Source organism: Thalassophryne amazonica, chromosome 1, assembly GCF_902500255.1.
Source record: "Thalassophryne amazonica chromosome 1, fThaAma1.1, whole genome shotgun sequence".
NCBI classification, from domain to species: Eukaryota; Metazoa; Chordata; class Actinopteri; order Batrachoidiformes; family Batrachoididae; genus Thalassophryne; species Thalassophryne amazonica.
Window position 1 is genome coordinate 170,904,348 of NC_047103.1, and position 216,536 is coordinate 171,120,883.

The following is a 216,536-nucleotide window of genomic DNA, read 5'->3' on the forward strand; positions in this document are numbered from 1 at the left end:
TACCTGTTGCTTGATTATCAGACTGAAGGTTTGTGATCACGTGTTGTTTCTGTGATGGTCTGCTGTGAGTCAGTGTGAGCACACAGAGGACGGACCCTCTAAAACCCATCTTTGTGGGGACCATGAGATCCAGATCAAAGCTCCGAGGTGAGACGCTGATCGAAACTGTCCATGACTGCTGCATGTCAAATACGGCATCATCATCACCATCATCACTCACAGTCAGAGCTCTGTGTGTGCCTTCCAGACCCCCTCAGGACCCAGCACACGCTGCTGGACCTTCACCTGGACCTGGACCCAGCAGTGTGTCCATGACCAGTGACCGGTCAAAGGATCTTCCCCTTGTCTTTAAACAGAGGTACACACAGCTGGTTTCTGAGCTTGAATTGTATTTTTCTGTGACTTATAAGCAATATTTGAAAAAAAAGCTTCTATCAAAAATGTGAAATATTTAAAATTCATTGTTGCAAGCTTTTTTTTTTTTTTTCCCAAGAACAATGTTCCAGAATAAATGAGCTTCAATACAATGTGGACATTGTTTGTTTCTTTGATCAGGATCCATCACTTACAACTAATTTAAATTTTCTGCATCTTTTAAAGCTCGTTGTTTGAATGTGGTATTAATATTATTATAATTATTGTTATTAACTGTAAGTCGGTGAGGGGCCAGACTAAGACTGGTTCACAAAGACTCCATGGACAAACGAGGCAGAGGGAACATGACCCGGCCCGGAGGAATCCCAGGGCCCCCATCTGGACGGAGAGCCAGTCAGTGAGCACCTGGTGGCCGGGCTCAGCCCAGAAAGGCAATGTAGACTTTCCACCTGCAGGGGGAGCTGCTGTGGTCAGACGGGCTGTCCTATGGGTGACAGTGAAAGTTGAGGGATTCGACGGACCAGACCCGGTGTCACCAACCGAACAGTCCCCCCCTAAGAATTGGTCCACCCTGCCTTCACTGTGCTGCGTCATTTTGGAGCTCAGCAGTGTCATTTCTGAGCATCACCTCGTTTCTGCTTCAAACTGCCTCCAGTCATCATCTGTCTCAGCAACAGATATCTGAAGCTTTTGTGCAACAATCATTTCCACATAAATTCAGCACTTGTTGTTGTTGGCAGTTTCCTCGCTTGCGAGGATAGTGGGAAGGCCTTTTTCTTTTTTTTTAGTTTATTTTCTACAAGCCCTCTGGTGGCTGAAAAGTCCGATGCGGGATGCCCAAGACCTGTTACACTTGGGGCAAATGAACACTTGAGTAGGCTGGGCTTGTGCTGCTGCCCGCTCTTTCTGTCTTTGACGCTTCTGGCGTGAGGCCTCACTTCTTTCTGCCTCAAACTTCAGGCTGGCAGATTTGATGCTGGAACGTCAGCTGAGTCTATCTGTAGCTAGATGCTGCCATGACTAATCAATCAATCAATTTTTTTATATATTGCCAAATCACAACAAGTGATGTTTATTAGGTAGATAGATTTTCCAAAGATAATATTTTGAGGAGGAAAATGGAAGGGTTTTATTTATTTATTTAGTTTTGAATGCCTCTGGGGCAGATCAATCAATCAATTTTTTATATAGCGCCAAATCACAACAAACAGTTGCCCCAAGGCGCTTTATATTGTAAGGCAAGGCCATACAATAATTATGTAAAACCCCAACGGTTAAAACGACCCCCTGTGAGCAAGCACTTGGCTACAGTGGGAAGGAAAAACTCCCTTTTAACAGGAAGAAACCTCCAGCAGAACCAGGCTCAGGGAGGGGCAGTCTTCTGCTGGGACTGGTTGGGGCTGAGGGAGAGAACCAGGAAAAAGACATGCTGTGGAGGGGAGCAGAGATCGATCACTAATGATTAAATGCAGAGTGGTGCATACAGAGCAAAAAGAGAAAGAAACAGTGCATCATGGGAACCCCCCAGCAGTCTACGTCTATAGCAGCATAACTAAGGGATGGTTCAGGGTCACCTGATCCAGCCCTAACTATAAGCTTTAGCAAAAAGGAAAGTTTTAAGCCTAATCTTAAAAGTAGAGAGGGTGTCTGTCTCCCTGATCTGAATTGGGAGCTGGTTCCACAGGAGAGGAGCCTGAAAGCTGAAGGCTCTGCCTCCCATTCTACTCTTACAAACCCTAGGAACTACAAGTAAGCCTGCAGTCTGAGAGCGAAGCGCTCTATTGGGGTGATATGGTACTACGAGGTCCCTAAGATAAGATGGGACCTGATTATTCAAAACCTTATAAGTAAGAAGAAGAATTTTAAATTCTATTCTAGAATTAACAGGAAGCCAATGAAGAGAAGCCAATATGGGTGAGATATGCTCTCTCCTTCTAGTCCCTGTCAGTACTCTAGCTGCAGCATTTTGAATTAACTGAAGGCTTTTTAGGGAACTTTTAGGACAACCTGATAATAATGAATTACAATAGTCCAGCCTAGAGGAAATAAATGCATGAATTAGTTTTTCAGCATCACTCTGAGACAAGACCTTTCTGATTTTAAAGATATTGCGTAAATGCAAAAAAGCAGTCCTACATATTTGTTCAATATGCGCTTTGAATGACATATCCTGATCAAAAATGACTCCAAGATTTCTCACAGTATTACTAGAGGTCAGGGTAATGCCATCCAGAGTAAGGATCTGGTTAGACACCATGTTTCTAAGATTTGTGGGACCAAGTACAATAACTTCAGTTTTATGAGTTTAAAAGCAGGAAATTAGAGGTCATCCATGTCTTTATGTCTGTAAGACAATCCTGCAGTTTAGCTAATTGGTGTGTGTCCTCTGGCTTCATGGATAGATAAAGCTGGGTATCATCTGCGTAACAATGAAAATTTAAGCAATACCGTCTAATAATACTGCCTAAGGGAAGCATGTATAAAGTGAATAAAATTGGTCCTAGCACAGAACCTTGTGGAACTCCATAATTAACCTTAGTCTGTGAAGAAGATTCCCCATTTACATGAACAAATTGTAATCTATTAGACAAATATGATTCAAACCACCGCAGCGCAGTGCCTTTAATACCTATGGTATGCTCTAATCTCTGTAATAAAATTTTATGGTCAACAGTATCAAAAGCAGCACTGAGGTCTAACAGAACAAGCACAGAGATGAGTCCACTGTCCGAGGCCATAAGAAGATCATTTGTAACCTTCACTAATGCTGTTTCTGTACTATGATGAATTCTAAAACCTGACTGAAACTCTTCAAATAGACCATTCCTCTGCAGCTGATCAGTTAGCTGTTTTACAACTACCCTTTCAAGAATTTTTGAGAGAAAAGGAAGGTTGGAGATTGGCCTATAATTAGCTAAGATAGCTGGGTCAAGTGATGGCTTTTTAAGTAATGGTTTAATTACTGCCACCTTAAAAGCCTGTGGTACATAGCCAACTAACAAAGATAGATTGATCATATTTAAGATCGAAGCATTAAATAATGGTAGGGCTTCCTTGAGCAGCCTGGTAGGAATGGGGTCTAATAAACATGTTGATGGTTTGGATGAAGTAACTAATGAAAATAACTCAGACAGAACAATCGGAGAGAAAGAGTCTAACCAAATACTGGCATCACTGAAAGCAGCCAAAGATAACGATACGTCTTTGGGATGGTTATGAGTAATTTTTTCTCTAATAGTTAAAACTTTGTTAGCAAAGAAAGTCATGAAGTCATTACTAGTTAAAGTTAATGGAATACTCAGCTCAATAGAGCTCTGACTCTTTGTCAGCCTGGCTACAGTGCTGAAAAGAAACCTGGGGTTGTTCTTATTTTCTTCAATTAGTGATGAGTAGAAAGATGTCCTAGCTTTACGGAGGGCTTTTTTATAGAGCAACAGACTCTTTTTCCAGGCTAAGTGAAGATCTTCTAAATTAGTGAGACGCCATTTCCTCTCCAACTTACGGGTTATCTGCTTTAAGCTACGAGTTTGTGAGTTATACCACGGAGTCAGGCACTTCTGATTTAAAGCTCTCTTTTTTAGAGGAGCTATAGCATCCAAAGTTGTCTTCAATGAGGATGTAAAACTATTGACGAGATACTCTGTCTCACTTAGTTTAGGTAGCTACTCTGCACTGTGTTGGTATATGGCATTAGAGAACATAAAGAAGGAATCATATCCTTAAACCTAGTTACAGCGCTTTCTGAAAGACTTCTAGTGTAATGAAACTTATTCCCCACTGCTGGGTAGTCCATCAGAGTAAATGTAAATGTTATTAAGAAATGATCAGACAGAAGGGAGTTTCAGGGAATACTGTTAAGTCTTCTATTTCCATACCATAAGTCAGAACAAGATCTAAGATATGATTAAAGTGGTGGGTGGACTCATTTACTTTTTGAGCAAAGCCAATAGAGTCTAATAATAGATTAAATGCAGTGTTGAGGCTGTCATTCTCAGCATCTGTGTGGATGTTAAAATCGCCCACTATAATTATCTTATCTGAGCTAAGCACTAAGTCAGACAAAAGGTCTGAAAATTCACAGAGAAAACTAATGCCGAATGCCTGCAAGGGAGAGCTGTTTCTTCAGCTGGTCCTTTATAGCGCTTTTTGGGGGCCCCTTGGTTTCGTCTCCCTTCCTTGAGCTCGCCAAAGAGAATTAATTTCGGCATGCGTGTATCATCCATCCTGGCTACGTGACCTGCGCAACGAAGCTGTTGTTTCAGTATAATAGACTCCATGCTGGGCAATTTGGCTCTGGTAAGGATGTCCTCATTTTAGACGTAGTCCTGCCACTTGATCCCGAAGATGTTTCGGAGACAACACTGATGAAAGCGTTCCAGTAATCTGATCTGCTGGTGATACAGAACCCAGGTTTCAGCTCCATACAGGAGGGTTGGGACCACAATGGCTCTGTAGACCTGCACTTTTGTGGAAAGGTGCAGTGCATGATTCTGCCAGACTTTCTTTGAGAGTCGACCAAAGAACTGCTGGCCTTGGCAAGGCGACTGTCTAGGTCCTTGGCAACAGATGCGTTGTTTGAGATAACAATACTGAGATACGTGAAGTGCTCTACTGCATTCAGGCTGGTACCCTCGATGCTGATTTGGGGTGGGGTATATGCTGTATGGGGGACCGGTTGATATAGCACTTCTGTCTTTCTCAGGCTGATGGTGAGGCCGAAGGCTCTTGCTGCTTCAGCAAAACAGTTGACAATGTGCTGCAAGGCTTGCTCCGTATGGGCGACGAGGGCGCAGTCATCTGCGAAGAGCAGCTCCATGATTAGCTGTTCTGTGATCTTAGTGTGGGACAGAAGGCGCCGCAAGTTAAACAGACTTCCGTCGGTTCTGAAGCGGATATAGATGCCGTCTGTCAAGTCTTCTTTGGCCTCACGAAGCATCATGCTGAAGAAGATGGAGAACAGAGTGGCGCGAGTATGCAACCTTGTTTGACGCCATTTGAGATGGGGAAGCTGCCGGACAGAGTCCCGTTGTACTTCACTTGTCCCATCTGGCCTTCATGCAGCTGGCAGATGATGGTGAGGAGCTTTTGGAGGGCAGCCAAGGCGTGCAAGAATCTTCCACAAACCCTCACGACTGACCGTGTCAAAAGCCTTGGTTAGGTCTATGAAGGCTGCATAAAGGGCCACGTTCTGTTCTCTGCACTTCTCCTGGATCTGTCTCAGGACGAAGATCATGTCGGTGGTTCCCCTGTTGGCCTGAAATCCGCACTGACTCTCGAGTATTTTCATGCGCTATGGTAGGGGTAAGCCTGTTGAGCAGTACTCGAGCCAAAATCTTACCTGCTATTGAGAGGAGAGTGATGCCCCGGTAATTAGAACAGTCAGACTTGTCGCCCTTGTTCTTGTACAGGAGAGACAATGACCGCATCCCGAAGGTCATGTGGAACCATTTCCTTTTCCCAGCAACTGGAGAAGAGAATCTGAAGCTTGTCGGACTGCCTCACGTCCATTTTGGCACACCTCTGCTGGGATGCCATCTATGCCAGGAGACTTCCCTGGATTCAGCTGCGTGGTGGCCTTTCGGATCTCTTCAAGTGTTGGGGGGTCATCAAGTTCCCATTTCACCTCCACCTGGGGAATCTTCTCGATTGACTCTTGCACAGTGCGCTTGACACTGAAGAGGTTTTCAAAGTGTTCTGACCAACGTTGCATAATGGTTTCCTTGTCCATCAGAAGGGTGGAGTCGTCTGAGGAACGCAGGGGTGCTTGCACTTGATGTGCTAGCCCATGGCTGGTCTTAAGGGCTTCATAAAAGGAGCGCATGTCTCCGGCATCGGCATGTTGTTGTGTCTTCTCCGCAAAAGCTAGCCACCAGTCGTTCTGCAGTATGCGGAGCTTGCTTTGCAGTGTGGAGCAGGCATTTCTGTAAGCTGTCTTGGCAGAGTGGTCATCAGGTTTAGCTAAAAAAGTCTTGTGGCAAGCACGTTTCTTTTCTAGTAGTTCCTGGATCTGTGCATCAGACTCATCAAACCAGTCTTTATTTTTCCTGGCTGAGAAGCCCGCTACTTCTGCTGCTGTCTCCTGAAGGATGGTCTTTAATCTCATTCACTGTTGTTCAGGGTCATCAGGCAGGCCTTCTTCTCCACCCAGTCTCTCCTCTAGTTTGGCCTGGAACTCCATTTTTGTGTCTATGTCTTGCAGCTTGTGGTCTTGTAGCTTCTTAAACTGTGGGCCTTTCTTCTTAGGAGGGGGCTTGAAAGTGAAAGCAATCTTGGAACGGACCAAGCGATGATCCGTATAGCAATCCGCGCTAGGCATCACCCTGGTATGTAGTACGTCTCTTCTGTCACGCTGTCGCGTCAGAACGTAGTCCAGAAGGTGCCAGTGTTTGGAGCGTGGGTGTCTCCAGGTTGCTTTGAATCTCTCTTTCTGTTGGAACAGGCTGTTGATCGTCAAGTCATGTGCAGAGCAGAACTCCAGCAGCAGGCGGCCATTGTCGTTACAGTTGCCTATGCCATGTTTCCCTAGCACGTCCTTCCATACATCAGAGTCCCATGATGAGGAGCTTGTCCTGGGTGTCGACGTGCTGTAGAAGGTTGTACAGATCGCTATAGAAAGCCTCCTTAACTCCGATGTCGGCCTGCATGGTTGGGGCATACACACTAACAATAGTGGCAAAATCCTTGTTGTTGATGGGGAGCCGGAGTGACATGAGTCGGTCAGAATGTCCAACTGGCAAACTGTGTAACCTATGTGCTATGGCGCTCTTAATCATGAACCCGACCCCTGAGAGTCGACAATCTTCTTTAGCCTTCCCTGACCAGAACAGTATGTAACCTGTACCTTCCTCTGTGAGTGACCCTTGGTCTGCAAAGCACACCTCGCTGAGTGCAGCAATGTCTGTCAAGCCTTGCTAGCTCTTTGGCGACTAAGGCTGAGTGTCTTCGAGGATGATCGCTATTGTCTGCATCCATTGTGCGTACATTCCAGCACGCGATTTTCATGTTCTTTGTTTTTCTTTTCGCACTGTGTGTAGTGATGCCCGTTGGCAGCGGTGAGCCAACCGGGTCTAGTGAGACAAGCCATGTTTAGACCACCTTTTCTAGGTCTGTCTCCATGTGGAGCAAGCAGGGCTATCCCTAAACAGGGCTGCTTGGTCACCCTGGGCCCTGCTGGATGATGCTGTTGTCTCGGGTCAGCAATCAAACGACCATAGCTCCTGAGCCGCCTGCATGCAGGATCGAGACTGCAGCTCCCAGTGCCATCATGCATCTGCTGTTTTCGCCTCTTCCCATCACTGCAGGGCTTTCCTTCCCGCTTGCGCTCGTTGCTTAAAGTGGGGATCAGCTCGCGCACACCAGTTCCACTCTTTAGGTAAGGTGGCACTCCACAGTGGCACAGACAAGCTGAGACAGCTGTGGCGACCACCAGGCTGTAGGTTTTACATCAGAGTGACCTTCTCCTAGCCTCTGGCTAAAGAACCTTCCTCGGAGGCACGGGGGCAGTAACCCAGGCTGGGGGTTTAACATCAGGGTTTTCCTTCCCTAGGTGGACCGCCTTAACAGGGCTAATGAGTCCCATCTACCCACTGCTATAACCCAGTCACCTGGGAGGCTCGTGATGGCGGGAGCGCCTAGATCCCGTGTAGGTCATGGACCTACCACTGCCATACTTATAAACTGTGTTGTAAAACAACAACAACAACAAAAACACAAAGCCAACCTAATCAAAACCAAAGTGAAACAATCTAAAACTGACTGAAAATAAATCTGACTCAATCTAAACCGAAAACAATTCATCTAGCGCAACGTAACTATAGCTTGTAAGCTAACAAACGGAATATCAAATCAAATTTATTTATTTTATTTATATAGCGCCAAGTCACAAACCGTCGCCCCAAGGCGCTTTATATTGTAAGGCAAGAGCCATACAACAATTACAGAAAACAGAAAAACCCCAACGGTCAAGATGACCCCCCTGTCAGCAAGCACTTGGCGACAGTGGGAAGGAAAAACTCCCTTTTAACAGGAAGAAGCCTCCAGCAGAACCAGGCTCAGGGAGGGGCAGTCTTCTGCTGGGACTGGTTGGGGCTGAGGGAATATAAAGCTAACCAAATCTAAATGCGTTTAAAACAATCAGTCGAAACCTTTATCACTATGAAAACAGATAAGTGTGTATAAAGCTAACTGAATCTGAAAGTAACTGAAAAACAGGTAACTGAACATAAATTAATGCAAAGATATGCAAATTGTTAAATGAATATAATCTAAAATGTACTTAAAATCACACTATCTGAATCTAAAAATGTATTTATCACTATGAACATAATTTCATGCAAAGCAATAGCTAAATGGATATAAAGCTAACAAAGTAAAATTGTAAAATTGATGTAAAATAACACTATCTGAATCTAAAAATGTATTTATTACTATGAAAACAGTTAAGTGTATATAAAGCTAACTGAACATAAATTCATGCAAAGCTATGTAACAAGCTAAATTAATATAAAGATAGCAATCTAAAATTTACTTAAAATAACACTATGAATCTAAAAATGTATTTATCACTATGAAAACAGTTAAATGTATATAAAGCTAACTGAACATAAATTCATGCAAAGCTATGCAAATAGCTAAATTAATATAAAGATATCAATCTAAAATTTACTTAAAATAACACTATCTGAATCTAAAAATGTATTTATCGCTATGAAAACAGTTAAATGTATATAAAGCTAACTGAAAAACAGCTAACTGAACATATAAAGAGAGTTAGAGAAGTAGAAAAAAATCATACTTACTTACATGATACTTTATTTATACTTTACATGATATATAATTACTTACATGATGATACCGCTAACGATAATTCAGGTACTATGATACAGCTAACATGATGATGCAGCTCTATTTCTATTTTATTTATTTCTATTTCAGCACTATTTCATTATAAAAGACGGAGGAAGCGATCAGAGGGCAGCAGCATGTCTGAGTCTGACGTGCTGCTGCGCCTACGTCATTTCAGAGCGTCAGTAACGACTCGCTGAGTATCACCTCGTTTCTGCTTAAAACTGACTTTAGAATGATGTAAGAGGTTTACTTTGTCACCTGATGGTTAATAATCACATTATTCCCTTTGGTCGCTTTGGGTGTAGAGAGTCAGACTCAGATGAGCTGATGTGGTCCCAAATGAAGGATGCGCAGTGAAGGCAAGGCGGACCAGTTTTTAGGGAGGGGCCATTTGGTTGGCGACACCAGGTAGCAGAAGCTAGCTCTGGGGGAGTGGAATGGCACCTCGCTGTGGGGGAAGGAGCTGGAGCTTGTGCGTGAAGGTGGGGCACTGCCAGTTAGATCTGGTGGGCCTCGACTCCAGAACCACTCTCTTGACAGGGGTTGGACCTTATTCTTCTCTGGAGTTGCCCAGGGTGTGAATTGCCGGGCGAGTGTAGGGATACGATACTCACAAGCCCCCGGCTGATCACCGCTGGTTGCCGGGGGAGGTGACTGTTTGTGCGTATGCACCGAACAACAGTTCAGAGTATTCTGCCTTCTTGGAGTCCCTGGCTGGAGTCCTGCATGGGGTTCCGGTGGGGGACTTCAACATACACGTGGGCAATGACAGACACCTGAAGAGGCGTGACTGGGAGGAATGGCCTCCCTGATCTAAACCCGAGTGGTCATTTGCTATTGGACATCAGTGTTAGTCATGGACTGTCCATAACGAACACCATGTTCGAACATAAGAATCTTCAGCCGAAGACAGCTGATCGATTTTTTTTTTTTTTTTTTTTTTTGTGATCATATCGTCTTATCTGAGGCCGCATGTCCTGGACACTCCTGTGAAGAGAGGGGCAGAGCTGTCAACTGATCAGCATCTGGTGGTGAGTTGGATCAGAGGGTGGGGAACGACTTTGGACAGACCTGGTAAGCCCAAACAGATGAACTGAGAACATCTGGAGGAATCCACTGTCTGACAGATCTTCAACTCACACCTCCGGCAGAGGTTTTCTAGCATCCCTGTGGAGGTTGGGGGCGTTGAACCATAATGGGCAATGTTCAAAGCTTCCATTGCTGAAGGTGCAGCAGTGAGCTGTGGCCTGAAGGTCTTAGGTGCCTCAAGGGGTGGTGATCCGGCTGAAGAAGGAGTCTTCCTGGGATATGTTATCTTTGAGAACTCCGGAGGCATTTGGAAGGTAGCGACAGGCCTAAGGGCGGCAGCCTTTGTTTTGGTGGAGACAAAGCAGCGGGTGTGGGAGAAGTTTGGAGCAACCATGGAAAAGGACTTTCAGTCAGCACCAAGGTGCTTCTGATGGGCCGTGAGGCACTTCAGGAGAGGAAAACAGGGAACCATCCAAGCTGTCTACAGCTAGGATGGGAATCTGTTAACCTCTACTAAGGATGTAATCTGGTGCTAGAAGGAACACTTTGAGGAACTCCTGCATCAGACCGGAACACCCTCTATAGTAGGTGCAGAGCTGGAAGCTGATGGGGATCATCAGTTTCCCTGGTGGAAGTCACTGAGGTAGTCAAACAACTCCGCAGTGGCAAGGCCTCTGGGGTTGATGAGATCCATCCAGAAATGCTGAAGGCTCTGGGTGTGGAGGGACTGTTTTGGATGAGACTTTTCAACATTTGCAAAAAAAAAACCCCCAAAAAAAACAACTTTTCATGTTGTCATTATGGGGTGTTGTGAGTAGAATTTTGAGGGGAAAAAAATAATTTCACCCATTTTAGAATAAGGTTGTAACATAACAAAATGTGGAAAAAGTAAAATGCTGTGAATACTTTGTGGATGCACTGTAAATCTGCAACGCCCCCCCCCCCCCCCCCACCCAAATCAGGGTGCACCAGAGACCAGGATCCTGTAAACCTGATCCCAGCAGTGTCTCCATGAACAGTGACTGGTCCAAGGATCTTCCTCTTTTCTTTAAACAGAGGTATCTGGATGTTACTGTATCACTTTCCTGTTGTCCTTTTCAATTTTCCACAAAACTGGTAAAATGTGCTTTTAATTTTATTTCTGGTAAAGTATTTATTTTGTATTTTGTGGGATTCCATGGCAAATATAATGAATTATCTCTGTTAGATCTTCCAGGTGAGATGAAGGAGGAGGTTCATAGTGTATTAGTTGGAAAGTGGGAACTCAGAAGTTCCAGCTGGGAAAAATACAAAATGTTGTCAGGGATCTCTGGTCTCCTACGTTTCCAAGCTCTGTTTCTTACTTTGTTTCTGCTTTTACAGAAATATTTTACACAATTTTGTGGCACTTTCAGTCACACTTAAATGCCCCTCCCCCATCAGGACCCATCAGACACCAGAATCTTCCCAACCTGAACCCAGTGGTGTGTCCATGAACAGTGACTGGTCAAAGGATCTTCCCCTGGTCTTTCGCCAGCGCCGTTTTTCTGACAAAGAGTAAGTTGTGTTGTGTGGGCCGCTGAAGAGGAGGTACTGCTGGCCCACCACCACCAGAGGGCGCCCTGCCTGGAGTGCGGGCTCCAGGCACCAGAGGGCGCTGCCGCCTTATGGGAGTAGCCTGGGTGACAGCTGTCACCCATCACCAGACACAGCTGTTCCACTCAGCACAGAGGTATATCTGGAGGACGGCGTCTCCACCTCAGTGCCGAGATATCGCCTAAGACTGAGGTATATTCTCTGCATTTATATTCTGAACAACCAGCTAAACTTGTTAAACCTTTTCAGGACTGTTGACTACTGATAGCTTCATTGCTTGGATAAGTACTCACCTTCCTGCTGTACTTTGACAAGAGGTGGAGGCGGCTTCTCCCCTCTCCGTTACTGGGTGCGGTCGCATCCACACCTGTGTGTTGTTGCGCTCTCCCGCCAGCAGTACCGGATCCGACGAGCGGAGGCAGTGGCCACCTGGGAATTCGGGACTTGGCGGTTCCAGTATTTCCAGGGTTCGGTGGCAGAGGAGATCTGGGTGGTTCCGGTTCGACTGAGACGGACGTCTCCTACCTTCGAGCCTGCCCACACGACACCAGCGGATTCGACCCCAAATTGTGATTGTTGTATTTATTGTGCTCGTTTCACAATAGTAAACCTTGTTATTTACCTTCTCCATTGTCCGTTCATTGCGCCCCCTGTTGTGGGTCCGTGTTCCTACACTTTCACAACAAGTTGTTGTATTTACTTGTTGTATTTGTATGTATCTTTGTCTTGTTACTCTTGTGCTTCAAATCATATTTATCTGCATCTTTATTAATGGAATAACAATTAAATATTCATTTGTGAAAGTGGAGTACCCCTGGGTTCTGTTCTGGTCCCACTGTTTTGACTGTAAATGGCCCTTTTGGGTAAAATCAGATGTGGCTGTGGGATGACCTGATGACACACGGCTTTTATCATTTGCTGGAGTTGGTGTTTTGTAGCTGCAGTGAAAAACAGGATATCATCAAATTATTGATTTCTGAAGTCAATACTGACAAACTTTTGATACATATACATTTTTAACAAAAAGCACATTGAAGGATTCTGCCTTTAATTCAAATCTCTGATTCATCACAAGGTTTGGATATCTAAAGCGACAGATTGTAGGATTTAGGGGTGTTTTAATAGTGTAAATGGAATCTAGAATTCATAACCATCTGTTTAATTAACGTATTATACCTGCAAAAATGAATCAACATGTCTTCATAAGCTCAGCATGAGCCCTTCATATCGACATGAAAGCAGCTCCCCCTCAACCCTGTCACCAGACGTGATGACATCATGTAATCTGTAACATCACCACTAGATGGCACAAGATATACGTGCTGCAGCTTTAAACATTTCTTTCTTTTTCTGCTTTGAAACAAAATGCATTGAGTGAAGAGTTGTAGTCAGGTCCATTAGTAACATCCAGAAAGTATTCAGTTTATTCAAAAATGGATGAATTTTTTTTTCCCTCAAAATTCAACACACAATACCCCATAATGATAATGTGATTTTTTTTTTTTTTAAGATTCTTACAAATGAATTACTTTAATACTTTCTGGATGCACTCATATTTGGGCAGTGGCAATTTTTGTAATTCTGTCTCCATGAGGGAGGTTGAAAGGAAAAAAAAATCTAAATGTTCTTGTGTAGTTGTCAAAGCGGGGCACAAACCAGGTGTACCAAATGCAAACTCCCACAGCGAATGCAGTAGAAGAGGGTTTAATGGAAGACACAAGCAGGAATTTGGTAAACAAGTGGTCCAGCAGCAACGCAAAGGTACAGACAGACGGCAGGCTGAGACTAGGTCCAACAAACAGGCAGAGGTCAAAAAACACAGCGTGGTGGCAATCAGAGACAAAGACAAAAAACGTGGTCGAGGACAAAACGGGGTCAAATACTGGCAGGCTAAATGCAAGGCAAGGTGCGAGGGCTGGAAAGTGAATAACATTCAATAATCTGGCAGTGAGCTGTGAGACTGTGAGGGTTTAAATAAAGAGCAAACTAATCAGGGTGATGTGAAGCAGGTGTGTGGAAGGCTCTGGAAGGAAGTGTGACCGGGGAAGACAAAGATTGTGCACAGTGCAAGATAGTGAAGGAAGGAACACAGAGTGAAGTAATAAAAGAGATAAAGAGACGTGAGCAGGTGCAAGAGCGGGAGTGAATGAAAATACAAAGCAGACAGAATCAAAGTGTGAGACAAAAGGGTTTAGAGAGGACACAATGGCTGGTGCAGTGATGTGGAGTGGGAACATACTCGGATCGGTGTTGAGGGAAACAGTGAACTATGAGCAGAGCTAAAACAGAATAATACATTAACAACACCTGACAGAGCATGACTAAGTAAATGATGGAAAACAAGGAGATCAATGATTATAATCAAAACTTAGAACCGGAGTGAGACGGATTAAAATATAAAAATAAATGCAGTAACCAATAGTGAGGTGACAACATAAACTAAGACTACATAAAAGAACAGAACATCAAAACCAAAGACTACTGTTATTTCTCCCAGGCTCTTATGTAAGATTCTGCCCCTGACAAAAAACCAAACCATTGTATTCCACATTTTGAGGTTATTAAAGGTCACGTTAGAAACCAGGCCTGGGACCCTCACAGACAGTGTCCATCTTGGGAAGGCCCCTAAAATGAATCATACAACAGTTTTTATACCTTGTGGGCATCACAGTAGGTGTGGTTTAGTCTCACATTTCTAATGTTACTGTCTCACCAACAGGGGGAGCTCTCCCTGTGTCTGAAACTTGCACATATGATGGAAGTGAAACTTAATGCTCAGAAACGTCCAGACAGATAACAGACAAACACTTGATAACTAACATAGAATAAGGAATTAGCACAGCTATTATCTAACACTACAAAACAGTGCAATAAATAAAAGGAACTAACTGATAAGCAATAAGTGACAATAGAACATAATCAGATAAGAACCACTTGACGATAAATGATAACCAAAACCAGTGGCTAAAGTATAATATGATAAACGTGATAAACAGAATAATAAACTAAGACTAAAGCAAAATAAGGGACCAAGAGTGAAAGCAAACCATAAATAATACAGAAAACTAAATATGTGGCCAGCTAATGAAACAGAGAATAAAAGAAACAAAACAAATATAATAAACTGAACATGGTAACCTGAACTGAACATGAAACAAAACATAACTAAGCAAGACTATGATACATGACATGACTAAAACATGCAAAAGGCTCAGAGCTGTTTGTGTGAGCCCTGCATCTGTGTCCTAACCAACCTGACTGTCAAATGCAGAGTGTGTTTACAGATGGTTGGCCCAAGGTATGTGTGAAGTGCTCCACGACTTGCAGGCTGTAATGTGGTCTATTTACCATTTTTTAATACAAATCATCACTTTTACAGCATGTTTTCTTTGGACAAGTCAGGGGGAGGATGCAGAACTGTACTGTATGGTAAATCTGCCTGGAATAGACAGTTCTTAAAAACTGAGTGACTGTGCAAAAAGAAGACGAGTGAGGGAAGCCACCAAGACACAATGCTGAAGGACCTATAGGCTTCTATGGCTGTGATTAACAAAACATTTGACTGTTTCATCAGCAGTTCTACAGCTTCATGGTGGACTGCAGCAAGGAAGGATTTTCATACAAGAACACAGATCAAGTCTGGGCTTCTTGAGTCTCCCATGTGCCTTCAGGCAAATTGTAATCAAAATGTCATGTATTCTTTTTAATAAAATACAAACTATTGGCTCTCAGAGATCAGCAGGACCAGCAAGAAGACAATGAACTATGGGCGGCGCCAGGGGGCACTAGGAGGTGCTAGAGCTCCCCCTGGATATGTCACAGCACCCTCAAGAAAATAATTCCTCAATTATTTTAATTTAATTTCATCCCATGTTTTTAAGGCCTTGTCTACACTGAAACGGAACTTCTCCTATACAATATTTTTCTTTGTCGTTTTCAAAAAGTGTTCCATTCAAGAAATATCTCCGTTATCACAGATCCAGTGAAACCGCGTGAAAATGGTGTAGTACATATGCCAGGCCTGTATGTAGCGCTGTAACGCTTCTGCAAAAAAAATGGAGAAGACGACGTGCGGCGTGGAGCTAACAACGAAAGCTAAAACGTCAGAAGCCGGATCACGGATTAAATGGTCTTTTAATCTGACCTGTTCCCAGGATTCATCATTACAGCTGAAAACTGTTCTGCACACGACACCCTTGTTTTGGAAGATAACGTTCGGAAATGCATTAATTCCTTATGATGAAAGTTACTTGGTCCCTCAGTGTCGGTCTGCTCTGGGTGAGTTTTTTTCAGTTGGAGGATGCCGCTGTCCCGACGGGATGTCATTCCTGTCGAGAGGTGTGGCTTCCGGGAAGATGGCAGAATGGGCGGTAACATTTTCAGCAGGCTCTGATACCTGAATTTAAAAAAAAAAACCTTTAAACATCTAAAACTGGTAGTCGAGGATGATTGGAAAAACACTATTAATTCTGAACGCCGTCTTTTTAACTCAGAGGATTAGTTCTCCTGCACAGCATGTTTTTCCACATTAAGATAAATAAACAGGATGTCAAGTGCTAGCAACAAACCTAGCTATTCTTTAGCCGCTATTCGGCAAGCATGTGATGATGCTGACATCACCTTAATCCAGGGTTTTTATGTATCCCATAATCCTTTGCGTGGCAGAGAGTCGCTGCAGTCAAAACAACATACAGAATCCACATGATGACAATTATAAATTAATATTATACTACGAAAATGTATTTTTTATGCTTTTCGTCACGTTAATAAGAGACTGCTGCATGATACCCTGAAAACATGCTAAAATAATTATAACGAATTTCAGACATATGATATATATTAGTCTGGAACAAAGAGGACAAACAGTGTTGTAAAGAACAATAATCAAGACGTTAAAGAGCAAACTTCACTTTCCCCCAGAACGACATGAACAGGAAGTGATTGTAGCTCACAGCAGCTCCCACTGAAAATAACGGAGAGACAGACTGTGATTCTCACGTTCACATAAAATAAACACAATAACAACGTCTATAAACCCAGAGAATATATTCATGAGAGTATTAGGCAAAATGTAAAAATAGTTTTATGTTGCGATGTTAATGGTGTTGTCCGTGTGCAGCGGTTAAAGTGCAGCGTGATCAGAGCGTCTCAATGCAGTTCTCAATGTTACTGAGATCTCGCAGCGCGGCGACCTCTCTGTGTTGTGTGGGCCGCCCGAAGAGGATGTACTGCTGGCTCACCACCAGAGGGCGCCCTGCCTGTTGGCGGGTTTCAGGCACCAGAAGGCGCAGCCGCCTCTCAGGAGCTCCAGGAGCGCCGGTACTGACAGCTGTCAGTCATCAGCCATCATCAACACCACCCATAAAAGCCTGGGAGAATCATCAGAACTCTGCAGAGTTATCAGCTTACCCGTCAGGTAAACTACTCAGCCGTTCTGTGCCGTACACACACGTTTTTGCAGCAGAGCATTTTGCAGTCATAACCTTTTTGTACACTTGCAGCTTGTAGCCGAGTTTGTGGAAGTTGGAGGAGTTGGCGTCTCCACTCCTCACTTCAGACTTTGATTAAGTGATACATAAGGCACTGCACGTACTCTGTGTTCCTGTGTTTGGAGGTGGAGGTTTTCCCTCAGGAAGGAACTGTATTTTTGCTGACTGTTTGCTGGGTGTACACACACCCATCTTTAACCTGTGTCTGTTCCTGCCAGCAGTACCGGATCTGACAGCTGGAAGCGGTGGCCACCTGGGGACTCGGGACTTAGCGGCTCCGGTGTGTTGCAGGTCTACGTTGGCGGTGGAACCTCGTGCTACTGTCAATCCGACAGGGGTGCCGGAGCGCCGCTGAGTATTCAGTCGACTTCTGCGTTGCGGCAGCGAGAGCCGGCTGGAATGCGGTAGCGCTCCGCGCCACATTTATATGGGGGCTGTCTCCGGCCCTAAAGGAGCACCTGGTGGCGAAGGATCAGCCGCGGGATTTAGGCGGGCTTATCGACCTAGTTATACGGTTAGACAACCGATTAGAAGAACATCGATGGGAGCGAGACGAGGGGCGTGGCCGGGCAAAATGAGATTGAATGAGACAAAGGAGGCTGGCACGTGGAGAGTGTTTTTACTGTGGCTCGAGTGAGCAAATGCAGAAAAACTGCCCCAAGCAGTCAAAACGACAACGCTCGCCCTTAGAGACTGGGCTAAGGGTGAGCCATAATACTCACGAGGGGAAACCACGTGAATCCGCACGAGTCCCTGTCATGATCCTCAGTGGGGATTTAACCCTTCATGCCCCAGCACTGATCAACACGGGGTCAGAGGGGAATCTACTCGACAGTAGATGGGCTAAGGAAGTAGGGCTCCCTCTAGTGGCCCTTCCTTCACCATTGTAGGTACGAGCACTAGATGGCACCCTTCTTCCGTTAATAACACACCAGACACAGCCCTTAACACTGGTTGTGTCTGGAAACCACAGGGAGGAGATCGTGTTTTTGTAACACCTTGTACCTCCAGAATTATTTTGGGTTATCCATGGATGAGTAAGCACAATCCCCGGATCGATTGGCCAACTGGGGCTGTGGCTCAATGGAGAGAAACCTGCCACGGGGAGTGTTTAAGATCCTCGGTCCCACCCGGTGCGACTGCTAAAGAGGAGGTCCGAGTTCCCCCCAATCTTACAGCAGTGCCGGCTGAGTTCCACGATCTTGCTGATGTTTTCAGTAAAGATCTGGCTCTCACGCTTCCCCCGCACCGACTGTATGATTGTGCCGTTGATATAATCCCTGGTGCTGAGTATCCGTCCAATAGGCTGTACAATCTCTCACGCCCTGAGCGCGAATCAATGGAGACCTACATCCGGGACTCTTTAGCTGCCGGGTTAATCCAGAACTCTTCCTCCCCGTTAGGCGCTGGTTTCTTTTTTGTGGACAAGAAGGACGGCGAACTCCGTCCATGCATTGATTATAGAGGGCTGAACGAGATAACGGTTCGCAACCGATACCGTTGCCTCTATTGGATTCAGTGTTCACGCCCCTGCATGGAGCCAAAATATTCACTAAACTGGATCTTAGGAATGCTTATCACCTGGTTCGGATCCAGAAGGGAGACGAATGGAAGACAGCATTTAACACCCCGTTGGGTCACTTTGAGTACTTGGTCATGCCGTTCGGCCTCACTAACGCCCCCGCGACGTTCCAAGCATTGGTAAATGACGTCTTGCGGGACTTCCTGCATCGGTTCGTCTTCGTATACCTGGACGATATCCTCATCTTCTCCCCGGATCCTGAGATCCAAGTTAAGCATGTACGTCAGGTCCTGCAGCGGTTGTTGGAGTACCGGCTGTTTGTGAAGGGCGAGAAGTGCGAGTTCCACTGTACTTCTTTGTCCTTCCTGGGGTTCATCATCTCCTCCAACTCCGTCGCACCCAATCCGGCCAAGGTAGCGGCGGTGAGAGATTGGCCCCAACCAGTAAGCCGTAGGAAGCTGCAACAGTTCCTCGGCTTCGCAAATTTCTATAGGAGGTTCATTAAGGGCTATAGTCAGGTTGTTGGTCCACTTACAGCCCTGACCTCCCCAAAAGTCCCCTTCACCTGGTCGGTGCGAAGCCGCGTTTAGGGAGTTGAAACGCCGGTTTTCGACTGCGCCAGTTGTGGTGCAGCCCGATCCTAACCACCAGTTTGTTGTTGAAGTGGATGCCTCTGACTCAGGGATAGGAGCCGTGCTGTCCCAGAGCAGGGAGTCCGACAAGGTTCTCCACCCTTGTGCCTATTTCTCCCGCAGGTTGACCCCGGCAGAGCGGAACTATGACATTGGCAATCGGAAGCTCCTGGCGGTGAAAGAGGTCCTGGAAGAGTGGAGACATCTGTTGGAGGGAGCTGCGGTTCCATTCACGGTCTTCAAATTCAAATTTATTAATTTATATAGCGCCAATTCACGACAAAATCGTCTCAAGGCGCTTCACAACATAAAAACAGTTACAAATTTAAAACACAATAAAAACAACCATAAGAAAAAAACAGCAGTAAAAAAGTACAAGATTAAAAACACATCATAACACTAATGATAAAACAGAGAAAATAAATGAGTCTTTAAACGTGATTTAAAGGTCTCCACAGTGTCCGACTGCCGAATGTGTGCCGGCAGATCATTCCACAGAGCTGGGGCACGATAGGAGAAAGCTCTGTGACCGGCAGACGTCTTATTCACCCTGGGAACACACAGAAGTCCTGCACCCTGAGAACGCAGGGCCCGAGCTGGTACATAGGGGCTTATCAAGTCAGCCAGATAGGGAGGTGCAAGTCCATGAACAATTTTATAAACTAAAATCAATACTTTAAAATCCGATCTTGCAGAAACAGGAAGCCAGTGCAGGGACGCCAAGATTGGCGTAATGTGGTCAAACTTTCTGCTCCATGTCAAAAGTCTGGCAGCAGCATTCTGAACCAATTGAAGACCCCTGATCCTGGACTGCGGTAAGCCAGAGAATAGAGCATTACAATAGTCCAATCTAGAAGAGACAAACGCGTGAATCAAAGTCTCAGCATCAGCCATAGACAGAATAGGACGAATCCTCGCTATATTTCGCAAATGAAAAAAGGCAGTCCTTGTAATGTCTCTAATGTGGAGATCAAAGGACAATGCAGGATCAAAAATTACTCCAAGGTTCCTCACTTTATCCGTATGATGTATAACACACGGACCTAAGCTAAATGCCAGCTGATCAAATTGATGCCGATATCTCGCTGGACCAAAAACCATAACCTCAGTCTTATCAGAATTTAAAAGTAGGAAGTTACTAGACATGCAACTTCTCACTGATGCAAGACAATCTTCCAAGGACTTTATGTGAGTAAGATTACCAGCAGTTATTGGCATATACAATTCAGTGTCATCAGCATAGCAATGAAAGGGAATCCCAAAAGGCCGCAATATATTCCCGAGGGGTGCTACATAAAGAGAAAAAAGCAAGGGGCCCAAAACGGATCCCTGAGGAACCCCAAACTTCATGTCTCTACGATCGGAGGAGGTTCCATTACACAATACACAGTAGGAACGACTAGACAGGTACGACGTCAACCATGCAAGAGCAGTTCCAGTAATCCCAAAGTTATTCTCCAGCCTATTGAGTAGAATATGGTAATCCACAGTGTCAAATGCAGCACTAAGATCCAGCAGCACCAGGACCGTAGTGATATCCGAGTCCATTGCTCGCAAAAGGTCATTCACTACTTTAGTAAGTGCTGTCTCTGTGGAGTGAAATCTTCTAAAAGCAGACTGCAGTGGCTCAAAAAGATTGTTCTCAGTGAGATAGTCCACAAGCTGTCGTGAGACCACTTTTTTCAGGATTTTAGAACAAAATGACAGATTTGATATCGGTCTATAATTCTTCAATACACTAGGGTCGAGATTAGATTTTTTAAGTAATGGTTTGATCACTGCAGACTTAAAACACCTAGGAACAGATCCAGAAGTCAATGAGAGATTTACAATTTTCAGCACAGTTGGTCCAAGAATGGGCCACAAGTCCTTAAACAATTTCGTTGGTATAGGATCAATTAAACAGGTTGTGCTTTTAGTAGACATCACGAGCTTCGTCAGTGCGCCTAACGAGATACCGTCAAAATCTGTAAATCTGGATACCACCTCAGTGGGCGCATCCACCTCCACAGCAGTATGCAGTGGTTGGGCCAAAGCCTGCTGAGATATACTCAACCTAATATCCTCAATTTTCTTCTCGAAGTAATCCAAGAAGTCCTGTGCTGAGAAAGGAGAGTGAATAACAGGTGGCTGTCCATGAATAAGAAATGCTACAGTTTCAAACAAAAACTTGGAATTATGCTTATTTTTATTAATCAATTCAGAATAATAGGCACGCTTTGTAGCCAGTAGTGCCTGCTTATAATCCAAGACAGCATCTCGCCATGCAAGATGGTCTTCACTGACCATCGGAACCTGGAGTACATCCAGACCACTAAGCGTCTGAACTGCAGGCAAGCCCATTGGTCACTGTTTTTTTGACTTCCAGATCACCTACCGCCCCGGGACTAAAAACCAGAGGTCTGACGCGCTGTCCCGGGTGCATGAAGAGGAGGTCAAAACAGAACTGTCGGATCCACCAGACACCATCTTACCAGAGTCCGCTATCATCGCCACCCTCACGTGGGACATGGAGAACATCGTCAGGGAGGCCCTGACGCGTCACCCGGACCCCGGCGGTGGACCAGTTAACCAGTTGTACGTCCCACCAGACGCAAGAGCTGCAGTCCTGGACTTCTGTCAAAGTTCCAAGCTCTCCTGCCATCCAGGGGTGCGAAGAACCGTGGCAGTGGTCTGGCAGCGATTCTGGTGGGGGTCGATGGAGACCGATGTCCAGGCCTGTACCACCTGCGCCAGGGGCAAGGCTGTGCACCAAGCCGAAAAAGGACTCCTCCAGCCGTTGCCAGTGCCTCGACGCCCCTGGTCACACATAGGCCTGGACTTCGTCACGGGCCTCCCTGCGTCCCAGGGAATGACTACCATCTTGACGATAGTGACCGGTTCTCCAAGGCGGCCCACTTCGTGGCCCTCCCGAAGCTCCCGACAGCCCAGGAGACTGCAGACCTCCTGATCCACCACATCATGCGTCTGCATGGTATCCCGATGGACATCGTATTGGATCATGGTCCCCAGTTCTCCTCGCAAGTCTGGAGGAGTTTCTGCAGGGAACTGGGGGCCACCGCAAGCCTGTCGTCCGGGTACCACCCACAGACTAATGGACAAGCAGAGCGGGCTAATCAAGATCTGGAACAGGCCTTACGTTGTGTGACCTCCGCGCACCCGACGGCCTGGAGTCAGCATCTGGCCTGGATCGACTATGCCCACAATAACCAAATATCATCGGTGACCGGCCTCTCCCCGTTTAAGTGTATTTGGGGTACCAGCCCCCATTATTCCCAGCAGTTGAGGGAGAGGTCGAGGTTCCCTCGGTCCAGGCCCATCTCAGAAGGTGCCGTCCGGTGTGGCGGACAGCCCGCTCTGCCCTTCTGAAAGCCCGGACGAGGGCAAAGAGCCATGCAGACCGCCGACGCGCCCCGGCCCCCGCTTACCAGCCCGGGCAGGAGGTTTGGCTATCAACTAAGAACATACCTCTGAACACGGACTCACCCAAACTAACGGACAGATACATTGGACCCTTTCCCATCACCAAAGTCATCAGTCCAGCCGCAGTGAAGCTTAAACTCCCAGCTTCACTGCGGGTCCACCCCGTGTTCCACGTGTCCAAAGTCAAGCCGTATCACACCTCGGACCTCTGCACCCTCGCGCTGCCTCCTGCCCACATCATCGACGGAGAGCCTGTGTGGACGGTACGCAGGCTCCTTGATGTTCGCCGGAGGGGTCTGGGTTTCCAATATCTGGTGGATTGGGAGGAGTACGGACCCAAAGAGCACTCCTGGGTGAAGAGGAGCTTCATCCTGGATCCGGCCCTCCTGGCCGATTTCTACCAGCGACATCCCGACAAGCCTGGTCGGGCGCCAGGAGGCGCCCGTTGAAGGGGGGGTCCTGTTGTGTGGGCCGCCGAAGAGGAGGTACTGCTGGCTCACCACCAGAGGGCGCCCTGCCTGTTGGCGGGTTTCAGGCAGCAGAATGCGCAGCCGCCTCTCAGGAGCTCCAGGAGCGCCGGTACTGACAGCTGTCAGTCATCAGCCAACTTCACCACCACCCATAAAAGCCTGGGAGAATCATCAGAACTCTGCCGAGTTATCAGCTTACCTGTCAGGTAAACTACTCAGCCGTTCTGTGCCGTACGCACACGTTTTTGCAGCAGAGCCTTTTGCAGTCATAACCTTTTTTGTACACTTGCAGCTTGTAGCCGAGTTTGTGGAAGTTGGAGGAGTTGGCGTCTCCACTCCTCACTTCAGACTTTGATTAAGTGATACATAAGGCACTGCACGTACTCTGTGTTCCTGTGTTTGGAGGTGGAGGTTTTCCCTCAGGAAGGAATTGTATTTTTTACTGACTGTTTGCTGAGTGTACACACACCCATCTTTAACCTGTGTCTGTTCCTGCCAGCAGTAGTAGTGGGTCCCGGCTCTTCTCTGGATAGGTGTCTCCTACCCTCAGGCCTGCCCACACGTCATCTTTTGTGTAGATTGATTGACAGACTAAAAGCATATTTGGTTGTTGTGCACATTTGCAGAATAAATTGTTATTTATTCGGATTTCCTATTGGCCGTTCATTTACGCCCCCTGGCGTGGGTCCGTGTACTTCACTTTCCCAACACTCTGATGTTTTGTGGGATTTGAAACCTGAAAAGGGTGGATGGAGGAAGAATTTAACAACTCGAGTCCAGCCAGAGAACATACTCCTTTAAAGAGCCCAAATCCAAAAAAGTCTAAGAAGGCCACAGAACAAGAAGAGTCATCCAGTAGCATCATTCTGAATGCCATTCACAACCTGTCACGTACGATTGATACCCAAAGTGAACATTTCCAGGCTCTGGAATGGCAGCTGAAAGAAAACACTGATGCTGTAGTGAAGGTGAAAGAATCGGTGGAAGCTAATACATCAGCCTTGAAAGGAATAATTGAAGATGTAGACTAACTAAAACTACAAATGGCTGCTCTTCAGAAGGAGAACGTAACGCTCCGTGAGACTTGGTTGGAGCAGGAAAGATACAAGCGGAGATGGTCATTAAGGCTGAACGGGTTACCCGAAAAAGCAGGTGAAAATATCAGAGATGAAGTGATCAACATCGTGGCTGAAATTGTGCCAGTTTCAGCGGAAAGACTACAAAATGCTGTGGACATCGTGCACAGACTTGGTCAGAACATGAGAGCAGAATGGCCCGGGCAAATTATTTTGCAATTCTCCATGAGAGTTGTTCGCATGTGAGGATCTGCAACAAGCTGAAAATCCGCTTCAGGGACAATTTCTCTGGACAGAGAAGCACATGCTCATCTCTGTCCAAAGGTGGAGGAAACGAGGAAAAGGTCTCAGAGCTTCCCTGAGGGATGGATATGAAGTCATAGACGTGTGATCGGATGAAGAAACGCACCACTTTCTGATCCACCCAGCTGAGGTGCTGTCGGGTGTTAATTCTGTATAATTTATGCAGAAGCTTTAAAGCCTTCACGTTTACGACCAGTTCTGCTTGTTAAAGTTATAAAACTATTCAGTAAGCAGCATGTCTGCATTAAACTTTAATTACTTTAGATGTTTGACGACCACAAGTGTAATTTCCTAAAGGTTTCTCATTTACATAAATCCTATGTAAGTTTTTATATGCTCATAAGGTATTCTGGATGGTGATTTCTTTGTTTTCTTTAAATGTTAGAGGTTTAAGAAATAACACAAAGCGCAAAGCAACTTTTGTTTTTGCAAGGAAAAGCCAAGAGTTCATTTTTTTCTACAGGAGACACTCTACTGAAAACGATGTTAATTTCTGGAAATCCCAATGGGATATGTGTCACAGATCAGAATGTGGTTATGTGCACGCATGCACGCACGTGAATGTGACAGAGGTGTAGCAGAGAGCCGTCGCCACACATGAGCCCGTAGCACCCCCATAAAAATACCGAGCTCCTCCACAGCACCTGCAGAAAACAATCTCTGGAGTTTAATGCACATTGATGCAGATTGTTTCGATGTCATGTGATGTGAGTAACGTCTTCCTGATTGGTCCGCAGAGAGGAGCAGCAGAGCTCAGAGGTCCTCCATGTTCCGTCTGCTCAGCAACCTCAAACCCAGCTGGGCCTCATCTTCATGGTCTGGTGACTTCCATAATATCTCCATGCTGCACTTTGACACCAACAAACACTATGATGATGTTTCTCCTCTCTTTTATTTTGTATTTTAGATGCTGGAGGAGAACATTGTTACTTATGTTAAAGAGGAGCTGAAGGAGCTCCAGGAGGTTCTCTGTACAAATGAGGCAGACTGCGTGGACAGACAGCGTGAGGATGAGGAGGTCCCGGGTGAGGATGAGGAGGTCCCAGGTGAGGATGAGGAACAGAGGAGGAGCAGCAGAGAAGCTGTTGTGACACTTGCAGTGCGCTTCCTGAGGAGAATGAAGCAGGACCATCTGGCTGATGTGCTGCAGAACAGTAAGAGGAACTCATGGTTCATGGCCTATACGAGGTCTATTAGAAAAGTATCCAACCTTATTTTTTTCAAAAACCATATGGATTTGAATCACGTGTGATTGCGTCAGACAAGCTTGAACCCTCGTGCGCATGCGTGAGTTTTTTCACGCCTGTCGGTTGCATCATTCCACTGGAATATCCGGACATTCCACTGTTAAAGGAGATTTTGTAATGAAAGACGTGCAGACGGATTCGCGCGTCAGAAGGCAGCCGCTCATCGCGCGGCGCCACAGCAAAACACCTCTGTTGGAAGCATTACAGGACAAGTTTGAACATGCCCAGCTGTTAAACAATTTCTCGGATACTCACTCGACTGAAAGCCATCGAAAACCGCCTGAATCTTACGAAATGGTCATCAACACGGAGGTGTTTGCTTGTGGCGCCGCGCCATGAGCGGCTGGGTGGCGACGCGTGGAATCCGTCCGCATATCTTTCATTACAAAATCTCCTTTAAACAGTGGAATGTCTGCTAAACTGCTGATCCCGACCTCTTCTGAAACTTCTCTGCTCTCTCACGACGTCCTGGGTCAACAGAGGCTTAAATTTGGAAGTTTTCAGCTCGAAACAGGCTGACGACGGCGGCTCGGGGCGCGGCGCGCCGTCCAGCGGCATGGGCTGTCCTTAAAGCGACAGTAACACTCCATAATCTCTCATCAGCCGTTAAAATTTTCACCGAAAACCGTCTGAATTTCTCGAATGGTGTCCACTTGGATGTGCCTTACAGTTTCTGAAAAAATTTTGATCAAGCAAAGCGCCAGTCTCTCAGGAAGAAGTCAGACAAAGGAATTCCAACGGGAGGGGTGGACCAGTGCTCACTCAAAGCCTGCCCACAGGTGAATGACGCAACCGACAGGCGTGAAAAAACTCACGCATGCGCCCGAGGGTTCAAGCTTGTCTGACGCAATCACATGTGATTCAAATCCATATAGTTTTTGAAAAAAATAAAAAGGTCGGTTTCTTTTCTAATAGACCTCATATATATATATAATAATATATATAATATATATATATAAAAAAGATAAGACTTTGTCGATCTCAGTGGAGAAATTCACATGTTACGTCAGCTCTTAAAAAAAACACACAAGATGGGTGCAAGTAGAGGAAAATGTGCGTCAAACAGCGTGTGCAAGGATAAGCAATAATAATAATACTTGTAACAGTACAATAAAATGAGAACGTGAGGTAGAAATAGAATATATATATATATGTATGTATATATATATGTATGTATGTATGTATGTATATATGTATGTATGTATGTATGTATGTATGTATGTATATATGTATATATATATATATATATATGTGTATATATATATATATATATATATATATATATATATATGTGTATATATATGTGCATACATAATAAACATGATTGGAATTGAAAAAGACAGGAGCATCTTAGTGGAATTTAGATGTGATAAGGTGACATTAGTGCTGGGATTTGTAAACAAGTTGTTATTGCACGTGATTTGTGGACATATTATTGCATGTGGTTATTTTAGTGTTATTGTACAGTCTGACAGCAGGAGGGAGGAATGACCTGTGTTATCGTTCCTTCTTGCACTGAGGGTGCCTCAGTCTGTCACTGAACGAGCTGTCCAGTGCAAAGGGTGGGGGGAGTTGTCCATTATGGAGTTGAACTTGGCTAACACCCTCCTCTCAGCCCAACAGATTGTAGCCAAATTTATTGGCTGTGATCATAATAAAGTAAATCTTATTTATCACATTATACTATGTAAACGTTTGGAAACCCCTGATAATTTTCATGATTTTCCTTTATAAATCATTGGTTGTCTGGATCAGAAATTTCAGTTAAATATACATATAGCAGACAAACACACTGATATTTTAGAAATGAAATGAAGTTTATAGGATTTACAGAAAGTGTGCAATAATTATTTAAACAAAATTGGCCAGGTGCATAAATTTGGACACCCTTGTCATTTTGATTTGTATACATTTAGCACTAATTATTGGAACATAAAATTGATTTGGTAAGATCATTCACCCTTGACCTCCTTACACAGGTGAATCCAATGATGACAAAGGGTATTTAAGGTGGCTATTTGCAAATGTTTCCCCTCTTTGCATCTCTTCTAATGAGTGGCAACATGGGAGCCTCTAAACAACTCTCAAATGACCTGAAAACAAAGTGTTCAACGTCATGGTTTAGGGGAAGGATACAAAAGCTATCTCAGAGATTTCAGCTGTCAGTTTCCACTGTGTGGATCGGGAGGTCTGGGCGGCTTTGCTTGAGCTGCTGCCCCCGCAACCCGACTCTGGATAAAGCGGAAGAAAATGGATGGATGGATGGATGGAATTTCCACTGTGAGGAACATCGTGAGCAGGGTTCATCAGCATTATAACAGTCCTTTAGGCTGTTATAATAAAAAAAATTACACTGCAGTTGGGCCATGACATTGTTTCTGAGGTTGTGTAATGGGAAATAATCATTTCTCTGTTGATTGTGGAGCCGCTGGTTCTGATGTAGAAGCAGTGCATCCACAATTTATTTATCAACCTGTACCAAAGCCACTGCTGCCTTTTCTGCTGATTAAAGTCTCTAAACGGGACTCTTTTTCTGTGAGAATCATCCACCTCTTCACACGGACAGTTTTTATTCATTCGTCATTAACGTGCCTTTTTTGTGGTGCAGCTAACGACGTGGTTCTCTGCCGTGGTCTGGAACCTTAATATCTCCCACTTCTCTGGTTCCTAAACTAAAGTTAGTGTCCCTCGTGACAATAACAATAATAATAATGATGATGATGCTGTGTGTTGCAGGATTTGCTGCAGCTCTCTGCCGAGGTGGAACGACGGATCGTTCTGCAATCAATAACTTCACAGTGAATTGCCATTTTAAATCAAATGACACTTCTTTCCAAATGTTGTAAAACAGACAAATTACAACCTCATCTGAAAAAAGCAGCTTTTCCCCAAAATGTGACATCTTCTGTTCTGTCAGGGAGAACTTATCCCAGTGAGTCTCAGTGCTCCAGTCTGAGCACAGCAGTGCAACAGCACTCCAGGCACGAGTATTATAGGGGAGGCCGGGACCAAAGTAACATTTAACATTTATATCCCTCTGAAACACTGTTGCCTGTATTTTGAGGGCCAAATTTTAAGTAAAGCCAATGTTTATGTTTTTTAAAATCTTTGTTACAGCCTTACTTTAAAGCCAAAAGAAAGATGCATCTAACCAAAACATGGAAGAGTGTAGAAATGTGTGTCACTGCACAGGAGCTAATTTATACACCGCAGTTTACTATAGAAAATCCTTACAAATGTTTTTTTTAACTTCAAGATTAATTTCTGATTCCTCTACATTTTGAAGTTTAAACAAAACACCAAAGAAGGCCCTTTATAAACCCATAAAGCAAAAGCTTCAGCGGGGTCAAAGCCTAAGCAGTCCTGAACCTCTGACTTCTTAACGTGATTTTTCCATCCCATTACGCTGAGAAAATATCCTGCTGAGAACTCTGGTGAGGAAATGGAAGACTGCAGGCACAGTATTAGTTAAGGCCCGAAGTGGCAGGCCAAGAAAAATCTCAGATAAGCTGAAGCGAAGGATGGTGAGAACAGTCAGTCAACGCACAGACCTGCTCCAAAGACCTACAACATGATCTTGCTGCAGATAGTGTCTCTGTGCATTGTTCAAATATACAGAGCACTTTGCACAAAGAGATGCTGTATGATGCTGTAATGCAGAGGAAGCCTTTTCTGTGTACTTGCCACAAACAGAGTGGCTTGAGGTATGTTAAAGCACATTTGGACAAGCCAGCTTCATTTTGGAATAAGGTGCTGTGGACTGATTACTAACTAAACTAACTAAAATTGAGTTATTTGGACATAACAAGGTGCGGTGTGCATGGCTGAAAAAGAACATAGCATTCCAAGAAAAACACTTGCTACTTACAGTAAAATTTGGAGGTGGTTCCATCATCATGCTGTGGGGCTGTGTGGCCAGTGCAGGTACTGGGAATCTTGTTAAAGTTGAGGGTCACCAGGATTCCAGTCAATATCAGCAGATTCTTGAGAACAATGTTCATGAATCAGTGAAAAAGTTGAAGTTGCTCCTGGGCTAGATCTTTCAACAAGACGATGACCCTAAACACGCCTCAAAATCTACTAAGGCATTCATGCAGAGAAACAAGTACAATGTTCTGGAATGGCCATCACAGTCCCAGCAACTCCACATTACATGGAGAAATATGGAAGGGGTGGGATTTGGACAGAGAACCTTCCACACCGAAACCAAGTGCATTAACCACTTGGACACCACTCCTGCACTTCAATTGGACACTTCCTCTGCACTGGATGCACTGTGGCGTAAGGGAAGCGTAGGCCTCCCCATGGGGCCTGGGCCGAGTAGTAGGTCACCCCCATGGAGGAGGACGGGGCAAGCCCTATGGGTATGTCCAGATCCAGGTAAGCTGGACTGAAGCGGTCCACTGAAATGAAATATGCTCGGCTTTACAGAGTTTTTGTCCCCTGTCTTCAATACGCAAAATGGGCCATCATAGGAAGGCTGCAGTGGTCCCCTGTGAGCATCATGACTGCAGGCGTGAGGGAGTGTAGGAAGACGGAAGGCCGTGCTGTGAAGTAGGCACATGTGCGAAAAGCATAACCTTGTGCTGAAGTTCACTCCATTGGTGGGAAGCCAACCAGAGGGTGGTGGTGTCAGGAATGAAATGTCCTGGGACCAAAACTGTGCTGATAAGGACTGGAGGTCCTCTTTAAGGGCAGTTCATAGGCCCAACATGACCCACGGGAGTCTGTCCACCCAACCACTGTCTGTTAAGCTGGCCCACAGAGAAGCCTTCATAGAGCAATAAAAGTGCTCACACAGTCCATTAGCCTGTAGGTGATATGCAGTGGTCCAGTGGAGCGTCACACCCAGGGTGTCTGCAGTTGCATTCCAGAGTGCGGATGTAAACTGTGAGCCCCTGTCAGAAGATCAGATGGAGTGCCGAATCATGCGACCCAATAAAACTTGTCTGCTTCCTCTGCCAGTGTGCGGCAGTCAGTGATGGTGGTGTTGGCTAAAGCTGCATGCACCTGAGGGCAGAGTGGCCGCAAGAATAGGTGGCTGAAGAAGAAATCAGGCCTGTCCTCCCCCAGGAGTTGCAACATTTTGTCCATAAGCTCAGAGGGTTTGCTGCCCCCTACGCTGTGCAGAGAATAAAGCCTGCTGGCCCTCTCAGCATCAGACAGTTCAAATGTCTTTTAAAAAGGTGAGCCTTGAGAGCTGCGCATTTATTTACTGCAGGGGGATTTTCAGGAGACTAACCAGTCTTGTCGCTGTGGAACTGCTGCGGGCCGATACGACATACTAGTACTTTGTGTCATCCGCGGTGATCTCCCAAAGTGCAAACTGCGCCTCTGTTGGGTGAAGTGATGGTCTAGTGGTTAAAGCGTTGGGCTTGAGACCAAGGGATCCTTGGTTCAAATCCCAGCCTGACTGGAAAATCACTAAGGGCCCTTGGGCAGGGTCCTTAATCCCGGTGTGTAGTGAGTACCTGGTATGGCAGCACCCTCACATCAGGGTGAATGTGAGGTATTATTTGTAAAGCACTTTGAGCGTCTGATGTTGATGGAAAAGTGCTATATAAATGGAGTCCATTTTCTGTTTGAGCGAGCCAAGCCGAAGACGACTACTCCCTTCAAAGACGCAGTGTTCGGTGTCATGATCACATTGGATTGTCCTTCAAAAATGTTCAAAAGGCAGATGTCGTGGTCACCAGTGTGAAAATTGCGATGGAGATGTGGCAGTTTCTCATATCGACAATGCAACGGTATGTCATTTATTTTTTCTCCTTTGGTTCACTGTAAAGCACAACTCGGCACTGCCCCTTAACAACACAGGGGTTCTGATGGGAAACATCAAAGATGAGACGCTTTGACATGTGCCTCACACCTTGTTGTCACATGCACAACATGAACAAGAAACAGTTCAACCCTCCCAGTCAACAACACAGCGGTCCCAACAAAGAAACTTCAAAGCAGCAGAGACACTTTGATGTGCTCCACAAACCTCTCAGCATGTTATCACATGCATAACAGAAAACATACACTAACCACAGGTTACAACCTGGTATGGTGAATTATGTCCACAATGTTCATTATGTGTTGAATGTTTGCCACAATGCGCTTTGTGTCCCTTTCACACCAAAGCTCCACATCACAGCAGGTTTCAGGTTTAATAAATTTCTATCTCCCACTATTTTTTATTTATTATTTTTATTTTTTTGTGCATTTCTGCTTTTTGGTTCAATGCTTTGCTTAACTTAACAAGGCCAAAAATCTGAAAAACTGACAGCTGTACTCCTGCCTTTATGGGCAACTTCACTTGTTCTGTAAACAGGAAATGACATAATTATTCAATAACACATCTGTGCTGTTAGTTCTTGCAGGAACTCTGAGGTTCGCTGAGGTTTGTCAGGATAAACTCAAGTTGAATGTAAAGCAGACGTTTGAGCGTGTGTTTGAGGGGATCTCTAAGGCTGGAAAGGCGACTCTTCTGAAGGAGATCTACACAGAGCTCTACATCACAGAGGGCGGGGCTTCAGAGGTCAACGAGGACATGATCAGACAGATCGAAGCAGCATCCAGGAAAACAGACACACCACAAAGAACCATCACATGTGAAGACATCTTTAAAGGCTCAGTTGACACACAGCCACCAATCAGAGCGGTGCTGACAAAGGGCGTGGCCGGCATCGGAAAAACAGTCTTAACACAGAAGTGGACTCTGGACTGGGCTGAAGGACGAACCAACCAGGACTTCCACTTCATATTTCCATTCACTTTCAGAGAGCTGAATGTGCTGATAGAGAAGTTGTTCAGCTTGGTGGAACTTGTTCATCACTTCTTTCCTGAAACCAAAGAAGCAGGAATCTGCAGCTTCCAACACTTACAGGTCTTGATCATCTTGGACGGTCTGGATGAATGTCGCCTCCCTCTGGACTTCCACAGCAATGACATCCTGACTGATGTCACAGAGTCGAGCTCAGTGGATGTTCTGCTGACAAACCTCATCAGGAAGAACCTGTTTCCCTCTGCTCGCCTCTGGATCACCACACGACCTGCAGCAGCCAATCAGATCCCTCCTGAGTGTGTGGACATGGTGACAGAGGTCAGAGGCTTCACTGACCCTCAGAAGGAGGACTACTTCAGGAAGAGATTCAGAGAGGAGGAACAGTCCAGAAGAATCATCTCCTACATGAAGACATCACGAAGCCTCCACATCATGTGTCACATCCCAGTCTTCTGCTGGATCACTGCTACAGTTCTGGAGGACGTGTTGGACACCAGAGACACACCAGAGCTGCCAGAGACCCTGACTGAGATGTACATCTACTTCCTGGTGGTTCAGTCCAAAGTGAAGAAGGTCAAGTATGATGGAGGAGCTGAGGCAGATCCACTGTGGAATCCAGAGAACAGAGAGATGATTGTGTCTCTGGGAAAACTGGCTTTTGAGCAGCTGCAGAAAGGGAACCTGATCTTCTATGAAGAGGACCTGACAGAGTGTGGCATCAATATCAGAGCAGCCTCAGTGTACTCAGGAGTCTTCACACAGATCTTTAAAGAGGAGAGAGGACTCTACCAGGACAGGGTCTTCTGCTTCGTCCATCTGAGTGTTCAGGAGTTTCTGGCTGCTCTTTATGTCCATCTGACCTTCATCCAGTCTGGAGTCAATCTGCTGTCAGAAAAACAAAAAAAATCCAAAAAGATTAAAATAGTTAAACCTAAATTACAGCGTCTCCATCAGAGTGCTGTGGACGAGGCCTTACAGAGTCCAAATGGACATCTGGACTTGTTCCTGCGCTTCCTTCTGGGTCTGTCCCTGAAGACCAATCAGACTCCCCTACGAGGCCTGATGTCACAGACAGACAGAACCTCATCAACCAATCATGAAACAGTGGAGTTCATCAAGAAGAAGCTCGATGAGACTCTCTCAGGAGAGCGAAGCGTCAATCTGTTCTACTGTCTGAATGAACTCAAGGATCGTTCTCTCGTGGATCAGATCCAAAAGTACCTAAGATCAGGAAGTCTGGGCAGAAAGAATCTGTCTCCTGCTCATTGGTCGGCTCTGGTCTTCATCTTACTGTCATCTGAAAGCAATCTGGAGGTGTTTGACCTGAAGAAATACTCTGCTTCACACGAGGTGCTCCTGAGGCTGCTGCCAGTGATCAAAGCTTCTCAGAAAGCTTCGTAAGGACTGAGACACTCTGATGTTTCAACAATGACATTGTCATTGTTATTTCAACAGAACTGAAATTGTTTGAATCGTTTCTGCAGGTTGTCTGGCTGTAATCTGTCAGAGAAGCTGTGATGTTCTGCAGTCGGTTCTCAGCTCTCAGTCCTCCAGCCTGAGAGACCTCGACCTGAGTAACAACGAGCTGCAGGACTCAGGAGTGATGAGTCTGTCCAAGGGACTGAAGAGTCCACACTGTCAACTGGAAATGCTCAGGTCAGGGTCTAACTTTGACCTAAAATGGTTCAAAATGTTTCTTTATCTTTCAAACCTTTTTACCAGTTTCATGTTGTACAACACTCAAGTCTGAAATAGAACAATAGGATTTTATTCTTGGCTGGTTAGAAGCAGAGCCTGACCGATACAGATTTTTTTGAGGGCCAATACTGATACCGATATTGGGGAGTAAATAAAAATTTATGATACTAATATATCTCAACATATATACAAACTAAAGTTAATGAGGCTTGATGTTTTACAGTTTAAACATAAACATCACTTAGCATTTGCATAAATTAGACTTCTCACCCATTTTGGCCACGTCGAGCTGGTGGCATAGTGACCATTTGTCTCTTGTCACTGTAAAAAAAAAAAAAAACACCCTGATTGAAAATGAATATCAGCTGGTCACTTTGCCTCTATTTCTCGTAGTTAATGTGACTGAAGGGTGATGGGGGTCCCAGCCACGCTTGGCAGCATTGCAAACCTCCCTCTGCTGGACAAACTATGTAATGACACCATTTCCAACATTAATGTGTTTTTCTGACTTGTCTAATTGGTAAAATATAAGTTTTCATATCACAAAAAATAGCACCAATGTAGATATGGTCATGAAATATGGAAATATGGTCATATCCGATGATACCATTGGCCATCTTTTGGGCTCTAGTTGAAAGGTCTTATGTTCAGTTCCAGCAAAGATCGCAGGTCCTTTCTTTCTCCCAGGCCTCATTCATCAAACTACTGCGCTTAGAAAAACAAACAAAATTGCGTAAGTGTTGTTTGAATTGATTGAATTTATTAGGCACATATAAGCTAACAAAAATACCTTGTACAAAAACAAACAAAACTCGTGGACAAAGTAGTTAAAAGAAAAAAGAAAACAATGTACATAGTGTCCAAAAGACATAGGCAGAAGCAACGCTTATCAGCACCTACACCCCTCCCCCCCATACGAACGATCATTTCCAAACAAAATCTGAAGTGAAGTCACATATTTCCCAAACAGCTCCTATTACCTGCTCGTTACCACCATTCGTACTCATCTCAGTAAGTATTCAATTTATTTTATAAAGCGCCAAAATACAATGTAAGTCCCCCCAAGGCGCTTCACAAGGTCAAGGTCTAACGTCACTAACGCCCCTGAGTAAGCACGTAGACAACGGTGATAAAGAAAAACTCCCTCAGGCATATCAGCTGGTGATAAATCCTACATATTCTAAAGCATGTGCTTGTGCACGTTCACAGTCATTTGCATCAGAAACTCCCTCGGTTAAACGTATTGATGTTAGAAGACATAGTTTCTCTGAACTGCGTTTTCTTTCCCCTCACAATATGGCTGCCGCAGTGACAAATCTTGTGATTGTTTCTCATCATGTCTGCAGGTTATCAGACTGTAATCTGTCAGGGAGGAGCTGTGAAGTTCTGTCATCAGTTCTCAGTTCTCAGCCCTCCAGTCTGAGAAAACTGGACCTGGGCAACAATGAGCTGCAGGATTCAGGACTGAAGCTTCTGTCTGTGGGACTGGAGAGTCCATGCTGTCAACTGGAATCTCTCAGGTCAGGACTCAGAGTTTGTCGGAAAGGATACTTTTACTTAGAAACAATTTTCAGTGTTCAGATATGTAGGATGTGAGTCGTGGCCATATTCAAGGTATGACAGGGCAGCAGTTAGCACTTGTCTCACAGTAAGAAGGTCTTGGGTTCAGTTCCAACCAAGCTGAGGGCCTTTGTGAACCTGGGCTCAGCCTGCACATTGTGTGGCAATGAGTGTAACGGCCCAGGACCCCACCACAGAGAACCATAACATTACGGAGGACCCCACCACAGAGAATATGACGGAGGACCCCACCGCAGAGAACCACTACACGACAGAGGACCCCCACCGCAGAGAACCACTACACGACAGAGGACCCCACCGCAGAGACCACTACACGACGAGGACCCCACCGCAGAGAACCACTACACGACAGAGGACCCCACCGCAGAGAATGCAGAGAATATATTGATCATTAAATATTTGTGATTTTATTGGTAATGACTTTATAATGAAGTCACGCAGAAGTCAAAACACTATTTGTATATTTATTTGTATATTTCTATGTTGTGTGGTGCACCTTTCATTCTAAATGTGCCATAAAAATGCTGAACGCAAACACTGACAATTTGAAGTGCAATTTTATCAGTGTGCTCCTAAATAAGTCATATTTCAAAACAATCCCGTGAGAATTTCTCTAAATATGACAGAAGTGATGGTAGAAGATGCAGTTTCTCTATAATATGTTTTCACAATAAAACAGATAGATAGATAGATAGATAGCTTTTATTATCATTGTCATTACAAGATCTCCGCACTCACATTCCACATACAAACAGCAATTGATCTACAATTATTACTTGTTTACCGTAATAATGGCACACATCAGAATTAGGACAACACATACACATTTGACTTTATGTGCACTAAACTTGAAACAGTCCGTTTCCCAATTGAGGCGATGTGAGTGTTTGTAGCCGCTGCAACTGTCAAGTTGCGCCACCAGGCCAGCTTGAGAGGACGAGGCCTGCCGCAGGGAGGGAGGGGCAGGAAGAGTGATAAGAGGAGAGGCTGGAGCATGCTTCGGTCCATGTGTAAGTCTGTCAGTTTATTGTCCTTGTGGGTTGAGATAAGAATGGAGCCAAATAATCTCACCAGAGCCTGGATAAATTCCTCTGGAGGAAAACAGTGAGCAATTGACCTTGATGCCTGTAGTGTTGCAGCCGAGCAGTGAAAAACACTTTTTACAGTTCCACTCACTCAGCCAAATCCCAATTTTGAATTAAGAATATTCACCGGCCTCTGAAACCTTCAGCTTCAACTGCAAGGCACGCATCAGCTCCAAGGTGTCATCCAATTTGCGTCTGAGTTCAAGAGTCAACGCAATCTGAGAATGCACTGCCTTGCCGACCTCGTTAATCATGATGGACAAGCGAGGGCCCGTGGTTCTTGATGTTGCCGTCTTGCCAATTTTCCGGTAGACCAGGGCAGCACATAAGCCAAAAAGTACCAGCCCTGCTACCATAAGACCAAAAATGAATAGGTCCTTGACGTCCTCCACAGAGAAAGGCGCCAAGCATGCCACACGCCAGGAACTCCAGGAGTCGAGGACATAGCCCACAGGATACATTCCATCTGGGCAGGCAGGATCCCCGGTTCTGACCTTCTTGTAGAAAAAAATGGTGTCAATAGCATTCAGAGACCAGCTGATCAATTCCATGGTTAATCCAATAGTAGTCCAATAGATCCAGAATCTAATAGTTTTGAGGAATTCACAAGTCTGGTGAAGTAGGGACTTGAAGGTTAAAAGCAGAGAGATAAGGGATGAGTGGAGGAGATGCGACCGCCCTCGTCAGAGTCCCAAGCACACACATCCAAATCCGGTTCATAATTTGGTTTCACTGAATAAAAACACTTTAATGTGTTTGTCTGTCTGAGGTTGAACACGGTGACGCAGATATTTTATTGTTCCTCATCATGTCTGCAGGTATCTGACTGTATCTGTCATGGAGGAGCTGTGAAGTTCTGCAGTCAGTCCTGAGGTCTCACTCCTCCAGGTCTGAGGGAACTGGACCTGAGTGACAATGAGCTGCAGGATTCAGGAGTGAAGCTTCTGTCTGCTGGACTGCAGAGTCCACGCTGTCACCTGCAAAAACTCAGGTCAGGACTCAGTGTGCAGCTTTGCTTCCCGTCTTGTTGTGTGATGTTCGTTAAATGGCTTCCAAACAGAAGGTCCCTGTGATCCGATGGCCATGTGACTCTGGATTAGTATGAGGATATGTATGAGCATCTGGTATTAAACCTGTTGCAAACCAACATGGGATCCAGACGGTTTCATCATTCACTGAGCTTGTTACTGTCACTGTGAACCAGCCCCTCCTGCAGCAGACATCAGTGTGTCCGTGCTGCTGCAAAGTGGGGACGTCCCGACATTGTCCTCACATTGTGTCTGCTGGTTTGTGTGTCTGCAGGCTGTCAGGCTGTCTGATCACACATGAAGGCTGTGCTTCTCTGGCCTCAGCTCTGACCTCCAACCCCTCCCACCTGAGAGAGCTGGACCTGAGCTACAACCATCCAGGAGACTCGGTGAGGCTGCTCTCTGCTGGACTGGAGGATCCACACTGGACTCTGGCTTCTCTCAGGTATGGAGAGGCTGCAGGCAGAGATACAGTCTGCTAGAAGAGCTCCACATGGAAGCATTTAGGGCATTTTTTTTTTTTTTATTAGTTTGGGAGGTCTTGAGATTTATACTTTGGTGTGACTTATAGCCCCCCCAAAAAATCATACATTCATGCAAAATAATAGCAATAACTATTTACATCAGGTTTTCTCATGAATCAATTCACAAAACAAAAGTAACTCTAATTTTAAAAAGTACACTATAACAATGGATTAAAAAATGGCAAATTAAAGAGCTGTTTAAAAAAGGCAAGTGGACTCACGTTTTTATTGTAGTGTTTCCAACAGTCTGTTAAGTAACAGCACATGCTGGGGTGTGCACATGGCTAAAACTGCCCCCAGGGAAACACTGTGTTAACAAGGGAGTTCAATATACAATGTGCAGCTTAAACTTCGCAGTGACATTTTGGGGAGGTGATGGTCTAGTGGTTAAGCGTTGGGCTTGAGACCAGTGGATCCTTGGATCAAATCCCAGCCTGACTGGAAAATCATTAAAGGCCCTTAGTGATTAATCCTTTAGTTGCTCCCAGTGTGTAGTGAGCACCTTGTATAGCAGCACCCTCACATCGGGGTGAATATAGGCATTATTGTAAAGTGCTTTGAGCGTCTGATGCAGATGGAAAAGTGCTTTATAAATGCAGTCCATTTACCATTCACCTCTTCAAGAGATATTTTTGACAGGTGCAATTTATTTGCCAGAAAAAAAGCAGTACTTGTTGGTATCATGAGGCAACAGAAAGTGAATGCACCATAGACTTCTAAAAACATGCTCGAAAGTTGCATTGCTACAAATACAGTGAGGAAAATAAGTATTTGAACACCCTGCGATTTTGCAAGTTCTCCCACTTAGAAATCATGGAGGGGTCTGAAATTTTCCTCTTAGGTGCATGTCCACTGTGAGAGACATAATCTAAAAAAAAAAAAAAAAAAAAAAATCCAGAAATCACAATATATGGTTTTTTAATAATTTATTTTTATGGTACTGGTGCAAATAAGTATTTGAACACCTGTGAAAATCAATGTTAATATTTGGTACAGTAGCCTTTGTTTGCAATTACAGAGGTCAAACGTTTCCTGTAGTTTTTCACCAGGTTATCACACACTGCAGCAGGGATTTTGGTCCACTCCTCCATACAGATCTTCTTTAGATCAGCCTGGTTACTGGGCTGTCGCTGAGAAACACAGAGTTTAAGCTCCCTCCAAAGATTTTCTATTGGGTTTAGGTCTGGAGACTGGAGAGGCCACTCCAGAACCTTGATATGCTTCTTACGGAGCCACTCCTTGGTTATCCTGGCTGTGTGCTTCGGGTCATTGTCATGTTGGAAGACCCATCCACGACCCATCTTCAATGCTCTAACTGAGGGAAGGAGGTTGTTTCCCCAAAATCTCGCAATACATGGCCCCGGTCACCCTCTCCTTAATACAGTGCAGTCGTCCTGTCCCATGTGCAGAAAAACACCCCCAAAGCATGATGCTTCCACCCCCATGCTTCACAGTAGGGACGGTGTTTTTGGGATGGTACTCAGCATTCTTCTTCCTCCAAACACGGCGAGTGGAATTAAGACCAAAAAGTTCTATTTTGGTCTCATCTGACCACATAACTTTCTCCCATGACTCCTCTGGATCATTCAATGGTCATGGGCAAACTTAAGACGGGCCTGGACTGTCTGTGATGATTAAGCAGGGGAACCTTCCGTGCCATGCGTGATTTTAACCCATGATGTCTTAGTGTATTACCCACAGTAACCTTGGAAACAGTGGTGCCAGCTTTCTTCAGGTCATTGACCAGCTCCTCCCGTGCAGTTCTGGGCTGCTTTTCTTAGGGTCATTGATAGGCCACGAGGTGGAATCTTGCATGGAGCCTCAGTCTGAGGTAGATTGACAGTCATGTTTAGCTTCTTTCATTTTCTAATAATTGCTCCAACAGTTGATCTTTTTTCACCAAGCTGCTTGGCAGTTGCCCTGTAGCCCTTTCTAGCCTTGTGGAGGTCTACAATTTAGTCTCTGGTGTCTTTGGACAGCTCTTTGGTCTTAGCCATGTTAGTAGTTGGAGTCTTACTGATTGTGTGGGGTGGACAGGTGTCTTTATGCAGCTAACAACCTCAAATAGGTGCTTCTAATTTGGAATAATACTTATATGTGGAGTGGAGGTGGACTTTTTAGAGGTGGACTAACAGGTCTGTGAGGGCCAGAATTTCTGCTGATTGGCAGGTGTTCAAATACTTATTTGCAGCAGTAACATACAAATAAACAATTAAAAATCATACATTGTGATTTTCAGTTTTTTTCTTTTTTTAAGATTATGTCTCTCACAGTGGACATACACCTAAGAGGAAATTTCAGACCCCTCCATGATTCTAAGTGGGAGAACTTGCAAAATCGCAGGGTGTTCAAATACTTACTTTCCTCACTGTATTTGTACAGTTCAATATTCAGAGACACCTTACATACTGTAGGTGGCTCCACGTGCACGTACACTCTGCTTGTATACACAGGATACACATGGACACTGTAAGTAGAATGAATTGATAAGAAAAATTTAAAATGAAATAAAAATAAAAACTAATCAAAAATACTAATCCCCAATGAATCTGGTTATTTTTACGTTGCTTTTCTGTTGCAAACCGGGAACACTAAGGAGGGGCTGGCCACATTGGGGTTTGGGGGGGGGGTCTATCTCTATTTGAGACAGAGGAGGAGGACTTTCAGTAACAAAGCACAAAACTGGTAAAACAGTTCTGGCACGAAACATCTGCCAGAAACCTCTCACTTCAGTCACTACTAACCAGTAATGCACTCGTCTGAAGCAGATACCGCTCTTAAGGGCACACATCAAAACACATCCGTGTAGTAGTTAGTAAAATCCTAGTTTGCTTTGTGCTTTGCTTTATGCACAGATTATGCACAATTAGCAACGGAGATGGATACGCTCCAAATGCACTTGTGATATTCACTTTGGACTCTGTGCAGTAGATCATCCAGATAGGGCCCTTAGTTAGACTGATTTACAAGTGAAACCACAACTTAAGCAGTTCAGCATCAGATCTGATTTAGTTGTGATGAAGTCAGATAAAAATAGTGATTGTACAACAGTCATCCACGTGTACACGAGTGCTTTAAATGATGTTGATGCGATCAGTGTCATGTCTGTGGCTACATGACGGAAGATGACATATTGTTCCAACCACTTCTCCTTTCAGTGTGGATCCGCGGGGAGCCCGATGGTTGAGACCAGGTCTGACGAAGTGTGAGTGGGTTTTTACTTTCTGTCACTAAAACACACATGTACATCTGTTCCCATAGAAACCATAAATTGTGACATCACTCACTCTTTTAGATTCAACTGACAATGAAGATGACCACTGACATGTGATATCAGAGATCAAAGTGTTCATTGATAAACTGACTAACTGATAACTACACCTGGACTGTATTAATCAATGAACTAATCAATAATGCCAGCTGTACTGCATTAATCAATAAACTGATTGATTGATAATTGCAGCTGTATTTAATTAATCAATAAACTGATCGATTGATAACTCCAGCTGTATTGGTCTTGTCCATCAGATTTCTATGAACTCACTCTGGATCCAAACACAGCGAACAAAAACCTCAAACTTTCCGACAACAACGCAAAGGGGGAGCGTGTGAAAAAGGATCAGTCCTATCCCAGCCATCCAGAGCGATTTGATCTTTGCCCTCAGGTCCTATGTTCACCTGGTCTGAGTGGCCGTTGTTACTGGGAGGTGGAATGGAGAGGAAATGTTTCAGTAGCTGTGACTTACAGAGGGATCAGAAGAAAAGGAGAAAGCAAAGACTGCTGGCTTGGATTAAATGATCGGTCCTGGAGGCTGGACTGCTTTGATCATGGTTACTCTGTCTGTCACGCCAACAAGCGAACAGAGTTTCGTTGTGGCTGTTTGTCCTCTCACAGAGTCTCAGTGTATTTGGATCATGCTGCTGGCACTCTGTCCTTTTATGAAGTCTTCTCTCATGCTCTGGTCCACATCCACACCTTCTACTCCACATTCACCGAACCTCTGTATGCTGGGTTTGGGTTTTGGTTTGGGTTTGATTTTGGAAATTCACTGTCTCTGTGTCAGCTGTAGGATGGAGAGTCTGGAGGAGGTGTCTCAATTTGTACATAAAATCTGGATTTTAATGTCCTATTTGATCTTATGAACTTAAGTGAATCTGATTTAGAATCAATTTTCATTGAAATATTGTCTGATAGTAGAACAAAAAATCTTATTATTGGCTGTATTTATTAGGCCACCAAATACAGATGTTGTGAACTTCAACCATTGTTTTTCAAATATTCTGGAACTAATTAACAGAGAGGATAAGATCTGTCAAATTCTTGGTGACTTCAATATAAATTTGTTCAATAAGGAAACTCATTGTGCGACTAATGATTTTTTTAAATAATCTTCATGCAAATTACTTGTTTCCTTCAATTACCAAACCGACAAGAGTTACAAAACATTCTGCTACATTAATAGATTAATATCTTATTTAATAATTTAAATTATGTACGGACATCTGGAATATTGTTTACGGATATTTCAGATAATTTCCCAATATTTCAAATTGTGAAATTGGAAAACTGTTATATCCCGAATAAGAAATCAACTACCTACTATAGAAATTTTAATATTACTAATAAAATGAAATTCAAGAGACTAATGGAAAATATTTCCTTTGAAATATATATATATATATATATATATATATATATATATATATATATAATATATATATATATATATATATATATATATATATATATATGGAAACAGATGCCACTTTAGCGTATCAGGTGTTTATGCAAATGTTCAATGAAGTTTATGAAAAATCATTTCCAATCATTAAATTATCTGGTGATACATCCAAAAAGCAAAACCCATGGTTTTCTAGGGGACTACAAAAATCCCTATTCAGAAAAAACAAGCTGTATAAAAATATTCATCATCTCCTTCACCTTTAAATTTATATACTTACAAAGTCTATAAAAAGAAATACAGTACTCTTCTTAGGGCTGCAAAGAGGAAATACTTCAGTGATAATTTCCATAAATCAATAAACTGTTGTGTGGGCCGCCAGAAGAGGAGGTACTGCTGGTCCACCACCAGAGGGCGCCCTGCCTGAAGTGCGGGCTTCAGGCACGAGAGGGCGCTGCCGCCATGGACACAGCCGGGGGTGACAGCTGTCGCTCATTACCTCTTGACAGCTGTCACCTATCTACTCAACATCATCTCACTCCATAAAGACCAGACGTCATCTCCACCTCGTTGCCGAGATATCATACTTCATAGGAGGTAATACTCTCAGCCTTTTTGTGAGATTTGTAACTCTGTTATTGTGAGAATTTGCAGGAGAACCGGTCGTTTGTGAGGAAGCTGTGCAAGACGGCGCTCCTTTTCAGCTGAGATCGCTGCAACATATTGAGTGAGAGGTGGAGGTGGCATTCCCACCGTTGTTGTTACTGGGTGTACACACACCCACACTTGACTGTCTTTGTTCTTCGCCAGCAGTACCAGATCCGACAGTCGGGACGGTGATCACCTGGGAATTCGGGACTTGGCGGCTCCAGTATTCACCAGGTTCTGGGGCGGCGGAAATCGTGTGGTTCCGGCTCTTCTCAGGACAGACGTCTTCTATCCTCGAGCCTGCCCACACGTCACCTCTGTGTATTGACTGTTATGATATTCTGTGATGTCTGTATGTTCGTTGTGCACATTCACACATTAAATTGTTACTTTTTGGCTCATCTATTGACGTTCATTTGTGCCCCCTGTTGTGGGTCCGTGTCTCTACACTTTCCCAACATAAACAATATTAAAGGGACCTGGAAATAATCAATGAACTACTTAAAAGAAACATGTTCATCAAAATATGTCAGTGTTCTCAGATGGATCTAGATGTTTCTCTGATCCCTTGACATGCTTGCAAGTTTAATAATTTCTTTTCAATTGTTGGTGCTTCTCTTGCAAAGAAAATTGATTCCACAAATATAAATCTGGTTCATTCCCTTCTGTGAGTGAATTTGAACCTACAAATTCCAATGAGGTTTGTAAGATCATCGCTGGACTACGTCCATCTACAGCCGGCCATGATGGAATAAGTACATCAATTGTAAAATACGTCATACATGAAATTTCTGAACCACTTACACATATCTTTTTCATTGTCCTTGCAAACGGGCATTGTACCTTCTGATTGCTAAAGATTGCTAAAATCATACCATTGTTTAAAAAAAGGTGACCCAGCATCTTTTTCAAATTATCGGCCTATTTCAGTTTTGCCCATGTTTTTCAAAGATTCTGGAGAAACTTGTTTCTAACAGATTAAATCATTGCTAAGAATTCAGTTTTTATAACTATCAATATGGATTTCAGAAAAATCATTCAACATATATGGCCCTGATTGAACTGATGGATAGAATTCATGCAGCTTTAGACAACAGTGAATTTGGAATTGGTGTGTTTTTAGACCTTTCGAAAGCGTTTGATACAGTAAATCATGAAATTTTACTTTATAAGTTACATAAATATGGATTTAAAGCAACTGTCCATAAATGGCTTAGTAATTATTTATTAGAGAGAGTAAAGTATGTTCTTCTGAATTTGGAATCTGAAATTAATTCTATAGACTATGGAGTTCCTCAAGGTTTGATTCTGGGACTGGTTTTATTCATAATATATATCAATGATTTTGCATCTGTTTCTACTGCAACATTTCCATTGTTGTTTGCTAATGATACTATCCTTTTTATTTCCAGCAAAGATACAGATGGTTTGGTTAAAAGTTTAAATGATCTCTTGAATTATTCAATGTGGTTCAAAGTCAATAAATTATCATTAAATATAAAAAAGTCTAATTTTATGTTATTTGCTGGCAATAAAAAATGTAATCATGATCAAATTAAAATTTACATAGAAAATGAAGAAATATCAAGGGTCTCTTCTACATGTTTTTTGGGTGTATGGATGGATGACAAATTGTGTTGGAAAAAACAGATTGAACATGTTTGTAAAAAAAAAAAAAAAAAAAAAACTAAGTCATAGGAATCATAAGCAAAGTAAGATATTTTGTACATCACAAATGTCTTTTAACATTATATTACAGTTCAGTTTATCCTTATTTAACTTATTGCAATATTGTATGGGGAAGCACCTTTGTAACATATAAACAAAATTTTTCTCTTACAGAAAAAATTTGAATAGCTACCTTTTCGAGACCTAGCACTCCTAATGCACCTTTGTTTTTTAAATTGCAGCTCTTAAATGTCTATCATATAAATATTTTCCTGACCTGTATATTTGTCTTCAGAGCTCTTCATGATAATAGTTGGCCTTTTTTTTATTAAATATTATTTTGTGCATAACCATCAAATTTATAATTATCCAACAAAGCAGACTTCATATTTGCATTTATTTTGCATAGAACGACTCGTATCAGCGTCACATTAGATATCATGGTGTTAAATCTTGGAATAATACAGTACATCTTCTAAATCCACCCATCACCTTATACAGATATAAAAGTGGATTAAAAGCAGAGCTCCTGTATATTATAATGTTAATATAGTATCTGGTTTTTAACTGATTCAAACATCTTATACTTCATGAATTGATTTAATTATTTTGTTTATTGTTGTGATATTTTGTTTTCTTTATGTTTGGGAGTGGGTTTCCAATAAGTCTCCTCCTGTGGATGCCATATACCTGGGTAATGAGTTTTTGTGGAACATGGCTGAAACTGGATGTGTACTTGCCACTGAATGAAGCTGTTTTTTTCTGTTGTTGCCGCTGGAAAGCAAAGCCCGGCTGAGGATTGGTTCTACGTACAGACCAAGTTTAAAGCTAACATCTAATTGTGCTTTAAATGTAAATAATGTGAAAAACTAGTTTTACGGCCTTTGATTTACTTAATAAGGGTTTGCATTATATAGCCTGTGTTAATTTTGGCTTGTGGTGTGGACAGGCCCTCGAAACCAGTTATTAGATTCATGGGTGAATTTAATTTCATACCTGCTTTCACATGCTGAAAAGGTTCTGATTATGGGGGATTTCAACTTATTATCAAGCCACCTGATCCTTTATGCCCTGCTTTTGTCAGCATTGGATATTTTGGGGTTTCATCAGTTCGTGCATGGTTACACTCACAGCAGCGGAAACATGCTGGACTTGACTTTGGGTCAGGGGGTGGACACACTAAACTTACCCACATGGCCAGAATGGGAATGTAAAGGGGACAGAAAAGCTCCAAGCCCAGAGGGAGTGTTACTTCATTCTCTGCACAGGAAACCACTAAATATTTACATAGAAAAAAGTTGTGTGCCCTTATTTTAATCAGAATCAGAATCAAATTTACTGCCAAGTGAGCTCACACGTACAAGGAATTGGATTGGGTGATATTGGTGCATAAACAATAAGAAAAGAAAAAACACTTCCATAAAAAGTAAGAGTCAAATAGTTAAATCTATATTCACTGTTAAATAAATGAAAAGTAATGGCGTGGGACAGTGCAAAAACAGGTGATTGGTGTACAGATGTACAGGACCTTTCAGTGCAGGAACGACCAATCTGTACTTTATGGTAGTGGGGAAGGAGGCAGAGTAAGTGGGGGACTCTGGTATTGTTTATGAATCCAGCTGCAGATGGAAAGAAGCTGTTTTTGTGTGTTAAGGTTTTGGTTTCCTGATGGACAGGGAGGTGATGGTCTAGTGGTTAAAGCATTGGGCTTGAGACCAGCGGATCCTCGGTTCAAATCCTAACCTGACTGGAAAATCACTAACTGGGCAAGGTCCTTAATCCCCTAGTTGCTCCCAGTGTGTAGCTGGTACCTTGCATGGCAGCAGCCTCACATCGGGGTGAATGTGAGGCATTGATGTGTAAAGTGCATTGAGCATCTGATGCAGATGGAAAAGCGCAATATAAATGCAGTCCATTTACCTCAGCTGTCTGCCAGAGGAGAGGGTGACAAAAAGTTGCTGTCCTGGCTGGAGGTGTCCAGGTCCTGTAGGGATGGCAGACTGCAATTGATCACCTTCTCTGCTGCATGGATGATACACTGCAGTCTGCTCCTGTCCTTAGCAGTGGCAGCAGAGTACCAGACAGTGATGGAGGAGATGATGGACTCAAAGATGGCAGTGTAGAAGTTCACCATCATTGTTTTTGACAGGTTGAGCTTCCTCAGCTGCTGCAGAAGTATGTAGACGTGGATTCAAGTTTGGGTGAAACTACCTGTTTGTGTCCTTGGACAAGACATGTCATCTGCATCACCCCAGAAAAAAATATTATTTCTGTGTTGACACACGCATGAATACTTTGACAATAAATGTCCAACTGATTTAATCTTGATTTTTCTGTCATAAATGCAGCTTGTAAACTAACGGGATTTTCATGATTGATTTGATTTGTTTATTCAAAGAAACAATTACTTATTACTTATTTATGTTTACTGTAACTCATTCACATGGGCTGTGCAGCCGGTGCATTTAGAGTGCTGATCCCAGTCCCAGGAGTAGAGTAGGATTGTGTCAGGAAAAATGTCCGGCATAAATTTTTCCAAACCAAACGTGCAGATCACAAACTGAATTTTCATACCAGCTCTGTTGAGGTCCAAGTTAACAACAACCACCACCGGTGCTATTGCCCAACAAGAGTGTTGGTGGAAACTGTTGCACAAAGACAAGGTGGTGAATGTGTCCGAAGGCAGCAGAAGAGAAAGTAAGTTCTCAGTGTGGAAGTGAGAGTCGGGACTTTGAATGTTGGCAGTCTGACTAGTAAAGGAAGAGAGCTGGCTGACATGATGGAAAAGTAGACATACTGTGTGTGCAAGAGACCAAGTGGAAGGGAGGTAACAGCAGGAGCATCGGCGTAGGTACAAGTTGTTGTACCATGGTGAGGACAGGAAGAGAAATGGTGTTGGAGTCATTTTAAAAGAAGAGTATGTTCAAAGTGTGTTGGAAGTTAAGCGAGTGTCTGACAGGGTGATGAGTGTGAAGTTGGAAATTGAAGGAGTGATGATGAATATCATCAGTGCATATGCCCCACAGGTAGGTTGTGAGATGACGGAGAAAGAAGATTTCTGGAGTGTGTTAGATGAGGTGGTGGAGAGTGTGCCCAAACGTGAAAGAGCGGTGATAGGAGCAGACTTCAATGGGCATGTTGGTGAAGGGAACAGAGGTGATGAGGAAGTAATGGGTAGATATGGTATCAAGGATAGGAATGTGGAAGGACAGATTGTAGATTATTTTACAAATGAATGGATGATGATAGCTGTGGTGAATACCTACTTTAAGAAAAGGGAGGAGCACAGGGTGACATACAAGAGTGGAGGAAGGTGCACACAGGTGGACTACATTCTTTATAGGAGATGGAAACTAAAAGAAATTAGAGACTGTAAGGTGGTGACAGGAGAGAGTGTAGCTAGACAGCATAGGATGGTTGTTTGTATGATGACTTTAGAGGTGAAGAAGAAGAACAGAGTGAGAACTCAACAAAGGATCAGATGGTGGAAGCTGAAGGAGGAAGACTGTTGTGTGAAATTTAGCGAGCAGGTGAGAGAAGCACTGGTTGGAGGGAAAGAAATTTTGGACAACTGGAAAAGTACTGCAGATGTGGTGAGAGAGACAGACAGGAAGGTACTGGGTATGACATCTGGACAGTGGAAGGAAGACAAGGAGACTTGATGGTGGAATGAAGATGTCCAGAAAATCATAAGGAGAAAGAAGTTGATGAAAAAGTTTTAGGACAGTCGGAGAGATGAAGGAAAACTCAGCCTGTGCAGCCAGTACATTCTGAGTGCTGGTCCCAAGCTTGGATAAATGAGGAGGGTTGTGTCAGGAAGGAAGAGTAAAACAAGCCAACCAACTATGCAGACTAAGAATCGAATTTCCATACCGGATCGGTCGCAGCCTGGGTTAACAACGTCCATCAACGGGTGCAGTTGCCCAACAGGGTGCAGGTGGAAATTAGGCTACTGCTGGGCAAAGACGACGAAGAAGAGGAGGAGACCGTTTCCACAAACAGCGGGAGAAGAAGAAAACTAGAAGGGTGGAAATGAGAGTGGGGACTTTGAATGTTGGTAGTATGACTGGTAAAGGGAGAGTACTGGCTGATATGATGGAGAGGAGAAAGGTAGACATATTGTGTGTGCAAGAGTGGAAGGGATGGAAGGGAAGAAAGAGCAGGAGCATCGGCGGTGGGTACAAGTTGTTGTACCTGTTGTGGGCTGGGGTGTTTGGCTGTTTGGTTTTTGTTTTTCTGTTTCTCCCACCAGGTGGTATGCATTCAGGACATGAGTGGCTGAGCATCAGGACCTCACCCTGAACACCTGAGGCTTGTTATCACGTGCAGGTCATCAGGACTCACAGCTGTGGTGTATTTTGTCTTAATCAGAGATTGCTGCATTTAAACCTTGAATGCACAGTGTGTGATTGCCAGAGACTCGACCTTGTGAGCAGACGTGTGAGATCGACGTCAGGAGAACAATCTCACCATCACGGACGCAGAGACCGCTCCAGGTTTGACGCCACAGTCTGTGAAGGAGGATTGGGTGAGGTCTCACGCTCTTCAGCACACTTCCTGAGGTAATTTGGTTTTGGTGACAAATATGAAGTAATGACAGTGGATTTGGTGTCCCTCACACCTTGTGTTAGTGAGCTGTCATGTTATGTTAATTGTCTAATCAGCTTCTGCTGCAGTGGAGATTTGAACTGAGTTGTTCTGTGTCTGCAGGGTGAGAAGCTGATGTATGGATTTAAGCCAGGAAGTGTTTGCTGATTGCGTGCACCTTTGAGTTGTGTCTCTCTGTGTGGAGTTGGACTCACCTCATGTTTTCTTTCTTCACAGACTCGGTTTGTCGCGGCCACCTGGGGGGTGTCGGCGGGGTCCCTGGGTCCGAACTGCTGTGGCTCCGGACCGTTTGCGCTGTTAAGAGCCCGCTGTGTTTCCACCTCACCAGACCGCGGACTTTTTTAGTTGTTTGAGCACTGCATCTCACTGTTATGTTTATTAAATTCTGTTATCCTTTGAACCGTGCTCTGCTTATTTTATGCTGGCTCCTTTCAAACACTGGGTCGGTTCTCCGCCCGCGTCCGAAACATAACAGTAGTCTCTGGCCCTTTAACAATGGACCAGCGGAAGCAGAGACGGTATTTTTGCCGGGAAGGCTGCAGCAGATGTTGGAGCTGATCCGGGATCAGTTGCGGGTGCGCTCCGCCCGGGTTGTGCGCGTTGGTGCGCGCATGGCGGAGTTTACAGCTTGGGTCGTGTCGCACCCCGCTGTTACGGCTGTAGCCCCGTCTCCTCCCGTGCAGCTGGCTCCGACGCCTGTTGTAGCAGCCCCGGTGGTATTTAGTTTGCACGTTAAGCTGTTTGGTATAACCTGCTGTCGTTTGCAGCAGTGTGTATTGGTTTTTACTCTGTTACCACGGGGATTTTCTTATTTGGCACTTTGGCTCCCTCTGTTGGTGACAGAGTCACATTTCCGTCTAGGTTCAAAGGATGGAAAATACATTTTTCCATTCTTTGCACTTGACGATGTAGGCCAATGGTAGTTTTTTTTTATTGGTCTATTATCTGTTTCTTGTTTTAGTATGAGGTGTTTTTATCAGGGGTTAATTTGTTGTTTTTGTGGGTTTTAAAGCACTGTCTGTGGTCTGGTGGAGTTGAAAATGCAGGCTGTCTGGAGCATAGTTTGACCCAGGTGACTTTATGTTAGTCTGTTAGTCTTTCTTTTTTATTTCTTTGGTTTCACCTCCCAGGGTTTGATGGGACGGTCCTCTGGGGGGTGATGGGGGGGTAATTGGGTTGTTTTTCTTTTTTCTTTTTTTTTTTTTGTTTTTGTTGTGCCCTCTCTTCTCCTCTGGCTCCAGCCGTGTGAGCCGTATACTGTCGGCGTTGCTGGGGTGGTGCAGTTTGGTTATGCTGGGCATTTCCCAGGTAACCTCTGCACCCGGGAGGGGGGGGGGGGAGTTGGGGTATTTATTTATTTATTTTTTTAATTCCCTTTACAACCTCCAGCCTTGGCGCGCCTCTGTGCCGTTTGCCATTGGCGTTGCTGGGGTGGTGCAGTTCAGTTATGCTGGGTGTTTCCCAGGTAACCTCTGCACCCAGGTGGGGGGGGGGTTTAGGGGTGTTTTTTGTTACTTCCCTGTTCCACCTCCGGCTTCAGCGCGCCTTTGAGCCGTACGCCATCGGCGTAGCTGAGGTTTGGGGCAGTGGAATATACCCGCAGCTGGTGGCTGGTTTAAAAGTCGGAGGGGTGGCGCCATCTTGTGCCGTATGCCATTACCGCTGTTCCACTCCTCCCGGTTGACTTTTGGGGTATAGTCGTGGTTGGTGACACTGGACGTACTTCCAGTTTCCACTGCGCTGAGGGGGTGGGGTTGGGGTTGTTTTTTTTTTTGTTTTTCCCCCAGTTTCCGCCCTCAGGGTGTGACTGTGGTGTCCTCTGGGGGGGAAAGGACTGTGGGTCCATCTAGCCGTAGACGGCCGGGGCTGGGTATGTTAGTCATGAGGGGGGGGTGTCTCCTGGGGTTTGATGGAACGGTCCTCTGGGAGGTGCTGGGAGTCCCCGTGGGTGACTTTGGATCCCAGAGGGACCTCGGCTGTGGTTATTACTCCTGGAGCTGGCGGGATGTCCTCTGGGGGGTGTTGGTCCCTACATGTCGTCCGGGGGGGGGGGGGGGGGGTGTTAGCGGGGTTTTTTTTGTGTTTGCAAGCTTAAGTTTGGGTTGTGTTTTTTCTTTTCTCCTCTTCCCGGGGTTTGATGGAACGGTCCTCTGGGGAGGGGGGGTTGGTATGGTTGTTTGTGTTTGTCTTTTTTTTTTGTTTATGACTAAGCAGACTTTAACACATAGTCGGAAGAAGGCTGAGTGCACAGGTTTAAGAACTCCTGGCCAAACTTATGCAAAGTGAACTAAAGCAAGAGTCGACAGGAATGAACGCAAAGGTGGAGACTCTAACAGGTTTGCTAAACGAAACAGAGGGCAAGACCATTCAAGTCAACAAGGGATGTCTCTGCACTGGAGTGTCAGCTGTGGAGCAGTCTGCTGCAGACAGGCTCAGGATGGGAAAGGACGGGCTCCAGGATGAGAGTGATGGTCTCAGCACGGAGTTCCCTGTTGACAGAGAAGAGGCAGCTGGGAGCGTGCGTTATCCAGCTGAGGGAAGAGCTGGAGAGGCTCAACATTGAGATGATCAATGACTGCATGAAGAGACGGGCCTTTCCCAGCTGGATCGTCAGCACAAGGAGCTGAAGCTGCAGGAGGTGTTTTTTGTTCCCAGCCAACATTCCAGCCATGGTCCCTGGAGGGGGGCTTTGTTTTTCCTGGCCCAGGTCCGTGTGGTCGCCGGGAGGCTTCCCGTGAGGGTGGGGTACTGTTGTGGGCTGGGGTGTTTGGCTGGTTTGGTTTTTGTTTTCTGTTTCTCCCACCAGGTGGTATGCATTCAGGACTGAGTGGCTGAGCATCAGGACCTCACCCTGAACACCTGAGGCTTGTTATCACGTGCAGGTCATCAGGACTCACAGCTGTGGTGTATTTTGTCTTAATCAGAGATTGCTGCATTTAAACCTTGAATGCACAGTGTGTGATTGCCAGAGACTCGACCTTGTGAGCAGACGTGTGAGATCGACGTCAGGAGAACAATCTCACCATCACGGACGCAGAGACCGCTCCAGGTTTGACGCCACAGTCTGTGGAGGAGGATTGGGTGAGGTCTCACGCTCTTCAGCACACTTCCTGAGGTAATTTGGTTTTGGTGACAAATATGAAGTAATGACAGTGGATTTGGTGTCCCTCACACCTTGTGTTAGTGAGCTGTCACGTTATGTTAATTGTCTAATCAGCTTCTGCTGCAGTGGAGATTTGAACTGAGTTGTTCCGTGCCTGCAGGGTGAAAGCTGATGTATGAATTTAAGCCAGGAAGTGTTTGCTGATTGCGTGCACCTTTGAGTTGTGTCTCTCTGTGTGGAGTTGGACTCACCTCATGTTTTCTTTCTTCACAGACTCGGTTTGTCGCGGCCACCTGGGGGGTGTCGGCGGGGTCCCTGGGTCCGAACTGCTGTGGCTCCGGACCGTTTGCGCTGTTAAGAGCGCGCCGTGTTTCCACCTCACCAGACCGCAGACTTTTTTAGTTGTTTGAGCACTGCATCTCACTGTTATGTTTATTAAATTCTGTTATCCTTTGAACCGTGCTCTGCTTATTTTATGCTGGCTCCTTTCAAATGCTGGGTCGGTTCTCCGCCCGCGTCCGAAACATAACAGTACCATGGTGAGGACAGGAAGAGAAATGGTGTTGGGGTCATTTTAAAGGAAGAGTATGTTAAAAGTGTGTTGGAGGTTAAGTGAGTGTCTGACAGGGTGATGAGTGTGAAGTTTGAAATTGAAGGGGTGATGATGAATATCATCAGTGCATATGCCCCACAGGTAGGTTGTGAGATGAAGGAGAAAGAAGATTTCTGGAGTGTGTTAGATGAGGTGGTGGAGAGTGTGCCCAAGCATGAAAGAGTGGTGATAGGAGCAGACTTCAATGGGCATGTTGGTGAAGGGAACAGAGGTGATGAGGAAGTAATGGGTAGATATGGTATCAAGGATAGGAATGTGGAAGGACACATGGTAGTTGATTTTGCAAAAAGGATGGAAATGGCTGTGGTGAATACCTACTTTAAGAAAAGGGAGGAGCACAGGGTAACATATGAGTGGAGGAAGGTGCACACAGGTGGACTACATTCTTTATAGGAGATGCAAGCTAAAAGAAATCAGAGACTGTAAGGTGGTGGAAGGAGAGAGTGTCACTAGACAGCATAGGATGGTTGTTTGTAGGATGACTTTAGAGGTAAAGAGTGAGAGTGAGAGCTCAACAAAGGATCAGATGGTGGAAGCTGAAGGAGGAAGACTGTTGTGTGAAATTTAGCGAGCAGGTTAGAGAAGCACTGATTGGAGGGGAAGCAATTTTGGACAACTGGAAAAGTACTGCAGATGTGGTGAGGGAGACAGCTAGGACAGTACTGGGTATGACATCTGGACAGTGGAAGGAAGACAAGGAGACTTGGTGATGGACTGAAGAGGTCCAGGAAAGCATAAGGAGAAAGAGATTGGCGAAAAAGTTTTGGGATAGTCGGAGAGATGAAGAATGTAGACAGGAGTACAAGGAGATGCGGCGTAAGGCAAAAAGACAAGTGGCAAAAGCGAAGGAAAGGGCATATTGCGAGCTGTATAAGAAGTTGAATAGTAAAGAAGGAGAAAAGGACTTGTACCAATTGGCCAGACAAAGGAACAGAGCTGGAAAGGATGTGCAGTAGGTTAGAGTGGTAAAAGATGCACATGGTAATGTGCTGACAAGTGAGGAGTGTGTGCTGAGAAGGTGGAGGGAATATTTGGATGAGCTGATGAATAAAGAAAATGAGCGAGAGAAAAGGCTGGATGATGTGGTGAGAGTTATTCAGGAAGTACAAGAGATTAGTAAGGAAGAAGTGAGGGCTGCTATGAAGAGGATGAAGAGTGGAAAGGCAGTTGGTCCAGATGACATTCCAGTGGAGGCATGGAAATGTCTAGGAGAGACAGCAGTAGAGTTTCTAACCAGATTGTTTAATAAAATCTTGGAAAATGAAAGGATGCCTGAGGAGTGGAGACGAAGTGTGCTGGTTCCTATTTTCAAGAACAAGGGTGATGTGCAGAGCTGCAGTGACGACAGAGGCATAAAGTTGATCAGCCACAGGATGAAGTTATGGGAAAGAGTAGCAGAAGCTAGGCTTAGAAAACAGGTGAAGATCTGTGAGGAGCAATATGGTTTCATGCCAAGAAAGAGCACTACAGATGCAATGTTTGCTCTGAGAATACTGTTGGAGAAGTACAAAGAAGGCCAGAAAGAGTTACATTGTGTGTTTGTGGACTTAGAAAAAGCTTATGATAGGGTGCCAAGAGAAGAACTGTGGTATTGTATGAGGAAGTCTGGAGTGGCAGAGAATTATGTTAGGGTAGTGCAGGACATGTACAAGAATAGTGTGACAGCGGTGAGATGCGCAGTCGGAATGACAGACTCATTCAAGGTGGAGGTGGGATTACACCAAGGATCAGCTCTGAGTCCTTTCTTGTTTGCAGTGGTGATGGACAGGTTGACGGATGAGATCAGACAGGAGTCCCCATGGACTATGATGTTTGCAGATGACATTGTGATCTGTAGTGAGAGTACAGAGCAAGTTGAGTCTAGTCTGGAGAGGTGGAGATATGCTCTGTAGAGACAGGGAATGAAAGTCAGTAGAAGCAAGACTGAGTCCATGTGTGTGAATGAGAGGGAGCCCAGTGGAATAGTGCAGTTACAAGGAGTAGAAGTGGTGAAAGTAGATGAGTGTAAATATTTGGGGTCAACTGTTCAAAGTAATGGAGAGTGTGGTAAAGAGGTGAAGAAGAGAGTGCAGGCAGGGTGGAGTGGGTGGAGAAAGGTGGCAGGAGGGATTTGTGACCAAAGAATATCAGCAAGAGTGAAGGGGAAAGTTTACAAGACAGTAGTGAGACCAGCTATGTTGTACAGCTTAGAGACGGCGGCACTAACAAAAGACAGGAAGCAGAGCTGAAGATGTTGAGATTCTCTTTGGGAGTGACGAGGATGAACAAGATTAGAAATGAACATATCAGAGGGACAGCTCAGGTGGGACGGTTTGGAGACAAAGTCAGAGAGGCGAGACTGAGATGGTTTGGACATGTGCAGAGGAGGGACCCAGGGTATATAGAGAGAAGGATGCTGAGGATGGAGCCACCAGGCAGGTGTGCTGAGGGAGGACATGCGGGTGGTTGGTGAGACAGAGGAAGATACAGAGGACAGGGTGAGATGGAAACGAATGATCTGCGGTGACGACCCCTAACGGGAACAGCCGAAAGACAAAGAAGAAGAAGGAGAGATGAAGGAAATAGACAGGAATACAAGGAGAAAAGAGAAGTGGCAAAGATGAAGGAAAATCTGTTAACGATTGACAGCTCGTCAGTCATGTTCATTTTGAAAGAAAAGACTGTTTCATAAACCTACAGCAGGTCTGCTCAGCAAACATTTTTACTTCTTTAGAGTTACAAACAAGCAGCATTAAAAACTGACAGAACAACAAAAGCAGCACTCGTTCGAGCTCAAACCACTTTAAACTTATATGATAAATGACACACATTTTATGTGACCTGCAGTGACCTCCGACCTTGGAGTGCTGCCATGTCGGCTGTGGAAGAGACTCGGGTAACGGACCGTCCAGAATTAAATTTTTAATCGCAGCGCTCAGGTTGCTGTCCACACTGAATGATGCAAAGGAAGTTCATGCTTTGTTGTTGTTGTTTTGTGCTGAAGAGACAGTTTTGAAACATGTTGAAAAAGACTGGTGGTTGGTTCTCACTGCAGTATTGTATCACTTCCTGTTCCGGAGCACAGCGGTGTTTTGCTGTATCTGTTAGCTGTTTAATCTGCGCAGTTAGATTGATCTAGTTAACTAGATAACGATTTGTTTCACAGTGTAATCTTCACGTGCCTTAACTAAAGCACTCCCTCTGCTGAATCACCTCTAAATTATTTACACATTATTCACTTTGTGTGTTTTTAGGAATCCGCTAGCTTAGCGCAGCTACTAGCTCTTAGCCAGTTTAGCATGGCGGCTTCTCCTGTCTGTCCCGCACTTTTCTGCTCTGGGTGTGAAATGTTTAGTTATTCCTCAGCCTCCTTTAGCAGTAACGGTACTTGTAATAAGTGTAGCTTATTCGTAGCTTTGGAGGCCAGGCTGGGCGAATTGGAGACTCGGCTCCGCACCGTGGAAAATTCTACAGCTAGCCAGGCCCCTGTAGTCGGTGCGGACCAAGGTAGCTTAGCCGCTGTTAGTTCCCCTCTGGCAGATCCCGAGCAGCCGGGAAAGCAGGCCGACTGGGTGACTGTGAGGAGGAAGCGTAGTTCTAAACAGAAGCCCCGTGTACACCGCCAACCCGTTCACATTTCTAACCATTTTTCCCCACTCGACAACACACCCGCCGAGGATCAAACTCTGGTTATTGGCGACTCTGTTTTGAGAAATGTGAAGTTAGCGACACCAGCAACCATAGTCAATTGTCCTCCGGGGGCCAGAGCAGGCGACACTGAAGGAAATTTGAAACTGCTGGCTAAGGCTAAGCGGAAATTTGGTAAGATTGTAATTCACGTCGGCAGTAATGACACCCGGTTACGCCAATCGGAGGTCACTAAAATTAACATTGAATCGGTGTGTAACTTTGCAAAAACAATGTCGGACTCTGTAGTTTTCTCTGGGCCCCTCCCCAATCGGACTGGGAGTGACATGTTTAGCCGCATGTTCTCCTTGAATTGCTGGCTGTCTGAATGGTGTCCAAAAAATGAGGTGGGCTTCATAGATAATTGGCAAAGCTTCTGGGGAAAACCTGGTCTTGTTAGGAGAGACGGCATCCATCCCACTTTGGATGGAGCAGCTCTCATTTCTAGAAATCTGGCCAATTTTCTTAAATCCTCCAAACCGTGACTATCCAGGGTTGGGACCAGGAAGCAGAGTTGTAGTCTTACACACCTCTCTGCAGCTTCTCTCCCCCTGCCATCCCCTCATTACCCCATCCCCGTAGAGACGGTGCCTGCTCCCAGACCACCAATAACCAGCAAAAATCTATTTAAGCATAAAAAATCAAAAAGAAAAAATAATATAGCACCTTCAATTGCACCACAGACTAAAACAGTTAAATGTGGTCTATTAAACATTAGGTCTCTCTCTTCTAAGTCCCTGTTGGTAAATGATATAATAATTGATCAACATATTGATTTATTCTGCCTTACAGAAACCTGGTTACAGCAGGATGAATATGTTAGTTTAAATGAGTCAACACCCCCGAGTCACACTAACTGCCAGAATGCTCGTAGCACGGGCCGAGGGGGAGGATTAGCAGCAATCTTCCATTCCAGCTTATTAATTAATCAAAAACCCAGACAGAGCTTTAATTCATTTGAAAGCTTGACTCTTAGTCTTGTCCATCCAAATTGGAAGTCCCAAAAACCAGTTTTATTTGTTATTATCTATCGTCCACCTGGTCGTTACTGTGAGTTTCTCTGTGAATTTTCAGACCTTTTGTCTGACTTAGTGCTTAGCTCAGATAAGATAATTATAGTGGGCGATTTTAACATCCACACAGATGCTGAGAATGACAGCCTCAACACTGCATTTAATCTATTATTAGACTCAGTTGGCTTTGCTCAAAATGTAAACGAGTCCACCCACCACTTTAATCATATCTTAGATCTTGTTCTGACTTATGGTATGGAAATAGAAGACTTAACAGTATTCCCTGAAAACTCCCTTCTGTCTGATCATTTCTTAATAACATTTACATTTACTCTGATGGACTACCCAGCAGTGGGGAATAAGTTTCATTACACTAGAAGTCTTTCAGAAAGCGCTGTAACTAGGTTTAAGGATATGATTCCTTCTTTATGTTCTCTAATGCCATATACCAACACAGTCAGGGGCGTAGGTTTGCATATGGACCATAGGGACAAGTCACAACCAATATTTTGGGATGGCAAAATAGTCCCTACCAATATTTAGCATTTTTGTTTATATAACAAAATCATTCACTATTTTTCTGCGAACTCGATACTATAATTTTAGTCGTCATGTTTTGTGTTTGTGCCAGAGTGACACGGTTACCCATGTTGCAATTTCATTAGCTCACGTTCTTCTCACATGGACGTAAACAAAGCGCATCTCGTGGCAGGCAGCGCTTCATTTGTAAAGTGGGAGGTCCCGGAGCACAGAGGATGGGTGGCTCCGGTGCAGTGTTGCCAGATGTACGATAATTATCGTATTTGTACAATAGTTGTGCCCTCTGTACGATGTACGATCAATAATGGGAAAAAATCCAATATGTACGATAATTTCAGTTGGTTGCCCAAACACACATCTCTCTCTGACACCCAAGAATCATTTTGCAGGCGTTGCACTCAGTCGGAATCAAAGACACACCACACACAGGGCTGCTGCTGGCTTTGGGCGACCGTCATTTGAAAGCCCGCCCCCTCTCATACAGAGTAATGAGTTCCATCCAATCTGTGCCGTGACAGGAAGATTCCCCAGCCAACTTTTTTTTCGAAACTTTATTTCAACAAATGCAATAACAAAGGAACAAAACACAAGAGCAAAGAGATATACAAGAAAAATAAAAAAAAGTTCAAGTTCCTTATGGAGGTGTCAACATTTTTTCTGTGTTCAACAAAATCTGCACAAGTGTCCATGGCATCGGATGACGACAGCAACCTCGAGGTTGAATTCGACTCTTTCTAGTCTGGTAATTAACACGTTTGTGTCCCTTCACAGAAAAAAAAAATGTTTCTAGTCTGGTAGTTCATTTGCTTGTGCATTTGCGTTCTTTTTGTGCCATAGTTTCCCCATTACTATAATTACTGTTTAAAATGTGACATAAAATTCTTTGTAAATTTAAAAAAAGAAACGCTAAAATAGCTACGTTGTATGCGTTTTGTTTGTGTACGATAATTTCTCCCAAAATACGATCATTTTGAGGTTTTGGTACGATAGTTTCATATTTCATATCTGGCAACACTGCTCCGGTGCAGAAAAACAAGAAGGGCGGGGCTTGCGAACAATGCTGTGCGCCACACTTAAAATAAACTGCACACCCACACAAACACGCACGCACACCTTCACAAATGACACTAACATCCTGCCTTTTCCTCAAAAATTACTACATTTATGTTTGCTGTCTGTCTCTGTACTTTTCTGTCACTTTTGCGCTCTTTTTCATACTTTCCCTTGTTTCAAAAGTCACCGAACGCACTGTTGGAAAGAACGGGTTCTTAGCTTGCTGTCAAATTTTTCAGAGTGAGGGCTTATATGAGAACTTACGGTAATGAGAATCAGCGGCGCACTAGTTTTTTTTTTTTAGTTTATTTTTTTTTTTCTCAGCGGCGCACTAGTGTGAAACTTCCGTGTTTTTCCTCTGCGTTATGACATCACAGGCTTACGTTTACCGTAATACACCATATATATCATTGGAAATCGTTTTTTTTTTTTTTTTTTTTGGCAAATTAGGTTGCTAGATACCTACAACTGCATTATTGATGAAGAGAATAGATTATACATCTTGGTTGCAAAAACCTTTTTTTTTTTGTTAGCTCCACAAGTATTTTTTTGTTGTCTTGTTCTCTCAGGTGTAGGCCTATAGAATAGATTAGTGATTTTGGGTGCAGTTTTGTTATTTAAGCTATTTGTTTGTTTGCCTACACACTTAATAATGTAAATAAAGTGTTAAATATTAATAAAGTGTCATCATATGTTATGTATTATGCTGTACTTGTGCGTCTAATGGTGTGAATGGGTTAGGGGGTGGTGGTGGGCAGGGGGGCCGGGGGGGTATTGTCCCTACCAAAGCTGAGACCAAACCTACGCCCTTGAACACAGTGCAGAGTAGCTACCTAAACTCTGTAAGTGAGATAGAGTATCTCGTCAATAGTTTTACATCCTCATTGAAGACAACTTTGGATGCTGTAGCTCCTCTGAAAAAGAGAGCTTTAAATCAGAAGTGCCTGACTCCGTGGTATAACTCACAAACTCGTAGCTTAAAGCAGATAACCCGTAGGTTGGAGAGGAAATGGCGTCTCACTAATTTAGAAGATCTTCACTTAGCCTGGAAAAAGAGTCTGTTGCTCTATAAAAAAAAAGCCCTCCATAAAGCTAGGACATCTTACTACTCATCACTAATTGAAGAAAATAAGAACAACCCCAGGTTTCTTTTCAGCACTGTAGCCAGGCTGACAAAGAGTCAGAGCTCTATTGAGCTGAGTATTCCATTAACTTTAACTAGTAATGACTTCATGACTTTCTTTGCTAACAAAATTTTAACTATTAGAGAAAAAATTACTCATAACCATCCCAAAGACGTATTGTTATCTTTGGCTACTTTCAGTGATGCCGGTATTTGGTTAGACTCTTTCTCTCCGATTGTTCTGTCTGAGTTATTTTCATTAGTTACTTCATCCAAACCATCAACATGTTTATTAGACCCCATTCCTACCAGGCTGCTCAAGGAAGCCCTACCATTATTTAATGCTTCGATCTTAAATATGATCAATCTATCTTTGTTAGTTGGCTATGTACCATAGGCTTTTAAGGTGGCAGTAATTAAACCATTACTTAAAAAGCCATCACTTGACCCAGCTATCTTAGCTAATTATAGGCCAATCTCCAACCTTCCTTTTCTCTCAAAAATTCTTGAAAGGGTAGTTGTAAAACAGCTAACTGATCATCTGCAGAGGAATGGTCTATTTGAAGAGTTTCAGTCAGGTTTTAGAATTCATCATAGTACAGAAACAGCATTAGTGAAGGTTACAAATGATCTTCTTATGGCCTCGGACAGTGGACTCATCTCTGTGCTTGTTCTGTTAGACCTCAGTGCTGCTTTTGATACTGTTGACCATAAAATTTTATTACAGAGATTAGAGCATGCCATAGGTATTAAAGGCACTGCGCTGCGGTGGTTTGAATCATATTTGTCTAATAGATTACAATTTGTTCATGTAAATGGGGAATCTTCTTCACAGACTAAAGTTAATTATGGAGTTCCACAAGGTTCTGTGCTAGGACCAATTTTATTCATTTTATACATGCTTCCCTTAGGCAGTATTATTAGACGGTATTGCTTAAATTTTCATTGTTACGCAGATGATACCCAGCTTTATCTATCCATGAAGCCAGAGGACACACACCAATTAGCTAAACTGCAGGATTGTCTTACAGACATAAAGACATGGATGACCTCTAATTTCCTGCTTTTAAACTCAGATAAAACTGAAGTTATTGTACTTGGCCCCACAAATCTTAGAAACATGGTGTCTAACCAGATCCTTACTCTGGATGGCATTACCCTGACCTCTAGTAATACTGTGAGAAATCTTGGAGTCATTTTTGATCAGGATATGTCATTCAAAGCGCATATTAAACAAATATGTAGGACTGCTTTTTTGCATTTATGCAATATCTCTAAAATTAGAAAGGTCTTGTCTCAGAGTGATGCTGAAAAACTAATTCATGCATTTATTTCCTCTAGGCTGGACTATTGTAATTCATTATTATCAGGTTGTCCTAAAAGTTCCCTAAAAAGCCTTCAGTTAATTCAAAATTCTGCAGCTAGAGTACTGACGGGGACTAGAAGGAGAGAGCATATCTCACCCATATTGGCCTCTCTTCACTGGCTTCCTGTTAATTCTAGAATAGAATTTAAAATTCTTCTTCTTACTTATAAGGTTTTGAATAATCAGGTCCCATCTTATCTTAGGGACCTCATAGTACCATATCACCCCAATAGAGCGCTTCGCTCTCAGACTGCAGGCTTACTTGTAGTTCCTAGGGTTTGTAAGAGTAGAATGGGAGGCAGAGCATTCAGCTTTCAGGCTCCTCTCCTGTGGAACCAGCTCCCAATTCAGATCAGGGAGACAGACACCCTCTCTATTTTTAAGATTAGGCTTAAAACTTTCCTTTTTGCTAAAGCTTATAGTTAGGGCTGGATCAGGTGACCCTGAACCATCCCTTAGTTATGCTGCTATAGACGTAGACTGCTGGGGGGTTCCCATGATGCACTGAGTGTTTCTTTCTCTTTTTGCTCTGTATGCACCACTCTGCATTTAATCATTAGTGATTGATCTCTGCTCCCCTCCACAGCATGTCTTTTTCCTGGTTCTCTCCCTCAGCCCCAACCAGTCCCAGCAGAAGACTGCCCCTCCCTGTGCCTGGTTCTGCTGGAGGTTTCTTCCTGTTAAAAGGGAGTTTTTCCTTCCCACTGTAGCCAAGTGCTTGCTCACAGGGGGTCGTTTTGACTGTTGGGGTTTTACATAATTATTGTACGGCCTTGCCTTACAATATAAAGCGCCTTGGGGCAACTGTTTGTTGTGATTTGGCGCTATATAAAAAAAAAATTGATTTATTGATTGATGTGGAACTTACATGTGCAGCACTGTTACCTCACAGTGAGAAGGTTCCAGGTTCTCTTCAACTCCTGGTCCTTTCTCTTAGTCCCAAACAGGTTTTTCTTTGCACCACTTTCCTGGATGTGTCTCTGTCCGGTTTCTCCACTTTGCCTTCACACACATCTCACTTTTCTGGACACAAGAATACCAGTAAGTCTCTCACATGCTTAAGTATCTCAGGTTCCTGTTACACTTATTTATTTCTACTTAGCCAGTGGGAGTTTTCCTTTGAGTGACCATGTAGAGCACTGGGGTTCCAGTCCCACCGCAGCCACAAAGACGTATAACTGATGATATGGCAGTTAGTCCACAGGCCAAGCAGGTTTACGATACCACTTAAGGGGATTAAATGACACTTACAACCCAGCCTCAGTGTACCATGACCTAGACAGAAAAGTATGGTGGCCATCCAGGTATGTAGGGTGGCCAACCCGAACCTTGTAGCCAGGTCGGGGTCAAAATTGAAAAATGCTCCAGTCATATTAAAATCTTTACCACATTATTAGTCTGATCATAAAGATTCCAAAAAGGTATAGTTTTGACTATCTATGACTAAATGTTCTGGAGTTATGGGGAAAAAGCGGCAACAAAGGTCAATTTCAGTTTGTACAGGGGTCAAAAGATAAAGTTGCTCCGACTTTGGTAAAAAGTGATGTAAATTATTGGTTGAGTTGGTAGGGTTAATAAATGGAACAGTTTTCACCATCTGCCATGCTGAGTTATCGAGTTGCTGAGTGACAAAGGTCACAGTTCATAGAATCCAGTGAACGTCGACCTTGTTTGAACCCTCACCCAGTGACCCCCGGGACGGACTCCGACTCAACGTGACTCTAAACTGGAATAAGTGGGTTCAGAAAATGAGTGAATGAATGAATGAATGAACTGGTGCATAACCTGCTGTCAGAACAAGGTACCAATTATACTGAGGTCAACGGGTCAAACGTGTGGCAGAACACGTTTACACTGATCTCAGGTGTTAAAATGACCAGGTATGATTTTTGGAGCTGACTGGATCCTGATAAGTTGCTTTTTGTGTTTCAGCGTCCAGTTTCAATCCCACATTACGTACTACAAACATGCAGTTGCAGAATTTGTCCTGAGGGTGGCGCCACATGCCACGAATACAGATCAGTGATTAAACCCACGATTAAACCACACTTTGTCTGCTACGGTGGCCCTTGTAGGACATGTCAGTTTGAGTAAAAAGTTACTGCATTTGTGATCAACAAACGTTTTACTTCATTGTTTAAACAGCATTTACAGTTGTAAAGAAACAGTAATATGATTTAATCTTTCTAAATAAATTATCATGTGGTTTAAGTGTTCTGAAAGGCGCTTTTAAATAAAATGGACTAAACGTAATTTGTATCCAAATATTATATATGAAGTTGAAAGTTGCGTCGTTTAATTCATGAAAATAAATAAATAAAAAAAAACATTTATATCGTGTATGTTTTGTGTTGAACGGACAGAATAATGTTGGCCTTTTAAAAATAAATTTGTTGGTGTATTTGTGAACTTTTCCACTGAAAAATAACAACAGCGTCCGACACACTGAATCCGGTTACTGCAAAGGATGAGTGGACTGAACCATCACGGAGCGGGGGGGGTAGCAGGGGCGGAGCCTTTAACCTCCTTCATACACAAGAAAACACGTGATTCGTGGGGATCCAGATAAAGACCACTACCTTATTATAAAAGAATAAGTGATCGATGAAATTCACAAAAAGTGGCACGACCATTCTCCTGGAGTCCACGCCGGGTTCGCCACGCCCCCCTGAGCTGAGTGCAGCAGTGGTTCGGTCCATGCCGCTGAGGTCTCTGGTTGTAGTGGAATCGTCCTCAAACACAGTCAGAGTGAGCGCTCTGCTTCTTATTTTCTCTTTGGACGCGTTTGTTTACTGTGAGTGAATTATTCTTATTTTCTGTCTTGCTGTTTTCTTGACGAATAACAGACACTGGGGAAGAGGCTTTTTGTTTTGTTTTATTTTAGTGGGCGTGTTTTTAACTTTTCTGTGAAGGTGACGATGTCAGCGCAGGTAAAATAAAAATTAATGTCATAAGGTACGCATTCATAAGTAAGTCTTTTCTCTTTTGTTTGTTTTCAGTATTTTAATATACTTCAAGAAATGACTTGCTCTACTCAATTTTTTTTAACAAAATGTAAGTAATTTTAATTAAAAGACGAAAATTCTTTAATATTTTTAAACCAAACTTTATTTGCATCAAGTAAACAGTCGTCTAAATTTACAGTTTGATTTTTAAAAGTTAATCAGCTTCAATATAGTGTAAAGTATTCTTTATAAAAGTTTCACTACATTTTAATCAGTATTTTTAAATAAAATAAAATAAACCGTCTCAAATGTGTTATGATAAATAACACTATGTAACAAATTTTTATTTTTGTTTTGTTCCTGGGTACACAGTGTGTTTTTCTAACCTGTTATGCCTTAAATAAATAGAAAATAGCTGTTATTCCACAGAAACTTTGCTTCTGTGATCAGGACAATGATATTTTGAAATTTGTCTGTTTTCAAGAATATTCTCAATTCGCCTTCACTACTACTGAGTAGTCTTATAGAATATTCTTTAACTGCTAGAACTGTCCAGAATTTTCTAGAAGTTTCCAGAATTATCTAGAAATTTCAAGAAACTTTTAGAACTTTCTAGAACGTTAAAAAAAATAAAATCAAAGTTTGTGCTGAATGTCATTTTTCCATAGACTTTAGACATAAGCAGTTAAAATATAACACTTAGAAGCCAGGAACAAAAATTGTGTTAAATAGTGTAATCAGTCTGTTTCAAGAAAATTCTGAAATTTGATTTGTACTGTTAGATTAAGCATTTAAATTTAAATTCAAATCAACTAAACAATGCATTTCATTTTATTATTATGAATTTGTACAATTTTAATCTATATTAAGAAAGCAGAAAGTCCCCCAAATACCTTTATTTATATTATTTTGAATACTTTACAAATTTGACTATCTGCATCTAAAGCAAAAATAAATTTTTATGGAAACTGTGTAGAATTATTATTATTTTTTTTACGTCTGTATAAATAATTAATGACTATAAATTGTGAGTTTCAAAATTAATCTATGGACGCTCCAGAAAATGCCTTAAAATGCAACCCCCCCCCCCCCCCCACACACACACACAAAAGAATTAGAAAAAAACATTATTATTTCCCCCCAATGTTTAATCTGCATTATCAGATGTGTAATATGTATGACAGGTTTTAATAAGCTGATTTGATAAAATGTAATTATTATTATTAGATAAATGATTCATTAATTAGTAAAAGCAGAATAAATGAGAGCACTAAACATTTTTCCCACTGCTGTGTCAAAAAACTGCTCCACAAAGTGGAACTTTAATAAAGTTTGTAAAAATCAAATCAAATCAAATCAATTTTATTTACATAGCACCAAATCACAACAAACAGTTGCCCCAAGGTGCTTCATATTGCAAGGCAAAGCCATACAATAATTACAGAAAAACCCCAACTGTCAAAGCGACCCCCTGTGAGCAAGCACTTGGCGACAGTGGGAAGGAAAGCAAATCTGTTTTTCAGATGAAATCAGATTATGGATGAGTGTAGAGTCGTGATCAGTGCTTCAGTTTGAGATCGAACCGTGTCTCTGGTTGTGGTTTGTGTGTTTTTGGACTTTTGGGTTTGTGGCAGATGACGGCAGAACCTCGGGGTGTGACAGAGGTTCTTGGCGTTTGTCCGGTGTGGAGGTTCGAGCTGCTCTTTTGTCACCATGGTGGCGGTGACGCACATGTGAGATCTGATGACCATCACACTTTCTATTGTCTGCTTCTATTTGGAGCTCAGCAGGTCTGAGCCGACCCCTGCTGAATCAGCACCGAGCCGAACCCTGACCCGACCTGATCCACCCACAACACAGGATCTCTGACGGTCAAACTGTCAGTTATTTAAATGATTAAACAAAATGTCATGAATTACTTGTTTTGGTTAAACAGCACTTTTAAAAATTCAAACGTGTTCAAACAACAACTTTGTCCCATTTAACATGTTTAAATTTGGTTTAAATGGGTCACTGAGGCCACATGCCCACTGAGGCATCACACCCACTGAGGCCACACGCCCACTGAGGCCACACGCCCACTGAGGCATCACACCCACTGAGGCCACACGCCCACTGAGGCCACACGCCCACTGAGGCCACACGCCCACTGAGGCCACACGCTCATTAAGGTGTCACACCCCCTGAGGCCACACGCCCACTGAAGCCACATGCCCACTGAGGCATCACACCCACTGAGGCCACACGCCCACTGAAACCACATGCCCACTGAGGCATCACACCCCTTGAGGACACACACCCACTGAGGCCACACACACACTGAGGCCACATGCCCACTGAGGCATCACGCCCACTGAGGACACACGCTCATTAAGGTGTCACACCCCCTGAGGCCATACACCCACTGAAGCCACATGCCCACTGAGGCATCACACCCCCTGAGGCCACACACCCCCTGAGGCCACACACCCACTGAGGCCACACACACACTGAGGCCACATGCCCACTGAGGCATCACACCCCCTGAGGCCACACACCCACTGAGGCCACACACACACTGAGGCCACATGCCCACTGAGGCATCACGCCCACTGAGGACACACGCTCATTAAGGTGTCACACCCCCTGAGGCCACACGCCCACTGAAGCCACATGCCCACTGAGGCATCACACCCACTGAGGCCACATGCCCACTGAGGCCACACGCCCACTGAGGCCACATGCCCACTGAGGCCACATGCCCACTGAGGCCACACGCCCACTGAGGCATCACGCCCACTGAGGCCACATGCCCACTGAGGCATCACACCCACTGAGGCCACATGCCCACTGAGGCATCACGCCCACTGAGGACACACGCTCATTAAGGTGTCACACCCCCTGAGGCCACACGCCCACTGAAGCCACATGCCCACTGAGGCATCACACCCACAGAGGCATCACACCCACTGAGGCATCACACCCCCACTGAGGCCACACGTCCACTGAGGAATCATGCCCACTGAGGCCACACGCCCACTGAAGCCACATGCCCACTGAGGCATCACACCCACTGAGGCCACACGCCCACTGAGGCATCATGCCCACGGAGGCCACACGCCCACTGAGGCCACACGTCCACTGAGGCCACACGTCCACTGAGGAATCACGCCCACTGAGGCTACACGCCCACTGAAGCCACACGCCCACTGAGGCCACACGCCCACTGAGGCCACATACCCACTGAGGCATGACATCCACTGAAGCCACACGCCCTCTGAGGCCACATATCCACTGATGCATCACATCCACTGAGGCCACACACCCCCTGAGGCCACACGCCCACTGAAGCCACATGCCCACTGAGGCATCACGCCCACTGAGGCCACATGCCCACTGATGCATCACACCCCCTGAGGCCACACACCCCCTGAGGCCACACGCCCACTGAAGCCACATGCCCACTGAGGCATCACGCCCACTGAGGCCACATGCCCACTGAGGCATCACACCCACTGAGGCCACATGCCCACTGAGACATCACGCCCACTGAGGCCACACGCTCATTAAGGTGTCACACCCCCTGAGGCCACACGCCCACTGAGGCATCACACCCACTGAGGCCACACACCCACTGAGGCCACACACCCACTGAGGCCACACGCCCACTGAAACCACATGCCCACTGAGGCCACACGTCTGCTGATGCCACACACTCATTAAGGCGTCACAGCCCCTGAGGCCACATGCCCACTGAGGCATCACGCCCAATGAGGCCACATGCCCACTGAGGCATCACACCCACTGAGGCCACACGCTCATTAAGGTGTCACGCCCACTGAGGCCACACGCCCACTGAGGCCACACGCCCACTGAGGACACACTTCCACTGAGGAATCACGCCCACTGAGGCTACACGCTCACTGAAGCCACATGCCCACTGAGGCATCACACCCACTGAGGCCACATGCCCACTGAGGCATCACGCCCACTGAGGCCACATGCCCACTGAGGCATCACGCCCACTGAGGCCACACGCCCACTGAGGTATCACGCCCACTGAGGACACACTTCCACTGAGGAATCACGCCCACTGAGGCTACACGCCCACTGAAGCCACATGCCCACTGAGGCATCACACCCACTGAAGCCACATGCCCACTGAGGCATCACGCCCACTGAGGCCACACGGTCATTAAGGTGTCACACCCCCTGAGGCCACATGCTCACTGACAAGCTAATATGTAATGAAAAATAATGTTGTAATTCTATGTTAACAGAAAAACAGTGACATAGAGATCTGGCCATGTTTTAGTTCACTATTAAAAATTTGCTCTGACTGTAATCCCGTTACAGTAAACGTAACGGGATTACATAAACTCGCGATCTCCGGTAGGCGGGCGGTCTGATCAGTTGGATAAAAGCCCGGACTCGGGTCTGAGTGTCCAAAGAATCCTTTGGCAGTTGGGGGAGTGACGCCTGTTGACTACCACATGCACAGCGCCTCCTGCTGGCCTCCGTCACACTCAGGAGGAGCCAACTGAAAAAAATAATTCTGTTTTGAAGCACTGATCCAGACAAAGTGTGAATCACAAATAACTAAAATCACTTTAAACCCTTCACACTTTGTTTTGCTCAGTGACACTTTGAGTCACCACGGAGACTCAAACCCACTACTGTGTGGTTACTGGAAACCTGCTTCCTGTCACTGCTTAAAAGCTCCAAACCTGAAAACGGGAAGCTGGGAACGCCCCGTGTTGGTTTTTGCAGTTAAAGGTTTGTTACATTTTGAGCGTGAGGGTTTTGTGTTTGTCACCGCTACTTTCCCAGCAGCCCCTGCTGTTCTCACAGTCACTTATCACCCAAACGCCAGATTAGAACAAGGACGGTGTTCAGGACAACAAATCTCCCCCTCACCTCCCATCTCCTAATCCTGCAGGAAATCCCTGACCCGGCATAAGATGCATTGTACTGTGTTCATACAGGGTGCAGGCAGGTTGACGGGGTGCAGGCGGTTCGATGGACCAGCATCGTCACATTTTGGGTAAAACCCACTTTTCCGTCTTCTGGGGTGATTTTCAGGTCGGTGTTGGCTGAAGCTTCCTTTCAGCTTCTGTTTTGTTGATGTGTATCAAAGCGTGTTTCACCTGGGTCGGTCTGAGGCCACATCCACCACACAGACCCACCTCAGGTCCTGGATGGCATCCGTCCATAAAGACCATCCATCCAGACACCAGGGATTTTCCCACAGCTGTCTGTAAGGGAAGACCTTTTTTCTGGCTGTTGTTTCTTATTTTAAAAAATAAATCTACAAGTATTTTTAAAATAAAAGGTTTTTTTTTTTTCAATTTCTCTGTACTAAACATCAGTCGTTTCTACATAAAGACACTCGTTTGTAGAAGAAGCTGAAAATAAATTTGTCACATGTGAGGTTTTAGGATTTTGTTGTAGAAAGAAATTGTTTTGAAGTATGAAGTTTTCGAGATAAAGGCCAAACTTGATGTGATTTATTGTTTATTTAAAGGGGTCGACACTGACACTGTGAGGGAACATCAGACCCCACTTTTAGTCCATGTGGTGAGTTTCTGTGGACATGATCCAGGACACTGGTGTCTCGCTGCTGAGGAGCCCAGAGAGCAGAGAAGGACATGGACACACCAACATTTCACATGGTCACAGACACACCCACGTTTCACCTGCTCAGTGACACACCCACGTTTCACATGGTCACGGACACACCCACATTTCACCTGATCATTGACACACCCACGATTAACTTGATCAGTGACACGCCCACATTTCACATGGTCACGGACACACATTTCACCTGCTCAGTGACACACCCACATTTCACATGGTCATGGACACACCCACATTTCACATGGTCACAGACACACCCACGTTTCACATGGTCAAAGACACACCCACGTTTCACCTGATCAGTGACACGCCCACATTTCACATGGTCACAGACACACCCACGTTTCACCTGCTCAGTAACACGCCCATGTCAGAGTTGTAATCTGTAAAAAAAGCAACTCAGTTAACTAACACAAAGAATGATCACGCTGGAGACTGAATTTCATTTCCTGATCAGGAGAGAATGAATGACCCTTTGTCAAACCTCGTCCTTGTCCGCTCTGAAGGGCCCGCCCACTCTGCTCCTGAATTTATTTGCACACAGATATATTACAAAACAATATACAAGCCACAGCTGTGTTTCTTCAGTCAGTTCGTATTTGTATCACTTTGCACCTGGAAGGCGCCTTGTGGTCTTGCTCAGACAGATAGTAATTGTTCTTCAAATTGAAACATTACAACGCCAGCCTTGAACTAGTGTACAGGCTGTGTTATTCTCTGCTCAAAGCCGAAATATTAATCTGTGCTCGACAAAAACATAGCTCTAGCAAAACAGTCTTAAAACAGCCAGTATTTCTGCTTTGACAATGAGTCATTATTTAGAAGAATAATGGTGCATGAACTCTTACACATGTATATATGTATATATGGAAAATAGAGAACAGAATCAAAAACAAGATCAAAGACAGTTCATCAAAGGCATTAACAATCATCAAATTAAAGACAAAGACATTAATAGTTGATAATAATATTGACAATATATAGAAAACTGTAACATTATTCCCCCCGTTTATCGAATTTAATGTCTACATTCTCAACATCATCACTGTAGAAACATCAATAAACTTACAAACAGTGTACTTAACCATCATTTTGCCCCGTTTGGATGGGGTGACATGATTCAGCATCCGATAGCAAAAACGCAATATAGTAACAGGCCAGTAATAAACCATTAACTGTGGAAATCATCCGTTGAGCCATTGATCAAGCAAGAGGACAAATCACAATACTTAGTAAGCTAGTTACCCCAGAACATTCAATAGTAAGAATTTAAAGGAAGCACATTTATCATACAACACAATTCAACGTTTTCCATCAGATACACATCCGTCGAACACCATTTCTTTATATAAATATTTAAACTGATTGATATTTGGACATTGTTGGAGTTTCTCAGGTAGCTTATTCCAATTTTTTGGCCACAAATAGAGACACAGAAGCATTTCCTGGTCATCCTTGCGCCCTCAATTTTTAAAACGATACAAACCCCTTAAATTATATATTCCTTCTCACTGCATAAAATATCCTTGAATTCTGAGAGGTACTTGCTTAATTTTATTTTTTTATTTTTTTTTACTTTATACATCAATCAAACAGTCTTAAATGAAATCATGTCACGGAGTTTTAAAATCTGTGATGTAATAAACAGTGGATTGGTATGATACCGATAACTTGCATTATAAATTATTCTTAATGCTCTTTTTTGAAGGTTGAATAATGGTTGTACTGTAGTTTTGTATTTATTGCCCCATACTTGCACCATAAGTCAAGTAAGGTGCAATCAATGTGCAATACAGAGTATGTAGTGATTTACCATCAAGAATGTGCTTTGCCCTGCTTAATATTGCCGTACTTTTTGATACTTTCTTTTGACTATGTTGAATATGTGCTTTCCAGTTGATCCTGCCATCGATGACCCCACCTGACGACTTGTTCTCTTTCACAGGTTCCATATTTACCCCTTGTATGTTTAACTGTATTCATCCATCTTTTTATGGTTTCCAAATAACATTATTTTAGTTTTTAGACCAATTTAGTGACAGTTTGTTCATATCGAACCATCTCTTCAACTTTATCATATCTGATCCCAGATCATCTAGTAATTGTTGCAAATTATCCCCTGAACAAAATAAGTTTGTAACATCTGCAAAAAGGACTGCTCTAAACAGATCAGAGACTTTACAGAAATCATTGATATACAATATGAATAATTTTGGTGTCAACACAGAACCCTGAGGAACTCCACAAACGATGTCCAGATATGAAGAACAGCAGTCCCCAAGTTTAACAAACTGTTTCCGGTTTTGTAAATAGCTTTTAATCCAATTCAAAGCTACTTCTCTGATCCCATAAAGCTCCATCTTTTAAAATAATATGTTGTGATTGATTGTGTCAAAAGCCTTTTTTTTCATTATGTCAACAAATAATCCTATCACTATTTTCCTTTGGTCCACATGTTTTTTTAATCTCTTCTATTGCATCTAAACCCATATTGACTATCATTAAGCAAGTTGTGTTGTTCAGTAAATTTATCCAATCTGTTATTGTAAAGTTTTTTCCAATATCTTTGAAAACTGTGACACTAGAAAGACACAGGCCTATGGATAGTAAAAAGATGCTTGTGGTGACAAGCATCTGGAAGTTTTTGTATGTTATTTCCCTTCAGCTGTAGTGCATAAATCTGTACTATCATCAGTATGTGTAAGGCATGCTGCAAGTGGAATTAAAATAATGTGTCACGTACTCTGTCCTGTGCCCTGTTCTTGACGTTTTCTTCAAACACAGGTGCACAGGAATAGAACAGGATTGTCTTGTCTCCTGTGCTCAAAGATGCAGTTTCGTCTGCTTATTTCTCCTGGTCTGGTCACGTCAGTGCTCTTATTTCAAGCTTGTAGTACGTCTGCTTCTGATCCTGGTTCAAGTTGACAGGCCTCCCCTTGGTCACAGCTAGTTAATCGTCTGCTTCAGGACCCTGGCACCTGCTTCAACCTCTGGTCTTTATCTTTGTTCACTCCTGGTCACTCTCTGTCTCTGTTATGACGCGCTTCCAGCTGTTGCTGGGCCTATAGGCCATCAGCCGACACTGTTACACGTCGCTCCCCTTGTCTTGTTTGGGATCTTTCAGGTATCTTTGTCTTTTACAGTGGGATAGATGCACCCAAGATGACCTCTCTGCAATTTTCACTGCAGTGGGGGTTGTTAGCAGCACTTGGAATGGACCTTCCCACCTCGAAGATGACCAGTTCTTTCGCTTAATAGTCTTTATCAGCACCCAGTCGCCAATCTGGATCTGATTCTCAGGGCCCTGCACAGAAATAGGAGAGTCTGGTATCGTGTTAGGATGTATGACGTTTTTATGGGACAATACTCGTCTCATGTAATCAACTAATCCCTCATCCTCACTATCAAGCCCAGCTATCTTCTGTAAATCTGGTATTCTGTAGGGCCTGCCATACAAAATTTCGAATGGCGTAAGGCCAGTCTGAGCTGGGTTTTATATGCATGTACAGTTTCACCAAATCCGAACAATAAACCCAGTTTTTATCTGTTTCCTCCATACATTTTCTGAGCTTATTTTAATTGTTCCATTTGTTCTTTCCACTAAACCTGCACTTTGAGGATGGTAAGCACAATCTGTTTTTGCATTTATTTTCAAATGTTCTATTAAATGTTGGATGATTGTATGTACAAAATGTGTACCATTATCACTGTACATTGTTTCAGGTAGTCCATGTCTTGGAATTATGTCTCTAAAAAGTATCTTTGCAATTTTCAGAGCATCTACATGTTTAATAGGGAACACCTCTACCCATTTGCTATATGTATCAATCAATACTAGCCAATATTTTTTCTCTTCACATTGGTTCAATAAAATCCATATGGATTATTTGAAATGGGTATTGAGGTGTTGGAAATTTTCCTCGTATTAGCCTCTCATTCCCCTGCGGGTTATGGTTTGCATAAATTAGACATGCTCTGCAGTAATGTTTCGCATATGCCTGAAATTCAAACGTCACAGAATGAGTATTAACCAGTCCAACCATCCCAGCCGTAGAAGCCTGACATGGTCCATGACTTACGACAGCCGCTCACTTGAAGAGGCTATGGGGTAGGACCGGTTTGTTTGAGGATCAGGCATATACACCATCGGTGGTTTGTTGAACGTTGACGTATTAATTTGCAAAAATTCATTGATTGGATGAATGATAAGCATTGATTAATATCGATTATTATGTGCAGGCTGATCTTAATATGACAATTCAATTCCTGACAATGATCCAATACTCCAATTAGATCAATACACTGCCTACCATGTAGGCATACGGGCAAATTTGACCCCACCACAGTACCCCAGTGCCATCCCCCCATGTCCTAGTGAGTCAGAGCGTCACAGAGACAAGGTGGAGTAATCGTGACTGGGCCTGCCTTAGGTTGTCCCAGGGTTTAAGATGGGATCTTACCCGTCATGGGCTCACAGCCTTCCATACTGGGCAGGGGTTCCAAGGGGTGGGGGAACACCCATTAAGAGGTGTCATGTCAAAACAGCTTTAATTGCACAGAACATCAAACATGCAGGATCACTGAAAGTGAATAGAAATATATTTTAGCAATTTATCCCAGAATAGATCTGTTGGATTAATCAATTCTTAAACACCAACAATAAATAGAATAAAAATAATGACAGAATCGGATACACAAACAATACTTGGTTCGCAGGAATAACTATGGGTCAGGATGGACAATAATAAAGTGAAAAGTTGTCCAACAATCTCTATCCTTTAAAGCCTAACTTAATCTGCATGTATCAAAAAATAATTAATAAGCACTTCATTGGTCATCAATGCTTTTTGAAAGCCTGCAGCTTCTTGTTTGGTTTGCAGCAGGGGTTAGTTACATCGCTTAAGAGTTCACATTAGTTCAGTCACAACACAGGATGATCAAAATATTGAGCTCTCATTAAATGTTGCTTCTACATTGCTGTCAATTCACCCTCACCAACATTAATGTGTCTAACAGGAGCTCAACAAACATGTTACAATAATCAACATAGTCTTACTGTCTCACACACTGTACAACCTTCTGCTCTGCTCTTCGGCCGGAGTGATAAATTACACTTTGATCCCAAAACAAATCACTGTTCAAGAAATAGAACACTGAATGTATTTGGTAACGTCAATGCAACGTAATAGAAAACAACATTAAAGCTGGAATTGATTAAATCAAACAAAACAAGATCTCTCTAAGTGTAACAGTAACAAACACGTTTAAAACACTAGTATCAATTACATGTAAAACAACTGTATGTCATGTGTTAAAGCACAACAAAACATTGCTGCCGTGTTTCTGAAATCCTCCCTCAAGTTGTGGGGGTGTGGAGCGGCGAGGAGGAGGAGGAGGGAAGTGAGCATTTGGAGCTTCCCTCAGCAGCTGTGTGTGCACACGCTCCTCCATCACCCCAGACCAGGAACAGAATACCACAACTGCTACAACAAACAAGCAAAATAACCCAACTCTTCTCAAATAAAAACCCAAAAAAACATCCACAGGTCCAAAGAAGACCTGTGTTACATTACACGCAACATATTATACACACATGTAGACACGTAGAACTCAACGGAACTGTTAATTACCGTGGACTGATAGGAGACTTTTTTTCTCTCTCTCTTTCACCAACCTTCTGTCAGGCTGTTTGGAGCCCGGAGGTCAAGAACCGGGTATGCAATCACAGTCTCACAATCAGTTTTTAATAGTCCTCAGAGAATCTACCACAACCACTGCTCCCTTCTGTCTGTTATGTGCCATCAAAAAATTAGTGGATCAGTCAATCACAAATTTTCAATCTTTTAGCAGTATTTAATATGTATACTGGGGAACTGATTCATAGAAATGTTTTATAACCCAAAGTCTTCATTGCCTAGATGAGCCTGTTTCCAGCAAGTTCATGGATACCTGCTGGAACTCATTGATCTAAGTGGTCAGTTCCACAGTAGCTCATTCATGATTACTGAGGCAAGATTGGCCAAATACTGCAATGTTCAATTGAAACAGTCAATCTGAATTTTCTTCTTTTCTCCCAGACAGAAAAGAATCACCTCACACAAATTTCAAACTAACAACACACAAAAATATATCACACAACAATAAATCTAATCATTAATCACTCTACTGAAATATAATCTTGGATCAGCTTTCCTTAAAATCTGTTAAGTAGGCGAAACTAACCAACTTTTACACCTTATCCAGTGTACAAAAATCAACCATATTTTAACCACTTCATCCCAGTTACATGATCATTCAATATGGAAAGTAAGAAGACGATAGTATTTATTGTCTTTGAGTTATCATCAAACCAAGCTGAAAAGTTCTATTTCATCAACAGATCTATTTCAGAATTCTCCCTTAAAATACTCTTATCTTTTACCCTGGACTCCAACTCACACTCATATACATGTATAAAATTGATTCATGTGCACTTATTTCTCAGTATCTTAACTCCACACTTTAAAATGTTGGAGCGCCAACAACTGTGACCTTGACAGTTTTATCTAAAACAATTCACAATAATTACACACAATCTGTCTATATAGCGACAACAGAACAAAAGTAAGGAAAAACTGACAACTATAATCTGCTAGAAAAAAAAAAGTTCTGCAACCTTATGTACATAAACAAAATTCACGTTGAAAATGAAGAACTCCTTATCTTTGCGAGTGTGTACATTCACACGCAAAGTGTCCATTCTTCCCACACTTCCAACATGTCAATTTCCTCTTTATCTCATGCCCACGGGCTTTACCTCTGGCCGCTCTGCAGCACTGACCTTTGCCCTTTCCTCCAAAATACACTTCTTCCTCACACATCATTATGACTGCTCCGGCAGGTTTAAAAACTGCTGTGTTTGGTACAAAAGCCTGGTCTGGTGTACTTTTCACTCCACATCTCTCTTGCCTTTTTGTAAAATCACTGGTGTTCTCTTTTATGGTATCAAATGACTTTGTTGTGGAGTTTAACTGTAATTTTCCCGAGAAGTTAACTGTCTCTCACCACATTTTTAAGTGTTCAGGTGATGCTGATCTTTTGTCTCCATGTATCTAACATCATTTGACTGTGTGTCATGTTTACTGTGAGAACAACAGCAGTTACTCATTTCAGCCGTTCGTGGGGTTATCTCATAGGGAGATCTAAACGAACAGGCTGTTCTTTTTTCACTGTTTGGTCACCGATCAGTCTGAAAAGTGTCACCACTTTGACCTCTGAGAGGTGGGTGACCTTGCTTAGGGCTTCTTTCCAGACTCTTAGGTTCACAAACAGGTGTGGTGCGTGTAGAACGCTGACAACCTACTTCACAGACAGGGCTTCATTTCTGCCAGTGGGTTAAAACTGGTGACAGGCCCCCCGCGATTCAGTTGCACACGTCCTCAGTCATAAAAACACACACATTCACACAAACACATTCACACCGCTGCGCTTCAGATGTTATCACGCTTCTGCTCCAACCGGTTTTTATATCAGAATTTATATAATATATTTATATAATATTTATCAGAATTTTACAGTTCGCCCACCGAAGGTTTCACCGACCTAACACTGTACAGTTTTTTACGCGCTGTTCCGGACCTGAAAGTGGTCTTCGGTTGTCTCTTGCTTCTTTTAATTGCCAATTGTTACTGCTGCTGGATCTGGAGCCCACAGCCACATCAGGTGTCTGACACAGCGGGAAATGCAGCGCGAGCACGCGGCTCTGTAACAGATGGTCTTTAACCACTGCGCCACCTGACGTTTCTCTTTCTTTCCCAAAGAGTAAAATTTAACGCTTTACAGCCAGGCCTTAGCCTCACACCTTACAGCAGGGGTGGGCAATCATGTGCCATAAATGGCCGAGACACTGCAGGTTTTCTGTGCAACCAATCACCTCAGCAGGTGATTTCATTAATGATCATGTGTCTCAGCAGGTGATTTCATTGACAACCAGGTGTTTATGTTCAGAGCAGAAGCTCATCACCAACCCACCTGCTGAGGTGATTGGTTGCACGGAAAACCTGCAGTGTCTCGGCCCTCGATGCCCACCCCTGCCTTACAGTGTTTAAGCCAAGCGACAAATCAAAAAGACATTACGGGGTTTTTCCTTACGGTGGTTCCGGCCACACGCACACACGTGCACGTAAAGAAAAGCAGTCTCACCCGCAATCACACTCTGTCACCACCCCTGAAGTCCGTATGCCTTCACCCCAGTAAGCATCGACCTATTAGGGAGGAGACCCGTCCCCCCGGAAAAGGGTCTGTGGGAACTAGTCCCGGCCGTAGCCACGGTCTTCCAACGGGGTCCTCCATCACGGGACGACCACCGTTCCAGTCTATTGGCACCCGGCTTTTGAAGGACCAAGATGTCAGAATTGTAATCTGTAAAAAAAAGCAACTCAGTTAACTAACACAAAGAATGATCACGCTGGAGACTGAATTTCATTTCCTGATCAGGAGAGAACGAACGACCTTTCGTCAAACCTCGTCCTTGTCCGCTCTGAAGGGCCCGCCCACTCTGCTCCTGAATTTATTTGCACACAGATATATTACAAAACAATATACAAGCCACAGCTGCGTTTCTTCAGTCACTTCATATTTGTATCACTTTGCACCTGGAAGGCGCCTTGTGGTCTTGCTCAGACAGATAGTAATTGTTCTTCAAATTGAAACATTACAACGCCAGCCTTGAACTAGTGTACAGGCTGTGTTATTCTCTGCTCAAGGCCGAAATATTAATCTGTGCTCGACAAAAACATAGCTCTAGCAAAACAGTCTGCGCAATCATTCACCAACAAATGTTACTTTTCTCATGGGAGCAGTTGTAATGATTACTTCAACAGTTCAGTGTACGATATTTATATCGTATATTTCTGCTTTGACAATGAGTGATTATTTAGAAGAATAATGGTGCATGAACTCTTACACATGTATATATGGAAAATAAAGAACAGAATCAAAACAAGATCAAAGACAGTTCATCAAAGTAAAGGCATTAACAATCATCAAAGTAAAGACAAAGACATTAATATTTGATAATAATATTGACAATATATAGAAAACTGTAACAGCCCACATTTCACATGGTCACGGACACACCCACACTTCACGTGATCACTGTCAAGCCCACATTTCACCTGATCATTGACACACCCACATTTCACCTGATCATTGACACGCCCACATTTCACATGGTCACGGACACGCCCACATTTCACGTGATCATTGTCACGCCCACATTTCACATGGTCACGGACACACCCACCTTTCACCTGATCAGTGACACACCCACATTTCACATGGTCTCGGACACACTCATGTTTCACCTGCTCAGTGACATGCCCACATTTCACATGGTCACGGACACGCCCACATTTCATCTGCTCAGTGACATGCACACATTTCACATGGTCACGGACACACCCACATTTCTCCTGATCATTCACACGCCCACATTTCTCCTGATCATTGACACACCCACATTTCACCTGATCATTGACACACGCACATTTCACATGGTTACGGACACACCCACATTTCTCCTGATCATTGACACGCCCACATTTCACCTGATCATTGACACACGCACATTTCACATGGTCACGGACACAACCACATTTCACCTGATCAGTGAGACGCCCACATTTCACATGGTCATGGACACACCCACATTTCACCTGCTCAGTGACACGACCAAATTTTACATGTCACGGACACATCCACGTTTCCCCTTATCAGTGACACGCCCACATTTCACCTGCTCAGTGACACACCCACATTTAACATGTCACAGACACTCCCACATTTCTCCTGATCATTGACATGCCCACATTTCTCCTGATCATTGACACGCCCACATTTCACCTGATCATTGACACACGCACATTTCACATGGTTACAGACACACCCACATTTCACATGGTCACGGACACGCACACATTTCACATGTCACGGACACGCCCACATTTCATCTGCTCAGTGACATGCACACATTTCACATGGTCACGGACACACCCACATTTCTCCTGATCATTGACACGCCCACATTTCTCCTGATCATTGACACGCCCACATTTCACCTGATCATTGACACAAGCACATTTCACACGGTTACGGACACACCCACATTTCACATGGTCACGGACACGCGCACATTTCACATGGTCACGGACACACCCACATTTCTCCTGATCATTCACACGCCCACATTTCTCCTGATCATTGACACGCCCACATTTCACCTGATCATTGACACACGCACATTTCACATGTTCACGGACACACCCACATTTCACATGGTCACAGGCACACCCACGTTTCACCTGCTCAGTGACACACCCACATTTCACATGGTCACGGACACACCCACATTTCACCTGATCGTTGACACGCCCATTATTCACCTGATCAGTGACATGCCCACATTTCACATGATCAATGACATGCCCACATTTCACATGGTCACGGACACACCCACGTTTCACATGCTCAATGACACGCACACATTTCACATGGTCACGGACACACCCACATTTCTGCTGATCATTGACACGACCACATTTCACCTTATCATTGACACACCCACATTTCATATGGTCACGGACACAACCACATTTCACGTGATCATTGTCACGCCCACATTTCACCTGATCATTGACACACCCACCTTTCACCTGATCAGTGACACGCCCACATTTCACATGGTCACGGACACACCCACCTTTCACCTGATCAGTGACACGCCCACATTTCACATGGTCACGGACACACCCACCTTTCACCTGATCAGTGACACGCCCACATTTCACATGGTCACGGACACACCCACCTTTCACCTGATCAGTGACACGCCCACATTTCACATGGTCACGGACACACCCACCTTTCACCTGATCAGTGACACGCCCACATTTCACATGGTCACGGACACACCCACCTTTCACCTGATCAGTGACACGCCCACATTTCACATGGTCACGGACACACCCACCTTTCACCTGATCAGTGACATGCCCACATTTCACGTGGTCACAGACACACCCACGTTTCAGCTGATCAGTGACACGCCCACACTTCACATGGTCAAGGACACACCCACGTTTCACCTGGTGCTGCAGCAAGTAGATGATACTTTAGAGAGGTGGGCGTGGACTGGGTGTCTGCCTGAGTGATTGTCATTGAAGGGGCGGTTCCATGTACTACATTGTAAAACAACACACTGACTCTGTGTCAGAAATCAATGGATCATTTTAGTTAATTTCAACTCATCTTGTAATAATTTATCAACTTACAAAAATATGCAGATGTTTTTACATTTGCATATTTTATGACATGCGTCATCAACTTATGTATGTGTGTGCGCTCGTCTGTGTGTGTGTGTGTGTGTGTGTGTGTGTGTGTGTGTGTGTGTGTGTGTGTGTGTGTGTGTGTGTGTGTGTGTTTGTGGCACCTCAAACATCACATGTCTTCCACAACGTCTGTGTTTCAGATTCTGTTCCAACTTTTCATTAACTATTTTTTGATCACCTGTGATCTTATTATTCAGTTTAGTGAAAAAGCCACCATCCAGTCTGAGACTTGAGGACACTTTTTCCTGTAGTAGTTAGAAGGCAACTGTGTGGTCATGTGACTGAGTAAGGTAGGGTTAGCAGGAGGCAGGGCATGAATAATTATGAGAGAGAGAGAGAGAGAGACAGAGAGAAAGAGAGAGACGTGTTTGACCTGACTCTTTTTCTTTGATCCTGTAATCAGCACTACTGATTTTTCCAGCCATTGTGATCACAGTTCTGATTACAAGATCAAAGACAAACCAACAGAGAGAGAAATAATAGAGTAAATATTACACAACTGGCAAAGGTCACATATCACAATCAAAGAGGACTCATCAGGATCAAAAATCTGGATCAAAGTTTGGCAAATCAGGATCAAAGTTCAGAAATAAAGGTCTGTGATCAGGATCATGAATGTTCAAGAAACACATCAAAGGAGTAACCTTCCAATGAAAAATAAATCTGTGGAGCTTCGATTGGAGACAGATGGCTGTTGAACCTTGGCGACGGCTGGTCTCTCTGACTGACTGACTGTTTTTCCTCTCACCCCTTCAGGAAGCCTGATCCACATTCCTGGCACAGGTCCAAACTGACAGCGGAGACATTGAGACCCACTGGGCCGGCACCTGTGTGGCAGGCGAAACATGAGTCACGGTGAGGACAACGACACCGGGCGTGTCTTTGACAGTCTAATAACTCTGATACTGAGCCGCTGCATCGACTGCACTAATTTAGTTACTTTGCTCGATAACTCAGTCACTGCTCACATACGGCACTAAGTTAACAGATGAAGGGAATATGTTTGTGTTATCTAATTTTATTTTACAAATGACAGTAATTTATATTAAATTGTTTTGGAGTCCAACCAATATGGATTTTTTGGGGGGCTGATATCAATATTAGGGAGTTTTAAAAAATTATTATACAATATATCTGCCAATATTAAAAAATATATATTTCTCATTAACATTTAAAAATATAAGGGGGAAAAATGCCAAACATATTAAGTTTATATAGAAATGCATCTGGCATCATATTCTGCCATCTTGAATTATTTTGTTAGAGCAAACAACGTACATCACGCTGCCTTCCCTTGGATTGGCAGTTGCCATGTTGCATCGCTCAGCATTTGCATGAAATATACTTCTCATCTATTTTGACGGCGCCTAGCTGGCAGCGTAGTGACCACTTGTCCCCTGTGGGTATAAAACGTCCACTGTAATTGAAAATGAACAGCAGCTGGTTGCTTTGCCTCTGTTTCTTGTAGCTAATGTGACCAAGGGGTGATGGGGGTCCCAGCCATGCTTGACAGTATTGTAGAAAATGCCATCAGAGCGCCCTCTGCTAGACAAACTATGTAGTGAAACCATTTCCAACAGCCAAAGTGTTTTTCCGTGTTGTTTATCCAGTAAAATAAAAGTTTTCACATCGGCAAAATAAAGCAAATAAGTCCAATATGTATGCGATACAAAAAGCTCATAGTAAGACCCTTTCGCTGCGCCCTTGTTTTTCACTCGGGGTCGGCACAGCAGATCCAAGGTGGACCTGCATGTTGATTTTGGCACAAGTTTTACGTCGGCTGCCCTTCCTGACGCAAGTCCACATTACATGGAGAAATGTGGCAGGGGTGGGGTTTGAACCAGGAGCCTTCTGCACTGGAACCAAGCACACTAACCTCTTGGCCACCACCCCGATATGAAAGGCTCATATCAGCCGATACTGTTGGCTAATTGATGGATCTATCAGGCTCTATTTTACAGTCTACACTGTTCAGCATGAATTTAAAACATGGATATTATGACACAGCTAGCAAGTGTGACAGCTGTTGACTTCATGCATAGTGTTTAATTCCATTCCATTGAAGGTGGGCAGTACTGGTAAAGCTTACAGCAGTATTCAGAATAATAGTAGTGCTATGTGACTGAAAAGATTAATCCAGGTTTTGAGTATATTTCTTATTGTTACATGGGAAACAAGGTACCAGTAGATTCAGTAGATTCTCACAAATCCAACAAGACCAAGCATTCATGATATGCACACTCTTAAGGCTATGAAATTGGGCTATTAGTAAAAAAAAAAAAAGTAAAAAACAGGGTGTTCACAATAATAGTAGCATCTGCTGTTGACGCTACAAACTCAAAACTGTTATGTTCAAACTGCTTTTTTATCAATCCTCTGAATCACTAAACTAGTATTTAGTTGTATAACCACAGTTTTTCATGATTTCTTCACATCTGTGAGGCATTCATTTTGTTGGTTTGGAACCAAGACTTTGCTGGTTTACTAGTGTGCTTGGGGTCATTGTCTTGTTGAAACACCCATTTCAAGGGCATGTCCTCTTCAGCATAAGGCAACATGACCTCTTCAAGCATTCTGACATATCCAAACTGATCCATGATACCTGGTATGTGATATATAGGCCCAACACCATAGTAGGAGAAACATGCCCATATCATGATGCTTGCACCACCATGCTTCATTGTCTTCACTGTGAACTGTGGCTTGAATTCAGAGTTTGGGGGTCGTCTCACAAACTGTCTGCGGCTCTTGGACCCAAAAAGAACAATTTTACTCTCATCAGTCCACAAAATATTCCTCCATTTCTCTTTAGGCCAGTTGATGTGTTCTTTGGCAAATTGTAACCTCTTCTGCACATGTCTTTTATTTAACAGAGGGACTTTGCGGGGGATTCTTGCAAATAAATTAGCTTCACACAGGCGTCTTCTAACTGTCACAGCACTTACAGGTAACTCCAGACTGTCTTTGATCATCCTGAGCTGATCAATGGGTGAGCCTTTGCCATTCTGGTTATTCTTCTATCTATTTTGATGGTTGTTTTCCATTTTCTTCCACGCATCTCTGTTTTTTTTTTTTTTTGTCTATTTTAAAGCATTGGAGATCATTGTAGATGAACAGCCTATAATTTTTTGCACCTGCGTATAAGTTTTCCCCTCTCCAATCAACTTTTTAATCAAACTACGCTGTTCTTCTGAACAATGTCTTGAACGTCCCATTTTCCTCAGGCTTTCAAAGAGAAAAGCATGTTCAACAGGTGCTGGCTTCATCCTTAAATAGGGGACACCTGATTCACACCTGTTTGTTCCACAAAATTGACGAACTCACTGACTGAATGCCACACTACTATTATTGTGAACACCCCCTTTTCTACTTTTTTTTACTAATAGCCCAATTTCATAGCCTTAAGAGTGTGCATATCATGAATGCTTGGTCTTGTTGGATTTGTGAGAATCTACTGAATCTACTGGTACCTTGTTTCCCATGTAACAATAAGAAATATACTCAAAACCTGGATTAATCTTTTTAGTCACACAGCACTACTATTATTCTGAACACTACTGTATGTTTGGCCATCAACAAATTTACCTGTAAAAGTTCAACCATGTTGACCTCGACACAAATCATTCATGCAAACTTCGAGCCTGTAGTAGTTATTCACATTGATTAGCCCATGTGTGCTCCAGACTGCTACTATGACCCGCCCCTATAACCTTTGTTTGCTTGCAGTCAAGACATCCAAACTAACCAGCGGCAGCTCTCCAGCCAGATCAGCTCAATGAATAATATGGAGCAACTTGCGCACACCTCCAACCCCTTTCCGCAAGGCCACATGTCCCCAACAAAGTACCTTAGTAGCCCTGAACTGCCCCATGGACCAGGAAGTAAGAGAGATTCTGGATTCAGTTGTTTATCCATCAGTTCCAGCCCTCCTGTCCAGGATACTTTCCCATCTGGTAGGAAAGGCAACAACATTGAGAATATTTTCTTCAAGGGACTCCCAAGTGAAGGACCCAATCAGGGTGAGGACGTCAGGTACCTCCACCCATTGCTGGGTTACAGAGGCTCAGAGGGGTTGTGGGTGGAAGAGCAGTCTGCCTCTTGGCTCTGTAGCAAAACAAGGCCCAGCACTGGCACAGTGTGGCAAGTACCAGAGCAAAAGAAGTCCAAGTCACCCCCTCCACCTCCACCCTTACGTAGTGACAGTTTTGCTGCCACAAAGGTCTTTCCTTACTTTGAGCAACCTGGCAGCTGGTTAAAAAGCCACAGCCAACCAATGGATAAACTGGCAGAAAGTAATGACCAAAACCGCAGCACCCCACACCAAGAAAAACTCTTAGGACAGAAGCATACCTTTAACCACCTGCCCACCAAAGACTTCCTGCACCCTGGAACAGTGGTCAGTAGTAACCACAGGGAGCTGCAACCCAATAAACTCTTTTCTTTGTCCAGTACTGACATCAGACATACCCAGGCTCAGTTCCCCAACCTTCCTGCTCACCAGAGGCAGTACAGTGATGAAAGCCCCTTTTACCTCAAGACCAAAACAAGTACTCCGACTAAGACTCAGAGTGTGGGAAGCTACTATCGCAGTCTCCAAGACCTCCCCATCAGTGCCTCCAGCAGCAAACAAGTCAACCACTCCACTGCACTAACCAACCCAACTCTGGACACATATTACTGCTCATTAAGCAAACATTTGGGTCAAAGAGATGAACACCAAGCCAGACAGTGCCAGGCTGAGAGCAACAGGGGGGGAACGGAAAAACCCCACCGGCTGAACACCAATGAGCCAGACCTCCAAAGTTCCTTCAAGACAAATGTTACAGTAAAGTTCTCCCAACTTCAGTCCCAGAAGCCTTCCAGTGAACATAAGGAGCACAAAGGTCTGGTCGGTGGTCTACACTGTGACCTTTGGTGTCACACTCCAGATGACGTTACAAACAGGACTGATTTTCCGACACATTTTCCATTAAATCAAGGTATTGATCCTAAAACTGGACTTCTAAGACACCAAGATCTATGGGTGAACCAAGACGTACATAAAGTATCACCCCTGAAAACCCCACTGCTCCACTCCCTGACCCAGGAGAGTCAGAATCTGGCCAAGAGTCAACCAGCAGCTAGCAGTGCCAGTAACATTTTGGCCCAGGCTTGTGGAGATACCGTGACCAGCGTGGGTGGAAGAGCCAGCAGACGCAGCGACCGTTATGCCACAACACTTCGCAATGAAATCCAAAAGAAGCTCACTCAGCTGCAGAAGAGCTGCAGTGCTGCAACTCTGACTTGTGCAGATGAACAGGCTGAGGAGTGGACAGCTATAGACACCCCTTCATCTTCTAACATCTCCTTCTCCACTACCTACAAGGACCACCTGAAAGAGGCACAGGCCAGGGTCCTCCAGGCAACCTCCTTTCAGAGACGAGACCTAGAGCCCATTGAACCAGAAACTCAGGGAGGTAAAACTGCTGGTGGACAAAATCCACAGTTGTGTGGCAGAAAGCGCGCCCCCCTGGTGAAAAGGACCCACTCTTTCTCAGAGCCAGACAAGATTGACAAAGTGGGAGTAGAGGTGGAATCTCAAACAGGGTCTTTTGGAGAGAGAAGAAAACTGATTGAGGCCTTTTCAAAGCAGATGTGTCCAGGTCTGAGCTCAGGTGTTACATGTGGTACAGGAAACCAGACTCAGACATCCTCAGACATGATGAACCATCTCAGCCCTGGATGTAAGCAAGTCTTAGTACACCAACAGAGGCTCGGAACCTTTGCAGAGTATCAGGCTACCTGGACCAAACAGAAGAAACCTTCAGAGGCCAAGACACAAGGGAGGTATCACTCAGCAGAGAACATTCTGGATGCTGGAGCAGAAGAGAAGGTTAGTTGTGTCCATGAGAGATCCAGGTCTTCTCCATCTGCAGATTTCTACACACAGGTGAGTCTCGGCTACGTGGACCTGAATGATGAGACAAGTCTTGTTTTTTAATAAAGATTTGTTACTGATCTTATTATTTTCTACCAAACTGGTCCATGTATTTGTTTGTTTGTCATACCTCAAAAACAAATGAACAGATTTAAGTTGGCCTTGTAACATACACGTAGACCTGGGTCACGCAATGCCTTTGACACAGTCGTTGACCTTTCGACGTTCATCGTCCAGGTCAATGCATTGGAGGGTGTTGCTATGCAATTCACCGGCAGAACAGTAGGGGATGCGTCATTTTCCATGGAGACTGTCCTACTATCCCATGACGTCTACGGCTGTGAAAGTTGTTGATTGTGAAACCAGTAAAGTGAGGTTCTGGAAATGATGTAGTTAGTGGACCAATCACAGTCCGTGAGGTCTCCGTTGTCTGGACACGTAGTTACAGTTTTTGGGAGGTACAGGGATCACCACAACGCAGAGGGCTCTGTGTGGCTGTGCAGTTGCATATACGGAGTATAACTTGGCCTTAAATCTGTATTGTCCCAGTCCTCCCAGCTGTACATGGGTACCAGTCTTGGTCTGGGATATAATCTATGACAGACTGGCGTCGTAGACCCTCGTCCACTTCACTCTTCGGAATCAAAAGATCCAAAGCGCCGGTACCAACGGGACTCCGCGCCTGTACAGGACTCAATGCTAACATATAATCCTTGAAATTAGTTTCTGTTTTTGTAGTTCGGTCAAACAGCGCCCCCTACCAAGGCTTTAGAGTTAAACACCAACAGAGGTCATTGATGGGAAGTACGTGTGCAGTGCTCGTTTACTACTGTGCTGTTTGAAATAATATGGTTATTAAATGTATTCAAGAATTATGAAATAAATGTAAAAAACTGTTTAATTTTTCACACCTTTCTTTTTTATTCATATTTCTTCATGTTTATTTATTTCCACATGTAAATAAGAAGGTCATTAAAGGTTTGTGTTCGCGTCTTCTTCTTTTGCAGGATGGTCCGATCCTGCCCATGGGGTCGACGCCCCCCTCCAGGTCAGGTTCTGTTCAGTCAGCCACTGACACTTCTGAAAGATCCATTTCTGGATCTCGGTCTCGCCTCCAGTTCAGAAGTTTAGTGAGCAGATACGGTTTTAAAGAACCGTGTGTCCACGGTGCCGGTTTGTCTTTGGTCTGCTCTTATCTGTTGCTAATGTGACCTTCTTCTCCAGAGAATCCGCTCCTTTGTGCTTCCTGAACGCAGCGGTCCAGCTGCTCACAGTCCAGAGTCCTATGTGAGGTTTTGTACCAGATTCCTTTGGTCTAGCGTTACGTTTTTTTTGGGTGGACGGTGTTCGTTCAGGATGTCATTTCATCTGCTGCGACTTTGCTTTTTGTTCTGCACCGTGAACAGAACCTCAGATAGGGCCGTGACCTCGCCCCGAGGGCAGGAAGAGGTGAATGAAAACAGTTTTGTGTGTCTGTGTCCCAGACTGACTTGAAAATTTAAAGGGGCCGTGTTACAGGATGATACCTAGAAACTGATACTGATGTTTGGAGCCAAACCTTCCCCATAGATGCTCAGGTTCAGGTCTGGGGATGTGCATGGGTGCCACATGCCACTGCATCCCCCACACCAAGGAACCATAACTGGTCTTGGAAAGGCAACAACCCTGGCAGACGACCACTCCATCCCCACTTCTCCAATAGAACCACACATCTGCTACAGCCACGTGAGATGTGGGCGGGTCCTTGACCTTCTCCAGTCTCTAGGGTCCTCCACACTGAGGCACCTGTGTCCGGGATCATGTCCAGAGAAACTCCCCACATGAACTAAATGTGGTTTCTGATGTTCCCTCACAGTGTCAGTGATCCTCCTCATCTGAGTTTCACTAAGTAACCGCTCGCTGGACACAAAGTGATCCCAGCAGGACCCAAAGCTCCTCCACAGAGACCTAGGACCAAAGACATCCAGTCCCCACCTTAGGTCACTGGTTATAGTCCAAGTCTGACAACCAGACAGGAAGTCCCAGGACCCTAAAGAATTGGACCTTTGTTCTCCTGCAAAGATATCAGTATCACCAAAGACTCCAGGAAGCAGAAGAAGCAGAGACACTGAGTCAGGAAATTTCAGATGAAATTTTTGACCTTGGGAGACGGGCATTTTGGGCCATGGCCGAGGTCCTTTTTGCTCTTGAGATAATGGAACAGCCTGTTAGCAGGTTGTCTCTGACTGGCTGAGAACCCTCAAAGTAGCCCAACTAATACGACATAAACCAGATGCAGATCATAAACATGCTTCAGCGAAATCCATCAGACAACATGTCACTCAAGTAAAAAGGGTGGAGCAATAACAAGTACTGGTCATGGGTTGATGTTGCACCCAATGTGGATGTCAGCAGCACAGCGTCTGATGATCTGTGTCAGAAGAGTCCCTTATTGGAAACCATCAATGAATGGTTCTTCTGTGGCTTGCAGAGGAACCATCACACGGGGTTAGGTTAGGTTCAGAAAGAGGGCGTGGTCTATCAGCCCAGCAGGGCCCATTGCTCCCCTCAAAATAAACCTTCTTAGTTAAACCTTTTGGTTCCCTTGATAAAGGATACCAGGTTTCTGAGCTTGGTCAGATTCCAAGATAAAGGAACTCGAGAACCTCTGCCTCAGTCTGCCCCCTGCTGGGGAGACGTCTCAGGTTTGTCCCCACAGGCTGTCCATGTACTGACCTTTTGGAGTCTCATTTCCATCCTGTGTCTGACCTGTGAGAGTCCAAACCACTGTACCTATTGTGCTTCCAGGCAGGACAACTAGCTCCCTGGAAAACCTTAACCATCGATGAATGAGGCAACTTCCATATCAAACAAGTCCGTTGCAGGTCCTGTGCACCACTTAAGACTGGATTTGCAGATCCAGAAAGGCTGTGGGTGGAGGTTCTACTATGTCTTTGTGCAAGGCACGTTGACTGTCAGCATTAAAAGTCATGGAGTGTCGAAGGAGAACAGAAGATCCGACCAAACAGTTCCTCCAGAAATGCAGAATATTTATGATTCAGTGAGCGCTCACTGTCACAGCCTCAAAGACCAGCATGGACACCAGTCACAGGTCAAAGGTCACCAGCATGGGATTCAAAGCCAAATATTCCCACAGATTTCTCTGACTTGAGCGGTGAGTCTGTGGTGAACCTTCTTTTAAGCCCTACCATTAATTAATGCTTCGATCTTAAATATGATCAATCTATCTTTATTAGTTGGATATGTACCACAGGCTTTTAAGGTGGCAGTAATTAAACCATTACTTAAAAGGCCATCACTTGACCCAGCTATCTTAGCTAATTATAGACCAATCTCCAACCTTCCTTTCTCTCAAAAATTCTTGAAAGGGTAGTTGTAAAACAGCTAACTGATCATCTGCAGAGGAATGGTCTATTTGAAGAGTTTCAGTCAGGTTTTAGAATTCATCATAGTACAGAAACAGCATTAGTGAAGGTTACAAATGATCTTCTTATGGCCTCAGACAGTGGACTCATCTCTGTGCTTGTTCTGTTAGACCTCAGTGCTGCTTTTGATACTGTTGACCATAAAATTTTATTACAGAGATTAGAGCATGCCATAGGTATTAAAGGCACTGCGCTGCGGTGGTTTGAATCATATTTATCTAATAGATTACAATTTGTTCATGTAAATGGGGAATCTTCTTCACAGACTAAAGTTAATTATGGAGTTCCACAAGGTTCTGTGCTAGGACCAATTTTATTCACTTTATACATGCTTCCCTTAGGCAGTATTATTAGACGGTATTGCTTAAATTTTCATTGTTACGCAGATGATACCCAGCTTTATCTATCCATGAAGCCAGAGGACACACACCAATTAGCTAAACTGCAGGATTGTCTTACAGACATAAAGACATGGATGACCTCTAATTTCCTGCTTTTAAACTCAGATAAAACTGAAGTTATTGTACTTGGCCCCACAAATCTTAGAAACATGGTGTCTAACCAGATCCTTACTCTGGATGGCATTACCCTGACCTCTAGTAATACTGTGAGAAATCTTGGAGTCATTTTTGATCAGGATATGTCATTCAAAGCGCATATTAAACAAATATGTAGGACTGCTTTTTTGCATTTGCGCAATATCTCTAAAATTAGATCGGTCTTGTCTCAGAGTGATGCTGAAAAACTAATTCATGCATTTATTTCCTCTAGGCTGGACTATTGTAATTCATTATTATCAGGTTGTCCTAAAAGTTCCCTGAAAAGCCTTCAGTTAATTCAAAATGCTGCAGCTAGAGTACTGACAGGGACTAGAAGGAGAGAGCATATCTCACCCATATTGGCTTCTCTTCATTGGCTTCCTGTTAATTCTAGAATAGAATTTAAAATTCTTCTTCTTACTTATAAGGTTTTGAATAATCAGGTCCCATCTTATCTTAGGGACCTCGTAGTACCATATCACCCCAATAGAGCGCTTCACTCTCAGACTGCAGGCTTACTTGTAGTTCCTAGGGTTTGTAAGAGTAGAATGGGAGGCAGAGCCTTCAGCTTTCAGGCTCCTCTCCTGTGGAACCAGCTCCCAATTCAGATCAGGGAGACAGACGCCCTCTCTACTTTTAAGATTAGGCTTAAAACTTTCCTTTTTGCTAAAGCTTATAGTTAGGGCTGGATCAGGTGACCCTGAACCATCCCTTAGTTATGCTGCTATAGACTTAGACTGCTGGGGGGTTCCCATGATGCACTGTTTCTTTCTCTTTTTGCTCTGTATGCACCACTCTGCATTTAATCATTAGTGATTGATCTCTGCTCCCCTCCACAGCATGTCTTTTTCCTGATTCTCTCCCTCAGCCCCAACCAGTCCCAGCAGAAGACTGCCCCTCCCTGAGCCTGATTCTGCTGGAGGTTTCTTCCTGTTAAAAGGGAGTTTTTCCTTCCCACTGTTGCCAAGTGCTTGCTCACAGGGGGTCGTTTTGACCGTTGGGGTTTTTCCTTAATTATTGTATGGCTTTGCCTTACAATGTAAGGCGCCTTGGGGCAACTGTTTGTTGTGATTTGACGCTATATAAATAAAATTGATTTGATTTGATTGAATCTAAAGTGGGGTTTTTGAAACACGAGTGCAACATTTCTGACACGAGCAGCTGAAGTGATTATTTATAATCGTGGGTTCTGTGTTCTTCTGCTTTGTCTTCATGTTGACCTCTACAGGCTCCGGTACCAGCCTGACCGCAGCCCACAGTCAGCTCCCACAGAGCCGAGATGGAACAGCTCAGACCTCTGCGACCACAGCACCAAACCAGATGCCGCCGCCTCCTCGCTAACCTCAGTCCCCTCGCGCCCTCTCAGCCCGAACCCTGGACCTCCAAACACCAAAACCACATCCTCCTGCTGGAACTTCCTCCCTGAGGCCCAAGCGGACCTTCTGTCCTGCTCTCACACCCAGTGCCGCAACACGACCCAGGACGTCACCACAGGCCCCGCCCAGTATGGCTCTCCTCACCTCAGCACGACACCCAGACCGGGAGGAGTCAACAGCGAGGAGGAGGAGCCGCTACGCTCCTGGACGGGCGCTCTGTCCCTCCTGTCCACAGACAGATCACGATCTCCTTCACCTCTGTTTGTACCACTGAGGCTGACGGACAAACCGCCATCAGCATCCACGCCGCCATCAGCATCCACGCCGCCATCAGCATCCACGCCGGACGCCTCAGCGCCGCTCAGGTGAGCAGCAGAACCGAAACCCTTCTGGTCTGTGTGACACGAAAGAGAAATTTAATGATTAAAATGTTTTTACATTAAAAACACAAATAAATAAATAAAAATGAATCAGATGTGATGAAATAATTTAGAATGTGAACAAGACTGAATCATCAAAAATCAGTTTGTACTAATAAACAGCATCTTTTAATTAAAGGATATAAAATCAAACATTCTGAGCTGAAGATTTTATTTCCACAGTAAAAGTTTGGTGTCGACCAGAAGAAAGATAACGAGGAACAACAGTGTGTGTGTGTGTGTGTGTGTGTGCGTTTTAACTAAGTGTGTGATTGAATGAGAAAAAGAGAACTGATTCGAGCGAAATGCCATCAAACGGCACAAAAAGTTTTATTTCAACCAGTTTGGGAGTGAACGAGTTAACAAATGAAGAAAAAATCTATGTTGTTGTTGTTGCTTTGACACAAGTTTGACGCCGGACGTCCTTCCTGACGCCCTGCCAGACAAAAGAGGAGAAACACTGAAAAAAATGGGGTGACTGACGAAAGTGGTAAAGGCAGAAAGAAAGGAGGGAAGAGACACAATAGAAGAAGGAAGGAAGGAAGGAAGGGACCCAATAAAAGAAGGCAGGAAGGAAAGGACAAAAGAAGGAAGGAAGGAAGGAAGGAAGGGACCCAATAAAAGAAGGCAGGAAGGAAAGAACAAAATAAGGAAGGAAGGAAGGAAGGAAGGGGCCCAATAGAAGAAGGCAGGAAGGAAGGAAGGAAGCAAGGAAGGAAGGAAGGGAGAGAAGCGATACAGAAAGGAAGGAAGGAAGGAAAGAAGAGAGAGAATAAAGGAAAGGAAGAGATGATGGAAGGGAATCAAGTGTTATTAAATGTGGAGAAAATATTTAAAGTGAAAATATAATCAAAATTAAAATGATCAAATTTATTTTAAAATTAACAGACTTTTAATGTTTAAGTTTTTAAAATATATATTTTAAGTCTGATTTTATTGTCACAGGGTCTAAAGTCACATCTTCAAATAAGTCTTTTCTAATCCTTAGTCCAAAACACCAAAATATTCTGAGCAAATCTTCAAGTTAGAAGCTGAAATGGTCAAATTAATAATAATAATAATAATAATAATAATAATAATAATAATAATAATAATATGCATATGTCACAGAGATGAACGAGCGAAGCCATGTCATTTGGGCCCTTCAGACTTTTTTTTTTTTGAGCAAATACTTCAGAGGAGCATTAGCATGGCTAAAACATTTCAGCTTTTAAGCATTTTTCTTTTTTTGCCTTTCAGATCCCCCCCCCCCCCCCCCCAATTACAGCCCTCTTAACCCCCTGCCACTTTAAGCATTTTTTAAAATGTAGATATAAATTAATATTCAAAGTTTTCAGCTAGTTGACAGTAGGGCTGTACAATATCGACAAATTATCGTATCTCAATATTGTCATATCACTCTGATATATGATATGACTATGATTTGACTCAAAGTGCAGCAACAGTGAAAATTAAACCTTCTTAAACAAAACAGTAATAATACCACACTCATTTTGCACTCATCATAAGGTTAGGATACTGTGCCCTCCAAAAGTATAGGAACACTTGGAATTTCACACATTTTAATTTGTTTATGCCATTTTAAATACAAGAAATACAAAAATATAAGGAATAAAAATTTCTAAAATTATCTTCCTCAAACTCAAACTGAAAGCAAATCTCTAAAACTTGATAAAACCTGTAAATAATAATCAGTTTTATTGCCAATTTTCTTCAGATAAGTCAGGGGATGGAAACATGAACATTTCCAAGTCATTGAATATGTCTTGGACTTTATTTACATCAGTTATGAAGAAATACAAAGGTTTCTTTCACCAAAACATCAAATCTAGTCTTTCATCTCAAGTGTACTTTCTGTCAAATTGTAGCTGAACTTTCAGGTCTTCTTTTTAAGAAAATCCTCCTCCACACCACTTCATCAGGAAGATGGATTTTAGATTTTTAATTAACATATATCAGGTTGTAGAGATTTGCTTTCAGTTTGAGTTTAAGGAAGATAACTTTAGATTTACTGATCTAAAGTTGTGTCACTGGTGTGTCACTCAGACAGGAAAATAAAAATATTTAAAAAATAAGTCCTTCAGAGAGCAAAATTAAGAGGTTACACAGGTTTTATACAGAACAGAGGAGGACTAAATTACCTGTATTTCTTTCAGCCTGAGCATATTTATGTTATATCTCATGAATCAACAGCTGCCTGCTCATTTAAAATCAATGGAGACACACACATATATAAGGAAACCCGAATTAAAGGAGAAATGCCGCTTTTAGCAACCTGGACCTCATTTCTGGCATAAAATGTGTTTGTTTACTCACCACTATAACTTTGGTGTCATTATTTGTCCACGGTTCAAACGACGTGTTCACTTCAAATCTGAAGCAAACATTTTCCTTCTTCTACTAAAGTGGAATAGAACTTTTTGTGGTACACTGCACCAGCTACTGGACAGGAGGAACCTAGCAGTCAATATGACTCATTAATTTCAAAATGCAGCTCTTTTCAACTAGACGTGTGGTGCCGTGACATGTCAATCATCTGTGTCCAATCAGATTTCAGGGGTCCAGTACGACCCTGGCCTCCACTGTAGCTCCACCCATGCCAGGAAGTGTTCAATGTTTTGACATTTCCAGTTTCACTGTGGACTCAAAATGTGGCACTTCCTGTTTGGGACTTCCTGTACCATGAGTGAGCTTCGCGCTGCTTCTTTTATGTTTAATTGGTAACTGATTTTGTGTTTGTCATGTTTTCTGTGAGAAAAAAGTCACATCTGCTGGCGTGTGTTTGTGTGTAGGTCAGGACATGAAGTGACACATGTGAAGAGTCTGGTGCATGGTTGACATCATACCTGTCCAGTCGTTCTTACTGTGTATTGTGTAATGGCACCTCCTCTGATCATAGGGACACGAAGTTTGGGGTTCCACAGGGATCCGTTTTAGGCCCCTTGCTTTTTTCCCTTTATGTAGCACCCCTTGGGAATATACTGTGACACTTTGAGATTCCCTTTCATTGCTATGCTGATGACACTCAATTGTACATGCCAATAACTGCTGGTAATCTCATTCACATAAAATCTTTGGAAGGTTGACTTGTATCAGTAAGAAGTTGGATGTCTAGTAACTTCCTACTTTTAAATTCTGATAAGACTGAAGTTATGGTTCTTGGTCCAGCAAGGTATCAGCATCAATTTGATCAGCTAGCACTTAGCTTAGGTTCGTGTGTTATGCATCATACGGATAAAGTGAGGAACCTTGGAGTAATTTTTGATCCTACATTGTCCTTTGATCTCCACATTAGAGACATTATGAGGACTGCTTTCTTCCATTTACGAAATATAGCAAAGATTTGTCCCATCCTGTCTATGGCTGATGCTGAGACTTTGATTCATGCATTTGTCTCTTCTAGATTGGACTATTGTAATGCTCTATTTTCTGTCTTACCGCAGTCCAGGATTAGGGGTCTTCAACTGGTTCAAAATGCTGCCAGACTTTTGACACAAAGCAGAAAGTTTGACCACATTATGCCCGTTTTGGCGTCCCTGCACTGGCTTTCAGTTGCTGCAAGATCGGATTTTAAAGTACTGTTATTAGTTTATAAAATTGTTCATGGACTTTCACCTCCCTATCTGGCTGACCTGGTAAGCCCCTATGTACCGGCTCGGGTCCTGTGTTCTCAGGGTGCAGGACTTCTGTGTGTTCCCAGGGTGAATAAAAAGTCTGCCGGCGGTGTCCCAGCTCTGTGGAACGATCTCCCGGCACACATTTGGCAGTCGGATACTGTGGTGACTTTTAAGTCATGTTTAAATACTCATTTGTTTTCCCTGTTTTATCTTTAGTGTTATGATGTGTTTTTATTCTTGTATTCTTTTATGGTCATCTTTTTTATTGTGTTTTAAATTTTTAATTCAGTTTTTTTTATGTTGTGTGAAGCGCCTTGAGACGATTTCATCGTGAATTGGTGCTATATAAATTAATAAATTTGAAATTTGAGGAAAGTCCCTGTGACCATCATCCACACTGAGACCAGAGCCGAGCACGAGGACAGGACCCAGACCTGGACCTGGAACCGGAGCCACCTGCCTCAGAACAGCCTGGTCTGTGCTGTCCTGCAACCGGGGCCCTGCGCGGTGTCTCTGGGTGGCGCCGAGTGGCCGGCCTCCTCCATGTTCAGGTCCTACACCCGCCGGACTGCTCAGGACCCTGGACAGCGTCAGGGAGCTGATGGTGCCGTGGAACAGGACAAACACTCAAACGACGATGCCAAGCAAGAGGAGCCGGTCAGGGAGGATCAGGTCCAACCCAGGAGGATCTCTGCTGGTTTTCGGCTCCCCACCTCATTGCCAAGAAGTGCAGAGAGGTGAGGAAAACCTGAACGGACCGAACAGAGTCCAAACCTCAACAAATACGCTCCTAAGACCTGCAGCTTCTTTTCACTGTCAAAGAATCTGAGCTTTAGTTTGGAAACTGTTTGAATTTAGATGCATCACAACCATCATAATCATCATCATTCTAAATATAAAATTTTAAAATAAACTCTTTCATCTTCCAAACAGTAATTTAAAACAAAGCAAGTGGGGGCCAAATGTGGCCCACGGGCCCCAACCTGAGACACCTTGGTTTAAAAACATGCTTAAATTATATTTAAAGCTGATTAACTCCATTTTTACCAGCTTAAAACCCGTTTTATCCTGGTTTTAACCTGTTTTAATCTGGTTTCAGAGCCCGTTTAGAAGCAGCTTTGCCGTACTGATGTTTTTCTTTGCAGCCTGTTCAAGTTTTAGAAGGCTGCCCCCTGGTGGTCAAAGGGTGCATTGGGGAGGTGATGGTTTATGGGGTTAAATGTCATATCTCACTCCAGTCAACACTATATTAAAAAAATGATATACCAGATTATAAATCATTATTTCCAGCTCTTTAACTTGTGCAAATCTCGATAAAGCTGAAAATGCACACAGATTGGGAGACATTCATAATCATGATGTAACGTCAGGCACGGACTGTTACCCGCCGTCTGAAGGTCCGTCCACCAACGGACAGAACAGAATCTGTGGTTAAAAACATATTATCGTTGGAAAATCTGTCCACCAAATAAGCATCGCTAGTCATGTGACTACGTCCTCCTGAAACACACATGTTAAACATTTTGGAGTATTCAGTCAAAATCAAAAAAAAAAAAAAAAGCTGTAGAAAATTCAGGTTTTCCACATTCATTTGAACAGAGGGCCTCGAGGGGCGTGGCCCTGCATGATGTCATCAAAGTCCACATTCGGCACAGCTTCATGTTTCTGAGCGTTTATGAGCAGCAGGTGGAATCAGGCTGAATTCCCCGACGTTACTCACTTCATTTCTCAGGACACCAAAAATAAAATTCAACACATCAACATTTTCCTCGTTCATCTGACACTTTATTTATTTACTCATGAGACGCACTTTAAGCCAGAAGATCCTCGCTTCAGAACCCAGCCAGACCGGAAAATCACTCAGAGCAGGTTTTAGATACTAATGCAGCCTAGTTACTGTAACACGTGGGTCTTCCACAGCAAAGTCTTTGGTTTTGGTTCCTGTTTGCCAAAAGTCTTCTGGCACCAGGTCTCAGAACCTCTTTAGAAGATTTAGCGGGGCTGGATTTTTCTCTGTTCACCTGTGGGTCTCACCATTAGGCTGGGCGAGGAGGGCGTGGCCACCGCCGCCTCCCTGGTTCCTAGCTCCTCCTACTACCACACGTCGGCTCCCAAAGCTGAGCTCCTCATCAAGATGAAGGACATGCAGGAGCAGCTGGAGGAGCAGGACTCAGAGGACGAGCTGGACGTGGACCTCGTAGAGAAAAAGGTAGGAAGTCACTAGGTAGGAAGTACGACAGGCAGCAAGGTGGCATTTCAAGGTCAAAGGTCATAAAAAGGAACCACACCAGTAGTTTGACATCCGATGAGGTCAGAGATCACTGACCACAAACTGTTTGTACACACATCACAAAAACTGAAAGACCAGGACATATTTGAAGATTGATCTTAAAAACTTTTTTGTTTCATGGTGTGTGTGGCCCGCAACTGAGTTTGAGCCCCTCCCCCACCACCACCATCACCACCACCAAAAAAAAAAAATCTTCTACCGCTTTCATACAGAAAGTTGCTATAAGATCAACCCAATAATCAATTTATTTCTTTTGTTATAATTACAATCTCAATAAATAAATATAAATAAACAAAGAAATAATAAAAAGTTTAAAAAATGTTTTTACCACATTACCGGTGTTGCAGACTGAACGGTCCCCCCTAAAAATCGGTCCGCCCTGCCTTCACTGTGCATGCGTCATTAGCCGCGGTTCACTGATTATCACCTCGTTTCTGCTTCAAACTGCCTCCAGTCATCATCTGTCTCAGCCACAGATATCTGAAGCTTTTCTACAACAATCATTTCTACATAAATTCAACATCATTTCATCATTAAAGACGGAGGAAGCGATCAGTGTCGCAGCTATACGAGCTGCTAGCTGTTGCGTTCACTGCGCCTCCGTCATTTCGAAGCATCGGTAGCAACTTGATTTTCGCCTCATTTCTGCTTAAAACTGACTTTAGAATGATTTAAGAGGTTTTACTTTGTCATCTGACGGTTAATAATCACATTAATCCATTTGCTCACTTTGGGTGAAGAGAGTCAGACTCAGAGAGTCAGACTCTGACAAGCTACTGTGGTCCGAAATGACATGTGCAGTGGAGGCAGGACAGGCCGATGTTTAGGGGGGACCGTTCGGTCTGAGACAGCAGGCTACAAATTCTAGCTGGTTTTGTTCCACTTCCTCACATTCTTTTCACTGACTTTCATGTCTGCATCTCCAGCACTGTAGCGCCACCAACAGCTCAAATTTTTTTTTTTTTTTTTTATGGATGCAATTTTGGAACCTTGTGCTTGATTTTCAAAATCTTCAGATCAAGTCCATGCTGCCGTTTGATTTTTTTCACAGCGTTCATCCGTTCATCCACAGCCAATTGAAATCAATGGTGAAGCTGCCAACTAGGAAGTGATGTCATAACTCAGCAACGCTTTGATCTATCCAAACCCAACTTGGTATGTAGGTTCAAGACACCATTGTAAGGACGTACCAACAAAAGTGTGTTGTTTAGCCTCTAGGGGGCGCTCTTTCCAGCGGAAGAAGCTCAGCCATGCACTGATCCATCCTGATTGGAGTTTGCTGTAGATTCGTAACCTTCACGTTCTTCTCACATGGCAGTAAATTAGTTGGATTAAACTGTTAACCTGAAAAGATCTGCGACTGGTTGTTACATTGTTTTCGCTTACTGGACAATATGCGATTGGTTCAGAGTTTCTTCCAACTCTATCTAGGAGCCAAGTCCAAGCCATATTTCTCTAGGATTGACCCTGAGAAGGTTATCCACGCCTTCATCACAAGTAGACTAGATTATTGTAACTCTCTGTATGTTGGCTTGGATCAGTCCTCTCTAAACCGCCTCCAGCTTATTCAGAACGCTGCTGCTCGTCTTCTTTCGGGAAAGAAGACTGACCACATTACGCCGGTCTTGGCTACTCTTCACTGGCTTTTGTTTTATTGCCTGTTGTAATTTTATTGTTGATTTTAATTCAGTTATTTGCAATTGGGGGTAACTTGGTGCTCATTTTTTAATTATGTGCAGTACTTTGGTTGACTGCTGTCGTTTTAAACATGCTTTAGAAATAAATGTTGAGTTGTGTGCTGATGGTCCCCTCTCCCTGCAGGCACTGCTGATCTCCAGCCTGGCAGAGAAGCTGGAGGTGCTGCGGGAGGCGCGGCAGAGCCTGCAGGAGGACATGGAGGACAACGAGGCTCTGGGCCGCACCGTGGAGGCCGTCGTGCAGCGCTGCTGTCAACCCAACCAGCTCGAAAAGTTCCGCATGTTCGTGGGCGACCTGGACAAGGTGGTAAACCTGCTGCTGTCACTGTCGGGGCGCCTGGCCCGGGTGGAGAACGCCCTCAACAGCCTGGATGATGCAGCTCCACCTGACGAGAAGGTAGCAGCTCACCTGACACAAAAACTAACAATAACAATGTAGAGTTTGTGAGTAAACGGTTCAGCACCACTAATGGACACCTCAACTTTCAGTGCACCCTGACCAGCAAGCGCCATCTACTGATGCGTCAGCATGATGACGCCAAAGAGCTGAAGGACAACCTGGACCGCCGGGAGCGGCTGGTGTCCAGCATCATGGAGGCGAGCCTGGACACCGAGAGCCTGGATGACTATCGGCACTTCGTCAAGATGAAGTCTGTGCTCATCATCGAGCAGCGCAAACTGGATGACAAGATTAAACTGGGCGAGGAGCAGCTGAAGTGTCTGATGGACAGCCTGCCGCCGGAGCAGCAACCGACAACCGCGTTCAGTCTCATCTTCTCACAGTAGTGCCATTACTCCGTCAGATTACTCAGTGTGTCGTGTCACAGTGCCAGAATCCAGCTCTCTGTGTCAGATTACAGATTAGAAGTGTGAGAGGATTTTTTTTTTGATTGTCTCTCACAATGGACATCAGTGTTGGGGAAAGTAACTTTGGAAAGTTACTTCATTAGTTAATTTATACAGTTATATTTTACAGTTACTTCATACAGTTAGTTCATTAGCAGCTGTGGACACCTTGTCGGCAGCTGCTGAATGTAATTAATAAAGTTACTCATAATCTAATTTGGTTATTTTTAAGATTTAAAAGATTTATTTTTAAGATTTAAGTAACTATTAGTTACTTTGCTGATAAGTTACTTTGCTGATTGCTCAATCTTACAAGTAACCAAGTTACATTACTCGTTACCTTATTAGTTACATTACTTATTAGTTGCAAGTTTTTGGCAGATTCTAATAAAGTAATTGCATAATGCTGCTAATGAAGTAACTGCATAAAGCAACTAAAAAAGTAACTAAGAAAGTAACTTGTCAAAGTTACTTTTCACAACACTGATGGACATGCACCTAAGATGAAAATTTCAGACCCCTCCATGATTTCTAAATGGGAGAACTTGCAAAACTGCAGGGTGTTCAAATACTTATTTTCCTCACTGTGTGTATATGTATATATACACACACATACACACACACACACACTGAAGACTGCTGTGAGGGAAAGGTCAAGACTTTTATGGGGGAAAAATAAAATGACTTCAGAGGAAAAACTAAAATGTACTTTTGTGACATTTTTATTACTTTCTTGAAAAGAAAAAAATTCCCCCTCCAAATATTTCTTTGTGTAAATATTTTTATTTTACTGTTGTTCTGAACAGTCACTGAATTATATTCACATTTTTTAAATGAAAACTTTGGATGTTTTTGCACATCAGCAACAAAGGAAAAGTTATTCCCTTTTTACAAACTGACATTTATTGCTGTTTTTTTGTTGTCATTAAGACTTTAATGATGTACATTTGTTTTAGTTGAGCTTAAGTTTTCTCTAAAATGTTGTTTTTTTTCTGACCATATTGTGTGGTTATTTTTCAGCTTTTCTGTAATTTTTAAAATGTATTTATTTCTGTTGATGTGACTTTGATATAAATTCTACCATCTTCAGACTCTACTGAAAACTGGACTTCACTCAGAATAAAACTTATTTTCCTCCAGTGTGTGGGTAAAGTGGTAACATGGCTGATTTGCTTCAGGAATACTGGCCAATGAGCTGTTATATACAGATCAGTGGTCTCACCGTACTGACCAAGGGCGTAGGTTTGCTCTCAGCTTTGGTAGGGACAATACCACCCCCCGGCCCCCCTGCCCACCACCACCACCCCCTAACCCACTCACACCATTAGACGCACAAGTACAGCATAATACATAACATATGACGACACTTTATTAATATTTAACACTTTATTTACATTATTAAGTGTGTAGGCAAACAAACAAATAGCTTAAATAACAAAATTGCACCCAAAACCACTAATCTATTCTATAGGCCTACACCTGAGAGACAAGACAACAAAAATAAGAGAATAATCTATTCTCTTCATCAATAATGCAGTTGTAGGTATCTGGCAACCTAATTTGCCAAAAAAAAAAAAAACGATTTCCAATGATATATATGGTGTATTACGGTAAACGTAAGCCTGTGATGTCATAACGCAGAGGAAAAACACGGAAGTTTCACACTAGTGCGCCGCTGAGAAAAAAAAAAATAAACTAAAAAAAAAAAAAACTAGTGCGCCGCTGATTCTCATTACCGTAAGTTCTCATATAAGCCCTCACTCTGAAAAATTTGACAGCAAGCTAAGAACCCGTTCTTTCCAACAGTGCGTTCGGTGACTTTTGAAACAAGGGAAAGTATGAAAAAGAGCGCAAAAGTGACAGAAAAGTACAGAGACAGACAGCAAACATAAATGTAGTAATTTTTGAGGAAAAGGCAGGATGTTAGTGTCATTTGTGAAGGTGTGTGTGCGTGTTTGTGTGGGTGTGCAGTTTATTTTAAGTGTGGCGCACAGCATTGTTCACAAGCCCCGCCCTTCTTGTTTTTCTGCACCGGAGCAGTGTTGCCAGATATGAAATATGAAACTATCGTACCAAAACCTCAAAATGATCGTATTTTGGGAGAAATTATCGTACACAAACAAAACGCATACAACGTAGCTATTTTAGCGGGTTTTTTTTTTAATTTACAAAGAATTTTATGTCACATTTTTAAACAGTAATTATAGTAATGGGGAAACTATGGCACAAAAAGAACGCAAATGCACAAGCAAATGAACTACCAGACTAGAAACATTTTTTTTTTCTGTGAAGGGACACAAACGTGTTAATTACCAGACTAGAAAGAGTCGAATTCAACCTCGAGGTTGCTGTCGTCATCCGATGCCATGGACACTTGTGCAGATTTTGTTGAACACAGAAAAAATGTTGACACCTCCATAAGGAACTTGAACTTTTTTTTTTATTTTTCTTGTATATCTCTTTGCTCTTGTGTTTTGTTCCTTTGTTACTGCATTTGTTGAAATAAAGTTTCGAAAAAAAAGTTGGCTGGGGAATCTTCCTGTCACGGCACAGATTGGATGGAACTCATTACTCTGTATGAGAGGGGGCGGGCTTTCAAATGACGGTCGCCCAAAGCCAGCAGCAGCCCTGTGTGTGGTGTGTCTTTGATTCCGACTGAGTGCAACACCTGCAAAATGATTCTTGGGTGTCAGAGAGAAATGTGTGTTTGGGCAACCAACTGAAATTATCGTACATATTGGATTTTTTCCCATTATTGATCGTACATCGTACAGAGGGCACAACTATTGTACAAATACGATAATTATCGTACATCTGGCAACACTGCACCGGAGCCACCCATCCTCTGTGCTCCGGGACCTCCCACTTTACAAATGAAGCGCTGCCTGCCACGAGATGCGCTTTGTTTACGTCCATGTGAGAAGAACGTGAGCTAATGAAATTGCAACATGGTAACCCTGTCACTCTGGCACGTCGAAAACACAAAACATGACGACTAAAATTATAGTATCGAGTTCGCAAAAAAATAAATGATTTTGTTATATAAACAAAAATGCTAAATATTGGTAGGGACTATTTTGCCATCCCAAAATATTGGTTGTGACTTGTCCCTGTGGTCCATATGCAAACCTACGCCCCTGGTACTGACTAACCCCTCAGTTAATCACTTCTGGGTCACATTTGGCTTTTGGTACATTCCCCCTACAGAATCTAAGAATCTTTTTTTTATAAATTTGTTTTCGGCCACATCTTTAACAATTCATTTTCCTTTATATAGCACCAAATTACAACAAGGTTGCCTCAAGGCGCTTCACACAAGTAAGGTCTAACTTTACCAACCCCCAGAGCAAGAACAGGCGACAATGGTAAGAAAAAAAAAAAAAAACTCCCTCTTATGATTTGAGGAAGAAACCTCAAGCAGACCATACTCAAAGGGGTGACCCTCTTCTTGGGCCATGATACAGACACAATTGACAAAACAAATATACAGGAAATTTTGGGAGGCCTTGTTGGTATCCAGGATGGAAGACCTGCAGAAGAACACACCCACTCCCACTTCTCACACGAACCAGGTGCACACATTTTCTTTGTGATTTTTGCAAAAAAATTGCAGGTGAGAACCAGAAACTGATTACATTTTGATCAATCTTAACTAGTGGCTTTTTTTGCTTCAATTTGTAACATTCTTTTTGATGAACTTCTGGAACGATGATTCTGTAAAATGCTTTCAAATTGTAAAAATGAAAGTTCAGCATTATTCCAGAACCCGAAAACACAGTTTGAATTTAAAGTCATTTTAAAGTTTTACCTGAGTTTAAACCAGTCTGTCACTTCTGAAGAGCTTTGTAAAATCCATTCAACAGATTAAACTCTGATATCACTCTGAATGGAGTCATTAAGATCCAAAAGTAATTAACTTATGATGCCACATCAAAAAAACAAAACACCCCGAATATTTTCTCCAGTAGACATCAATTTTGACAAAAAGAGAAGCAAAGTAATAAAAAGACGACAGTAAGCGAAGGTTTAATTCAACCACTCCAATATTGAATACATCATGTACAAGAATTCTTTAAAAATGTTTTCCAGATGAACAGAGTTGGTGAGAATCATTTACAACATGGCACGCAGACTACAGAATGTACAGGAACCAAAGAGTGACACTGTGACGTCACAGGGAACCTTCAAAATAAAGTTTAAAAAAAAAATCCACAATCTGAACACATGAATCACTGCCGGTCTGTTTAATACTCACTCAAACTGCTTGAACATGTCGACAAAATTAAGAAGAGTTACTTTAAAAAATATATATCTATGTACAGAGAAACGTGAGAAGCTCTGCAGAGCACAGCAGGAATTTATTGTCCAGGACACATCAGCGGGAACCTGCCATCAAAAATAACCTCGTTGTTACATATGGATTTAAACTCGTCTCAAAGTCCAGCTGAAAACATGCACGTCTTCGAAAAGGCTCTGAAACCTTTAGGCCTCCCAGTGGGCGGAGCCTTCACACTGCAGAAGTAAACGCATGACTGACGTGGCCAAGAAAGTTTTCACAAGAGCCACAATTTCGTGGTGCTGGTTTCTGATTGGCTGTTAACTAGTGAGCGGAAACGTCAGGTGACAGGTGATACGTCAAAAACTGAATGCGGAGACAGCACACTGGAATAAATCCTACAAATATATACAAAATATTCTTAAAAAAAAATGCAAGTTAATTTCAGTTGGACTTTAAAATATATGTTTATAGCTGCTTACAGAAAATTCAAATCCCCTGTCAACTGAAGAAGTGAATCAGAGGGAAAATACAAAGTATTACACTATGTAACAAATTTTTATTTTTGTTTTGTTCCTGGGTACACAGTGTGTTTTTCTAACCTGTTATGCCTTAAATAAATAGAAAATAGCTGTTATTCCACAGAAACTTTGCTTCTGTGATCAGGACAATGATATTTTGAAATTTGTTTTCAAGAATATTCTCGATTCGCCTTCACTACTACTGAGTAGTCTTCTATAATATTCTTTAACTGCTAGAACTGTCCAGAATTTTCTATAAGTTTGCAGAATTATCTAGAAATTTCAAGAAACTTTAAGAACTTTCTAGAACATTAAACACTTAAAAAAGCCAATTCGATAATTTAGTAAAGCTTGCCTGTTTTTTTTTTAGTTCTGTCAGATGATGCATGTGTGCCACTTAAGTCATGTCCTTTTGAACCCACTGATGTCAAACCGCTGCACCTGTTAAGGTCAAAATCAGTTTTAGCTCCACCGTCGTGTCTGCACACACTTTTACGTAGCAAACGCCATTTCAGCCTATTTTAAGGTAATCAATTCTGAAGCCGGGGTGTTTAGTTTAAATTTGGTGAACTTAGACATGTAAATCTGTTCCAACCACTAGAATTTTCTAGAAGTTTCCAGAATTATCTAGAAATTTCAAGAAACTTTTAGAACTTTCTAGAACATAAAAAAATAAAATAAAATAAAAGTTTGTGCTGAATGTAGTCATTTTTCCATAGACTTTAGACATAAGCAGTTGAAATATACCACTTAGAAGCCAGGAACAAAAATTGTGTTACATAGTGTTATCAGAAAACTAAAATAAAATAAACAACAACCGGCTGCGGTGACGTTTAAGAGCCTCTGTACTGAAGGAACAGTGTCATCAAAAATGACAGGATTTAGTTTGTGTGTTGCTGAGCAGAGCTCTCTCTCACACACAGTTTGGGGCGGTTTCAAAGGGAATCATAAAAGATTGAATTTACACTGTAGACTTTAAGTATTGCCAACTGACATTCTTCAAATCATGTTTAAAATCCACTTTTGATCAAAATTTTAAAAACACAGTAAAAAACAACCCCAACAACAACAACCAACTAACATTTACAGAAATATAAATTTGGCAATGACTGAATTTTTTGGGAACAAAAGCACAGCTGCCCTGCGATGTTTATATGAATTCTAAGAAAAATGAATTCAAGTTTGATAATAAATAAAGCAGAAATATTTCATTGAATTAAAAAAGCCAATTCGATAAGTTAGTAAAGCTTGCCTGTTTTTTTTTTTAGTTCTGTCAGATGATGCATGTGTGCCACTTAAGTCATGTCCTTTTGAACCCACTGATGTCAAACCGCTGCACCCGTTAAGGTCAAAATCAGTTTTAGCTCCACCGTCGTGTCTGCACACACATTTACGTAGCAAATGCCATTTCAGCCTATTTTAAGGTAATCAATTCTGAAGTCGGGGTGTTTAGTTTAAATTTGCTGAACTTAGACATGCAAATCTGTTCCAACCACCAATCACAACTTGCGTATGCTGACCTTTCAGGTGACAAACTCTGTCCAAAACAGTGGCGCACAAGTAAACAAATTAAAGACTGAAGATATATATATATATATATATATATATATATATATATATATAAAAAACCTCACTGAACAACTACTTTCCATTCAAGCAACAAATGTAGGTGGGTAGTGACCAACCTAACCAGCTAGTGTGGCTAGTTAACATGCAGCTAGCTTTAAAAAGTGATTTCACCTCATTCCCAAAAGGATAGTTTACTCACTTACTGAGATTTTTCTGAGCACCTTCACTCTGCAGATGTGCTGCCAAATATTTGTGTAACTCACCCTAAGCCCCGCCCACTCTGTGTGGATGAACTCTTGGCTGCAGCGTGGCACCGGCAGCTTTCTCATTTTTGACTCAACTATTCCTTTAATACAGAGCACTAAAAATTATTTTGATGAAATCAGAAATGAGAGAAAAACAAAATAAGACGACATTTGCCCGTTAAGTCCTGGTGTGTGGTTTGGATGTGATCATCCCTGCGTGTCCTCCTGTCCATCCTTACCTCAGTCTGTCCACAATCATGGAAGCCCTGATAAGAGTCACTTTCATCCAGATGATTGGAAACACAACAAAAGTACATACATACAAAATAAAATACAAAATATGAAAAAAAAAAGTTGCCTGAAGTTTAATCATTCCAAAGTCCACCGGTCTGTTCTTGATACACCTCGATGACGTCCTCGTCCTCCATCCCCAGCTGAGAGCAAACACACATCAGCACCACAGCATGATGTTAAAAACACACAAAAACTGAACACGTCGTCATCAGCAAACAAACATCCAAAAATAGCAAAACTCCTTTAAACTTCCAACATATCGTGGAAAAAAATCCCTACTTGTAACAGTTTATAATGGTTGCAGTACCAGGCTCTGACAGCAGGCTGTGCACCAACATCAACAAAACAAAAAGAGCATTTTAAAACCAGCAAAACAAATAACCATCGTAAGACAACTTTAATCCAAACTATCACTGGAGCAGAGCCATTTACAGATATCTAAACACTAAAGAAAAGATAAAGAAATAAAACTGGGCTAAAACCAGTTTAAAACCAGGTTTAAAAGTATTTCACAATGGTATCAAAAAGAAGTTTCCCTTAGGGTAGTATGTCACTGCACGGCGAACTGTTGGTGAATATTTGGAGACACAAATTAGCAACAAAACATGCAAATTAGTGACAATTTTCACTTGTAATCATACCGAAATGATGGCATGCTTGTGAACAAAGTGCTCAGGATGGCTGTGGGCTGCTACGATGCCGTTATGTGAAAAGAAGCTGTGGAAATACCCCAAACTGTAGCCATGGAAGGCTACGGTTTCCCCAGTAGACGTTAATTTTGACTTAAACAGAGGAAAAGTAATAAAATGACAACAGTGAGCAAAGTCGTAATTCAACCACTCCAATATTGACTACATCATGTGCAAGAACAATTCTAACTGTAAATATTAATAATAAAAACAGCGCAGGAGATAAAATAAAGAAAACAAGTGGCTGTTTTGTGTGGTGACTCACCAACTTGCGGAATGATGAGCAGAGAGACACCCTGCTGTGTCTCGCTGTTCCTCTCCAATTATATAAAAGGAAAAGTGTGTTGTTAACCCCTCACAAGTTGTCTTGCACGGTGAGCACTTTCTGACTGACAGAAACTAAATTCAGAAGGGTTTGAGACACCTGCGAGGACTCTTTTTTTTTGAACTGTTCAAAATTTAACCGACACAAGAGCGACATCCTGCCACTCACACAAGAATGCAAACCTCTGCATGTTTCACAAAAATCTGCAAATTCCCTCACAAATGCCATTCGCACTTTATTGCAACCCAGTGAGATACTACCCACAATGAAAAGTCCAAACATATCTTCTTGTTAAACCTTATATATGAAAGTCAAATATATGTGAGGGTTGTTGACACCCCCCCCACCCACCCGGGAACTGTTGCCTAACAACAGTAACCATTGCACAGCCAGGTAACTGCCAGGTAGACAGTGAGTGACTTGATAACTGACAGTTTGTGGATGTTTGTGACGTCTATCTACCTCTTTAGGAGTCTGGGTGTCTGCGATTCTCTGGCCTTCAAACAGAAACCGTAGCGTGCTTGCTGGGACACCCTGTGAGAAGAAACAAACACACCGAATTAAAACTTGCTTTCATTTACCTGACAGCTTCTCCCATCTGATCTTTGGCCTCTCACCTGCCTCTGGCTGTAAGACTCCTTCAACTTTTTTAGATGTGTCGTCATTTTCACCTTAAAGTGGATTTCACTGCTGTCCTGAAGGCACATTGACAGGAAGTTATGATGAAGAGGCGGGGTTATCACTAAACAGCATTTCTCTAGCACAGAACTTAAGAGTGCGCACATCCTCCTCAAGCCAAGAAATAACTAAACCAGGATCTCTTTCCAGATCCAAAACAAGCCGCAGTCATGAGGTCCAAATCAGGAATTTTAACTAAAACCCGAGTTTTAGTTTTTCAGTTTTGCAAAAAACAGAAACAATCAGTTGTTAAAAACAGGAAGTGACTCCATAGCCATTAAACCATTCTAATAATAAGAATTACGTATATACATGTCTCACAGTGAAAGCCACCTCTCGGATCTTGCACGAGATTTGAAACCTTAACAAGGTGAATTGATTGCCGGCTACAGTGAGTGTTGCTTTTCATAGCCGTTAAATTACTACAAAGTCTCTGCCTAAAAAAAAAATAAAAAATTGATAATTAGTCATATAAGAATAAGACCCTCAATATGCAGAAACTCTGGGATTTTTCAACTTTGGATATTCTTTTTGTTTTTTAGATTTTTTTCGGGGGGTGGGGGGCATGTTAATCAGTCCAGTATTGATTTACAATACAAAGACAGTCACAGGCTAGACAGCGACATGATTTGATGCTGAACCGCTTCTCGTTCCAACTTAACAAAACTGTGATGAGACATGTCTGATAGTACGGAGAGGAACCCGATACAGGTCACCGTGCATGATTACATCACTACATGCAACTACATTAAAACTACTGAATATATTTAGCTGCATCTTTTCTGTGTGGTGCCACCAATCTCCGCCAACTCGGTACAATTCCATTGTTGATGAGAGCACATTCTTCTGGAGGGGAGGTGATGGTCTAGTGGTTAAGGTGTTGGGCATGAGACCATAAGATCATGGGTTCAAATCCCCGCCTGACTGGAAAATGACTAAGGGCCCTTGGGCAAGGCCTTTAATCCCCTATTGCTCCCAGTGTGTAGTGAGCGCCTTGTATGGCAGCACCCTGACATCGGGGTGAATGTGAGGCATAATTGTAAAGCGCTTTGGGTGTCTGATTCAGATGGAAAAGTGCTATATAAATGCAGTCCATTTACCATTCTTCTGCGTACAACAACAAGCACCTCATCAACGATTGACTTAGTGGAGAGCAGCACTGCTGAGCAGAGGCTCCCTTGTTTTCAGTCGATGCTCTTCCTAACACAACTCCGCATTACATGGAAAATAGGCAGGGGTGCGGTTACTCTGCTAACTGTACAATTAGGCCTTTCGTTACGTTTACAGAGGAAAACACACACGTTTACCTCAGCAAGGATCCTCTCAGTGCTACCAGACATCTTTAAGGGCACTTTCACCTGGTTCAGTGTCACAGGAAGTGAGTTGAACGTTTTTAACTTGTTTTAACTAAGCTTACATTGTGTTGTTGCTTATCAAAATCAGTCTTTCTGTCCTCAACAGTGGCAGATGGTTGTATTGATTTTTAAGAGGGTGCACCTTCACTTCTTCTTGAAGGGGCATTCCCTATTAGGTGTGTCTAATAAATAAACTGGAAACTGAATGTGTATTTGTAGTCAAATACAGTACCCTTGCTAACTCTCTCTCTCTGTCACTCACACTCACACACAAAATAAAAATCTCAAAATAGAGAATCAGCTGCAACATTTCATCAATGGTTCTGACTCAGAGAATAACCAGACATCAGATCTAAGCCTGTATTAATGTTTGATAAATAGAACTCCACTGGTGACCTCCACACATCATTCCATCATCATTCTTGAGCTATAAGCAAAACTGATTGTGAGAGAACACAAATTTGATAGCAAAACATTTTGGGGACATGCTGATGATAAAGAGGATAAAGTGGTGGGCTTGGGACCAGAAGATCCTTGGTTCAAATCTGCATCAGGCTAGAAGGAAGGCCCTTAATCCTCACGTTGCTCCCAGTGTGCAGATGAGCACCTTGGTGTGTGAACGGGTGAATAAGCGAGCTTAGCATCACCAGTACACAAGCGCGGCGCGCGCTTCCGGTTGGTGGCTATCGGAACAAACAAAACTATGTGCGCAGCTGTTAGTGCTTGAGCCAGTACACATATCATCTGACTTCACTCTAAACACACAGGTTTGTGGGACACTGTACAGCTGGTACAGATTATAAAGGTCTTATTTTCTTTGTTTGTCCTGATGCCTTCCCATCAGCCCCCGCACGCCTGAGATGCTGAAAACGCTTATTTGAGGCATTGCTGGAAGGTCCTTTGACCATGAAAGTACTAAATGCAATAAGATTACCATTTACCATGTTTAAAAAAAACAAACAAAAAAAAAAAAACAATGAGCACATAAAACAATAGTTACGAATTACTGTTGTTGGCACACTTCTACGTTATCCCTACATTTTGCCAAAAACAACACAAATTGGGCTAAAGTGAACACGTAAAATTGTGTAATATTCCTTGATACATGGTGTATTTTGAGGCCCGTTGTGGCTGATTTCCTCGGGATGCTGTCTTTAATAAGTCTACCTGTCCGATGACTTTGAGTTTGATGTACTCTCCATCCTTCTTGTCCCCTCCGTCTTGGCTGGATGGTTTGGTCTCCTGCAAAACACAACAACCAACTCAAACACTTCGTCCTCAGCTAACATCTAAAAGTTCCGGACGGTCCACATCAACCTCCTCGTTTCAATTCACAGAGTCGACATTAAAACACCGCTTACAGCGAACAATTAAACTAAAAACAATGACAGCTGCCGTAGCTAACAGCTAACAGGGCCTCGAGTTAGCATGTTAGCTAAATAACCGATAAGCAACGGCAGAAAAACAAACACTAAACCGACTTTCAAGCCACGTCGCGCTGATAACCAGAAATAACGTTTCGTTAAACTTTAAATCTTACCGTATCTGACATGTTTTTGTTGTGTGTTTACTGTGGAAATTGAACTGACAATAGATGTAGCTGCTAGCCTCCTGCTATGCGTAATCACAAGTGACGTAAAGGAACCTGCACTCCAAAATAAGAGTTATTCCTTCGAATCTATTTCACAGTAAAACTTTATTCTACGACAGTTCAGATTTAAAGATCATCATACAGAAACTCACAATAATGAAATTGGGATATTTATGGGATTGTATAAAAACAATCATATTTCTTGATAATATTATGTCTTTTAATTATGGCATAAGTACTGTATAATCATAATTTATTCTCACAGCACCTCATCCTTTTCTCACCATATTAGAACCTGTTTTCATGAGACTTTCTTATTGTTATACACGGCTTTTCTCCCTCATAATATTGTGACTTTATTCACATCATAGCATAACTTGTTTTCGTAACATTTGAAATTCATTCTTATAACAGTAAAGAGTATTTTTCATGATGACATTTTTGTTTTTTGAAGAGGATGCATTAATCGTATTGTGATCATTTCACAACAGCAGACATTTTAAACTTCTCCCACAAATCAATTTGAAGTAGAATAACTTTCCCCCAGCATCAGCTCTAATCAGCTTTAATTTAATAAATGACAAGTTTTATCTTCTCACAAAATGGCATATTATTTCTAGTATTATGTCTTTACTCTCGAAACATTATCAATTTTCCAGGTAACTCCAAATCTGAGGTATTTACCTGTTTGAGTTGTTTTGGTGAAGGTGTAAGGAAATTCAACGTCACTTATGTTTGTATTAAATTTCAAAATAAAATAACAGCTCCGCAATCCAGGTATTTTCTACTATTCGAGACATTCTCCTCTTTTATTTCTTAAACTAACGCTTCCGGTGCTCCTGACCACTGTTTCGGTATCTTGACACAGCTAGTGGTCAGGACAAGCAAAGTGATCCAGCGCGCAAAGTGCATCAAAAATGAAGGTTGTGCACTGACTGTCCTCTTTGGTTTGAAATACAGTCGGAGCAACTAGCTTGAATGAACTATAATTTTCTTATACTTGTCATCGATAAGACTACGTGCTGACCTGACAGCCGTCGGGCCTCGTCGCTGTGAAGCAGCGGGACTGGAGTGAAGTTCGGTGCGTGCTAACAAACTTCCTCCGGCGGTCCTCCGCGGGGCCCGAGGCTCCGGCCACAGGCCCTTTGGATGTACAGGCGGATATAAATGTAACCAACACCCAGGTAGGAGAACACATTCCGGACTGTCGCTTCCAGCCTGTCACATCTCATTTTGTTTATTTGTTGTTCTTTACGGTCAGTCGGTGCATTTAGCGTAGTTAGCTCCGCGCTACATTAGCATTAGCCTTTCTTGACAGGTTGCTGTACGCGGAACTCTTCAGCCTCCGCCAACCTGCAGTCTTGTCCTTACGTTTCTTCACAGCAAACTTTTGTTACGAGAACAATAACATCTTTCGAAACCGTATCAGCACAGGATTTTGATGCATTCGTTGGCCAGCTGTTGTTTACTAATATTAGCTAATATCAACTTAGCTAGCGGGAGCTAGTTTGTTTAGCACAGGAGGCCAGAGCTGTTTTGTTTTTAACCCTGACAGCTCCTTAAAATGGTTTAAAAAAAGGAAAAATAAAGGTTTCCAAATAACTTAAAACTTCTTCAACTCGTTTTCAGGTAAGCTAACATCATCATTATATTTTATTATAATATTAAATGGTAAATAAATCAATTATGGTTAGATAACTGACAGATTTCATTACAAGCAGCAAGATTAGATGAGATAGAACATTAATTTCTTGGGAAGACTCCGTCTTTGGAGCCACTGACTCCAGCAGGTGATTTCACTGATGAACTCGTCCCATCTGCTCAAAGTGATGTAGTGATGCTAGTGTTGTAACAGAGTATCACCCCGTTACACTGCTGCCTGAAAAAAAATGAACTGCAGTTGGTCCATTACATTGTTTTTGAGGATGTGTAGTGAGAAAATGATCATTTCTCTACATTGATTCTGGACCCGCTGCTTCTGATTCATAATCAGCGGATCCACAATTTTGGATTTCCAAAAATGGCGGCGTTTGTGGATGTTGATGTTTGGCTTTCGCTTTGCATGGAAGAGTTTTAACTTGCGCTTGTAGATGTAGTGACGAACTGTGTTAACTGACAATGGTTTTCTGAAGTGTTCCTGAGCCCATGCGGTAAGATCCTTTACACAATGATGTCGGTTTTTAATGCAGTGCCACCTGAGGGATCGAAGGTCACGGGCATTCAATGTTGGTTTTCAGCCTTGCCGCATACGTGTAGAAAGTTCTCCAGATTCCCTGAATCTTCTGATTATATTATGGACTGTAGATGATGGAACATTGTTCTTAAACGGACTATTTCTTTCACGCAGTTGTTCACAAAGTGGTGATCCTCACCCCATCTTTGCTTGTGAACGGCTGAGCCTTTTGGGGATGCTCCTTTTATATCAAATCATGACACTCACCTGTTTCCAATTAACCTGTTCACCTGTGGAATGTTCCAAACAGGTGTTCTTTGGGTATTCATCAACTTTCCCAGTCTTTTGTTGCCACTGTCCCAGCTTTTTTTAAATGTGTTGCAGGCATCCATTTCAAAATGAGCAAATATTTGCACAAAAACAATAAAGTTTATCAGTTTGAACATTAAATGTCTTGTCTTTGTGGTGTAGTCAATTGAATATAGGTTGAAGAGGATTTTCAAATCATTGTATTCTGTTTTTATTTACATTTTACACAACATCCCAACTTCATTGGAATTGGGGTTGTACTTTACTTTGGAAAGCAACCAGTTTTTGGATCCAGAATTTGCTTCCATAATTTCTGGGATTCATTTTTTCATTCTGTAATGTTAACAAGTATTAAACAATGTAAAGTTATAATTTTTAAATCAGACAAGATGATTTCCAAATATTTCTTGTTTGTTTTGTTCAGAGATGGAGCACAATTTCAATTATTTTTTAAAAATGATTTAAATCGCTTAAAATTATTGTTACTGCATTTAATATAATGTTTAAACTGGTTTATTCTCTGTGTAGATTAACTCTTTAATCAGTTTTACATCCGGGAAACAGTAAAACAGTTTAAATTATATCTCCAGAATTAATCCAAAAGGTATTGGGCATTTTTATGCTGAATGGGTAGAATTAGGCAAGTTTTTTTTTTTTATACAGTTTTTGCTTTGCTTTTTTAGATTTTTACTGTGAGTCACATGATGGAAATGCCCTATTTTTTGTGGGCTGCTCATTGAAAAAACAGTCGTGTAATTCAATTTGAAACATGTTTCACAGGGTTGAAAGATTTAATGTTGTAGTTAATGTATTGTTGTTACTTTTTTAATTAATAGAGAAAACAACAGTAAATATGTAGCTCATTGGTTTAATGTTCTGACCAGACCTGGTGCTCCTTTGTAGGAGAAAGAATCTCTTTGATGGGAGAATCTTCTTTCCTGGACTCCTGGGGTAATTGCCGTGCCATGATGATGGGTATGTATGTTTTTTGTGCTCATTTTACTGTCTGTATAAAACATACATCTGTGAAATCCAAAATTTCATTCAATCATTATTATTACTCCGTTTTAGATTCACAACTACAAAACTGCAATATGTGGTCACAGTATTTGCGTTAGCATAGATTTGTACACCGAAGACCATTCATCATCGGTATCCTCTGGCTTGCACTTTGATCGCTTAAACATCAAATCTAGGTTTGCGTCTAGGTTTGCAAATTGTATCTGAACTTTCAGGTCTTTTTTTTTTAAGAAAATGCGTCTCAGATGTACCCCCTGGCAAATTGTATCTAAACTTTCAGGTCTTTTTTTAAGAAAATCCTCCTCTGTACCACTTCATCATGAAGCTGTATAACTGGTGATGCAAAATGCAAAACATGTACTATGCACAATTTCTTCAGTCACAGCCACAGAAGCCTGTAACTTCTTTTGGGTTGTCTGGGTGTTTTGGTGGCTTTACTCACTCTTCTTGCACAGTCACTCAGTTTTTGAGAACTGTCCACTCCACACAGATTTACCATAGAGTGTCATACTGTTTGTATTTCTTCATAATCACAGTAAATAAAGTCCAAGACATATTCAGTGACTTGGAAATGTTCATGTATCCATCCCCTGACTTGTCTGAAGAAAACCGGCAATAAAGCTGATTATTTACAGGTATTATATACCAAAGCGGCCTATTACTTATGCAACCCATCATCTTGCCTTTTATATTTTCTATTAATTTATATCAAGTTGTAGAGATTTGTTTTCAGTTTGAGTTTATAATTTTCCAAATTTTTATATTAAGAAACCTGATTTACTTTTTGTATTTGAAATGGCATAAATTTCAGGGGTGGTGGCCAAGTGGTTAATGCGCTTGGTTTCAGTGTCAAAGGTTCCGGGTTCAAATCCCACCTCTGCCACATTTCTCCATGTAATGTGGAGTTGCGTCAGGAAGGGCATCCGGCGTTAAAACCTGTGCCAATTCAACATGCAGATCCACCTTGGATTTGCTGTGGCGACCCCAAGTGCAAACAAGGGAGCAGCCGAAGTGTCTTACTTTTATTTGAAATGGCGTAAATAAATTAAAATGCAGTAAATACAAAGGGACCAAATACTTTTGCAAAGCACTGTACATTCACAATGTCATGTCAATGACATGAATCAGTATGTACAACAGTTATAGCATGTAACATTCACGACAAAAAAACAAAACAAAAAAAACAAACAAAAAATCAGTTGTAAATTATTACATTCACAATACAGTCCATACTAGGGATGGGTATCGGGAACCGGTTCTTTTCGGGTATCGTTAAGAAATGATTCGATCCATCGACATCAATAACCTTTTTGCTTAACGATTCCCTTATCGGTCCTTCACAGTGGCTGTTGTTTTTGGAGGTGTTTGTCAAGAAAATGATCATGTCTCTACATTTTTTGACAGCCAAAAACATGCTCCATGAATATCACATGCCGACATGCACTGTTAAGAAAACTATTTCAATGTGTTAAGTCACGTTAAGAATGTCAGGAATGTGCCAAGAATGACAGAAAAATGACATTTGTAATGTGTCCCGACTATTTGTGAATGCAGCATTAAATCACTTGTACAAGCCGCCCTGAATCTGTTTGTACGTTGTTCTTGCATGATGCCCAGTGTGCTCTGATGTCCTTTGGGCTTCACTTGCATTCAGGGCCCGGTTTCATAAAGCAGTCTAATCTTTTAGTCTACTAAACTTACTTAGTCGACTAAGGTCAGTAGCCCAACATTAGCCATCTAATCTCCGTTTCACATCGATGGCTAAACTTGTAGATTAGATGTATAATGTTAAGCCTGGTTCACATGACAGGATTATAAAATTATCTGTAGGTTTCCAAAACCTGAGAGCCCACACACGTGAAGATAAAAAATCATGGATCTAACAGGTTTGGTGGTACAGTGTGTAGTGTTCAGCCACACAGTAAGGACAACAACACCACACACGAACAGATTTCACACACGAACATTTACAGTTCAGACAGGAAATCTCGCAAAATCTCTCGAGATTAAACATGACTTCAGAGTAAACAAACGGTGGTACTTTGTGGACTATTTACAACAGAGGGAAAAAACAATACAAAAAGAAAAAGAAAAGGTGCTCTTTAAAGGAGTGGAGACAGCGCCACCACCAGACTTTCTGGTAAGTCAGGACAGCTGTTTTGATTTTATTTTCCGCTCCGTACATCCGTCACCTCAGTTTCTGATTGGCTGCACGTCACATTCAGCAGGCTGCGTGCTCGTTTGTGGTCGGAGGACACCACACACGCTGCGATATTGGGCCAAAAAAATCCAACATGTTGAATATCATTGATTTGCGATCGGAGCGCTCCTGACGCCCTTCCGAGCAGATCAGAGCGCTCTGAATACACCACACATGACAGGAATATCTGATAAGATTATCTTTAGCGTCATCATGATTGTCGGGGCATCCTTAAGGTTGTCGGAAGGGGAAGATTGGGTCCGATATCGGCCTAATTATCCTGCCGTGTGAACCAGGCCTTAGTCAACAAATTTCATGGGTGTAAGTGGCCTCATCATGGCCCGCTGCCAAGAAATGCCTTCAATGCACAAAAAAGTTTTCTTTACTTCTGGGTTGGTCATCTGCTACAAAACATGGCTGAGTTCGCTGCATCAGAGGAGAAGCGCTTTCGGCCTTGGTGTCTGTAAACATCTCCAGTGGATTATTCCGGCCCTGGAACACCCACTCCCACTGCAAGGCTGCCCTTCCTTCCTGCTCTATCAATTGGTGGTACATGATAGTTGCAGTTTTTTAGGTAAGACACTGAAGTTTTGTTGACTAAAATAAGATTTGCCTCCTCTGTATCGGGCTAAAAACTTTATTTGGCTAATGCGAAACTTTAGCTGACTAAGCGCTTTGTGCAACGACTACTGACCAAAAGATTAGTTGACTAAACAAGCTTTCTGAAACTGGGCCCTGGTGCTTCGTCCTCTTGAAACCGTCCTTCACAAATGTATTTTGTCTGTATTAATTTCTACTTTAAATGCTTGTTAAATAAAGCAATATGTCGTTGTCAATCAGATGAGCAGGAGGTGCTGAACTCGATCATGCAGGATCTGGCCGAACTGCACCGCTCCAGCCGCCCTGCCATGTTCCTGTCGGACCTGAGCAAACCTAAAACCTCATCACCAAAGAACCAGGTAACCATGTTTTAATCACAGAACACACAAATCCTGATCTCTTCTGCTTTGAGCTCAAATTCAACCTCTGTAGCAGTGCCTTCAAAATAAAAGTCTTCCTGAGTACAGCAGAAATTCTGCTTCCTGTTAGAGTTTTATGTGAAATGAATGCTGTTCAGTCAGATGCATCACAATCAGAAATCTTTGTTTTTACTCATAGAATTGGAAAGCAAAGGTATCCTGGTCAAACAAGTAAATGGCAATGTCAGTTTCAATTGTCTCTTCATGAGTCATTAGAGACGTCAAGAGTTTTCCCACATGTCTGTGTGGTCAGTCCCAGAAGAAAGGTGTTTTTGGATTACATGGAACATTGAGGATATTTAAGAAATGTGAATTTTAGTTCCAAGCATTTAGTCATCCAGCAGCACGTTCATGTTTCCTGAAGTAAGTACCCAGAGGTCCTCACTGGAATAGTTTCCAGAGGTTGTGGCCACTTGATTTCACACATTTGTGAAACCTGCACGTAGCAGCACTAATCAGTACTAAATTGAATTTAATGAGCTGTACTTTTGGAAATGTGATGTAACTTAAAGGTTGAGCAGCGCGTCACTTCCAGTGATTCCTCTTTAATAAGAAGTTAATTGTGCAGGGTATTGGATGCAACAGTTCTTCTTATTGCTATTTCAATGTAAAAGTACAGCACAGTTTGTTTGCTTGGGTTTTTTTTTTTTTTTTGGCACCTGTTTGTCCCAGACCTTGCCTGATGTGAGCAGATTGCCTAAAAAGTTGCATTGACTGAACTGGAATTATTTTCCTGCCCTGGTTGTCATGTAAAGTGTTTTACCTGCACTGTCACACCTGTTAATCGTCTGTAGAAATTTCTTTATACTGTATGTTTATGGACATTAATTTTTAATATCAAATCTGCTTTTCTTCTCAAAGAATGATGTCAGGGTGAAGTTTGAGTTCAGAGGGGAGAAGAGGTGAGTCTTGTCCCAGATTTATCACATCGTCCTCACAGCAGACAAGCAGCCCACTTGACCTCTGACCTCTCCTCTTCTGCAGGATCATTCAGTTCCCCCGACCTGTCAAACTAGATGACCTGAAAGCAAAGGCCAAAGTGGCTTTTGGTCAAGCAGTGGACCTCCACTACACCAACAATGAGGTAAAAGACCTTTATGCTGAATTTCAGAAGCCGTGAGATGTAGAAAGGCGACAAACTGAGCGGCACAAAGGGAACATTGCAGAGCTGGTGTCTCCACTTTAAAACTGCTGTCAAATATATTTTAAAAGGAGAATCTGATTTTTACACAACAAGAAAAAAACTTTAGAATCACTCACTCCACAAACAGCCAACAGGCTTCAGCACAACAGAAAAAAAAATTTGAGGACAGACTTCATTAGGATACGTTTGAAGCACTGAGTGCTAAATCGTTGTGAGGTGGTGTTAAGTTATTTCTCTTCTGAGTGCGATAATGCTGTAACGATATGTGTTGGAGAGTATTTTTCTTCAGGATTGTTTTATCTTTTCCACACTCAGTTGGTGATTCCACTGACCACTCAGGATGATCTGGACAAAGCTGTAGAGCTGCTGGATCGCAGCATTCACATGAAGAGCCTGAAGATCCTCCTGGTGCTTCAGGTCTCCTCTCAGGTCAGCAGCACCCAGGTTGAGTCCATCATCAGGGACTGGTCTCACACAAGTCATCAGCTACATGCTTTCAGTGTCGAGCAACACCAAACAAAACCTCTCTTTGTCTCATGACATACTTTGAAATTGTTTTTTCCTGTGCTTTACAGACTGAGATCCGGCTTCCTTTTTAGTTTGTGACTTTTGGTTATTAATGCTGTGTTTTGTGTCTCTGTAGAACTCTTCCTCCAGCATGGACCTCTTGCCCTCCCACGATGAACTGGACAACACAGGATTCAGCGTTGGAGACAAAAAGAGCTCGTTGGCTTTGATAGGTGAGCAGCACTCCAGACTCCAGATCAGCCTGGAAGCATTACCCGCTAGTTACAATTGATTAATGAGTCAGAAGAGATGACCTGAGAAATGCCCGATGTTGAAAATAGGGATGGGACCGATCTGATCCCAGCTCTGTATCGGGTTCCGATACCAACGTAATTCACGTATCGGAAAACCTGCAACATTTTCCGATACCGGAGAAGAGCCACTGTGAATCCTCTTAACTGCTGTTGCTTGCTCTTCGCTTGTTTGCTGCCGAGCGGGAGCAGGAGAGGCAGAGAGGAGGAGAGCTCTCTTCCACAGTGTTCTAGCTGCGGTTAGCAGCAAATTTCCGCCCGGCTCACGGATTCAAATTGTCTGTTTGTCGAGCACAGATTTTCTGAAAAAATTAACTGAATTGTTGCTATAAATGTGTGCTAAAACGTTAGCTGCTTCACTGTCCCAATGCTGTCAAACGCTATGAAAAGCAGCTCAGCGTGCAGCGGAGGAGGAGCTGAACAGAGATTCTGTCCGCTGAAAGGGAAAAAGTCTCCATTAAAATCCTACGCATGAGTGTCGATGATAGTGTGCACAGTACAAACACAGTGAGAGAGAAAGGAAAAGAAAGAGACAGGGAGAGCAAAACGAGTGAGAGAGAAAGAGAGAGCAAACAAGAGACAGAAAGAGAGGGAGACAGACAGAGAGAAAGAGAGAGGGATGGAGAGACAGAGGACTTAATTTTTACCCTGTAACACTTGCTTTGACAATGTAAACATGTCTCCCATATCAATAAAGCTCCATTGAAATTGAAAATTAAGAAGGAGAGACAGACAGAAAGTGCTGTCTTTTCACTTTAAGTCTATAAAAATAAGGCTATAAAAGTCTATAAAAAATAAAAGTACTTAATTCTTTCACCAAAATATCAAATCTAGACTTTCATCTTAGATACACCTTCTGGCAAATTGTAGCTCAACTTTCTGGTCTCCTTTTTAAGAAAATCCTCATAAAATCAACAATAATGATAATAATAATATTAAAGCAAACAGAGCTCTGGTATCAGATGGGAAAAGTATCGGTATCAGCAGATATCCAAATTCAGGTATCACGATTTGATCGGAAGTTAAAAATTGTAGATCGGCCCATCCCTACTTGAAAAGCAGCTGTTGAAGCCCGGCATCAGGCGTGAGAATCCTCTCTGGATTTTCAGATTTCTGGCTTGTGTCTTGCCAAAAGAAGTTTTTGTATATGAGCACTTTCATGTTAAAGGGTCTGTAAAATGTGTCACAAGGGTTCAAAATAAAGAATATCCTATTGAGAAAATGTGTTACTTATCATAGAAACAAAAGCAGAAATGCACATATGCTGCCTGAATCTGTCCAATACTTTGTCCTGGAGGGGACAGAATTTGTAAGAAGGAGAAATCATGTTATATAGCAATCAGCATGCATCTGTCCGTCTGTCCGTTTACACTTGTTAGCGGGATATCTTAAGAACCAGTTGACCAATTTCATTCATATTTATCATAAGGGTGTACTTGGGTGATTTTCCTGACACTTTATATTACCAGTTTTTGGGGACCGGGGCGATGTGTCCTCTCATGATGACTTTTTTTTTTTTTTTTTTTACTTTTAACGTTTTTTAACATTAAAACAGGAAGTGCTGCCTCTGATGGCAGTTTAAAAAGTTTTTTTTTTTTTTTCTGAGGTTGCAGATTCATTTCTCTCTAATATCGCAAATTATTCACATTTACCTGATTTAAACTGAGAGATACATCAATAATTACCTCTGGTTATCTGTCTTTTTTCTTTGTTAAAGATAAAACAACATCCTGTTTGTCCTTGTAACTGTGATAGGTCAGAAAAAAATTGAAAATTTTAAACTTTTGACAGCTAGTGTCCCCACTGTGCACATTTTCCACACTCACAGTCGGAAGTAGTGGAATTTTTCTAACGACCTCTTGTTGAAACAGTGGAACATCTTGTTTACCATCTGCTGCTTACAGCCAACACATGAACGGAGCACGAGAGCTGTATTACAGTGCATCCAGAAAGTATTCACAGCACTTCACTTTTTCCACATTTTGTTATGTTACGGCCTTATTCCAAAATGGATGAAATTAAATTTTTTTCCCCTCAAAATTGTACTTGCAACACCCCATAATGACATGAAAAAGTTTTTTGAAATTTATGCAAATTTATTAAGTATAAAAAACTAAGAGATCACAGGTCTATAAGTGTTCACAGCCTTTGCTCAATACTTCGTTGATGCACCTTTGGCAGCAGTTACAGCCTCAAGTCTTCTTGAATATGATGCCACGAGCTTGGTGCACCTATCTTTGAGCAGTTTGGTCCATTCCTCTTTGCAGCACCTCTCAAGCCCCATCAGGTTGGATGGGGAGCGTTGGTGCACAGACTTTTTCAGATCTCTCCAGAGATGTTCAGTTGGATTCAGTTCTGGGCTCTGGCTGGGCCACTCAAGGACATTCACAGAGTTGTCCTGAAGCCACTCCTTTGATGTCTTGGTTGTGTGTTTAGGGTCATTGTCCTGCTGAAAGATGAACCGTCATCCCAGTCTGAGGTCAAGAGCTCTCTGGAGCAGGTTTTCATCCAGGATGCCTCTGTACATTGCTGCATTCATCTTTCCCTCAACCCTGACTAGTCTCCCAGTTTCTGCTGCTGAAAAACATCCCCACAGCATGATGCTGCCACCACCATACTTCACTGTAGGGATGGTGCCTGGCTTCCTCCAAACATGATGCTAAAGAGTTCAATCTTTGTCTCATCAGACCAGAGAATTTTGTTTCTCCTGGTCTGAGAGTCCTTCAGGTGCCTTTTGTCAAACTCCAGGTGGGCTGCTATGAGTATGTGATTTCTTTCATTATTTTTAATAAATTTGCAAAAATCTCTAACAAACTTTTCACATTGTCATTATGGTGTACTGTGTGTAGAATTTTGAGGGGAAAATAAATTTCATCCATTGTGGAGTGAGGCTGTGGCATAACAAAATGTGGAAAAAAGCGAAGCGGTGACTACTTTCTGGATGCACTGTACCTCCTCAGTTGAGGTCAGCAGAGTCCCATCTTTACTGTATACAGCTTGGATGTTACATCACAAATCGCCTCTTTGGGCTGAGCCCAGACGGGCTCCATGTCAAACCCGGCCACCAGGCACTCACTGACCAGCCCTCTCCAAGCCTGGCTCCAGACGGGGGCCCTGGGCCTGCTCCAGGCTGGGTCATGTTCCCTCTCCCTTGTTTGTCCATTGAGTCTTTGTGAACCCGTCTTAGTCTGGCCCCTCGCCTGAGACCAATTTGCCATGGGAGACCCTACCAGAAGCACGAAGGCTCGAGACACCACAGCTCTCAGGATCATGGGGGTTCACAAACTTCTCCACCATGACAGGGTGATGGTTTCTGTGGAGGTCCGCCACATGGTTTCTAATGGAAATCCTACAAATTGAATTTATTGGGGATTATTTTTGAAGTTGTTGTTATTGTTTCTCTTATTTATTTATTTATTTTATTTATTTATTTTTTCTGGACAGATAAATGATATCTGAGAGTGGATGTGATGGTAAGCACACATGCTACAAAAAATAATATTTCTCTTCTTAAAAACCCTCAGGGTCCCACTCGACAGACCGCAGCTCTCCTCCGCCGGGCTACATTCCTGACGCTCTGCAGCAGGTAGCAAGAAACGGCTCGTTTACCAGCATCAACAGTGAAGGAGAATTCATACCAGAGAGCATGGATCAGGTACCGACATCCCGATCAGGACCATCAGTGCTCTGAGGCACTTTAACAGGGGTTTGTTTTCATCTTTGTGCGTTGTATGCGCTCCTTTGAGTGTGACTGCCTCTGCAGTGACAGAGAAGCTGAACTGTTTGATTAATAATGTTTTTAACAGTTAAAGGGCTAAATGTGAAAAGTGTGTAAGTGGGGACAAGGAGGACCAGATGACAGGGTGCTAAATTGTTTCCTCTGTCCCACCATGCGAAGGAGGTCAATGAATCTTGAGTTTATGTGTGAGGAAATGTTCTGACTTGTGCTGTGAAGACAGCAGCTGATGGTATGTCTGTGGTTTTCAGATGATTGACCCGTTGTCTATGAGCAGTCCAGAGAACTCGGCATCTGGAAGCTGTCCGTCTTTAGACAGCCCACTAGACAGGTCAGTGGGACAACAGTCACAGGCCACGCAAAACAGAAATTACACGTATGGTGCTCCCTCACCAGGATGGAATGGGTACTGCATGCTCACTTGAATGAGGTAGTTGTTGACCTTTGTTAGTGATGACTCCTCATGATCTTTGAGGACGAGGTTGCTTCTCTCGAACAGAGTAAATGTTGATGTGCTCAAACACAGGAGAGGAGGTGTTACCTTATTTTAGTTTTTTTTTTTTCCCCTATTGAGAAAGCTGCACCTTTGCTTGATCTTTACCGATGACTGTTCAAGTTAGAGAAACAACAAAATAAGGTGTTTTTATTTTTCACAGTGACTACCCAAAGTCCAGGATGCCCAGAGCTCAGAGCTATCCAGACAACCACCAGGACTTTCCAGGTACGAGCAATGTTGATGTCATAAGTTTGGACTACAAACCTGTGTCGGATTATGATATTTTATAAATTTGCTGGTTGATTCCTGAACATTGGGTTCAATCACAGATAGGCATTTTTTTTTTACATCATTTTTCATGTTCACATTGTAAGAGATAATATTTTCTCACTCATCTTCAACTGCTTACTCCAATTAAGGGTGAAGGGGGGGGGGGGGGGGGGCTATCCGAGCAGTTACAGGGTGTGAGGCGTGGTTGACCCTGGACAGGACGCCAGTCTGTCACAGGGCCACATACAGACAAACAAACACATTCACACCTATGGACAATTTAAAGTTTCCAGTCCATCTAACCTGCATGTCTTTGAATGTGGGAGGAAGCCGGAGCACCCGGAGGAAACCCACACAAACACAGGGAGAACACGCAAACTCCACACAGAAAGGACACAGATGGGAATCGAACCCATGGCCTTCTTGCTGTGAAGCAACAGTGCTAATCAGTAAGCCACCGTGTTGCCGACAAAACTTTAATGTATTAGTTTTTGGTTCTGTGAATAGATTATGAGCTGAATGGGGCACCAGCTGTCCGTCCACCTGCACTGTTGTGTTGTCTGCGTTCTTCACCCTCCTCTTCCTCACCAGAGTACGACATCCCCGTGTTTGAGAAGTCAGGGAAAGGAGGAACTTACCCGCGACGGTACGGCGTTCCCTTCGGCCTTCAGGATTACAGTGATGGTTGGTAAACTTTGGTCCATGCAAACGCAGTGGAAAAATAAATAAATCCTAATGAAAATGAAGAATTTTTGTAGGTTTTTGTTGTGTTTTGTAAAGCAAATGTCACAGAGCTGTTAAAAATGATCCATTTCATTATTTCAATGAGTAGTGGGGCTGCTAAAGTTGATGATTGTTAAAATAAAAACATTATTAAAAGCCTGATTTAGATACTGGTCCTGAGGAGGTGTGGCCTAAAGCAGTCCCATGTTTTGGTCTGAGATGCTGGTGTGAGTGCGACATCTAGTGGCACTACAGAATTTATTGAACCTTCAACAAAAAAAAAAAAAAAATGCAGGAGACCAATGAAAAATGAATCAATCTGACTTTTTCACGTCTGTCTCTCTGACTCTGGTGTTTTTATTTTCATGTTTCTCGCTCAGGGAGGAAAACCTTCCCTCGAGCTCGGCGAACGCAGGTTCAAGGATTTCGCTCGCCGGTTAACTTCAGCCCCACTGAGCAGTCGCCCAGCACCAGCAGCGGCAGCAGCGTCTTCACCCCTGACCTGGAAGAAGCGCCAGGGCCGGTACGGCGACCACGGAGGGGCAGCGACATCGAGCCCAATCTGAGTGCTGCTCCAACCCTGTCCGTCATGGACATCAGTCCGCCCAGCCGCTGTGAGTCCTACCAAGGGTCGAAGCCTTTTAACTTCCAAATACAAGAAGCTGGCACTGGACAGAGTTTAGTCCACGAGGCTGAACCTCGAGAGAGTTTACCTTGAATTGATTTGTTCTTCTGGTGAATGCTTTATTCCGTTGATGTGATCATGTCTGTTCCTCTTAGCGCCACGTGCCCCCAGCAACTGGCGGCTGGGAAAGCTCCTGGGTCAGGGGGCCTTCGGACGAGTGTATCTCTGTTACGACGCTGATACTGGACGGGAGCTGGCAGTGAAACAAGTTCAGTTTGACCCAGACAGTCCTGAGACAAGCAAGGTGAGTCCAAGTCCACCTTAGAGATCCCGAATGATCCGTTAAAGTAGAAAACTGCCAGAATGGTTTGTCCTCCCCCCATTTAGGAGGTAAGCGCCTTGGAGTGTGAGATCCAGCTCCTGAAGAACCTGTGCCACGAGCGGATAGTCCAGTACTATGGCTGTCTGCGAGACACCATGGAGCGAACGCTCTCCATCTTCATGGAGTACATGCCCGGGGTGAGACTTCTGTCCTGATTCTTCAGGTTTTGGTGCTGGAATTGGTGACTTCTTTCCCATCAGTGTGTTTATTTTCACTTTTGTGGGGATCAGGGCTCCATTAAAGACCAGCTGAAGTCATACGGGGCGCTGACGGAGAACGTGACACGGCGCTACACACGGCAGATTCTGGAGGGGGTTTCCTATCTGCACAGCAACATGATCGTCCACAGGGACATCAAAGGTAACAGACGTCTTCTTTGGGTTTCTTAAAGCAAACCTTACCTGGGTTACCTGGACTTGTTTTCAGGTCAGTACACAAAGACCCAGTTTATCTTTTTATTTGTTTATTGTTTTTCAGCTCCCAGAAAGTCCTGGTCATGCAAAAAGTAAAAGAAATAATAATAATAATAATAATAAAACAGTCAGTGATTATAAAACATCAAACTATCAAAATCTTAAAAAAAAAAAAAAAATACAGTGATGCTCATGTTTTGGTCATAACGTCCAGAACTACGACCGAAGGGAGGAGCTTCTGTTCCCACCTTTTGGAGGAGAGTCTGTAAAGCTGGAGGTCCGTCCATATTTCACTAAACTGATGGTTTTGTTTCTCCTGAAATAAAAACATTGTAATGTCGGTTTATTTTTTGAAATATCTCATAAAATCACAGCTCATTTTAACATGTTTTTCTGGGGGAATTCCATAGCAAATATTTTATTGTTAATGCCGTCTGCAGGAGGGCGTGCGTGTGTGTGCAAGACCACAAGTTACCTTGATGTGATACGTGATGCTGATGTCCGTGAGATGTCTGTAAATCACTCCAGAGGTGTTATCAGGTTACACAGTGTTTTTCCTTTGAGAAGTGTTTTTATTTCTCACCAGCTTTTACGTAATATGTGAGAAACATCTTAGATTTACACATAAACACCGCAGTTTCAGAGCATTTTCCACGATGTTGGAGGTTGAGCCAGACTGAGAGGAGCCAGCACACGTTGCTGTCTCTCTCTGCTCTGATTGGCTGTCACCTTGTGCTTCCTATAATGCTTTGTGCTAGTCTGGGGAAGCCCCCATGTGATCCATGACGTCTCTGTCAGTCTCAACCATGTTCTCAGCCATCGCTGCTGTCGATAGTTCACTCTGGCTTTAACACCAGTCAACAAAAAGCCTCAAAATAATGAGAATCTGAAGTTGCTTGTAAACCAACGGGAAGCTTAAGCTCTTTTGTATTTGAACTCTGACCTTTGTGCAGGGGCCAACATCCTCCGTGACTCGGTGGGTAACGTGAAGTTGGGCGACTTTGGAGCCAGTCGGAGGCTACAGACCATCTGTCTGTCAGGGACAGGCATCAAGTCGGTGACTGGTACCCCCTACTGGATGAGCCCAGAAGTGATCAGCGGAGAGGGTTACGGCAGGAAGGCTGACATTTGGTATGGCAACACAAATATTAAAAACACGCACTTATCTTCAAACGCTGAGTCCAATTAAGGGTCCAAGGGGGCTGGAGCCTATCTCAGCATTCACAGAGCACAAGGCGTGGTTCACCCTGGACAGGACGCCAGTCTGTCGCAGGGCCACATACAGACAAACAAACACATACACACCTATGGACAATTTAAAGTTTCCAGTCTACCTAACCTGCATGTCTTTGGTTGTGGGAGAAACCCGGAGCACCCGGAGAGAACCCACGCAAACACGGGGAGAACACGCAAACGCCACACAGAAAAGCCACAGGTGGGAATCAAACCCATGACCTACTCGATGTGAGGCAACAGTGCTAACCACTAAGTCACTGTGCTGTCCACTTAAAAAACAAAACAAAATCTTCGTTCCTACTCTGACCTATGGTCATGAGGGTTGGGTCACAACCGAAAGAACTAGATCGCGGATGCAAGCGGCCGAAATGGGCCTCCTCAGGAGGGTGGCTGGTGTCTCCCTTAGGGTGAGAAGTTCTGTCATCCGTGGGAAGCTCGGCATAGAACCACTGCTCCTTTGTATTGAAAGGAGCCAGCTGAGGTGGTTCGGGTATCTGGTAAGGATGCCTCCTGGGTGCCTCCCTAAGGAGGTGTTCAAGGCACCATCTGGGAGGAGACCCCGGGGAAGACCCAGGACTAGGTGGAGAGATTATATCTCCACACTGGCCTGGGAACACCTCGGGATCACCCAGTCAGAAAAATGGTTGAACATGAGTGAGAGTGAAACTATATATATATATATATATATATATATATATATATATATATATATATATATATATATATAGTATATATAGTATATTTCTTAGTGTTACATGGAAACAAGGTACCAGTAGATTCAGTAGATTCTCACAAATCCAACAAGACCAAGCATTCATGATATGCACACTCTTAAGGCTATGAAATTGGGCTATTAGTAAAAAAAAAAAAAGTAGAAAGGGGGGTGTTCACAATAATAGTAGTGTGACATTCAGTCAGTGAGTTCATCAATTTTGTGGAACAAACAGGTGTGAATCAGGTGTCCCCTATTTAAGGATGAAGCCAGCACCTGTTGAACATGCTTTTCTCTTTGAAAGCCTGAGGAAAATGGGACGTTCAAGACATTGTTCAGAAGAACAGCGTAGTTTGATTAAAAAGTTGATTGGAGAGGGGAAAACTTATACGCAGGTGCAAAAAATTATAGGCTGTTCATCTACAATGATCTCCAATGCTTTAAAATGGACAAAAAACAAAAAAAAAACAGACACGTGGAAGAAAACGGAAAACAATCATCAAAATGGATAGAATAATAACCAGAATGGCAAAGGCTCACCCATTGATCAGCTCCAGGATGCTCAAAGACAGTCTGGAGTTACCTGTAAGTGCTGTGACAGTTAGAAGATGCCTGTGTGAAGCTAATTTATTTGCAAGAATCCCCCCGCAAAGTCCCTTTGTTAAATAAAAGACATGTGCAGAAAAGGTTACAACTTGCCAAAGAACACATCAACTGGCCTAAAGAGAAATGGAGGAATATTTTGTGGACTGATGAGAGTAAAATTGTTCTTTTTGGGTCCAAAGGCCGCAGACAGTTTGTGAGACGACCCCCAAACTCTGAATTCAAGCCGCAGTTCACAGTGAAGACAGTGAAGCATGGTGGTGCAAGCATCATGATATGGGCATGTTTCTCCTACTATGGTGTTGGGCCTATATATCGCATACCAGGTATCATGGATCAGTTTGGATATGTCAAAATACTTGAAGAGGTCATGCTGCCTTATGCTGAAGAGGACATGCCCTTGAAATGGGTGTTTCAACAAGACAATGACCCCAAGCACACTAGTAAACCAGCAAAATCTTGGTTCCAAACCAGCAAAATTAATGTTTTGGAGTGGCCTGCCCAATCCCCGGACCTAAATCCAGTTGAGAACTTGTGGGGTGACATCAAAAAAGCTGTTTCTGAAGCAAAACCAAGAAATGTGAATTAATTGTGGAATGTTGTTAAAGAATCTTGGAGTGGAATAACAGCTGAAAGGTGCCATAAGTTGGTTGACTCCATGCCTCGCAGATGTGAAGAAATCATGAAAAACTGTGGTTCTACAACTAAATACTAGTTTAGTGATTCACAGGATTGCTAAAAAAGCAGTTTGAACATAATAGTTTTGAGTTTGTAGCGTCAACAGCAGATGCTACTATTATTGTGAACACCCCCTTTTCTACTTTTTTTACTAATAGCCCAATTTCATAGCCTTAAGAGTGTGCATATCATGAATGCTTGGTCTTGTTGGATTTGTGAGAATCTACTGAATCTACTGGTACCTTGTTTCCCATGTAACAATAAGAAATATACTCAAAACCTGGATTAATCTTTTTAGTCACATAGCACTACTATTATTCTGAACACTACTGTGTGTGTGTGTGTGTGTGTATATATATATATGTATATATATATATATGTATATATATATATATATGTATATAGATGTGTGTGTGTGTGTGTGTGTGTATTTTGGGTCACGGATAAACGCTGCAAAAATGGAAAGCTGATAAGTCATTTTTTTTTTTTTTTTTTTGAGAAATGAGCGATTTTTAGCTAACTAGTAAACAGTAGACATTGTGCTGCAATGTACCATGGGAGTACAAAATATAATTGTAAATCCGTTAAAAGTACATGGATGACACAAGAAAGTGAAAACACTTATTTCCATTGTTGTCCATTTAAAATCAAATGATAAAATACAAATAATAACTAGGACTGCAAACAGTCATATCTTGAATTTCCCTCTGGGATCAATAAAGTATCTATCTATCTCTATCTATACTGGCCCTCGTGTCCGCACCACTGCCTCCCCAGGCCACCGCATCCCCTTGTAAGAAGGTGTGTACAGGGACAGACACTCATCACACAGTTCTGACACTCATCACTCATGTGATGTTTCAAGTCAATCAGACAAAGCATGAAGGAGTTATCATGACTTGATGTTCCATGGCAGCGCCATAGTGGCCACACCCTTCGACATAGAGAAAAGCTTTCGATAACTTTTGATCTGTATTATCTATGGATGATCTGAAAGAAATTTGAAGTGCATTAGTCAAAATCCCTAGGAGAAGTTTGTTCAAATACGTTTGGAAATCACACCGAAATGACACAAAAATTCAAAATGGCCGACTTCCTGTTTGGGATAGACCAATGGTGCAAGAGACTTTTTTGTACGTCTATGCTTTGTACCCTCTGCTTTGGCCATGATATTATTATTATTATTATTATCATCATCGTCATCATTATTATTTTATTTTTACTTCTATTTTGTCATTTGATTTTTAAATGGACCACAGTGGAAATAAGTGTTTTCACTTTCTTTTGTCATCCATGTTTTTTATTAACATATTTGCAATTATATTATGTACTTACATTGAACTTACTAAATAAAATCATGCACGCATGCTTTTAATGTATAGATGACTTACTGCCACCTGCTGGATTGAAATGTGAGTCCAGAATGTAAATATATGTGTCCAATGTTCACTGTTGTTAGCTAATATATGTAGCTTCTCTAAAAATATTAGTCCTTTGAACGTTCGGTTTTGGCAGCATTCATCCTTGACTCAAAATACATAAATACACCAAACGGCAAATGTCAGCTCTCCCTGGTTTCTCCATGATTGAAGCCATACACACACACAGCTGGCCAGTTGAGGGAATTAATATATATATTTTATTTATTTATTTATTTCTCAGGAGTGTTGGCTGCACCGTTGTGGAAATGCTGACCCAGCGGCCGCCTTGGGCGGAGTTTGAGGCCATGGCAGCTATCTTTAAAATCGCCACACAGCCAACAAACCCGGCGCTGCCAGCCCACGTGTCGGACTACTGCCGCGAGTTTCTCAAACGCATCTTTGTGGAGACCAAACAACGTCCATCTGCTGACGAGCTGCTGAGGCACATCTTTGTACATTGAGCTGGAACTCGCTGCTCGCCTTATCTGAAGGGAGGGGAGTTCCTGCCTTGGCCCCGCCCATGCCACTTGACACCTGTTTGTACCAGGAAGGCCTCCCTGATGGAGGAAAGTGGAGCGTGGACCCGCCCCCTCCTCTCTCTGTTTATATGACACCGCCATAAAAGATCCCCACCACCACCACCAATTGCACCTTAATTTCTCAAGAAAGAAAAACTTGTTGGGGTCGTGACGACTTCCTCCTCCATCGATGGAAAACTGCTCTTTGAAATGTCTTTTTAAAAAAGAACCTTTTTTATGCTTCTCACTTTAGGGTGTTTGGATCCTCTTGGACCTGCAGGAGGTCTCTGGAGCCGTCCAGGCTCCGTCTCGCTGACCTGATTCCAGAATGTAGTCTCCTGCCAAAAGCCCGAGCGATGGCGTTGACCTGAGCCTGCTGCTACAGACACACACTCCCATCTCCTGATTCTCTTTCTTCTCCGTTTTCCAGTTCTGTTCTTGTGCAACTCAAGCTCTTTTTCCTGGAATCTGCTGCTCAGTGGGAATGTTTTGATTGAACTACCTTCAGTCCTCCATTTTCCTTCTTTGCCGTGTGCCTTTTTTTATGTTTCTTTTTTTTTATGTGGCGCCTGAGTTTGGTGTTCTTCTGGAAAACCTCGGTCGTTTGCCTTCACGCTGTTCGTCCAAATCCAGCTGAGATCACTGCGGCTGAATGTTGTTTCTGCCTTCTCTGTAACAATGCCCCCTGATTTTTGGACAGGGGTCACCTGATCCCCACTCTGCTCAGCTGGTTTGTTAGGTTGGTAACCAAATATCCTCTAGGCACTTCCTGTTCCTGCTGTGCTGCTGAAACTGTGAAACAAGACTGCGGAGTTTCACAGCTTGAATCAGTGCTTCAGTCCCAGCTGTGTCTTCAAATGTGTCGATCTCCTGCTTCATTTACGATTGTCTGAAGCAAACATCGATCCCGTTGCGTCAACCAAGCTCTCACCAAAAACTGAACCAGGCACAGAAAGAAGTCCAGTGCAGGACCTGAGGTCCGTAATTGACACGGTCAATCCGTGAATTCTATAACAAAGTCTCTGACTCTCCACGGACGGAACATCAGTCCATCACAGGTTACTTCACCAGCCAAAACTGGTACACATTTATAGCTGGGTGGACTGAGACAATCCAGATTGTCTTCTCTCCCTGGAAATGGAACTGCACCCAGGATTTAGAAGTTGGTAGTCCAACTCCAGATCCACCTGCAGGTAAAGTAGAGCTGCATTTAACAGTTCATGAGGCATACGATTGTTGATTTTTTTTTTTTTTTTTTTTTTTTTTTTTTTTAATGAATAATCAAATAATTGATTCATTTCTAAAATGATGCTCATCACAGTTTTAGAGAACTCAAGGAAAATTTCCAAAGCCCAAAGATTTTTCTGAATCCAGTTTATCTCCGTCTTAGGAACTTTAGATCTGGTTGAAGTCACTTTATAATGAGAGCTGTTGAAATTTGGTTTAAAACTGGATTATATCCAAATTGTTGGAAGCACTTTAAACCAGTGTAGAAGAATGTAAAATCATTTGGGATCTGGACTAACTTGAGCAACATATCATTAAAACAAATGGGGAGGTTCTGCTCAACGTTTAGATTTTTGGCCACTCCCCCCACCTTATAAAAAACCCCAGTCTGATTAGCAGCGCTGCGTGTTTGAGCGTTTTTTGAGTAAAAATTGTTTTCATTGTTTTGGTTTTTATTATTATTATTTATAAATATTAACATTGTAAAATGTAAAAATTGTGTGTCAGGCTTAACGTTTGGATTTAGTTTAATCCAGTTTACTGACCATTCCAGTGGTTTAAAAACTGATTAAAGCATCTTAAAGTCAGCCAGTGGTGGGCACAGCTAACCAAAAAGTTAGCTTGGTTAACAGCTAATCAGCTAACTAAAAAGTTATCTTTTATAAAGCTAAACCGATAAACCACCCAAAAATTTATCAGAAGCTACAGCTAACCGATAACTTACAGTATTGCTTCCAATACACTTGCAACTACTAACAAGCTGATTTTGAGTTTTAACTCCACGATTGCTTTGGGTAGCATCAAAGGTGACTACAGACCCAAACAATGAGTCAGCAGTTCTGTCTTTGAGCATCCTGCCCCCTGCTGGAAGCTTCTGTTTACTACATATTTTGCAGCAGTGAAGCAGTTCAGAGGAGCTAAACTCAACTCTGCACACACAAAACAAGCCATTATTACTTAACGGAGTACAGCCGTGCTGCAGTGAGGCAGAGGTCTTGGAAAATAAAGCAGTTTTGAGTTATGGTTTTGATTTAAAATCATCAAATTAATCCAGATAGAATATCTCCATTGTTAATTCTGTCATTTGTACAAAGCTAAAATATAAAACATCTTTTAATTTTAAATAATGTGCTAATTCTGAAGTTTTGTAACAAACAGACAGATGCCAAAGACATTATGGGTAAATGAGCCTCTGCTAACACTGATTGGTTGACTCATTCATTCTATGTTAAAACCAACATGTTAATGTGAAGTGTGTGTGTTGGTGTTTACATATAAATTTTTATTTTTTGTATTTAAAAAAAAAAAAAGCCATTTGCAAAAAGCCAAAAACTCAAGTTGTGATTTGACAACCGTCTGATATAACCTGGGTTAAAACATGGAGCTGTATATGAGTACTAGAGAGCGCAGTCCCAGTGCTGTACACTAAATGAAAACGTCCCTTCATGGACAGCAACACGACGTCTCCTAACCAGGCAAAATATTGATGAAGTTCCCAGATGTTAATGCCATTTTGACCTGGATATCAAGCCAGTAAAATTTAATTACATTAAATTATGTCAGGAAAGTATTAAACTTACTCTGACACTCACACATTCCCAAATATTAGTGTTGAAACTTACACGGATCTGCGCTGTTAAGCTACGCTGCTGGGTTGAGCTGCTGCTGTATTCAACGCAGCGCGGCTCCTAAAAACATTACAGTACATTTATATATATTATATTTTTACACAATTATCCTTTATTGACCAAGTTTCATTCATGAAGTCAGTGGTGTGGGTACACATCTCTGTGGGTGTGACTGTGAGCAGCACAGCGCGGGTCATTATAATCTCATTTTAAGGTGCAAATTAAAAAAAAAAAAATCCCCAGTCTTGTTGAACAATTTTAATCGCTAACGACAAGTATTTTAACTAGACATTGGTCTAGCAGTGGAAAATATCAACTAGACATAAGTGAAGAGTTAATGGTCCGTGTCATCGGGCGACACAGGTACGGCAGGAGACATACAGCTGTTTATCATCCAAATGTCACGGACAAAATGACAAGAAGAACCAAAACCACTTACTTATGGGAGGAAATATTGTCTCCCTTGTTCCTCCATTTGTGGCTTTGCCAACATGCGCAGCTTTCTGGCATATCCCACCTGTTTCTTGACGAGACTAAGTGAACTTCTATGCACACAAATAACTAACTTGCCCGGAATTAAAATGGCGATCACGCCTCCTTGTCGGTACGATTGCGCTCTCTAGTTCTTATATACAGCTCCATGGGTCAAAATAAATAGAACACTGCATCTACTGGTGTCCAGACACTCATACTGCCATGAACACTACTGGCCAGTAGATGGCAGTAGACACCGTGAAAACTTGTCAAAACAAAATTCCAGATAATCTGTCTATGTTTAAGCTGCGTGGAATTTAATAAACACAAACTCAATTTCAGACATCTTATATCTATTACTCTGGAACAAAGATGACAGACAGTGTTTGACATAAGCAGGACTCTAAAGAGCAATCAGGAATCGATTGCATGCAACCTGGGCTTCTTCTGGCATTTTTACATAAAATTAACACAATAACAACATCTATAAACCCAGGAATATATTCACGAAGGTTTTAGGCACAATATACAAAGAGTTTAATGCTGTTGTCCGTGTGGAGTCTGATCAGAGCGTCTCAAATGCATTTCTTCTGTCGTGAATGTACTGAGATTACCCATAATACACCTGGAGACAGCATGTCCACGCTAAAACCTTCAAAATTAGTGCATTACTTTAAAACTAAAACATATATCTGATATTTTCACTTTATAAAACTTCAGATGTGATTCTAATTTAAATAACTTGTCCGAAATTGGTTTGGTTAAAATTTTAACCATAAGTTAAAACTGTATGCCTCTGGATGACTTGGGTGATATTGCGAGCGCATCAGTACGGGGTCAAAAGAAATTAGCTTTTTTTCTTTTCTGTGACCCGTTTTCCTTTTCCTGCAGAGGATAGAGTGGTTTCTTCTGGGACCAGCTCTCCTCTGTTTGCAGAGGATAGAACTCCACATCTACTACAAACATTTAACAGATAGGTACTCAACTGATTTTAGACTTCATAAACGCTTGTAACTGTTAAACTTTGTTCACAACTTCTGCAAAATATGTTAGCGGTCTAAAATTTATCGGACCAAAATTTATCGTAAGATAATTAGTCTGCTGATGGTTTTCAAAGTTATCTGAAAAGCTAATCCGATAATGAAAACTATAACTTTGATAATTAGCGGTTAGCGGATTAGTGGAACTGTGCCCACCACTAAAGTCAGTGTCTGTTTCTGCTGAACATGTTCGTTGCGTCTAATTTGCTGTGATTAAAGACACTTTAAAGGATTCCTTCAGAGCTGCTAAAAAGTTTAGTAACCAGCGCTTCTGTGCACGACCTTCCAAAGTGCCGATAAAAGCTGTTAATCACCCATCAGGTGCATTTCTGCTTTAATACTTTCACTTTATTAACAGACAAAAAAGGTTTCTCCTCAAGATAAAAAAAATGCAGATGTTTGAGGTGAAACCTGTATTTTGTGCTTGTCAGGAGAAATTCCATCCTGTCGGCAAATTTTTCTATCTTAAAACTCAAAAAGTGTAAAACACTCAAAATAGAATTTCTTTATACATTACTATTGGGAAGTCAAAGCTCTGTGTGCCAAAACAAAATCAGGCATTTCTGACATTTATAAATGCCTTTTTTTTTTTTCTGATTTTTGGGTTTCAAGTTGAAAATGCACCAAAAGCCCTGAAATGCTCACAGTGGGCCTCATGTATCAACGTTGCGTACAGCGATATTTGAGTGTATATGGGGTGTACGCCAAAACGGCTGTGCTACTTGGCATTTATCAATGTGGTCGTTGGCGTATGCTGCACTGAAAATATACACCAGGTCGAGAGGTGGCGTAAATTATACACCAAAATGAACCAGCGCTGGAATCCAGATAAAAATAAAGATGATCAACATGATAAACAGTGCCATTATACAAATCAATGCATATGTTACATAAATAACACTTTCCTGATTATACTACATAATAATCAATACAAATCCCTCTGTTGCGGGATTGTTATGGAGCACGATCCGTGGCCACAGCGCTGACTGCAAAGACAGCGCTGCTCGCCTTTTTCTCCAGACTTCGAGCCTGGAGCCAGAGCAGCGCTGAGCTTAACTTCATGTGGTGTGATCGTTTTAGACAATGAAATTGATAACAACTGTAGTTTTGTCATTCCCTTAATTCACCCGTGCTGCAACCAGGTTTTGTCGTCTCCATTCGGTTGTCACGGTAAAATAAATACAGAAATACATTTAAAAAATAAAGAAATCTGACAGATTAGGCGTGTCTTATTAATTGAGCGAGCAAATATCCACGTCAAGAATTATTGACGTGAAAAGAGAATACAGTGGTTCCTCAGTATAACGCCGTTCACCTGTCGTGGCCTCGGAGTCTCGCGGAGTATTTAGTCCAATTTTGCATGCCTTTTTTTTTTTTTTTTTTTTTTTTACATTGTTCTGTGTATCTGTTTATAAGAATCTTGTTGCCCAGAAGAGAAAAGAGCACCAACAACTACTCATAACTGTGTTTGTCACTCGGAAACAAACACCTGCTGCAGCGAGATGTGAGTGGAAAAAGGTGCAGCGCCAGGACGCAGAGGCCCGATCTGTGAAATACTGGTCAGTCACTATTAATAATTTCTTATGTGTCCGACCTCATTCGTTGATCGTTAAAATTAATTTGTTAGTTCTAAATGCCATCATAATTATTTATAAGAAAACGTTCTATTTTTATTTCTCAAACAAATGTTTGGGCCTGAAAACAGTTTGGTCTTATTTTCCTACTAAGGTTTAAACTTTGAGAGTGTTTACACGCGAGAGAAAAGTGAGAAAATGTTCATGCCTGATTGAGAAAGTGTATAAACTGTGTAGTGAGGGGTTTTACAGCTTTGAAACGTCTATAATAATTGTAAAAAATAATGCTGACTACGTGGCGGTTTCGCGTATTACGGGTTATTTTTAGAATGTAACTCCAGCGATTGAGGGACCACTGTAACACTTTATTGATTATATACTACAACACAATTGATACGACGGCCACTTTCAGCGCTCTATGGGCACGCGTCGTGATTGGTGGAGTTCTTTTTCATTGCCGTCTTCCCGGCTTCCATGTCGTAAAATGAGGGTGTGTCTGAAGCGGAGTCTGAATATTTATGGGCGTGTTTATTATAATTACGATCGTTTCCACTCGCCGCATTTATCAAGATCACATCAGGCGTATGCCAGAAATGGGCAGGTGCGCACTGCTTGATACATGTCACTGCGACTTGGGTGTATTTCAAGTTTACGCCGTAAATTTACGCCACAAGTGCGCAACATTGATACATGAGGCCCATTGCCTGCTAGATGGCGATAAAAGCTGTGCAAATGTGCAATGAGGTCTTGACTGTCTCTTCACGTTTGGTGAAAATAAGATTTAAAAAAGAATCATTGTGTCCATTATGGGCTTCTTACTTATATTTAAAATATATTTGAGAATTTAAAGAAGGTGATGAGCACTTTTTTAAAAAGAACTTTTATTAAAATGTTTTTTCGTCTGTGTAAAATCACTTTAGACCAGTTCAAGTAATATATTTTCTAAACTGTGGAGATTTAAAATGTAATGTTTTACTGTTGATTCAGAGGTTTTAAACAGCAAAAAAAGGTTTAAACCCATTTAAAAATAAGTCTTTAAAGTCTTTGGCATCTCAGAGCTCTTTATTGTGAAAATATAGAACATAGTTTATCAAGAAAAAAAAAAACAAGCAAATTCTGAGGAGAAAAATGTTTCTCTTGACATCCCCATCCACTGTTTCAGCTCTACTTTCCTGACTGTCCAGTGGTCCGCTGTCGGGACAGAGCACCTGATTGGCTGATGAGGCACATTTGAAGACACCCGTTGCTGTGCGACCGATATGATGCTGCAAAGCCAGATGCTCGCTGCTGATTGGTCAGTCTTGTAGTCATGTGACAGTGTTGTGTTCCCCCCTAATAGATTTCAAACCAGATGGTTCTCCTCATGTCCGGGGGTACAATATGAAGAATGTCATCCTGACGTTCTCATCCGCTGCTCGTAACGCCAACAGGTACATTTACAGCAAGTCGGTGCAGCGCCTGAAGAATAAATGTTTGGATATTTGTTCCCTAAGATTTTTACTTTTTTTTTTTTTGTCCCATCACTGACAACGAAGTCGGGCCTGGTTCATGTTTCACACCATGGCAGCGCTGGTGGCGAGGAAAATGAACCCTCTCACATTCAGAGCAAAGTTCAACAGTTGATCGATCATTGATCAAATGAAGCTGGAATCCATGTGTCCTCGAGCACTGGAAGTCTTTATTGTCCTGTTTGAGACGGATTCTGCCGGTTTGAGAGATGGCTATTTTTTATAAAACTGAGTAACCAGACCGTGAACATAAACCGAGCAGCTCCAGTTTGTTTACGTAGTGGACAGAATAACAAACTGAACCTGTTCCAGTATCGATCAGGTCGGCTGCGTTATCATGGAGATGGAGAGTAACCGCTGTTGCCAAAGAAAGCGATAAGCCGTGCTCATGAACGCTCCGGAGCCAATGGTGTCCAGTCATGAACCGGGCCCGCGGTGGCAGCGAAGCCTGTATGTTTGTTTTCCTGCGTCAGTTTTTGTTTTTTTCATGCACTCCTGCACATCCACACTTGAAAACGTTGACGGTATTTTGCTACACTTTAGTCACTGTTGTTGCCAAAAATAATGCATCAAATTAAACTTGTCACTTTAACCACGATCGCTCCGTTCACAAGGTGCAAGGCCCCGTTTGCTGCTCAGTTTCTGCAGTGACTCTTGAAACATAACCGCTGATTCGTAACTATGCACCAGTAAGCTCTGCGCCCTCCGACGCACGGCGATTCAGCACCACGGCGTCTGCAGGAGCTCAAATTTTTGAATCTACTCACAGTTTGGTTTCAAAATGAGGAATAACTGTGACACAATTTTACTGTAACTGATCTATTCCCACATTTTTGAGAAAATCTGCGGCGATGTTTCAATGCAACATGTGACGGAGTTAGCTATATAGCTCGTTGTAGGGGTAAAATTTAGCATTGGTACCTAACACCACCTGGCGGTACGGAAAAGTCACTGTCGTTGTTTTGGTACTATAGTTACTTGTTAACTGAAACTGGTGCACATAAATCAGAAAACCTGTAGTCAGTTAGAGATTTGGGGGCGGGGCATAGTCGCTTCCCGCTGCTCTGGCAGTGGTAACTTGAGGACACGTGAAGTTGAGTCTAAAGCAAGTGGACTTGTTTCGGTCGCTCATTAAAGTGGTTTGTTGGGTTTGAGGTAACCGGGTTTGATGCGTTCACTGAAGAAGCCGCGTGGATGAGTGACGGGACGTTTTGAACATGAGCTGCTTTTGCTTGATGCTTCTCGAAGTCCTCGCTCTGAGTCCGTCAGGCGTTCATCGCGGGGCTCAGCAGCCGTGGCCGCTCAAACAAAAGTGCCAAACCAAATTGAAAATTTAGACTGTTTTATTGAAATTGACTTTATGGCCTTTTCCTCACGATATTCTGATGTAATTCCAGCCGTGGCCTGGCGCTGTGAATGCCGCCGGCGCTGGGAGCCGTTATGCACTCTGTTATTTACTGACGCCTCATGGTGGCACCCGTTCAGCTCGGTGCCATGTTTCCGTCGGCAACAACTTTTTCTTTGCACATTTTAAATAGTTTATTTGTGTGTGTGTGTGTGTGTGTGTGTGTGTGTGTGTGTGTGTGTGTGTGTGTGTGTGTGTGTGTGTGTGTGTGTGTGTGTGTGTAGATTGTGGTTCAGTTTTCTTGACTCGTACATGAATGTAATGTCACATTATCAAAGCTAGATGGCGTTCACCGTGAATTTATTCTCTGGAACTGATTAAGAACTCATAACTGGTGGGGAAGTGGCTTAAGAATGTCTGTCAACAGAAAATAAATGTTTTCAGTGAAATGAGATGCATAAAAACAGCAGGAAGCCTGTCACATTGTGGAAGCCTGAACTAGAGAGCACTTATTAGAGCACTTTCTTCCACCAAAACGACCCGTCCTCCTGTTTTTAAATTATTATTATTTTAATAGAACAGCTCCAGAGTTTCATTGTTCGTAGTTCAGTGTTTTGGTGACGTTCAGGCTCTGAAACGTAAGGACGGTGCGTTCACGTGCTGTAATTGTAACATTGAAGAACAAAGACATAAAACCGCGAGCCAACACTTTTACTTTACTCTTTTACTTCTGGTGTAAAAAGAAAAACTGAAATAAATGCTGACACAAGGGCGCCACCTTGTGACAACTACTCTTAAGACAAATTTCTTCGTAAACTGCTTCATAATAAGGCTAAGCCACACCCCTTTGAATGTTATAAAGTATTTATAACATGGCTATGTGGACATGTATGATTATAATAATAGACATGATGCATTTCTGTTAAAGTTTATGGTCCATGATGCACTTTTATTTGAAGCCTTTTCTGATTGAGTTGGTCAGAGGAGGCGGGGCTTAATGACCTGTACTGCAGCCAGCCACGAGAGGGCAGTAGAGAAGACGTGGTTAAGGTGTGTGTGTGTGCGCGCGCGCGCGTGCTGAAGCCACTCCTGTATGTGTACTTTGCATGTGTAAGTTCTAAAATTGCATTTAATGCTGTTGGAGCTGAATGGATGCTGAACATTCAGACTGTACAGAGTGAGACCAAGAAAAAATAAGAATAAAAAGTGAAGAAACTACCCTTTACAAAAAAAACAAAAAACACTTTTCTCCATGTTTTGTCTCTGTGTTGTAAAAGAAGCCATGTTTATAATACTGATTGGTTTGTGACCAATTCACCTGTTTATATCAAATCTGTATATCAGTGGTACGTATAATGTTTTTTATATATATATATATATATTATTTTGTCTAAATTGATCTTATGCATGGTTGGGTCCTGACAGACGCAGCAGTGCCGTTGAATGGTTGCTTTTGTTCTCTTTTTTTCTCTCTCCACATGAAATTCTGAACTAATGCAACAGCTGATGCTCTGTGTTCATAATCACAATGAAAATAAAAGATATTTATTTCATTGGTGCTCTGTTGTAGCTCCTTTTTTCTCTTTTGGTTTCTGTGGTAGATCTTGAGCAACAAGCTACTGACCAAAGGTGGAAGGGAAACCCAAGGCTGATTGCATGCAGTATTTGGAAGATTTCCAGTGTTTAAAATTAAAATTGTGTATTAAAACTTATGGCTGCAGAATCTGTTTTGAGCTTCCTAACTTACCTCTGAATGCATTTATTCACTCTGGGACTATATCAGCTGTAATAATGTTGTGCATGTATGTCTGAGGGGGGACGAAGTTTCTATTGAATCATGAATCCTCAAGTCATGATGACCATGAATTGTTTCCAAGCTGACTTAGGACTTGCAGACTGATGACTTGACAGTGACTTTGTCCCACCTCTGATGTATGTGTTGTGCCCTCCAGAAGTATTGGAACACTTGGTATTTCACACATTTTAATTTGTTTATGCCATTTGAAGACAGTAAAGGATTATTTGCATCAAAACAAAATCAAACTTTATTCCAGAGGTACGACAATTAATCCTGAGTAAAACTGTTGAGGCAGAAAAATGAGTTTCACAATATGTACATCTTACGGTGCGATGGGACCTGGAGGAGTAAAAGGCAGAAAAAAATGACTTTAAGCCGAGTTTGTCTGAAGCTGTTTGTCGAAATGAAAAAAAAAAAATGTGAGGAAATTGACTGATTGTCAATAAGCGGCCGCCGTGTTCATAACTCTAATTATTTAATGCAGTATGTTTGTTTATACAAGTTGTTCAGGCTTTTAGTTCGAAGTCGCACAGATTCGTTAATAACAAAACTACTTTTTGTTCAAACAGAAAAAGGCGGGCGGGCGGGGCTGCCCCCCCCCCCCCCCCCACACACACACACACACACACACACACACACACCAGCAGCAACCACAGCTCCGCCCCTGCACTCGTTGATTGACGGGTGAAGTGTTTGGCTCTAGGGGGCGGGGCTGAAGTGATTGGTGTGATTTAGGCGCACGCCCCCCCCTCCCCCCCCCCTCCCCGTTTAACGTCATGGTCGCGTTCGGACCTCTGCGGCTGTCGGCGTTCCGGGTCCGGGCCCCGTCCGGTCCACAGCTGTGGGTCGGAACCAGAAGAACTCTGTCCGTCCAGACCACGAACGCGGAGCGGAAACTGAAGTCCGCGGACGAGCTGCCGGGACCCAGTTTGGGAACCACTTTGTACTGGTTATTCGTTAAAGGCTACGCGGATAAAGCGCATTTACTGCAGGTAAACGTTTGAAAAAGACTTTAAAAAAAACGAACTTTAAAGACACCGTTTGGTTACGAATATTTAAAAAATACCACAGCGAGAGGAAGGTTGGCATCTGGACAGGGGCGGCTCCAGACTTTTGTTTTGTCGGGGGGGGGTCTGAATATTGTAGCTGTTGTAGTTTGTCTTAGGGTTAGTCAAGCAAAACAAATTTATAAAAACCAACAGAATAGTTATTAATTTAAAAACAACATACTGAAGAATAGACTGATTCAAACTTGTGATAAATTAATGTTTGCTTTATTGTTTTCCATGTGTGCGTAAAATGGATTTTGTACCATTGAAGTGTTTTAGGTTTCAAATCCTGCAAAACCTCTGAGAGGTCGCCACGCTGTGAGATCTCAGTAACATTGAGAACTGCATTGAGACGCTGTGATCACGCTGCACTTTAACCACTGCACAGAGACAACACCATTAACATCGCAACATAAAACTATCTTTATATTGTGCCTAAAACTCTCGTGAATATATTCTCTGGGTTTATAGACGTTGTTACAAGGTCTGTTAGAAAAGTATTGGACCTTTTTATTTTTTTTCAAAAACCATATGGATTTGAATCACGTGTGATTGCATCAGCCAAGCTTGAACCTTTGTGCGCATGCGTGAGTTTTTTCACGCCTGTCCCTCTCGTCAGATTTTTATTGCGAATAAAATGTCTGAACGATTTGGAGCTTTGCTGCATCAATTTTTTTTTCCAGAAACTATGAGAGACCTCCAGGTGGACACCATTCGGAAAATTCTGTTGGCTTTCAGGGACGATTTTATGGGGATTACACAGATTAAGGAGTGATCCAGCCAGTTTAAAGACCACCCACAGCGTCTGAGAGCGCACCGCGCTCCGAGTGCCGATTGACAGGCTGAAACAACCAGATCATTTCCAACGTGACGGCTTTGTTGATCCGGGACGTCGTCTGACTTACACAAAAATGGCAGGAGACGTGGACATCAGTACTTTTTCGGCACATTCCACTGTTACAGGAGTTTTTTTCATGGAAAGAAAAGCGGACGGATGCGCCACCGTGCCGTTCATGGCGCGGCACAAAATCACCTCCATGTTGGTCTCACAGGACAGCTTTCAGACGGCTTTCAGACGGCTGTCGGTGGGTTTTCAGTTGTGTGACTAACCGAGAAATTTGGTGGTTTTGTGCCGCAACATGAACAGCACGGTGGCGCATTCGTCCGCTTTTCTTTCCATGAAAAAAACTCCTGTAACAGTGGAATGTGCCGAAAAAGTGCTGATGTCCACGCCTTATGCCATTTTTGTGTAAGTCAGACGACGTCCCGGATCAACAAAGCCTTCACGTTGGAAATGATCTGGTTGATTCAGCCTGTCGATCTGCGCTCAAAGCGCGGCGCGCTCTCAGACGCTGTGGGCGGTCTTTAAACCTGCTGTAACACTCCTTAATCTGTGTAATCCCCATTAAATCGTCCCTGAAAGCCATCTGAATTTTCCGAATGGTGTCCACCTGGAGGTCTCTCACAGTTTCTGGAAAAAATTGATGCAGCAAAGCTCCAAATCCTTCAGACATTTATTTGCAATAAAAATCCGACGAGAGGGGTGGACCAGTGCTCACACAAAGCCTGCTCACAGGTGAATGACGCAACCGACAGGCGTGAAAAAACTCACGCATGCACACGAAGGTTCAAGCTTGTCTGATGCAATCACAGGTGATTCAAATCCATATGGTTTTTGAAAAAAAATAAAAAGGTCCGATACTTTTCTAACAGACCTCGTATTGTGTTTGTTTTATGTAAACGTGAGAATCACAGTCTGTCTCTCCGTTATTTTCAGTGGGAGCTGCTGTGAGCTACAGTCGCTTCCTGATCATGTCGTTCTGGGTGAAAGTGAAGTTTGCTCTTTAACGTCTTGATTATTGTTCTTTACAACACTGTTTGTCCTCTTTGTTCCAGACTAATATATATTATATGTCTGAAATTCGTTTTGCGTTTATTAAATTCCATGCAAATTAAACGTAGCAGACACGGATTATTCGTTATAATTGTTTTATCAAGTTTTCAGGGTATCATGCAGCAGTCTCTTATTAACGTGATGAAAAGCATAAAAAACACTTTTGTAGTATAATATTCATTTATAATTGTCATCATGTGGATTCTGTATGTTGTTTTGACTGCAGCGACTCTCTGCCACGCAAGGGATTATGGGATACATGAAACCCTGAATTGGTTGGACAATAGAAACTATTTAGTCATCTTCCACATTTTTAATGAACGCTTTTATTAAAATAAACATCATGGTTATTGATCCAGCCCCGTATTCTGTCAGTTCACACAGCGTCTGGTCACAAACTGGTGTGACTATAAGGAAATAAAGAGGGAGGTAATACAAGTTCAAAACGTTGTTGTTGGGTTGCGCATGAACTGTTGACTTTAGTAGTTTAAGTGACAATGGGTACCATACAAACAGCAGCTGGCGTTGTGTGTACAGCAGTGTTATCAACAGATATAAAACATGATATGAATTTGTCATGGATAAGTCATGGTGCTTGATATGTTTTATCGTTGTTTTATTCTTGGCACCATCCTGCCACATTGAGCCAAAAAAAGAAGGCGCCACTGTGCCCACGAGTGGAACACGGCATTCAGTCAGACTGTCGTTCAGGTCAAACATGGGCTGTTTTAGTTCAAGTCGTTACAATTTTTACCCAAACATCTGCTCTGAAAACAAAATAACTTTGCAACAATTGAGCAGGATGTGGGCTGGCTGGTTGATGCTAGTGTGGCAAAGCAGACAAGTTACCTTTAATCATCATATGCCAAATTAGTTTTTATTGATTTTAGTTCTGCTTTTAACTGTATCCAGTCACATATCCTTCTTCAAAAAATGATTCAGTTGAATGTGAACCCTTTTTTAATTAAGTGGTATCATTCTTTTTTGACAAACAGGTCACAACAGGTGAAGGTCAATTCTGTCTGCTCTGATATTGCATTAAGTAGCACTGGTGTCCCTCAGGGCTGTGTTAGTTCACCTTTTTTATTTATACTGTATACCAATGACTGCATCAGCTATCAGCCAAACCAGTATGTTGTTAAATTTTCAGATGACACTGTAATACTCAGTCTGCTGAACACTAGTACTAATTCAAGTTGTCACAAATCTGGAGTGGACAGGTTTGTGAACTGGTGTGATGTCCATCAATTGCAGATTAATGTTAATAAAACAGTGGAGATGTTGGTGGACCCTCGAGCTGTTGGAGACCGTAGTGTGGTCACCATACATGGACGTAACATTGAACAGGTGGATTCATATAAATATCTGGGGGTTTATATTGATAATAACTTAAGCTGACACATGCAAGTGTCAAATGTTTGTGCCCAAATCCACCAGCGTTTGCACTTTCTTCGTTGACTCCGACTGTTTGGTGTATGTAGGAATATTATGCTGATTTTCTACAGAGCAACGATTGAGTCCGTGTTACGGTATGGTATTACTAGCTGGTTTTGTAATTTAACGGTTAAATCAAAAACTCAAATATTAAATCTGATTAAGATAGCTGGCAAAATCATGGGTATGGTGGTACCTGTAACTCCCCAAGAGTTGTTTGAACAGGCAGTTCTCAGATGTGCTGACAATATTTTAACAGATGAGTCTCATATTCTGCACTCTGAATATACTTTACTTAACTCAGGAAGGGGGTTCAGGGTTCCTCTTTGTAAATATAATCGATATAAATATTCATTTATTCCATTATCAGTGAAGCTCATAAATCAGCAGATAGTTCAGGGAAGATAGCTTAAGACCCTTTCACACCGAGGCTGCTCCCAGTTGCTCCCTGTGGCGTCATGACGACGCAGGAATTTCTGCGTTAGGCACAGCAGGGGGCAGAGAGAAGGTGAGAACGCAGACTGCAGGTTCTCTGCACAGAGAAGTCAGAGTGCACAGTTTGGCTGCAGACAGACTGTGCACTCTGATTTCTCTTCTGCTTGTTGTGCTGAGCTGCAGGGCTGCGTTCTGAGTTCTGTTATAGTTTATCTTTCCTCCCTTGACCGCAAGATGCGCACACGCGCGCACACAGACCGTCCTTGCGCAAATGTGGAGATTGTTGGAGTTCTACTTGACGTTGACATGTCCTGGACTTATGTCCTTTTTTTAACTGTGATGAGAGAGTGAGGAGAGAAAGGAACTAACTGCCTGCAGACATTTTTTTTCTTTTCTTTCCTCCTTTGACTGCAAGATGCACGCGCATGCGTGCGCGCAAACCGTCAAGCAATGTGGAGATGTCTGGAGTTCTACTTGATGTTGACATGTCCTGTCTCAGGACTTATGTCCTTTTTTGTCCTTTTTTTAACTGTGATGTGAGAGTTTGAGCAGAGAACAAGGAACTAATGCCTGAAGCCAGACTTTTTTTTTCTTTTAATTGTTCACATGTGCGCATGTGAACGAACGTCCATGAGTGGACTAGAGATGTCCGGACTTTTTACTGGATATTTCTGGCAATCAGTCTACTTTTTTTTTTCTTCTTCAGCATGTGGTTTTTACTGCATTAAGTACACGATATAAAAACAATCCTGTGTGATTTATACTGCGGGAACAATGGAACACAGCAGGAATCGTAAACTGGCTCCGAGTTACGCTGGGTAATGCCTCTTTGCCCTGGCTTGCACTGGAACCACTTCCTTTCTGCGTCGAGCACAGGACACCAAAAAAATTAAACAGGTTTAATTTTTCGGTGCCCGACTTGCTTCCTCCTTTGCGCCCTCGCGCTGTTGTGGCGCTGAGCTGCATCATCTCGGCACTGAGTTGCTTTCACGTGGCATCGTCATAATGACGCACGGCGCAACTGGGAGCAACCGGGAGCAGCCCCGGTGTGAAAGGGGCTTTAAGGGTATGTATTGCGGAATTTGCACAAAGATGTTAGTAATGTTGTGTATTTATATTTTATCCTTTGACTTACTGTGTTGTTGTTTTTAATGTATGGGTGCTATGTACTGGATGTGGTGTTGTTGTAGTTGTTGTTGTGTAGCAGACCCTGTCCAAGGCAAATTTCTCCTTAGGGAGACAAATAGACACTTTGACTTTGACTTTGATCAGGACAATTGGAAATCATGAATAAACATGATAGGTCGGACTTCTGGCACCACCCTGGGAGTTTCACACAGGGAATTCAGCAATTAAAATAACTTCAACTCAAGACACACAGTTTTGTTGCAAATGAGACAGAGAAGTCGTTCCAAAATACTCACTCATCACTCATCTTCAACCGCTTTTCCAGGTTCGTGTCGCGGGGGCAACAGCTCCAGCGGGGGACCCCAGACTTTCCTTTCCCGGGCCGCATCGACCACCTCTGACTGGGGGATCCCGAGGTGTTCCCTTCCAGGGTGGAGATATAATCTCTCCCTTAGTACATACCGAACTGTCCGTCTCAGCAATCAGCTGTGAATCAACCACACACTGGAGCGTCAAATGGCGCCACAAGCACCTTGCAGTGCATAGCCAACGACAGCTCCCACAGAGGTCTCTGTCCTCACAGGAACACAGAATTTATACAAACATTCTCCTGCACCGATTGACTAAACTCAACCCACCAGCTGAAAATCATTAAGATAATCCATCTTGCTACAATCCTCCCCCACAAATTGAATCATCACCCCTGACGATGGAACGACCTAAACCATTCCAACCCCCGGCCCAGTCAGTACCACTTACAGTACATGGGGCCGGCAGGACCCACACGCACTGCAGACCGTGGAAGATGGTGAACATTAGAATGATGACCCGCAGTGGCCCTAGTTGTCCGCTGAAGTGCAACTCCTTCAATAATGGGGAGGGAAGAAGTACAAGGCTCCACCGGAGCAGAATCCACCAGCAAAGATGGCACAAACGCCACTGGGTCCACCAGTGGACCCAACTGCAGAGGAGCAGATAAACTCACAGCTTCCCTGCTCCTCGATCAACAATACCACTCACAACCTCTGGAGAGGAGGTGAGAACGCAGCCTGCAGGTTCTCTGCACAGAGAAGTCAGAGTGCACAGTTTGGCTGCAGACAGACTGTGCACTCTGACTTCTCTTCTACTTTATATTTGTTCTTGTGCAGAGCTGCAGGGCTGCGCTGTTATAGTTTATCTTTCCTCCTTTGAACTCCTCTGGAGTTCTACTTGATGTTGACATGTCCTGTCTCAGGACTTATGTCTTTTTTTAACTGTGATGTGAGAGTTTGAGCAGAGAACAAGGAACTATTGCCTGCAGCCAGACTTTTTTTCTTTTATTTGTTCACATATGCGCGCGTGAACGAACGTCCATGAGTGGACTAGAGATGTCCAGACTTTTTACTGGATATTTCTGGCAATCAGTCTGCATTTTTTTTTCTGTGGTCTTTTTTTTTTCAGCGTGTGGTTTTTACTGCATTAAGTACACGGTATAAAAACAATCCTGCGTGATTTATAACAATGGAACACAGCAGGAATCATAAATTGGCTTCCGAGTCACGCCGGGTAACGCCTCTTTGCCCCGAGTTATGCCTCTTTGCCCCGACTTGCGTTGGAACCACTTTGTTTCTGCGTTGGGCACAGGTCGCCAAAAAAACTAAACAGGATTAATTTTTCGGCGCCCGACTTGCTTCCTTCTTTGCACCCCTCACGCTGTTGTGGCACTGAGCTCTATCGTCTTGGCACTGAGTTGCTTCCACGTGGTGTCGTCATAATGATGCACGGCGCAACTGAGAGCAGCCCCGGTGTGAAACACACACAGTTACATTTACATAGAAAACAGACACTTAAATGAGATAATACAATCAGGTAAAACATCTACAGGTCAGAGACTTTGTTTCAAGAGTTATTTAAAAGTGTTAAGTGGCACCAGCTCTTTCAGGCTAAAGCCCCTTTCACACTGGGGCTGTTCCCAGTTGCTTCCTGTTGCATCATGATGACGCAGGAATGTCTGCATCAGTTGCGCGCAGCAGGGGGCAGAGAGGAGGTGAGAATGCCACCTGCAGGTTCTCTGCACAGAGGAATCAGAGTGCACAGTTTGGCTGCAGATAGACTGTAAATGTGGAGATGTCTGGAGTTCTACTTGATGTGGACATGTCCTGTCTCTGGCAATCAGTCTGTGAGAAGGACGTTTATGGATTTTATTTAAACACAGAGAGAGAAGAAGAACCTGCAGCTGCTTCACAGTGCCTCTCTTCACCAGACAGCTCCACACAGAGAAGAAGCTGCAGTTGCAATCAGCATTTTTTTTTCTGTGCTCTTTTTTTGAGCATGTAGTTTTTACTGCATTGAGTACACAATATAAAAACAATCCTGCATGATTTATACTGCGGGAACAATGGAACACAGCAGCAATCATAATTTGGCGTTGGGTCTTGTGAGTGTGTGGCTTCCAGTCACGTCGAGTACCGTCCTGTTGCTCTGACTTTCACTGAAACCACTTAATTCTGCGTCGAGCAGAGGACGCAAGAAAAATTAAACATGCTTAATTTTTGTCTGTGCCCCTCGTGCTTTTGTGGTGCCGAGCTGCATCGTCTCTGCACTAGGTTGCTTCCACGCGGCGGCGTCATAATGACGCACGACGCAACTGGGAGCAGCCTCAGTGTGAAAGGGGCTTAAACTCATTTTGGAGTTAATTCCAAGAGTGGAATGTTGGAATGTTGTCTGTCCTGGGTGGGGTGGGGGGATTTCCAGGGTGGGGGGTAAGATATTGGGAAGCTATCCAGGGTGAGAAGTTACACTGTTACACCGGGCTGACTGTGACACACATTTCCGCTCTTCCTTATCAGGACCCCTTTTACGTTCTCAGAATGCCAAAGCCTTCTGAATAACTGAGTCATCCTGCTGCAGTGCAGCCAAGTCAGATGGAAGATGGTGGGGCAAGACAGCAACAACAGCTTGCATTACAGCCACGTTTTTCCCCTGGAAAACCTGCTGCAACGGCTCCAGAAGCCGTGCACCACCAACCATTACTTGGAAGTCCTGTGCCCCAGGCGGGTGCTGATGGGAGAGGGCATCAGTGTTCTTATTGCTATGACCCGAGCAATACTTCATACCAGCCAACTCAGCTACCAGCTTATGCAGGGGTGCTGCCAACCTTGCAAAGCCCTCTACAAACTGGCGGTAATAGCTGGCAAAGCCCAAGAAAGAGCGCAGTTCCGAAAGTGTGGTCGGAGCCAGACAATGGGCAACCGCCTCCACTTTACCAGCGTCAGTGGCAACACCCTTATCGGAGATGACATGCCCCAAGTAACGCACTTTCTGCTGGAAAAGGGCACACTTCTTGAGTTCCACCTTTAACCTCTCTTGCTGCAACTGTTCCAGCACCACCCTCAACCTGTCCACATGTTGTTCAGTAGTAGAGGAAAAAAAATCTAACGATAAAGACAGACACTGCTGGTCACCAAAAATCCTCTGCATCAATCTCTGAAAGGTACTAGGAGCATTGCAAAACCCAAAGGGCATACGGTTCCACTCAAAAAGACCAGAAGGCATGCAAAAGGCCATTGTGACGGTCAGCCTCCGCCACAGGAACCTGGTTATACCCACTAACCAGATCCATAGTAGAGAACCAACGAGCCCCAATGAGGGCGTCCAAGGACTCATCAATCCGAGGCAAAGGAAAGGCATCCTTCCTGGTTTTTCCATTCAGGACCCTATAGTCAATACACATACGCAAACTACCGTCCTTCTTCTTAACCAGCACAGTAGGAGAGGCATAGGGACTGCTACTCTCTCTAATAACTTGTGCTCCAAGCAGCTGATTGATGTGTTCTTTAATCACCTCATACTCACATGGCGGAATTCTGCTGTACCGCTGTCACACCGGAACATCATCCAGGTGTGAAATCTCATGCGATATTAGGTCAGTACAACCCAGATCCACATCTTGGGCTGAAAAGACAAAACTAAACTGACCCAACAATGTTCTGACCTTACCTTGTAGCTCCAAAGCTAAGGGACTCAACTCCAAGGCTGCAATCTGATCCTGCACTGATGGAGAAACGGACTGCGAGACCACCATCACCTCCACCGGGGGCACATCAGCAACCCCTGCAGGCAAACTCACAATCCGCACCTCCTCTAGAGTGCCAACCATAGCCCGGGGATGTAGCCACACATCCACGGACCCCACATTCACCACCGGAATGTAGACTGTATCCCATTCCACCTGCACCAAAGCAGGAGATGGCAACAGTCCGGCAGGCAAACCAGACTCCACAGGCTCAAACAGGGCCGCCCCACCAGAATACCGCTCTGAGCACATGGCCCTATCAAATTTCATCACACCACCCGCGATCTGACAAGTCCCTCCACCATGAACCTTAACCTTCCCTGCTCCTCGATCAACAATACCACTGGCTTTGTGATGCTTCTGGAACGCCTGCATGATGAGCTCCGCCAACGGATTGAACAAGGAAACCCTGTACTGCCCCAAAAGTTCCTCATAACACCTGTGGATGACATTCATCCCAGGATGCTGGGAACCTGCGGAGACACACCAGGCAGATCTTTAATCACCGAGATGCCATACATTGGCAACAGCTTAACACAAAGCTCCACATCCAGCTCCAAATAGCCCAGGTAAGGGATGACTAAACCATTAGCTGCTTTAAGCTGTAGCCAGTGACAGGATTTCAACCACCCCAAACCCCATGGCTCAAACTGTTGATGGAAAAGAGACTCCGGAATAGTGGACACCATAGACCCCCGTGTCTATCAGACAAGGGATCACAATTCCCCCCATGCTCACCCCTAAATGAGGTCACGTCGACACAAGCTTGGACACTACCTTGTCACCCATCCTAAACGAACCTGAGCCAGTAATTGGTCCCCCCAAACTGAACTCCACAGCTCGATGGGCACTAGTTTCCCGACCACTGGACAGAGCGAGATGGCCTGTTTGACCAAGAAGCCGTCAAAAAGGGTTAACTGCAGCCCATCACTCAAACTCCATCACGCGCCCTGGCAAAGTCTGATCTGGTTTCTGACAGCGCCTACAAATTATAGAACCCAGAGGAACTAACTGGTTAATGAGACCGCTCAGAATCCCACAAATGGGAAATATGCTGAGTTAGCAGATTCAACTACTCCTGCTGCAATTGAAGCATCTCCCTTTCTTCCCAGAGTTCTGAGGCCTGAAAAGAACTAGCCTCCACCTGGCCACTACCCTGAACCAGGCACTGAGTACCCACAACAGACTGGATGGAAGAATCATGACCCTTCATACCTCAAGGTAAATCTTCTCATTCCCACCTAATTGCCTTTCTCCTAACCTCCAGCGCACCAACTACTTCAACTCGTGACGAAGTGACCCATCAAGCACACAATCCACAAACTGATCACGTAACAAAACCTCTGCATTTGGGACACCATTAGGTGTGCGCCGCATAACAGATGCACCAGGCCGATCAATGCCAATGAAAACCCCAATAGAGTCTCTCCCCCACATTGTCTATGAAAGAAAACAGCCTCTTGAAGTGCTACATAAGATTCTGTACACCCATACAGCTCCTGTAACACCCCAATGATCCTTGCTGGGTCTGAACAGTCTTCGCTGGAACAGTGCTTAATTTCCTCATGTACCTCCCCCTCCAGATGATCAAAATAAAAAATGCCTGGTTGGCTTCCAAAACGTGATAGGCTCTCACGCAGGCTTGCATCTCCTCCAGCCATTCAGCCAACCCCATGCCTGTCTTTCCCCTAAACATGGGACATTTTCTGTCTCGAAGTAAAAAAAAAAATTAACTTCTCCATCACCGCAGCATTCCAACGGGAGGACACATTAAACAAGAGCTCTGTACTTTGGCCAGGCACCGCCTCAGCCTGTTCCTGTTTCAGCCTCTTATTCTCCATCCTAAGCTGAGTGACTAACTCTCTCAGCTCCTGTCTTTCGTCCACCATCATACCACCTGAGACTTTCCCATGATAAGGGTGAGATCAAAATAAGAGGGGAAATCACTTCCACAGAAGCCAACTGCTGCTTTGTTCTGAAAAAAAAAAAAAAAACAAAACAAAAAAATTAACACACACAACAGAAAATATTGCCTTCCCTAAAAAACAAACAGAACACATCTCTCTGCTCTCAATTTTCGTCCCACTTCTGACACCAAATGTGGCAAAGCGGAGAAGTTACCTTTAATCGTCAAGACAATTGGAAATCATGAATAAACATGATAGGTCGGACTTCTGACACCACCCTGGGCGTTTCACACAGGAAATTCAGCAGTTAAAATAACTTCAACTCAAGACACACAGATTCATTGCAAATGAGACAGAGAAGTGGTTCCAAAATACTAAAGAATTTATTAACAATAAAACAATTTAAAATGACAATTTATAAATCCTAACTTTAAAACATTACTAAACATAGCCACATGAGGGTGGCCTTGTGTCACGCAGCTCAGCAGGACACACAGCTGTCAGTCTGAGACTGAGAGAACCTTCCCAGTGGTCCGCAATGAACGTCAAGGCGGTGCAGTCTGGACAGGGCACATCCAAACGGCCTTTCAGTGCAAAACCTCCCGGCAGAATGTCAGAGCAAATCAGCAGGGCTTCTTTCCGTGGCTCGATCCACAATCCTGCATTTCAGACCAGCATAAATAACAAATATCTGAAGGAGGAGGAGCCTCACTTCGCAGTACATACCAAACCGTCCGTCACAGCGATCAGCTGTGAATCAACCACACACTGGACAAACGACGCCACAAGCACCCTGCAGCGCACAGCCAATGTCCCACATAGGTCTCTGTCCTCACGGGCACGCGGAAGTGAACATGACAGGTGTTCCACCTGCTGTATGTGCCTGATGTTTGAGAAAACGAGCGAGATGAGAGCCGCGTGGAGCCACACATCTGGCTCTCTGTTTCCTCCTCCTCTCTGCGCCACTCCATGGCACAGAGCCCAACTAAGCATGCAGTCACAAAGTTCTTCTGCTGTGGATTTTGAGGAGCAAACTGGAGCGATCTGAATTGTTCAGCAGCTGATGGATGAATATGGGTGTGTGTGGATAAAATTTGCCTCATTTACAACATGACAGAATATAACGATGCATTGTTACGCGCAATAGCACGGAACAGCGCGTAACATTATTCTTTACCGTGCATAATGGTTCTTGATAATTTGCCAGCAACACGTGCCATTAATCGTAACACATGGTAACAGGTTGCAGCAGTTCCTGAGGACACCTGACACCTCTGCGTCACATCATCACATTCGGCCAAGAATGTATACTTCGTGGCATTCGTGACTTGTCATCATTATGTGTAAGCGCAGCATTATGTTCAGGTGAGAAGCTCATCAGCAAACCCACTTGCTGAGGTGATTGGTTCCAAGGAAAACCTGCAGTGTCTCGGACCGCGTTGCCCACCCCTGAGCTAGTTAGACACTTGGAACTTATAAGTTTATTTTTTAATTACGGATAATGTCTTTGGTGTATCTAACAGTTATTTAACTTCTAGGGTGTCCAGAAGCGTCTTTATGGCCCCATCTGGCGCTCCAAGTTCGGCTCATTTGACTTGGTGAATGTGGCGAGTCCAGAGCTCATAGCTCAGGTGATCCAGCAGGAGGGACGCTACCCAGTCCGCACCGAGCTGCCACACTGGAAGGAGTACAGGGACCTGCGGGGCCAGGCCTATGGTCTGCATGTCAGGTGAGTGGAGAGACAAAATGCATTGCATTAGCATAACACTAACTCCAACTAACCAGCCAGTCAGGTTACTGTGTGTTATGAATATATTTTTTGAGCTTTGTGCTGGTTTCATGAGATGCTGCCTTGTAAATGAGGTCAGTACTAAATCATGCTAGTTGAGTTGTGGCACTATTTCAAGTGGTTGTATTGCAAGGGTTTAGTTGCCACAGTAACAATCCACCTTAGTGAACTGTTACTTCCTGATCCGGTTGGCTGAGGTTTGAAGAAGATCCAAAAGATGTAAATGTTAAAAGATCAGATGTTTAAAATATGCTTCCAACAGCATGATACGTATTAAGGAGTTCCTCATGGTCGTAACGTGGGACCCCTCAAGTTTATAATCAAGGAAACCACTGAGTCATTTTCCCTTTCTAGTACAGGACCAACGTGGTACCAAATCCGCAGTGTGCTGAACCCCAAGATGCTGAAGATGAAGGAAGTGATGCCCTATGCCCCTGTCATCCAACAGGTGGTTTCAGATCTGCTGCAGCGGATTGAGCTCCTCCGAAGTCACAGTGAGGACCAGCTGACTGTTTCAGATTTGGCTGCAGAGCTCTACAAGTTTGGCTTTGAAGGTATGGTATTTTGGAGTACTATTTAAGGAATTTAGAATCTGGAGTGATTTAACTGTTTGAAAGTGACCATAATGTGGTTAGCATGGAGTGTTTGAAGAACCACAGGTATTAGTTGTTGGGTTCAGACTTACTTTCAAATATGGTGGATCAAACATTGCTGCATGCTGATGTGGTTTAGACCAGGTTCTTCAGAATGAATCATTCCATCCATGGGCCAACTGGCCCAGATAGAAAATGGTAAATTCAGGTTTGGACGCGATGTAATTCTGAAGAACATCTTGTTGTCTGCAGGTATCGCCTCCATTTTGTTTGAGACCAGGCTGGGCTGCCTGCAGCAGGAGATTCCCGAACACACGCTGCGCTTCATTGCCGCCGTCAACAACATGCTAACGCTGTCTGAGGTGGTGATTCTGTTTCCGCGTTGGAGCCGTGCCGTCTTGCCCTTCTGGAGACGCTTCGTTGAGGCCTGGGACAACATCTACGACGTAGGTAGGCCAGAAGATGGAAAGTCCTGAGCTAAAGTCCTGAGGAAGTTCTTTGAGTTGGACTGATGCCATTGTCTGTTTGGCAGCACAACACCTAATCGACAAGAGAGTGGCGGAAATCGAAGCCCAGTTGGACGGTGGCAAGCCAGTGGAGGGAATGTACCTGACATACCTGCTGTCCTCAGACAAGCTGTCCATGTCCGAGGTCTACATCAGCGTGGCTGAGCTGCTGCTGGGAGGAGTTGACACGGTGAGGAGACAAGAAACATCTGCACATAGAAAACGTTTGTCTGAATTTAATTTCCAATCAAAACATTCTGAATGGCGGCCAAATTAAGGATATATACAATGGACAAAGCTTTTGTGACGTCACCCAGAGATTTTCTCAAGAGTATGTTTGGAGAGCAAATGTCGCTGCCTGGGCAGCTCTGGATTCTGCCTATCTTCCTAGCCATCACATACAGTAGTGTTCAGAATAATAGTAGTGCTATGTGACTAAAAAGATTAATCCAGGTTTTGAGTATATTTCTTATTGTTACATGAGAAACAAGGTACCAGTAGATTCAGTAGATTCACAAATCCAACAAGACCAAGCATTCATGATATGCACACTCTTAAGGCTATTAGTAAAAAAATGGGCTATTAGTAAAAAAAAAAGTAGAAAAGGGGGTGTTCACAATAATAGTTACCTAGCTAACAATATCTGATAATTGGAGGTGACACAAAATAATACTAAAATCAAAATTAAATTACTAAAAAAGCAGAAATACTGGAGCCCAGATGTCTTTGATGGTGCATTAGTGTAATTAATCACTCCGTAACCTTTATTAGCTGAAGATATTGGCAATAAAATTCTCAGAAAATACTTAGTAGCCTGTTAGTAGGCAGCTGCTAGCGCTGGGACCGTAACTGTGACTCAGAGCAGCCCTGCCCCCTTGTATGTATGACTTTATGACTTAAAACTGCTGAAACTGATGACTGATATTAAAAATTATAATAAGTTCATCCCCCTCACGGTCGCCATGAGTGAACAAACTAGCTATAAAGCCTAAAACCGTTTATTTATTATTATTGCTATTATTTGTCCCAGGCTGTAAACATGTTTATTTTTGCTGAAATGGTAAATATTTAAACTCGGGGGGGCTCTTTGGGGAGTGGCTCACTTTTGAAACCTCAAGTAGTTATTCAAGGAATTGCACTTCCAGTTTGACTTCATTTTTGAACACCGAAGGTTGTTATTTGGACCAAATAAGGAATGTGAAGTAAAAAATATTAACTTTGGCTTCTATTTGACAATATTGAATTATAAATTGATTGACTGTTTCCAGATTTGCAGCAGAATTTGTTTGTTGTTGCTTCAGTTTAGGTAAAAAGTGATGTGCTAGATATAGGATTACTAAGTGGAATAGTTTTGACCATGTTGAATGTTTGATTCCCAAAGTAATGGTCAAACAAGGTCGACGTCCATTGGATTCTGCAACCTCTGACCTCCGTTAGCCCGTAACATGATAACTAAGTGTGACCGCTGCCATCAGATCAGCCAGTTGTTGTTATTTACAGGTGTTTATGCTAATTGCATCACAACTTCATGGGATATTTTACACGACAGGAAATACTTAAAGTTGTGGTAAAGTACGTTCTTCTGAAGCTTCTGGATTCCAGAGGTCAAGACCAGCAGCGCCGCACGCTAACGCTGGCTCCTGCTTTGAAAACAAACACGCACCAGCAGGTTGAGCAGCATTCCAAAATCAGGTCCAGACCCATCTCTGCTGTTCGTCTGCACACTGGAGGATCAGGAAGTTTGGAGATCTAACACATCGCCTCCAGGTTCAGAAAGTGCTGCTTCACCTGCATGCAGGAACTACATGAGGGCAGAACTACTGAGCTACCGAAACGAAAGAATACCACACTTGCCTGGATGGCAGCCACTTCAATTTTTTCAATTTCAATTTATTTTTATTTATGTAGTGCCAAATCACAACAGAGTTGCCTCAAGGCGCTTCACACAAACAAGGACTAACCTTACTAACCCCCAGAGTAACAGTGGTAAGGAAAAACTCCCTCTGAGGAAGAAACCTCAAGCAGACCAGACTCAAAGGGGTGACCCTCTGCTTGGGCCATGATACAGACACAAATTACAGAACAATTCACAAAACAAATATACAGGAAATGCTGTTGGTGCACAGGACAGGAGGGTCTCCAGCACAAATACCACAACCATCTCTGGATGGAGCTGCACTTTAAACAGAGAGAAAAAAAAAACAGAATCAGGCATCAGAAAGACAACAAATACTGTATAATTCAATATAGCATTAAACAACAAGAAAAACAGGAAATACTAAGGTGATCGCCACTAGTCCTAAACTTCACTAAAAGACCCAGAATTTAGATAAAGTTCAGGCCGCGGCCCACTTCAGTTACTAATAAAATGTATTAAAAAGAGTAAAAAGTATAGTAACATACTATATCAGTATGCTGCCATACGAAAGGGAAAATAAGTGCATCTTAAGTCTGGACTTGAAAGTCTCCACAGAATCTGACTTTTATTGATGCAGGGAGATCATTCCACAGAACAGGGGCACCATAAGAGAAAGCTCTGTGACCCGCAGACTTCAGCAGACACCCGGTGCGTTTACACATAACCAAGACGCGTTACGAATGTCATTTTTCTGTCATTCGTGACACATTCTTGACATTCGTAATGTGACTTAACACATCTGAATAGGTTTCTTAGTAGTGCGTGTTGTTGCGTGATATTCTTGATATTCGTGGAGCATGTTTTTGTCTGTCAAAAAATCTTCCACGAATGTCACACCCACCCACCCTCATTTCGTCTCACGTCGTGGAGGACGCAACTGAGCGTATTGATCCGTCTTGATGAGTATTGATCCTTAATTGAACGTGACGACTTTCGTAGTGGTTCCTGTGATGGTTCTTGGAGCCCAAACTGTCACGCGTTATTACGAAGTGACACAGAAACTGTCAAGTTTTGACATGACTTGTAACACGGGGTCACATTTCACTGCACGCCACGACGAATCAGTTTTCTGTCACGTGCGCACAATTAAACTCGGCTCCAAATGTCGGTCCACAGTTCCTGCTGAAGCGCCTCAGGACGCTCCTGCAGGTGTTCCACCTGCTGTTGTAACCAATGAGCGGGAGAACGAGTCTGAGCCAGAGGAACGAGAGGAGACTCACGTGCAGCCAGACATCTCTGCACTTCCTCCAGTTCAGCGGAGGAAGAAGTGCGCGCACAATTAAACCCTGCTGCACAACATTGTTTGATTGCTGACACCAAGTCGGCTAAAAGTCTCATTTCAGTGCTCTTCAGCGCGCTCCTGCAGGTATTCCACCTGCTGCATGCGCCTGATGTTTGGGAAAATGCATGAGACGACAGCCGCATGAAGCCACACATCTGGCTCTGTCCGTCTCCTTCTCTCTGCGCCACTCCATGGCACAGAGCCCAACTACGCATGCAGACACAAAGTTCTTCTGAAAAACTGGAGCGATCTGAATTCGGTTGGATGAATATGGGTGTGTGTGTGGAGACAGTTCACCTCGTTCACAACGTGACAGAACTTAACGATGCGCTGTTACGCGGAACACTATTCTTGATCGTGCGTAATGGTTCCTGATAATTCTCCGGCAACATGTGTCATTAATTGTAACGTGTGGTAACAGGTTGCAGTAGTTCCAGAGGACACCTGACGCCTCTGTCCCGAATCATCACATTCATGGTGATTCGTGGCATTCATGACTTGTGTGTTGGGGGGTGTGGCTGGATATTTTGGGGGGTGTGGCTGGATATTTTGGTGTTCTTTTCTTTTCTTTGCTCTCCAGGTGGCATGAGAACTGATTTGTCTGTGGAGAAGGTGCTGGCTGAAGAATCCTTCACCCTCATCAACATCATGTGTAGCACCTGTGAATGGTGCTCACATGCAACCTTAAAGACTTTCAGCTGAAGCAGATAATTGGATGGCGTTCTGCATTTAAGTCATGTGTGATTCAAGCAGAATTGCCGGGAACTCGACCTTGTGATGTTCGTTTGTGAGACACTGAGGACCGCGCCTGGGTTTGACACATCGAGCCCGTGAAGCAAGGAAGGGTGAGGGACACATGCTGTCAGCACACATCAGAGGTGATTAAGTGTTTGACTAATTGTTGATAGTAACTTGGTATTTTGTTACGCAGTATACGTGAATTGTGATGAGGATTGTGCAGCTCGCTTCTCACTGCTGTGGCATGCGGACAAGTGGTCCTCCACCTGTTGTGAGAAGCTGCTTATTTGCATAAAGCTTAAAATACAGACCTGAATGTGTTACTGATAGTGTGTGTCTTTTGAAGGTTATTAGTTGTAACTGCTAATTTACCTCACCTCTTCTATGCTTCGCAGAGAGTCGGTTTGTCGTGTCCACCTGGGGGGTGTTTGGCGGTGGTAGTGGGTCCAGGAGCGCCGGGCTTCGATCCTTTTTGGCGCTGGAGAGCTTGCCAGCCTTCACTCCACCAGAAGGACGCTATTTCTGTTTTTACACTTTTTATGCACTCGTGGGTGAAATAAATATATTGTCTTTGGAACCGCTTTTCTGGTTGTTTGTAGCGCTGGGTTCCGTCTGACGCAGGTCCGCTCCTCAACCCGCGTCGACACATAACAGTAGTTCCCGGCCATTCCATAATGGACCCAGCGGCAGAGGCGGTTCCTTTTGCCGAAAAAGTTCAAGAACACTTGGAGAAAATATGGGAGCAATTACAGCATCTCGCAAACAAACAGACGCCCGTGTTACGGAGCTCGCAGCGCAAGCCGTTCCGCTTCCTGCTGCTCCGGCTGCGGCATCATCGATACCGGTGCAGATAACTCCGTCACCCAGAGATTCGGCGTCCGAACCGATTATTTGTCATCCGGAGCCTTATGCGGGAGACGTCGAAGCCTGTGCTTCGTTTTTGATGCAATGTTCTCTGGTTTTTGCTCAGCGACCGGCTTCCTTCTCTTCTGATGGGAGTCGTGTGTCATATGTGACAAATTTGCTCCGAGGTGACGCCTTAGCTTGGGTCACAGCATTGTGGAGTAACAACTCGCCATTGTTGGGATCCTTTGAGGCTTTTTCCCGGGAGTTCCGACTGGTTTTTGACCATCTGGTGAAAACGAATACCGTTGCTCAACGGTTGCTGAATCTCAGGCAGGGGAGGCGGAGTGCGGCGGAGTATTCCGTGGACTTTCGGATTTTTTCTGCTCAGTCAGGTTGGAATGCCGCAGCTTTGCGAGGCGTGTTTGTGGATGGGTTAAATGAGTCATTGAAAGACGAGCTGGCAGTCCGTGACGAGCCAGGCGATTTAGATGAGCTAATATCGTTGGTGATTCGTCTAGATGATCGGATGAAGGAGCGTGGACGCGAGAGAGGACGCCCATCAGAGCGGGTTTTTTCGTCTCGGGGCTTTCCCCAACACAGATCTGGGCCGCCTCTTCTTCGCCCCACTGAGGCTCTTCCGACGGGACTACTGGCTCCTCCTGTTGACGAGCCCATGCAGCTCGGACGAGCAGAGAGTACTGTAATGCCCCGACATAGAAACGTCAAGACAAAGAATGGTGACGTATCTCCAAGTGTTCTGGGACAGGCAAAATAACACAAAAAAAAAAAAATCTAGTACGGGTTAATGTTTTGTTTTCTTTAAACAGGGGTTATAATGTGTTTGGAGAGTTTGAGGCGTGTCTGGTGGAGTGAATGTTAGGCGGTTAGAAGCCCGCCTGGGCTCACTTAATCGTTAATTTTTTGTGTTTTTAGGTATTTTTTGTTTGGGTTTGTTGGGTCGTTTTATTTTGTTGTTTTTTATTTCCCTACATCCCTAACCCCAACCTCACTTGCCCCAAGACCGTTCGTCTTGTGGGTTGTGGGGTGGTGCAGGTTGGTCACGCTGAGCGTTCTCTCAGAAGACCTCTGCACCTAGGGGGGGGGGTGTTAGGGGCGTTTTTCTTGGTTTGGTTAGGGCCCGGTTCCACTCCAGCCTCGGTGAGCCTTTGTACCGTTCGTCATTGGTGTTGCCGGGGTGTGGTGCAGCGGGAACATGCCTCAGTCGGAGGGGTGGGCCGATCTGTTGCCGTTCGCCATTTCGGTAGTTCCACCCCTCCCGAGAGGCTGGGGTATGGTCGAGTTGGAGCACCGGACGTATTTCCGGTTTTCCGCTGCGCCTTGGGGTTGGGGCTGGGTTAGTTTTTCCTGTTCCCTTCCCCGGCTTAATGTTTTGAGCCTTTCGCCGAAATTGAGCCGCCGAAGGGCTCTGGGAGGGACCTGGGGTCTTTCGGGGTGCCGGGGAAGGTAACAGGGTTTACGGTTGTTTTATTTGACCCCGGGGTTGTTTTAGGTAGTCCTCCAGGGGTTGGACTTTGATTTTGTTTTGTTTCCTTCCGGGTTCCACCTCCAGGGTTGATGAGACGGTCCTCTGGGGGAGAAATTGACTTGTGGGGCCGACTAGCCAGGTGTGGCCGGGTCTGGGGTTCCGGGGTTGTGGGGAGGGTGCCTCCTGGGGTTTGATGGTACGGTCCTCTGGGGGGCGCCGTTTGCTCCATGTATACCTGGGGACCTTTGTGGGATTCCGGTTCTGGCTATTACTCCTGGAACCGGCGGTAAAGGCCTTCTGGGGGGGTTGGGCTCTGCAGGTCGTTCTGGGGGGGTTGTTTGTTATTTTTCTTTTATGCATTTATGTTTGTATTGTGTTTGTGGGGCTGTGTTGGGTTTTTGCGTTTGGGAATTTTTCTTTTCTTCCCGGGGTTAGATGGGACGGTCCCCTGGGGAGGTTTTGGGTGGGTTTTGTGTTTTTTTTTGTGTGTTGGCTTTTATTGGGGAATGTTTTGGGGCTTTTGTTGATGCCAGCCGGCCTTCCAGCTGCGGTGCCCTGTCCTGCTGTCTGTGGTGGACCGTGGGAGCGTGGTGCTGTCTGCTTCCTGACGAGGACCCCGGAGGGAGGTGCTGTTCTCGGGCCTGGTCTGTTCGGTCGCCGGGAGGCTTCCCGTTAAAGGGGGGGTACTGTTGTGTGTTGGGGGGTGTGGCTGGATATTTTGGTGTTCTTTTCTTTTCTTTGCTCTCCAGGTGGCATGAGAACTGATTTGTCTGTGGAGAAGGTGCTGGCTGAAGAATCCTTCACCCTCATCAACATCATGTGTAGCACCTGTGAATGGTGCTCACGTGCAGCCTTAAAGACTTTCAGCTGAAGCAGATAATTGGATGGCGTTCTGCATTTAAGTCATGTGTGATTCAAGCAGAATTGCCGGGAACTCGATCTTGTGATGTTCGTTTGTGAGACGCTGAGGACCGAGAGCGTGCCAGCCTTCACTCCACCAGAAGGACGCTATTTCTGTTTTTACACTTTTTATGCACTCGTGGGTGAAATAAATATATTGTCTTTGGAACCGCTTTTCTGGTTGTTTGTAGCGCTGGGTTCCGTCTGACGCAGGTCCGCTCCTCAACCCGTGTCGACACATAACATTGTCGTCGTTATGTGTAAACGTAGCATAACCGTCAATCTGCTGCAGCCAAGTGGAAACATGGGCTTGTCTTTAACCCGGAGGAACTGTGGCCATGTCCTCAGCCCAGGGAAAATGTGGGTGTGTCTGTAACCTGGGGAAAACATGGCTGTGTCCTGGACTAGGGGGAAACATGGGTGTGTCCTGGACTAGGGGGAAATATGGGTGTGTCCTGGACTAGGGGGAAATATGGGTGTGTCCTGGACTAGGGGGAAACGTGGGTGTGTCCTGGACTAGGGGGAAACGTGGGTGTGTCTTTAACCTGGGGGAAACGTGGGTGTGTCTTTAACCTGGGGGAAACGTGGGTGTGTCCTGGACTAGGGGGAAACGTGGGTGTGTCTTTAACCTGGGGGAAACGTGGGTGTGTCTTTAACCTGGGGGAAACGTGGGTGTGTCTTTAACCTGGGGGAAACGTGGGCGTGTCCTGGACTAGGGGGAAACGTGGGCGTGTCCTGGACTAGGGGGAAACGTGGGTGTGTCCTGGACTAGGGGGAAATGTGGGTGTGTCCTGGACTACGGGAAACGTGGGTGTGTCTTTAACCTGGGGGAAACGTGGGTGTGTCTTTAACCTGGGGGAAACATGGGCGTGTCCTGGACTAGGGGGAAACATGGGCGTGTCTTTAACCTGGGGAAAACGTGGGCGTGTCTTTAACCTGGGGAAAATGTGGGCATGTCCTGGACTAGGGGGAAACGTGAGTGTGTCCTGGACTAGGGAGAAATATGGGCGTGTCTTTAACCTGGGGAAAACGTGGGCGTGTCTTTAACCTGGGGGAAACATGGGCGTGTCCTGGACTAGGGGGAAATATGGGCGTGTCTTTAACCTGGGGAAAACGTGGGCATGTCTTTAACCTGGGGGAAACATGGGCGTGTCCTGGACTAGGGAGAAATATGGGCGTGTCTTTAACCTGGGGAAAACGTGGGCGTGTCTTTAACCTGGGGGAAACATGGGCGTGTCCTGGACTAGGGAGAAATATGGGCGTGTCTTTAACCTGGGGAAAACGTGGGCGTGTCTTTAACCTGGGGGAAACATGGGCGTGTCCTGGACTAGGGAGAAATATGGGCGTGTCTTTAACCTGGGGGAAACATGGGCGTGTCCTGGACTAGGGGGAAACGTGAATGTGTCCTGGACTAGGGGGAAACGTGGGTGTGTCTTTAACCTGGGGGAAACGTGGGCGTGTCCTGCTTTGAAGTTCATGATTTCTTTTTTAAAAACAAACTTAATTTTGTCCTCCTGTAGAAACACTGAGGAGCAGAGCTCATGTTGCGAGCACATGAAACATAGGCAGGTCTTCTTTAATAAATCATCTGGTGCTCCGTCATGTTATCTGTGGACATTCTCAGTTATCCAGTTCACACTTTGTATTTCTTTATTCACAAACCTTTTCAAAACAAAGTTTTACAATAAAATAAAACACATAAAAGAAATAAATGTTACAAACCGCACCAGGCCTTTAGCCTGTAGACAAGTGTGTAATTATCACCGCACGTTCTTCAGCTCTGTAATTCATTGTGCCAGTCTGAATTCCTCATCATCAGATTGATGCTGCCGAGAGGATCAAACATGATGAATATCACTGAAATTTATACAAAAGATATCCAGAGTCAGCACCAATTACAGAATGGGACCCTAAAAGGCCCATAATTGTACTTACAGCATTAATATCATAATTAAGCATCTTATCAATAAATTTTATACAGTGCTTAACAAAATAAAGGTCAATACTCAGATTTTGCAGGATATGGCAAAATATTATGATATGTGGTTCACGGCACACGCCAGACTGTACGTAGGACCTTTCTCCAAACACAAGAAACGGTTTAATTTCATTTGAGCACAAAAGAAGAATCTGGCTGCCATAAAATGAAGGACAATACTTATGAAACAACACGTTCCTGATGATGGAGTTAGCGTTTCCAAAATCAGCAAAAAACATATTAAACGGACGATTGAAATCTGCCACACATCAGCAGTTACATTAAAAATGTCTTTGTGAAGTTCATGACCCAAGTGAGTCTTCTTTGTCTTTCAGCTGTTCCTGTTAGGGGGCGCCGCAGCACATCATCTGTCTCCATCTCCCCCTGTCCTCTGTATCTTCCTCTGTCACACCAACCACCTGCATGTCCTCCCTCAGCACATCCATAAACCTCCTCTTTGGTCTCCCTCTTCTCCTCCTGCCTGGTGGCTCCATCCTCAGCATCCTTCTCCCTATATACCCTGGGTCCCTCCTCTGCACATGTCCAAACCATCTCAATCTCACCTCTCTGACTTTGTCTCCAAACCGTCCCACCTGAGCTGTCCCTCTGATATGTTCATTCCTAATCCTGTCCATCCTCGTCACTCCCAAAGAAAATCACAGCATCTTCAGCTCCGCCTCCTGTCTTTTTGTTAGTGCCAGCGTCTCTAAGTCGTTCAGCATACACGTTCTTCTTCCTCTTCTCCTTTGCCCAGCAGTCACTCAATTTCCACCGGGACCCTGTTGGTTAAGTGCCGGTGGCGGTCGTTGTTAACTCGGGCCTTGACAGATCCTGTATGGAAATTAGATTTTTTATTCTGCATAGTTGGGTTGGCTTGTTTTACGCCGGATGCCCTTCCTGATGCAACCCTCCTCATTTATCCGGGCTTGGGACTGGCACTCAGAATGTACTGGCTGCAGACCCCATTCGAGGTAGTCAAGGTAATGTTTACAAAAACGAGATCCTCGGACACCGTGAGTAGTAAACTCGCTCTTTTTGCCATTAAACAAAATGTCAAATTCTTTAGCATCGTTAATCATAACAGACAGTAATCATAGGTTCTAAAGCACTGACCCTAGGCGGCAGTAATTTGATATCATCTGTGACACCACCCATATGACAGCCAGCACTCAGACTCCGCAGCGGGTTCAATGAGTGTTAGTGATGGACTAGTGCCCCCTAGTGGCCTTTGACTCTGCAGATGATGGTACATTGGAGCTTCACCACCCAAACAGAACTTTGTTCTGTCAGAAAGCATCATCGTGGTTTATGTGTGGATTTGCTCCAAGCTGGTAACGTGTCCGATGATGTCATCAAGCGTCTTTCCTCTATCATGTCAACTTTACTGCTTCTGAACATTTGTCCTCCTTCTGCCTCCTGCAGACCTCCAACACGTTGTCGTGGGCACTGTACTGCTTGGCGAGGGACCGCGGCGTCCAGGACCAGCTGTACCAGGAGGTGGAGTCCGTGTGTCCAGATAGACGGGAGCCGACCACCGAGGACCTGAGCAGGATGCCGTACCTAAAGGCCGTCATAAAGGAGACCTTACGGTGAGCTGGAACGCTAACCACGATTCTGATCACAAACAGGACCGATGATCTCACCGGGAACATCAGCTAGTAGAGAACCACAGTGGAACTGGGCTGCAGTTCACCTTCACTTTGAGCTTTCCTCATTTTCTTCCACTACTGTGTCTGTGTCGGGTTCTTCCTGCTCCGGGATGGCGTCTCCTTCCAGAAGATGAAATCTGACAGCCTTTGATGTCATGTTGTGATGTAAACAAACATGTGAAAAACCGTTTGTTTAGTCCCAAGTGAAGCCACAAACTCTTTGGCGCCTCTTAGTGGCTGCCTGTCTCAAATAATTAACTGTTCAGGGTTATTTTAAATCTGCTCCGTGACCTTTTACAAACTAAACCCACCGTGTGTGTCAGAGCGCTGAGTCCTGCAGCAGCTCTTCAGTCCTCTGCTCTGGTTCCTGCAGCTGATAAAGGTCAGGAAATTCCTCTGGAGGCGCCGTTACATAAGAGTTATGTAAGAACACCCGGGCCTGGAGCCAGACATAAGAGACATTTAGGGTTCTGGTTCCTCTGGTCATGACTGGACGTCACTATGACTGAGTTCTGTGGTCCATCCTCAGAATGGGATCTGCACTAAAACTCATCCAGCAGGTTCTAGAAACACCTGAGGTTGTTTTTCCTGACTGCTGTTGCCAGGTTTGCTCAGAGTGTGAAACTGCCTACGGCGAGAGGCTGCTACCCTCCCCCTGGCAAGGATAGCCCAGGAACACGATTGGCACCTCCTCCATGACACCACAACCATGGCAACACCTCCAAGCAGACTCAATTCCTGCCACCCATACAACCAGTCTGCGCAAGAGATGCTTACGTCCATCTCGGAGGATCTGACAACCAAAGCCTGGCTGGCGGCAGCATGGAAGCAGTAGGAGTCGGCAGGACATACACGTCTACACCATTATGTCTGGATCCTGGAGATGGCGTCGAAGGAGAAGACCTACCTCGCCGGCAGCTGCCCCCCCTAAACCGCCTACACATGGGAGTCAGCTGCTTCAAATTGTCCATGAAGACGTGGGGCCTAACGGACAGTGCAGCGTGTGAGTGCAGGGAGCCTGAGCAGACTGCCAGCAGCATTATCACCGCCTGTCTCCTGCACAGACCACCTTCAGAGGAGGGCCTTTTCCGAGTGGGACCTCAGATGAGGGCGTGGCTACATGACACAATGCTGGACATATGGTGACGATACACGAAAGAGAGATGGTGTGAAACGGCATGACTTTCCTCCTGAGTAGCACCTCAAGGAGACTTGCATCATGATTTGGCTCCATATATAAATACATTGATTTATATTCCAGGTCCTCAAGTCTCCTCCAGATTGGACAAGTTCAGATGGACACAATCAGCTGCTTCCTTTCAACATAGAGGAGTGACGACTTAACTCTGAGGTTCTTCTGTATATCAGAGCCCAGCGTCCCGTCTCTGCGGACGAGTCCAGAGGCCAGCATCCTGTGTCTTCAGAGTGAGTGACGGGAAGCAGCAGTTCACAGTTTTGTACTTTGAGATTTTAAGAAGCTGCTCCACATTTGGATACAAACATTTCTGATGAACTGCAGGTTCTGGAAAAACCATCAGAAGGATGTCATCTACAAAACAGAAATGTACAATTAAGAGGTCACCAAAGAACTTGAGACTCTGTCCTCCAGACTGTCCAACAAGGTCCCACTGTGGTGGAGTCCAACAAACTGATGGAGGTTCATGTCCTTTTATTGGTGTCCACTCTGCAATGTGGACCTCAGATTTTTATTTTTTTTTTAATCATCTGAGACCTTCTGGCTTTACTCATTCTAAATGGTAAATGGACTGTGTTTATATATCACGCTTTTACATCTGCATCAGACGCTCAAAGCGCTTTACAATAATGCCTCACATTCACCCGGATGTCAGGCTCCTGCCATGCAAGGTGCCCACTACACACCGGGAGCAACTAGGGGATTATGGACCTTGGGCAAGGTCCATAATCCATTTGATTAAATCTCTTCCTGGTGAAACCAATATTTTCACTACATTTAGTCAGAATGGGTTCATTAATACAAATTTAATTACACGTCCAGATCATCAGTCATCTGAGAGCGCGTGACACACAAGTCGGGTCTCATCCTGACCCAGCCCATGAGCAAGTACAGTGTCCAGAGTGTTGAGAAAAAACTCCATCAGAATCTTTTGGTTGTCGAAGAAACCTGATGGGGACCAGACTCAGTGGGGTGACCATCTGCTGTGATCATAGTAAGTCCTGTGTAGGTCCTGAGGCCTATTGGTACCGGTGTTTTTCTCCGTTTCTCCAGGACCAGCAGAACCTTCACATATCAGCAGATACGTTGACGTGATCCTTCAGGTCTGAGAACATCCTCAATATCTGTTTGAACATTCACGAGCTTTTGAGTAATGAAAACAGAAGTTCCTGTGAAGGAACTAAGTCACAGATCACAGTTCTCTGCTCTATGACTTCTTGTGTTCTTCTTGTTTGTTCTCCATCAGCCTGTATCCGGTGGTTCCTGGAAATGGACGCTTCATTTCAGAAGATGAAGTGATCGTGGATGACTACTGGTTTCCAAAGAAGGTAGGAGACAGTACCAGAACTAACACAGTGTGACATCATGATGCCTTCAGGTGCACGAGAAACATCTGGACCAGAACTCAACAATCGTCCAACGTGTTTGTTCTGGAATCAAAGAGGCTTCGACTCACTGAAATTAAAATGAACTCAAGCAGAACAGTTCAGCTAGCTTAAAGTCAGACGTACGGAAAGTGACGCGCAACTGATTCTAGTTCATCTGCAGATTTCTTCAAATTAAAAAAAAAAGCAGAATTTTATCAGAATTTTTCTTTTTTTTACAGACTCAAACTGACTGTTCAGTTATGCCAAAAAAAAAAAAAGCTTTTGTAGCTGCTTCAGGATGTAAATTTTGATTTCTGCTAAATTTGTACAAAGTTGGTTTCTGCTGCGGACGAGAAACGGTCGTGTGTGATAGTTAAATTTGGTTTGACATCACTGGGGTGTGGTTTGTTTTTTGTCTCCAGACGTTGTTCCATCTGTGCCATTACACTGTCTGTCATGACGAGGCAGAGTTTGTTGACGCAGAACGTTTTGTACCGGGACGTTGGCTCCGCGCGGAAACACCAGGTGGGCGGTACCAACACCACCCGTACAGCTTCATCCCGTTCGGCGTGGGCGTGCGAGCCTGCGTGGGAAAGCGGGTGGCGGAGTTGGAGATGCACTTGGCCCTGTCCAGAGTGAGTCACGAACACAAAGACGTGGTTGCATTTTAAAAGTCATGCTCATGTTACACGTCTCATTGATGACATCACTGCTGCCGCTCGAACACGCCCACTTCAGTCAAAAGTGCAAAATACACATTATTTCATAAAAATCACAGTCGTAGTTTAATGTTAATGAAATCATAATGTGGTAGCTAACAGCGTTAGCATGGCGTTTTTAGTATTAGCTAGTCTGTTTGGAAACATTAGCAGTTGTGTTTCATGAGTTAGCTTGTTAGCGAGCCTGCTCATTGGTCGATCAGTCCGTGTTTCAGGTGATGAAAAGTGTCCAAAAAGGAGGTGATGTGCAGATTAGCTAGCTGTGTCACATAATTATATAAAAACAGAAAATCCTGATTAAGTGGAGGGGAAAAGTGCCTCTAAAACACTAAAGATGACAAAAATATAAATGAATTTATTCACATAATAGCCGAGCGAGTGAGCAAACATGCTAACTAATCCCAGCTACTTAAACTGTAGCAAGCTGGAATTAAAGCTGGATAAGCTTGTTCACAGTCTAATATTATGCTGATTTATTAATGACAGTTAGCTCTATGCTAAGAGCACAGCAGCATCTGAACAATGCTAAGCTTCCGGCTCCGCCTTCTTACTTTGCTACATCATAAATGGTAAATGGACTGCATTTATATAGCGCTTTTCCATCTGCATCAGACGCTCAAAGCGCTTTACAATTATGCCTCACATTCACCCCGATGTCAGGGTGCTGCCATACCCTGCTGTAGATAAAATTTCATAATTTCCCTGTCGTGGACTATTATCATTTTGGCCAAGGGCGTAGGTTTGGTCTCAGCTTTGGTAGGGACAATACCCCCCCCGGCCCCCCTGCCCACCACCACCACCCCCTAACCCACTCATACCATTAGACGTACAAGTACAGCATAGTACATAACATATGACGACATAATGCTGAATAATTTAACACTTTATTTACATTATTAAGTGTGTAGGCAAACAAACAAATAGCTTAAATAACAAAATTGCACCCAAAATCACTAATCTATTCTATAGGCCTACACCTGAGAGAACAAGACAACAAAAAAATACTTGTGGAGCTAACAAAAAAAAAAAAAATTTTTTTGCAACCAAGATGTATAATCTATTCTCTTCATCAATAATGCAGTTGTAGGTATCTGGCAACCTAATTTGCCAAAAAAAAAAAAAAAGATTTCCAATGATATATATGGTGTATTACGGTAAACGTAAGCCTGTGATGTCATAACGCAAAGGAAAAACACGGAAGTTTCACACTAGTGCGCCGCTGAAAAAAACAACAAAAAAAAACTAGTGCGCCGCTGATTCTCATTACCGTAAGTTCTCATATAAGCCCTCACTCTGAAAAATTTTACAGCAAGCCAAGAACCCGTTCTTTCCAACAGTGCGTTCGGTGACTTTTGAAACAAGGGAAAGTATGAAAAAGAGCGCAAAAGTGACAGAAAAGTACAGAGACAGACAGCAAACATAAATGTAGTAATTTTTGAGGAAAAGGCAGGATGTTAGTGTCATTGCCTGCTTGCCTCTACTGGTGGTTGGCTCTCACTGCGGTATTGTATCACTTCCTGTTCCGGAGCACAGCGGTGTTTTTCTGTATCTGTTAGCTGTTTAATCTGCGCAGTTAGATTGATCTAGTTATCTAGATTACGATTTGTTTCCCAGTGTAATCTTTACGTGCCTTAACTAAAGCACTCCTTCTGCTGAATCACCTCTAAATTATTTACACATTATTCACTTTGCGTGTTTTTAGGAATCCGCTAGCTTAGCGTAGCTACTAGCTCTTAGCCGATTTAGCATGGCGGCTTCTCCTGTCTCTCCCGCACTTTTCTGCTCTGGGTGTGAAATGTTTAGTTATTCCTCGGCCTCCTTTAGCAGTAACTGTACTTGTAATAAGTGTAGCTTATTCGTAGCTTTGGAGGCCAGGCTGGGCGAATTGGAGACTCGGCTCCGCACCGTGGAAAATTCTACAGTTAGCCAGGCCCCTGTAGTCGGTGCGGACCAAGGTAGCTTAGCCGCCGTTAGTTCCCCCCTGGCAGATCCCGAGCAGCCGGGAAAGCAGGCTGACTGGGTGACTGTGAGGAGGAAGCGTAGCCCTAAACAGAAGCCCCGTGTACACCGCCAACCCGTTCACATCTCTAACCGTTTTTCCCCACTCGACGACACACCCGCCGAGGATCAAACTCTGGTTATTGGCGACTCTGTTTTGAGAAATGTGAAGTTAGCGACACCAGCAACCATAGTCAGTTGTCTTCCGGGGGCCAGAGCAGGCGACATTGAAGGAAATTTGAAACTGCTGGCTAAGGCTAAGCGTAAATTTGGTAAGATTGTAATTCACGTCGGCAGTAATGACACCCGGTTACGCCAATCGGAGGTCACTAAAATTAACATTAAATCGGTGTGTAACTTTGCAAAAACAATGTCGGACTCTGTAGTTTTCTCTGGGCCCCTCCCCAATCGGACCGGGAGTGACATGTTTAGCCGCATGTTCTCCTTGAATTGCTGGCTGTCTGAGTGGTGTCCAAAAAATGAGGTGGGCTTCATAGATAATTGGCAAAGCTTCTGGGGAAAACCTGGTCTTGTTAGGAGAGACGGCATCCATCCCACTTTGGATGGAGCAGCTCTCATTTCTAGAAATCTGGCCAATTTTCTTAAATCCTCCAAACCGTGACTATCCAGGGTTGGGACCAGGAAGCAGAGTTGTAGTCTTACACACCTCTCTGCAGCTTCTCTCCCCCTGCCATCCCCTCATTACCCCATCCCCATAGAGACGGTGCCTGCTCCCAGACTACCAATAACCAGCAAAAATCTATTTAAGCATAAAAATTCAAAAAGAAAAAATAATATAGCACCTTCAACTGCACCACAGACTAAAACAGTTAAATGTGGTCTATTAAACATTAGGTCTCTCTCTTCTAAGTCACTGTTGGTAAATGATATAATAATTGATCAACATATTGATTTATTCTGCCTAACAGAAACCTGGTTACAGCAGGATGAATATGTTAGTTTAAATGAGTCAACACCCCCGAGTCACACTAACTGTCAGAATGCTCGTAGCACGGGCCGGGGCGGAGGATTAGCAGCAATCTTCCATTCCAGCTTATTAATTAATCAAAAACCCAGACAGAGCTTTAATTCATTTGAAAGCTTGTCTCTTAGTCTTGTCCATCCAAATTGGAAGTCCCAAAAACCAGTTTTATTTGTTATTATCTATCGTCCACCTGGTCGTTACTGTGAGTTTCTCTGTGAATTTTCAGACCTTTTGTCTGACTTAGTGCTTAGCTCAGATAAGATAATTATAGTGGGCGATTTTAACATCCACACAGATGCTGAGAATGACAGCCTCAACACTGCATTTAATCTATTATTAGACTCTATTGGCTTTGCTCAAAATGTAAATGAGTCCACCCACCACTTTAATCATATCTTAGATCTTGTTCTGACTTATGGTATGGAAATAGAAGACTTAACAGTATTCCCTGAAAACTCCCTTCTGTCTGATCATTTCTTAATAACATTTACATTTACTCTGATGGACTACCCAGCAGTAGGGAATAAGTTTCATTACACTAGAAGTCTTTCAGAAAGCACTGTAACTAGGTTTAAGGATATGATTCCTTCTTTATGTTCTCTAATGCCATATACCAACACAGAGCAGAGTAGCTACCTAAACTCTGTAAGTGAGATAGAGTATCTCGTCAATAGTTTTACATCCTCATTGAAGACAACTTTGGATGCTGTAGCTCCTCTGAAAAAGAGAGCTTTAAATCAGAAGTGTCTGACTCCGTGGTATAACTCACAAACTCGTAGCTTAAAGCAGATAACCCGTAAGTTGGAGAGGAAATGGCGTCTCACTAATTTAGAAGATCTTCACTTAGCCTGGAAAAAGAGTCTGTTGCTCTATAAAAAAGCCCCCCGTAAAGCTAGGACATCTTTCTACTCATCACTAATTGAAGAAAATAAGAACAACCCCAGGTTTCTTTTCAGCACTGTAGCCAGGCTGACAAAGAGTCAGAGCTCTATTGAGCTGAGTATTCCATTAACTTTAACTAGTAATGACTTCATGACTTTCTTTGCTAACAAAATTTTAACTATTAGAGAAAAAATTACTCATAACCATCCCAAAGACGTATCGTTATCTTTGGCTGCTTTCAGTGATGCCGGTATTTGGTTAGACTCTTTCTCTCCGATTGTTCTGTCTGAGTTATTTTCATTAGTTACTTCATCCAAACCATCAACATGTTTATTAGACCCCATTCCTACCAGGCTGCTCAAGGAAGCCCTACCATTATTTAATGCTTCGATCTTAAATATGATCAATCTATCTTTGTTAGTTGGCTATGTACCACAGGCTTTTAAGGTGGCAGTAATTAAACCATTACTTAAAACGCCATCACTTGACCCAGCTATCTTAGCTAATTATAGGCCAATCTCCAACCTTCCTTTTCTCTCAAAAATTCTTGAAAGGGTAGTTGTAAAACAGCTAACTGATCATCTGCAGAGGAATGGTCTATTTGAAGAGTTTCAGTCAGGTTTTAGAATTCATCATAGTACAGAAACAGCATTAGTGAAGGTTACAAATGATCTTCTTATGGCCTCGGAATGAATGAATGAATGAATGAAAACTGTTTATTTCGAACATTTGATACAACAACAATTACAAGATAGATCAGTAAAGACAACAACAAAAAAGTTCCTACTGTGTACCCAACATGTCTGAAAAGGGGTAGGGTGAAGCATCAGCTTATTTATCCCTACCCCTTCTTCCCCACAACCAGTAATACCCTTTGCCACATATACACATAAATTCCTACACACCTAAACCGATATCAATATATATATATATATACATATATATACACACACATACATATACACATCAACATACACATATATACACATATACATATATACACATATATATACACAAACATAAATATACACCTACACATACCTACTTACATACAAAATACTATATATTTACAAGCCGAAGCAAACAACAAAAACACCCTAACCCTCATTACCCTTCCTCCTCCCTATACCCAGAAAAAAACATATTTTTGTACCGCTGTTTGAACTGGTTCATGCTTGGACATTGCTTGAGCCCCACTCCCAATCTGTTCCACATCCTCACCCCACAGACAGAAATACAGAAACCTTTTAATGTTGTTCGTGCCCACTGATGCTTTAAATTAAATTTCCCCCTCAGACTGTAATCCCCTGATCTGTTAAAAAACATATTTTTAATATTTGCTGGAAGTAAATTGTTTATTGCTTTATACACAATTTGTACTGTTTGAAAATGAACCAAGTCTGTGAATTTTAAGAATTTGGATTGTAAAAATAGTGGATTTGTATGATCTCTATAGCCAGTATTATGAATAATTCTTATAGCTCTTTTCTGCATTACTGATAGTGATTGTGTTGTACCTTTATAAGTATTACCCCATACCTCTGCACAGTACTGTAAATATGGTAAAACCAGTGAGCAGTAAAGAATGCGGAGTGAGTTGTGGTCCAGAATATGTTTCGCTTTGTTTAGAACTGAAATGCTTCTTGACAGTTTACTTTGTATATGTTTTATATGAGTCTTCCAGTTTATCTTATCATCTATTATCACCCCCAGAAACTTATTTTCATGTACCCTTTCAATATCTACCCCCTCGACTTGTAACTGAACCTGTATGTCTGTATTACAATAGCCAAATAACATGTATTTTGTTTTACTTAAGTTTAATGATAATTTATTTCTGTCAAACCATATTTTCAATTTTCCCATTTCTATACTGATCCTCCTCAGTAACTCCTGCAAATCCCCCCCTGAACAAAAAATGCTTGTGTCATCTGCAAATAATACTAATTTTAATATTTTGGAAACATTGACAATATCATTTATATAAATTAGAAACAGTTTTGGACCCAATACTGACCCCTGTGGGACGCCACAAGCATTGTCCAAGCATGATGATGTATATTCCCCCAACTTCACAAACTGTTTTCTGTTACTTAAGTAGCTTCTCACCCAGTGCAACACCAACCCCCTAATCCCATACTGTTCAAGTTTATTGATTAATATGTCATGATTAATTGTATCAAAAGCCTTTTTAAGGTCTATAAATATTCCAACTGAATGTAATTTGTGGTCTATGGCGTTTGTAATCTCCTCAACTGATTCTATTAATGCAAGTGATGTTGAACTATGTGCTCTGAATCCATATTGACTATCAGTAAGTAATTTATGTTTATTTATGAATTTGTCTAATCTATTATTGAATAACTTTTCTAATAATTTGGAAAATTGTGGAAGCAAAGAAACAGGTCTATAATTTGTGAAGTGGTGTCTATCCCCAGTCTTATACAGCGGCACAACCTTAGCTATTTTCATTTGATTGGGAAATTTACCGGTTTGAAATGATAAGTTACAGATGTATGTTAATGGTTCTACAATCCATTCAATGACCTGTTTTACCACCACCATATCAATTTCATTTAAATCGGTAGATGTTTTATATTTACAATTATTCACAATGTCTATAATTTCATTTCCATCCACTGCTGTGAGGAACATTGAACAGGGATTTCTTTCTATGAGATTATTATCCCAATCCTCAGGTTGGGAATCGGGAATTTTTTCTGCCAAGCTTGGTCCAATATTTACAAAAAAATTATTAAAACCGTTGACTACCTCATCCTTATTTTCCTTCTTGACATTATTATCAATGAAATACTGAGGGTAACTCTGTTTTTTATTACCATTTTTGATAATGCTATTTAATATATCCCATATTCCTTTAATATTGTTTTTGTTATTATATAATATGTTACTATAATATTCCTTCCTACATACCCGTATAATATTAATCTATTTTTGTATTTCTTATATCTATTTTCTGCCTCTTTAGTCTTTAGTTTTATGAATTCTCTATACAGTGTATTTTTCTTATTACATGCATTTCGTAACCCTTTCGTCATCCATGGTCGAGCTTGGATTTTTTGTTTTCTGTAGTCTTGTTTAATTGGACAATTTTTATCATATAATGATGTAAATATTTGTAAAAAAGTTTCATATGCACTATCAACATCACTTTCACTGTATACCTTTTCCCAGTTTTGCTCCTGTAAATCCTTCTTTAGTGTGTTCATGTTTTCCTCTGTCCGCACTCGCCTGTATTTTATTTTCTCCTCTGGCTGATTCCGCCGATGGTTTCTATTATAAACGATGAAAACTGGTAGATGATCACTAATGTCATTGCTTGTTCTGTTAGACCTCAGTGCTGCTTTTGATACTGTTGACCATAAAATTTTATTACAGAGATTAGAGCATGCCATAGGTATTAAAGGCACTGCGCTGCGGTGGTTTGAATCATATTTGTCTAATAGATTACAGTTTGTTCATGTAAATGGGGAATCTTCTTCACAGACTAAAGTTAATTATGGAGTTCCACAAGGTTCTGTGCTAGGACCAATTTTATTCACTTTATATATGCTTCCCTTAGGCAGTATTATTAGACGGTATTGCTTAAATTTTCATTGTTACGCAGATGATACCCAGCTTTATCTATCCATGAAGCCAGAGGACACACACCAATTAGCTAAACTGCAGGATTGTCTTACAGACATAAAGACATGGATGACCTCTAATTTCCTGCTTTTAAACTCAGATAAAACTGAAGTTATTGTACTTGGCCCCACAAATCTTAGAAACATGGTGTCTAACCAGATCCTTACTCTGGATGGCATTACCCTGACCTCTAGTAATACTGTGAGAAATCTTGGAGTCATTTTTGATCAGGATATGTCATTCAAAGCGCATATTAAACAAATATGTAGGACTGCTTTTTTGCATTTACGCAATATCTCTAAAATCAGAAAGGTCTTGTCTCAGAGTGATGCTGAAAAACTAATTCATGCATTTATTTCCTCTAGGCTGGACTATTGTAATTCATTATTATCAGGTTGTCCTAAAAGTTCCCTAAAAAGCCTTCAGTTAATTCAAAATGCTGCAGCTAGAGTACTGACGGGGACTAGAAGGAGAGAGCATATCTCACCCATATTGGCCTCTCTTCATTGGCTTCCTGTTAATTCTAGAATAGAATTTAAAATTCTTCTTCTTACTTATAAGGTTTTGAATAATCAGGTCCCATCTTATCTTAGGGACCTCGTAGTACCATATCACCCCAATAGAGCGCTTCGCTCTCAGACTGCAGGCTTAGTTGTAGTTCCTAGGGTTTGTAAGAGTAGAATGGGAGGCAGAGCCTTCAGCTTTCAGGCTCCTCTCCTGTGGAACCAGCTCCCAATTCAGATCAGGGAGACAGACACCCTCTCTACTTTTAAGATTAGGCTTAAAACTTTCCTTTTTGCTAAAGCTTATAGTTAGGGCTGGATCAGGTGACCCTGAACCATCCCTTAGTTATGCTGCTATAGACGTAGACTGCTGGGGGGTTCCCATGATGCACTGTTTCTTTCTCTTTTTGCTCTGTATGCACCACTCTGCATTTAATCATTAGTGATTGATCTCTGCTCCCCTCCACAGCATGTCTTTTTCCTGGTTCTCTCCCTCAGCCCCAACCAGTCCCAGCAGAAGACTGCCCCTCCCTGAGCCTGGTTCTGCTGGAGGTTTCTTCCTGTTAAAAGGGAGTTTTTCCTTCCCACTGTAGCCAAGTGCTTGCTCACAGGGGGTCGTTTTGACCGTTGGGGTTTTACATAATTATTGTATGGCCTTGCCTTACAATATAAAGCGCCTTGGGGCAACTGTTTGTTGTGATTTGGCGCTATATAAAAAAAATTGATTGATTGATTGATTGATTGATTTGTGAAGGTGTGTGTGCGTGTTTGTGTGGGTGTGCAGTTTATTTTAAGTGTGGCGCACAGCATTGTTCTCCAGCCCCGCCCTTCTTGTTTTTCTGCACCGGAGCAGTGTTGCCAGATATGAAATATGAAACTATCGTACCAAAACCTCAAAATTATCGTATTTTGGGAGAAATTATCGTACACAAACAAAACGCATACAACGTAGCTATTTTAGCGTGTTTTTTTTTAATTTACAAAGAATTTTATGTCACATTTTTAAACAGTAATTATAGTAATGGGGAAACTATGGCACAAAAACAATGCAAATGCACAAGCAAATGAACTACCAGACTAGAAACATTTTTTTTTTCTGTGAAGGGACACAAACGTGTTAATTACCAGACTAGAAAGAGTCGAATTCAACCTCGAGGTCGCTGTCGTCATCCGATGCCATGGACACTTGTGCAGATTTTGTTGAACACAGAAAAAATGTTGACACCTCCATAAGGAACTTGAACTTTTTTTTATTTTTCTTGTATATCTCTTTGCTCTTGTGTTTTGTTCGTTTGTTATTGCATTTGTTGAAATAAAGTTTCGAAAAAAAAAGTTGGCTGGGGAATCTTCCTGTCACGGCACAGATTGGATGGAACTCATTACTCTGTATGAGAGGGGGCGGGCTTTCAAATGACGGTCGCCGAAAGCCAGCAGCAGCCCTGTGTGTGGTGTGTCTTTGATGCCGACTGAGTGCAACGCCTGCAAAATGATTCTTGGGTGTCAGAGAGAGATGTGTGTTTGGGCAACCAACTGAAATTATCGTACATATTGTATTTTTTCCCATTATTGATCGTACATCGTACAGAGGGCACAACTATTGTACAAATACGATAATTATCGTACATCTGGCAACACTGCACCGGAGCCACCCATCCTCTGCGCTCCGGGACCTCCCACTTTACAAATGAAGCGCTGCCTGCCACGAGATGCGCTTTGTTTACGTCCATGTGAGAAGAACGTGAGCTAATGAAATTGCAACATGGTAACCCTGTCACTCTGGCACGTCGAAAACACAAAACATGACGACTAAAATTATAGTATCGAGTTCGCAAAAAAATAAATGATTTTGTTATATAAACAAAAATGCTAAATATTGGTAGGGACTATTTTGCCATCCCAAAATATTGGTTGTGACTTGTCCCTATGGTCCATATGCAAACCTACGCCCCTGATTTTGGCTGATCTTTCACGAACCCGACCGGTACTGGATGTTAATGTTCCGAGGTTTACATTACGCTGATGAATTTTTCTCTGTGCTCACCCACCAAGCCCCGCCCACTTAGACTATGTTTTATTGTGTTATGTTAGCGGCCGAATATTAGCATGTTAGTAAGCTTACATAGGAGTAGATTTATAATAACAAACCTACAACTAATTACTAATATTCATCTGATTCTTTGTTTTTTCTGAAATATTTAAAATTTGTTGAAAACAAAAACTTCTGTTTAAAATGTTGCAAAAACAAACTAGGCAGAATTTGTCTTATTATTTCTTTTTTTTCTAACGCTCTCTGAGTACAGCTAGCATGTTAAGAACCTGTTTTAAATATGTTCTTATCAATTTAAGTGTTAGAGATGTGAGCATCTTCACCTGCTGGTGGCGCCAGAGGGTCGCTGGTGTTTTTGCTTGAAGCCATAAGATCATTTTTGTTCCCACAGTTGATGCAGCACTATGAAGTTCAGCCTGAAGAGGGCGCTCCACCGGTTGAGCCCAAAACTCGAACGCTGCTCATCCCGGCGTCGCCCATCAACCTGCGCTTCCTTCCCCGGGCCTGAGGAGGGCTCCACTGAGCACACTGATAAAATAATGTTTCTTCTGTCAGGCTGCTTGTTTTTGTGGTGAAAGTTCTGCTGCTGATAAATTGCTCACTGTTTCTCTGCAGCGCCCCCTGCTGGTTAAATTGTTGCGTAAAGCTGCAGTTTCATGCTCATAGTTTGACGCCTGCATTCATTCACTCATTTTCTGCCGTTTATCCGGATTCGGGTCGCAGTGGCAGCAGGCCAGACAGCTCATCCCACACTTCCCTATCCTATTTAGAACCGGTTGTTTGCCTGAACAGTTGCTATCCAGGATCCAAGGTGGTCCTTTGGTGGACTGGTTGACAGCTCAGGCTGTCTGACCTGGACTGACTTTGTTTTGGGTCACTCTGGATCTGATGGTCTGTAATCTGTATAATAACTTTGTACTGAATAATCTGAATTAATGAAGTCATTTTTATTACTTGTTTGTCACCTTTTTCTTTGTTTGTTTGTTTATTTTGTCCAGAGGAACTTGTTCTTATTTTGTGCCACATGCAGGATGTTTTTATAAATCCTGTTTGCACTTTGGAAGTGGCGCCCCCACCTGGACGTTCTGACTATACACAGGTGTGTTTGCCCCTTGCAGAGGTTCTCGCTCTAGTTTGGACATATTTTTTGTTTTTAAATCATAATCTACAGCATTAATCTGTTTTATTGATTGTATATTTTGTGTGGAAGAAAAAGGCTCAAGGTGCAAAGAAAAAAAAATTTGACATTTTACTTGGTATAAGAATTTGGGGGTTTTTTTTGTTTGTTTTTTTGTCATTTTATGGGGTGTGATTTTAATTGCATATCATTCTGTGATGTCATCCACAGCTTTGGGGAACGGCACATTAAGTCACTTTTTTATGTATTAATGTAATGATATAAAGTTCAATGTTCTAATCTTTATAAATATTGTTCACACTTCACATTTTAAATGGCATTTAAGAGAAGTGGATTTTACAAGGTCTGTGAGAAAAGTATCCAACCTTTTTATTTTATGCAAAAAATATATGGATTTGATTCATATGTTTTTACGTCAGCCATGCTTGAACCTTTGTGCGCATGCGTGAGTTTTTTCACGCCTGTCGGTTGCGTCATTCGCCTGTGGGCAGGCTTTGAGCGAGCACTGGTCCACCCCTCTTGTCGTTGTTTCATTGCGAGGAAATGGTGGAATGATTTGGGCTTTTTTTCCATCAGAATTTTTTCAGAAACTCTTTGAGAGAGGCAGCTGGAAACCATTCAGAAAATTCAGATGGATTTCGGTAAAAATTTTACGGGCTTCACAGAGAATAAGGAGTGTTACTACAGCTTTAAGGATGGCCCACAATGGCGCACGGCGCGCCGCGCTCTGAGCCGCGATCGACCAGCAGAAACCACCAGATCATTTCTAAACGGATTGCTGTGTGGAGCTGGGACCGTCGTGTGCAATTTCTCTGGTTTTCACAAGAGCTGGACATCAGCCATTTTCTGGCAGATTTCACTTTTAACAAGAGATTTTGTCATGGAAAGCCGCGCGGAGGGTTCGCGCGTCACGATGGAGCCGCTGATGGAGAGAGACAAAGAACACCTCCGTTTTGGAGTGTTAGAGGACAAGTTGGGACATGCCTATCTCAGCTTTCAGTGGCTTACCAGTCGAGTGAGTATAAGACAAATTGTGGAGAGCTGGGCATGTCCCAACTTGTCCTCTAACACTCCAAAACGGAGGTGTTCTTTGTGTCGCTCGATCAGCGAATCCATCGTGACGCGCGAAGCCTCCGCGCGGCTTTCCATGACAACATCTCTTGTTAAAAGTGAAAATCTGCCGGAAAATGGCTGATGTCCAGCTCTTGTGATAACCAGAGAAACTGCACACAACGGTCCTGGCTCCACAGAGCCATCCGTTTAGAAATGATGTGGTGTTTTCTGCCTCTCGATGGCGGCTCGGAGCGCGGCGCGCCGTGCGCCATTGTGGGCCGTCCTTAAAGCTGTAGTAACACTCCTTAATCTCTGTGAAGCCCATAAAATTTTCACCAAAAGCCATCTGAATTTTCTGAATGGTTTCCAGCTGCCTCTCTCTAAGAGTTTCTGAAAAAATTCTGATGGAAAAAAAGCCCAAATCATTCCACCATTTCCTCGCAATGAAACAATGACGAGAGGGGTGGACCAGTGCTCACTCAAAGCCTGCCCACAGGCGAATGACACAACCGACAGGCGTGAAAAAACTCACGCATGCGTATGAAGGTTCAAGCTTGGCTGACGTAAAAACATGAATCAAATCCATATATTTTTTGCATAAAATAAAAAGGTACGATACTTTTCTCACAGACCTCGTATAACGTTTTCTGTTATTTTATGAGTGGTTATCTGAATGTTTTAATGGTTTTTGGGTGACACAACTACAAAGAATCCAAAGGTTTGTTTTTAATGAGACTCATTACTTGGTGACACATAAATTTTATTTTAATAAACTCACTTTTTGTTGGAAGTCGAATGCTTGAATATATTGTGCACTGATTTAAATCCAATCTAAGCCACCTTTATTTTTATAGCACGTTTTAAAAACAAGGTTACCAAAGTGCTGGAAAACAGATAAAATATAAAAAAATAAAATAAAGTTAAAATACAGTAGATTAGAAATGTATAAAAACAAAAGGAAGATATCAGATAAAATGCTAAAAAGATAAAAACACAATAAAAACAGAAGACCACACAACTCTCATGCAGTAAAAGCCATGGAATAAAAATAAGTTTTTAAAGGAGATTTAAAAGTATCCAGGGTGGGGGTCATTTTGATATGCATGGGCAGCTCATTCCATAACTTGGGAGTCACCACTGAAAAAGCATGGTGCCCCCCCCCCCGGTCTTTTGTCTGCTTTTTGGCAAGACGGAACTGATAGCGTCTCTCAATGCTCTCGAGGGGGCGTAAACATGTATAAGATCAGCAGTATACTGAGGTGCCAGACCATTTAGTGACTTAAAAACAAACAATAAAATCTTAAAATTTATTCTAAAATGGACAGGGAGCCAGTGGAGAGAGGCGAGAATGGGGGTGATGTGATCATGCTTACGAGTGCCTGTTAAAAGACCAGCAGACACATTTTGGACTAACTGTAAGCGGGCGAGGGAGGCCTGGTTAATGCCAGTGTACAGGGCATTACAGTAGTCCAAACAGGTCGAGATAAAAGCATGAATCAAACACTCAAAATCATTAAAAGATACGACAGATTTGATTTTAGATAAAAGCCTCAGATGATAAAAACTGGTTTTAACCACTTTATCTGTTTATCACGTTTAAAATCACTGTCCATTTTAACACCAAGGTTTGTGACAACTGGTTTTACATATGGGTGCAGGGAGCCCAGATCTATAGAGACACCACAGGCTCGACTGGGTCCAAACACCATGACCTCGGTTTTAGCTTCATTTAAATTTGTAAAATTAGAAGCCATCCATGCCTTGATGTCCTTTAGACACTCTAGTAAGGGCATCAGGGAGCTCTTGTCATTTTTCTTAAGGGGCAGATAAATTTGGGAGTCATCCACATAAAAATGGTAGGAGAGGCCATGTTTTTTAAAAACTAAACCAAGAGGGAGCATGTATAAAGAGAAAAGGATGGGCCCAAGAATAGAACCTTGGGGAACTCCGCACGACGGGGGAGCAGCAGACGAGGTGAAATCACCAATCCTCACTGAAAAGCACCTCTCAGACAAGTATGATCGGAACCACTTAAAAACAACAGCACAATTTTATCAAAGTTCTCCAAATGCACATTAATTAATAGGTAATTTGTTCATTTAAACATAATAAAATGTTTGAAATTAATTACAGTGTCAGTATATCAACATGAAAATAATCTTTGCTGAAAAAAAAAGTATAATTAAGGCAAGGCACCTTACAAAATGAATGAAAATTAAATTTATAAAAGATTTGAACTTTTTTGTCTTTGCTGAAATGTTTTAGCTTCTGCTCAGTGTTTCTTATCAGCTGGTTTATTGAATTTGTTTTTTTTTAACCATTGTGTGATTGGACCATTTTGACTCCACCTTCAGTGACATGTTTTAATAATACTAAACAAAAATGTCTTTGTGTATGAAAATAATCCAGATTTAATCATAAATTTGGACCTGCTTCTATAATTAAATGATTGTGCAAATCCAAGTATAGTAAGTCCCTTCAGCTGCTCCCTTGTTTGTGTAACGGAGGCCAGCAGGTGTCACTGTGCAGATGTAGTTAGTAAACCTCACTCCCAGCAGCTCAAAAGGATTCTCTGGTCACAAGGCCAGAGCCCTGGGGTTTAGCCTTCTGGTTAGAGAGTCTGACTTCCATGCTGGAGCTCGTGAGTTTGCGTCCCGAGGGGAGCGAATGGGCGGAGTCATAACAACACAACGCAGAGTGCAGCCGCTACAATGGTGCCGTGACCAGGATGGGAGTGAGTTTAAGGGGGTGAGTGTAACGGAGTTCAGCAGGTGTCGCTGTGCAGATGTAGTTAGTAAACCTCACTCCCAACAGCTCTAAAGGATTCTCTGGTCACAAGGCCAGAGCCCTGGGTTTTAGCCTTCTGGTTAGAGAGTCTGACTCCCATGCCAGAGATCGTGAGTTCGCGTCCCGAGGGGAGCGAATGGGCAGAGTCATAATAACACAACGCAGAGTGCAGCTGCTACATTTGCACTTGGGGTCACCACAGCAAATCCAAGGTGGATCTGCATGTTGAATTGGCACAGGTTTTACACTGGATGCCCCTCCTGATGCAACTCCACATTACATGGAGAAATGTGGCAGGGGTGGGATTTGAACCCGTAGCCTTCTGACCTGAAACCAAGCGCATTAACCACTTGGCCACCACACAAGTATGACTTTAAATTAACTCTCTCAAGAAAAGGAGACCTGACCAGCAGGGGTCAGAGTCTGCTGACAGTGAAAAAGCAAAAAGTGCTGCAGAATTTTTATGTATTCATTTATTTATTTATTTATTTTCATGTTGGACCTCAGTACAACATAGAACAAAACTATTTTCCTATAAAATATTCATTTGAAAACTTCCGATTGCTGAGATGATTTTATTTTGAAGTTAACCTATGTCACTTTTTTCCTTTACTTTCTCTAACTTAATGTCAACGAGTCCTCCACTGTAAAAAAAAAAAAAAAAAAAAAAAAAAAAACTTAAATTTTGATACTTTGCGATTCGATTAAAAATATCACAAAGAAAACAGATGTTAGTATTGTGTAAAGGTCTTATGTTCCCTTCTGTTTTTGTATAAAATAAAAACCTGATTATAGGTTTATGAAAACAACCGAATAATTCATGAACAATTTTCTTATAAAACAAAAGTTCAAATGACATATGTCATTTTTAATGCTTCATGTTATTTATTGTAAATAATTTTGCATATGTTTTTATCCCTTCTGTACTTTTGTGTTTTAATGTTCTATTTCTGCTTAAATGCCAAACTACGTTTTGTAAAAAGATATCGTTCACTTTATCAGTGATATTTTGCATTACGTAATAAACTTTTATTTAAAAAAAAAAAGATTCAGTTACTAAATTAAGTAATGTTTAGTTATAGTTATAATCCAGTCTATTTATTTATAAATTTTTCTTGGCGGTGGATGACGTCACTTTTTGCAGCGGAGGCCGCCCTCTTCATACGCGGATCCATCCTCCGTCCGTCGGTCCGCATCAGGACCCCGATGCTGGATGTGATCCAGGTTTGCTGGAGTCCGGAGGCCGCCGGCCCGCAGAACAGCGTCCGGATCCGGATGGAGCCTCCGTCGCGGTTCGGTGTGGCGCGCGCGGGTTTAGGTGAGGGTTCGGATCCACGTACGCGCACGGTGCGTGTCTTTGTTTCACCGAAACACGCACGAACCGGTAATTTAGGATAAGAAATACCGGCTTGGGTCTCGAGGATTGTGGCCGTGACTCGTGTCAGCGGGTTTTTTCCTCTGGACCGGATCTCGGTTCGTGTCATGGATCCAGATCCACCATCAGGTCTGAAACCGAATAAACAATCAAACGTTTTGACCTCAGGCAGGTTCTTAAAAACGGGTTCATTAAAATGCCTTGACATCTGAAACTCGTTTTAAAAGCTCTCAAACTCGAGGCCCGGGGTCTGAATCTGAGTCCAATCCGGTCCACACATCCGAAACAGGTTAAACTGGACATAATCTGATTTTAAAGTGGTTTAAACTGTTTCACACCAACAAACTGCTTAAAATGGTTTCAAACCAAAGTTCTTTTAACTGCGCTGAACCTTAACGTTGCTAAAATGCATCAATCTGAGTAAATCTGAATGTTTTTTTTAAAGTTCTACACAAACATTAAAATGAAAATGCCTAATGCCAGATTATCTCTTAGCCACAGTAGAATGTCCAGACCCTTCTTTAATTACAGTGCATGTTTTAAGTTGCTTTTAGGTTTCTAAAATGCTGTAAATGTGGTTTAAACCAGGTATTGTTTTACAATTTTAACTAAAATATCTTAAATTTATCTTAAACCTTTCTGCCTTAATCCTCTAGGCCTATTTATTAAGGCTTTATTCCACATTTCAAAATGCTTAAAATGGAAAACCACATACAGTTTTATTTTATGTTATTATTATTATCATTATTATTATTATACTCGTAATCTTTAAATGGCTATAAACCATATAAAATCTAACTAGTTTTAATTATAAATTTAAAACAGACTGGTTTTAAATCTTTGTAGCACATGGATAAACTACTATTAAATGCTGTTAAGACATCTTAAAACAGATTTTACACCAGATATATTTTTTTCAAATTTCTTTAACTCACTTAAATCTAATTTAAAGTCTTAAATTAGACACATGGATTGAATTGGTTGTAATTTGTTCTACATTAAAAATAAACAGGGTCAAACCATTTTAAACCACTTATAATTAAGTTTTAAATACAAATCTTACTTTTTCACTGTAATGAAACAAGTGAACCACCCCATATAAACCTGGTTTGAAATAAAAATTTAAAAGAGCCTGATTTCAGTCCTTTGTAGTACACAAATAAATGGATATTTAATGTTTTAAGACATTTTAAAACAGATTTTACACCAGATATATTTTTGCTGCAGTTAAACATTCCTAAAAGAGTCAGATTTCTTAAATCTACAGTCTTAAATAAGAGCTGTAAATAAGAACTTACTGTAATTTGTTGTATATGAAAATAAACTGGTTCAAAGCATTTTAAAATCACTTAAAATGGTGTTTTAAATACATATCTTACTTTTCAGTGTAACTAAAACAACAGAGAGAAAAAACATCTAAAGTGATTTTAATTTGGATCATTTGTGATAAGATTTAAAATTGCTCGTGATGAAGGAGACACGAGTTTAAAGTCTCTTTCTCACTTTGACGAATTTTCATCCCTGAAGTTTGCGGTCTGTAACCACGTGCAGCCGGCGTATGAAGGTCACGAGAAGAGGTCATGAGACTTTGCTGTACGATGTGTGTAAAAGCAACTTTAGCTTATGTTTAACTTTAGCACAGTTGTGGCACATCAGGAAGGTTGCAGCACATGGAATTAATTAACAATGTTATAATGCTACATTTTAGAACATAGTGAAAATTCAGGTTAAAACAACATCACAGCACCAAACGGGCCAAATCCTGAGCAAATTTTGGGACTGTGAGTGATTTTTGGGTATTTTTAAAGGACTTAAGTGGCGTTTTCACTCCCACAGACTCTTTAAGACCCTCTGAGGTTTATCAAAGTTCAGACAAGAATTCAATCAACAAACAGTTAATCTGTGAACGTGACGACGACTTAAGTGCTTTTAAAACACTTAAGTCACATCAACGTTCACATTCTTCAGCGTTTGTCAGTTTTTGTTCTAAACAGTCTCCTTTTCTTTAATTAGGAAGCATCTGATTTAAAAACTGTTGTTGTGTCACGGTCTCTTTTAGTTTTTGCTGGACAGACTAACTAACGTACAACAGACACGTAGATATTTGTATTTTTTCCTGGTTTTAACCATTTTTCTCTTTTTCATCCACTTTATATCTCGTTTGCCTTTTTCAAATGGTGTAGTTTTTGGACATTTCTGTTGTTTGTGAGCACACAACAGGTCACTGATTGTTGGCAAAGCTGTGAAGAAACAAACGTGGGTTTTCCTCCCACAATGCACCTCTCCGAGCGGCTGGCTGACACGAGGACTGTGTGTCATTGTTGTGGAGGCCGTGGGAACGAGGCTGAGGTGACTAATGCATTCTGGGTCCTTACATAACAACGTGGTGTGAAGGCCGCCGGGCGGCGGTGATTTATAGTCTTCGCCCCTCTGTCTCTGTTTTTATCCTTCCTGAAGCTCCGCCCACCTGTTTCCACCCACAGTCACATGACCAAACCAGATCCTGATTTCAATGTGACGTCAAAACCAACATGAAGAAAACAAGGTGTCTGTGTGTGTGTTTGTTTGTTTGTTTGTCTGTGTTTTTGTATGTTTCTGTGTGGTGGTTTCTGTGTTTGTGTGCTTTTTTGAGTGTTTGATTGTTTCTGTTTGTTGTTTGTTTGTGCATGTGATTGTGTGTATTTGTTTATTTGAGTGTTTTTGATTGTTCCTGTTTGTTGTTTGTGCGTGTGTGTCTTTGTGTGTGATTGTTTATTTGTGTGTGTGTTTGTATGTTTGTTTCTGTGTTTTGTGTGTGCTTATTTGTTTGTTTGTGTGCTTGCTTGTGTGTGTTTGTGTGTTTGTTTATTTGTGTGTGCCTACGTATTTGTGCATGTTTGGTTGCTTGTGTGCTTGATTGTTTGTATGTTTTTTGTGTGTGTTTGTTTCTGTGTTTGCTTTTGTGTTTGTATGTTTGCTTGTTTGTTTCTGTGTTTGTGTGCTGTTTTATGTTTTGTGTGTGCTTGTTGTTTCGTTGTGTTTGTTTGTTTGATTGTTTGTTTCTGTGTTTTGTGTGCTTGTTTGTTTATGTTTTGTGTGTGTTTGTTGTTTTGTTGTGTGTTTGTTTGTTTCTGTGTTTGTGTGTGTGTGATTGCTTGTTTCTGAATTTGTGTGTTTGTGTTTGCTTGTTTATTTGTGTATGTTTGATTGTATGTTTGTGTGCTTGTTTGTTTGTTAGTTTGTTTTTGTGTTTGTGTGTTTGTTTGTTTTATGTGTTTGTGTGCTTGTTTGTTTATGTTTTGTGTGTGTTTGTTGTTTTGTTTTGTTGTGTGTTTGTTTGTTTGTGTGTTTGTTTATTTGTGTGTGCCTGCATATCTGATGATGTTGATGGTGTTGGTGGTGCTGCTGATAATGATGGTGCTGATGGTGATGAAGATGATGACGATGATGGCGAAGATGATGGTGATGATGGTATTGATAATGTTGATGATATTGATGATGATTGTGTTGATGGTGATGATAATGGTATTGATGATGATGGTAATGAAAATAAGGATGATGGTGTTGAGGGTGATGATGTTGATGGTGGTGTTGATGATAATGGTACTGATGATAATGATGAGGTGATGATGGTGTTGATGATAATGGCATTGATTATAATGATGATGATGTTGATGGTGATGATGATGGTGTTAATGCTATTTGTATTGATAATGATATGGTGTTGATGACAATGGTATTAATAATAATGATCATGGTGTTGATGATGATGGTATTGGTGGTGGTGGTGCTGCTGCTGCTGATGGTATTGATGATAATGTTGATGGTATTGATGTTGATGATTGTGTTGATCATGATAATAATGGTATTGATGATAATGATAATGGTGCTGAGGGTGATGATGATGGTGTTGATGATAATGGTCCTGATGATAATGATGAGGTGATGATGATGGTGTTGATGATAATGGTCCTGATGATAATGATGAGGTGATGATGATGGTGTTGATGATAATGGCATTGATTATAATAATGATGGTGTTGATGGCAATGCTGATGGTGTTAATGCTATTTGTATTGATGATAATGATATGGTGTTGATGATGATGGTATTAATGATAATGATCACGGTGTTGATGGTGATGATGATGGTGGTGTTGATGATAATGGTATTGATGATAATAATGATGGTGTTGATAGTGATGATGGTGTTGATGATGATGTTGTTGATGATAATGGTATTGATGATAATGATGGTGGTATTGATGGTGATGATGATGGTGTTGGTGATGATGGTGGTGTTGTTGATGATGTGATGATAATGGTATTGATGATAATGATGCTGGTGTTGGTGATGATGATGGTGTTGGTGATAATGATGACGGTAATGGTGATGATGATAATGATGGTGATGATGATGGTGTTGATAATAATGATGATGGTGTTGACGATAATGGTCTTAATGATAACGATGATGGTGTTGGTGATGATGAGGATGGTGTTAATGATTATGATAATGGTCTTGATAATGATGATGGTGTTGGTGATGATGAGGATGGTGTTAATGATTATGATGATGGTGCTGATGATAATGATGATAATGGTGATGATGATGATGATGGTGTTGATGATAATGATGGTGGTGTTGATGGTGAGGATGGTGTTGATAATAATGATGATGATGGTGTTGATAATGGTCTTGATGATAATGCTGATGGTGCTGATGATGATAGTGCTGATGGTGATGATGAAGATGATGGTGTTGATTCATGATGATTATGATGGTGTTGATGGTGATGGTGTTGATGTTGATGATGGTGCTGTTAATGATAATAGTATTGATTAATGATTGTGTTAATGATGATGATCATGATGGTGTTGATGATAATGATGGTGGTGGTGGTGATGATGATGATGATAATGATAGTATTGATGATAATGGTACTGATGATAAGGATGATGGGGTTGATGTTGATGATTGTGGTGATGATGATGATCATGATGATGGTGTTGGTGGTGCTGCTGCTGCTGCTGCTGATGGTGTTGGTTGTGCTGATGATGATGATGGTATTGATGATAATGGTGATGGTATTGATGGTGTTGATGTTGATAATGATGGTGGTGCTAATGATGATGATGGTGATGGTATTGATGTTGATGATGGTGTTGATGTTGATGTTGATAATGATGATGGTGCTAATGATGATGATGGTGTTGGTGATGATGATGATGGTAATGGTAATGATGGTGTTGGTGGTGATGATGATGGTGTTGATGAGGATGATGATGCTGTTCGTGGTGGTGATGATGATGAGGATGGTGTTAATGATTATGATGATGGTGTTGATGATAATAATGATGATGATGGTGTTGATGAGGATGATGATGCTGTTCGTGGTGGTGATGATGATGATGATGAGGATGGTGTTAATGATTATGATGATGGTGTTGATGATAATAATAATGATGATGGTGTTCAAGATAATGGTCTTGATGATAACGATGATGGTGTTGGTGATGATGAGGATGGTGTTAATGATTATGATAATGGTCTTGATAATGATGATGGTGTTGGTGATGATGTTGATGGTGTTAATGATTATGATAATGGTCTTGATAATGATGATGGTGTTGGTGATGATGTTGATGGTGTTAATGATTATGATGATGGTGTTGATGATAATGATGATGGTAATGATGATGATGGTGTTAGTGGTGGTGGTGATGATGATGATGATGATGATGGTGTTGATAACAATGATGATGATGGTGTTGATGATAATGGTCTTGATGATAATGCTGATGGTGTTGATGATGATGAAGATGGTGTTAGTGGTGATGATGATGATCATGATGATGGTGTTGGTGTTGCTGCTGCTGCTGATGGTGTTGATGGTGATGGTGTTGATGTTGATGACGGTGCTGTTAATGATAATAGTATTGATTAATGATTGTGTTAATGATGATGATCATGATGGTGTTGATGATAATGATGGTGGTGGTGATGATGATGATGATGATGATAATGATGGTATTGATGATAAGGATGATGGGGTTGATGTTGATGATTGTGTTGATGATGATGGTGATGCTGATGGTGTTGATGATGATGAAGATGATGGTGTTAGTGGTGATGATGATGATCATGATGATGGTGTTGGTGGTGCTGCTGCTGCTGCTGATGGTGTTGGTTGTGCTGATGATGATGATGGTATTGATGATAATGGTGATGGTATTGATGTTGATGGTGTTTTTTGTTGATGTTGATAATGATGATGGTGCTAATGATGATGATGGTGTTGGTGATGATGATGATGGTAATGGTAATGATGATGTTGGTGGTGATGAGGATGATGATGCTGTTCGTGGTGGTGATGATGATGATGAGGATGGTGTTAATGATTATGATGATGGTGTTGATGATAATAATGATGGTGATGGTGTTGATGGTGGTGCTAATGATGATGGTGTTGGTGATGATGTTAATGATTATGATGATGGTGTTGATGATAATGATGATGATGGTGTTGGTGGTGATGATGATGATGATGATGTTTATAACAATGATGATGATGGTGTTGATGATAATGCTGATGGTGTTGATGGTGCTGATGATAATGATGGTGCTGATGATGATGATGTTGATGGTGTTGATGATAATGGTCTTGATGATAATGCTGATGGTGTTGATGGTGCTGATGGTGATAAAGATGATGGTGATGATGATGATGATAGTGCTGATGGTGATGATGAAGATGATGATGGTGTTGATTGATGAAGAAGATGATGGTGTTGATGATGATGGTGTTGGTGGTGGTGATGATGATGATGATGATGATTATGGTATTGATGATAATGGTGATGGTATTGATGTTGATGATTGTGTTGATGATGATGGTGATGCTGATGGTGTTGATGATGATGAAGATGATGGTGTTGATGGTGATGATGGTGTTGATAATAATGATGATGGTGTTGGTGATGATGAGGATGGTGATGGTGTTGATGATGATGAAGATGATGGTGTTAGTGGTGATGATGATGATCATGATGATGGTGTTGGTGGTGCTGCTGCTGCTGCTGATGGTGTTGGTTGTGCTGCTGCTGATGATTATGGTATTGATGATAATGGTGATGGTATTGATGTTGATGATTGTGTTGATGGTGATGCTGATGGTTTTGATGATGATGAAGATGATGGTGTTAGTGGTGATGATGATGATGATGATCATGATGATGGTGTTAGTGGTGCTGCTGCTGCTGCTGATGGTGTTGGTGATGATGAGGATGGTGTTAATGATTATGATGATGGTGTTGATGACGATGATGGTGATGGTGTTGATGGTGATGATGGTGTTGATAATAATGATGATGGTGTTGGTGATGATGAGGATGGTGTTAATGATTATGATGATGGTGTTGATGATAATGATGTTGATGGTGATGATGGTGTTGATAATAATGATGATGGTGTTGATGATGATAATGATGGTGGTGTTGATGATGATGGTGTTGATGATAATGGTATTGATAATGATGGTGGTGTTGATGATAATGATGATGCTGATGGTGATGATAATGATGATGGTGTTGATAATAATGATGATGGTGTTGATGATAATGATGATGTTGATGGTGATGATAATGATGGTGGTGTTGATGATGATGGTGTTGATGATAATGGTATTGATAATGATGGTGGTGTTGATGATAATGATGATGTTGATGGTGATGATAATGATGGTGGTGTTGATGATAATGATGATGGTGTCGATGGTGATAATGATGGTGTTAGTGATGGTGATGATGATGATGATAATGATGTTGTGATGATGAGGATGGTGTTAATGATTGTGATGATGGTGTTGATTATAATGATGATGGTGTTGATGGTGATAATGATGGTGTTAGTGGTGTTGATGATGATGATGATAATGATGTTGTGATGATGAGGATGGTGTTAATGATTGTGATGATGGTGTTGATGATAATGATGATGGTGTCGATGGTGATAATGATGGTGTTAGTGGTGATGATGATGATGATGATGATAATGATGTTGTGATGATGAGGATGGTGTTAATGATTGTGATGATGGTGTTGATGATAATGATGATGGTGTTGATGGTGATAATGATGGTGTTAGTGGTGATGATGATGATGATGATAATGATGTTGTGATGATGAGGATGGTGTTAATGATTGTGATGATGGTGTTGATTATAATGATGATGGTGTTGATGCTATTCGTATTGATGCAGGGTTCTAGCTAGGATAAAATTTTTGCGTAGTGGTAATGTCGAGGGAGCGAAGCGACCGGGGTGGGGGTGGGGGGTGCGGAAAGGGGGAGAACTTTTGAAAATTTAAGCTAAAAATTGGCCATTCTCGGGGTACCCAAAGGGGAAAAGCCAGGTACGACAGCCCAAGTCCCTACATCATGTCCAGAAGGCTGGGGAAGTTTGTTGAGTGGACAATCTCATTCTGGGTTAGTCAGTACATGACCCTCAGTCAGACAGTCGGATTCCGTGGACATTTTTAAGTCAAGACTTAAAGCCTATTTATTCTCTTTCTTATGAGTAGTTTTTATTTTATGTTTTATTCTTTTACTTCTGTTTTTAATTAGGTTTGAATTTTTTTATTTTTATTTATTTGTTTAAATTTTTTATGTTGAACTGTTCTGTGTGAGGCACCTTGAGACGGCTTTTGTTGTAATTTGGTGCTTTATAAGCTGATTAAGTTGAAATTGAACAACATTTTATTGAGTCTTAAAGTAAATAAATATGAAATTGGTTACTGGATCCTTAAACTCTGGACATAATAAACTCTACATGATGGATCCTTGGACATGATGGATCAAAAGCATTTCCTTTCAGACATTATTATTGGCATGAATGTATTTCCATACCTATGAGCTGAGCTCTTACAGCTGTGCTGCAGGTCAGGTTTATACAGAATGCAGCACGTCTCATTTTGGGAGGAAAAAACGTTTTAGTCGATTGTCGTTTATTGTCTGTATTGCAGCGTTTGTAAGAGGTGTTATTTTATTTAAAAGCGACAGTTCGTTTTGAAGTTATTAATTCTGAGCGGACTCTGTCTCAGCAGAGAGCCGCGCAGCGTTTGGAGCTGTGCCAACGCAACGGAGGACAATTCTTGTTTCTTGACTGCAACAAGACATGAGTCCCAGTTAGTGACTTTAATCCACACAAAAATGACTCATGATATTTTGATGGCTTTGAGAGGAGTTAAGAAGCGGACTTACCACTTCTGAAGAGCAGCGAATCAAAGAGCCACGAGCCATTGAATCGAAGCATTGCTTCATTCATGCTTCAGACTGGAGTCGCGCTGCAGAAACAGTTGATTACACGGTCCAAAATAAGCGTAACAGTCCAAAATTATATCGTAACGGGCCGTAACGCAAGTTTGCGCTAGCTAGAACCCTGTGATGATAATGATATGGTGTTCATGATAATGGTATTAATGATAATGATCATGGTGTTGATGGTGATGATGATGATGGTGTTGATGATAATGATGTTGGTGTCAGTGGTGATGATGATGATGGTGTTGATGACTGATGATGGTATTGATGGTGATGATGGTGTTGGTGATGGTGGTGGTGATGAAGATGATGATGATGGTGTTGATGTTGATGATGATGGTGCTAATGATGATGATGGTGTTGGTGATGATGATGATGGTAATGGTGATGATGGTGTTGGTGGTAATGATGATGGTGTTGATGATGATGATGGTGTTGGTGATGATGATGATGGTAATGGTGATGATGGTGTTGGTGGTGATGATGATGGTGTTCATGGTGATGATGGTGTTGACGATAATGGTCTTGATGATAATGATGATGTGTTGATGATAATGGTATTGATGGTTATGATGATGGTGTTGATGGTTATAATGATGGTGATGATGATGGTGATGTTGGTGTTGATGATAATGGTATTGATGATGATGATGGTGTTGATCCTGCTGCTGCTGATGTTGTTGATGGTAATTGTCAGGATTTTTAAATATATTATCAATTATTAATGTCTTTACTTTGATTTGCTGTCTTTGATCTCATTTGATGACGATGGTGTTGGTGGTGCTGATGATGATTGTGGTGATGATGATGGTGTTAATGATTATGATTATGGTGTTGATGACGGTGATGATGATAATGATGATGGTGTTAATGATTATGATTATGGTGTTGATGACGGTGATGATGATAATGATGATGGTGTTGTTGATGATGGTGTTAATGATTATGATGATGGTGGTGATGATGATGATGATAATGATGATGGTGTTGATGATGATGATGGTGTTAATGATAATGATGATGGTGTCGATGGTGATGATGATGGTGTTGATGACTGATGATGGTATTGATGATGATGATGATGATGATGATGATGGTGTTGATGATAATAATGATGTTGTTGATGTTGATTATGATGATGGTGTCTGTGTTGTTGCTATGGCAGCATAATCATGTTTTCCAGCACACTCTGACGTGCACGAACAGACAGCGTTACTGATTGGCTTTCACCCTGTTGCTGTGTGACTGTAAGCTGCTGTGTCATTGGTCAGGGGTCTCGCCGAGGGCTGTCTGTCTGTCAGCATCTTGCTGTTGTCATGGCAACAGACAGGAAGCAGATTCTGTGTTGTTGATTCAAGCAGCAGAAAGTGCACATCTCCACTGAGATCTACATTTCAAACGACTTAACGTCTGTGCTGACAGGCCGCAAAACCCCGCCCACAGATTATTTGTGTTATGTCATTATGAAAACAACAATAATGCTCTGAGAGTGTAATGTTTTTAATGGTTCGCTTCAAATGCAAATGTTTGTCCAAAACACACTCGCTGCTCCACACGACCAAAAAAGCTACAAACAAACAAACAAAAAAGATCCAATTGTTCTTCAGTGAGGCTGAATGTCAATGTTTGTTCGACATTTATCTCATTAACTACAAGCTGCAGAAAACAGTTATTAATGGATCAAATATAAAAGTAGTAACAGTATCTGCCAGAGGGGCGCTGTTTGTCTCAGTACAGATACACACACACACACACACACACACACACACACACATATATATATATATATATATATATATATATATATATATATATATATATATCAGCAAAGGAGAAGTGATCACTATCACAGATTTAGACTGGTTTGTGAACAATATTTGAGGGAAATGGTGATATTGTGTATGTGGAAAAAGTTTTAGATCTTTGAGTTCATCTCATACAAAATGGAAGCAAAACCAAAAGTGTTGCGTTTATATTTTTTGTTGCGTTTATATTTTTTGTTGAGTGTATATATATATATGTATCACATATTGATTACCTTTACCACTGAAATGTAGCACGCTGGTCCTGTTACACACGCACATATTGATTGATATTATATATACTACTCTGGAATCACCCCCAAATCCCAACAGTCCAATTGTCAACCCCACTGAGGTCCTTAGTTTGGGTCTCATCAATATAAGGTCACTGTCCTCAAAATCACCATTGATAAATGATCTAATTATAGAACATCACTTACATATACACAGGTGTGCCTTAGACTGTCCACAATAAAAGGCCACTCTGAAAGGTGCAGTTTTGTTTTATTGGGGGGGGGATACCAGTCAGTATCTGGTGTGACCACCATTTGCCTCATGCAGTGCAACACATCTCCTTCGCATAGAGTTGATGAGGTTTGTCAATTGTGGCCTGTGGAATGTTGGTCCACTCCTCTTCAATGGCTGTGCGAAGTTGCTGGATATTGGCAGGAACTGGTACACGCTGTCGTATACGCCGGTCCAGAGCATCCCAAACATGCTCAATGGGTGACATGTCCGGTGAGTATGCCGGCCATGCAAGAACTGGGACATTTTCAGCTTCCAAGAATTGTGTACAGATCCTTGCAACATGGGGCCATGCATTATCCTGCTGCAACATGAGGTGATGTTCCTGGATGGCACAACAATGGGCCTCAGGATCTCGTCACGGTATGCCATCAATAAAATGCACCTGTGTTCTTCGTCCACAACAGACGCCTGCCCATACCATAACCCCACCGCCACCATGGGCCACTCGATCCACAACATTGACATCAGAAAACCGCTCACCCACACGACGCCACACACGCTGTCTGCCATCTGCCCTGGACAGTGTGAACCGGGATTCATCCGTGAAGAGAACACCTCTCCAACGTGCCAAACGCCAGCAAATGTGAGCATTTGCCCACTCAAGTCGGTTACACGACGAACTGGAGTCAGGTCAAGACCCCGATGAGGACGACGAGCATGCAGATGAGCTTCCCTGAGACGGTTTCTGACAGTTTGTGCAGAAATTCTTTGGTTATGCAAACCGATTGTTTCAGCAGCTGTCCGAGTGGCTGGTCTCAGACGATCTTGGAGGTGAACATACTGGATGTGGAGGTCCTGGGCTGGTGTGGTTACACGTGGTCTGCGGTTGTGAGGCTGGTTGGATGTACTGCCAAATTCTCTGAAATGCCTTTGGAGATGGCTTATGGTAGAGAAATCAACATTCAATACACGAGCAACAGCTCTGGTTGACATTCCTGCTGTCAGCATGCCAATTGCACGCTCCCTCAAATCTTGCGACATCTGTGGCATTGTGCTGTGTGATAAAACTGCACCTTTCAGAGTGGCCTTTTATTGTGGGCAGTCTAAGGCACACCTGTGCACTAATCATGGTGTCTAATCAGCATCTTGATATGGCACACCTGTGAGGTGGGATGGATTATCTCAGCAAAGGAGAAGTGCTCACTATCACAGATTTAGACTGGTTTGTGAACAATATTTGAGGGAAATGGTGATATTGTGTATGTGGAAAAAGTTTTAGATCTTTGAGTTCATCTCATACAAAATGGGAGCAAAACCAAAAGTGTTGCGTTTATATTTTTGTTGAGTATGATTGGTTCATGTGAAACCTGGCTTAAACCTACTGTTGTCCTCTCTTTAAATGAAGCCTGCCCACCAGCATACACATTTAGTCACGTCCCTCGTGATACAAAGCAAGGCGGGGGTGTTGCTCTAATGTATAAATCTGGGTTTAGTTTACTAGCTGTTGGGGTCTAAAATGTAATTTGTTTGAACATCTGACTCTCCACTTTTCCCAGGATACTACATATAGCCAAGTTCAGAAGAACTGGTGACTTCAACATTCATTTGTGGACATTATGGCTGTATTAGGATTTCAGTAATGTATTCAGGGTTCGACACATATTACTGGAAATACCTTGGATTTGGTCCTTGTTCGCAGTATCGCTGTCACAAATACTGACATCACACCTCTTGCGTCAGTGGTCTAAAAACATCACTCTACAGAGACAGCGCTTATTAGAGTGGTGAATGATTTTCTGTGTGCAATGGATTCGGACACCAAGATGGTTTTAGTGCTTTTAGATCTTAGTGCTGCGTTTGATACTATGGATCATCGTGTTTTACTTGATAGGCTGGAAAATTACTTTGGGATTACTGGAAGTGTTCTTGCTTGGTTGACGCCATACTTGTCCAGTTGTTCTTATTGTGTTGTGTATAATAACACTACTTCTGGCTTTGGTGAAATGAAATTTGGGGTTCCACAGGGGTCTGTGTTAGGCCCCTTGCTTTTCTCACTTTATATTGCGCCCCTTGGGCATATTCTGCGGCATTACGGGATTGTCTTTCGTTGTTATGCTGATGATACTCAACTGTACATGCCAGTAACTGCTGGTAAACTTGCCCATATAAAAGCCTTAGAAGATTGCCTTATATCTGTGAGAAGTTGGTTGTCTAGTAATTTCCTACTCTTGAATTCTAATAAGACTGAAATGATGGTTCTTGGTTCAGCCAGACATCGGCATCATTTTGACCAGCTGGTGCTTAATTTGGATTTGAGTGTTGTGCATCATACGGACAAAGTGAGGAATCTTGGAGTAATTTTTGATCCTATGTTGTCTTTTGGCCCCCACATTAGAGACATTACGAGGACTGCCTTCTTCCATCTGCGAAACGAGGATTCGTCCCATCCTGTCTATGGCTGATGCTGAGACTTTGATACATGTGTTTATTTCTTTCTAGACTGGATTATTGTAATGCTTTATTTTCTGGTCTGCTGCAGTCTAGCATTCGGGGACTTCAATTGGTGCAGAATGTTGCTGCCAGACTTTTGACACAAAGTAGAAGGTTTGACCACATTACACCCATTCCGGCATCCATTCTGGCTTCCGGTTTCTGCCAGATCGGATTTTAAAGTCTTATTGTTGGTTTATAAAATTGTTCATGGACTGGCATCTTCCTACCTGGTGGGCTTGGTTAAGCCCTACGTACCTGCGCGGCCCTTGCGTTCGCAGGGCGCAGGGCTTCTGTGTGTTTTGATGGTGAGCAATAAGTTTGTGGGGTATAGAGTCTTCTCCTACCGTGGTCCGACTCTTTGGAACGATCTACCTGCTGTTATTCGGCAGTCTGACATGGTGGAGACTTTTAAATCAAGACTGAAGACCCACTTTTTTAGACTGTCTTATCATTAATTTAATTTGTTTTTGTGTTTGCTTTGTGATTTCTTTTTATTCTACTGTGTTTTATCTTTTTATTGTGCTTTTCTTGATTTTATTTTTGACTTTAAATTACTTTGTGTTATGAATTGTGTGAAGCGCCTTGGAGCGACTTTATCATGAGTTGGCGCTATATAAATTAATAAATTGAATTGAATTGAATTGAATAAAACAGTTAGATTCTGTGGAGACTTTCAAGTCCAGACTTAAGACGCACTTATTTTCCCTTTCGTGTGGCAGCAGACTGATATAGTCTAGTTCTATGCTTCCTTAATTCATTTTATTAGGAACAGAACAGGTCTCGGCTTCACTTAATCTAAATTCTGGGTCAGTGGATCTGAACCCTGTCGTCGTTCAGAACCCGGAGGCGACACCTTGACCCCCTCCTGGAGCCGTCTGTAGGTCTCCACTAATGTGAGCTCCTGACTGTCTTCTTCCACAGGTGACTTCATGTTGCTGGGCGGGGCTTCATAGCATCCCACCCGAACACCTCCCTCTGTAGCTCCGCCTCCTCTACCTGCTCCCCAGCCATCCACCATGACAACCACCTTGGAGATGCTGCTGCTGAAGCCCGACCGCGATCTGAGCCCCCAGTGGCTGAGCGGCTGCGGTGACATCAGCGGGCGCTACACGGTGGTTCCCTCCGTTGTCTGCTCCATGTGCTGCCTCTTCGGAATTGTTTACTGCTTCTTTGGTGAGTCAGAAACTTCTGGATCAGCCCATCATGGATCCAGTTTACTTTGAAGCATGTAAAGGAGCTTTAGGGAAACATAAAAGCGTATTCTTCCTCCAATCAATCCACCAACTCTGGATCTGTCTCCTCAAGTGGATCCTGGACTTAAATGTCCTGAAAAGTTATTCTTCCGGGCCAGACCCAAGTCTTAGTTTGGTAAAAACCAGATGATATTTTTTAAAAACTTGACTTCACTGTTAATGTCAAGAGTTCACATCAAGCAAAATGCGTCTGAACTTTTAGAAGGTTGTGATGTCATAAAGGACACCTGCATGAAACCCGTTTTCAGCCCTTCTCCTGGTTTGTCTCTCAGGTTACCGCTGCTTCAAGGCGGTGATGTTCCTGACGGGCCTGATGTTCGGCTCCGTGGTCATCTTCATGCTCTGCTACAAGGAGCGCGTGTTGGACACCCAGCTGAGTGTGGAGGCCTCGGTGGGCATCGGCCTGGGCATCGGCACGCTCTGCGGCCTGGTCACCATGCTGGTTCGGAGCGTGGGCCTGTTCATGGTGGGCCTGCTGCTGGGCCTGTTGGTGGCTGTGGCCACCCTGGTGGGCATGGAGGAGCTTTCCAACAGCCCGCCACGCTCCGTCTGGGTGCCCCTGGGCGTGCTGCTTGGCCTAGGCATGCTGTTCGCCGTGCTTACGCTGCAGTGGCAGTGCCTCTTCACCACCCTGTCCACAGCCATGTTCGGTGCGGCGGTCATCACTGTGGCGTTGGACTACTTTGTGGAGCTCTTCGCCCTCCTGTTGTACGTGTACGAGCGCATTAAAGCGGCGCCAGGCAAGCCGGTGTGCTGGATGACGTGGGTGGTGCTTGGGGTGTGGCCCGCCCTCACGCTGCTGGGTGTGATGGTGCAGTGGAAGGTGACCGCTGAGGGTTACTCCCACACAAAGGGTGAGTACGACCTGCGACCCGGTAACACCATGTTTATTTTTCCTGATGATGGCGTTTGATTTTGAAGGTGTTTTTTTTCTCTCAGTGATCATCAGCCGGCAGCAGAGGAGGATGCAGGTGATGCGGATTCGCCAGCGGGACGACCGCTATCGCAACAAGAAGAAGAAGAAGCAGCAACATGGCTCCGCCTCTCACCATCAGGCCAAACAGCTCCACCCAGAGGCCGCCTACCGCCGCAAACCAAACCCCATCCGCCGCTACGACACAGACGTCCTGTCGCCAGTGAGCTTCCTGTTCGTTGTGTGGTTTTTGGTTGTCAGCATTCTTGCGCTGCTCAAATTGTGTTTTTTATTTTTTTTTTTACTGAAACAGGCGCTTGTTTATTATCGTTATACAACGTCCCAACTCCAATGAAGTTGGGATGTTGTGTAAAATGTAAATAAAAACAGAATACAATGATTTTCAAATCCTCTTCAACCTATATTCAATTGAATACACCACAAAGACAAGATATTTAATGTTCAAACTGATAAAATGCAAATCCATTTCAAAATGAGCAAATATTTGGGTGGCAATCAATGGGTGACAGGTCTGGACCGCAGGCAGGCCAGTCTAGTACCCGCGCTCTTTTACGAGGTCTGTTAGAAAAGTATCGGACCTTTTTATTTTTTTCAAAAATTATATGGATTTGAATCACGTGTGATTACATCAGCCAAGCTTGAACCTTTGTGCGTATGCGTGAGTTTTTTCACGCCTGTCAGTTGCGTCATTCGCCTGTAAGCAGGCTTTGTGTGAGCACTGGTCCACCCCTCTCATCGTTTTTTCATTGTCAGAAGAATGTCTGAAGGACTGCCGTTTTGTTGCATTAAAATTTTTCAGAAACTGCCAGACAACCAGCTGGAAATCATTTCGAAGATTCGGTTGGCTTTCGGTGAAAATTTTATGGGCTTCAGAGAGAATAAGGATTGTTACTGTCGCTTTAAGGACAGTCCACAACGCCGGAGGGCGCGCCGCGCTCCGAGCCGGGATCGACAGGCTGGAATGAGCAGATCACTTCCAAATTTAAGGCTCTGTTGATGCAGGACGTCGTGTAACTAGCAGAGAAGTTTCAGAAGAGGTCGGGATCAGCACTTTATCGGCACATTCCACTGTTAAAGGAGATTTTGTCATGAACGACGTGCGGACGGATTCGCGTGTCAGGACGCAGCCGCTCATGGCGCTCGACAAACAACACCTCCATGTTAGAAGCCTTACAGGACAAGTTGGAACATGCCCAGCTGTTAAACAATTTCTCGGATACTCACTCGACTGAAAAGCGATCGAAAGCCGCCTGAATCTTACGAATGGTTTCCAACACGGAGGTGTTTTTTGTCCCGCCGTGAGATAAGCGGCTGCGTCCTGACGCGCGAATCCGTCCGCACATCTTTCATTACAAAATCTCCTTTAACAGTGGAATGTGCTGATAAAGTGCTGATCCCAACCTTTTATGAAACTTCTCTGCTAGTTACACACATCCTGCATCAACAGAGCCTTAAATTTGGAAGTGATCAGCCCCTTCAGCCTCTCGATCTCGGCTCGGAGCGCGGCGCGCCCTCCGGTGCTGTGGGCCGTCCTTAAAGCGACAGTAACAATCCTTATTCTCTCTGAAGCCCATAAAATTTTCACCGAAAGCCAACCGAATCTTCGAAATGGTTTCCAGCTGGTTGTCTGGCAGAGTTTCTGAAAAAATTTTAATACAACAAAACAGCAGTCCTTCAGACATTCTTCTACAGTGAAAAAACGACGAGGGGGCTGGACCACTCCTCCCACAAGGCGTGCTCACAGGCGAATGACGCAACCGACAGGCGTGAAAAAACTCACGCATGCGCACGAAGGTTCAAGCTTGGCTGATGTAATCACACGTGATTCAAATCCATATGGTTTTGAAAAAAATAAAAAGGTATGATACTTTTCTAACAGACCTCGTACTATGAAGCCACGTTGTTGTAACATGTGCAGAATGTGGCTTGGCATTGTCTTGCTGAAATAAGCAGGGACGTCCCTGAAAAAGACGTTGCTTGGATGGCAGCATGTGTTGCTCCAAAACCTGGATGTACCTTTCAGCATTGATGGTGCCATCACAGATGTGTAAGTTGTCCATGCCATGGGCACTAACACACCCCCATACCATCACAGATGTGTAAGTTGTCCATGCCATGGGCACTAACACACCCCCATACCATCACAGATGTGTAAGTTGTCCATGCCATGGGCACTAACACACCCCCATATCATCACAGATGCTGGCTTTTGAACTTTGCGCTGGTAACAATCTGGATGGTCTTTTTCCTTTTTTGTCCAGAGGACACGACGTCCATGATTTCCAAAAACAATTTGAAATGTGGACTCATCAGACCACAGCACACTTTTCCATTTTGTGTCTGTCCATTTCAAATGAGCTCGGGCCCTGAGAAGGCGGCAGCGTTTCTTGATGTTGTTGATGTTTGGCTTTCGCTTTGCATGGTAGAGTTTTAACTTGCACTTGTAGATGTAGCGACGAACTCTGTTAACTGACAGTGGTTTTCTGAAGTGTTCCTGAGCCCACGCGGTAAGATCCTTTACACAATGATGTCGGTTGTTAATGCAGTGTTGCCTGAGGGATCAAAGGTCACGGGCATTCAGTGTTGGTTTTCAGCCTTGCCGCTTACATGTAGAAAGTTCTCCAGATTCTCTGAATCTTCTGATTAAATTATGGACTGTAGATGATGGAAACCCCAAATTCCTTGCAGTTGAACATTGAGAAACATTGTTCTTAAACTGTTGCACTGTTTTTTTCATGCACTTGTTCATAAAGTGGTGATCCTCACCCCATCTTTGCTTGTGAACGGCTGAGCTTTTTGGGGATGCTCCTTTTATACCCAATCATGACACTCACAATTAGTGTCCTCAGTTCCCAAATGCTTATTGAGTGTTGTTAGAAGGAAAGGTGATGTAACACAGTGGTAAACATACCACTGTCCCAGCTTTTTTGAAACATGTTGTAGGCATCCATTTCAAAATGAGCAATTATTTGCACAAAAACAATAAAGTTTATCAGTTTGAACATTAAATATCTTGTCTTTGTGGTGTATTCAATTGAATATAGGTTGAAGAAGATTTAAAAATCATTGGATTCTGTTTTTATTTACATTTTACACAACGTCCCAACTTCATTGGAATTGGGGTTGTAAAGGTCATGTTGTCTCGTTTTTTTCAGAAATCATATTCAGGTTATCAGGTGTCTGGTAACCTGAATACACATGGAGCTGAAAGCTGACACATGGGGGCGCTATTTCAATATTTGTTCTTGATCATTTGTCTGTGTGGTGCTCCAATGAGAGTTCTTCTAATATAATTATGTTTTTATTTCTTTGTCTTTGCGTCTGGTGTTTTCTGTGAATCCATCTCTTCTCTGTCGTGTCCAGAGCTACATCCAGAGTTTCCGCGACCGGCAGGTTCAGGCGCAGCCTTTTCCAGGGCGGCTGGTGCGTGGGGCCCACGACATTGTGGATGTGGGCTATGAATACGGCTCGACCACGCACCTCACCAGCGCTGCAGGACCATCGTTACGGGTCTGACCACGCCCACACATCCCTGCGCCCGCAGAAACACAAAAATACTAACAAGGACTAAATTCAACACCACCCCACCAGGGGCTAAACCCAGGGACAGACCCGGACCACAACTGGGTTTAAATGCAATGATTCTGGATTTAGCATCGCCCCAAAAGGACGAAAAATAGAATTAATCCGGATTTATTCCAAATGCAAATGGTCCTCAAACCTCTGGTTTTCTGGCTTTGTCGGAGCAGATAAATGCACAAGCGAATGCACGCACTTACACAACTGCACACTACAATCTGAATGGTTGCCATGGAGACCTGGACCAACCTGCCGTTCCCAGCCCCCCCGAACGTCTCTGTCATCTTCAGTCAAAGAAGATCAGGGAGCGCCAACCCGCCTCTGGTGCTAACAGCACGTAGAAAACCTACGTGGACCAGGTTCAGCCCCCTGGCTCCACTGTCTCAGCCTGAAGCCTCTTAAACCAGAAAAAAATCCTTCTGAAAATCAAAACAAGGGCCTATAAACGCAATCCAGGTTCTTTTCTTTGTGTGCCATCTGAACCGCAGGAACCTTCTTTGAAACAATGGCGAGGAACCAGTCGCTACCCTTAACACTGGACAAACTGCAAAGGCCAGGGAGTCTGTGGAAACGGGTGCCTTGCATCTTCTTGGAGTCATCCTTCAGCTGGATTGGGTTCTGGCGGATCCCCATCCAAGCTCCTTGTTGTTTTTGGTTATTTGTTGTTGTTTTTTTTTCGGGGGGGCTCGGTGCCAGCGCAGGGCGACCAGGGTAAAGATGGTCTGAAGGACCGACTACTGCTGACAACTAAACAAAACAAAAAGCCATATTTACACTGGCACCTCATACAGTTGGGTCCATAAATATCTGGACAATGACACACGCAAACACACACAAAATAAATCAATTTGTTAAAAATTCTGAACTGGAAAATATCAGGACTTGAAATCAGTTTATTTTAAGTTTGGGGTATTTAGTGCTTTCTTCCAATAAAATATTCAAAATTGTACACGTTTTAAAGGATGTTTTATCAGCTTGTGTAGAATGGTGTTTTATATACAAGTTTGGCTGAAAATAAAAAAAAAAAAACATGAAGAGAAGCAGCATGTGAAACTCAATATAATTTTTAATTTGAAGTTTAAAACAATTTCAAGTTTTAATGGTGATGTTATTCTTTACCTTTGACCATATAAGAGCTGTAATGTCTTGTTAGCCAGCGTTATTTCATAATCATGAGAAGCTAAACTGTAGTTAATACGATGATGAGTCTCATCATAAAATACAGTATTCATGAATTATGAGGATTCTCAAAATTATGAGAAGCATTTACATAATTACAATTTCTTATCTTTCAATTATGGGTGGAAACTATTTAACACTGAAGTTTAAACAGGCAGATTGTTGTTCTGGGCCATTTTAAAGTTAGCTACACTCTAGCTAGCTAAGCAAACTGACCTGTGGTGCTGTAATAGCAGCTGGGCTATGCTGGCTATCCAAATAGTGGGCTAAAATAAAATCAAGGAAATGTCTTTATACTCTTCACTCTTGTCTTAAAACTGGCCTCAGACTGTATCAATCTGTTTCTGGAACAGTTTATACCAGAATCAGCTGTTTATTTAAAACTAGAAAATGTTTAACACTGGGCGTTAGCATAAATCCTTATCAGAGTTCACCAGTGTTAAACACAATGCAGAATATTCAATTTAGTTAAAAAATACAGAAGCAGTACATTTTTTCCTATTTTTCCAGCTCAATGTTGTTTTAAAGTTATATATGCTAGCTGGCTGAGAGAGTCATTGTGGCGGCTAAGCTAAACTAGCTAGTGTGTTCACCATCTGTGCAATAATCAAAGAGTTACTTGAAGGCAGCGTATTCAACTGGCTACAAACTGATTTGTTTGTGGAACAGTTCAGTAATTCTGTACAATTTTTAAAAACAGGATTATGTCAAAAGACTAGCCAATATGTTAACCACCTCCAGTGTGAAAACAGTTTCTATAACCTCAAAGTTGGTGCGTGTACCAGATAAATTTCACCAAACTTGATCTAATATCCATGTGGAAAAATCAACCAAATGTTTTTATTTTATTATTATTATTATTATTGTTATTATTATTATTATTATTATTATTATCATGTGGGAAATGAGGTGCTATTAAGTCAAAGGTTGACTTTTTCAAAAAAGTGTTTTTCTCACTCTTACCACTGTTTGTGAGAAAGTGTTGGTGCCATTGGCTCTCCTATGCCCCCTTTCTGTGTGGCGCAGTATAACATTCCAGAAGATTTCATCTAAAAAAAAACTTTGTTTCACTGTTTTCATCAAACTGTAGAGGAATTAATTATCTTTTGTGCAGCCTTTTTGGATGAACCTTTGAAAGGAAAATGTGAATAAATGCTGAGGAAGGGAATGTGATGAACCCAAATGCATGACTCCTGATCATGCCCCGCCCATCGCTCCTGCAAGGCTCCGCCTTCACCATCCTTTGTGTGCATCGTTTTGACCATTTGTACATAAACACTTTTAAAGAAGCACTTATTCACTTTTAACCACTTTATTGTTTTACTTCAACAGTTTTCCAATTTCTTTGTAAGTTTCTGTTCTGTTCCAGTAGGATTTATTTATTTGGTTAATTTTTATTTATTTGATTTCTGTAAAGGAGATTTCAGTGTCTGTAGGCCAGTAACCATGATTTTTATTTATATGGAATTGTGATTATTAAAGCACATGTTCATGCGGAGCTGAATGTGACAAAAGAGTTGATGAAATTGACTTTATCAAGTTATTGTGACGTGACTCCTTTATCATTTTTGATTTTAGTGTTTTCTGCAGTTGCTGATTATTTACATTATTAAATCATCAGTGCTGCGGGGGAATCACACTTTTGAACGGTACTGGTTCTGTAGAGCTTCATAAGAAGTAGGTGAAGAAATTTCTGGAACAGCATGAAGAATTCCCAAAACTCCTGATTAGGTGTCATCACTGATCCCTGCACAAAATGCGTGTTTTTCAGTTGTTTCTTTGTTTGTTTTGTGTAATTGTTGTACATGAAGCTGTGGAGAGGTAACCTGTAAAAACAGCTTTTCATTCTGCACTGTGAACTATTTTTATCTCCAATAACTCAGTTCATTTTTTGTCTGAAAATGTCAGAAAATGCAAAAAACAAAACAAAAAAACAAAAACAAATATTTGTTGTCAACAAAATCTAATTAACTCAAAAGATTCAGGTGAGTATTAACCAGCAGTTATCTCAGATTTACAAACCAACTTACTTAGTTGTTCAAATCCAGTAAATACCTTAATTAAAACAAACTAAAAGCATTTTAGGACAATATTTCAGTTTCAAACAATGTTATAACCAAACAATCTCAGATTTAACCAGATTTGGTTTAAAGACTGAATGATATGGTGTTTAACTATAAAAAATGCTTTCAACTAGTTTGTTGTTGAACAGTTTAAAAGCAGTTAAAGTCGATACATGGAAGTAGAGAGGCTTGAATCTTTGACTGGACTGGGTTGCTTGACGCAAGGACGTTTCGCTTCAAATCGCAGAAGCTTCCTCAGGTAAAATTCTTGCTCTGGTAGTCTGATTTCTATCTTAACTCTTGTAGAGAAGAATAAAACCGAAGCCACAAAAGCTGTAGTTTTAAACCTAACCAGTCCCCTCCTACCGAGAGGGTTAGGGTTAACCCTAACCCTAACCCGACTGCTATAGGCTGGTGACTAAACAATAGCTCTAATTAGCAACTATTGTGCTCTAGTTAGCACCCTCCTAATGACAGGGCAGCTGTCCCTCCTAATGATGGGACGGAAGCCTCTCTTGATGGCTCCCTTGACGACTCTCCTGATGACGTGAATGACTCATTACCATGAACAAAAGACTGAAACTGCTTTGACCTGAGTACCCCATTGTAAACGGGACAAAGCATGTCTCAGACCCCCTCCCCGGTTAAGGCTGGGTTTCAACTGTTTCACATAGAATGCCACTTTGACCCCTCTCTCAGACCATTTCTTCTCTCTGGCTAAGATTTTAACTTCCTTGTCCTCAAACGTGTGGTTAGTGTCTTTAAGGTGGAGATGAACTGCAGACTGAGGTCCACTGGCGCCCTCTCTGCGGTGCTGGTATAGCCTTTTGTGTAAAGGTTGCTTAGTCTCACCTATGTAGTGTTCATTACAGTTTTCCTGACATCTGATAGAATATACTACATTGTTCTGTTTGTAACTAGGGATCATGTCCTTAGGGTGAACCAATTTCTGTCTCAAGGTGTTAACCGGTTTAAAGTAAACTGGGATTTTGTGCTGTCTGAAGATTCTCTGTAGTTTTCTCCCCTACTCCTGCTAAATAAGGGAGAGACACTCCTGGATACATGGAAGTTTAGCTGTGATAAGTGTGGTGCTGCTGGAGAGGCAGGTGTCAGCACCCCCTAACAGGACAAAAATAGAATTACAAAATAAATTATTAAAACATTTACTGTTCTTATTTACACAACAACTTAATGTTTGATGAAGTTTTTAAGAATAATAAGCAGTTCTGGATAAATATTCTAGAACACTATAACATATTCACCGTTTCAGTACTCTGGCAAAATAATTTCCTTTGGGATAAATAAAGTTATCATATATAACCAAATCTGGCAACATTAGTTACAACACTTGCTATAATTTTTTTCAGTCAGCTCCTGATTTGTTGAATATGTGTATTATGTATGTGTATGCATACAACCGACATCTGTGTCCTGTCACAGAGGAACAGTTAGAAATTAAATATTGTACATTTTCTACCGTTTAAATATTATGTGTTGCCTTTTTGGATATGGTCTTGGGTTGGTGTGCTGTAGCAGGACACCCCGTGACAGCACAAATCGTCTACCCACGGCCATGGATTAAAATGACTTGAAGGTGCCTAATGGGAGGATTCAATCACTTTAATCTGGTTTATTGTTGATGTAGAACAGTTTTAAAAGCAGTTATAAACACTTTAGAGTGATTTAAGTTGGCTACTAGGAGGATTCAATCACTTTAATCTGGTTTATTGTTGATGTAGAACAGTTTAGAAACAGTTAAAATCATATGTGAGTTGCTTTAACTTGGTCACAAACATTTCAAAAACAATGTAAAACCTGTATGAGTATAAAAGTCCAAAGCCTTTAAAATTACAAACAGCCAGGTTTATGTCAGTATTAAAAACAGTCAAACTGTAGCATTTTTTCTCTTCGTCATAATTTATTGATACTGTTGAGCTCTCAGTCGATTAATCAATGAAACGTTACTTTTTCACCACCTTCATATCCTTCTGTACAGTTATCCCATGTTATAGTGAAGCTCCTGTTTGGGTTAAACCCGCTATGTCAGACCCACAAAGCTAAATCCAGCCGTTTGCTTTGAATGGTTTCGATGTTCTTTGCACAGATCCTCAGACTTTTCAAAGGTTCACATTAACCCCGGTTCCACCGCAGGAACCCTGGCTCACGGTGACAGCAAGCATCGAATGCTAACAGTAGCTAGCGAGCAAACATTAGCATGCTATTCAGAATGTTTTGGGGTTTTTTGGCTTTCCAATAGTTTGCTAACATCATGTGAGTTAATGCAAACTGTCATAAAATATCTGTATTTTGTTGATTGTTCGACTTCTCACATGCAGCATTTTCTGATGAACAAAAACCCACGTGTCTTGTGTGCTAACATGGCCGGCGTGGCATTCTGTTGGTTTGGTGGTTTGAACCACTTTTGTTCTTGTTTTTCAGATGCTTGTCCTGTTTCAACTTGTCTCTCAGCGCTGTTTCGCAGTGTGATTAATGCAGCTTTCTCCAGGTTTTTCTCTTTCTTCCTTGAGGATTTGAATCCTTGCTGGACCTCGCCCGCCGCCTGTAGCTCCTTGTCAGCCCATCCGTCACGTCTGCTATCCGCTTTATGTCCTTCTGCTCTTTTCTGCTGACTTTCCCTTTTACAGATGGCGCTTGTTGTGTTTTGCCGTCTTCTCATACATGAGTTTGCCTTTTGACTGGCATTTCAGAAGTACACCACCGCCGCTGCAGGGACTCACCA

General features: G+C 42.8%; 6 protein-coding genes and 1 long non-coding RNA gene across 7 annotated transcripts; 6 read left to right on the plus strand and 1 right to left on the minus strand.

Annotated features, from left to right (window-relative positions):
* The first annotated feature begins 273 nt into the window (after positions 1–273).
* LOC117520906 lies at positions 274–11,781 on the plus strand. The gene is made up of 3 exons (XR_004563811.1): positions 274–358; positions 11,214–11,309; positions 11,674–11,781. It is a non-coding gene; the product is annotated as an uncharacterized LOC117520906 (long non-coding RNA).
* A 13,867-nt stretch (positions 11,782–25,648) lies between these two features.
* LOC117518166 (NLR family CARD domain-containing protein 3-like) lies at positions 25,649–42,749 on the plus strand. The gene is made up of 7 exons (XM_034179228.1): positions 25,649–25,895; positions 32,345–34,154; positions 35,802–35,944; positions 38,082–38,112; positions 38,424–38,594; positions 41,832–41,878; positions 42,202–42,749. The coding sequence occupies exons 1-7, from the start codon at positions 25,649–25,651 to the stop codon at positions 42,741–42,743; spliced, it is 2,991 nt and encodes a 996-aa protein (XP_034035119.1). The 3' UTR covers positions 42,744–42,749.
* Positions 42,750–83,425: 40,676 nt separating this feature from the next.
* LOC117519674 (protein Shroom2-like) lies at positions 83,426–102,856 on the plus strand (the record flags this gene model as incomplete). Its single annotated transcript, XM_034180966.1, has 9 exons — positions 83,426–83,541; positions 86,413–88,660; positions 89,611–89,733; positions 89,828–89,895; positions 93,796–94,308; positions 98,351–98,716; positions 100,020–100,188; positions 102,091–102,363; positions 102,456–102,856. Coding segments are annotated over 9 exons (4,173 nt in total), but the record flags the coding sequence as incomplete, so codon positions are not given.
* A 6,494-nt stretch (positions 102,857–109,350) lies between these two features.
* Positions 109,351–114,426, minus strand: sumo1 (small ubiquitin like modifier 1). Its single transcript, XM_034179239.1, has 5 exons — positions 114,305–114,426; positions 113,932–114,006; positions 111,349–111,426; positions 111,194–111,265; positions 109,351–109,857 (listed from the first exon to the last, which is right to left on the minus strand). Exons 1-5 carry the CDS (start codon positions 114,314–114,316, stop codon positions 109,789–109,791), a joined length of 306 nt encoding a protein of 101 aa, XP_034035130.1. The 5' UTR covers positions 114,317–114,426; the 3' UTR covers positions 109,351–109,788.
* A 798-nt stretch (positions 114,427–115,224) lies between these two features.
* map3k2 (mitogen-activated protein kinase kinase kinase 2) lies at positions 115,225–134,832 on the plus strand. The gene is made up of 17 exons (XM_034179247.1): positions 115,225–115,539; positions 117,741–117,812; positions 120,898–121,016; positions 121,938–121,978; positions 122,061–122,160; positions 122,536–122,649; positions 122,864–122,960; positions 126,563–126,693; positions 127,026–127,105; positions 127,431–127,495; positions 128,132–128,224; positions 128,644–128,877; positions 129,044–129,192; positions 129,276–129,407; positions 129,501–129,630; positions 130,637–130,814; positions 134,575–134,832. Exons 2-17 carry the CDS (start codon positions 117,758–117,760, stop codon positions 134,792–134,794), a joined length of 1,938 nt encoding a protein of 645 aa, XP_034035138.1. The 5' UTR covers positions 115,225–115,539; positions 117,741–117,757; the 3' UTR covers positions 134,795–134,832.
* An 11,389-nt stretch (positions 134,833–146,221) lies between these two features.
* On the plus strand, positions 146,222–185,972 carry si:ch211-113j14.1 (sterol 26-hydroxylase, mitochondrial). The gene is made up of 9 exons (XM_034179281.1): positions 146,222–146,437; positions 158,885–159,075; positions 159,490–159,689; positions 159,981–160,178; positions 160,261–160,424; positions 170,805–170,971; positions 173,473–173,554; positions 174,016–174,228; positions 184,767–185,972. Exons 1-9 carry the CDS (start codon positions 146,222–146,224, stop codon positions 184,881–184,883), a joined length of 1,548 nt encoding a protein of 515 aa, XP_034035172.1. The 3' UTR covers positions 184,884–185,972.
* Positions 185,973–190,526: 4,554 nt separating this feature from the next.
* Positions 190,527–210,495, plus strand: tmem198b (transmembrane protein 198b). The gene is made up of 5 exons (XM_034179268.1): positions 190,527–190,671; positions 205,710–205,961; positions 206,314–206,895; positions 206,981–207,177; positions 210,339–210,495. The coding sequence occupies exons 2-5, from the start codon at positions 205,805–205,807 to the stop codon at positions 210,489–210,491; spliced, it is 1,089 nt and encodes a 362-aa protein (XP_034035159.1). The 5' UTR covers positions 190,527–190,671; positions 205,710–205,804; the 3' UTR covers positions 210,492–210,495.
* The last annotated feature ends 6,041 nt before the right edge of the window (positions 210,496–216,536 follow it).

What these genes read in the sequence shown, in the direction of transcription:
- LOC117518166 (XM_034179228.1), top strand. Translation starts at nt 25,649, where the DNA reads ATGCTGGAGGAGAACATTGTTACTTATGTTAAAGAGGAGCTGAAGGAG. An exon ending in AAAGCTTCTCAGAAAGCTTC is followed by an intron (nt 34,155 to 35,801) that starts GTAAGGACTGAG and finishes TCATGTCTGCAG; the next exon opens with GTTATCAGACTGTAATCTGT. An exon ending in TGGACTCTGGCTTCTCTCAG is followed by an intron (nt 38,595 to 41,831) that starts GTATGGAGAGGC and finishes TTCTCCTTTCAG; the next exon opens with TGTGGATCCGCGGGGAGCCC.
- sumo1 (XM_034179239.1), bottom strand. An exon ending in AGTCTTACAGCCAGAGGCAG is followed by an intron (nt 111,266 to 111,348) that starts GTGAGAGGCCAA and finishes TTCTTCTCACAG; the next exon opens with GGTGTCCCAGCAAGCACGCT. An exon ending in ACACCCAGACTCCTAAAGAG is followed by an intron (nt 109,858 to 111,193) that starts GTAGATAGACGT and finishes GTTTGCTCTCAG; the next exon opens with CTGGGGATGGAGGACGAGGA.
- map3k2 (XM_034179247.1), top strand. Translation starts at nt 117,758, where the DNA reads ATGGGAGAATCTTCTTTCCTGGACTCCTGGGGTAATTGCCGTGCCATG. An exon ending in TTGCCGTGCCATGATGATGG is followed by an intron (nt 117,813 to 120,897) that starts GTATGTATGTTT and finishes GTTGTCAATCAG; the next exon opens with ATGAGCAGGAGGTGCTGAAC. An exon ending in TTAGACAGCCCACTAGACAG is followed by an intron (nt 127,106 to 127,430) that starts GTCAGTGGGACA and finishes TATTTTTCACAG; the next exon opens with TGACTACCCAAAGTCCAGGA.
- si:ch211-113j14.1 (XM_034179281.1), top strand. Translation starts at nt 146,222, where the DNA reads ATGGTCGCGTTCGGACCTCTGCGGCTGTCGGCGTTCCGGGTCCGGGCC. An exon ending in CTACAAGTTTGGCTTTGAAG is followed by an intron (nt 159,690 to 159,980) that starts GTATGGTATTTT and finishes TGTTGTCTGCAG; the next exon opens with GTATCGCCTCCATTTTGTTT. An exon ending in TGCTGGGAGGAGTTGACACG is followed by an intron (nt 160,425 to 170,804) that starts GTGAGGAGACAA and finishes TGCCTCCTGCAG; the next exon opens with ACCTCCAACACGTTGTCGTG.
- tmem198b (XM_034179268.1), top strand. Translation starts at nt 205,805, where the DNA reads ATGACAACCACCTTGGAGATGCTGCTGCTGAAGCCCGACCGCGATCTG. An exon ending in AATTGTTTACTGCTTCTTTG is followed by an intron (nt 205,962 to 206,313) that starts GTGAGTCAGAAA and finishes TTTGTCTCTCAG; the next exon opens with GTTACCGCTGCTTCAAGGCG. An exon ending in ACACAGACGTCCTGTCGCCA is followed by an intron (nt 207,178 to 210,338) that starts GTGAGCTTCCTG and finishes TGTCGTGTCCAG; the next exon opens with AGCTACATCCAGAGTTTCCG.